The sequence below is a fragment of the Schistocerca americana genome, chromosome 1 (assembly GCF_021461395.2).
Source record: "Schistocerca americana isolate TAMUIC-IGC-003095 chromosome 1, iqSchAmer2.1, whole genome shotgun sequence".
NCBI classification, from domain to species: domain Eukaryota; kingdom Metazoa; phylum Arthropoda; class Insecta; order Orthoptera; family Acrididae; genus Schistocerca; species Schistocerca americana.
The window spans coordinates 212,712,757-213,001,114 of NC_060119.1; the positions used below are offsets into that span (position 1 = coordinate 212,712,757).

Here is a 288,358-nt window from a genome sequence, read left to right on the forward strand (position 1 = left end):
TAATTCGAATTTGTCTGCTAGCAACCACGTAGGTTTTTACACACAGAAGAACAGATGTGAGTATTCGCACTGTTCTTCAAGAATTTATCCATCGTTAAATTATCTGAACAGCATTTCCCACCATTCCTGTTGTAAAAATGCTGCTCTGTGTTTTTGCAGGATAATGTCTCAAACACCCTCCATTCCATGCACAGCTAAGTGCCTGAGAACTTCCTGCCATGATCGTTATAGCAAAGCATCAGATTTCTTTTCCTACTGTTAGCTGAAATTTTGCACAGGCCTTCTGCTCAGTCACCTTTGATTGATTAGAGATACATATAAAATAGGACACAACGGATCATTGAAAGTCTGGAGGAATCATAGAACCTGTTCAATGGAATCAAAAAATTATTGAGGAGCAACAGAAATGAGATTACCGATAAACTTAACATCGAAACTGGAGATAGTGAAGTAGCCGGAATGAACGAATTCTGTTACCTTGGTAGCAAAATAGCACATGACGGACGAAACAAGTACCTAAAAAGCAATCAAAGAACGAATTCTTGGCCAAAAGACGTCAACTACTATCAAACACTGTTCTTATTTTCAGGAAGAATTTTTTTAAAGATCGTACGTTAGGAAAACAGCATCCGTTATGAACTGTGGGAAAATAGGCGAAGAACAGAATCGAAGCGTCTGAGAAATGGTACTATAGAAAGATGTTGAAAATTAGGTAAACGTAAGATAAGAAATATTAAGGCTCTCCACGAAATCGTTGAGGAAAGGAACACGTGGAAAACATTGACGACAAGAAGGGATAAATAAGGTGATGAGACACGTGTCAAGGTATTAGAGAGTAGCTTCCATGGCACCAGCGTAAAAAATGTGGAGAAGACAGACATTAGAAAACAGCTAACTAATAATCGAGGATGTTGAGTAAAACTACTACTCTGAGATGAAGAGTTTGGCGCAGGAGAGGAAGTACACTCATGCTCATAAATTAATGATAATTGCAGAATGTGGTGCCACACAACGTGGCACTACACAAAAACTGGCGCTAATGGCATAGGCACACAGAGAACACACACAGCACAGGTCTGAGTCCACGGTACTGGTGATAAGTTGAGAAAACCGTCCCGAAACACATGTGCTACTAAACAACCACTGTTTCCTGCGCATGTACCCCGACATCAATATGGGATATGATCACCATGCGCACATACACAGGCCGCACAACGAGTTGGCATACTCTGGATCAGGTGGTCGAGCAGCTGCTGGGATATAGCCTCCCATTCTTGCACCAGTGCCTGTCGGAGCTCCTGAAGTGTCGTAGGGGTTTGAAGACGTGCAGCAATACGACGACCGAGAGCATCGCAGACGTGCTCGACGGGGTTTAGGTCTGGAGAACAGGCAGACCACTCCATTCACCTGATATCCTCTGTTTCAAGGTAATCCTCCACGATAGCACCTCGGCGGGGCCGTAAATTATCATCCATCAGGAGGAAGGTGGGACCCACTGCACCCCTGAAAAGGCAGACATACTGGTGCAAAATGACGTCCCGATACACCTGACCTGTTACAGTTCCTCTGTCATAGACATGCAGGGGTGTACGTGCACCAATCGTAATCCCACCCCACACCATCAAACCACGACCTCCATACAGGCCCCTTTCAAGGACTTTAAGGGAGTGGTATCTGGTTCCTGGTTCACGCCAGATGAAAACCCGGCTAGAATCACTGTTCAATCTATACCTGGAATCGTCCGTGAACATAACCTTGGACCACTGTTCCAATTACCATGTACTGTGTTCTTGACACCAGGCGTTACGGGCTCTCCTGTGACCAGGGGTCAGTGGAATGCACCTTGCAGGTCTCTGGGCGAATAAACCATGTCTGTTCGTCATCTGTACTGTGTGTCTGGAGACAACTGTTCCAGTGGCTGCGCCAAGGTCCCGAGCAAGGCTACCTGCAGTACTCCGTGGCCATCTGCAGCCACTGATGGTGAGATATCGGTCTTCTTGTGATGTTGGCCACTGTGGACATCCCGTACTGTAGCGCCTGGACACGTTTACGGTCTGCTGGAATCGTTGCCATGATCCTGAGATCACACTTGGTGGCACACGGAGGGCCCGTTCTACGACCTGCTGTGTTTCACCAGCCTCCAGTCGCCCTAGTATTCTACCCCTCATAACGTCATCAATATGCTTTCTTTCAGTCACCATTAGCACGTCTGAAAACATCTGCACACTTACTCGCTGCACCGTAATCTGACATGCACCAACACACCTCTGCGTATGTGGACTACTGCCAGCGCCACCGTGCGACGACCGCAGGTCAAATGCACCGCATGGTCATACCCCGAGGTGATTTAAACCCGCAAACCGCCTACCAGAGAGTTGTTTCACCATGTATCAGCATTATCCTTAATTTATGAGCATGAGTGTAGTTACGGACGTCATCCAGTCACTCAGAAAATTCTCGTGGCTCCTTATGTTGATAGCTTGTGTCGGAAAAGTAGATGTATGTGTTCCCATAGAGCCAGTTAATTGTATCAGGCGAGAACACTACGCGACTTTCCTCCGATAAGTTCTTTTATCTGCGGGTTGTCGTGTGATAAACTAGTTACGTTCCAACTGTAATCATTAACGCGGTTTTCATGACATAATGATTGAAATAAAAAACTTCGCCACATAACCAAGCACATTAGCATCCTGTCGTAATACTTCTTATTAGAATTATTCAGTCTCTACTATTTATTGTGAACAAGTATTTCACAACAGATTCGAATGCGATTAAGCAATGCTTGGGTCAGGAGATGTCAGCGAATTTATGCCCCGTAGCTACATCACTGAACAATTTAATGGCGCTCTGGAAATACCGACTCTCTACTATTTGTTTTGGATAATATGTGGCTGCGGGGACAACAAATAGCCGAAGAGGGATGTTACGCTGTTCGCAGCTGGTTCCTTAACTTTATCCAAAAATTTGCCCCAGGTTCCTCGCCAGACACCTTAAAAACTCAACAAATAATCTTTGGTTTTATGACTCGTTTGTTTCTAGCTAGGTGGAAAATATTGTTCCACTTTAAGTGATTAATCTTGCCATTATGAAGGCAACGGAAATTAGGCTAGGGGTATCACATTTTACAACAGACGTTAAAAAGCATCTTTGTAGAAACTCTGAGGCCCAAGGGACGTTTAATACCGGAAGTCTTACACAGTGACGTGGCTTGCTAAGTCAGAAGCCACAGGCGCGCATAATGGCCGCGCGATTGGGGCGCCATGTCACGAACTGCTCGGCCCCTTCCGCCGGAGGTTCGAGTCCTCTCTCGGGCATGTGTTTGTGTGTGTGTGTGTGTGTGTGTGTGTGTGTGTATGTGTGTGTTGCTCTTAGCATCAGTTAGTTTAAGTTCAAAATGGCTCTGAGAACTATGGGACTAAACATCTATGGCCATCAGTCCCCTAGAACTTAGAACTACTTAAACCTAACTAACCTAAGGACATCACACAACACCCAGTCATCACGAGGCAGAGAAAATCCCTGACCCCGCCGGGGATCGAACCCGGGAACACGGGCGTGGGAAGCGAGAACGTTAGTTTAAGTGGTGTGTAAGTGTAGGGACCGGTGACATCAGCAGCTTGGTCCCTTATGAATTCACACACATTTGAACATTTTCAGAAGCCACTGAATTCCCAGTTAACACCTCCACTGGCCTTTGCCTCTTTAAAAGGAATGGAAAATTAAATCTACGCAGCAAACCGTATCCTCCCCCCACATTTTGTCAGAAATTATGTTTCTCGTACGTTCATAAGTTACTGTGTAACATGTGCTCTCCCAGAGAAAACTACACGCAGCAACCGATCACACTTAAATGAACAGAAGTCATAGTTAAAACGCATAATGCATTAGTATACTGAAGGTATTATGCGAGCCCCTTATAATTGCATCAGCTGCTTCCCACGCCATTAAAAGGCAGTGAATGGCGATTTTCCAGTCGCACAATTACAACGTAACGATATGCTATATGGCTGACCGTCAAATCGTGAGGGTCAATTCATTATTACTCTTCTAATTGCCATTACGTTTTGCTCTTTAGCATTGTACGTCACAGCTAGATGCTTATTGTACTGCTGAGCTCATGTCTCTGTGTTTGTCATATTCTCAAGGACCAACGACCAGCAGATGAACTACCAGACGACTTATCTGCATCCGGCACAACGATCATGCGCAGTTTCCATTCTTGGAACATGTGTACATTGCACTAATTTTCTTATATGAACAGTCGGCAATAATCTATAAAAATTAAAAATCTATTCACGAGACTGTAGAGCGCTGTGAAGCCAAACGAACCTTTACAATCTAAAACTGGAAGTTACTATGGGAGAAGGTAAGTCTACAGCCTTACATTTCTGGAACACCACCCTTCAAATGTTAGAAACATATTGTTTCCTTACTATTGACATACACATCATCGAAAATTATCCATCTGAAATGTATTTTACGCACTTCTGTCTACGTTTCGCTACTTTGCTGCATTGCCTGATTTACTCTTACTAACATTCCTTGTGCATCACGAATCCAGTCAAACTTACAAGTCATTCGGTCTCGTGAGTCACTCGCACTATACAGTGCCGTAGCATAAATCTCACATATCACTGTCTCTCAAAATTCCAGTGGGTAGCCTCTTTACTTGTCATTGTATACACGATCTAAGTGCCGTCGCACATTAAGAAGGAAATTAGCTCTTCCTGTAACATGTTGTTGTTGTTGTGGTCTTCAGTCCGAAGACTGGTTTGATGCAGCTCTCCATGATAGTCTATCCTGTGCAAGCTCCCAGTACCTACTGCAACCTACAATCTTCTGAATCTGTTTAGTGTATTCATCTCTTGGTCTCCCTCTTCGATTATTACCCTCCACGCTGCCCTCCAATACTAAATTGGTGATCCCTTGATGCTTCAGAATATGTCCTACCAACCGATCTCTTCTTCTAGTCAAGTTGTCCCACAAACTTTTCTTCTCCCCAATTCTATTCAATACCTCCTCATTAGTTATGTGATCTACATATCTAATCTTCAGCATTCTCCTGTAACACCACACTTCGAAAGCTTCTATTCTCTTTTTGTCTAAACTATTTATTGTCCACCTTTCACTTCCATACATGGCTACACTCCATACAAATACTTTCAGAAAAGACTTCCTGACACTTAAATCTATAAGATATATGAACAAAATCAGAGCATGCGTTTATAATGGAAATGGGTATAGCGGGTATGCACGAGACGATTGTTGTTGGATAAAAACAAATGGAACAAAGTGTCGTGTTACCTAAAGTGTGAGGACTAAAAAACGAAACTGCATCCTGGTACCTTTACGGAACGGAAATAACAAACTGCATCATTTACTGTAGCAACGACATTACGATCTGTGGCTGTGTCTCGGAATCAATCCACACAAGAAGCAAAAGTGGTAGGGTATGCTGAAGAACTGTTCCTCACTTGTAGCCCGGTCACCGAAGACCAAAATTAGGTCAACTTGGGAAAAAATTCGTATAGTCCCAAATTTTTGTACACTAGTAGAGGGATGTGTTATGAACAATGTACTAAAAATACTGACCGATGGGGTGTGAGAGTTGGGGTTTATGGAGGGGTGGGGGCGCTTAAAAGTCACTGTTCTAATTTTTTTTTCTTAAATATCTCCAAACCTGCGTCTTCTAGCAAAAATGTTTCCCAGAGCAAAATTAAACTAAATTATTTTTTAAAAAAAATGTTCTCTTCATTTTATCTCTAAGACTAATAGTTTCCTGAATGGAGGGGACGGAAAAATCGCAGATTATGAAAAATAGCATTTTAATGGGATAACACTAACGTTTACTGTTAACTGAAGTAGGTTAATATTAAATGTGTTTTGATGCTACACTTTTACTTGGCCCCTTTGCGGAGGATGCTGGAAGGGGAAGATTGCGATCGGCTCGTAGCGCATTGGCAGCTGAGACAAGTCCCACCTCTTTTACTAAAGTAACCATCTCATACCATATAAAAGAAACAAATACGATGCGTGTTTTTTAATTAAATACCGTTTTGAAATTTAAAAAAAGACGTGCTAATATATCTCAATAATTTTATTTTGACATGAAAGCCTGTACCTTAATCTACGCACTGACGCCATTACAGTCTGACTCTTTACGTTGTGTACTGAGTGTTTAAGATGCCTCCGATAATCGTGAGCCCCGCCAACTGTGAAGTACGGGCTGTTATAAGATTTCTTAGTGCTAAAGAACTAAAAGCGATCGATATTCATCGTGAGATCTGTGCAGTTTAAGAAGAAAACATTATGAGTGATGGAATGGTAAGAAAGTGGGTGAGAGCATTTAAAGATGGCTGCACAAATGTGAATGATGAACAATGGAGTGGGCGTCCTTCGGTCGTTAGTGAAAGTTTGGTGCAGGAAGTGGACAATAAGGTGAGAGAAAACAGACGCTTTACGGTTTCCTCCTTGCGGGATGACTTTCCGAACGTTTCTCGTTGTGTTTTGTATGGCATTGTGACGGAGCACTTGAATTGCCGAAAATTGTGCCCACATTGGGTACCGAAAATGTTGACGGATGGGCACAAAACCAGACGTGTAGACAGTGCATTGACTTTCCTTCAGCGGTACCACAACGACGGTGATGATTTCTTAAGCCAAATTGTTACGGGCCGTGAAACATGAGTGGCCTACGTCACACCAGAATCAAAGCAACAATCCATCAAAGTTGAGCAAGGGCATCGTTTTGCTGCAAGACAATGCCAGTCCGCATGTGGCGAATCAGACCAAAGATCTCATCACATCTTTTCGGTGGGAAACCCTAGATCATCCTCCGTGCAGCCCCGATCTTGCGCCCAGTGATTACCATCTGTTCCTGCACTTGAAGAAACACCTGGGCGGTCAGCGTCTTCAAGACAGTGGTGATGCAGTGGTTAACAAGTCAGACGGCAGACTTTTATGAGGAGGGTATTCAAAAACTGGTACAACGTTATGACAAGTGCCTCAATATTGACGGAAATCATGTAGAAAAGTAGATTAAGGTACAGGCTTTCATCTAAAAATAAAATTATTGAGATATCTTAGCACTTTTTTTAAATTTCAAAACGGCACTTACTTTAAAAAACACGCCTCTTTTGTAACGGATTAATGTGTCGCAGAAGTGAAACTAACGTTTATGGCGAGTAGGTAGAAGGATCTTTGTACTCTGTTTACAACGACTACTTATTATAATTTTTAAATATGTGTTTTTGGTAGTGTATTTTGAAGGATATTTTAATTTTTACAGATGTACTCGTATTTTTTGAAAGGTAATAGGATACGTACAGATATGAGATGTTTGTACACACCCCCATAAAAGAAGCGATTAAAATATAAATTTCGTTTTCTGTAGTTGTAAATTATCTTTGGATAGACTATACTACGGACGTTAGAAGTGCTGTTGTACAGTCAATTTCATCTTTGCCGCTGTCAGTGTTATCATTCACTACCGTACTTCAAACGTAACGTACTATAGTACAGCCAGTTTAATCTTTAGAGCTGTCAGCCAACTTTAAAGGCAGTTTTTAAGGCTATCAGCCAACTTTAAACATAAGTCACGATACTGGAAGTAGAATATGTACTTTACGTAATGTCAGTGTAAGTTTTCCGTATTATCTCAATACAGTGTACGTTCTGATGATTTTCTTGTTAATTTGAAAAGCGAAACCGCTCAATAAAAATACAAAATGCGACTTTTAACTGTCTTCAAAAACGTAGTTAAATTCCAATTAATGAAAGAATTGATCGCACTTGAAATGGGCTTTTGGAGATCGACTGCAGGTTTATAAAGGAAGGAAAAGATTATAAATTACGTCATCAGCAAGAAAACGGATGTGATAAGTTCGATTATTGATACTGCGGAAGAAAAACAACTCATATGGTATGGACTTTCGAAAGGGATGTCTTGAAAAGAGACAGCCACGATTAATAATGGAGTGGGAATCGCTAGGAAGGAAGAAAAGAGGGAGACCCCGGCCACATAGATACATGGAATGCAGCTATTAATCAGAACAAAAAATATCGAAGAAAATTTATTGACAGATAGGGACAAATTCAGAACGAAAATTAAATTTGTTTAATTATCTTGCGTTACTGGAAAACGTAAATGCGTTGTAAAACCGAGAATAATGACAACTTTCGTTTTTTGGAGTGAAAAGTTTGGAATCATTTACAATCCGCATAATTATGACCCTAAGCATTTGGCACACATTACAGAAGAAAGTACCCAGACGATATTAAACAAAAATGACTGTAGAAAGGCAGTGGCAGAGGTTCTTGCATAGGAACTTCATCAAGGACAAGTTGGCGAAAATTAATCAGCTGGTTTCCATAAATAAATTTAGGATGGGCGCTTAAATACTTTTATTGCGCAACTGATAAATTCATGGCACATCACCTTAGGTCGACGTGATACTGGAGAAGATATACACTCGTGACGGAACAGTTCAAACTATTTTTCCGTGCAGACACCTACGGAAAGTGTTCTCAGTGACATTTCTGAGATAAGGTAACCACAATCTGCCACAGAGGTCTTTATTTAAGAGGACTCTGTCTGCTGGATTAGATCGCGATGTAACAAATGTCAGTTCCGACACATGACTGTCATAAATCAACAAGTTGTAATGGGACGATGGGTGGCGTGTCTAATTTACGTCTCGGATTACGTAGTAGCTGAAGGAACAGTCTCAATGTACAGGAGAGTATATTGATAAGTCTAATAAAAACTGTTAAGTATTTTTAGCAAAATCAACATTTATTTCTCAACACACTTTCGACTGAGTGCATTGTGTTGGATTCAACGAGATGTCAATGTTTCATTCCTTCAGAAAAGAGAGAAGTTTTCGCTTGAGCTTAACGATCCTTAGAAGGAGAGATAGCCTCCTCATTCGACGAATACTTGGGTCATTTGTTGATGTTACGAGCCGTATAAGGGCAAGGGTCCAAGTCTGGGGAACTACTACGAAGTGACTTTTGTGTACAGTTGCCATGTCAACGACTGTACTGTGAGCAGGCGCCTTTTCTAGATCACGAGCACATTTTGCTTGCTAATACTTCTTTTGTAACTTTTTTAAAAATTTCCCTCTCATGACGGGCGAGGAGTTGGTGACAGTTGACACTGCGACCATTATGGTGGAAAAAGCATTTCCAGCATATCCAGGTACGTGATTCCCCTAATCGTATTTTTCGCAAAAAAGACGGACCGTTACTATGTTCTCTGGGAACTGCGCAAAACACATGAAGTTTTGGAGAGTCTCTATAAAGATCGACAGTAATACACTACTGTCCATTAAAATTGCTACACCAAGAGGAAATGCAGATGATAAACGGGTATTCATTGGACAAATATATTACACTAGAACTGACTTGTGATTACATTTTCACGCAGTTTGGGTGCATAGATCTGGAGATATCAGTACACAGAACAACCACCTCTGGCCGTAATAACGGCCTTGATACGCCTGGGCATTGAGTCAAACAGAGCTTGCATGGCGTGTACAGGTACAGCTGCCTATGCAGCTTCAACACGGTATCACGGTTCATCAGGAGGGTTGCTCGGCCACCATTGACCAAACGTTTTCAGTTTATTGAGAGATCTGGAGAATGTGCTGGCCAGGGCAGCAGTCGAACATTTTCTGTATCCAGAAAGGCCCGTACAGGACCTGCAACATGCGGTTGTGCATTATCGAGCTGAAATGCAGGGTTTCGCAGGAATCGAATGAAGGGTAGAGCCGCGGGTCGTAACACATTTGAAATGCAACGTCCACTATTCACAGTGCCGTCAATGTGAACAAGAGGTGACCGAGACGTGTAACCAGTGGCACCCCATACCATCACGCCGGGTGATACGCCTATATGACGATGACGAATACACGCGTTCACCGCGATGTCGCCAAACACGGATGCGACCGTCATGGTGCTGTAAAAAGAACCTGGATTCATACGAAAAAACGACGTTTTGCCATTCGTGCAGCCAGGATCGTCGTTTAGTACACCATCGCAGGTGCTCCTGTCTGTGATGCTGCGTCAAGGGTAACCACAGCCATGGTCTCCGAGCTGATAGTCCATGCTGCTGCAAACGTCGTCGAACTATTCGTGCAGATGGTTGTTGTCTTGCAAACGTCCCCATCTGTTGACTCAGGGATCGAGACGTGGCTGCACGATCCGTTACAGCCATGCGGATAAGATGCCTGTGATCTCGACTGCTATGATACGAGGCCGTTGGGATCCAGCACGGCGTTCCGTTTTACCCTCCTGAACCCACCGATTCCATATTCTGCTAACAGTCATTGGCTATCGACCATCGCGAGCAGCAATGTCGCGATACGATAAACCCCAATCGCGATAGGCTACAATCCGAAATTTATCAAAGTGGGAAACGTGATGGTACGCATTTCTCCTCCTTACACGAGTCATCACGCCGGTCAACAGCTGTTTGTGTATGAGAAATTGGTTGGAAACTTTCCTCATGTCTGCACGTTGTAGGTGTCGCCATCGGCGCCAACCTTGTGTGAATGCTCTGAAAAGCTAATCATTTGCATATCACAGCATCTTCTTCCTGTCGGTTAAATTTTGCGTCTGTAGAATGTCATCTTCGTGGCGTAGCAGTTTTAATGACCAGTACTGTAAGTGGCTGCTGTGTTATCCATACCTTAAGTTTTGGCGGTTCACTTTTCTGTTCGAGTGGGACGTAGTCTCATAACTGAAAACGAGACATTGTTATCTTCCATCTTCGTGTCGAGAATGAATCACAAAACACTACCCAAAATCATTTGTCACCATCATGAAGATCATGTAAAAAATCTATCCTGTATATTTTTAAATGCACGCGTCGCCGCAAAACACGCCAGACACGTAAGGAATGTTAACTCTGTCCTACCACTACGAGCGGACTTCTGTGGACCACACACAAAACTGTGTTGAATGTAATCAACGTCATGACACAGCTCGCGGTGGGAAGAAGGGAGTGGGGGGTCTGTCGATCTCCTCTTACCACTGTCCAATGCTTTGAGTTGTACGATATGCAAAACGCCTTTTGTTACTGCACCATCGACATCCCTACTCGGCGTGCATTGGTCTAGGAACGGGCGAGTGAGCTGCACAAGATAGGACGGGACCTTTCGCGTGTGGGACTTGGGGGTAGGTTGAAAAGTTAGCAGAATTACCGCCAGATGTCAGCGCTAGTGCAACGGGGTAACTGCGTAACAATAGCTCATCCTTTATTAGTAAACTACCTGAGATCCCAGAATTGTTCGTGTATGCATTTATTCCAGTTGTATTAGTCCATTTTCTCCTTCCCCCACTCTTTGTCTGTCTCCTCCATCCTCTCTCTCCTCTCTGTCCATTTCCTTCCCCCCCCCTCTCTCTGTCAGCCTCCTCCACCCCCACTCTTAATCTCTTCCTGCACCTCTCTCTGTACATCTGCTACACCCTCTGGCCCCCCCCTCCCCCCCCCCCCCCCCCCCACAAATTCTATCCAACAGCTACTTTTCCTTCTGTCCATCTCCTCATCTCCCCTCTGAGTCCATCTTCTCCTATCTCCTCCTCACTCGCCTTATCTCCTTCTCCTCCCTCTTCCTTGCCATCTTCTTCCCCTTCTATATTTCCATCCCTTCCTCCCTCCCTATATGTCTATCCTCTCCTCTCTGTTGATCCCCATTTTCCCCTTCTCTCTCTGCCCTTTATTTACTCTTTCCCATCTCTCTGTCCACCTCCTCCTCCACCCTGTCTCAGTTCATCTCACACTCCCCCCTCGCTTTGTCCATATCCTCCTCTTTCCTTATTCTGTCCATCTCCTCTTCTCCTTCTCTGTCCATCTCCTTCTCTTCCCTTTCTCTGTCCATTTCCCCCTCTCCCTTATACATTCCATCTCCTCCTCCCCAATAGGAGGTTCCTTGTTCTTACCCCCCCAGTATTCCTTTCTATAGTAAGCAATATGTTTCCCAAGTTTGGCTGAAATCGATACAGGGAGTCAGAAGGAGCGTTCTACCCATGGCTTTGCCAGAATATGCACGCGCCACATGTATTTCGTGTATGTTTCACACATATTTGTACACATATTTCACTTGTACCTGTAGCCCAACTCTTTCGTTTTCACGCAGCTCAATCTCTTTGACGTCAAATCTCCCAGACAATGTATCGTACAATAGTATAATATTCCAGAATTTTCAGTGGTATAGGTTAATACTGTGCGCAAAATGTGAAGAAATGGTTCAAATGGCTCTGAGCACTATGGGACTTAACATCTGTGGTCATCAGTCCCCTAGAACTTAGAACTACTTAAACCTAACTAACCTAAGGACATCACACACATCCATGCCCGAGGAAGGATTCGAACCTGTGACCGTAGCGGTCACGCGGTTCCAGACTGAAGCGCCTAGAAACGCACGGCTACACCGGCCGGCAATATGTGAAGAGAATACAGTTAGTTGTAAGGAGGTAATAAATTAAAACGTAGTGCATGATGCGAAAGTTTACTATACGAAGAGCGAAAATGTAGTAACTGCTAAACTTTTTTCCTTTCAATTTGTGCGACTTATCAGTGAGAAAAAGTTTCGTAAAGGTTTGAAATTATGTGAAGTTCGTTGCAAGTCACTGAGTGTTCCCGTTCTCAAATACTGGATGAATAAATTCTGCGAATTTGCGCATCGTGTGGTACATTCTTTTTTCACCCCCACCCCCGCTCCTTCGATAGCTAGGGTGGTTCTTACCCCCACAGCGATTTTTCCAGACAGTAAGTGATGTGTGGACCACGTTTGGCTGAAATGAGTCCAGTGGTTTAGGAGGGGATGTGGAACATGCATACATACGTACGTACATGTATTTTGACAATATATATAGATACGTGACGCATCGGTGCTCTGGGTAGAGCCCTTTTGTGCGGGCGTCTGTCTGTTGTCATTGTTCTAGTGTAGTGACTTGTGAAGACAGAAAAAATTGAGATTCGCGCAGCGATTAAGTACTTCGTAAAGAAAGGCATGAAAGAAAAGGAAATTCATGCCGTCTTTTAGAAGACACGGGAGGACCCTGCTCCTTCATATTCAACTGTTGCCAAGTCGAGAAACGAGTTTAAATTTGGTCCAGGCAGCTTAGCTGCTTAATAGTCGACCAAGATGTGCAGCTACCCCAGAAATTATTGCGAAAGTGCATAAAACGGTCATGGAGGATCCTCAACTGAAAGTGCAAGAAAGGGTACTGCAGAGATGTTATATGAATGGGCAAATATAAACATTGGAATTTGGTATGAGAAAATTATGTGCTAGATGGATGCTACAGTCTTAACGTAGAATCAAAAACGCATAAAGACGGGAATGTTTGAAGAATTTTTTCCCCGTTTTCAGAGCAACCAACAGGTTTTTTTTGTGCCGTTTGTGATCGCAGATGAAACTTCGGTCCACTACTACAACCTAGAGACGAAACAAGAGCCAACGCTGTGGAAAGATGTTAATTCACAGGTTCGAATCCTGCCTCTGGCATGGATGTCTGTGATGTCCTTAGGTTAGTTAGATTTACGTAGTTCTAAGTCTAGGGAACTGATGACCTCAGAAGTTAAGTCCCATAGTGCTCAGAGACATTTGAACCATTTTTGTTAATTCACCCCCACCAAAGAAAGCGAAGCCAATACAGTCGGCCGGGAAGGTCATGGCGTCAGTTTTCCAGCATTGAAAAGGGCTTCTCCTGATAGCTAATTTCCCTATTGGTCAAACGATACTGGACAATACTTCGACAACCTCCTGGATCAACTACAGCAAAATATACGCAAAAACGGCCACGTTTTGCAAGGAAGCAGGTCATCTTTCATCAAGAAAAAGTGTGCCCGCACACCGACGTCATTGCCATGGTTAAAAAAAAAATGAAATAAGACACGAATTGTTGCCACACCCGCCTTATTCGCCTGATTTGGCTCCATCAGGCTTCCATCTCTTTCCCGAGCTAAAAATTTTCCTCTATAGATGGAAATACTCTTCAAACGAAGACCTTACAGCCGACGTTGGTGGGTATTTTGCAGGAGTCCAATTTTCGAGATGGGATCAAGGCAGTGGAGATCGCTGCACCAAGTGCATTAGTGTACAAGGAGATTACACTGAAAAATGAAAATCTTTCACCGAGGTACATTGTTTCTTTCTATTTCATTCCGAGAATTTTTCAGACTACGAGTACCATCGTATGTGGTGTGCTATAAGTGAGAGCAAAGCTGGCAGTCGCCCTCTAACCGGGCAAGCATGATATTTACGTGACTCGCTAATCAGTAGGGGGCCATTTGGCCCGAAAAACTTAAAACTAACGCAGCATGCAGTGTACTTAGTCACATTATAAAACTTGATGACCAAGAGATTACGCAAATTACACTCATAAAGAATTTAAAAATAATGGTAAAGGAAAAGTATGCCAAAGCATAGATAATGTGGGCGAATGCTCTGAATTAAATATTAACTTTCAACGTTCTGTCACATGTTAAGTAATCAAAGAAATCATATAAGTACTGTAGTCATACAATTCTCTTACGGTTAAGTAATACTGCATTACCTACATAAAATAAATAAAACAAGCAGTGAGCAGCAAGCACAGTAGTAAGCGGTGTTCCGGACGCTATCTACCGCTAAAGTTCGTACCGCAAACAAGTCAGTAAGGTAATCACCAGGACGTATAAAAGTTTTATCCACACTCATAAATATAATATTATCAAAGTCTGTCACTATTGAAGGTTCTCCCGGCCTCAGCAAGAAGACACCATCCAATTTTCAAAAGACCCCGATACTCTCTCTGCCTATGTGCTTTAGCTTCGGGAATGTGACGCATTGATGTACACAAGACATAAGCTTCCCTATACCACAGAAACGTAATATTTACAATTGCATCATAGATAATAAGCATATTCACAATTTCTTAGGTATCTACTTCATATTTAGCATACAAATAGTTGTAAGTTTTCGAGATAAAATAGATGAGTTACACTTGTAGTGAGCGGATGGCAGGTAACCGTCTGTTCAGAAGACTTTGTGCAAAATGACGAAAGAGCTCTTGAGGCGAACATGCTGTTCGAAACAATATCATTCACTTCAAGTACTGTAATTCCAATCCCAAAGAAAGCAGGTGTTGACAGATGTGAAAATTACCGAACTATCAGTTTAATAAGTCACAGCTGCAAAATACTAACATGAATTCTTTACAGACGAATGGAAAAACTGGTAGAAGCCTCGGGGAAGATCAGTTTGGATTCCGTAGAAATATTGGAACACGTGTGGCAATACCGATCTTACGCCCTATCTTAGAAGAAAGATTAAGGAAAGGCAAACCTACGTTTCTAGCATTTGTAGACTTAGAGAAAGCTTTTGACAATGTCGACTGGAATACTCTCTTTCAAATTCTAAAGGTGGCGGGGGTAAAATACAGGGAGCGAAAGGCTATTTACAATTCTTTGGGGAGAAGAGGAGTTTGTGGCACAACTTGACAAGAAGAAGGGACTGGTTGGTAGGACATGTTCTGAGGCATCAAGGGATCACCAATTTAGCATTGGAGGGCAGCGTGGAGGGTAAAAATCGTAAAGGGAGACCAAGAGATGAATACACTAAGCAGATTCAGAAGGATGTAGGTTGCAGTAAGTACTGGGAGATGAAGAAGCTTGCCCAGGATTGGGTAGCATGGAGAGCTGCATCAAACCAGTCTCAGGACTGAAGACCACAACAACAACAACCACAACAACAGTGTTAACTGTAGGTTACAGTCTTTCTTTACTGCAGGATACGTAAACTTCAAAATTACGCTGTTCGTAAATGCGCAAAGTTCTGCGTTCATGTGGATTGGACTGTGGATAAGGGAGAGATTAAAGTGTCTGCAGGATCTAACTCCGAAACTTACTGAAAACAGTTGTACCAGCTATTTTTCTTAATACGCCGTCAGCAAACTAAAGGGAGACGACTTGCTGATTGACAAGCAAAACGCAAGCCAAAGTCACCCAACACTGAATCCATTTAACGTAAGGTGTATATTCGGCACTGTTCATTAAGGTGTCTCAACAACATTAGCTTATTTTCAAAAATTCTGAAAACTAGTTTCAAGAGTTGGTTGGTGGATAGCCATTCTATCTGACGATTTAAAGCAGCATCCCCTTTATCTGATGTCCTACGAATAAATGCTGTTTCAAAACGACGAGACATTGAAGATCTGTCGAAAACGCACAGGTACTGGTAAAATTTTCTGTAATAAAATGACGAAAACGGTAATATTAGTGGTTAACATGCACTTTAATTGAAGGCGTTCTTGTCTGGAAAAGAAATTTCCTAAAAGAACCAGCTCGTAAATTGTCTATTGTGCTTTATAGATGGCTGAGACTAAGTTTCCATTTAATCCTATTGCAAACGTGTCAGTCTTTTTCGTTATTTTTATTCTCACTGGCTATTTGTTTTACCAGATGATGAATGTGTTTTAAAATTTATTCGTATATGCTTTTTCCGCGCTTAATCTGCAAATTGTTGGTAATGACAACTCACTGCTCTATGTGTATGTGTGTGCGCGCGTGTGTGTGTGTGTGTGTGTGTGTGTGTGTGTGAGAGAGAGAGAGAGAGAGAGAGAGAGAGAGAGAGAGAGAGAGAGAGCTCTTATATGTACATAATATCGAATATTACAGAACATACCGTATTAAATTTTAAAAGATCCCAGAATCTTTCAGAATCGCGAAACTAAGCAAAACAAACAATCGTATATGCCAGGAGTGAACCAGCTACTTGACTATTTTCATATTTCCCAAACTCGACACTTACAACCACTACACCACAATGAAGTTGCGAAATCTCGTCCGATACTGTATTTCTTAGGCCCATGAAAGCTTTAACCGTCGATATGTCATTATGTGACGTCCAGTTATAGCGAATAATACCAAGAACGAAGTGTTTTTATAAATCTTATATGTGCCGATGCCTTGAAGGAATGAAGTATGCTATCACCCAAGCACCGCACATCGAACGCTACCGAAAGTCGATAGCAGTTCCTGCGGTCTTCGAGAACTGCGTGTGACATCAAAATGACCTCATATTTGCAGGAAGTCTTGTAAGCAGGTTACTAACAGATGGCCCAACTCAAGACAAATGCATGACTGACTTCTGCATGCTGTGGCAGCAGCATACTAGTCACACCAAACGCTGTTAACATTAATAATTATAATAGAATGCTTTTGTATATAATTACTACGTGGAGCTTATTGTGAATGGAACGTGCTGCTGCTGATAATTTGTGAACATTTGGAGGACCCTGTTACGGCAAATGAGTCAATAACAATAAATAATAATTTGTTTTAGTCTAGCATGTAGCCGTTCGAAAGATAAACAGGAATAACTATATAAGTCCACAAATCTCGCACAACAGCGTACCAGTCTTCTCCAGCGAGAAGACCGCTAACACACGTAAGTCAACACCCGGCAGCTCCCGCAGTCGCGAAGTCATACCTTGAACGGCAGCAACGTTGAGGAGGCGAGAGTGAGAATCCTGATTGAATCTTTGTGGAACTGTGAGCGTTGCCGTAAATACCACTCGGCAGCACTAGGATACAGCTGGGCCTACTTTCATCTCATGTCTTGTGGAAGAAATTGATGCAAGCAGCCCGAAGCCTCTAGTGGAACTTCGATCTCTTCATGTGGGATGGTCAGCTCTCTGTCTTTTGGAACACCGGCCCCTGTGTGTTAGGCATCTCCGAAGCTCTGGTGTAATGTTGGTTACTGACACCACAGGCATTCAACCTTGGTACAGAATTCTCACGTGGAAGGGAGGAGATGTCAAAGCTGATCTCTGTGTCCATGGAGCATGCAGGTTCCGCACTGGTGGCTGGGATGGTTGAGGTATGATGCCCACATCAATCGGTGTGTGGAGCCGCTGAAGGCTTCTTCAGTGGGCTGACCGCTGGCAGAGGTTGAAATGGCCTGGCAGTGGCCAGGGTGGAGATGGCAGGTGGATCCAACTCCGGGACAAAAAAAGTGATAGTTTCTCAGTGTCAGGAGAAAGACCGTGCCAAGTTCATAATCGTCTGACATGTTGGTGTCACAGTGTGCTGTCCTTAAGTGTCACCTTGGCCATGATGTGCCTGGTAATTTGGAAATTAGTGCCAGAAACCAATGTTGGCGTCCCGTAATAAAAAGGAGGGCCCCCACTGGGTCTTTAAGTGAAAAATGGCGCTGGCTATACTGCCGAGTAGGTGGGCTGTGAACTGTGGAGTGAAAAATAGAAAGTTTGTACTGATGACAGCTGCTGTGGAGTTTTTCAGCAGCACACAAACCATCCTGCATGTTTGACATTTAGGACACGAGGAAAGATGGTTCAAATGGCTCTGAGCACTATGGGACTTAACATCTGAGGTCATCACACACATCCATGCCCGAGGCAGGATTCGAACCTGCGACTGTAGCTGTCGCGCGGTTCCAGACTGAAGCGCCTAGAACTGTTCGGCCGCACTAGCTGGCCACCAGGGAAGTAGTGATGGTGTCGTCCAGAGAATGGTGACAGTGAAGTTTAGACTTTCTAGTGGACGAAACATTCCGCTGGGCCAGTGTGAAGCATGATGGGACGGTGCTGTGTGAAATAGGACAATGCCATTATTGTAACAAAAAGCAGAGAATTCCACAGATACAAACTGCAGACCACTGTCTGTGACAACAGTGTCAGCGAGTCCTTCAGTGTAAAAAATGAGATAATGTTTGAATAGTTTGACTAGTCGATGTAGCAGACAAGCAGATAACATATGTAAAACCCACAGCCCTTATCTATGGCAATGGGCCAAGTGTGACTTAAGAAAGACCCAACAAAATCCAGATGAAGCCAAGGACTGGAAGAGTCTCGGCAAGTGAAGAAATGGTATGGATGGACAGCCTGCTCACTCTGGCAGGTAGTGCAGGAGAATGCTATTTGAGTGACAGCAGTGTCCACGCCACGTCAATAGACATGGTGGTAGGGCAACATTTACTGACCACCACATCCCAGTGTTCAGTGTGGAGAAAACGCACTGCTGTGATGTAGGGTCCACTTTCTCCTTGGAGCAGAAGCACATTGTTCAGTGTTGAGAGCTTATTCTAACTGTGCCAGTAGTCCTTGACCTACAGCTGCCAGATCTGTTTGTAGTCCGGCAGCCAACCACACATACCATGCAGAGGACCTCATTAAGTGCTGGGTCCTCCATGATGTAGTGCATGATGGGCTCATCATCTAGAGAGAGGTTTACCACAGCTTCTTCTACAGCAATGTCCAGGCGAAAACACACTTCAGTGTCGTTGTAGAACACTGGAGCCTGACCCAGGATAAGCAGAAAAGGAGGTCAACATATGTATGTTGTGTGCTAGAGTGATACTGAATACCATAATTATAACACCACAAGAACACGACCCACTACCTTAGGAGGCTGTAGTTGCGGTGGGAATATTGGCTCAAGCCTTGAAGGCAGGTAACAAAAATGTATTGTCGGTGAATAATGTGAAAAGACTACCATACATATAAAAATTTTTAAGGCCTAAAATGATGGCTAATCCTTCTTTTGCAAACTGGCTATAATTTCGCTGAGCAGCGATGAGGGTTTTGGGCACAAAATCGGACGTTCAACTCATCAATCACCTGGGACAGGCCTGCTCCCACATCATAATCTGACACATCTGCTGCCACGATAAGAGGTTCGGTGGGGTTATATGCTGTGATGCATGAGGGGTGGAGAACGGCTTGTTTTAAGTTTCTGAAAGCTTTGTCACATGCTGAGGTCTGTTGCCACATACGTTTTCCTGCAGCAGGTGGTTGCATGGGGAATAAAATTTTGGCACTAATTTAATTGTCTCAACACTGATTTCAAATGGCTACTATTGTTAGGAGCCAGAAGTTTTTGTACTGCCTCAATATACTGAGGCTTGAGGTGGATGATGGGAGCACTGAAAATATGTCCAAAATATTGATCTTGAAAAACAAAAAAAACAACACTTGTCCTTGTTGCAATTTAGACTGGCCTGTTGGAGGACTGTAAACAGAGCGTCCAAGTTGTTGGCCAATTCCGGACACATTTGCCTGTGTTGAGAATTCCGTCTGAATAATTTGCTACCTCTGGTGCATTACGAGTGATATGCTCCAGATATTGCTGAAATATCACTGTGGCCGTGGCTATACCTACTGGAACAACATCAAGGGAGTGTTGATGACTGGGATAGTCAGGATTCTTCGTCCAATGGTGGCTGGAGGTATGCATCCCTGAGGCCAATTTTTGCAGACACTTTTCTTCCCACTAGCTGGGACATGATGAGCTCTACCACTGACTGATTGGGCATTGATGGTCATCCTGTACACAAATGCCTAAGTCATGATTTGGCTTTTCAATAATGACCATGGTTGGCCCGTTGGCTGTTGGAGCTTGCAGTGAGAATGCCCTCATCTTGTAGACGCTGAAATTACCACTTAAGCTTATCTTGAACACAAAAGGGACATTTCTAGCCTCAAAATATTTCGGCATTGTCGATGGAAGGAGGGTTATGTGGGTTTCATAGTTCTAATACTCAAAGAGGTTTGTAAAAATAGAGAGGTGAATTTTGAAAACATCTTTAAAGTACATGTTTGTTCCCAGGGACCTGACTGTGGGGGAGGCTAGTGAATTTCTAACCCAAGTGCATTAAAAACGTCCATGCCTAAGAGACTGACAGCCCTCCAGGCATCAACCGCCAAAATCCTGATTGTGGTGTTGTGTGATTGATGTTGTACTTGCGCTGTGAATTGTCCATTCATTTTTAGATGGTCATAGCTATAAATTCACTATGGGGTAGCAAAAGGTTGGAGGGGAGGGGATCCAATAAATCATAGTTTTAGAGGACTTCATATCTATCTGCAACGAGATGGGCACATTATTCATTTTGACAGTTAAGAGAGACTTTCTGTACAGTGGGGGAACACTGACTGAATGTAAGCAGTATGAGGATACAGTTCATCCATTTTGTCTGCCGACACATCTGAGGGGCCTATGCAGGTGTGTGCAGGCCATTTATATCTTCAAAGCTGACTGACACACTTCGACTCTACGACTGGATTTCCCATAACAGGTGCAGCTTGCTCGCTGGTAATGGCATTGGTGTCGCTAATGACAAAGTAGTGACTGCAGGAAGGAAGTTGTTGGAGATTCCTCCTGGGTGCCATGTTTGTGCCTGAAATTTGTAAATCTAATGAGGTGAGTGTCCATAACTGGGTATGAGGACACATGTTGTCTGGAGGGGCAAACATTTGCTAAAGGTCATGTAAGTTAGCCAAGGACTGCAGATATTGTTCAAAGGCCCTGATGGTGGAAAACAAGCTTCTAGAGATGTGTCCTTGAGTGTCAAGAGACCAGTTCTAAAACTGTTATCCAGGGTGTGCACTAACCAAGCGAACAGTATATGATTCCTTGCACTCAGGGTGACTACACTGAAAACAGCAGTCACAAGATAAACCCCATAGGTAGGCAATCCATTATCTGTATGACTGTTCTTGGAGTTAACGACAAATGAAAAATATATGACGATCTGGCACCACATTCACATGAGAGTCAAAGTATTCAAATAATCTGGTCTACAGCTTGTCATATGAGGGGGGGGGGGGGGGGGTTGGCTCTGCTTCCGGATTTAAATGTTGTAATAGGTGATTAATGTCTGGGCCTACATATGCCAAAAAGAAAGCATGACTCTAGTTGTCACTTGAGATGCTGTGAATCAGGAAATGCTGCTCCATGCTTTTGACGTAATTTGCCAGTGGTCTAACCTTTCTGTTGAATGGCTGGACAGCTTGTGGCACCAACCAGAAATCCTTGACCATGGAGCCGATCTCAGAGACATGGGAGGAAATTTCCAGAAGTGGAATGAAGATGGCTGTTAGTTGCTCAATCAGGGGTTCGTGCGTCCATTGCATCATCTGGAGTAGTATCAACACATGAGCACAGGGATCCATGGTAAGCAGCACTGTAATGAGTGTACTGTCAAGTAGAAAACACATGGAACCACTGACTATGTAGATTGGAGCATATACTTGAGCCTGACACGACCACAAAACGTCATCACAACTGATATGTCCACTGAAGATGTCACAAAAAATATTCAGGTAGCAATGATTGGCCATTTTATTTATCAAAGATTAATACAATCTTCTCTGACGTGGATTGCAACAAACGAGAAAATAAGTCACCTCTTAAAATAGAAGACTAATAATTCTGGTGGTTGAAGGTTGGCTGGATTTTCACTGAGTCTAAATTCGTTAAACACACGTTTTATTAAATTTCCATATGGTGCAAAATTATCTAAGTCTAGTGTGTAGCTCTTCGAATGATAAACAGAAATTAATTTATGAGTCCACATGCCTACCACGACGACAGAGTCCCCATCTTCTTGGGAGAGTAGGTCAGGAACACTGTAAGTCCACATCTGGCAGTTCGTGGGGTTACGAAGTCAGACGTAGACAGCAACGATGTCGAGGAGCCTGCTCTCGAGTGAGAATCCTGTTTAATGAAATCCTTATGGAATCGGCACCTAGCCCAAGAAACTCACTCTGAACGAACTCATCTGATCTGGCTTGAACACTGTCCTAAATACAACTTGGCGCTAAGATACAGATGAGCCTATTTTCAGTCATGTGCCTCGTGGAAGAGAATAGATCCGAGCAGCCTGTGGCCTCTGGCAGTTCTTGACTCACCTCCTGGTCGACAGTTGGAGCATGGCCGTCTGTCTTCTGGAACATTGTCCCCTGTGTGTTAGTCATCTTTGAAGCTTTGATGTGGTTGTTGACACTGCACGCGTTAAGCCTTGATAGCAGGATGTTCATTCCATCTTATACCCTTACAAAATGTTACACCCAGGATTCCTACTGTGACTCACTGGCATTCTAGTCATCTGAGACTATGTTTTGTGAAGTGCACAATTTTAGGTATCTGAACATTTAAAGCAAGTTGCCAGTCTTTTCACCACCTTATAAAATCTTACCAAGATCTTACAGAATATTTGTGCAGTTTCTTTGAGACAGTACTTCATTATACACTACTGGCCACTAAAATTGCTACACCACAAAGATGACGTACTACAGACGCGAAATTAACCGACAAAATGGTTGAAATGGCTCTGAGCACCATGGGACTTAACATCTATGGTCATCAGTCCCCTAGAACTTAGAACTACTTAAACCTAACTAACCTAAGGACAGCACACAACACCCAGCCATCACGAGGCAGAGAAAATCCCTGACCCCGCCGGGAATCGAACCCGGGAACCCGGGCGTGGGAAGCGAGAACGCTACCGCACGGATTAACCGACAGGAAGAAGATGCTGTGATATGCAAATGATTGGCTTTACAGAGCATTCACACAAGGTTGGCGCCGGTAGCGACACCTACAACATGCTGACATGAAGAAATTTTTCAACCAATTTCTCATACACAAACAGCAGTTGACCGGCGTTGCCTTGTGAAACGTTGTTGTGATGCCTCGTGTAAGAAGGATAAATGCGTACCATCATGTTTAAAACTCTGATAAAGGTCGGATTGTAGCCTACCGCGATTGCGGTTTATCGTATCGCGACATTGCTGCTCGCGTAGGTCGAGATCGAATGACTGTTAGCAGAATATGGAGTCGGTGGGTTCAGGAGGGTAAAACGGAACGCCGTGCTGGATCCCAACGGCCTCGTATCACCAGCAGTCGAGATCACAGGCATCTTATCCGCATGGCTGTAACGGATCGTGCAGCCATGTCTCGATCCCTGAGTTAACAGATGGGGACGTTTGCAAAATAACAACCATCTGCACGAATAGTTCGACGACGTTTGCAGTAGCATGGACTATCAGCTCGGAGGTCATGGCTGTGATTACCCTTGACGTTGCATCAGAGACAGGAGCGCCTGCGGTGGTGTACTCAACGACGAACCTGGGTGCACGAATGTAAAACGTCATTTTTTCGTATGAATCCAGGTTCTTTTTACAGCATCCAGGTCGCATCCGTGTTTGGCGACATCGCGGTGAACGCACATTGGAAGCGCCTATTCGTCATCCCCATACTGGCTTATCACCCGGCGTGATGGTATGGGGTGCCATTTGTTACACGTCTCGGTGACCTCTTGTTCGCATTGACGGCACTTTGAACAGTGGACGTTACATTTCAAATGTGTTACGACCCGTGGCTCTACCCTTCATTCGACCCCTGCGAAACCCTACATTTCAGCAGGATAATGCACGACCGAATGTTGCAGGTCCTGTACGGGCCTTTCTGGATACAGGAAATGTTTGACTGCTGCCCTGGCCAGCACATTCTCCAGATCTCTCACCAATTGAAAACGTCTCGTCAATGGTGGTCGAGCAACTGGCTCGTCACAATAAGCCAGTCACTACTCTTGATGAACTGTGGTATCGTGGTGAAGCTGCATGGGCAGCTGTACCTGTACACGCCATCCAAGCTCTGTTTGCCTCAATGGCCAAGCGTATCAAAGCCGTTATTACGGCCAGAGGTGGTTGTTCTGGGTACTGATTTCTCAGGATCTATGCACCCAAATTGCGTGAAAATGTAATCACATATCAGTTCTAGTATAATATATTTGTCCAATGAATACCCGTTTATAATCTGCATCTCTTCTTGGTGTAGCAATTTTAATGGCTAATAGTGTTGATTACTGTATATTCCTCAAATTCGGAAGTTCGAGGCTACTATTAATATTCTCCATAGTGTTGTAACATACAATATGAACACATCAATTGTCCAAATGTACTTGCCTGGGCCACACCAAAATTGCTTCTGCATCCGTCGATAGCTCTCCATCCAAGATAACTTTCTAACTCAATCAACGAACTTTGCATCTGAACAGCATGTGGGGTAGAACTCTATGGCATGCTGGCGGTAATAACTGACGTAAGAAGTTTTCTGGCACAATTAGTGGGCAGGAAGAACTTGGTGAGCACACAGTTGCTTCAGGAATGCTGTCTGGAGTGGACCAGGCCTGGCCAAACAACACTCCTTGAGCTCGAGCATTCAGACCGCACTCATGCCTACCACTCCGAACGCAGTGATGAGTGGTGGTGAGAGGCAAGGAGGGAGAGAGGAAGCAAGGCTGCAGCCGGACGCCGCCAGCGCAAAGTAGTAACTTTGTCAGACGCCAAGCAGTTTTTCGAAAATACTACGAGCGGCGTCCAGTAAGTAAAGCGACATTTTTTCTTCTCGGCCAGTTTCGACTGAAAAAACGCGAAACTTGTTGTAGGACATCGCGGAATATTCCAACTTCAGGCTCTTTAGATTCATGAAATTCCGATTTCTGGCCTCAAAAGGCGTCTATAACAGAGGCGCGTACAAGGAAGAGAGCTGTCATTGAATTTCTTTCTGGGGGAAAAGACCTAACAGTAAACAAAAGCATGGCGAGCCGTTGGCCAAGGCGTTTGTCATAAACGCAACAAGGTCGCGCAAACCTGTCCAACTTCCCACATGCCGGATGGCCGCACACAGCTCTGCTACCCTCAGGAAACCGAAGAAACGACTTGTCGCCAGAAAAATGCAAACGAACTTCTCCTTCTCCAAGACAATACTGTCCTCACACAAATCTGCCCACCTGAGAGGAACCCAACAAAACTTCAATGGACTGTTCTCTCTCATCTACCCTGCAGTCCAATTCTCGCACCTTCCGATTTCCAGGTGTTTGGTCCAATGAAGGATGCACTCCGTGGGGAGTAGTACAAGAATGATGCGCACGTTATTGATGCAGCAAGACGTTGCCTCTGACGTGGGCATACAGGCACTCCCAGTAAGGTGCCATAAGGACATTGCATTGAACTTATATTCTGTTCAAAAATAGGATTTTGCAGCCAGAAGGGTGGGGAATAATATGGTGTATTGAAGACATGAATAAAACCAACACATTTCAGAAAAAAAATGTGTTGCGTTACTTATTGAACACCACTCATACCTTTGTTAAATTTGATTTACGTTCTGCATTAGGAATACTATGGCATTTCTCCAGAAAAGATGAAGGTGGAGGAACAATTACACCATGATCCGTTACTGCTGATTGCTCTCTGATGAAACTTGCCCATAGCGATGTCTCCGGTGCAACACATAGAGTAAATATCTCTGGAGTGAGCATTGCGTTCTGCGCATATTGTCAACATTAAACCAGGATTGTCACGTGTTCTCGTTACTTCGCTGTGACTGTGTGCTTTCTGCAGCGTTTGAAGTTTATTATATCAAGATTTTTTGTTGTGTTTCACCGTTTGTTGATAGTGTAATAGCGAGGGTGAATTACTGTTGTTGCTACGGATGCAAAGAAAAATATGTGAAAGGAGGGATAGTAACTTTTCATGGGTACATACCATGTAGCTCTGATTATAGTTATATTAGTAAGAGACACTGTATAGGTTTAAAAATTTCAAGACGCCGAATAATTAAGGCTTGATCCTGTAGACCTATTTTTCTACTATTTTATGACTATATAACAGATATTACGGCTCGTACAAAAGCTTACTTCCTCTCGTAAATTTGCTAGTTGAACAGGAAAGGGAATGGTTAGTTGTTTCAGTAAATACTATCCTCCATGCCTTTATCAGTGACTTGTCGATTATGTATATAGATTACTCAATCTACTATTTATTTAATAAGCTGGGAGCAAGTACTTAAAATGCGTTAAATACGAGGGCAGTTCAATAAGTAATGCAACACTTTTTTTTTCTCGGCCAATTTTGGTTGAAAAAACCGGAAATTTCTTGTGGAATATTTTCAAACATTCCCGCTTCGTCTCGTATAGTTTCATTGACCTCCGACAGGTGGCAGCGCTGTACGGAGCTGTTAAAATGGAGAAAGATGAACGGGCAGTGATCGAGTTTCTTTTGGCGGAAAACCAGGGCATCTCAGATATTCATAGGCGCTTGCAGAATGTCTACGGTGATCTGGCAGTGGACAAAAGCACGGTGAATCGTTGGGCAAAGCGTGTGTCATCATCGCCGCAAGGTCAAGCAAGACAGTCTGATCTCCCACGTGTGGGCCGGCTGTGCACAGCTGTGACTCCTGCAATGGCGGAGCGTGCGAACACACTAGTTCGAGATGATCGACGGATCACCATCAAACAATTCAGTGCTCAACTTGACATCTCTGTTGGTAGTGCTGTCACAATTGTTCACCAGTTGGGATATTCAAAGGTTTGTTCCCGCTGGGTCCCTCGTTGTCTAACCGAACACCATAAAGAGCAAAGGAGAACCATCTGTGCGGAATTGCTTGCTCGTCATGTGGGTGAGGGTGACAATTTCTTGTCAAAGATTGTTACAGGCGATGAAACATGGGTTCATCACTTCGAACCTGGCGCCACACCCACTCCCCTACCAAGAAGAAGTTTAAAGCCATACCCTCAGCCGGTAAAGTCATGGGTACAGTCTTCTGGGACGCTGAAGGGGTTATTCTGTTCGATGTCCTTCCCCATGGTCAAACGATCAACTCTGAAGTGTATTGTGCTACTCTTCAGAAATTGAAGAAACGACTTCAGCGTGTTCGTAGGCACAAAAATCTAAACGAACTTCTCCTTCTTCATGACAATGCAAGACCTCACACAAGTCTTCGCACCCGAGAGGAGCTCGCAAAACTTCAGTGGACTGTTCTTCCTCATGCTCCCTACAGCCCCGATCTCGCACCGTCGGATTTCCATATGTTTGGCCCAATGAAGGACGCAATCCGTGGGAGGCACTACGCGGATGATGAAGAAGTTATTGATGCAGTACGACGTTGGCTCCGACATCGACCAGTGGAATGGTACCGTGCAGGCATACAGGCCCTTATTTCAAGGTGGCATAAGGCTGTAGCATTGAATGGAGATTTCGTTGAAAAATAGTGTTGTGTAGCTAAAAGAATGGGGAATAACCTGGTGTATTTCAATGCTGAATAAAACAACACCTGTTTCAGAAAAAAAATGTGTTGCATTACTTATTGAACTGCCCTCGTAAATGCCTCAAGGTGCCACCAGTAAGAAAATCTGTGCTTTAGCTTTTCAAAAGCGAGAAAATAAATACGCAGAAATACAAGAAAAAAGGACGAATTAGCAGGGATATGATCGCTAATGTGTGGCAAATTCGGTGTTTTTCGGACACTTGCAAAAGTACTAGCGTACTGTCAAGTCGTTTTGCAAGACCATCACTGCAAAAATGTACGTCAGGCTCTGTAATACTATAAAGTGCCGTATCATACCGAAAACTACCAAAAATCGAGTGCAACTGAACTGTGACACCTATCGCAAAGAAGCAGAATGTAATATCACTTGCCCTTAAAAGCTACGTAGCTGGTTTATTCCCTGTATGAAATGGATACTGTTAAAATGTCTGCGTAACATATATAAATAATCCACGACACGTACGAAAAGAATCTGTCTGTAAAGGGATGTAGTGACTAGGGCGCTATACGGACAAACACACGACGCCCCGAGATCACGTGACCAGGCCGGCAATGTATGTTGACAACACAAAATCTGTTCCGCGCATGTGAATGCTCACTCCAGAGATATTTACTCTATGGTGCAACAACCAGAAAGCAGGAACACAATGGTTTAATATATTTAATCGCTCGAGTTTCGGATTAGGGCCTGGTTGTGTACCATAGCGTAATTTTTGAACATACTTCTTATTAAATAAATATGATGTATTTTTACATTACATGTGAATTCCAGTATTATACAGATTTTCTATATATCTGAAATTATATCTTTTGGGTAACTCTTTTACATTATGAATTGGAATTGCTGGAGCCTAGCCAAGTTCACAGCTTGATTTACATGCATTTACTGCTTTACTCAAATGACACACTCACAACAGTACTAGAGTTATGTACTAATCATAAAATAACAGTAATGTAAACAATTTATGCAGAACCTATTTCGTTGTGTAACTGTGGTGGTCGTTCTGTTTTGGCACTCAATCATTGCAGTGCAACGGTTTTATTTATAACTAATTCCTCTTTTGGTGCAGCAGCATCTCACATATGCTCTTACTATAGCTGTCTTCATTCTCCCTTATCTGGAACGTCATTTATTTGTCAGAAGGTTGTTGTCATGAATATTTCTTATCGTAAAATTCATATGTGAACTTAAATAGCATTCTAAAGTCTTAGTAATACTGTATATTGGTAGTGATAACTTTATAGGGTTCGTCATTCTATTGCCACTTTTTGCGTTTATTTTTGTGTTATATGATTTAATGTTAGATATATTCACAGGGACCCCCAATGAGTATGACATCACAAAAGGCCAATAGTATTTATGCGATTCGACATCTCGCATATTGTCTACCATGCAACCACATTATTGGCTGCTAATGGCAATAGGGGCGAGAATGGAGGTATCCAATGGTGAGTGCACCATGAGGCTATGGAGCATAGTTGGACTGCTTTAATCGACAAGTAACTCACGACAGTGCTACAGTGCTAGTGGCCTTGACACAAAGCAGAGCAATGGTAATGATAAACAAACCAAACATTGCATAATGTCTACAACAGTTGTTGAAGTTGACATTTCGTCAGAAAGGAACCTAAAGAATTCCACAGGGTGAGAATGAAGTGGAAGTGGTACTGAAACAGGTGTCAACATTTAGTTCATCATTCTTGTCGGACAGTGAGCCACAAATCCTGTATTCAGTAACATTTAGTAAAGTACAGTGGTCCAAGAAGCAGGTACTAAATGCAATTACATACATAAAAGACCCCCACAGCGTAGTAGAAGCAGAATTATGACTAGATTTCGAATACGTCCACAGCAATATGACCATATAGTGCACAAGAAAAAACTCTGGATATGCAAGGAAGGACAAGGCCCATTTTTTTCGAAAACTGGTGTTTGTGTGTTTCAGAGATGCTTAATATTATTTGCACATGTGCATGATAGTGACCTATTACATTATGTACATCAAACAGTGCATGGCATAGATTACAGTGATTCCAAGGGAGTCCGTAGATGGTTGCATTACTTCAAACAGAGCTACAAAACTGAAAGACGTAAGATAACGAAAATTCAAACAAAGCGTCAACTTGATGATTCGCAGCAGAGTGGGAAACATGGCCAAAAATTTGTAGATGAGATAAACAAACTTATCCACAGTTCAGTATCGAATTCGTTTTCAACTCTGATCAATCAGTATTTTAAGAAAAAATGCATATGAAAGGAACACTGGAAATTAGAGGTTCCAAGAGAGTTGGTTTGAGATCAACTAAAATCCATGCCTCAACACATTCACACACAATTATGCTGACTGTTAATGTGGTTGGTAATTAGCTGTAAAAGGTAATTGGCGGTAAAGTTATTTATTGTGCTGTGAGAAGTTGGAGGTGTTCTGCCCCCTAAGATTCTATTTCGTGTACTTGATCTCACAAGGGCAGTTGGAAATATTTACGTCACAACAAACAAGAGTGGAAAACGGACGCAAGAGAAGTTCAGCCATTGTAGGAGCACTGCTTTTGGTCAATAGCTGATCAAAAGAACTTGCTTTTGCTTGATTCCTAGTCTGCATGTGAAAATCGTACTACTTTAGAGAAAACTATCCATCCTGAAAAGTGTGTGACATTGCAATTCATACCACATTAAACTGTTGGAATAATTCAGAATCTGGATTTTTTTGTAGCTTTGAAACATTATCGCACTGTCTGCAGCTATGCCCCAAAGGAGAACAAGTTTCATGATAAGCTCCATAACTGACTGTTTTGCATGCCATCACATTCCATCAGTTCTCATCATCCCTTACACCAGATGATTCTATATGCATTGTTTAAGAATGGGTACCTAGGTGAAAGTCCTGCATAGTTTGTAACTCCCAAAGTGTTGGTATTTGATCTAGATGGTGCGAACCTTTGATGCATTCAAGACACCATTTTCCATAGTGTGTTCATAGTGCAAGTTAATGGTGATTTGAACATATCTTGAATGTGGACGACGCTCAATTCGTGAAGTGTAATATGTACATCTCATAGAAGGATGATATGAACTTGCGACCTCGCGATCAAGAGGCTCTTTGTCAGAACCTCGCCATGTGAGCACGCTGCCTGCTAGTGCTTGGCCATGAGGTGTATGAGACGTAGGGTTTCCTGAAAGCAGCTGCACAGCCATAATGTCCAGATGTGGTTTTGCACCTTGCTTTTGCAGTTTGTTGAAGACACTCACCACAGCATTCCTCAAATACCTGACAAGTCGTGCAATTTCCAAATGCTCGAGCCGAACATCCAGGCCAACACAATTTGCCTTTGGTCAAACTCAGATAGATCATCCGCCATCCCCATATTACACATGGACAGAATGCTCACTGATACTACATGCAACGTGCGTGTATCTGACTAGCAGACATTCCTCTCTGGGTAACACTGCTATCACCTGGATGTGTTTGTATCGATGGGTGGTCGGTGATCACAATGCTCTAGATGATCAGTGTGTGAAGAACAAGTAATTAGCCTGATAGTGTTTTTTCTTCAATATTAAACTGTCATGTATGCAATTAGAGTTTCCTCACAACATAATATCAAATGATATTATGCTTTGGAAAAATGAAACATAGGACAGTTTAACATGTATTTCAACTATGGCATCCATAAGTCACCTTGAGAAATATATTACTCTAGACAACTTACCTCTACATTTTGACTTTAACATAATTTATCATCTAAACATGCTGCCCTGTCAAAGAACATCACATGAAAAATCTAGTGGAAGTTTTTCCTTTAGAGTGAAAATTACCTGCTGAGTTTTGTTTTCATTCAGCAAGAATCTGTTTGTTTCAAACCAGTAGGATAACTGAAAGATTATCTTTTCAGTACAAATTTTAAAAGCTACTGAAATTATGACCACAGTGAAGAAAAGTTGTATAGTCTGCATATATAAATATACTGGATTTAGTAAATCATGGCACATCGTTAATCATTATTAGGAACAAGAAATGCCCCAGCACAAATGTGTGAGGAAGATCTACTGTAACTTGTTCTGTACCAGACAATTCTTTGTCAACACAGATAAACTGCTTACAGTTCTGTAAAAGGGGTGTGACTATTATCTATAATGCCATAGGAGTTTATTTTTTTATAAGTGATGTATACTTCAGGCAATCAATGGACTTTGCTTCGATCACAGAAAGTGACATGCGGAATTCCATCATCCTCAAACACTTGATGAAAATATTTGACAACAGAGTCCATGTCACCAATAATTGACATGTTCTTTCTAAAACTGTATTGTGATTCACTAATTATTATGCCTAGATTTAGAAAGTAAACAGATAACTGTTAGTAAATTATACATTCCAAAACTTAAGGAAACAATGTAGAATGGAAACTGGCCTAAAACGTGAAAGAGAGTCATAATAATGCTCTTCACTTCATGGAGTAGGCTGTACACCCTGTTCTGGGAATTATCTTGTGCTCAGAATCCAACACTTCTCTGTCCACTGGACTTGTAGTTCACAGCTATTCAAGACAGACAACCTTACCACATTACTTCTAAATGGTCACAGCAGCTGGATTTTTATCTTTTAATTTTGCTATCCAAAACGAAAATCTATAGCTCTTGTCTTAATTCTGTGTTTTCTCCACCAGGGTGTAGCCTTTAGCTGCCCTGAGAAATTGAATCTCAGCTGATGTCACTGTAACACTGAACACATCTGACAATTTTATCATTTGTGATAGGCCTGATGATTGTAACTTTTGGGGCAGATCTAGTTATATCACTGGTGATTGTGATTAGTTATAATCTAGGCGTTTCTCAGCCCAGTCTTTTATTATTAGGCATGCATTGTAATTTACAATGCAGACTTTCAAATCTTTCTTAGTTAAAAAGACCCATTTCGCAGTTATTGGTTGCTGTCCTGATCGTAAACTGAGAATCCCAGTGGAAGTATCTACTATGCTCTTTTCCTACGATGGTGACTCTTATTATATCAACTGCAGCCACTTTTGGTAACATTCTGTCATCATTGACTCTTATAATGAGAAAGAACCAATTCAATAGACTGTTTATTTAGCTAAAAATCACTAGTTTAGATTGATAAATGACATTTAATCAGTCTTCTTTGGCTTTGGAATTCATGGTGACTACTGTATTGGCCAACTTTGATGCAGTCACTCATTGTTGTGTTTTGTATTGCCTGTACTTGGAATCTCATCGCGGCTATTGCTCATTGAACAACTTCTTGATGTGATTTTTTGTATGTCCATTCTTTTGGCATCAATTACAGCCTGAATATGACGTATTGAAGCGCCGAAACTGCAAAATGAAGAAAATCAGAAGGACATCTGTAGGTGTTTTATTTTCTCACAATCTGGATGTGATGCTATCAAGATCAATGGCTTCTAGTTCAGTCTTCGCTATTCTATTCTGTTTGTCTTCCAGGAATGATATGAACAATGGACTTGATACATCTAATTCGGTGTCTTCGTTGTACTGTTTAAAAGTACATTCCCTAAAAATAACATCACTTACTTTCTGAAGAATTGATTCGAAAAACCTGTATGCTTCACAATATCCTACTAAGATACATTCAGTAATCTGACCTTGTCTTTCCTGCTGACTCCCTTACTGGCAAATGTTTTTTAGATGTCGAAAAGATTCATCTTCTTGTTAATTCATAATTCTTCTGATGTTTTGTGTAAATTAATTGGAGATTGGGTGATTAAGTAGACTGCGTACATTGCCGCTTCTACCCTAAAAGAATCTTCTTAGTTTTTTGATATTGTCATCGTTAATATTTCCATTTCCTGCCTTGTGTATTTATTTTTGCTAAATATTTTTTTCCGTAGCGACTACAACACGACTACAATCACCCCGTTTACATGGGGTTCCCAAAACCAGATCTCGTAAAACGATTTCCCAATACCACTTCTGGGTGGTTACGTACACACTTCAAAATTCTGGAAATACGCTTCTAGTTGACGGTTTTCCATTTCTGCAATCGATTTTCTTATCCTTGTAAACTCAGCCGTTTTTGAAATGTGCTTGGGCTGTCAGGTCTCGTCTTGTTTTTAAAAATTTTCCGCTAATATGGACGGCGTGGCTTTTTGTATAGTAAAATATGAGTAGAAATACGATATTAGACTGGAGCTGTTTGTACCTCGTCTAATTGAAGAGAAATAGTGATTGTGCTGACTAAATTAGAAACTGTAATAGCTGTTTTCCAGGCGCCACATTTAACTGGGCCAGTAATCTGTTTCAGACCGTCAGCGAGAAACGGTTTTGTAAATTGGTTTTTCATCTTTCGGAATATGAGTCGCATGTAAACGTAGTGAATGCTGGAAGTTGAATCGATCATGGCAACCGTACAAAGACGCGATTTGTTTGGTACATCTTTGGTGGGATTATCTTTGTAACCGTCTGAAACGGCCAGAGCGGGTTTGTTTGAGTTGGTTTGAGTGAAACAATCCGACATTTCAGTATTGTGTGTTGTGCTGCTCAATGTGAAACATGAAACCAGTGTAAGTACAAAAATTTCAATAGTTTGCGTTTCAACTAATAATAAAGCGATTTACGTATTCTGCAATTATCCATTATTCTTTGTTTTATATTGACATTAAGTGACAGTGTTGGCGCTTGCCAGCTGTACTAGTACGGCTTGATTTTGTTATGTACGCTGAGTGTAGCAATATGATAAAGTAACCAGTTGCATCCTAAAGACTGAGTGCCGAATTTAACAGGGCTCACAAATTAATCATTTCTTTTCTTTCTTAAATTATAGGAGAAGCAGAACTCCGTTCAAGAAAACGCCGTCGAAACAACGGAGTTCAGGGCGGGATCCTGTGAAAGTGTATTGTCGTATACGGCCGATGCAAAATGATAACGATGTGTCTTGCATGGCTGTTATTTCGCCTAGTACTGTTCGTCTTGTTCCTCCTGAGTCTTCAGTTAACTATCGAAGTGGCACATACAAAGAACTGCAGTATACATTCAAGTTTGTTTTTGACGAAACAAGTACACAGAAATTTGTATTTGATACTGTTGCTCTACCCTTGGTTGAGAATCTCATCCAGGGGAAAAACGGGCTCCTCTTTACTTACGGTGTGACTGGAAGTGGAAAAACTTTTACTATGACCGGTGATATGACTAATGGTGGTATTATGCCGCGGTGCTTGGATGTGCTATTCAACAGCATTTCAGAATTTCAGGCCAAGAAATATTGCTTTAAACCAGATAAGATGAATGGTTTTGATGTCCAGACTGATGCTGACGCGTTACTTGACAGGCAAAGTGAGATGCTACAAATGCTACAGTCGAAAACACCGAAGACTCCTAGAAGGTAAGCGGGCCTTGTGCTGTGATTATATCCTGTTTAAAGCGTTTCCACTGCGTGTAATCATGAGCTTAAACAGGTATCCTCAGATTTTCGTTCCCTATAATAGAATTTTGAGTTACATAAATCTCTTAATTGGTTTTCGTACTGGTTGATTGCGTAGTCACAAATCCCAACACTGGCACAACAAACTATATTAAAAGTTCGGCATTTTGGATAGATCTGCAGTCTTTAATGCCATGTGGCATATATAAGGATGAAACCTTGGTTTTCTTATTCATTTGGAGTTTTGATGGACATCATTGATAAACATAACACTTTCTTAATGGAAGCTTCGTTTGTGATCTGATTTCAGATAGTACAAGGTGAGTGCTACCTCGTTAAACTTCTTTAGACAGTAGTGCTGCTGGTATCTTGTTGCATATGCATTAAGCCCCAGAATCTTTGGTATAGGTGTGTTATCCCCTGACCTGAGTTATGGTGGATTAAAATTCCAGTATGTAGTGTAGACAGGTTGTCGTAATTCTGGGGATTAGGTGAACTGTTAAATAGTTAACCAATTAACAGCCAAACTGCCATGTTTAAGTCTAACATATATCTTCAGTTGTCTCTTTATTCATCCATTAACAATAAACATTGTATAGATGTCATCAATTACAATATATTTTCTGATATTTCATTTGTTTCAAACCTTTGATTATAAATACAAATATTTTACATTAGCATAAATAAATAGTATTATTTTTCCATATTCAGATATTTTTCGATGTTATAAAAACCGTGTGTTTAAGATCTACTCTGAATTTGTGAAATTCTTAAATTTTCTTTCTTGTGGCAGGCAAGACACTAAAGTATTTTGGGATGGTAGTTTACACTTTTTTGGTAGAGTGCTTCTTTGTGGGTGTCTCAGGAAAATCATCTCTGTTCCTTGTCTCTTGGTTATGAGCCTGATTATTTCATGTTGGAAATTCCTGGTGAGTTTTCAGAAAGCAGACACATTCATAGATGTGTAATCTAGGAGGAGTCATTATTTTAAATTCTTCAAATATTTCCCTACATGACTCTCTGCAGGGAATCCCCTTCTAATAGCCCTTTTTTGAAGTTTGAAAGCATTTTTTTCCATACCTGTATTTCACCAGATCACACCATGTCTGAGCAAACTGTTTATATAAGCACATAGCAATGATTAAGTGTTGCAACAGTCCCAAAGCATTCTTAGCACATAGCAGCATTTACTTGGTTTTTTACTCAAAACTTGTAGCTGCTTTTCCCATCTTAAGTGCTCATCCACCCACATGTGTAGGAATTTTGTGTATGGAGCTTGTGCAATAACATAGTTCTCTAACTCGGCTTTTACTCTTCTTCTAGCTTTACTTTTAGTATTACTGAAATTCATCAATACCATTTATCTTCATTTATGATCAAAGCATTGTTGCTAAACCATTTTGCTGTCTCATTGTCCTAGAGACACTCTGCTGTAGATTATTCTCAGTGTATCCTTTTATGAAAATGCTACTGTCATCAGCAAACATCATCATTTCTGCCACTGTCAGATGGTTTAGCAGATCGTTTATATACAACAAGAATAACAGAGGGCCTAACACGGAACCCTGGGGCACTCCGCATTTAGGACCATTTTCATGGATTGGGAGACTGCCGTTTCTGTGGATCTTGTATTATGTTAGAAATCAACTTGTCAGTGCAACTTAACATACAAAAAAAATTATCCAGATACGCAAATGTTGACATTGTTGTTGTTTGTTTATATACATGTGATGACAACACACACACACACACACACACACACACACACAAAAAAAAAAAACCACCACCGTTAGGTGAATTTATCAACACCATTTTTCAGCTTTGACCCTGAAATAGCATGATGTCACATATGTGCAAATAGGAAGACAACATAACACCAACAATTATTCTCTTGTATGTGGGTAGTTTTTTAAAATTTGAATTATGGTCACGGTGATCTCTAATGTAGTCAAAGGCCTATATAAGATTAAAAGGCCACAGTTTGGCAGAGTGGTATAGAATGTTTTTCTTAATCCAAAGAAAGTATGTATATCAGTTTTTTGGTGTTTTTGGGATTGCGTAAGCACATTATTGGCATCTGCACAAGATTTTGTAAATATTTATTGATTTGTACTTCTCTTACGCTGTACATACAAGTAGGCTAGTAGGCCTATTTGTTTACTATTGATGAACATTGGTGTCCATATGTGTTATTCATGAAAATTGATTTTTATTGAGATAAACATAAGACAGGAATGAAAATTAGTTGTGTTCCTCTTAATGCTAGCAATTTGAGTCTGTAACTCTTATATTCCGTAGTTTTTAAAACTATATTTGAAAATGTCTATTTTTTCATGAGCTGATTGCCAGAGTCCTTTATTCCCTTCTGTACCTATGTGCACTTCAGAAAAGAGGAGCACACACTTTTTATTGGTGAAAGTTAGAGTGGACCAATTGCATTTTCTTTTTATTTTGTGTACGCTATATATAATATGCAACAAAATACTCATGGAGTGTTTCTTCATAGATTTCATTTGAACTGGGAGATGAAAACAGTGGACGTGGCCACTATTGCTTGCCCAAAATGTGGTTATTATGTGGTTGGGTCGACCGAAGGGTGCGATCCCACTCGTCGGCTTTGAGCCGTGACGTAAGGCTGTTGTGGTGTGTGGCGTCACGACGGCGCGGAGTTTAGTTTGTGAGAGAAGCGTGTTTGTAGGTGTCGTTTTGATGCGATCGGTGGTGCTCTCTGGTGGTGTGTTAGGTGATGTTTTTGGTTTAGTTTGTATGTGTGGCGTGTTTATAGGTGGCGTATTGTTGCGGTCGGTGGTTTTCTCTGGTGGTGTGTTTATGGGTAGCGTGTTACGTGGCGTATCGGGTTCATTTGCGTGATAGCTTTGCACTTGTGTGGTATAGGGACTGTGCTTTCAGCGGAATGCCGGCTGCTGGTGACCGAGCGGTTCTGGCGCTACAGTCTGGAACCGCGCGACCGCTACGGTCCCAGGTTCGAATCCTGCCTCAGGCATGGATGTGTGTGTTGTCCTTAGGTTAGTTAGGTTTAAGTAGTTCTAAGTTCTAGGGGACTTATGACCTCAGCAGTTGAGTCCCATAGTGCTCAGAGCCATTTTTCAGCGGAATATTTCTCAGTGAGTTAATGATTTTAGTTTTGTTATTTCGACGTTAGAGTAGTTTTTTCTGTTCGTCTTGTGTGAATTTTGGTATATTGCTTTTTTTATGTCGTTGGTAGGTAGGGATATGACTGACAGGGTCAACAGTTTTCGGTTGTCGGCGATGATGGAGGACAGTGCGTTGTCTCTAATAAAATTTCTTCAACTATTCGGATTTTTGGATGAAGTCGTGAAGTGTTCAGTGTGTCGACAAGAAATGAGGCTTACTTAAAGTTCCGGCGTTTCGGACCAGGGAGATGTCGTAAGGATAACAGGTCAAGGAAAGTGTTCGATCCCACTTTTGTTTGTTTGTTGTGTTTTTTGAGTTAGTGACGATTGTGGACGTGGTTGTAATTTTTGGTTTTATGATTTGGAATCGGTAGTTTCTGTTGACCTATATAGGTCAAGGGAAGTATTCGATTCCAATGTGTGGTTGTGGCTGTGGGTTTTCCGGTATCGAGAGTTGCTGTTGAGCTATATAGGTGAAGGGAAATGTTCGATTGCAATTTGTGGGATCGGGAACTATTGTTGAGCTACATAGATGAAGGGAAGTCACCGATTCCAGAGGATATTGTGTTTAGTGGAATTTGGGGAGTTTTGTGATGTCGGTTTTTTCGTCCTTTTGTGTGGTTTGGTATGGTGGTGTGTGTCTAAATTTCTTTATATTTACTGTGTCCCCATCCGAAAACCCCCAATTTCCCACGCTTGTCCCGTTAATATCATTAGGTTTTTTGTGTTACGTGTGTGTGTTGGTTTTTCAATGTATTTTTGTGTTTGTGGTCATGTTTACGTGATGACGTCGTAGGCGCCATATTGGAGTGGTAGTGTATGTTTGTTTCCGCCATATTTGTGACGTCATGGGTCAAAGCAGACGGGTGGAATCGGACGCTTCTGTATTTCCATGTGGTTTCACTCCTTGTGTTCCTAATGGTTTAAAGCCAACTACTGCCTTCAAATGGTGGGAGACCCTGTACTAGTTCTTTATTAGCACAATTACTTCAGGACTTGATGAGCTGAATATTCTGCCTTCCGATCTCAGATGTTGTGAATTGGAAGGTAAGGTGTGGTGCAGTTTTGTCACATACACCACACAGCCTATACGAAGGGACTCTTTCGATACCCATTGTGTGTAGGTGTTTCCTAATGTTCCCATGGTCTCTTCATTAGTGCAACTGCGAGTTTGGTCTGTCTCCTGTTAAAGTCCAGGATTACAAAACTTTTCGCATGTGACTTTGGTGTCATTGACTTACCATTATTTTGTTTTTGGATCCTAGTCACACACTCTACGTGATGCCTTGTGATTGATTTGTAGTTTCGATTTGACAGTGGTTAGGACAGGTTCCAGTCAAATAAATGGAACTGTCACACATGTTCTTAACTTACCAGTTTGTATATTGCCACTGATTCCTTAGTGACCTTTAATATTGTTGCAGGGGCTGACAGAGATTTCAGAATTGCTTGGTTGTGAACAAATATTGAAGTCCTATAAAAATTCTTATTCATGCACACTCTGATAATGGATATTTCTGCCTGGAATACTGTGGCCAAGCGCCTTAGAAAGATGCACATCCTTGTGCCGTGGCCCCAGTACCTTAGTTTTTGACCAGTCAGTAAACCAGACTATTTTTCCTGCATGGTGTCGTTCATTCTTTCGCTGCTCCCTACTTCCACTCATTAAATTTAAAGGTTTATTGAAGCGGCTGGAAGTTACTGTCATAATCAGTTGGCATTTTTCAACACATTCAGTATATTGCTGTGGGTTTACAGATGTCCTGTTATTTCTAGTTTCTAGCCTAGCTTTGTCGCTGCCACCACTTCAATTTTAACCCACTGGTGTAATGGGGTCATGTCCTGCATGGTCTCCATCCCAGCTGTGGATGTGCTGCTAATTCTGTGTGTGTATGTATTCGTCCACAGGCTATTTTGTACAGTAGTAATAGACATGTCAGAAACATGCAGAAATAATATATGGGTCAATGAAGTGAAAACTGTATAGCAATAATGGGAACAAGGCATTTCCACAAATTCCTTGGCATTGCAGAAAACTTAGTTTGATGCTACATAACATCAGAAACCGAAATTTATGAGGATCATTGTGCCAGTAAAATTACATCTGTCTTTAAAGTTGAATGGCATAGTGGTATGTGTGTATGATGGACAGTGGTGGCTTGCAGAGATTAAAAGAATAAGTTTGGAAAACAATGATGTTCTTGCATATTTTTACCACCCTGCTGGCTCAAGAACATCATTCAAGAAATCTACTAGTGACAAAGTTTGGATGCCAATGAAAAATATTTTAAGGTACTTTCAGTGGTTGTACTTACCACAGCAACTGGGAGGTCTTATTCTATATCACACAAGCTCTCTGAAGAAGTAAGTGTTCTTAACATTCACCACCAGGTTTAGGAACTCTCATCTCAAAGGATGTTAATGGAATTTATTTAAATATGTCAAAATAATATAAATGTTAATCTTAGTGATGTTTCCCCTTTTTTACATAATTCAGTACATTACCTCAATAATTGTTTCTATCCCGCCAATAACACACATTAATAGGTAACAGCCATAAGATCAGTTGTAGAGTAATGTGAATTATTTCCTTGTTTTCAAAAATTCATATCTTTGTTCAGTCAGATATCAATGCTGAAATTTTTTCAGTAGGCCTATGTTGCTATCATACAGGTGTACAAACTGTGCAAAATCATATTTTTATATTCAGTCCCACCTGAGATAACTAACCCCAAACTTAACAAAAAATGAAAATTTTCAAATTTCAAAAAATTCAAAAAAAATTAAGGAAACAGTTGTAAGTGTTCTTACCCTATATGAGGATAGTAGTGTATGATATCTAATTATAGGAAAAAAATAGACTCTCACAAATTACTCCTTGTTTGTTATTTTTGGGCCTAAAAAGTGGATTTTTGAAAACTTGGATGCCAGGCTTTGGAGGTCATTTTTACTGGTTATTTTTGAATTTAGGGTATTTTGTGTAATAGACAGTGTTGTAGAGTGCACTTTTCTAAAAACAATCATGTCAATTGCAATGTTGTAACATAACCCAGTGCAGAGATATTCAAATTTTCACTGATGTCTCCAGACTGAAAAATTGTCGTGCACCTACAAATAAAAATTGCCGCCATCCAGTTAAGGTGCAAGGTAAATTATTTAAAAAAAAACTGTTTTGAACTTCTCAAATATAGGGCAATCACAAATGTTGTTGTTGTTGTTGTCTTCAGTCCTGAGACTGGTTTGATGCAGCTCTCCATCCTACTCTATCCTGTGCAAGCCTCTTCATCTCCCAGTACCTACTGCAACCTACATCCTTCTGAATCTGCTTAGTGTATTCATCTCTTGGTCTCCCTCTACGATTTTTACCCTCGACGCTGCCCTCCAATACTAAATTGGTGATCCCTTGATGCCTCAGAACATGTCCTACCAACCGATCCCTTCTTCTGGTCAAGTTGTGCCACAAACTTCTCTTCTCCCCAATCCTATTCAATACTTCCTCATTAGTTATGTGATCTACCCATCTAATCTTCAGCATTCTTCTGTAGCACCACATTTCGAAAGCTTCTATTCTCTTCCTGTCCAAACTGTTTATCGTCCATATTTCACTTCCATACATGGCTACACTCCATACAAATACTTTCAGAAATGACTTCCTGGCACTTAAATCAATACTCGATGTTAACAAATTTCTCTTCTTCAGAAACGCTTTCCTTGCCATTGCCAGTCTACATTTTATATCCTCTCTACTTCAACCATCATCAGTTATTTTGCTCCCCAAATAGCAAAACTCCTTTACTGCGTTAAGTGTCTCATTTCCTAATCTAATTCCCTCAGCATCACCCGACTTAATTTGACTACATTCCATTATCCTCGTTTTGCTTTTGTTGATGTTCATCTTATATCCTCCTTTCAAGACGCTGTCTATTCCATTCAACTGCTCTTCCAAGTCCTTTGCTGTCTCTGACAGAATTACAATGTCATCAGCGAACCTCAAAGTTTTTATTTCTTCTCCATGGATTTTAATACCTACTCTGAATTTTTCTTTTGTTTCCTTTACTGCTTGCTCAATATACAGATTAAATAACATCGGGGAGAGGGTACAACCCTGTCTTACTCCCTTCCCAACCACTGCTTCCCTTTCATGTCCCTTGACTCTTATAACTGCCATCTGGTTTCTGTACAAATTGTAAATAGCCTTTCGCTCCCTGTATTTTACCCCTGCCACCTTCAGAATTTGAAAGAGAGTATTCCAGTCAACATTGTCAAAAGCTTTCTCTAAGTCTACAAATGCTAGAAACGTAGGTTTGCCTTTCCTTAATCTTTCTTGTAAGATAAGTCGTAAGGTCAGTATTGCCTCACGTGTTCCAGTGTTTCTACGGAATCCGAACTGATCTTCCCCGTGGTCAGCTTCTACTAGTTTTTCCATTCGTCTGTAAAGAATTCGTGTTAGTATTTTGCAGCTGTGGCTTATTAAACTGATAGTTCGGTAATTTTCACATCTGTCAACACCTGCTTTCTTTGAGATTGGAATTATTATATTCTTCTTGAAGTCTGAGGGTATTTCGCCTGTTTCATACATCTTGCTCACCAGATGGTAGAGTTTTGTCAGGACTGACTCTCCCTAGGCCGTCAGTAGTTCCAATGGAATGTTGTCTACTCCCAGGGCCTTGTTTTGACTCGTGTCTTTCAGAGCTCTGTCAAACTCTACACGCAGTATCGTATCTCCCATTTCATCTTCATCTACATCCTCTTCCATTTCCATAATATTGTCCTCAAGTACATCGCCCTTGTATAGACCCTCTATATACTCCTTCCACCTTTCTGCTGTCCCTTCTTTGCTTAGAACTGGGTTTCCATCTGAGCTCTTGATATTCATACAAGTCATTCTCTTATCTCCAAAGGTCTCTTTAATTTTCCTGTAGGCAGTATCTATCTTACCCCCTAGTGAGATAAGCCTCTACATCTATACATTTGTCCTCTAGCCATCCCTGCTTAGCCATTTTGCACTTCCTGTCGATCTCATTTTTGAGACGTTTGTATTCGTTTTTGCTTGCTTCATTTACTGCATTTTTATATTTTCTCCTTTCATCAATTAAGTTCAATATTTCTTCTGTTACCCAAGGATTTCTACTAGTCCTCGTCTTTTTACCTACTTGATCCTTTGCTGCCTTCACTACTTCATCCCTCAAAGCTACCCATTCTTCTTCTACTGTATTTCTTTCCCCCATTCCTGTCAATTGTTCCCTTATGCTCTTCCTGAAACTCTGTACAACATCTGGTTCTTTCAGTTTATCCAGGTCCCATCTCCTTAAATTCCCACCTTTTTGCAGTTTCTTCAGTTTTACTTTACAGTTCATAACCAATAGATAGTGGTCAGAATCCACATCTGCCCCTGGAAATGTCTTACAATTTAAAACCTGGTTCCTAAATCTCTGTCTTACCATTATATAATCTATCTGATACCTTTTAGTATCTCCAGGGTTCTTCCATGTATACAACCTTCTTTCATGGTTCTTAAACCATGTGCTCTGTGCAAAATTCTACCAGGCGGCTTCCTCTTTCATTTCTTAGCCCCAATCCATATTCACCTACTACGTTTCCTTCTCTCCCTTTTCCTACACTCGAATTCCAGTCACCCATGACTGTTAAATTTTCATCTCCCTTCGCTATCTGAATAATTTCTTTTATTTCATCATACATTTCTTCAATTTCTTCGTCATCTGCAGAGCTAGTTGGCATATAAACTTGTACTACTGTAGTAGGTGTGGGCTTCGTATCTATCTTGGCCGCAATAATGCGTTCACTATGCTGTTTGTAGTAACTTACCCGCATTTCTATTTTCCTATTCATTATTAAACCTACTCCTGCATTACCCCTATTTGATTTTGTGTTTATAACCCTGTAGTCACCTGACCAGAAGTCTTGTCCCTCCTGCCACCGAACTTCACTAATTCCCACTATATCTAACTTTAACCTATCCATTTCCCTTTTTAAATTTTCTAACCTTCCTGACCAATTAAGGGATCTGACATTCCATGCTCCGATCCGTAGAATCACATATAAAAAAATTAAAATATTTAAAACTGGTCAAGCCACCATCATTGGACCACTTCTTATGGATTGACCCATGTACATAAAAATATTAGCAAAATAGGATCAGATTAGGTGGGGATAGGGTGGAAAATTGGCCACAGCCTAATCAAAGCAACCATTCCAGCATTCATCTTGACAACAGGGGCAAACTATGGAAAGCCCAAGTCAGAATGGTTGGATGGTGAATAATCCCCAGTCCTCCTGAACGCTAGTCCGGTGCATTAAGACTGGAGCAGCCCCTCGCTTGGCACATGATTGGGAGGGGAATAAATAATAATCTTCATTCTGAGAACGTGCACAAAAACTAAATAAATGAGCAAGAAATTCTGAAAATAAAAACAGTGCTGAAGTGAAAAAACCTGAACAAATTACATAACACTCAGAAAAGTACAAAATACACAATAAGTCAATCAGTGATGTTGGTTTGATTTAAAACACGCCTCAAAAAATAACATGAGACTACATTATATGGCAGTGCTGAAAGGTTTAAAGCAAGAATGCACGAAAACCTGCTGACACTACAACTGTCACAGTTAGGTTAGCACCAGATGTGTTGCGCCTCATTTGAAACAGAGGAAAAAGAAAACTAATAACAGAAACATGGAGGGCCTAACAATCCTATAAGCTAACTAATGATTTTTATTGTAGAAAGACTTTTCAGCAGGAAATGATTTTAACTCGGATCTAAAAGCCATTGCCATCTCCAACCTGTGTCTTGGCAGTGCATTATGAAGAATAGCACCAAACTAGCTCACATGTGTTAGAGTGAGAGTTGTCCTGTATGTAGGGATGCACTGTTGCAAGTATAACTGTGGTAATTGGAATTGGCTAACGGGTCACCAAGTCTAGCTCTTGTTGTCAATTCATGTTTGCATACATAAGAGGAAGAACAGTAAGTGGATACAACTTTTTAAATAGCGGCTTGCAATGAGCCCTAGCCGAACTATGTGAGAAGATTCGAATAGCCCTTTACTGTAGTGTAAAAACTTCATTTAAATGACTATTAATTTTTACCAAAGAAAATTATTCCATAAACTAAAATGGACTGTAATTACCCAAAATAACCCAGTCTGGCATAATCTGGGAAGCATAGCTGGACCCAAGACTGTTAATTGCTAATGAACAAAGTTAGCTATTTGAGTAGTGTATTAATTTTAAGTTAATTTTTTTAATTAACTTTGAATCCATTATTCATTAGATACTATTTGTAACAAAAATGACACTGTACTGCACATGGAAATCGTGTTCTGATAAGTTCAGGCCGTGTAGGTGTGTGGCTACAGGCCAGGGTGCACGCAATTCATGGAACGGTAGAGTGCAAGTGATAATGTCTAGATGTTGGCTGTTGAGAATCTATCAGAGCTGTTGATTAGAAGTAGTAAGAAAACAAATGGGAAAAGTTGTAGAACATGCTTTGAGGTATGAAGCTGCCAAAAGTTCAACAAGTAGATATACTTGATGCGGCATTGGTGGAAGCAGCAACAATGAAGCCAAATTCTCATTGAAGGCTGCGGTATTTCTTGGGGAAAACGTTCTAGTAAGTTCATTTATTAAATATAATACCCTTATATGCTAGAGTGCAGCAATCAAATGACATCTTTGTTGTCAAAAAGTTTTGTCTGCTAAATGAGCCTCGCTGTCAGATTAAAAGTTCTATAACATGTTGATTTTCATGAAGGGAAATATGCATCTTACATCAGGTACTATATGATTCTCCTCTATTTTGATTCTTCCATGATTTGGCACTAATAAGAATAATTATAAAACTACCATCATCTGGGACAAGATAAGCACCTTTTTTAACATTCTTGTTGAATATTTCTTTTATATATAGATTAATATTCATAGTGATTTTTATTATTGTTCATTATTTCTATAGAAATGTCCATATGTACTGTGTGTGTTATATTTTTCATATATTAGTAGGAAAGAGTTTAAAGGGGTGATATTACCCCATGATGTGGGGTTACATTAACATTTCTCAGGTTTTATTATTATTAGATCCATATGAGGTACAATCCATCTGTCACTTTTGATGGTTGGCCTTCCTTTGTGTCCAAATTTGTTCCATCCTTTCAGAATGAAGTCTCTTTCATCAGACCATGGTATTCTAGTCTGTTTTCTAATTTACCTCTGACCAACTTTCTAAGTAAATGTCTTTTGCCTGGATGTTTTTCTAGCTGTAACGCCTGCCTGAGATATACCAGCTACTTTAAGATCCTCCTTAATCATAGCAATGTTTAATTGGCTCAATTTTGACCTTACTTTTGTTTTTGTAGAATTCTAGGATTTATTTTGGCAACCTAGTGGGTGCCATTCTTTTAATGTGCCCATAAAATTGAAGTCTTCGTTTTCTTGTGTCACCATACAACCTACAAGTTTCTCCAACCAGAAATTTTGGGATCTAATATTTTCCTGGTAATCTTTCTTTCTTTTGAATTTCTTCAGTATCCCTTTCTCTATTTAATTTAAAGTTTTTGCTGCTTAAAGACATTCAGGTTTGATTACAGTGCTGTAACGCCTAAGTTTACTGAATTTAGAAGGTGATTTTTTATTATAAATATTGTGTTAATCTGGATGCAGTTATAATTTTTTGACAGCGATCTTAGTCTGTAGCTTTTTCCAGACCATTTTCTTGTATGGTTTTCCCCAAGTATTTCAACTGAGAAAGCCTTCTTATTTTTCCGTATTTTGTGTTAAGAAATTTGGGGTTTGTTTGTTGCATGTCGTCATCCGTTTTTTGAGTGACATTTGTAGTCGTACTTTTTCTGCAACTTCTTTAAGAACTTAGATTTTTAGTTGAGCTTTGATAAGATCCCTAGTTAAAATTGCCAGATCATCTCCAAAGGCGAGACAGTCAACTCTCATATTTCTTCTGCCTGACTTGATTGATCTATATTTTGACTAGACTTTTGCTCTTGCTATTCCGTAATCATCTTTTCCAAAACACAGTTAAACAGTAATGGGGAGAGTCCATCTTCCTGTCTAACACCAATCCTTATATAAAATGATTCAGAAATTTCTCCCATGAATTTAACTTTAGAGCTAGTGTCCGTTAATGTTGCCTTAATCAGTGTTAGTTTTATTATCTATCTCTTGCTCCTTTAAAATTTGGACAAGAATTTTCAGTCAACTGAAGTCGTAGGGCTTTATAAAATCTGCAAATGTACATACTGTATTGTTATAAGAAATTAGTTTCAAATTCAGAATTTGTTCCAAACAGGAACTGTCTGATCTAAAGCCTGCTTGATATCCAGTGATTTCAGGTTCTAACTGTTCTTGGGCTTGACAAAGTAAATAATTCGAGAGAATTTTGTTTGCAACCGGGACAAGAGACATTCCTTGGTAATTATTAACATCAGTTATATCCCCTTTTTTATTCAATGGTTGAATTAGAGCAGTTTTCCAGTCCTCAGGTAGTTCTGAGTTTGCCAGATATATGCTGTTAGTTGAGCGATCTCTTTTATAGTGTTAGGGCCAGCTGATGTTAGTAGTTCTGCGGTTATACAGTCTTCTCGGATGCTTTATTGCTTTTAAGTGTCTTAATTTGTTTAATCATTTCAATTTCATCAGGTTCTTAAGTGTTGTGGTTGCTGTTGTTAGTTTGCTGTGGTTGGAATTTATTCACTGGTTCTGGATGGTGTAATAGTTCTTCAAAAAATCAGCAAGTACCTTACAATTTTCCTGTTTAAGAGCCAAACAGCCATTTTCATTTTTGGAGCAAGGTTGATAATAAGTTTTATTTTGAATGTTTTATAACAGTTTCTTATATTGCTCTTTTGGAAGTCTTTTTAAATTTCTAGAAGTTTGCATTTTCGTAGTTTCTTTTAGTCTGTTGGCTTAATTTATATCTTTCTTTTCTTACAACTAGAAAGATGTGATACATATTTTGTTTTGTTACTATTCCAATTTTTGAATGCCTCATGCCTAGACTTAACTGCTGTTTTACAATTCACTTTCCACCAAGGTTGTTCTTATTTATTTTGAAGCAGAATTAAATTTTGTGCTCTTGTGACCTACTTTTCTTTTAGGCTTTGCCAATTGTTGGATTGTTTTTTGTCAAGTTTGCTTGTTAGAGTTGGAGTTGTTTTAGCAGTGTCAAATTTTGGGATAACATTTTATGTTTTTGAAGAGTTCTCGCTGTTGAAGTTTTACTTTTGTTTGCATTAAATAATGGTCAGAATCTGTATTGACCCCTTTCCTAACTTGGACGTTTGTTTTATTATAAACGTGCACAACACACCACTGAGCGAGGTGGCGCAGTGGTTAGTACACTGTACTTACATTCAGGACGACGGCGGTTTAAACTCGTGTGACCCTCCTGATTTAGGTTTTTCGTGGTTTCCCTAAATTGCTTCAGGCAAATGCCAGGATGATTAGTTTCAAAGGGCATGGCTGACTTCCTTCCCCATCCTTCCCTAATCCGATGGGACCAGTGACCTTGCTGTTTGGTCTCCCGCCCCGAATCAACCAACCTAAAAAACACCACAAAAAACTTTTACTGACAAAAAACATTAAATCCTTCTACTAATATCCTGTCTGGAATTTTATACAGAATTTTGTGCTCATCAGAGTAGCTCTCGGGGAGGCAGCTTGCCACTTATATAACAGAATGGGGCAGTGAATATTTCATCTTCGTTTGGAGCAAATGCAGTTTTCATCGAGCCAGTGGAGTGAAGCCCAGTTACTTAAACTATTTATTCCTTCGTTGCAAATTTTTGAGTAATACAAACACAGTAAATAGTTTCTTACCCCTTTACACCCTCCCCCCGTACTATCATCATAACAGTCATTTGGGAAAAGAGTTTGACACTTGCTCTTATTTTAGTGAGCAGCAGGATTAAAGTCACTTTCATCAGTTTCCAGAGTGACTGGCAATTTCATTACACGAGGCTTATCTGCTGATGAAGATTTACCATAAGCTTTGGAAAGATTTTACTTAGCCTTAGAGAGCTTATTAGCTGTGGATGACTTGGAAAAACTTGGCTGAGGATAGTTTGTAACATTTGTACCAGCAGACAATTTGATCTTACTTCGTAGTTTAGACATATTTTCATTTGATGACCTTCTGAGTGATTTTGGGCCAATGTTAAATGCATGAACAAACCATTTTATCAGAGCGCACATAAATTTTCTTTGTTTTTGTATTTGGATGTTCACCTGGGAGTTTAGCGAGTACAGATTCTTATTAAAATTGAAAAGATCACTTCTTCCAGTATTTCCTTACCCACATCTAGGTACTGTCTTGCACCTTGATGTTTCGCAAGTTCTTGGCATTGTAGTTCAATTTTTTATTTCGTTATTGCTTTGCTTTATTTATATAAACGGGTACTTTATTCTTTAACGTCACAGTCTAATAAAGTTATAGCCTATTGTACCCATTCTTTACAGTTAAAACACAAATCTCAATATAAAGCTTATGCAATAAAGAGAATACTTGTAACAACAGACTGTCGGAGACTGAACATGAATTTAAATTCATTGACACCCCAGTCTTAATTTGCAATCAATGTTTATAAATTACACTTTCTTTTTACGCAATATTTAGGCAGATACATATGGATTAATGGAAATTCGGTTATAATACTTGGGGGTCAGTGTCACTCCTGAGGGGAAAAAAGTTATGCGCTCAGTATTATTTATTACAGAAATGTGAATTTTTATTTGTTGAAATTGTTTGTACTCTTAAAAAGGTCAGACAACTTCATTAAACTGTGTGAATTTGAACATATAAGAACCTGATGATGATAAAATCAGCTATTTCTTCTGGACCAGGAAAGTTCTCCCAATTAAATTTATGAGCAGATATATAGGGCTTGCATCAAAAAAATTTTTAGCTGTACTATTTTTTACATTTTATTTCAAAGTGTGTGAATTCGAACTAACAATTTCTGTTGCATTATAATATAATTTTTAGTTTATGCAGGAAAGGAAAGGAAAGGGTGAAAATGGTCCTGGGCTCAATGATACCCCCAGTTGGTCAGAATCACCCTGTTTGACAGTAAATGATAAAACTTTTTTTATCTATCTTCGATGTCAGCCAGAAAATTTTTATTTAAGCAACAATAATAATTTAATTCACTTGCTCATTTCACTACACTGACAACATTATCTTCACTATTACATGTTAGTGATTAACTTTAACTTCTGATAATTGTCCTATAAGATAACACATTAACATTTAATGAAGTCAACTTTTTAATAACTGATTAACAATTAATGAAGTTAACCTTTTAATTTACATTGCACGGATATGATGGGGAGCAAACTTTAGAAATAATTCTCAGATCAAACCATGCACAACTGAGTTTCTATGAGAGAATAATTACATGATATGTCTAGTTCGTCTTGGCCAACATAGATAAAACAGATAGATTACAGACTCGTTTCGTCCAGTAATAGATGGAGATCTGCGTTTTGACTCATCTTCCCAAACTATACATAGCCTGTTTTCTTCACTTTTAGGATCATCCTGTTTGCATTGAACCATTAATGCAAGGACTTGAGGGCTTTATCAGTTGCTGTTGACAGAGATTCCTTAACGTCAGTCACTTTACGCTGGTATCATTTGCAGACAACATGATCTTGACAGGAGTGTCTGATGTGTATATATCATTTATGTAAACAAGGAATCAGAGAGTTGGGGGGGAGTCTAAACACACAACCTGAGGTACACTTATTTTGAACTTCCTTGAATCAGATACTGATCTGATTTTATGACTAACATCAGCTAATGAGAGCTCCACAACCTGTAATCTATTTTGAAAATGTGATTGAACCCAAATGTTTTCTATTCCTTTTATCCCCATCTAAAAGAATTTCGTGACTGTGTGAAACCTATTGAAAGAGCTAAATTAACCCTGACAACCCTATTATCAAAATTACTACCTTGTTGGTGCACTCAGTCATCTCTGTTTCTGTACTTCTATCTTCTCGAAAGCCATGCTTATTATTATTCTGTAGGCTGTGTGGTCATCTATGTATTTTGCAATTTGTTGTTTCATTAATCTCTGAATTACTTTAGAGGATGCAAGAGGAGTAAAATGGGTAGGTAATTTTCAACTTTATTATTATCTCCACACTTCAATAAAGACGTCACTTTAGATATTTTTAATCGTTCAGGGAACACCTCATTAGTGAAAGAGATAGATTAACAATATGAGCCAATTAGTGTACAGATTATAAGTGACATTGGAACAGCTACACCAACTGACATTTTGCATTTGATGCTGTTAATGACATTTACTACTTTTTGCTCATTAGTTCAAACAAACCTAATGTTCTTCACTGCTGAGCAAACCCAGAGTTTATCCTGATAAGTGAAATTTAAGCCAAGTGTTCTGGAAGCATATTTATAAATCATTTATGTATTTTTGCTAGTCATTTCTGCCATCATGAGCATTTGTAAGAGTAATTTCCTACTCTTCATTGCATCTTCCCTGTTTCATCTTTTACAATATTCCACACAGATTTCGATTAGTTGCTCTACCTTCTTATTATGTTGTCATTTCTAAGAAGCTTAGTCTTTGTGGTTATCTGTTGATATACTTTTCTATAAAGCTTTACATGTTATGTAGACTGGGATTCTGTGCATCCTTTAATTTGAGAACTGAGCGTTTTTAAAGTCCCACAGGAAATTGTAATTTCTGATGTAATATAGGAACTACATGTAGCGACTAGGCATTAAAGGGCTCTAGTCAAGATTTACAAAACCATGTTTCAAAACTGGAAGAGATATTGAAAAGAGAACATCTTAAATCATTATTAGTACTTTATTGTGAAATTCTGACCAGGATTCATTACTTACACTACCAATACAACGAGCATAATTTTCTGTTGAGAAAGCTGTACCATCTTAGTGCCATGCTGAGCCCCTTAGCAGCCATCATCTGCTCTACTTTGTTCCACCATACTGTATCCCCGTAAAAGGGATATTTGTTACATGCCATATGTTTTATGTTTAATTTGCCTTGCAGTTTTAGCTCTTAATACAAAAAAGTGTTAAAGGCATAATCCATACCACTTGAGGCATGGGGCTTAACTTCATAGCCTCGGATGTTATTGAATTTAGCATATGTTAAAATTCAGGAGTAAGTAACAAACACGTACATTTTTGTTTTCTCCAAAAAAATTTCTGCCCCGAGATGCGGGTCTCCAAAGATGACAATGCGAACACCATTTTTAACTTGCGAATTTCCCTGCCTCGAGGTGACCGGGTGTTGTTTGTCCATCAACATCATCACTGACTCGCAAGTCGCCGCAGTGGCATCAACTAAAATGGACTTGCAATATGGCGGCCCAACTCCCCTGCATGGATCCCCCTGGCCAACAATGGCGTATGATCATTTCATTTTTTTCTGTGTTGTAGTTGTTCAGTGCTAATTTGCTTACTGAAGTGGCTTCTAAGAAATCTGAGTTCTGTGTCTTCATGAGGAATTTGCCAGTTGACACAGTTGCAATGTGTGTTGTGAAAAGGACTGCTTGAAATGTCTTCTGACTGGGGCCACAGGAGAGTGAAGTATGCTGACTGTTTGCAAATCCATAAGAGAGTTATATACAAGACAAACAAAAAAACAGACTTTGTTCAGGTTGGGAATAAGTGTTCTCATTTGAAGATGCTGTGTCAAGGTGTAGATGTTTCCAGTGACAACTTTTGTGTGTTCTAAATGTGTTGACAGAATAATAATGATAGTATCTGAACAAGGTGAAGCCTCCTTTGGTGCAGATTTCATGTCAATAGAGGAAGAATTGAATACCCTGAATCAGTCAACTACAGAGGTAGGTGTTAGTCCTGTTAAGAAAACGTGGCCACTGAAGCTGAGTCATAAGCTCTATGCATCAAGAAAGTGCAGAGAAATTACTAAAGCTATGGATGAATACACTAATCAAATCTGACCATACTCTTCAAAGTAGAAATTCCATCTTCAGAAGAAAATGAACCAAAGGACTTTGCACCTCTTGCCAGGAATTTTTCACAAATATCAATTCAGCTGTTGAATATTGTGCATCCTACAGTGAAAAGGTGCAGGTTATAACTATTATTTCAGAGACATTTTCAAAGAAAATAATTTTGAACCACATTCTGTCAGTATCAAAGTACATGGTAGAGAAATCAAGTAACGTGATGTCTGTAAAAGGAGACTTTGGAAGACCTAGACCCTATTATGTTCATCCTGTAGAAGCAACTAAAGTTCAAATAGCGCAATCCTTTTATGTGAAGTTCAAATGTTGCAGTCATTTTATGTGGAAGATAAATGGAACTGTTCTCGCCAGAGTGCCAACTAAAAAGACACTGTAACTGTTGAAGGTTAAAAAGTTGCGAAAGTGAAGAGTTACACAACATGCAGTATTAACGAAACTTTTGCAATTTATAAGAGCAACTATACAACTTCAGATATTGGAAGATCAAAATTTTGTGCACTACTATCTAAATGGGCAGTTCCACACCTACCTAGAGATGTCTATGTATTCTGCGTGAATTTTGACCTTCGTGTGTTAACTTTGAAGAACTTATTGGAGCACGTGACACGACACCTTGGTTGGGTGTGTGCAGTCATTAGTAGTCTGTGACATAAAGCAAGAGACTTGTTTGTTTCAAGAATGGGGTGATTGCCCTGGAAAGGGAGGACTATTTTTACAGACACTTGGCCTGGAAGACGTAGCAGATAACTCTGCAGTAATTACATATGCGATGTGGGAGGAAAATAAATTAAGAAAACTTTTGCCTTTGACAGTTTCATTGATGAACTTGGGAAATGGTCAGTGAAAGCAGTAACACACCAGCATCTGAAGAAATTGCAACAACACATTGCAGAAGTAAAATGGTGTGTACAGGCTGAACTATGTTCAGTGCTTCACTGTGATTTTGCTGAGAACTGGTCTGTAATTCGCCCACAAGAAGTACAAGGGTATCACTGGAGTAATGACCAGGTTTCAATTTTTAGAGAAGTGGCATGTTTTCAAAAGAAGATCATAAGTGTTGCAGTTATAAGTAATGACGCAGGACACGACTCAGCACATGCTTTGCTAGCAATGCACAAAATTCTTCAGCTGCTAACAAGGGCAAAGGTGATCATCATTATTTCTGATGGTGCTACTAGTTATTTTAAAAATAATTACCAGCTGTTTGAATTAAGTCACTTATGCCAACTGACTGGGTATACAGGGCTACTGATGACAGGAAGGCGTCCTGTGATAGTGAAAGAGGCCTGCTGAAGCACCATGCTACAAAACATAATCCTTCCAGACCAAATACAGCTGCAATTCAGAATGCTGAGGATTTTATGAGTCGTGAAATCTTACACATCCACAGCCCTCATTCTTTTGTCCAAAGAGGAAATTGAAGAATTCCATGAGCAGAATAAAGAATGGTCCAAACAGCCTACTCCTGTGAAAGGAATTCAGAAGACACATTTTTGGACTCGGTGATGAGAGAATTCATATTGCACGCACTTTAAACGGCAAGAAAGAAGAAATTTTGCTCATTCGGCCAACACCTCGGAAACAGCAGGATAGTATTCAGATTCACAACCTGAGAAGGGGGTTTGTTTGTGGTGTGTGTATGTATGACTCTGACTGGTGGATTGCAGAGGTTATAGACACCAGTTATGAGTTAAACGAAATTGTGGTGAACTTCATGCTACCACATGGATCAGCTGCTGGATATAAGTTTCCAGTTGAAGGACAGCAACACCATCATCAGTGCTCACTTCCTGTTCACAATGTTTTGAAGATTGTAAGTGCTCCAGTTCCTATTGGTTCAACAAGAAGGCGTCACTCTGTATCAAAGGAAGATACTGAAGCAGTGGAATACATTTTTAGTTCATTGAATGGCTAATTTCAGTACAAAACAGTGATAATGTGGTAATAAAACAGCTTTTATGTATGCCAAAAATTTCAATTGTTTGTAAAACCTATTTAACATAAAAGTGGAAGCTCCTTTTCAGGGAATGTAGAACTATGTGGTACTGAAACTTCCTGGCAGATTAAAACTGTGTGCCCGACCGAGACTCGAACTCGGGACCTTTGCCTTTCACGCGCAAGTGCTCTACCATCTGAGCTACCGAAGCTGTGAGGACCGGGCGTGAGTCGTGCTTCGGTAGCTCAGATGGTAGAGCACTTGCCTGCAAAAGGCAAAGCCGGCCGAAGTGGCCGTGCGGTTAAAGGCGCTGCAGTCTGGAACCGCAAGACCGCTGCGGTCGCAGGTTCGAATCCTGCCTCGGGCATGGATGTTTGTGATGTCCTTAGATTAGTTAGGTTTAACTAGTTCTAAGTTCTAGGGGACTAATGACCTCAGCAGTTGAGTCCCATAGTGCTCAGAGCCAATTGAACCAATTGCAAAAGGCAAAGGTCCCGAGTTCGAGTCTCGGTCGGGCACACAGTTTTAATCTGCCAGGAAGTTTCATATCAGCACACACTTCGCTGCAGAGTGAAAATCTCATTATGTGGTACTAATCAACAGAAAAAAAAATTAAAATTTTATAGCTTGGCATTTTTGAAAAAAAAATTCCATAAATATTAAAGTTCAGAATGCTATAGTAAAAGAACTTTGACAGATAAGTCCAAGTGGAGGATTTCTTTGTAAACATAAAGCAATTGTCTTTCAAATAAAAAAAATGACAAAATATCTAGAGCTGTTCCAGAGATACAGCATTTTAAACTTTTTTCTAAAATTCACAATTTCAGAATGGTATGTGTGGTCTCATCTTTGGAGGGCTGTATCTCAGAGCAGATTTATTATTATTTTTTTATTTTTGAGAAAACAAGGTTAAGGTATTACTGCAATCTTTATTTTGCATTCATATTTGTTGCCCGTGCCTGTGCCTTGGGCAATACAGCAAATCAGTCTTAAACCACAAACAAAATTTTTTACTTTTTATTTTATTCCTCTCTAGTTGCAATAAATTGTTAAACTTCAGCAGTGATTAAGTATGTGAGACTGTGGATAATATTTAAAACATATGGCTAAAAGATATACCAATATGTGCATGAACCTCACGCAGTTTTAACCATTATTTTTGAGCAATGATTAAATTTTACCTGGCTCTTACCCTGTAGAACATCACTGAATGAAAAAATATTTAATCTTAGATTGCTTTGCTCACAAAGTTTGCAGTTTCCTTATGGTGAGTGTGGAATAACTCCATTTTAGTATTTGGACTATATTGCTTTTCTAGTTTCCATTCCTTAATATGTATACTAAACAACTTAAAACTTCATAAACTGACAAAAATTAGACTATTATGCCATATCCCCCCCTCCCCATCACCAAAAAAGGATAAGGGTTGAGTGAAGCCTTACATAAATACATAGGTGTAGATTTTTTGTGTGCCCAGTATATGTGAATGACCTGCTGTGCAACATAAATATTAGCAAGAGTGTCAATCACCGTACTAGAAGAAAACGTTAACTGAAGACCAGCCGTAGGTAGGAAAAGTATCGTATATGTCAAAAATAAGTCATCAGTTTGCTAACATGATTAGCTTCACAGCTAAATAAAATAAAGCATCGCAGTTCTGATCTGTGAAAATAGGGACGTGATGCCTGACTGATGATCATGTGCACACAGTTGACACTTCAAACATGAATTTATCAAATATTGTTCCTTTTTGGACTGTGCTACTTGGCAGTTTTATTATTAAGACATGTAAGTATTCGTGCCTAAATTCTGAAATTGTCACCCTTCCCTGCTGTGAGACTGCATTAAATGACCCCTCATTTTTATGTACAGGGTGTTCTAAAAAGAATGACCTGTTTTTAAATTGAATTATTTATTAGGAAGAAGGGCTTAACGCCAACAAATTGCATACGAAATTACTCAGAAAAGACAGTTTATAAAAATCCGTCATAAATGTTCAATATGTCCTCTATTGGCTGCACGGATAACATCTAGCCAATAGCCGAATTCATCCCAAACTGAGCGTAAAGTGTCTAAAGCTACAGCAGCTGATATTCTTGTTTTTAGTTCAGCAATGTCATGAGGTAAGAAAGAAATATTTAGTGCAAAATCGAATATGAAACACCCGCTGAAACGCGATCACTGATTGAGTACGACTAAATTCAATAACGCAATACGCCTTCTGTTTCACGGGCGACATATTGCGTGAGACTGGCTGCATGCTCCAGGTCAGTGCTTGTAGCAACATCTAGCAGATTTTTTCGGAAACTCTAGACCATCTAGTGCTGTTTCATTTACCTAGTGACATTTGTCTCAATATTATTACAAGTTAAAATAGTCATTCTTTTTGGGACACCCTGTATTTTTTAGAATGGATTTTTGTGTTTAATCTGCATCTTTTTTGTTTCCAGGAAAGAACCAAATTATATTGAGGACCAGAGAGTGAGCGATTCAACAAAATTGACTTGTGCTGAAGAAGACAATACATATGCAGTATTTGTCACATACATTGAAATTTACAATAACAATACATATGATCTGTTAGAAGAAATACCAGAAGATTGCTTGAGGCAAAGGTAAAGATTATTTCCTAATATCAAGCATCAAATTTAAAAGCTGAAATCTGTGATTTTTGGTCCAAATCAAAAGAGTTGACTTGAAATGTTTGGTTTCCTTATAGTATTAAACTCCTTCATCTATGACTACAAACTCGATATCTAAAACCTCAACATCGGTGGTGCATTGGAATATGGTATAGTCGAAAAGTAACACGGCATTGCTATACAGGGTGATTCAAATTTTCTTCTTTACGGTATTCTAGGGCTCTTATAGACTGACTTAACAGATGAAGTTTTGATAAGGAACCCATGTCTGGAAGCGTACAGTTTGGATTTAAAGTAAGTTTGAAGATTGGCTCACTTTCATCTGTGCTGCTTCATAGTACACACACAAGCTCAGAGGAGGACACTGTTGTCTGTCCCTGTTGTAATTACTTTATCACATAACACCTTTGTCCATCCAAGACAGCTATGGGAAATTGGTGTGTTTGAAACTAATAAGGTTGGCTGTAGTGCTCAAAGGATATAATGAACTCAAGGCATTGATGAGGACGTTCTTAGTTTCATGTAGTTACATAGGAGAGGACCTGACGAGGAGTACTCAAAAAACTGCCTGTGCCATGTGCTGCTACAGCACACAGGTCAGATCTCATTGCCTCTGCTGTGTGCAGGCTGTGGAACTGGAGATTTGAAAGTGATTCTCAATTGATTTTTGCTCCCAAACAGTACATTTCTGGATACGAGTTCCTTATATAATAGAAGTTTCGAATCATCCTTGTATATTCTTTGTTATCCACACAGCATACATTGATGATGCCAGATAATATTAACAAATATTCTCTTTTGAAACATACATAATAAAAGGCAGTGGTGGGTTACATACAAATTTGATTTTATCCTTATGATTGATATAGTCTCTCATAAATAACTACGGATTATCTCGTCTGCTCTTGATCCCAACTATGTATAGCCTCACCATTTGGTGGCAACTCATAATTTCCATTTTATTGTCAAGTAAAAGAAAATGATAAGTTAATTAATAGTATCAGAGAGGGAAACTTATGAAGGTAATGAGACTGAATTTTTAGGACTAATTATTTCACGTAGCAAATTGTGAGTATCTCTCTTAAAATCCAAAATAGGCGTAATGAAACAATTGCCTTGCAGTGTTCAGTTGGAGAAATAATATCTAATAATAATGGCTACATTCTTTACCAAATGGAAAAGTCGACAAATATGTGAAAGCTTCAGGTGTAGTTATGATTATCTAGTTATATGATGAGAGATGGCTGTAGCATGTTAAATGGTTGGACTAAATGTTTTGAGTGCCCATGTGTCCTTTTCAACTTTGATATAACTGTATATGCTTACTTGCCTAAAGCTAGGAAGGTGTTGCACATTGTACATTAACTTGTTTTTCAAAGTTATGGAATCTGGTTAAAATTCTTCAGCTCGGAACTGTTTCATAGCTGAGATTTCAAGAGTAGTCAGTATTTCCCACTCTTGTTTGAGACGAACTGATCTGGCATATGGTATTCAAAGATCCAATGTTTTGAAAATAGTAGATCTAACTTGTATTCGAGCTCCAGCCACACACTGCATATTGTGTGTACAACTATGGCATTTGTGTTAGTGATCTTTGTCTTCCCTTTTGTGATATTGCTCCTTTTATTTTAGTAAAGTGTATCTTCGAAAAACCTCTAATGGAATAAGTCAAAAGGTGTAATGTCAAGTTACCAAGGAGGCTAAGGAGTCCATGTGCTTCTTTTGTGATTTTCTGGAGCTGCTGGTTCAGGACATTTTAAACAGCCTTGGCCTGGTGTTGTGGTGCTTGTTGCAAAATAGTTTAACAGTAAATTAATTGTGGTGAAGAGGTCCTCCAAAGAGTCTTTGGTGGTGAATGGTGGAAAGTCACAGGTATGTTCTCTGTGTCATCTTCACTTGTCGTAGGTTGGCTGGTATGATGCTTAACATACATACTACCTGTCTGCATGACGTTTTTGTACTGCTGGTTGTGGATGATAGTTTTCATGTAACACATTTGGAGTTCTTTGACACTTAGGGACAGATTTGGGCTGAATAACTCATTCAAGATGATGTGCCCTTTCCTCAGCAATAACTGGCTACCTGCCTTGGCTTTGCTTAGTTAGCTTTGTGTATCTATGGCTAGAGGACTTGTCTGGTATAGCAGTAACAAATTGTATACAAAAATATCCTTTATCAATCAGGCTACCTGTCAGTAAATACTGTATCACAATCCCCACAGTAGTGTGTGAGAGCGTTCACATACTGACAGAAAAATGTGGCAGGTGTCTGTAATTTAGTGATACGCATAGAGTATCACGCTACACTCTTAAATACCATGAGGACAGTTGCATATGTTTTGATTTACACAAGGCAAAAACTGTTGCAGCATCTGAACCAAACAACAAAAATGAGGTTGTAAAGTATGTATTCAAACATCCTGCACATGTCTGTTCACAAAGTGGGTTTTTACCAGTGATATAAATTTCATTATTTACCTTCATAAAGCAATGCAGCTAAATTGTCTACAGCATTGCTGTTACCAATAAGATTTTTTATTTTAGATTTTTTGTTATATTTCAGATTTTTTGTTGTATTTTAAGAACTTCAGTTTTTTCTGTAATAAATAGGAAGTTATGCTCTAAATGTTCCATTGACATGATACAACCATATGTGTTCATCTGAAATAAAAATACATTAGTTCTTTGTATAAGGGCACAAAGTACATGAACAGGTGGTATTTACATCAATTTGAAACAAATAACACAAAACATGTAAAAATCTTTGTAGCCATAGCTGATACAGTGAGCTGTTTCACTATTTCTTCTAAAATTATTTCTTTGTTAATTTTAGATCTCTGCAAAGTCGAATCATCAGGGAAGATGCTAATCACAATATGTATGTACATGGTGTGACAGAAGTGGAAGTTAAATCAACAGAAGAAGCATTTGATTTATTTTACAAAGGACAGAAACGTAAAAGGATGGCTCACACTTCGCTGAATGCTGAGTCAAGTCGTAGTCACTCGGTGTTCACAATTAGACTGGTGCAGGTAAATCTTACGATGGAATACACCTACATTTGAAAATGGTACTTTGTGTGAGGGCTATTAGTAACTTAACTTCAGATTGGCTATTAGGAACAAACAAATGCTTCATGGCACTTGAATGGTTGGAAAAGGAGACCATGATAATCATGTTGCCAGTCTACCTGCAACAAGTAGAAAAAGTGGATGAAGTTATTGTCCCTCCTGCCAGCAACAAGATCAGTTCACTCACCTGCTTTCTGCAAGCTGGAGTAGTCAACACTGTAGAGATTCATTGTCTGTTGTGTAATGGTATATTTATCTTAAAATTAACAAATGAAGAGATGATTTAGTGGTTATTATCATTATTACTATTATTATTATTATTATTATTATTATTATTATTATTATTATGGTAGCACAAACTTATAGTCATGCTTACAAAAATATTTGCCTTTTGCATTACATGTGGCTGATAATGTACTATGTGACTGCAGTGCTCTTACATAATTTCTGCCTGTCCAGTTGATGATTATCAGAGAAATTAACTTTAAACATTCAGAACATATTCCTGAGATACAGGTTCCAAGTTCAGTTTTTACTCAAGTGATTACAGTCTTGAAACCCAACTGTTAATTCTTCAGCCAATTTCCATGGTACATAATAATAATGAAACTCAAATATGTGACAAAAAGGGTGGGTATTAACTATTGAATCTTCAACTAAAATAATGGGAAAGCATTCTTTCTTCCACCAATGTTTCCATAGTTTGAGTATAGATACATATATGTGGCAACATTAAATTAGATTGTGCTTACAAAATTTCAATTTAGCAAATAGCACATGAGAACAATTACCTGTGTTCATTAAGATTTATTACCAATATGTACTTTTTTATGGGTAAATTATTAATTGGAAGAAGCTGTGAAAAATGTAGATAAGCAGCAATAAATTGTGTGTACTAAGTGCCTCTGTTAGTCAGCATCTTACTCAAAGAGTGCAGTTTATGTGAAATTAGATTGCAGCCTGTAGAGAAAGATATGATTGCTCCATAAATGTGATTGCCACCATTTAATTCCCCCAAACTTCTTTGCGGATTTGTCTTTGACAGATACCGTATTTACTCGAATCTAAGCCCCACTCGAATCTCGGCCGCATCCAAAAAATGAGACTCAGAATCAAGGGGGGGAAAAAATTTCCCGAATCTAAGCCACACCTGAAATTTGAGACTCGAAATTCAAGGGGAGAGAAAAGTTTTAGGCCGCATCTCCACTTTGGAACAAAGTTGGTCCATTGTAATATGAGACGCAATTTAGGTCGAATGAATGACGATACAGCTACAGTAGCTTGGTTCGAGTCATAAGCTTAGCAATTAAGCTTTACCAGGTAGCCATTGATATGCGTCAGGCGCTCCGTCCATATTTATATGGGTACCCTTCCCTTTTCATGTGCTTCGTCTGGTTTGAATTGATTGCTTATTTTTCTTTGATCTGATAAGCGCAGTTTTCTTTGTTATAGGTGTTCACGTCACTCTAAGCTGAAAATGGCATTACTGTATTGTTCATGCACTTTTTGTTGCATTCTGATAGTGCGTGTTTACGGCCTGTCGCCGCTCGCAGCATGGCTTGCCTGTGAGCGCACTACCGCCGCTTACAACTAAAAAGAGAGAGGGGGGGGGGAATCGTCTCATTAGCGAAACAATGGCAAGAGACTGCTATTTGTTGTTACTTACACTGCTGCTTTCTTTGATAATGATCAACAAGAACCAAATAATAGACTGCGTATGATAGAAGATGTTCTGAACAAGAGTTTAGCGAAAATGTTTCCTCGTTTGAAAATCTTTGCAGGCGCCGCTTTAGTACATTACGTTACATTCTGCACAGAAATTAGTCATCTTAGATATAAAAATCTAGTCAATTGCCGTGCTTCATTTCTGAATGTATCACTATTAGCCATAAGAATAATACACTCCTGGAAATGGAAAAAAGAACACATTGACACCGGTATGTCAGACCCATCATACTTGCTCCGGACACTGCGAGAGGGCTGTACAAGCAATGATCACACGCACGGCACAGCGGACACACCAGGAACCGCGGTGTTGGCCGTCGAATGGCGCTAGCTGTGCAGCATTTGTGCACCGCCGCCGTCAGTGTCAGCCAGTTTGCCGTGGCATACGGAGCTCCATCGCAGTCTTTAACACTGGTAGCATGCCGCGACAGCGTGGACGTGAACCGTATGTGTAGTTGACGGACTTTGAGCGAGGGCGTATAGTGGGCATGCGGGAGGCCGGGTGGACGTACTGCCGAATTGCTCAACACGTGGGGCGTGAGGTCTTCACAGTACATCGATGTTGTAGCCAGTGGTCGGCGGAAGGTGCACGTGCCCGTCGATGTGGGACCGGACCGCAGCGACGCACGGATGCACGCCAAGACCGTAGGATCCTACGCAGTGCCGTAGGGGACCGCACCGCCGCTTCACAGCAAATTAGGGACGCTGTTGCTCCTGGGGTATCGGCGAGGACCATTCGCAACCGTCTCCATGAAGCTGGGCTACGGTCCCGCACACCGTTAGGCCGTCTTCCGCTCACGCCCCAACATCGTGCAGCCCACCTCCAGTGGTGTCGCGACAGGCGTGAATGGAGGGACGAATGGAGATGTGTCGTCTTCAGCGATGAGAGTCGCTTCTGCCTTGGTGGCAATGATGGTCGTATGCGTGTTTGGCGCCGTGCAGGTGAGCGCCACAATCAGGACTGCATACGACCGAGGCACACAGGGCCAACACCCGGCATCATGGTGTGGGGAGCGATCTCCTACACTGGCCGTACACCACTGGTGATCGTCGAGGGGACGCTGAATAGTGCACGGTACATCCAAACCGCCATCGAACCCATCGTTCTACCATTCCTAGACCGGCAAGGGAACTTGCTGTTCCAACAGGACACTGCACGTCCGCATGTATCCCGTGCCACCCAACGTGCTCTAGAAGGTGTAAGTCAACTACCCTGGCCAGCAAGATCTCCGGATCTGTCCCCCATTGAGCATGTTTGGGACTGGATGAAGCGTCGTCTCACGCGGTCTGCACGTCCAGCACGAACGCTGGTCCAACGGAGGTGCCAGGTGGAAATGGCATGGCAAGCCGTTCCACAGGACTACATCCAGCATCTCTACGATCGTCTCCATGGGAGAATAGCAGCCTGCATTGCTGCGAAAGGTGGATATACACTGTACTAGTGCCGACATTGTGCATGCTCTGTTGCCTGTGTCTATGTGCCTGTGGTTCTGTCAGTGTGATCATGTGATGTATCTGACCCCAGGAATGTGTCAATAAAGTTTCCCCTTGCTGGGACAATGAATTCACGGTGTTCTTATTTCAATTTCCAGGAGTGTACGAATATAAACAAAACATGATATGTATATTCTTCCGCATTTGCTGTTGTCTCACTCTAGTTTCGTAGTTTATTAGGCAGATAGGATTTTAATGAGATAGCAGCAAACACGAAAGAATACATCGCAAAATGTTTATATTCGTATTATTCTTATGGCGAAGAGAATACTGCATGTGATTCACAATTCATAAAAAAATGGTTCAAATGGCTCTGAGCACTATGGGACTTAACATCTGTGGTCAACAGTCCCCTAGAACTTAGAACTACTTAAACCTAACTAACCTAAGGACAACACAAACATCCATGCCCAAGGCAGGATTCGAACCTGCGACTGGAGCGGTCACGCGGTTCCAGCCTGAAGTGCCTAGACCGCATGGCCACACTGGCTGGCAATTCATAAAAGTTCCTATTAGCAACCATCTCTTCTCACAGGTAGAAAGAAATTCAGAACATAGTTAGCCATACTGACAAAAAACCCCAAACAGTCTTGCCAGTCGGATTTTCGTAGTACATTGAAATGCTGCTACATTCGAAGATGAACAATACGGAATTTGTATTTACTTCGTTGTTTCATTGGATAATGTATGAAAATGCAGTGGCCGAAACTCGGGGCGGAGAAAAAAGCTCGTCTTCCACTTTTTTTTTTTTACTGTCGCAGAGGTTTTGGCGCCAGTATTTGTATTTGTGCCAACAAAGCTTGCCTGTGTAGCGCTACATATATTCGACGACAGAAGTAAGTTGTGGCGGCACCTACCAACATTTTTCAGAATTTTGCTTGCTTTGCACTCGATTCTAAGCCGCAGGCGGTTTTTTGGACTACAAATACCCGAAAAAAAGTGCAGCCTAGATATGGTGCAGCTGAGTGGGGGAGAGCCCCCATTTGGAGTGGGTAGCACCAACACAGGTGACTCGTAAATGTAGCAGATCAAACTTACTTCAGAACCACTAAAATGCGGAGACTCTACGTTTCTTTCTGTGGCTGCTATATGGGAGTGAGGTAGGGCTAAAAGGCGACTCCCCACAATACTTATTGAGATTACTTTTTGACCACATTGTTCTTTGTTGAACATCTTGAGCACAAGTTTGGAGATGCAGCAGGGATTTTGAAAATGAAAAGTGGTTCATTTCTGATTAATACAGTCTTGTCCACTCAGTCATGGGCAGTGCTCACCTGTTAAAAGCTGGGTGACATTACAATAACTCGACCCCCTCCCAACTTGCCATATGCCTCAATATGGTACTGGGTATCAACTTTCTACACAGCCTCCTTGTATAGACTGATGACGAGTTACATGCCAATTTGGAGCAACAGGCTCTGCATTTCATCCTCCTTGATTCCGAGCTGTGGACTTAATCTCAACTACTAATTCGATTTGGAGGTTAATTCAGCTTAAAGGATGCTTTTGTTAACAGCTTTGAGCATATGGCTAAAAAATTTCAGGTTTTGGTTCACCATTACTTTTATCTGTTACGTTGATACTTGTTTGCTTTGCAGTTTTTACCACAAATCAAAATTAGATTCTCAAAAGTCACGAATTTTACACTAAAAAGATAATTAATTGGTACATAGTTGTATTGATGTGGTAATTAGACAATTTAGCTCAAATATTACTAGAAAATAAGTGGCCTGAGATCATCTCTCTATTTCACAACAATGCACAACCACACTCTGAAGGAAGGAAAAACTTACTTTCTGGCTGGGAGCATTTCCAGTATCCTCCCTAAAGTCTGGAGCTAGCACAAAGAGGTTTCCATGTCTTGTGCAAACCTGGCTGGCTAGTCAGCACTTCAGGACTGATGTTGAGCTCAAGGATGGTGTCACCAACTGGTTGGAGCATCAGGGGGTAGCACAGTTTTCTTTTTTTTTTTTTTTTTTTTTTTTTTTTTTTTTTTTTTTTTTTTTTTTTTTTTTTTCAGTCTGAGCTTAATTTATGAATAGCCCTCATACAATTTACGCTGAACGTCTTGTTGAAACAGCAAGATAAGTTTTTTAGAATTTTGCAATGCAATGTTCAACATTATTCATTTTGCTACCAGGCTCCTCTTGATGGCCAAGGAGAAACGGTGCTTCAAGATAAGAGAGCAGTTTGTATCAGCCAGCTGTCACTAGTTGATTTGGCAGGTAGCGAACGTACAAATCGCACAAAGAACAGTGGCCAGAGGCTTCGGGAGGCAGGTGAGGATTGTTAATGTGCTGTTTATAATTGAAATATTCACTGAAGATCAGGGTAGTTGGAGGACATGTGTCACATCTATTATGGTGAACAGGTTGTGTGTTAATTTAAAGTGTCCTTGCATCATTTCAGAGCCTTGTGTAGATTCCATTTAGCCCAATGTAAAGCTAAAAGTGGCAGTTCATAATCATAATAGTGCCTATCAGTAAACCCATGAGTCTTTAAAGAATTGAACTCCCATGTTTAAAATGGCATCAAATGTCTGATTACTTTACAGACGAATTAATGCGTTAAATATTTGACTTTAAGCATGTAAGTGAGAGGTAGTTCAGGAAAGGTTTGAAATTACATGTAAACTTCCTTGTAAGTCACTAAGTGCTCTCATTCTCAGATAGTGAACGGATGGACGGACGGATGGACTGATTGATTGACTGACTGACTGACTGATTGATCAGTTATGCTGCTTCAGGATACACAGTGTCTAACTGTAATATTTGTCTTATTGTGTTAAACTTTAAACATATATCCTTATACTTGTTAATGACTAGATCATGGAGCATTTTAAATTCGGTCAATAATTATGCAAAATTTTGAAAAACCAATTTTTGTTGCCCTTGTGTTGCATCTTGTACTGGGTTGTGGTATGGTGTGTTAGTAGTATAGATCCTCATCGTTTGCAAATCTTGAACCCGCACAGTAACTGTACTAGCTTGCCAGACCTTCACAACTTCTGCCTATTGCACATAATGCTGTGTGTAGAAGTACAGAATTGGGAAAATTAAATTACGGAATAATCATACATCCGAGAACAATCTAAAAGGTAAGGAAAATGGATAACACGTGTGCACTTTAGAGAAGGTAGTTATTCTCTTTAGCTGAAAGCTGTATAATCTGAAAAAGTATTAATTATTAATACTATTTTATAAATAAGTTCAAATTTGAGCATCAGAGCCCACCAAAAATTTCCTCAAAATGAAATTTATAATTTCAATCTTTCATAAAATAACATTATTTTAGTGAAGTTGCACATGTTTGGAGTCAGAAAAAATTAGGGCTACTAAACTTCGGCACTGAACTTTGGAAAGAGCAACATTTATACATTCAGACATGGTGAAACACAATATCTTCAGATAAAATTACCACCCAGGGGGCTCACAGTTGTTTGGTGAATTCGTCCCTGGCGCACACGGGGCCCCAAGCTATTGTGGCCCATTCTTCATTCCCTGTCTGCATTTCCTTCACCCTCCCTCCCTATCCTCGCTCCTTCCCTGATGCCACCTCCTCCCCCTCTCTCTGTGTTCTGATTTATGTTGACCTGGCTATCCACTTGGTTTCCTGTAGTGATTGAAATTTTGTTCCTTTTTGCCTGTTCTTTCATTCTTTCTGGTTTTTAGGTCCCCACTTCAAAATTTCCTGTTTTTAGTGAGAGCCATATGGGAAAGAACTCAGCATCTATGGTGTGGATTTCTTCCTTTCTCCCTTCCCCACTGTAGCCCCCTTTCACCCTGCTAGGTCACCAGCACAGGTAACCAGTTCGTATGGTGGGGCTGTTATGTACCCATATGGCTGAGCCCCCTGACAACAACAGGTATCACACTACTGATACCTGAGCTGTTCCATCCCCCATGTATACCAAGGACTGGTTGCTTATCTTCCTGGAGCATTGGAACTCCTGGCAATGACCGCCTTGGCAGACTTCCTTGCTGTGGTGCCCATGGAGAAAGCCCCTCTTCAGAGTGGGTGATATCAGGATGGGTGATTGGCACATGGAACGTATCAAACTGCAAAAATCTGACAGTTCTCAAAAGGCCATCTCTTTGAATGGTGAAGGATCCTTGAACGCTGCTTTGTATGACTTGGCAACCTCCCCTACCCTGGCTACACCATGGGAGGAGGGCCAAGCTTGCAGTCTTGTGATGAAACCCTTTCCCCATTACCACGTCTGTTTTAAGACGGTAGGGGACGCATTCACTGCCACAAAGCCATAGTTTTTCGTGGAAAATATCAAGGACAAGTGTGGTGAAGTGGAGTCTCTTGGTAAGATGCAGTAGGGCTCCCTGTTGATCAAAGCTCCTTCTGCCACCCAATCCACAGCTCTTTGTGCCTGTGATCATCTTGGCAATGTCTCAGTGTCTGTCGCTCCTCACTAATCTCTGAATATGGTCCATGGAGTAATTTTTCATAGGGACCTCATCCTGCAAACCGATGAGGAACTCGGGCTAATCTGGAGCGGCATGATGTTCATTTTCTTTGATATGGTGCAGAAGGGTTGCAAAGACCATTGGTCAGAGACTGGTGCCTTCATTCTGGCTTTTGAGGGGGATACTCTTCCAGAGAAGGTCAAGGTTGTGTGCTACAGATGTCATGTGAAGCCATACAGACCTCCACCCATGCGGTGCTTTCGATGCTTGCATTTCGGGCATATGTCTTCCCACTGTACGGCAGTCCCTCTGTGTGGTCATGTGGCCACCCACTCCATGAGGGAAGCCCCTGTGTTCAGCCGCCTATGTGTGTCAATTGTGCTGACCTTCACTGCTCTCACTAGCTGGAATGCCTGGCTTAAAAGGGAGAAAAGAAGATCCAAGAATACAATCCCTGGATTGCCTGTCTTAAGCTGAGGCTCACCAAAAATATGAGAGACTCCATCCAGTGTCACTGTTAACTTTTGCCTCTATTACTCCCCTTCCTCCTCCTCTTGTCACTTCAACGGGTAGAGGTATCATAATTGACCAACTTATCACCGATCTTGATTTGTGTCTCCTCAATGATGGTTCCCCTACCACTTAAGTGTGTCTCATGGCACCTTCTCATACTATTGATCTCATGATCTCCTTCCCTGCCTTTATGGCTTCCCTACATTCATCATCCCATGATGACCTTTGTGGCAGTGACCATTTTCTGGTGATTCTGTCGTTCCTTGCTGCCGCCAGGCAGACAGGACCCCACCACATTGGGTATTCCGCAGGGCCAATCGGCTTTTATATACGTCTGCTGTCCACTTTGACACACCCTCCTGAATTCCATTGATGTATTCATGCAAGGTATCTCTGCCACTAATGTTCATGCTGCTGGCACTGCTGTCCCACTATCCACAGGTCTCACTCGTCAGCCGTCGTCAGCCGGTACCATCATGGACCAAGGCTGTCGCAGTTGCTGTCCAGGACCGCCGACAGGCACTGCAATAATTACAGCTACACCCTTCACGGACCAACCTCCTCACTTTTTAAGTGTCTCTGTGCTAAGGCTCGTTGCCTTATTAAGTGGAGTAAAAAGGAATGCTGGGAGTGCTTTGTTTCCTCCCTGGGGACATATGCCTCTTCATTGCAGGTTTGGTCAAAGCTCCGTAGCCTTCTGGACAGCCAGCGGCAATCAACTGTCCAGGGTCTGAACCTCAGAGATGCTCTGTACACTGATCCATTGGTCCTCGCAGAACACCTCGCGACACACGTCGTGATGGCATCGTCATCCTCTTCCTACCCTACTACCTTTCTCTGGCAGAAACAGAGTTGAACAGACCCTCCACTGTTTCATCCCGCATCGCGTTGAGCCCTATAATGCACCCTTTGCTGAATGGGAATTGGTGCAGGCTCTTAGCTGTTCGTGAGACACAGCCCCAGGGCCTGATTCCATCCACAACCAGATGATTCAACACTTGGACAACAGCTCCTCAGTCTTCAACCACATCTGGCTCATGGGTGCTTTTCTGTCACAATGGTGAGGCACTATAGTTATCCCCATCCTTAAACCTGGGAAAAACCCAATGTCTCTCAATAGCTACCTCCCAATTAACCTTAAGAGTATACTTTGTAAACTGCTCGAAAGGATGGTCAACTTCAGATTATATTGATTACGCAAATCTCAGCATCTTTTGTCTCCGTATCAAAGTGGCTTCCAGGCAGGGAGATCTCCTGACTATTTACTCAGATTGGAATCAGGCTTTTACTCACCTCCAGCACCTTGTTGCGGTCTTCTTCGACCTACATAAGGCATATGACACGGCTTGGCGCCATCACATTTTAGTTACCCTCCATGACTGGGGCTTCTGTGGTCCCTTTCAGATTTTTGTCCGCGAGTTTTTATCTTACCGGCTCTTCCAGGTTTGAATTGGCACTTCACTCAGTGTCCCTCGGATTCAGGAGAACGGTATCCAGCAGGGTTCTGTGCTAAGTCATACTCTTCCTCATTGCCATCAGTGAGCTTGTGACCTCTGTTGGGCCTCTGGTTACCTCGGTGTTGTACGTTGATATTTTTTTGAGCTTGTGGCGTCTGCTGAACGCCAGCTCCAAGGTGCCATCCGACAGGCCTTTGTGAGGGACACCGCCCATGGTTTTTAGTTTCCTCCCTCCAAATGTGGGTTATGCATTTTTGTCATTATCCCACAGTACGCCCTGACCCAGAACTTTATTTAGGCAACCAGCTCCTCGATGTAGCACAGTCCTGTTTCTTGGCCCTTAATTTTGATAAGCTGATGTGGCTGCCCCACATTCGCCACCTAAAGGCTACATGTCTGCAGAAGCTTAATGCTCTCAGCCTCCTGGCCTAAACATCTTAGGGTGCAGACTCTTCTCCATCTTTACCATGATCTGGTCTTGTCCAGACTAGATTATGGTGGTCAGGCTTATGGCTCTGCAGCTCCTTCCACTTTGAAACTCCTTAACCCTGTGCATCATTGTGAAGTGGATCTCACTATTAGTGCCTTTCGCATGAGTCCTGTTGGTAGTCTCTTCACAGAAGTGGGGATTCCCACTCTCCACACCCGACAGAGCCAACTCCTTGTTTCTAATGCAATCGCCATTCGCCAATTCCCTGACTCTCCTGTGTACCCTGTGCTCTTCGCCAGTGAAGGACGTCTCCCTCTTTAACACCCACTGATGGTTGGTATTGCTGGTTGGCATGCGTCTCACTTTCCTCTGTTGGGATCTCCTCTCACTGGACTGCACCCTGTGTCTTTCCTCCCTTACCACCTCCCCCCCCTGACCCCCCCATCCCCGTCCCCCTTGGGTGGTGCCCAGACCACAGATTAGGACTGATCTATTCCAGGGTCCTAAGGTCTCTGTCATTCCTACGGTTTTCTGGCACCTTGTCTGTGCCATCCTTGCAAAGTTTCAGGATGCCACCATCTTTTACACTGATGATTCCAAGACTATTGATGAGGTGGGATACGCTTTCACGTCTCCTACTGGTTTCAAGCACTATTTATTGCTGGGATCACATAGTGTGTTCACAGAAGAGCTTCTAGCCATTCTCAGGTCTTCCTCCACAGTGTTTTAATTTGTTGAGACTCCATGAGCAGCCTGCAGGCTGTTGACCAATGCTTCTCTCATCACCCTCGCTATCCATGACCTCTCTGCCCTTGAGCGGGCCGCCTCTTCAGTTGTCTTTCTCTGGAGACTAAGAATGTGTGGAAGTCCTTGATGAGGGTCTCTCGCAGGAACTCTGTGGTTCTCTGCCGGCTCTGCTTTGGGCACGCTTGGGCGACCCATGGCTACCTCCTGCGCCGTGAAGAGCCATCTCTGGTGGTGCGGTGCCCGGTTGACGGTGGCCCATATATTGTTCAGCTGTCCTCCTTTGGCTGCCCTGCGTGATGATCTTCTTTTACCAGACCGTTACCGTTAATTGTAGCAGATAATGCCTCATTGGCTGATTTGGTTTTACATTTTATGCATGAGAGTGGGTTTTATAATTCTCTGTAAGTTTTAGTGCATGTTCTTTGTGTCCTCCACCCTAGCGCTTGTAAGTTGGAGGTTTTAATGTGTCACAGAGTGGCTGGCTTATTCTCTCTCTCTCTCTCTCTCTCTCTCTCTCTCTCTCTCTCTCTCTCTCTCTCTCTCTCTCTCTCTCTCGATCAGCAAGTATAATTGTTTTAATTGGATCAAGGGACTGATGACCTCGCAGTTTGGTCCCTTACTCCACCCTTTTTAAACCAACCAACGACAATGAAAATTTGTGCTGGATTGCTTATTGTACATGGTCGCATTACCATTAGGCTGTAAGTTTTCGCTTTGCAGCCACACCCAAACTTGTAAGTGTCATCAACCAAGTATTTACAACCTGTACTCGTACGTCCATTGTGTACAGTCCTGTGCAGAAGAGACATTGTAATTGTAATTTACTTGCCCAGTGTTCGTGGATAAGCAATATTTTGCCGTGCCTGTGTTGCTTAGAAGTACGATGCAATATTCCTTCAGACTTTTGTGCATGTCCGAAGGAACATTGTGTGGTACCACTGAGCAACACTGGCACTGCAATATTAGAAAAATTAATGTTGATCAGGGGTAGTGTAAAAACAAGACACCTTCACTTTGCTTTGTTAAAATTTGTTTAGTAGTTCCCATATTAATTTGTTTGGAATTTTTTCAGGTATGCACACTGATTTAGAAGTGAGCTAAGAAAGCATGAAATATACCATTGAAATTGTTATTGAAGGTAGCCAGAAAATTTTCTTGAGCTGGATAATGGATGGATGATGTTTCAAAGCCTTTACATAAAACTGACTCTAATAATATCTTGAGACAGTTGCATTAAAGCAAAACCCTATAAATCTTACCTGTTTCGTAGACCAACTTCAAACAGCATTGAAAAACATTCTTCCTTTCATGCAGCCTGCCATGAGTGTAGATACACTAATCTCTTACTATTATTCGAAGGCACAGCCAGTATAACAGGTAGCTGCAGCTACAGAGCAGTATGCTTTTGGAACCAGTTTCAAGCTTTGCTTGAGTATTTTACCATCTTGATGTTCTACTGCATATGCTACTTATTTATTTCAGCCAACAGTGATATTTCATGGAATAAGTGTATTACTGTGTTGACTGACTTGCTGCCGTGAAATTCAGTTATAATAGCTATTTCAAGATCCAGCTGTGTCTTTTACAAAATTGTGTACCGTGAATGGCTGAGGAAACCATTGAGGAAATGTCGGACTTGGGTATCACTACCAGCTGTTGTGTATTTGTTGTAAATTTACTGACATACTGTATTGGTTTTTGGGGAGATTTCTTCTTCTTCTTCTTCTTCCACTGTCAGCTTCCTTCTCTTTTGGACAGTAAAAGAGCAGTGCTGTGGATTCTATCCAATTTAATGATGCAGAAAATAGTGGTGAAAGTACTGTGTACATCACAGTAAATTTTACTTTTCAAAACCATATTGCATTGCTGCAGTATCACAAATAATGTGACTGTGTGGAAAATACAGTTCTAACATTCACAATGTGGCAAACAATACCTGCAACACTCCCAGCAGATTTGCAGACAAGTAGTGAGCTGAATATCTGGTGTGTACCTACTGTGCCTTTTAGAAATGAAAAGTAATTCTTACTTCTTGCACAAAATTAATTTGAATAAATGTTTTGCTTCTCGAGGTTGTGGAATTCAGGACACTTTGAATCCATAAGTGTAAAAATGTTTGTTGGGAATATTGTTTAATATAAAATCAGCACCTAAGATAATTATATTGGTTTATGGGAAATTTACTGAATTGTTAGCTTTCATACTTTCTGAATCACAGTATTTTATAGTGTGAATACTTGTTCCAGAAAGTGATAAAGGCCAAACATCGACTGTCAATGTTGGAGACGTAAGTCCTTTACTATTTAGTAGAGGAGAGTTCACAGTGTAACAGTTTCAAGATTGTTTGTAAACTTCCTTTTTTTCCATTTAAAGTGTCCATTGAAAGTTTTCTGTATGGATGAAAATTGGTGTCTTGGTCTTTTGTGTGAAAGTTTGTTAGTTCCCAGCGTAGCAAAGAGAGAATTCAAAAAGTCAGTTACTAAATTTGTGTACAAATTAATTTCCCAATATTTGATATTTTGTTTGTGTTAGATGTTTAATTATGAGTATAAGATTTGAAAATCTGAAGTAAAATTTTGTTGAGGGGAGGCAAAAAATTGTTCACAGGTAACATCAACAACTCCTTGATGACACTGCGATCATGTCTCGAAATTCTGAGAGAAAATCAAATGCAAGGCACCAATAAAATGGTTCCATATCGTGACTCACGAATAACGCACCTCTTTAAGAATTATTTTGATGGTGAAGGACAAGTTGCTGTAATAGTGTGTGTTAATCCACGTGCAGATGACTACGATGAGACTGTGGTGAGTGTCAAAGTTGGGATCTGCTAAAGCTTTTGTTTTATTAGAGTTATGACTAGGGAAGTGAGCTAGAGCTATGATAGAGAATTTTTAAGGAAATGAAATTCAGCTTGTCAATAAGATCAACCATGGTAGTACCATTTTCTGTGGGAGAGTTTAATTCACTGCCAGTATTCATCAGCTTTTAAAAATTAAGTTTTTTGTAATACCTTGGGACTCATTTGATTTAGTTTGGGTGAAAGCAAAGATGTTTTTAAGAAAAGATTGTAGTATATTTTAAGTGTGGAAAGGCACATAGTCACAGCTTGGTGATGAGTTTATAAGTGAATTTTATACATGTTTGAGAGGTACGTTTACATGGGTCACAAAAATTGTGTATCACTGACAGTGTTGTTTGGCAGTATTGCCAGTCACTATTGCATGGCAATGTTATTAGCAAAATATTTCTCAGCCAGGACTGTTTCCATGTTGCGAAGTGGGACAGAAGTGAAATAGTGGAAGTGAGTGTGGCTCTCTTGCATTTACGTTCCACAAGGAAAGGAGTTAACAACTGGGTTATGTGCATGTTCTTACTTAAGCAAACTGTTTCCGAAACTTGTAACCTAATACTGGCTATATTTCCAGGATGCTGAAAACAATATTTAATATCCTTTAAAAATAATTGGTTACTGTAATGGTAAGACCGATAGCAATATGAGAGATGCAAACCAGATTGCGTGCCTCTTTTCAGTTTTTGGCAGTGGTGAGTCATGAAGTTAAACGTCCATTTCTCTTTGATAAGCCTCTTGGCACAAGGCATTTGCAACACTTTGGTGGAAGGACTTGAATTTGTTAGTCTGAAGTAACAGTCGGATGTTTGTTATAATTGTGTGCACCAGTGCAGTGAGAGCTATTAATTTCAATAATGTTCTAAATGTAAAAGAGTTATTGGATATAAAATGTAATGCAAACACCATTTAAAAAGTTGGCAAATTGCTGCCTGTGAAACACATGATAAAGCTTAAAAAAATTTGATGTCTTGAACATATGTACACTAAAATTCTCACTCTTGCAGACATTGTAAGTTGATAGCAAGAATATCATTTTTCCCTTTTTGGTGTTTATAATTGTTTTTGTGTTCCACACTACATATTCGTATCACATTTACAAAATTCATGGTGCTCTCTTTTGCCCACTTTCACACTCCTGTAGGCAACAAATAGTGCCTGTACAAATGTACGCCAACTTTTGAACTGAAGTGAAATAATGTTGGATGTGGCACGATACTGCAGTGCTGTCGGTCTGAGATACACAAAGCAAGGCTGATACTGTGAGGAAAGTATATGCAGGTAAAGGAGGTAGATGGGGCCCAGCCGTAGGATAGATTCGCCACCTTTGTCTCAGCAGTATGACCGTGCAATATTTCAGTTACCATGTATTTATGGCGACACTATTGTGGCCACATTACTGTGAAATGGCCCATCTAAATGCACCTTAGTGTCCTTATGTTCTGAGGTAATGTACACATTACCCTGAAAGTTACAAATCATTTCAACCATCTAAATTTTGGAATGTGATCTAAGGAAATTGCTAGATTTTCTTTTGTAAGAGGATTAACTCATGTAATTTGGTATGATTCAAAGATCAAATGTGTACACACTTTCTTGTGGGGTAAACAGGAACCTAAAAAGTTGAATGGCTTCTTGTTAAACTGTTAATCCTCTCATACTTTGTTACATTTGAAGTAAGAAGGGTCAGAACAATTTATGTGGTTTCTAGTTATGTAGTTTACTATTTTGTCACTGGATGTGGATATAGATTATCAAATGTAAATTAACATGTTACTAGAGCATTTGTCTGTTCCTGCCATCATCGAAGTTAAGCGCTGTCTGGATGGGTGACCATCCGGTCTGCCGAGCGCTGTTGGCAAGTGGGATGCACTCAGCCCTTGTTAGGTTAACTGAGGAGCTACTTGAGAAGTAGCGGCACTGGTCTCATAAACTGACATATGGCCAGGAGAGTGGTGTGCTGACCACATGCCCCTACATATCCACATCCAGTGACACCTGTGGGCTGAGAATGACACGGCTTCTGGTCAGTACCGTTGGGCCTTCCAAGTAAATGATTACTAGGAATAAGTGTTTTGCTTTCTGTACAGCCATTCACGTCACATTTCCTGAGGACTACTGCATACTCATTACAACATAACTCAAATGAAATGAGCAAAGATCTGGACAAGCTGTCCGACTTTGTCCCTTTCCTGCTTCTCTCGTCTTTATGATGATCTAGCCATATTACAGTTTCAAGCCTCCCTCACAGGGTACCGTAGGTTTACAGCAATCTCTCCAGACCAATTAAGGCTTCATTCTATCCTAAATCATGTCAGCACATAAAGTGCCACATTAATCCTCAGATCTAATCATCTTAAAGTCCTATTTCCCTTTGAAGAAAGGAGTCACTGCTTCAACAAGTTTTGATATTGTTTCAGTGGGAAAATTATGACACTAGTTTATTAAAAAGGAGTATCTGTGCCATTGTCTTCACTGCAATGTTTCAAGCAATTTTTCCAGTTCAGGATTATGAGTTATCTACTGCCTGTAAAACTACAGGGTGGGCCAAATGAAAGTGACCTGGAGAATACAGTTCCAGGGTACAAAGAAACACAGCAGTAGAAAGGAAATACAGTACTAACTTGACTATAACAAATGTTGCAAGTGACCACCAATCCCTTGGCACTTCTGGGCCTTCGTCAGAAAGTTACTGAAAGTGGATTGGAGCTGGAATTGCTACAATCTCGTCTGAAATGTTCTGCTGCAGTTCTTTAACACTATGATGGTTTTTGCAATATACCTTAGATTTGGGGACTCCCTGTAATCGCACACTGACAGATCAGGTGACCTGGGTGGCCAGCTAGGGTCAAGACCAGGCTGACATTTGGTAACAACTGTGTAAAGGTGCTCTAAGGTTTGGCCATCTGTAGGGGCAGTTATTGCATCCTGTTGGGATGTGGTTGTATGCATACATTTGCATCCAATCATATCCACTCGAGTGGGCCACTTTTATTTGCCCCTGTTTTGTATTAGTACTTCAAAAAGCTGTCATTGGATTACTGCACATAAGAGATATATCTCCCCTCTCCTTTATTTCCCTTCCATTGTCTTTTTATAATTAAGAGTGATTATGAGAATGATGTTTGTAGTACTGAGCTCTAATTTTATTTATGATAAAGATGAATATAGCCATTTAACATACAACTATGTTGGGTTGTCGATAAGCCCACAAAGTAAGATGTATCGACCTGATTTCGGCTTCAGCCCCTCAGCGTATTACGTAATACTTGTGATCTACTCCATAGTCACCCAAACAGCTGACAGGTCAGAAACCCCTTGGGCTTAATAAGCAGAGAGCCCAATAAACGCAAAACTCTGTGACACACAGGTTCGTATCCAGACAAGTAAGTAAAACCAATTTCTGCTCCTTGGTCACAACTTACTTCTCAAATAATGAACAAGAGGGATGCTGCTCAGACATTCTCAAATCTGAGGTCTGAATGCAGTGAATACAGAAAGCTGTGAAACAGTGTAAAGCAATAAATCCGTGGTGCCAAAATCACACTCATTCTGTTGTCCGCAGTGGTAGGAGCTCCGTAGTTCTATGGTAGAATCTCTTTACCTTCTCTTTGAAGTAAGCATAATTGGACAAAGAATTTATTTAATGAGGCAGGATAAAAATTTGTTTCTTAGCTTGTTGTTGACATTTTTCTTAAATTGATAGCTTTTATGATAAGATTTTTGTTTTGTGTAGCAAGTTATGAAATTTGCTGAGATGACACAAGAAGTCCAGGTAACGAGACCAGAGGCACCCAAGATCGAGATTGGTTTACTGCCAGGGCGGAGAAAAGCAAATCAGGTAATGAGCTTATTCTGTTGTTTGAAGCACTGGTACTAATTGTGGAAAGGGGACATAGATTGGTTATTGAGGCAGATGCGGCAAATGTCAGAGGTGTGATGTTTGCAACATCTGTTTGATGGTAGCAGAAAAAGGCATGTAATTTTTTTTCTGTTAAAACTTTACATGTAAATAACTATTTCAGATGTTTCAAGAATGGGGATAAACATGTTTCCTGTTTTATAGATTTTCAAGCAGGCTGTACAGCACCTGGAGCAGAATGAAAAGAAGGAAGATGTACAAAATGATTTTGATATAGGTCTTGTGTATAGGTAAGTCTTAAAATTCTTGTCTAATAATTTGGTAGTGCATATGTGGCAGTGGAATCTGAGTTTGAATGTAATTTATTCTATGTACTTATGTAATTTACATTTAGAATCTTTTCACTTGATTTTTTGATACACTGCTTTTAATTTACTTTCCTTGTTCTTCAGATTTTATTACTTCTCCACGTTGCATTCTCTGGTAATTAACTCTTGCTGTGTTGAACACCCAGACCCATTGTTCCTCTGATGCTGTTTTTTTTGCAGTCCTGCATATTAATTGAATTTGTTTTATGTCTGCATTTCCTAAACCTTTGTTAAATTTATAGAACTTTTCCAAACCAGTTTCCTGGGTACAATCATTTCAAATTCTTTTGTGTCTAATGTGTACTAGCTTCTATTGTGCAAACAGATAATGTTCTGGCAAATACAAGTAGTTATACAGATTCAGTTGAACTGGTGATGTCTTGCAGGCATGGTGTTGCCAGTTGTTTTCCAGTTCAAATGGACATTGTCTTATTGATACCTCAGGGATAAAAGGGTTGTTTTTGTTAATTTTTCTTTAAATGAGCATTTTCAGTTATCCAGCCAGGAAGAGAAATGGAGTGACATCACACTAAATTATTAAATAAGGGAAAGGCAACATTTTACCCACAGAGATTTGGTGTGTGTTGCAAAGAAACATAGTAGAAAATAGAACTTAACATTTGACAGTTTCTCATCGCGTGTCTGTGCGCCTTGCATCAATCCTCTATGGGTAAGTGGTTGCCTTTTCCTTATTGTATGTATCTTTCCATTCAGGAATTTCCATTATTGTTACACTGAATTGTTAGTGAATGAATCTGAGATAGGGAGGAAACATTGCAAAATACTGATTTTTGTGAACTGTGAAAAAATGTATTATGGTACTGCAGCATGTAGACGATGATTTCTCAGTTTAGATTGCAGTAAAGTTGTAAAGGGAAAAATATGGTGGGATATGCCAAGTTTAAATTCGCTGTTTTTTCTATGGCAGTCAACTTAAAGTATTGTGATTAACCTTATAAGTTTTAAGAATGACTAGGTTCTCATCCACTATCACAATTCAAAGAAAAATGAGTGTTGGCAGCAGCCCACCTACTCTGTTAGTCAGTCCTAAAATGACTACGTAGTTTCCAGGAACTGCTGACAATTAAAGTGAAGTGGGTACACTTTGGTGCAGATGGAATTTCTAATTTCAAAATGGGTTTCGGAGTGAATCATTGCCTTGGCTGATTGGTTCACGTTTCCAAATTATGCTCTTTCTGTATCAACCAATGCAAAATCTGTGCAGCTTCAAACATGCATATTATCACTACGGAATTTTTTTAATGTATTGTGATCACAAAACAAATGGCAGTTCTCTTAGCATGTCGTTCAGTTCAAACTGTGGTGATCGGCTTGGATCACACTAACAACCACACCTACTCTTCTACAGCCCGAAGAGAAAACAGTTCTTTAAGAGACTTCCTTCCCTCCTCCCCCTCTTATGAAGCTCCGAAAAGTGGTTAGCAGCAGTGTTACCTTATTGCGGGGAATTACCCGGAATTCGGATATTTGGAGTGCTTGGGGGTGTTACTTAAGTTACATATGACGTTACTAGATTCTGCTACATAATTCTAAACTTGCAGATATTCTGCTGATAAGATTACTCTCATCATGTTTTGCTGGTAAAAGAATCTTTTTTTTTTTTTCCTGCTGGTAAGTACATTTTCCTTCCTTTAATGAAGACTGTAAAATCCCGTTAAGTTGCTAAGTTTTATTTAATGCTTCCTCTGAGATACATTAACTTAAACTTAGTATATCAGACCACTACTCTTGTAATATTAATTTTATATGTTGGCTCACATTAATCCTGTAATCTTATTTATTTTTGTACTTCAGCTCGTCATGTATATATTTATACATATTTCTGATAACCTGGGAAAGAATAGAGCAGTTACATCACTCTGTGGTAAAAAAATTACCATGGTGAAACGACTTTTTAAAAAAATCATTGTATTCGTATGGAATGAGACATATTTGACAGGCTGATGTTTCTAGATATATTTTTCTTCTTTTCTCTAGGAATATTGTCTTAGTGTAAATGATATAACAGTGGGTGGAAAAGTCAGTGTAAACTGGCTAGAAAATATATTGTACAAGGATTGGATTTCACCTTCTGGCTAGGGTAAACATAAAGCAAAATGCATTGCATACAACAAAGATTTTCTGATTGCCAGTGAGAGAGATTCTGACCTAAAATCACATGAGTTACAAAAGACATAACCACACCTTAAAAGCAATGCTGTCTGCAAGGGAAAAAAGCATTTAAATCTCTTTCAAAGCCAGCAACTTCTTCCCAGCAGTCGGCTGCAGCAAAGAATAGAGTTCATCTAGAAAAGAAAATGCTGAATTAGCTGGAGACATCTTGAGATGTTGGATGCAGAAATACACTGGGTGTTGAGATCTATCAAATGTCACTATTCATACAGATCAAACATACATTCATAAAGTCATTAAAAGGTTTCCCAATGTTGCTGCTAACTTGCCATGTGACAATAAGAAAACCACTAACATATGAAGGTCTGGACTTGTGCCATTCTTACAAAAATATTGTGCTAGAAGATTTAAAGGGAGCATTGAAATCAAAAACTTTAATGAAGCAGATGGAAATTCATGTTAGGTTTTGGTTAAACAACTATATTAAAAAATGCTTTGTAACATAAGTTTTCTTCAGCCATGCAATTGCGAGTGGCATGTTTCAAAATCGGCTATGGTAAATTTTTCCCCTTAGCATGTAAAAACGTGTTAAAACTGTCTATGGACAGCCCAAATGTCAACTTAAAATTGCACAAATTGAGGGAGGAACACAACCTTAATGATAATAACAGTTAACTAATGAATGTACATTACACATTATACATAATGTTTTTAGGCAAGGATTTGAAACATTAGATTGGGGCATTGGAATGGTTTTTTGTATAGATTACTCAGATGTTCTCCTGCTAGGAAAGAGTATTTTAGTACAGTTAATGGGGCATGATTTCCGTTGACATTTTTTTACCACCCATGGATAAGAAGATGTCTTTATGTGACCGTGTACTAGAAATTTTGCCTGCATATGTTGTGGTACACAAGTTGTGTTATTAAAGTAATTCTTACATTAAGGCAAAGGTTTTTAAAACCAGAATCGTTGAATAATTTAACTATAGTTGACTTCAAATCCCAAGAACCAACTTCTAGAAGAAAAAGTTGACCTTGGTTTTGTGGTGAAAAGCAGATTAAATAGAGATTGACTTCATTTAGGGATGTAAAGTCTGTGCTAATTAAAATGGTATCGGTTATAATATGAAAATCGCCAGCAGGTTTCAGCATTGTAAGAAGTCATGTTTAATGCCAACAAATGTAGTGGAAGAGAAGAAAAGTTGTATAAGGAAGATGAAAAGCCTTCAAAGTAGCTCAGCAGATTTAAATATTGTAAAATTTGTAGACTATGACGACGTTCACACTGATTTTGTCCATGAAACTGTTTGTAGAAACAGTGAAGAATTTGTTAATTGTTATAAGGAAACTAGGAGAGTAAATGATTTCTTTCCCTTTCATTTTAAAAGTGAAACATGTGAAGGTTTGACCACGTATCCAGAAGCTTCTATTAAGCCATGGCCAAGCAACTGGAAAGAGGGTTTAGCATTTGTGATTATATAAATAGCTTAGGTGGATCTATAACAAAAGTTATTGATAAAGATTTTTGCAAGCATTTCAGTGACAAGACACTGTTATAATCAATATAGAAAATGCTAATCAAAAGGGAGACTAAAATTGATGACCTTGATGAAAATTAAGTTAGAAAGAAAAGAAAATATCTGCAATACTGCGTAAATGGCCGTACAAAATCCGTCTGCAGAACAACTTGCTGACCAGGCAAAGAAACATCATGATATGACTTTATTAATAAATAAACAAATAGTATGATGAAAGCTGCAAAAGAGAGAAGAACTGACCTGCAGAAATTAGAAGAAACAAATAACTTCAAAATCACAAATTAGCTTTAATACAGTGTTTCATGTACATACTTCTGCCCACAAAAAAGTTTTGTAATATTTTTCTTTTTGTTTAAATGTTACTTTTGTCTGTCATATCCTTCTGGTCATCATTTATTCTAATTTTCAAAAGTATGGAACATAAAGGTAAGTTTTCCTATGTTATTGCTGATATTTAATTTATATTTAATGTACATATAAGATTTAATTGAAATATCCTATTTAGAAAATGTGGACTCGTATCTTCCATGAATGAAAGTAAGGTTGTCTTTCTAATTTTCTTAAGCATGTATGAAATGAACAGATTCACCTTCATATAGGAAGTGAAATAAAAATGACAATTATAAATGGTTAAAGTGATTACTACTGAGTGTTATAAAATAACAAATTTAGAAGTTACAACATTTTTTTTCATATGTGTACTGCTTTCTCGTTTGATAATACATGTAAAAAAAAACCACATGACACGTAATGAAAGTTTAGAATTTATTTAGTCTGCATATATGACCATTGGTCTTTGACAATATTCTGCATACTGTTTAGTTTTAGCACTAACTATAAAAATATAATAAAATTCAGTTTATTTAAATTCTTTTTCTCATATGGGGCATTAAAACTTACTGTATGCATGCTTGTGTTCTGTATGTAAAATAATACCGGTTAGAGACTCCTTGGATTTTTTTCACACTAACTCTGTACATACTGCCCAAACAGTTTTGTTTGTACACTTGTATACAAGCACTGTTTTCTATGCCTTTCATTAGAAAGTATTAATAGCAAAGATGGTGACTAGTGAACTGAAAGCTTTGTGTTTTGTAGTTTGCAAGGCGTGAATTTGCTGTTACAGTTAAATGTGAATTTCATGAAGTTCTGTTGTAATCCTCCAAATGATGATAAAATCCATAGATGTTACCATCAGTTTGAAGATCATATGTGTATTTGCAAAGGAAAGAGTATGGGACAACCAAGAGTGTCTGTAGAACGTGTTGAAGGAGCACGAGTCTTTCACACACAACACCAAGAAATCCGTTCGAAAAGCTAGTTATGAATTAGCAGTTCCAATTATTTGTGTGTGGAGGATTAAGGAAATGCTTACAACTATGTCCTTATTGGTTACAGTTGTAGGCTCTAAAGCTTACAGACTACAGTTTATATGCCAGCTTTGCAAATGAAATGTTGCTGCATGACTAAGATTTTCTGAAACGTGCCATCTTCAGTGATTAATAGACATTTTGTGTAAGTGGCAATGTGAACACACATAATGTGCACATCTGGGGGGGTCAGCAAATCCCCAGGGTATGACACAGTTACAAGAAGACACTCTTAAATTGATCATTTTTGTCCCATACCCCGATGCAAAGTTTATGGGTTTTAATTTTTCAGTGAAGCAGCTGTAACTCCTTATATTGATGCACTAGAACTATACCTCTTCCCTTAACTGGAAGAAGCTGAACCACGGAACTATATTTGGCAGCAAGGTGGTGCATCACCCCACTGGTGTAAATCAGTATGCAATTGGCTACAAGTGGTCGGAAGGCAGCTTGTTTTGCGTGGCCTCCACATTCACCCAATCTGATGTGTGATTTTTGACCTTTTCGGATTCTTACAGAGAGAAAGTGTGTGTGCGTGCATTTGCTTATCATTTATTGTCATATGACGACTACATGTAACATTTAATATTATGCTTAAGAATAGTGCCATATGTGTTATAGACGTTAACTTGTTAAATTGGAATAATTTATTTGCAAAATTAATTGTCTTCAACCTTGTATGTACAAACACTGCATGTTTCACAGGAAACTCTTGTCTGAGAATGTCCATTGCAGACACAGTCATTACAAGAGCTAAAACTTTTTGTTGTAGATCTGTTCTTTGTCCCCCTACAAATTGAGTTACCTTTATTCTTCAGTGGTTGCTCTTGTATATGAATCTCTTCAGCTTCGTAACGACATAGATACGTGCTAACGTGTGCTGGTAAACTTTGTATCCCAGATCTGTTGATAGGATTTGGCTTCACAATTTGAAAAGAAAGGTTCTTTAGGAAACTAGATCTTGATGTTTCCTATTCTTTTCCTTTGCTTGAAATAGCATTTCCACAATGATACACCCATGTTCAACAATGCTTACCATATAGCCATTGTCCATCTTCTTGTCATTTGTGTCACTGGATATGTATTGCACATTTGGTCAAAACTCTCCGCCCCCCCCCCCCCCCCCCCCAATCCCAGTCATTATAATCTAGTGTAATGTCGGTTATCTTAGTAGCCTCGTCTACAGTTCCTTCCTTGTGCATTGTGTGTGTCACTAAAACAGATTTGTTACATTTAGGTACATACTATAACACAGTAATTACCTTCTGGTGCCCAAAAACTGCCGAACCACTCTCTCTATCCTTGTTGCAAACACTCACTCGAGATGGTTTTTTCCTATACAAATGACCAGTTATCTGTAGTCACATTTCTATTTGTGCCTTTTATTAGTTCAGTTAGCCTACATGCTATATCAAATGGCTTATTAGAAACACTAAACAGTCCTGGCTGTTTGCAACAATACACTTCCAACAAATCAGTGTAGTAGAATGACCTAGCATTGCACATAGCAAATATTTTGATGCCATATTTAGCTTGTTTGTTGAGAATATGTCATACAAAGCTGCAATGATCTCTGAATGATTCTGGTTTTTCGTCAGTTCTCCAAGATTGTAACTATTCATGCAGTTTGTGACAAGTGCCTCCAGAAAGCTCCCGATAGTGGTGGTGGTGACTTATATACACCAAGACAAGAAAAAGATGTGCCACGAAGGAATTACTTAAATGGGAGGGAATTCAATAGACAATGTCCTTGTGCAAACAAATAAATGATTCCAGTATAAGAAAAAAATTGATTTGTTGAAGAGTGCGCTTCACAATTTGAGAAGTCAGTAAGGCATTGGTCACCTCTAGCCACTATGCAAGCAGTTACTCAGCTTGGCATTGATTGATAATTGCTGGGTTTCCTCTTCAATGATATTTTGCCAGATTTTGTCCAACTGGCATGTTAAATCTTCAAAATCCCAAGTTGGTTAGAAGCCCCTGCCCATAATGGCTCAGAATGCCCTTTGTTGAGGAGAGATTGCTGGCCAAGGTGGGGTTTGGCAGGCACAAAAACAAGCAATAGAAACTAGAGCTGAGTATGAGCAGACCTTACCTTGCTGAAATATGAGTCCTGGATAGTTTTCCATGAAGGGCAACAAAGCAGGACTTCAAATATCATTATACTGCTCTGCTATAAGGATGCTGCTGAAGACAACTAAAGGGGTCCTGCTGTGAACTGAAATGACAACTGAGACCATCACTCCTCTTTGTGTGGGTATATGGTAGGCAAAAGTCAGGTTAGTTTCCCTGCACTGTGCTGGGCATCCCAAGCCACATCTTCACTGGTCATCTGGGCTCAGTTTGAAGCAGGTGTTATCACTGAAGACAATTCTACTCCAGCCAATGAGATTCCAGGCCAAATGTGCCTGACACCACTGCAATTGAGCTTGTTGTACGGAAGTCATAAGTAGTCAGCACAGTTGGTGCTGTGAGTTCAGCCCCCTTTCTATGAGCCACCTATTAATGGTCCTTAGGGTCAGTGAAGCACCAGTTGAAAATTGGATCGGTGATGATGACGAACCTGGAGCTCTGAGTGCCTCTCTGATGATTGCTCAGGCTTAATGTTCTGTCATCTCTGTAGGTTGACAGCTTTCTTCTTGACACTGTTTGGCCATGGTTCATGTATTCAATGATGCTGGCACAAATAGTGGCATCACTCAAATTATGAGTGATTCACCGATCACTCCAACCAACTTCTTTGAGCCCAACTACATGCGCTCTCTCTCGAGCCCAACTACATGCTCTCTCTCTCTCTCTCTCTCTCTCTCTCTCTCTCTCTCTCTCTCTCTCTCTCTCTCTCTCAGGTGCTGACATCTGTGAATATTGCACCTGTGTGCGGGGCATACTTACTGTCCAGCTGAGTACGAGGAATGAAATTAGCGAAGACTTAGAGCTCTATAACTGACATGTCACCTGTTTACTATCCTTCCCAGCTGTGCAGTGAAATTGTGCTGCATCATCCCATATCCACCCATCAGCCGCCACAGTTTACTATTTTACATTATCTGTCGATACTTGTATGAATATAAGTTTGTGACGTATTTGCATTAATTCTTCATGGTGCCACTTTATTTAAAGTGTGTTTTGATGAGATAAGATACCAACAACATTGATGTTTCTACTCTAGTGTAAATCATGACAAATGTAGAAATTTGTGTATGGCAATGTTAAGCCTTTCTGAACAGGAAGAAAATGAATACTGGTGTGCAGGAGTTTGATAGTCAACTCGCAAGACTAGAAAGAAATATTTGTATTTATATTGCTGTGAAACTCGGTACTTCTTGAAAACATAGTACACAGAAAAAATTTAACTGTAATGTTGGCGAGACGCGAATATGCGTAAATCAATACCTTGAAAACCATGTAAAAAGTCTTTAAATTACATACAAAACTTGCCTGAATAAATGAGTGTTCTTTTTGGGAAAGATTTCTTGTGATTTTTGGTCTTTTGACGATAGGCTAGTGATTTATATGGTTGAAAGTACTTTACACATAAGACACTGGACCCAAGCAAAGAAAGTGAAAATAATTATGTTGATAATGACGTTGTTAGAGACAAAGGTCAAACTTGAACGGAGGGTGTAAAAGGCTGTGTCCTTTCCAAAAGAACCATTCCTTCATTTGCTGTGGGTGATGTAAAGAAATCATGGAAAACCTTAATCTTCATTGCCAAATGGCATTTCAGACTACGTCCTCCTCCTCCTCCTCCTCCTCCTCCTCGCTAAAAACAGTAAATAATATTATATGTGCCGTGGTTAGAGTACCTCGGCATTCAGTGTGTTAAAATAACTGGCATTTTAGTTTAAAGGCACTAATAACAAGTTACGCTATTATTTTGTTTTTGATAACTTGTTCCATTTAGAAATGCATTAAAATTATTTACATGTGTTAAGTGTCAAATTTTATAACATCTTTGTGTCTAAAATATTTTCAGTTTGGGTCCACCATTCCCATCAATGGAAATGAATAGTGCTGATGCTGAAAACATTCTTAGAGAATTAATTTTACATCTAGAGCTTCGTATGAAGAAAAGATGTGAACTCCTTGCTGACCTTCCTAAGAGACGTGAGTTGCTTCATTTTCTATCACAGTCATTGTTGTTATTACTGCTTTAGTCTTGTTTTGCTTATATGAATAGTATGACCTGAAATATGAGGAGCATTGAAGTTACAACAGCTACATTTCTTCTCAGTACTGGAAGCATACAAATATGCTGTTTGTTTTAGAATACGCGTGCACTCCTTGCTTTAAAATATGCGCGCACTAGTGAATGCGACAGATATGGCAGCATTGTATGACATAAAACTCTAGTGGCAGCAGTGGGAGTAAAAGCTGTTTTTGGTACTTAAAATAGCAATTTTTTTCATTACAAAAGCAGTTTTCTCCATCTGTTTGGTGTTACAGATTGAAATTCATTGCAAGTTGAGTAAGACATGTGGTGATGGTGTCGAGGATGTGCGCGGTGCGCACTCATGGGTGTGACAGTTGAAAGAAGACAGAACGTCTTCTGACAATAACAGACAACAATCTCAGCCTCGCACGAGACGGCCTGACATGTTTGAGTGAGCTGAGAAAGTTGTTTTGGAGGGTAGGTGAATGAGTACGAAACACATCGTCTCCAAAATTGGCATTTCCACAGTGTGTGTGAAAACAGTGCTGCATGAATACCTATAAATGTGAAAAGTATCATCAAAGTGAATGCTGATGGGTAACTGCAGGGATATGTTTGTCGTATTTTGCTAGGCACTCCTGGCGCATGATAGTAGCATGAGTAGGAATTTATTTTCATTGATTATGACAGTGGATGAGTTATACATGGGTGCCATTTTTCAATCGTGAAACAAAAGGGAAAGTTCTGGATTTGCAGCCATGTAATCCCTATTTGCTGCATTCCATAGGGCACTTCAGTGACAGGTTCACCCTATGAAAACATTTCAGAGAACAGGCTTCTTCCAGCATTGAGTGAAAAACGGCCAGAAAAATATGCATACTTTGTCCTTCACAAAGACAATGCACCAGCAATTCAGGCAAACATGACGCCACAGTGAGTTTGCGACTACTACTTTGTAGTGATTTCCTATACTCCCTACTCAAGTGACATGCTGCTAGCAACTTTTGGCTGTTTCCAGTGATGATACCCACTCTCTGGCCACACATTCACTAGCTGTGTCGCTATTGTATTAGATTTCCCATGGTGAAACTGGACTCAGAAATGTTTACAGCTGCCACTGAATTGTGGTGTCAGATCTGTGAAAAATCTGCACAGCTGCAGGGAGATAATGCCAGGAAGTAACAATTTTCACAGTTTCATGTGATTACTTTGTGAGGAGTGAAAAATTAGAGGCGTTAGAACTTGAATGCATCTTGTACTGTAGCGAATTAAACTGGAATAACTGATTAAATTCAATTTTGAGTGAAGATTGTGATGGGCTATTGTAACAAATTAAACATTAATTCTTTCTCTCTGTTCAACATGTCGTCACATCGTTTGATTTTGCAGAAGGAAGGTTTCGGTGTAATCTTCTGGAAATGGAGAAAGAAAACTGCTCTCTTAAGCAAGAAGTGTCCACTTACAAGGCTACACTTGACCAGGAGAGGAAGAAGGTATTACATTTCAGTAGTTCTTAAAATAATTGGTTCTTATATTTGCCAGTAAAGTATTGTTATAGAAATTTAAGAACTGGGAGTTAGTCTTTCTTCACACTTTGTTTTCCTCCTCGGACCTTTTCTAGTACTGCTATTTCCAACAAATATTTGTGAAATACAGGGTGTCTGAGTTAAAATATACTGTATTAGTGATCTATGATATCATAGCAACTATAGTTACTGTCGTTGATAAACCAGTCAATAAGGCTAAGAGTTCTTTTGCTAGAAAAAGCAAATAGGCAGTTGTTAGCATCTCACTTCAGCAATGAATTGACATCATTTAGTTCCAGTGAAATTATAAGCTAAGTTTAAATAGACTGTAAATTGTGTTCTAGAGAAGTGTGGGCCTAGTAAGTGAATAAAGGACAGGAACACCAACTGTGGTCAACAAAGAAATTTGGAAAATACTAAAGCAAAGGCTGCTGCACTCTTGGTTCGAAAGAACGCAGAGACGGTGACAGGTGAAGATTGGTAGAGATTCATGCATCTGTTACAGGATATACACTCCTGGAAATGGAAATAAGAACACATTGACACCGGTGTGTCAGACCCATCATACTTGCTCCGGACACTGCGAGAGGGCTGTACAAGCAATGATCACACGCACGGCACAGCGGACACACCAGGAACCGCGGTGTTGGCCGTCGAATGGCGCTAGCTGCGCAGCATTTGTGCACCGCCGCCGTCAGTGTCAGCCAGTTTGCCGTGGCATACGGAGCTCCATCGCAGTCTTTAACACTGGTAGCATGCCGCGACAGCGTGGACGTGAACCGTATGTGCAGTTGACGGACTTTGAGCGAGGGCGTATAGTGGGCATGCGGGAGGCCGGGTGGACGTACCGCCGAATTGCTCAACACGTGGGGCGTGAGGTCTCCACAGTACATCGATGTAGTCGCCAGTGGTCGGCGGAAGGTGCACGTGCCCGTCGACCTGGGACCGGACCGCAGCGACGCACGGATGCACGCCAAGACCGTAGGATCCTACGCAGTGCCGTAAGGGACCGCACCGCCGCTTCCCAGCAAATTAGGGACACTGTTGCTCCTGGGGTATCGGCGAGGACCATTCGCAACCGTCTCCATGAAGCTGGGCTACGGTCCCGCACACCGTTAGGCCGTCTTCCGCTCACGCCCCAACATCGTGCAGCCCGCCTCCAGTGGTGTCGCGACAGGCGTGAATGGAGGGACGAATGGAGACGTGTCGTCTTCAGCGATGAGAGTCGCTTCTGCCTTTGTGCCAATGATGGTCGTATGCGTGTTTGGCGCCGTGCAGGTGAGCGCCACAATCAGGACTGCATACGACCGAGGCACACAGGGCCAACACCCGGCATCATGGTGTGGGGAGCGATCTCCTACACTGGCCGTACACCACTGGTGATCGTCGAGGGGACACTGAATAGTGCACGGTACATCCAAACCGTCATCGAACCCATCGTTCTACCATTCCTAGACCGGCAAGGGAACTTGCTGTTCCAACAGGACAATGCACGTCCGCGTGTATCCCGTGCCACCCAACGTGCTCTAGAAGGTGTAAGTCAACTACCCTGGCCAGCAAGATCTCCGGATCTGTCCCCCATTGAGCATGTTTGGGACTGGATGAAGCGTCGTCTCACGCGGTCTGCACGTCCAGCACGAACGCTGGTCCAACGGAGGCGCCAGGTGGAAATGGCATGGCAAGCCGTTCCACAGGACTACATCCAGCACCTCTACGATCGTCTCCATGGGAGAATAGCAGCCTGCATTGCTGCGAAAGGTGGATATGCACTGTACTAGTGCCGACATTGTGCATGCTCTGTTGCCTGTGTCTATGTGCCTGTGGTTCTGTCAGTGTGATCATGTGATGTATCTGACCCCAGGAATGTGTCAATAAAGTTTCCCCTTCCTGGGACAATGAATTCACGGTGTTCTTATTTCAATTTCCAGGAGTGTATATGCGAAGCATAAAACTACCACCATCGTATGTTAGTAAAAGATCTCACTGAGAACCCGAGAAAACTCTGGTCCTATGTAAAATCGCTAAACGTGTCTAAGGCTTCCATCCAGTCACTTGTTGACCCTTCTGGTGTGGCAGTAGAAGATAGGAAAAAGAAAGCCAGAGTTTCAAATCTCATGTTTAAGAAATTGTTCACACCAGAGAATCATCCAAGCATAATGTTGTTTGACCATTGTGGGCTCTTCTATGAATGAAATAGTAGTAGGCATCCAAGGCGTAGAGAAACAATTAAGAGATGAAAACAAGAAAGTCTCCAGGTCCTCATGGGATCCCTATTTGGCTTTACAAAGAGTACTGTGTGGCATTGGTGCCTTACCTACCTTGCATTTATCATCACTCTCACCCAGTGTGAAGTCCCAAGAAACTAGAAAAAAGTGCAAGGGGTTCCTATACATAAGGATAAAAGAACATACCTTCAAAATTATGGAACAATATCCATGACATGGGTTTGCAATACATTCTTGAACATATTCTAAGTTCAAATATAATAAATTTCCCTGAGACCGAAAAGTTTGTCCACTAGACAGCATCACTCACATGCAAAACTCGGCTTGCCCTTTTTGCACGTGATATACTGCGAACTAAGGATCGAGCGTAATGTGATTCCTTATTTTTATATTTCGAGAAAGCATTTGACGGGGTGCCCCACTGCAGATTATAAATGAAGGTTGGAGCATGTAGAATAGATTTCTGGATAAGTGAGAGGCTCGAAGACTTCTTATGTAATAGAACCCAGTATGTCGTCCTTGACGGCAAATGTTCGTCAGAGAACGGCATTGTCGGGAGTGTCCTAGTGGAGTATGATAGGAGCACTATTATTTTCTGCATACGTAAATGATGTGGCAGACAGGATGGGTGGCAATCTGCGGTTATTCACTGATGATGCTATGATGTACATCGATTGTCTGTAGAAGGATACAGTATTGCTTAGACAAAATGTAGACCCCCCCCCCCAAGGGGCTCAGTCTTTTCGTGAGTACGTGTGTGGCGAACACGGGGCCGCGAGCTATTGTAGCCTTCCTTTTTTCCATTCCCCTCCCCCTCCTTTCCTGTCCTTGCTCCTTGACTGGTGTTTTTCCCACCATCCCTTGATCTCGGCCATCCATGACCGTCTCGCTGATCTTCACCATGCTGCTTGTTCCGTTGACTTCCTACGGGTCCCTGGCCATTTGGGTATCCCAGGTAATCAACTTGCTGATCGTTTGGCTGGGGGAGCTGTCACTTTGTTCCCCCCCCCCCCCCTCCCCCCCCCTTTCCTGTAACCCCTTCTGCGGCAGATTTACGGCTTCACATCAAATCCGACTTTGCACAATCATGGGCCAACTCTTGGGCGGCTACCTCCCTGTCTAATAAACTTCGTGCAATTAAGGTGACACCTGTCCCGTGGCGTTCTTCCTTCTGCCTCTCCCAAAAGGACTCGACCACCCTGTGTCGTCTCTGCGTCAGCCATACCATACTGACCCATGGTTTTCTTTTGCGTAATGAGCCACCCCCACTTTGTGGTTGTGGAGCCTTCCAGTCAGTAGCCCACATTTTGGTGGAATGTCCCCTTCTTTTGGCTCTGCGTACTAAGTACAGACTATCCCCGCACCTTTAATATTGACAGATGATTGAACTGATTCTCGGTTTCTTGTGTGAAAGTGGTTTTTATTTTCAGTTCTAAGGTTTTTAATCTCCCTCTGGAGTAGGGGCAGGGCAGTGAGGGTTGGGGTTTCTCCCACTGTAAGCTGTGTTTGGAGATACCTGACTCCCCTCCCTGGACAAGATCCTCTTTTCTCTCCCTTTTACTCTGTTTTTATTGCTTTTTAGATTTGGTTTGTCTCCTGTTACAATATGCACTTTCACATTCTAGTGGTTGAATGCTTTTGAATAGCAGGTGGTCTTGCCTGTACTGCATCAGAGGTGGGATATTTCTTGCCTCTAGCCTTGGGTTGCCCACTTGCTGCCTTCCCTCCTTTTGTTTCCACCATTGACAACACGACTGCACTTTTACATTTTTTAGCCTTTTATTTTTTATTGTTATGACTCTTCTGAGATGTAAATCCGTCCGAATGGACCGCCTTTGAAACAAGGAACTGCTGACCTTGCTGTTTGGTCCCTTAAACCCCAATCAACCAACTATCTATATGTAGAAAAACATAAGTTAATGCAGATGAGTAGGGGAAAAGGGCTCTTTATGTTAAAATAGTGTTATTAGTGTCCTGCTTGACAGTCACATTGTTCAGGTGTCTGGGCATAACGTTACTAAGTGATATGAAATGGAACAAGCATGTGAGGATTGTGATAGCGAAGACAGATAATTGACTTCAGTTTATTGGGAGAATTTAGGAAGATGTGGTTCACCTGGAAAGGAGACAAAGTATAGGATGCTAGTGTGACCTGTTCTTGAGCACTGCTAATGTGTTGGGATCTGCACCAAGTCTGGTTAAAGGAAAATAGCAAAGCAGTTCGGAGTCAGGCTGCTTGATTTCTTACTGATAGGTTCAAGCAGCAAGCGAGTATTACGGAGGTGCTTGGGAACTCGAATGGGAATCGGTGAAGTGAAGGTGTTGATCCTTTTGAGGAGCACTGTTGAGAAAATTTAGAGAACAGGCATTTGAAGCTGACTGCAGAAAGATTCTACTGCAGCCAGCATACATTTCTTGTAAGGGCCATTAAGAAAATATACGAGAAATTGAGGCTTATAGCGAGGCGTATAGACAGTTGTTTTTCCTCACTCTGTTTGCAAGTGGAACATTAAATGGAGTGCCTAGTAGTGGTACAGCATTCCTTCCACCACACACCCTATGGTGGCTTCTGGGGTATATATATAGAATAGATAATAACAAAAATCTAATAACTTGACAAGTAATTGAGGTATTTATTGCCAGTATGTTTCTAAAAGTATGGTAACCCAAGATTTTTATTGACCCAGCATAATACACCTTTATATGCACACCATTAGTGGTGTGATGGACACCATTATATGTATTCCATTTCTCCCCAAGTGTTTTGCAGCATTGAAGATGTAACATTTGTGATGCCTCACGAATACGACAGTTCAGGTCTGGTAGATCACGACACAAGGAAGTTTGGGCACAAGATATAGCTTCAACACGTCTGAGTACAGTATTGGCTTAACTGTAGGCTCCGTGAAGAGGAATCAGCCTATAACCCTGTCCATTAACAGTCCACACCACACATTCATTTTTGGAGAGTCACATTTGCATTCTATCACAATGTGCGGGTGGGGGTTCAGTTCTCCATAAGCGGCAATTGTGCTTATTTACTGTGCCACAAATGTGGAATGTAGCCTCATCTGAGAAACAGTTGAAATCGGGAATGCCTCCTTTCCATCAATTTTCACCAGAGTTCTCTCTGCGGATGCATTCTATCGTGACATGTCCTCAGGCTGGATTTTGTAATGAAATGGCAGTTTATACACAAATACATGCAACCTTTTATGGACACAACGTGTACTTTCGAAAAAGGTAACTGCAAATGCCTACTTGCTTGTCAGATTGACGTATATCTAGTCGGGTGTACCAAGCAGCCAGAGATGGCAGTCGTGTGTGTGAGATTTGCTTGCTTGTGCGAATGAGTGTGCATGTATTACTTTTTCTGAGGAAGGCTTTGGCCAAAATACTGGGTGGTGCAGGGGAGCGGGAAATTTTGAACGTTACAGTTGGCAGCACTGTAGCCCCGGCAGATGTTCGAAACTTTGCACAATTGATGTGAATGCATTGCCATTTAGTAATCGTGGAGAATTGGACTGTTGCGGAATGTGCAGTAGCTGTGAGAGTGTTTTACAAAAATGGTGATAGTGCGACTGCCGCGCAGAGAACATTTCGGCAGCATTACCAGCTTGGACATCATGGACGTGTCCCATCTGCGCATGCGATTACAACATGGGTGCGTAATTTTGAAGAAACAGGATCTGCCTTGAAAAAGAAACCTCCAGGTGGCATTCCAACGGTACGTACCCCAGAGCTGCAATCGAGAGAAGTCCTCACCACTCCGTTCGACAGCATGCATCTTCGCTAGGAATTAAGCGACGAAGCTTACAAAGAATACTGCACGAATTAGACTTCCATCCCTATAAGTTGCAGATTGTGCAACACTTACATGAACGAGACCCAGCGTCTCGTATGGAGTTTAGTAGCCAGATATTCTTATGGATATCAGACGAAGCACATTTCCACCTGAACGGATTCGTGAACAAACAGAATTTTCGTTATTGGGCACAGGACAATCCTTAAGAGTTTCACCAGCGACCACTACATAGCGCCAAGGTCATAATATGGTGTGCTGTATCATGTCATGGTGTTATCGGCCCTTATTTTTTTGAACGTGAGGATGGTAGTGCAGTGACAGTAACATCCGCTCGATATGTTGAAGTGCTTCAGACATTCTTTACACCGAGACTGTAGGAACTTAATCGTAATGCCGAAAACATGTGGTTTCAGCACGACGGAGCCACGTCACACACTGCTCGACAGTCGATGACAGCAGTTCGTCAGTTGTTTGGAAGACGCATTATTTCACGTAACGGTGACATTGCATGGCCTGCGAGATCCCCTGATCTTAGTGTGTGCGACTTCTTCCTGTGGGGATATCTTAAAGGCAAGGTGTACCGTACACATCCTGCAACAATCCATGAACTGAAGGAGAACATTGAAAATGAAATCACTGCCGTTCCCCAAGATTTGCTACACCAAGCATTCCAGAGTTTTCATAACAGGCTGTTAGAGTGTGAACACCAGATGGGAGCACATCTTTCCGATGTCATCTTTAAAAAGTAGAGAGACACTTTTGGACATTTTGATTGTAAAGACATACTGAGTAATGGCATACTGAATACATTTACTTTCGTTAATAAATTACTAGTTTTATGAATTTATTCATGGAAATGACGTTATTTTGAAATTTCCCGTTTCCCTGCGCCACCCTGTGTAACTGTAAATGTGCCTTTTCATTGCGCTTTATGCAACTCAGTGTGTTATCTTTTAGACACATAGCAATCTTATCTTTTCGTTGTATTGTTCATCCCAGAGTTTCACATTTAGAGTATTTAGATTTCATTGTCCTTAAGGTTCTTGACCCAATATTACATATTGTTCAGAGCAATTTGCCCATTACTGTTTATTATTATTATTATTATTATTATTATTATTATTATTATTATTTTCCCCCTTTATTATTATTATTATTATTATTATTATTTTCCCCCCTACCACAAAAAACTTGCTGCATCTTGCCCATATGTAATGACATACTTCATGTGCACATTTCCATTTGTCATAATGATTGAAAGTGATAATTTGCTGTAAACTGAGATTAGACAAGAGAGATCATAGAATATGTTAAAATTTGCTCTTTGGGTTTGTGACTAGTTGACATACAACACATATGGAGGCACTGTCTGTCCTTATACATTCTGAAAAATGTGTACTTCCATGACAGGTGACATTAAAATATTGCTGGGCTATAAACAAGAACTGAAAGTAACCAGTCACTAAATTTCAAATTTCTTATTCACAATGCATTTAAGAGGCTTTGCTCAATCAATTTGCAGTTTTTTATCTGTATCTCAGGTGGGAAACACGTCTAAATATCTGCAGTCATGTGCATCTACATTGTATAGATTGCATGTGAAGACAACACATACTCTGTTTGCAACACATACTCTGTTTACAAGCTTTTCGAGATATATTGTTAAAGTACACAAAGTAGCTCCATAGGTTTCCCAGGAGCAATGTACCTGAGCTATAGATGGAAACTGCCACCTGATCATAGACCCTCTGGAATACATCATATGTAATAAATTTAAAATTTATCTGGGATTTTACTCAAATTTTAAGCAGGCAGTCACATTAAAAAAAAAATAATAATAAAAAAACAACAACAACTTGTGTTTGTTAACTCCTTGACTGTTGTATATTGCCACTTGGTGACAGGGTAGGGTTGCCAGACAATTCATATTTCTCTCTCTCTCTCTCTCTCTCTCTCTCTCTCTCTCTCTCTCTCTCTCTCTCTCTCTCTCTGTGTGTGTGTGTGTGTGTGTGTGTGTGTGTGTGTGTGTGTGTGTGTGTTTGGGGGGGCGTGTGCATGGAAATGGAAACCTGTGGTCAGGATCTGCTCGTATCCAAGAAAAGAGACGAGTGGAAAAACTGCCACTGATTTGGACAATTTCTAGAAATTCATTTTTCATTGCACTGTATTAGAATTTTGTGACTGTGGCTAGTATCCTACAAGACAAAAGCTAGCAGTGGAAGAATTCTGAAATCTTCAGGATTTAGGTACAGAAAATGCATCAGTGGAAGATGCATTCTTATGAAGAGATCATTGCAGCAGCTGGAGCTACTTTTATGTGAAAAAGGTACAATATCAGGAAAGTAAACTGTCACCCTTTTTACCTCTGTGAGACCTAGCAAAGAAAAGAGACCTGTTGTCTGTTGTGTGGAATCTGAATATGGCTTTATCAAAAGTGCAAAGCTAATATTTACATCTTGCAAATTCAATGCTAATCAAGAAATAGTGATGTTTTTAAACAGTGGGTTTTAGACCTACTACATGATTTGGAAAGGGATTTTGTGATTGTCTTGAATAAGACCAGTTAAGGCTAGGACCACTATACAAAAGCATAGATGTTGGAGGAATTCAGATACTGCAAGCACCTTTATAATCAATATTAAATTGCCAGCTTAGCAGCAGAAATTGGCCACAATGTAGAGTGCCAGCTCACTACTGCCAACAGAAGCCCCTTGAAGATGTGTAGGCCCTAGTGAAAGGAAGGGTCGCATTCAGAAACTGCACATTCAGAATGAAAGTATGCATTTACTCGAGGAAGCGATTGTCATTGTAGAAGACTACATAAAGTGCATATGTTGTTGTTGTTGTTGTTGTGGTCTTCAGTCCTGAGACTGGTTTGATGCAGCTCTCCATGCTACTCTATCCTGTGCAAGCTTCATCATCTCCCATTACCTACTGCAGCCTACATCCTTCTGAATCTGCGTAGTGTATTCATCTCTTGGTCTCCCTGTAAGATTTTTACCCTCCGCGCTGCCCTCAAATACTAAATTGGTGATCCCTTGATGCCTCAGAACATATCCTACCAACCGATCCCTTCTTCTAGTCAAGTTGTGCCACAAACTCCTCCCCAATTCTATTCAATACCTCCTCATTAGTTATGTGATCTACCCATCTAATCTTTAGAATTCTTCTGTAGCACCGCATTTCAAGAGCTTCTATTCTCTTCTTGTCTAAACTATTTATCGTCCATGTTTCACTTCCATACATTGCCACACTGAAAATAAGCAAGAAAATTACTTTCTGAGGGAAGGAATCTGAGAAAAGTTTGTTAAAACCGTATCATTGCTTCAAATGACTCCTCAGATTGTGTCTTCTGAATGGGGCAATGAAACAGCAATCTGTTGCATTAAATGTATGTTGTTCCTTCTCTCCCCCAAAGCTGTGAGCACTTTTCCCTCTCTCTGCTCCCTTTTGCTGTTGTTCACACTATCCTCTCCGTCTCCCAAAAGATTATCAATAAATAGCAGAAGAGCTACGATGCATACACTGCCTGTGCTGGTACATTTGTCGGTGGTACTTATGGAAAGCAGAAACCAGTTTTCTGCTTTGTACAGATGTCTAAATTAATGTGCACTGTAAAGGAATACTTAAACGTTCTGGTAGTAAAAACCAAAATTGCTTTATTATTTAACAGGTGAGCAGTAGTAGTGTCTGGCTGTAACATGTTTTCCAAACATGTGATAATGCAGTGGAGAGGCTGCTGTTTCACCAAAATATTTTCCAAGCTTTTTTTTTTACATATGTTTTCAGTCCTAATAAATTGTTTAAAATAAGTCATGGTCTCCTTCTGATTCTGAGATAGTTATTGGAATATGCTAGGTGCCATTTTTGGACACCGTATCATAGAGAACTTTGTCTGATGGTGTAGTTTACTATGTTTGGCTCAACACGCAAGGACTGAAGGCTTAAGAATTCTGACTTGTGGCGACTTTGTGGTGAGGATATGAGTGGGGTGAAGTGCACAGAAAAGGTAGAGGGGGTGCCTTCTACACTTACCCTTCCAGCTGCCAGTTTTTCTGCTCCCTACCATAGTGGGAAGTCAGCAGTCTGTATTTGAACATGAAACACACTGCCTTCAGCATAATAGCAGACATTTGTGGAAAGTTGTTTTTCCGCTAAATTATGAAGGGATCTATATGCCTTCAGAATATTAACATGGCTGAGAACTGCAGTTCCAGATATACATAGGACTCTTTGCCATGTCAGCAGTAGTAGAAGTAATGGTTCTAAGACTGAAACAAAATCTTCAGCTGTGAGCAGACATTGCACAGCTCAGTGGCTATAAGAGATGCCTGTTTCAGCGTTTCCTTCATCTCTATTGAGTGTTTTCTCATAACATTTTCTCAGAAGCTTGGTAGTTTCGTAACAACTTAATTTTGCCATGATAATGAAGCCATCTTCAAACTCTTCATTTTCACGTGTCAAGTTTGCCAATACTTTATCATATCAAATTGTGTGAAAGACATTCGGGGTAGAATTTCAATGTAGTGCCTCAGTTACATTGTATATTTTTGTGTTGCACAAGTATCAATACAAAAACCACCAACTATAACACTTAATCCTTTCCTCAACCTTTTTTAGTGGAAAGCATTCCGAATGTGTGGTGTAATTAATTTTGTAATGACAGATAACAGTAGGAAAAATATTTCCCACCTTTCGAACACAGGAGGGGGTTGGACACACAGGGTTATTTATAAGTATCACCAGGTTTCAGAGTATTGCACAAAAACAACCATACAGTAAAAACACACATCTGTGAATAGAGCATTCTCAAGGTTAACCCATGTTACAGGCAGTAAATATGGTAAACATGAACATGTGTGCACAAATCCTTGTATTGTCCAGGAAGGTATGACAGTAGCTCGTATTCCAAATCCGTTCATTGGGTTTGCCTATCTGCAGGCACGAACTAACTCCATCTGACAGTACAGAGAGGAGTGGAGCAGTGTGTTAACAGTGAAATATCAATATAGCACAATCTATAAGTGCAAGTTGATATTACAAGAATTCTGCTAATCTTTAGCAGGCTGCTTCTTGCTAATGGGGCATAGATACATAGCAATAACATGCAACAAATTCCCACTGGTAGCCTGATAATCTATCATAGAAAACATACATCCCAATGCTAGTGAAAGAGTTTAAGCTTCAAAAATGTGGAAAACAGCTTACAGTCAGCTGTGTTGGCTATTTGCTTTCAGCTACCAGTTGCAACTTCAGACATGTGGTATAATGTGATTCATGGCACAGCCCGTTGTCTAAGTAAGGTTGGAATTTGGTTCAGTTGATGAAGCCAATGAACATGATTCCATAAAAGATATGTTTCATGTGCAATATAATGTAAATTCTTCCCTCCATCACATGTGAACTTAGTGATGATACTGATATTTCACCCATCCTGTACTATAATTGGTTGATGGATGCAAACCAAGCAGGTGCCATTTTACCGGATTAATTTGTTGGAAAGAGCAGGTTTTCACCTGATGGCACTTCTAAGGCATTAATTTTATATTAAGCAAAGAAACAATCCGTTCAAGGTTACACAGTAGCCTTGCCATGAGAAAAAAAGATACATTTCCAAAATTGAATAAGTTTGTTACCAATGTGAGTAAACTACAGCTTTCATATGTTAAACATTTGCCATGAGAATTAGAGAAATATCAAATTTCATGAGATTTCATAAAAACCGTCGTTACGAAAATCAATGGTGTCTTGTTTTTTACATTGTTTACAAAAAATTCCATGTCCCTTTTACCACTCTAAGTTCAACACCTCCTACAGTCTTAGTGCCAGAAAATGGTGGTTTACATCACCTTCTATCCATTAGTAGTACGCTAGTTTTTGTGGATGAATTTGTTACAGAAGGAATTGTAATGTCTAAAAGTTTGCACCACTCCAAATAGGTTTATGTGTTTTGACCAGCCCATAGACTTGCTCCATGCTGTCATAAACGACCAGTGTGACCAATAACTGTGCACTTAGGGTGTCTATTCAAGCTGCCGATGTAAAGTGCAGGCACTGAATAGTAGATTGGCATATAAATGAGATGTTAATTGTTGTGCAGTTCTCTAAATTAAGTATTTCATAGTACAAAACGAGCATGCTCAGCCCATCCCTCCTCTCTGCCGAAAGTATTTATGCTTTACTTTTTCAAGTATAGAAATAGCAGTGGATTTAAATTACTGTTCTTTCATATTGTTCATTTGAGGAAATGTTTTTCAGATGTCTGTGTTAGAAACAAAATTAACGACTATGGAGTCTCACATGGCAACCATGCAGAAAAATCTGGATGAAAAGGAACTGACAATTAACATGTTAAAACAAGAGGTAAGCATTTATTCTAATTACTTTGAAGCATGTTTCCTCTGTTTCTGTATTATTCTTGGTGGAAATTTTCCAGAGACTAAAATTAGGTAAAAACAAATGGTTTGTGAAAACTGTATCATCGTGAATGAATCTTAGTCCATTTATGGCCTACAGTGCAGATACATATGGCATTCTTGGCCTCCCACAAATTTGTTAAACAATGCAAAATGTTCCCCTTAGCTTGGGACTTGGGGATTTTGATGAGTTTTGAAACTGGCAGATAGAATAAGGAAAGGTGATGCAATTGACATTGAGCTGCAAGTTGACATTCTTTTCCTATTTTAAAAATATGTACAAGCCAGATTTGCCTCTAGTTGATGCAGCTGTAGGAAGCATTGATGCACAGTAAGTTATGAAAAGTCTTGAAAAATTTAATCCACTTTTTCCAGTGGCTATATTTTAAAGTTCTGTGTTTACCTATTCATTTGTTTTAGATGACTGAAGAATGTTATGCTCCATTGGGCAGTTGACCCAATTAACAGATAGCAAGGTTCGGGAAAGATTTCCCAGAATGTTTATATACTGGAGCAATAGCATCCAGAGCTCCTTAAAACTTCGCAATGTTAGGCATTGACACTTCATTGACTAAACCATCTGAATAGATATTGTTCCGGTCTACAGATGTGTAAAAACCACTATGGACAGTAGCTGCAAACGGTATAAAGTCCATGACTATGTCTTCAAAATATAATTACTTATGACACAAGGGCTGGCCCTAGAGTGGAAAAAAAAAAAAAAAAAAAAAAAAAAAAAAAAAAAAAAAGTGGAAAATTGTTTTGGAGAATTAGACAGTATTGCAGATGCTCCGTATACCACCGATGTAAAATTTATGAAGGGCACCATTGTTTCCTACTGAAAGCTTTTCTTGAATTTGGCACAAAAAGTATTGTTTGTGCTATTTCCAACAGAATCTGTCTCAAAATCCTCCAGAATAGAGCATCCCAATATGTACTCTATAGAATTTTCCAAATACAGTTGAGCATATTACAATGGGATGATGAATTATTTATGCCTTATGCTGCAAAATATTTGGGGGATCCATCATTTGCTGAAAAGACACTGCAATTACTAGATGTTCAGCCATTAGAGGTATTGTAGTATGTAAAATAAGATGTTGATCTGTACACTTTTAATTTTGAAGATGTGCCAGATGCTGTTAGGGCAGAAGCAATACAATATTCATATATGTCAGCTACTAGCCGATTTACACTTCATTAGTTTATTTCCAGAGGACAGTTATTCTGGCCTGGACGTCTTCTAGAACTGTTAGAATTTTCTGTTGATACATTGTATTTGGGTTGTATTGTTGCTGCTGAAATGAAAGTTGAACTATATGGTATATCTTAAAACAGAGTGTGGAGACAGAGATCCTCAAATTTGTTCCTGTCTGATTCTCAGTTCTATCAGCAGAGAATTGCGGTAATCGGCTGTAGATCATGATAAAGTTAGCTGCCCAATGAAGACATTGCCAGCTTAGGAGAACCTCAAAGAACTTAATATAAAATCACTGTAATTTGAAAAATATTACACTAATTTCCTGATGGACTTCATTGTGGCAGTTTCGAACCTTCAAAATTTAACGTAATTGCTGTTAAAGCAAGTTCATAGCGGGCAAGAAAATTCTCCCTACTAGCTCAACTACTTCAGTTGTTGCTGGTTTAATTTTTCTCGTACTATTCAAGAATGGAGTTTTTAATTTGCCTTCACCTCTCTTTGCATTTTCAGATCAAATTGCAGTGCAAAAAATAAAATATTGTGATAATGGAGCCTGTGAGATTGGTTTGAAGTTTCGGATGAACTAACCCTTCAAGAATTTCTTAATTACTTTAGAGATAACCTTTCTCTTTTGCAGAAACTTCATATTATACTGATTTTTCTGTATGCCAGAAATAAAAGTTTTATATTGAATCTCTCTTCTTATCTGAGAAATTATTAAAAAGGTATCAAATAAGTTGGAATCCTGCGTCGACCTTTGGTTTTAGTTATGCTACTGTGATGAGGATAATGATATTGAGACCAAATGGTAGATACTCTCTCGTGATCAAGTTAAGTCAGTGTCACGCTTGATGTTACTACTGTTGATTTCCCCTCTACTTGTTGTGTTAAGAAGCTAACGAAATTTTTGTTCAGGGATAATTCTTATAAAGAGGAACGGGTTGCTGCTGTTGTAGCAGCTGTTGTTAATCATTAAAGAATTTTATTTACCTTCTTAGTGTGTGGCTTGAGAATATTGGTTTTTGTGAACATACATACGTGTGTGTGTGTGTGTGTGTGTGTGTGTGTGTGTTTTTTGGGTGGGGGAGGGGGAGGATTTTTAGTTTATTGCCTCCATACGAACAATAGAATGGAAAGAATGTATTGTAACTCGCCACATAGAAATAATGAAAAAGAATAATAGAAATATTTAAGCTTTTGGATGAAGTTCTTGTTCACAGGTAGAAAATGCACATATTCAAGCAAACACAGCTTGTTCACACAGCCATTGCTTCCAGGTGCTAAGGCCCAAATGGTATAAAATGCCTTCAGATCTGTCTTTAAAAAAATATAATTAAATAAATAGTACTTTGTATTGTAAACAGATGCAGTGTTTCCTCAAATTAAATGACATTGGTACGCAAGTAGTTTTTGTGAAACACCACAGGAAGCTTCAGAGCTAGTGGTGCACTGCATAGTGACGTAAACGCCACCCTTATCATCAGTGCAGCAGAAAATACCCTTATTTCGAGCTGCACTTAAAAATCATAACGGATGTGGCACGTCATGTGGTGGGTGAAGTACAAAGTTGACCCACTTCCCATGGATTTACGGAGAATAGTACTTATTTGTAGTAATTTGTGTGGAATTAAATTTAGTCTGTTGGTTACTTAAAATTACTGTTACCCTGCACACGCTGACAGCAGTGAGAATTCACAAATATTCAGAGTTGAACAGGGCAGCTGGGGCCACTAACACTTTTACAGGCTGTACTGCAACTCCTGTTAGTTATACAGCAGGCTTTCCATGTCACATGAATTTCATCTAAAGTTTTTCTTTTATATGTATTTTTCCCATTCAATGAAACTACAGAGTATTGAATGTGATTTAAATGACTTAAATTTAGCAAAGACCCATCTGCATAGTCAATCCACTGATTTGGAGCATATCTGGTAGAGGGTAATCAGTGTACTTAAGTAGACATTCTAAACAGAATCATTTCCACCGCAAGTGATACATACAAAGTGTGAACTGTAAGTATTGACCACTGCAGAAAATCTTCTCCTGCAGCATCTCCTACATCTGTCACTGTTGTTCGACAAACACATTAGGGCATGACTGTCTAGAATAGAGATAGCCGTAATAGGAACTAGACACAGGTGGGCTGTGAATGATGACGTCAGAGGAGTCTCGCTACAGAGAAGCCCTTATAATGTGGAAAACAAGAATACACATTTAGAACAAAAAGACATAAATAACTATTACATACATACGCACATAATGAACACACACCCTGTCTTTTTCATTTGTTATGTCATAGGCTCACTGACTGGCTGGATGCAGTCACATATCTAAATGAAAACTGACTTAGAAGTAAAAACTGGAAGTACAAAATAGAAATTTTATTTTACTATCATAAGTATATTTTTTCATAATAGTTTTATCTTAAGATTCTGAGTCATCGTCTCTAGATCCCTTGTCACTACTCTCTTGTAGAGAGCATCATCCTCTGTGCCACAAAGTGTGTTAGAAACAGCATTTTTTAAATGTGTGATAGACAGTTTCATTCTGGATACATTTCCACAGAGTTGAGACAAACTCGCATGCTCTACAGGTTCTGTAGGCATTAATTGCCTATCATGCTTCATTAGCCATTGTGTGTACATATTTTTAAGTTTGTTCTTAAGGTGGTTTGTTTAAACAAACATCTAATGGCTGTAGAATCGATGTCATCCATCCTGGAATTACAGCAAAGTCCGTTCTACCCTCTACTAAATTTCTGTTTATGGCCAGATAAGTATGTATGAATCTAGTACAACACAATACCATGCCCTCTGAACCAGCCACTTTTGTTGGCATGTACAATAACACTTTTTGAAAATACTTTGGGCTTGGGTAACATCTTTCATTTAAAAACAATGAAAGGTGGCAGTTCATTGCCATTGGTGGCACATGCAAGCCTGACAGACGTGCACTGCTTTCCACCATCTGTGGACAGTATCTTGACGTCTTTGTTCCCCTTTGCTTTACAACATTATTTGTTGGCATATCAAAATACACAGGAGTTTCATTGGGATTATGTAACTGACCAAGAAGATCATCATTTTCTGTGCGCCACCTTATTATAAAATGCTGAAATTGGGGTTTTCTCATAGTAGGTGCTCTTCAATTGCATAGAAACTGCAGAAAACTACAGGGAAAATCTTGTCGAATGTTTCGTATGGGCAACCCAACTGTGGCTTCCTCTGAAATTCATGATTTTTTTTTCTGTCTAGTAACTTTGTTTGCTTTAACTTAGATGATTTCTGCACTCATGGGTAAGCACTTCTGTCACTTCTCCCTAACCAAATCATTCAGTACACCTTCTAGCATATGGTAGCAGCCACATTTTGGCCCAGAAATGTTTTTCTATTGCTGGAACGAGCTGAAAGTGGTTCCTTTTGCTGCCTTCACTGTCTCACATTACTCTCATTGATCCTGTGTCGCTGACCTGCAGCATGATTTGATGATTTCATGACAAGAGAAATCACTTCTGTTTCCAACTTCGTGGTGTAGTGAACATACTTCATATGGTAAACTAAAACGTATTATTTCACAAAAGTACTAAAGTGGACTGAAACAAAGGGTGAAATCCGAATGCTGTCTGTAAACGTAAGGAGCACTGCTGTCATTTGCGTAGGGGCCAGTGGAAGAAACAAAAATGAAGTTATGGGAGGGGGTTTCAGTGCAGCAGGAAAGTTTCAGCCATTGTATGCAGAGTGGATAGCATATGATTCGTATCAATCATAGATGTAGAAATCTCTCGTGGAAATAACAGGGGTTCATAAAAGTTTGCATATAAAAATGCTGATGTTCAGATATGGATCTTATTTGTGTTCATGAATATGAAATTAAGGAGTGAAACCCTTTTTGTTAAATCATGAATACTGGCAGCATTGAGAAATGGCTCGATGTACATTGATTTGTGCTGAGAGCTTTTGAACGGAGCTGGAGCTGTCAAAATGTAAAATTGTATTTATCTTGCTTGCCAACTTCTGCAAGTTCCATAAAGTCCATTTTGATGAGAATAGAGATTTATGTTTATTACTATGAATATTTGAAAAACTGCTAAATTCAAAGATGAACAAAAATAAATTTGTATTTCCTCGTGATAAAAATAATTAACATTCAATACTCAAAAGTGGCAAAATAAGTACTTAAGGTGGCTTCTAGTGGCATTATTCAGAACTTCCTTAGGTTTTGCTCCTGAATCTAAGCCACAGACACATTATTGGACCAACTTACATGTGGATAAATGTGGTAAGGAAACTGAATAACAACTTTATGTTCTTCTCTATGCCCCTCCTTTCTGAATTAGCAGAAATCTGATCACTTCGGGCTGTCAGTGTTGCATCATTTGTTGCCAACCTTTAAACTCATCAGTCTGGCTGTGAAATAACTGCTTCATACCGTTGTTGATCTTAAGTGTTTCATTTATTCTGCCATGTTTTGAGTCTTCACAGTGTGAACGTATCTTAGAATTAGTCTCCTATTGAAATACATTGAACTTTCTCATTGTCAGTCATTTCCCGTTTCAACAACATTCACATTCAGGTGAACTCCAGTTTAAACTAAAACATGGTACACATTCAGTAAACAAGCTACAGGGGATGCATGAGAGAAATTTGCTGCCTGCTTGCACTACCCTCCCCACATTCAGCCATGTGCAACTGCACGCCACCTAACCTTCAGAAATTATCGAATTAATTTTGCATGTGACCTCAACCACCAAAGTTTCATCTGCAAATATACTGCTACTACTTCTCCTCCACTACTACTACTACTACTACAACTACAACTACAACAACTACTCGTTGACCTCATCAATTAAAGCTTTATCTGCAAATGTAAGCTAACCCTGTATCGGGAAAAAGCATCGTCTTATAATCAGGTAAATATGGTAAATCTCCATTTTTATATGTACAAATGAAATAATACAGGTACAAAAATCATAGAAGTAGTTCCTTATTTTTTCATTTGATATGGTTACATGGTATAATTGTGTAGTGATACTGTTCAGTGTTTTAAATTATAATTTTATGCAAAACCTGTAAATTATATCCTGGAAGGAAAACATCAATATTGAATATTTTGTGGTACTGTGTTCTTAGTACAGGACTACGTAACTGCAACACCAAAATATTAATTTTGGATTAACATTTTTATTTGTATTACCATCTTGAATAAAAAATGCTTACATTATCCCTTTTGATTGTAATTTGCTTTAAGGTGTTTTGTCTTCAAATGCTTCACTTCAAAATTGTGATGCTGATGTCTTAAGGCATGCTGTTGATATGTATTTTTCTGGTAAGATTGTCACATTCTTAAATACTCTAATTTTTGAAGTGTGTCATACGAATATGTAAAAAGACACTGTTCTGACCGATAAACTCCAAAATGTACAAATTATTGACCACCTGCAATTACACATGGTTGTTTGGTAAGATTGGTGGAGCAATTTCATGATTTCAATGGCTACTCAGATCTTGTTGTCATACTTGATTTACTCTTAGGATAATGTTCTCATTCCTGAACTTTAAATGCTTAGTTTTACCAAAACAATTGGAATCTTAGTGTTTGTGAACTGCGAAGTGGAATGGCACAGTTTTTCTCTCTTGCACTTTCAAACTTGCTAACATATTTACATTAACATATTTGTTTGAAGTGTGAAGAAATATAAAAGTTTTTATATAATAATAGATTATGCGTCACATTCAGTGTGTGTGTGTGTGTGTGTGTGTAAATATTACATATACAGATATTTTCTTTGTATAGCCTTCAGTTTACTGCCTATGTAGGAAAGAAAATACTTGAAAATGTTCAGAACAGTACACAATAGCAACCTTGATGTATGATGCTGTAAACTTAGATACTTAACTTATAGGATCAAGTGAAAGGTCAGTTTAAATGAAATCACTGACAAAAATAAACAAATTTACATGGCAGCAAAGCAATGCCACATGCTGAAAACCAGTATTTGGTGAAGCCCCCACTTTGAGTCAAAAGCGTATTATGCAGGACCTCTTTCACACCATGTGGCAGAAGAACGCCGTTTGATTTTTGAGTTCCTGCTTATTACAGTTTTGAATGTGTTCCTGAGAAATTGCTTTGCAAGTAGCTATTATTGGAGTTAAATGCCTGTCACCACAACTTTACAAGTATTAATGCTTTGTTGTAATGAGAGATTTTGATGTGGTATCAAGGTTGTTTTGGATGAACTGATCAGTGTTTCAAATGCTAATTTAATTTGGAGAGCTAATTTAATTTAAAAGCCTTATTCAAAGTGAAAGAAGTGGAGGCAAAATTTATCATAGTTTTAGCAGATACTCAACAAGGACCAGAAGTAATCCAAATGAAAAAATTGAAACATTACATCTGCACATTAGCAATCTCAGAAAAGAGAACTCCATATGCAAAATTGGCTAATTATAATTATTTTATAAATAGCCATTTATGATACATGCTTTGGAAAATCAGTTACAAAGGAAGAAATGCTATGTGCTTCGTGTCTGGAAATTTGACACAGTAGAAATTTTTGTGTATTATAATCGTCTCTGTGTCTTCTTTGTAGTGCTTTTGTTTTTAATTTTCTGCTAACAGAGCATTAAAGAATGGTCACTCATTTACCAATATATGAAAGTGTTAATCTGTTACCAAGTGTTAAGATTAAACATGAGGGAGGGAGGGGGGCGGGGGGGGGGGGGAGAGAGAGAGAGAGAGAGAGAGTCCGTTACCATAAATATCAAAGTTTTTGACCAATGTACATCAAATTTTTACATGATACTTCAGTAAACATTCAGACAACTGTAAGCTACATTTTTTTAAATAGTGTACAGAATCCTCTTAAAACAGTGCAAGAAAGAAAATGCTCTGCTGTGCTTCGAAAATGTGTGGTTTCATTTTCTTTCTTGCAGGCTGATTTAACAGAAAACAGTTTTATTTATGGCTAGCTTTGTTTTCCTGCCATTCACAAATTAAAACTGTGAAATACTGTCATTGAAGCTACTACTCGAACAGATCCAATGGCAACTCAGAAAAATTAATTTTTGGTGATGAAAACTAGTAAAATAAAATTACTGTCACATGCAGGTAAAAATTGATTTAGAGAAATTTGAAATTTTAACTAGGAATCTCGGGGAATCTCTTGATAAAACTGTCACATCCCTTGGTATGCTCTGTCTAAAGTTTTAGTAGAGTTAAATTTTGAATGTTGCAAAAGCAGTGGACAGAGCAAGTAAGGCACCAAAAATTAAGTCTATAGTGCTCAGAAACAACTACCGTATTTACTCGAATCCAAGCCACACCTGAAAAATGAGACTCGTAATCAAGGAAAAAAAAATTTCCCGAATCTAAGCCGCACCTGAAATTTGAGACTCGAAATTCAAGAGGAGAGAAAAGTTTTAGGCCGCACCTCCAAATTGAAACAAAGTTGGTCCATTGTAATATGAGACGCAATTTAGGTCGAATGAATAGGTGGCACTATGAGTGTGTATGGTGCAGAGAGAGTGGCAAAAGCCACGAGCGAAAGCGGGGGAGGGCTCGTGTCTCGCACTGCCAGCCCAGCACAATCGCCCGGCGCTGTGAGAGCGCAGCGCCGGGCGATTGTGCTGGGCTGGCAGTGCGAGACACGAGCCCTCCCCCGCTTTCGCTCGTGGCTTTTGCCACTCTCTCTGCACCATACACACTCATAGTGCCACCTCTAACAACCAGAGAAGAGCTGTCAGCTGCATTCCGCAAGCCGTAGAAACTTACCTGTCATTTATTTTATTTACTTTTTTTTTATTTGGACGCCGGCTTTGCGTGAAGCATGTGGGAAGAAGACTGGCAGTTGAAGGCGGACGCATAACTGCTCCGGTCGTGTGAGGGGCGGTGGGAGGGAAGGTTAGGAATTATTCTGACAAAGAATTAGCGTGTGCAACAGCTATTACACAATATACAGCTGGTGTTTTAGCAAAGAAGATTATTCACGCAAGGGTATCCCTTAGAATCGAGTGCAGAGTAAGCGGAAGGTGCCGCCACAACTAACTTAACTTCTGCCGTCGAAAATATGTAGCGCTACACAGGCTTGCTTTGCAGGCACAAAGATGAATACTGGCGCCAAAACCTCTGCGCCAGTAAAAAAATATATATATATTCATCTTTGTGCCTGCAAAGCAAGCCTGTGTAGCGCTACATATTTTCGACGGCAGAAGTTAAGTTAGTTGTGGTGGCACCTTCCGCTTACTCTGCACTCGATTCTAAGCCGCAGGCGGTTTCGAGTAAATACGGTAAAATGACTGTTGAAGAAATTTGTCAGTATCTTCAGGGGATGATTCAGGCTGGAGAGTTTTGGTCCCCAGGCGATGCATATACCCGTCACAGTAGACTGCAGTCAGACAATTATTGTCAAAACAAATAATACCTTCTATATAAATAACTGGAGCTATTTAATGGAAGTAAGTTTTGTTTAGAGCTGTCCATGAGCTTGATTTCTTGTTTTTGTTTGTCATTAAGAATTGACTTAGTTGCTGTATCTGCTGGTGTCTTCATGTTATAGGTAGCATTTTGTTAGACTTAGTGATCTGACGAGATGTTGGATAATTACTGGCACACTTTGTGGTGAATCCAGTGGACGAAGCAGCAGATCGTTGAGTTGTTATTATTGTATCAGGCTAATGACTGCTTGTGGAATATATGAAGCAAGCAGTACAAGAACAGCAATAAAAAACAAGGTGCTCTACGGAGAACTACTGCTACATTTGGTAGAATACTGACAAAAACTGCATAGAAAAGAGAATATCCTAGCTTACTTTGAAATGTGAAACAAATCCTCAAGGCTCTGGAATGAATCTCCCATTGACAAAAATACTATGATCAACAGTACGCCTGGTTGTAATTGCTTTCCTGAATTTTCTCTCTCTCTCTCTCTCTCTCTCTCTCTCTCTCTCTCTCTCTCTCTCTCCTATGTCCTACCAACCGATCCATTCTTCTAGTCAAGTTGTGCCACAAATTTCCCTTCTCCCCAATTCTATTGAGTACCTCCCCATTATTTATGTGATCTACCCTCCTAATCTTCAGCGTTCTTCGATAGTACCGCATTTTGAAAGCTTCTGTTCTTTTCTTGTCCAAACTTTTTATCGGTCATGTTTCACTTCCACATGTGGCCACACTCCATACAAGTACTTTCACAAAAGACTTCCTAACACTTAAATCTATCCTCCATGTTAACAAATTTCTCTCCCTCAGAAACGCTTTGCTTGCCAGAGCCAGTCTACATTTTATATCCTCTCTACTTTGATCATCATCAGTTACTTTGCTCCCCAGATAGCAAAACTCGTCTACTACCATAAGTATCTCATTTCTTAAACTAATTCCCTCAACATCACCTGATTTGATTCTACTACATTCCATTATCCTCGTTTTGCTTTTGTTGATGTTCATCTTATATCGACCTTTCAAGACAATGTCAATTCTGTTCAACTTATCTTCCAGCTCCTTTGCTGTCTCTGGCAGAATTACAGTGTCATCAGCAAACCTCACAGTTTTTATTTCTTCTCTATGGATCTTAATTCCTACTCCAAACCTTTCTTTTGTTTCCTTTACTGCTTGCCCAATATACAGATTGAATAACATTGGGAATGGGCTACAGCCCTGTCTCACTCCCTTCCCAACCATCGCTTACCTTTCATGCCACTCGACTCTTATAACTGCCATCTGGTTTCTGTAAAAATTGTAAATAGCCTCTTGCTCCTTGTATTTCACTCCTGTGACAATCAGAATTTGAAAGAGAGTATTCCAGCCAACATTGTCAAAAGCTTTTCTCTAAGTTTACAAATGCTAGAAACGTAGGTTTGTCTTTCCTTAATCTATCTTTTAAGATCAGTCATAGGATCAGTAGTGCCCTGCGTGTTCCAACATTTCGACAGAGTCCAAACTGATCTTCCCCAAGGTCAGCTCTACCAGTTTTTCCAGTAGTCTCTAAAGAATTTGTTATTATTTTGCAGCTGTGACTTATTAAACTGACAGTTTGGTAATTTTCATATCTGTCAACACCTGCTTTCTTTGGGATTGGAATTATTATATTCTTCTTGAAGTCTGAAGGTATTTCGCCTGTCCCATACATCTTGCTCAACAGATGGAAGAGTTTTGTCATGGCTGACTCTCCCAAGGCTATCAGTAGCTCTAATGGAATGTTGTCTACTCCTGGGGCTGTGTTTCGACTTAGATCTTTCAGTGCTCTATTACACGCTTCACGCAGTATCATATCTCCCATTTGATCTTCATCTACATCGTCTTCCATTTCCATAATAATGTCCTCAAGTAATTGGCCTTGTATAGACCCTCTATATACTCCTTCCACCTTTCTGCTTTCCCTTCTTTGCTTAGTACTGGGTTTCCATCCAAGCTCTTGATATTTATAAAAGTGGTTCTCTTTTCTCCACAGGTCTCTTTGATTTACCTGTAGGCAGTGTCTATCTACTTCCTAGTGATATATGCCTCTACATCCTTACATTTATCCTCTAGCCATCCTTGCTTAGCCATTTTGCACTTCCTGTCGATCTCATTTTCGCATGCTTCATTAACTGCATTTTTACGTTTTCTCCTTTCATCAATTAAATTCAATATTTCTCCAGTTACCCAAGGATTTCTACAAGCCCCCGTCTTCTTACATACTTGATCCTCTGCTGCTTTCACTATTTCATCTCTCAAAGCTACCCATTCTTCTTCTACTGTATTTCTTTCCCCCGTTATTGGAAATCATTCCTAATGCTCTCGCTGACACTCCCGGCAACCTCTGGTTCTTTCAGTTTACCCAGCTCCCATCGCCTTAAATTCCCACCTTTTTGCAGTTTCTTTGGTTTCAATCTACAGTTCATAACCAATAGATTGTGGTCAAAGTGCACATCTGCCCCTGGAAATGTCTTACAATTTAAAACCTGGTTCCTAAATCTGTGTCTTACCATTATATAATGTATCTGAAATCTTCCAGTATCTCCAGGCCTCTTTCACATATACAACCTTCTTTCATGATTCTTGAACCAAGTATCAGCTATGATTAAGGTATGCTGTGTGCAAAATACTACCAGGTGGCTTCCTCTTTCATTCCTTACCCCCATTCCATATTCACCTACTACTTGGCCTTCTCTTTCTGTCCCTACTATTGAATTCCAGTCACTCAGGACTATTAATCTTTCGTCTCCCTTTACTATCTGAATAATTTTATCTCATCATACATTTCATCAGTCTCTTCGTCATCTGTAGAGCTGGTTGGCATACAAACTTGTACTACTGTGGTAGGTGTGGTATTTGTGTCTATCTTGGCTACAAAAATGCGTTCACTATGTCGTTCTTAGTAGCTTACCCACACTCCTATCTTTTTTATTCATTATTAAACCTACTCCTGCATTACCCTTATTTGATTTTGTATTTATAACCCTGTATTCACCTGACCAGAAGTCTTGTTCCTCCTGTGACCGAGCTTCACAAATTCCCACTATATCTAACTTTAACCGATTCATTTCCCTTTTTAAATTTTCTAACCTACCTGCCCGATTAAGGGATCTGACATTCCATGCTCCAGTCCATAGAACGTCATTTTTCTTTCTCCTGATAACAATGTCCTCCTGAGTAGTCCCTGACTGGAGACCTGAGTAGGGGACTGTTTTACCTCTTGAATACTTTACCCAACAGGTTGCCATAATCTTTTTAACCATACAGAAAAGCTGCATGCCCTGGGGGAAAAATTACAGCTGTAATTTCCCCTTGGTTTCAGCCATTTGCAGTTCCAGCAAGGCTGTTTTGGTTAATGTTACAAGGCCAGATCAGTCAATCAACCAGACTGTTGCCCCTGCAGCTACTGAAAAGGCTGCTGTCCCTCTTCAGGAACTACACATTTGTCTGGCCTCTCAAAAGAAACCCCTCCGTAGTGCTTGCACCTATGGTACAGCTATCTGTATTGCTGAGGCTCACAAGCCTCCCCACCAACAGCAAGGTCCATGGTTCATGGGGTGGGGGATGTCCAAGTGAAATTATGGAAACTAAAACGGTCTTCCACATTCAGTTCCCATTTGTAGCAAGTGTTACCCACTAGATTTCTGTGGTATGGTTTTCCTCACCACAGACAACTGTATGCAAACCAGCAAATAGATTTCATACAAATACTTATCCGATTTTATTACCCATTACCAACCAACCAACTACTATACAAACTCTCCATCAAAATAATATTGTTCTTTTAAAACCAATTACGAAATTCTTTGATAAATGCAACCTGATTCTGTAAAACTATGAAATGCGCTTGAGAGATGTTTATGACCTTCAGGTCGCAAGTCATAATAAATAAAAAAGAATGAACAATGATGTCATTCATTTTGTTTGTGTGAAGCTTTGAGAATTAATATTGCAGCAGCACATATTACAGTTTCCTCATCTCTAGGCATGTCATGGCACACAATGCGAAAACAATACAACAAATAGCATTGCAGACGATGTGAATACACAGGGAAACGTTTGCTGTCAGACAGAAATAGAGACAAGGAAGAAAGTTGGAAACATGCAAAACACTATAGGAAGTAATGTTTCCAACAGAAACATATTTCTAGTGGCAGTGTGGACACCACTTCACACTGCTTTTTGCAGTGTGATGTCACTAATGGGCTTTCGACTATCAACTTTTGTGAGCACTCGCGAACAACCCCTGTGTGAACTTCAGTTATTCATTTCCTCTGTAGCGTGTGTGATGCATGACTGCAGTATGCTATTTCAAAGCAACAGTGCATTGAAAGTACCATATCACAAATACATCACACACCTGTTATTAAATGACAGTTAATAAAGCGTCAACAATGTAGGTCTAAAAGAGATTTTATGATAACTAATGCACAGTACAAAATTCAGATGAATAAGCTACAGCGTAATGGTTAATGTTGTGGTTAGCTGAGTTAGACATTATAGCTTTGCATCTCACTTCTTACCAATACTTTTTTCAACTTAGTGTTGTTGTCGCGTTTGTTATGACCATGATACAATCTGTTATGTAATATTCGATGCTGTTTATCATTTCTGTGTGATTGGAGAATGAAGTATGAAATAAATATTCGCCTGTTTATTTCCGACTGTGTGGTGATTTCTGAGGGTGTGGTTACTCAAAAACTCAAGATGACAGCTTACATTCATGTGAGTCAAATGCGCAGCAGTAAAATTCATGTTGTTCCTCATCACAAATACTTCGCTCTTTATTTCTGAATATGTGATGATTTCAGAGTGTGTAGTTAGGCTGGAACCTAAGAGGACAGCTTAAATTGCTGCATGTAAGATGGTAATCAATAACATTCATATTCTTCCTTGCCACAAATATTTCGTACGTTGCGGAACCACAAACGTTCCCCATAGAGTTCTTGCTACAACGGAGATTCTCCTGTCACCAACACATCCATAAACATCAAATTGACGCTACACCGATCGACAAATTGATAGCCTCATTCCTGGTCGCCTTCACAGTGCCACCACGTCACAAGTACGTCAGTTCCTGGAAAAAGTAGTGTGAAACATACTCTACCCATCATTGTGCGGTGAACCTAAACGTTAAAAGTTGTGTTGGCAACACCGATTGTGGATTTGTCAGCATTTCCTCTCTCCCTTCTCTGCAATGGCCTAAAATAATCCTTTAACTCCATCACCTATGTTGCAAACTGTTTGTCTTTTGTGCCACTTGCAACTCGTTGATTCACATCAAATGTCTATAGGAAGAAAATCGGATGGAGTCAAGCGAGATTTCGAGTAAGAACATAGAATCAAGTAAACTTTACTGGAAAGGAACGTAAAAACAGGGAATTTTTATCAATGGTATTATGGTTATTCATAGGGGCTACAAATTTACGCTGTAGAATTGTGAAAAATGTGCAATTGGAGAATGTAAAGTTGAAGTTCCACTGTATACCTCATTTAAATTATATCTATTACTCTGTACACATCCCATTTATTTACTTTACCCTAACTTGAGGAGAAAAAAGGGATTAACATTTAAATTATACTTGATTAAAGAAAAAATAACTTTAAGGTAAGTAAGTAGATTTTCAGCCAAACACTGCAAATTTTTTTCTAGAGGACAGTAGTGTCATGATTTTTAGGTTATCTTCAGAGAGATTGTTCCATTGATCTCTCAACACTTCACCATTGTTAGAGAATAGCCATTCACTGTCTATGTTGAAATATAACTACATCCCAAACAGTGTAAAGGAAGTTGTACAGTGTACATACAATTTCACAATAGATTCACAATAAATGTTCAAACATGTCCTCACTGAGTTTCATGCATTTAGCTGCACTTGTTTGAACAGACTTTGTTGTTTGTTTCACAGGGTTGTTCTTAATTTTGTCTATTGCATTCATAATGCCAGCAAGTAATGCCTCATGCGTATTGACTTTGACCTCATAGACTGTCTTTCATCCACCCTCATACACAAAAACCCTTTGGTGTTAAATTGGAGTTGCATGTGGGTTTGCTTCAGACCATACGTGCTCGACATAATCTTTTATACTGTCTTGAGTAAAATGTGCCTGATCAGTAAATAAAATGTATTTTGTTACTGCTGATTAGTATTTAACCAGTTGCACAATTCCAAGCGAAGGACAGGATCTCCCGGATGTAAATGATGCACTTTGTGTTTATAAGGGTGCAGATTATTGTACTTCAGTGTACGTCATACTTTAGATTGTAAAATGCCTCGTCGTTGACAGGTACTTTGTGTACTGGTGTCAGGGCTACATTGAACAGCATCCATGATATCATCATCTTAACGTATTGAGTGCTCATACTGATTATGAATGCTAGGTAGAGAACCTGTCTTCTGTAACAATTGAAATACTCCACTAATGGTTCATGCATTTGGAATTGTCAGAGCTGGATAACGTATGCAATATTCGTTAACTGCAGCCGTAGCATTACCATCACATTTGCCATAAATTAAACACCATTCCAGGGTATTCCTCTGTCGTAAATTTGAAAGGCATCCGTGTTTCATAAATAATTCACAAACTAAAACAGTTAACATGTGGTTTCACTTAAATACACTATTGTTATTATGTTCTTTCAATGAACAATACAGAAAACTGACTCGTTTTTAGATTAGGAAATGGCTGAAGCAACTCGCTAACAGTTGCCAGCAATGATATAAAAGTTTCTACGTTCGTAATGGAAAGTAAACAAATTTACTTGTATAATAGTCTTTGCTTCTTGATGATGAATAATAATAAAATAAATGGAAATCGTGCTTTACTTTAACCTCGTATAGTTTTGCTGTGGCTTCATATTAGTGAAGTTGCTGAATTTAGGGCAAAATCTTTTGTTAGATGTAATTCTGTTACGAAACACTTGCGGACCTTTGTTCATCTGAACTTTTTTCTTTAGTTCTACTTGTAGAATAACATAGTAAAATATTTGTATATCTTCGTGAATCACCCTGTATAAAAAGAATACTGAATGTAAATAAAGCAAGCCTACATGTACTCAGTGTTATTTTTCAATAAAAGTTTTGATTAGTATTTTTTCACTGTATAACACCTTTCATTCATCAAGCTTGATGATGAAGTGACTATTTTATTGATATTTGTCCTAGTTACTGTGGTACTTGGATATTTAGTAACCCTTTCCATAAAATTCGAAGGGCTTGCAGTGGAAGGTGTGGTTGCAATCTTCACTCTTCATTCATTACTGCGTACAAAACGTGGCCAACATATTGAATTTGTTTTTAAACCTGAAATGGAAACCATATTTCGGTAGTATGTAGGTAATTGAAGTACTTAGTGCATATGTGCTGCCTGTTTGTGCAATGCACAAGTAGCGTGCAGCTAAACAATGTTAGCTGCTTCAGTTATGAGTAGTTAGTGGAATTTCTCAAAATGTGTCATCTTATTTTAGTGTGCATTTACTGCAAGAAGAAAGCTAAGGAGACATTGCACTCAAAAGCTGAAACACATTCCATCCTTAAGACAGGGCTTTACGACACTTATAATCATTTATTGAAAGCCAACAAAGTTCTGTGAATTCTTCAGGTTAAATAGCTTCCAATTAAAATATGTCTTACGTCCGGAAAAGACCACCTACTAGGGTTTAATCAAATAGATATTTGTATCCAATAACACGTGTATTGTATTTCTAGAGTCCCCAAAATTGCACAAGCACATTGCATCAAGTTTGCTATGTCAAGAATCTGTGTAGGCCTAATTGCAACAAAAAATTTCGTCTTTTTCTCCACTTAAACAAGTTATCAGCGCAGTGGTCTCTTGTGTCAGTGGTCTTGTCGGGTAATACCTTTTCCTGCTTACTGCTCTATTAAATCATTTCTTTGCCCTATTGAAGGCACGATTCTCTCCCTCATTGGTTTTACATGTGAAACATTACCAATATATAAAAACAAACAATTATTAGTTGCCCAATTCTTAAAATAAGTTTATACTGTACTAGAGCAAAATATATTACTTTATTAGATGTTAAGTTTTAACTTTTGGCAGCATGAAGGTCAAACTATGTTAATTTTACCGTTAACAGTTTTCTGCTCACAGTCAGTGAATTTGTTTGTCCTCTGTTGAAAATTTTAGTTTTCCTGTGCAGTGGAATGTTGGCCTTAGAAAGTGGTGCCACAGTCCTTGGGAGCAGGTATCAAGTTACTTTTTCTTTTTTGCAGCCTCAGTGCTCTTCATTAGCAAAGTGAACTGCTTCATTTTGTTCCTGTTATGCTTTTCACTCCACAGGTGTTTCAGAATAGTGTCGGTATGCTCCCATAAAATCATGATGTTGCAGTGTGTGTGTGTGTGTGTGTGTGTGTGTGTGTGTGTGTGTGTGTGGGGGGGGGGGGGGGGGGTTATTATCAGGAGCATATAACCTTTTAGTTTTTAAAATTCCATACCCTCTTACCAATCATCACAGGCTTCGATGTTTTCAGTAATGAATTACATTAGCACATGTGTTTGCAATCGAGTTTTTGATACAATGAATAGACAGAATTTGTCCTCAGTCTCAATTGCACAAGACGTTTGGAGAAAATATTAATGTCTGTGTGTAACAGCTACATCACCAAAAAAGTTTAGTGGTATGAATTGCGACGGAAAGGAATACATAGTTCCATAGATTTTTTTCTCTGGATGCTGAAACCTGTACTACTACTTTGGAGAAAATATCCAAACAGCTACGGTAGTATTAAATATTTTCAAGTTAGTAAGCAGCGCAAGCTGATCTTATACTTACCGATACACAGTTTGTCGTGCTTTTACCCATACGACGAGTGCTGAAATGTTTTGTTTACTGTAGGTTTAAATTGTAATGCATATTTGTGTGTTAAATAATGGTATGTTTGTTGACGAAATACGCATTAATAATAATGAAGCACAGCATTCAAGTGCTATTGTGCACAATACTATTTCATTGCCAAAGCGGGCAAAAATGAAACACCTGGACTCATTTAACACAGGAAATTAACCATTACTTTAACCTATTGACTGCCATACACCTGGTGAAGGTTATGTCACGGCCAGCCCAGAGACATGCCGCTTGGCTAATTTTGGCATCTTATATCAGTTACACCGACATCAAGACGTTTATTACGTAGCAACAAGAGACAAAATCCATTCTTTAATAACTGTGATTCTGGTGTTGGTACTTGTTTTAAACTAAATTTACCTGTCCCTATTAATGGTTAATGTGCTACACCACACTAGTGTGTTAAATAATGCTCTCACTACTATGGAGGAAAGGCATCTTGAATTCCTCAGGGATAAATGTTGCATTGGAGAAAACTGAACCTGGTATTAAACAGTAAAATCCAGAAACCTGCATTTTAAGTCTGATGGAGTTAAGCGGGAAGGCAGAGTATAATCACACTTCCTCTTTCATGCTTTTGCATTACAACTGAACATAAGTGAAACCAAGTGAAAACTAATACAATAAACAAAAATGACTTTCATCTTTGTACCTTTCATCAACATTTCTTTCTCACAATCTCAAATTAAGCTATAGTAGCAAAGGAAGTACAGCTTTATGATCTACTAGAACATATTGTGTATTCGGTCAGTTCTGTAAGCTACTGAAAAGATTCTGGGTCCAAGGGTGAGGGCATAAATGTGATTTTATCTCACTATTGGATATACCTCATTCTTGCAGTATTAATATCCCCTATTCATGTTTCATACATATGTCTGTACTGATAAACGTGCAGTGCTTTAATCCATGAGTGCCCATTGCATAGTTAGAGCAGAATAAAGTATTAGAAGGTATGCTGAGTTGAAAAGGAGGCCTTCACTGCAGTGGTGTTGTGTAATACCAGACACTGAATATGTTTGCCAAAAGATGAGATTGTAGTGTTTGCAGTTGTACAAGTGGAGCTAATGGCCTTGCAGCAATTTAATCATTTCTGGAGAGTTGTTTCCACAGTCTGCTGCGTGGTGGATTCCTCCCCATCAGCACAAAGAGCAGTTATTCAATTTCTTCAAACACACAGAAGAGGAGCATGCTTCACAAATTTATTGCAAGACGTAAAAGGCGTATGGAGAACAGTTGTCTCACACAGGGTACAATGTTCCAGTGGTGTCAATATTATGAGGTGGGATGTCTAAGCATAAAGGACATCTCAGGTGTCCATTATCTCTACCAGTGCCCAGATTTTAGCTGTGGAGGAGCTCATATGAATGAACTGTTAGACACCACATGCAGCTTTGCTGTTTAATTGTCAATAAGGAAGGGAACTGTGCATCTCATAATCCATGTGCAAAGTTTCTGCACAGTGGGCATCTTTCGGAGATTCAGAAGATGGCAAGAATGGGTGTTTGCCTGACCTATCTGTTGAGATATGTGGAGCAAGGAACTTATTTATTCCTCCAATTATAGGATGTGATGAATATAGTGCCACCACTTTGACTTTGCCTCCAAGGATGTGGACTGGCTGCATCCCTGCAGCTCTAGTCCAAAAACAGCCCACTCTGTTCCAAAGACCAGAAAAGTATTACTTACTTTCATTTTCGATGAAGAAAGACCTCTACTTATTGTTTGGCTAACGTGGAATTCAACAGTAAATGCTGAACAGTATTGCAACATTCAAACAGGCCATCAAGAAAAAGTGCAGGTGGCAAACTTTCGAATGGGTTAGTGCTTCTCCAGGACAATGCTAGGCCACGTGCAACCAAGACCCTCGGTCTCCTTCAAAAATTTTGATGGGAGTTCCTGTAATATTCTCCTTAATGTGTTAACTTGTAATATACAATAAAAATTACTGATGTAGACCTTATACATACAAGCTTTCATCACTCTTTGCTTTCCAGTCATTAAAATGAGATTTTACCCATGTACTATTAGCATCTCCTGGCAAGTGAAAATACTTGAGAGCCTTTTTCACATTTTGTTGGTTAGTTTAATGAGGAAGTTTGTTAAAATAGTGTAACAGTGTTACCTATGAATACTGAGTACTGATGACTTATCTAGGAAAGCTGTTTCTCTCATTGGCTGAGAAAACTCTAAAGAGTGTGCGTGCGTGCGCCTTTTTAAAAATAAACTGAGCTAGGTGGCACACTGAACTTGCATTCAGAAGGACAACAATTCAAATCCTTTTCCAGCCATCCAGCTTCAGATTTTCTGCAATTGCTCTCAATCGCTCCAGGCGAATGCTATGATGGTTCCTTTGTAAAAGGCACAGCAAATTTCCTGCCCACATCCTTCCATAATCAGATTTTGTGCTCTGTTTCTATTGACCATGCTGTTGATGGAGTGTGAAACTGTAACAAAGAAATTCTTATCATGAGAACAATTTACAGAAACCAAAATAGAAAGATGTAAAGCTCCTTCTTTCCTTTCTGATGAACGTAAAACTACTAAGAAAAGATGGTTACTTTTTTAGTGAAATGACTAGGAAGTTCAACAATAAATAACATAAATATTACAGATCTCTATTTAATAAGCTATAACACTTCTGTCAATGATTTGTTTATGGAAAAAATGACACTGTGGTGTGGTTTTTAGCATATTGAAATGTAGGTTCCCTGTAATTAATTTGGTAGCTACACATAGAGCACTGTGCTGTTCTAACAAATATTTGGGTTTTGAACATCTTTCCTTTACAATATTTTGCCATGGAAGGAATAAAGGTAAAAACTCGCTTAAATCATTGGTAGGTACACACACGAGAATGGGAACATTACTTACTTCCAGATGAATCCCGCAGTGTTGTCGAGTACAAATGTGTACGCACAAAATTCCATCAAGAGTTTTCCATTATAATATTTTATATAGATTTGATGAACAAGATAGTCTTAGGCCCAGTACCGGAGTTGGAGCTACAGTGGGAAAATAGTTAATTATGTGTGCCCATAGAGTTAATTGAACTCTGGTCTGTTCAGTGCAATTTGCAAAACCTTGTGAGCTTTTAAATGTAGAACAATGCAACAAATCAGAGCAAATATTGTGGTTTTGTGGTGGTCAATACTGGTGGTATCTCAGTGGGCACTCAAGGCTCTTTTTCATGCTGTTTCTACCTCATTCTTAGGATCTGGAATGAACTTGCTGGCATTTCATATTATTCTTGTCAGTGTGGGCTCTCATTCTCTGGTACTTACTGGGCCCATGTTGAAATGAGCTGAGAGAGAACTCGCGTCTATGAAATATACCAACAAGTTCTATCTCCCTGGAAACAAAGTGCATAGTACAAGAAACATGATAGGGTGCCTTTAATTTATGCATTCTCCTGGGCATGTGTATTGCTCCAATGTAATTTGTATCTGCAAAAGAATTAGTCTATGTGCATTCCAGTATTACCTTCCCAACTAATTACTGGTAGTAAGAGGTGACTGTTTCATTTACAGCTACATATGTGCTCCACAAGCCACTGTATGGAGCATGGTAGAGATTACGTTGTACCTCTACTAGGCATTTCCTAAGTATAACACCACACACTTTTCAAAGGAACCTTGTATTACTACAGGTATTAAAGTGTCTTCAGAAAGAAAAGAAAACTATATGAGACAGCAAGAACTAGTAAAGATCCAGAAGTTGTTTTACACTGTAAAAATTATTGTAACATACTGAGAAAAATTGTAAAGAAATCAAGAAATATGTATGTTAGGGAAGAAATTAACAACTCCGGCAATAAAATCAAATCAATATGGAATGTTGTTAGAAGGGAGACATGAAAAGTAACCATTGGGGTAGGTAGTATTACTGTTAAAGAGAATGAGACCATCCTAACCAAAAGTACACAAGTAGCTAATGTATTCAAAAGAAAAAGCTAGGCAGTACATGGAAGTCTGTTAATCAGATTAAGTTTCACCTGACAACCTCTTGTGAAATAAGTAAAATTAAGTCTCTGAAAAATAAATGTTCTGTTGGAGTAGATGACATCTCTAATAAGATAGTAAATCAATGTGGAGCAATTACAGCTGATGTTCTGAGTCACATACGTAATGCATCACTAACTCAAGGTATTCTCCCAGACATGTTAAAATATGCCATTGTCAGGCTTCTTTACAAAAAGGGGGACACCACAGATGTCAATAATTATCGGCCAGTATCCTTGCTTACAGCATTCTCAAAAATCTTTGAGAAACTAATGTACTCAAGACTGGTTAGCCATCTCAACAGTAATGGGATACTTGGTAAATCACAGTTCTGGTTTCAAAAATGCTGTTCCACTGGGACAGCAATATAAAATTTCACTGTCCACATAATAGCCTTTAAATAGTAAAATGTTACCAATAGGAATTTTCTGTGACTTGTCCAAAGCATTTGGTTGTGTGAACCACGACATTGTTACAGAAATTACAATTCTATGGTATAAATGGAATAGCATATGAATGGTTTAAGTAATACCTACAGAACAGGAAGCAAAACGTTTCCTTATATGAGTCAAGTTATTTAAATAAGTTTGCCACTTCATCTAACTGGGGTGAAATTGCATTAGGTGTTCCACGGGGTTCAATCATGGGTCCCCTTCCATTCTTGAAATATATGTGAACGACATCCCTTCCTATCTGAAACAGGAAGCTGAACTGACCCTGGTTGCTGATGATAAAATCATCATTATTAATCCAGTAAAAGAAAGTCCAGTTGAAAATGATAAAAATAAGGTGTTTGGAATAGTCATTAATTGGTTTTCTGAAAATGGGCTCGCTCTAAACTTTGAAAAAAACACACACAGTACATCCAATTTTCTGCTGCAAACAGTACAGTTCCTTCAATAAATATCACATCATCATCAGTTGTCAGTAGACAGGGTAGAGCATACTAAGTTTTTGGGTGTGCGTATAGGTGAGAATCTTAATTGGAAAATTCATATTTTGGATCTCCTAAAGCGACTACGTTCAGCAACTTTTGCGATCAGAATAATTACCAATTTTGAGAATGTAGAAATTAGTAAGCTAACATACTTTGCATACTTTAACTCTCTGATGTCATACGGGATAATATTTTGGGGTAACTCAGCATTTAGACAAAAAGTATTCACTGCTCAAAAGAAAGTGGTTGGAATAATGTGTGGGGTTCATAGTCTCACATCTTGTAGGCATCTATTTAAAAGATTGGGAATTCTTACAACAGCCTCACAAACATCTACTCACTAACGAAGTTTGTTCTCAGCAACATGGACCAGTTTAAAAACTACAGTGACATTCATGATTATAATACCAGAAAAAAGAAAGACTTACACTATCCTTTGCTCAACCTATCTTTGGCACAAAAAGGGGTAAAATATGCTCCTTTAAAAACTTTCGACAAATTGCCAGCTGAAATAAGGTGTCTGACAGACAGCAGTAATAGCTTCAAAAATAAGTTGAAATAATATCTCCTTGACAACTCCTTCTATACCATAGATGAATTCTTGAATGCAAATAAATAAATCTATAAATAGAGTATATGCATTTCGTGCCATTCAAGGGAATGGGGTAAATAATAGAAATATTAATCTGTAACTCGGTGTATTGTAAAATTACGGTTACTTCATCAGGAAAGAGGGAAGGAGAGGGAAAGACGAAAGGATGTGGGTTTTAAGGGAGAGGGTAAGGAGTCATTCCAATCCCGGGAGCGGAAAGACTTACCTTAGGCCTTTCGTCTTTCCCTCTCCTTCCCTTTTTCCTGATGAAGCAACCGTGGGTTGCAAAAGCTTGAAATTTGTGTGTGTGTTTATGTTTTTTATTGTGTCTATCTACCAGCACTTTCTCGTTTGGTAAGTCACAGCATCTTTGTTTTTTAATATATTTTTCCTATGTGGAATGTTTCTTTCTAAAAAATTTTGTTTCATACGAGCATTTCCTGTGCATTTGGCACGTTCCACATCATAATGGCTATTGTACCGTGCAATTGATCAATGGAACATGCAACCAACTAACAGACTTAATACAATGACTGCCACAAATGTGCCAGTGCACATTTTATTGCTTCACTAACCCCTTAATACCTGAATAAATTTCTTCGTAGAAGGAGGGAAAAAAATAAAATAAAAAAAAAAAAGTCGCCTAAAAGTACCTGAAACACTCAGGACATGGCAGCACATGTCAGAAGCGTTGGTAGCTTTGTATAGAATCTGCACTGTAGAATCTGCACCTACTGCCACTGTCACTCGAAACAGTTAACCATACCCTTATTAAAGTCACACTGGTATGATGCAAATTCGTGGAGAAGGGGGAGGGCGGGAGGGGAGCGAGAAAGAGAGAGAGAGAGAGAGAGAGAGAGAGAGAGAGAGAGAGAGAGAGACTGACCGACCGTCTGTCCATCTGACCGACCAGCTAGGAATGATAGTGACAATGCGAACGATTGTGTTAATAAAGGTAATGGCAAGAGAGTGCAAGAAATCTACAGCAATTAGAACTTTTTGGAGCCACAACTGTGACGAGGCCTAAACTGATACCACCTCTTCAACCCCAATGTTCATTCACGATATGCCAAGTGAGGTGGCACAGTTGTTAGCACACTGGACTCGATTTCGGGAGGATGATGGTTGAACCCTGCATCCGGCGATCCTGATTTAGGTTTTGTGTGATTTCCCTAAATCGCTTCAGGTAAATGCCGGGATTGTTCCTGTGAAAGGGCATGGCCGACTTCCTTCCCCCATTCTTACCTAGTCCGATGGGACCAATGACATTGCTATTTGGTCCCCTCCCCCAAATCAACCAACCAATCATTTACAATATATGTTTAATTCACAAGGCTTATGTCACTCCGACTGTGTTACGAACATGCTATCTGAAGATAAACTGTACTTAACAGGGTGGAGCTTGTGGCTGCCGGTAGGTACACGGTGTCGGGCATTATGAAATGGCATGAGACAATATTTTACTGTAAAAGGGAAAAAAAATTAGAGTACTGGGCACCAGTGCAGCAGATTCTTTAGTTTTCAAGAATATTAATTTATGTACATTCTAGAGTTGTCAGATGTTTCAGAACTTTGCATTGAACTTACACTAAGAATTCGCTAATATGACATTATTTTGAGCTACATTTCTACCAGTAGCGTGATGGATGAGGTAGAAGACAATGCAAACAGCGATATGAATATGAAATTGCAAACAAAATTTGCCAAAAATAAAAGATTATATGTATGATATTCTGGCATTTTATTCGGCATAAAGTGCATTCAAGAGCCCATTCATTTGCTTATAAAAACGTTGAGTTTAAAGAAAACTACAAATAAAATTACATCAATACTGCAGTCTAAGAATATACATATACATTGTGAAAAGGACTGAAATTGTGACAAAGAAATTGTGGACATTTATGTTTTCACTAAATATTAAAATTCCTTTAGAAAAGGCACTGCCTGTGATCCTTTCCTTGATATTTTCAGACCTCAACAAAATATTTGTCAGAAAGGCATTACATCTTTAAAAACTGGAAATAAAACTAAAGCCCTACACACTGACATTGCAGTGTGCGCCATAAAGTTAACTGTAGTAATTAAGTGGTCATGCTCTCAAAAATTGATGCTTTCCATCATAAATTTATTTAAAACTAAAAATTTCCCTTTGCTGTGTCACTTTATTTATTTTGTTTGAATCTGCCGAAATTAATGTAATTGAATTTCAATAATATATGCGTTATATTGTTCTTATTATGCAGTTTTTTTATCAGTTTTTGTAAAAATGGTTATTTAAGTACAAGGAAATTTCTGAACTGGGTTTTATTCACTTGCTGTGATAACAGGTAGATTTGTGGTGTACTTTTCAGATTTCCCACCAGGTATTATAGCTTCCACACACACAGCATCCTAAAAACATAAATAGTGTTTGATATTAATGATATGTGAATGATTTTTGTAATAAATATGCATAACAATTTCATTTTATTGTACAGCTGGACAATAAAGAAGTCATGCTGAACAAACGCACCATTGAGAAAGAGAAAGTGAAGCAGAAATACAGCAGTAAAATGATGGCCGAAACTGAGAAGATGTCAAAGGAGATGCAGCAGCAATTGAAACTTCAGAAGGCTGAACTCAAGGTAGATAACGTAAACTACCAGCAGCATTTATATCTACTTTTTGTTTGCATGTTTGATTTGATCTTTAATAATGATATTAAATGAAGTAAAAAAGGAAAAGGGCTAAATAAGCTAAAAACACACTTTCATGTGGAAGCGTTTATTTCCTGGCTTTACCATGAGTCAGTTACTTGGATTGTCCAGCCTCTTAATATATGTATATGAAATCTCTGTTGGCTTTCATCCATGGTTCACAGGATACCATGCGAGAAGTTAAATTATCATAAACGTAACAAATGAACCAATATCAAAAACTTACACACTACAAAACATACAAAAGACAAAGGATAAAAACACTGATATTATGCGAACTCTAAATTGTGGCAGTTATAGGTGAGGAGTGTTTTGAACTATGGTTGCGTCAGATACTGGTAGAGGTCAGGCCTGAACCACCACTGCCAACCGCAGAAAACAACTGTGCTGTAGCTGCTATCAGGTGCTGTGTGTGCTCCAATTTGCTTCATGTGGTGGATTGCTTCTTTTCTTTTCTTATTTTGAAATGAGTGGAGAGACTAATCCTGAAGTATAATGGGATTTTAATAAGACTCTCACAAGAAAAGGAATCAACAATCCCTATGATTGTTATGTCAGTTCTGCTTTTGTGGGAGCACAGAACGTGGATGCAAGGTGCAGCCTGCCAAGAAGGAAGTGGGACTTATCCCCCCACACCGCTTGTCTTCCCTCGGACAGTCCAAGTTTTTTCACTTGTTTGCAGCTGCAGCAAACTGCCGTGATATACTGTCTGCATAATAGTTGACAACACTACACATTGTAAACAAACATGTTCGGTACATACTGAAAAATGGAAGTGAAGTGTTGAGATAATTGTGGTTGAAAGTACGCCAGAAACTAGCCATCTGGAGCGTGTAGACTGAATAAATACATCTACAGTATTATACACATGGATTAACATCAGAAATTGTAAGTAACTTCAGACAATAACTTAACTTCACGAAACTTATATGCTGCAAAAATTGTTTCTAACCAGACTTGTAATTACTATATAACGTATTTATTGTATGTATAAAACAAACATGTATTACAGGCCTTTGAAGATGCTGAACAAATAAAAGAACCATAACACATGTGGCAAGTAACAAACTGCCTTTCATTTAGCTGTGAAAACAGAATATACGTCCATGAATTTCAAAGCAACTAAGGAACAACGGAAAATGGAAAAAATGATGATTAGTTTGACATTATTGTCCATTGGACCTTCTGGTCGATATTGCTTGGGGCAGCATATGTAACTTCCAACTAACTTAACCACAAAATGAAATAACATTTGCTCATTATAGACTACTACAGTATAGGAGTTTCCGATAAACCAGTTAACTTTAACCAGAATTATTACTGATAAAGCTGTGGAAAATCTCGTGCCCTCTCAAACTTTGCGTGTCAACATTTCCATATTCTGTTTTGACCTGAGAGTACAACAATCTCTGCTTCCTTGGCTTCTTCCAATATTTGTTAATTATACCAGGGTGGGGTTTTTCATCCTTAATCCATATACTTGACATGTACTTCTCCAGAGTGAGATTTACAATCAGTTTAAATGTTGCCCATAATTCTTCCATGTCCATCATATTTGAATAAAATTACCTCCATTAACTATCTAAGTGGGATGCTAACTGCTTATCTTCTCTTTCTAATATAAATAGTCTCCTAACCTTCTTGAAGGATTTATTAACTTCAGTAACCATCATTACTATGATGATATGATCACATGATCACTAATAACTCACTCTGTACTGACACTGTCAGTAAGGTCAGATGTATTTGTAGCTCAAGATTTAAAAATATTTCCACTGTGTGTGGGTGGGAGAACTAGCTGCTCAAGGCATGTTTTCAGTAAAGTGTTTGGAACTACTTCATAAGACAGTCTGTCTGTAGCAACTGCAATGAATCCGTAGACATACCAGTCTATACTTGGCAGTCGCCTCCAACTAATATTGCACGTTCTAAGTGTTTCCGTGCTACTGAATTATAGTTCCTGATTTTTGGCCTTGTAGGATAGCCTGTTTGCTGTACCTGCTCTGTGCTAGTCTGTAAGCAAGGTCTAATTTTCTGGTTTTTCCTTTGACAGCATCTTTAGCCAGTCCATTGGACTGAATCAATTCTCCTAAACACTTGGATTTAAATGTCCTTTTAATTTTCCAATATTTTGCTTCTAAGTATTTCTCCCCTTCTCCATATGTTCTGTCTGATACAGGATTTTTAGACTCATTTTTCCTGTGGTTTCATGCTAGATCTCTGCCATTCTTGACGTGTTGTGACGTTCGCCTGCTGTATTTCTTCGTTGATTGTCCTCGATGTCAACGTACAGCATTGCTGCACTGGCTGAAAAATGGGAGGTGGAAGTTCAACACTGACTGTTTTAAATTATGTAGCCAACAGGTGCACATTTGCGTTTCACGGTTCTTTACTTACACAGTTATATGGCCAGTGCACTATTGTTTAACTTTTAATAAGTCTCATTAAAGGTTGCAAGCAAACATCAACATACTGCTAGTGTACTGTTGAACATCTATGAGAAGTAAAAACCTAAACACACAATTCTTGCTGCATAATACAGTATGTATTTAACAGACACTGTCATTGTTTTAACACAGCCTAATTGTGTTACACTTATTTCACAGTTAAGTTGGTGCATTGCTGTTGTTCTAAGCAACACAGGTTTCTTGTCTGAAACTTTGCCATGGACTGACTGTCTCGGGACCAAATTTCGGGCCCTTATATATCCTCACAATAATAGGTACTGAAACTACACATTGTTTGATGTTTAATTTACAGAAATTACAATTAAAACCTAACTCATTAAATTAACAGAAAACATTGAAAAATTCCATCTTTTTAACAGTTTTTTTCTACTACAAAGGTTAAACCATATTATTTGTTTAAATGATGAAATTAACAGATATAGCTACGCAAACAATACTTTTGACAAAACTGGTAGTTACCTTGGAATTAAAAGCTGGCTTTGCTAACATGTTTTCAAATAAAGCCAAATAGATCCTTTAAGAATACTATTAGCTGTTCCTCCAAATGTTTATCATTAGTACAGAATTTATATTTGTTTATAAGTCAGCAATAGAATTTAAGCTACAAAACAAATACTGATTTCACCCTATAACAAAAGATACTAACTGGGAATAGTCAATATAAATTGGAAAACCAATTACATACATAAAACTAAGCACAAAATTAGATCTGGTGGTATATTCTTTAAGACTGTGGTCCAACCTTTATCTTTTATGAAAACACATATTATACTCATTGATGTTAATGGTAATTAGTTAAAATGGAAAAAAATGAATTTAAGGAGGCAGATTGCAAAACAAAGGGGGAAGTTAAAATATCCCAGCTTGCTTTGTCCCAGTGTTCTTCCATTTACTAGCTAAATGGGCAATGCCATCTGAAAAAGCTAAAAACCTGATTTACAATTTGTTTCCCTTCTTCCTTGGGTATATTTCACATGTTCCTTCCAACTTCAGAGCTTGTTTTATGAAACATCTGTCATCCAGATGGCTGACATTAGAATCAGGTGCAGAGTGACTTTTAGAACAGTGGTCAGTTGTTGAGAAATACATTTTTCAGTTCATGCCCTGGCACAAAGCAAGTTGATGTTCTTTGAAATACAAGATTACCATTGAATTATTTAAAGACAAAACTACCAAAGCAGAAATTATATTTGCTTGTGCAAGAGCTCATACACATTCAAGATTCACGGTTTCTTTCAGAAAAGAGATTTTTTAATGCATCTAATCTACAATGAGCTCACAAACCTCATCAGAACACTTGTGAACTGATTTTGTATTAGTGCTGTTCCATTACGCAGGAAAGATTTGGTGGTAAATATTACTTGCGCTTGAAAAACAGTGTTAGGCACTAGAGAAAAATGAATATCTCAAGAAGCTAAGCGCACAAACATGATGCTACATTTCCTTGTAAGCTAGAAAGCACTATGTATCTGCTTGTACATGTAGTCTGGAAAAGGCTGTGTTGGATAATCTTGTGTTGTGGTATCTCCAATGTTTGCATCCTGCATAGAGACTGCAAGAAGGATCATACAAAAATACAGCGAAATTAGTTGCAGTTCTTCCAGTTCAGTACAATGAATATGCACTAGTTGATAAATGGATACTGTTGGTATTAGAAGAAGTAAAATCAGATGGTGGCAAGAACCCAGTGAACGTTTACTGGAGTCAGTTTTTTGAGAAAAGGAATACCTTGCTCTTGCGAAAATTGTGAAGGCTGCACTTGTACTTTTGCATGGCAGTGTGGGTGTAGAAAGGGGATTCTCATCGTCAGCAAACACATTGAATGACGACACCACAAATGTGTATGAAAGAATATTAGATTCTCATTTGACTGTAAGATATGCTGTGGTGAATGTGTTTAGGGAGAAGGCTCACTTTGTAATTATCACTCGAGAACTTCTTCAATAAGCATGCACAGCTGATGTAGTGTATCAGCAGTACTGTAAAGATAAAAAGAGTGTCCGAGTAAAAGCGAAGGAACAGTGAAACGAAGAAAAAATGTTTGTAAGCAAGTATGAAGAGTAAGTTTGAAAACGAAAAAGTAAATGTTGATTGCTGTGAACAAGCACCAAAGAAAATGAAAATAAAAGAGGAAAAAAGGGAGAAAAGATTGACTGTTGACAGATTACTGGATAAAATTTTTGAAAACATTATCAGTGATCTTATATTAATATGATAATTAAAAAACAGTCTTCATCACAAATTTCTTTTAATCATAGTGACCAGTTTCAATCCTTGAGGGTCATCTTCAGACTCCAGAATGGCATGTGGACTTTCATGGAGCAAACTGTGCCGACCCATGACACTGAACTGACTGCAGTCAGTGCAGCATCGTGGGTTGGCGCAGCTTGCTCCATGGAAGTCCACCTGCCGTTTTGGAGTCTGAAGATGATCCATAAGGATTGCAGTCAGTTCAGCGTCGTGGGTCAGCGCAGCTTGCTCCGTGGAAGTCCACCTGCCATTCTGGAGTCTGAAGATGATTCATAAGGATTGAAACCGGTCACTCCGATTAAAAGAAATTTGTGATCAAGACAGTTTTTTAACTATCAGATTACTGGATGTTGCAAACTAGTGTCTTAAAAGAAGCAATGAAAAAACGACTTGGTGGGAACTATTGTGGCCTGGGCAATGTTGGAGAGTGCTAAGAAAGTTAGCGAACAGGAGGTGAAGAAAACTAGACATACAAAAGGAATAGAAAACAGGTGATAAGTGTGTAAGCAGTGTCATAACAACATTTTCTTCAAAGAATCAACAACAAGGGGAGACATGATGATTTAATTTTGTAAAGAACGCTAGATAATCTTCCACATTACATTTAAATATTAAAAGTTGTAAACATTTTGTTTGTATTACTCAGAAAATAGTACTGTACAGCTGCACTTTGAAGCTTTTTCTGGTGTCATATATATTTGTGGTGAATAGAAGCATGTCCGTGTTATTTTAATAAAGTGCAATGACTTTCCTGGTTCTCTTTACTACTTATATGTAATTTTGTTACAGTTTTATATGTTGATTACAATTTAAAAAATTAGGTGTGGCGTGCTGGTTACGGAAATGGTGGCCAGTTTTTTCTCCCACCGCCCCCAGTGATAAATTCAAGTCAGCATGTAACCTCTCCTTTTTTTCCCCATATCAGTAAAGTCAGTGGTTTTAATTGAAGTGGTCAGCACATCAGTAATTTTAGTCTTAGATTTGGTTTCCATCCCTGCCCTGCCCCGTCCTTGTGAAATCAGTGTCTGTACTAATTCCATCAACAATCATCATAATTATTTCATTAACTTTAATCAAATTTATTGTGAAACCTGAGCAGCACCTACCACTGACCATTCAAGCCCAAAGTGTACTGCTTATTAATCTTTGGCACACTCAGTGTTTGACATTTCTTTGTAGGGAAATATTATGAAAGAAAAGCAGCAGGATATCAAACTGCAGAGATGAAAGCAGATCATGCTGACATATTTTCATGTTGTCTTATAAGAAACTGCTGAATTAGATTAATGTTTTGTCTAGTATTCAGGTGTATCATTATTTCTAATACTCGTAAAATTTCTGTATTCTGCTCTTGAACTAATATTAACAATAGTTGCGTTGTCATGAATTGATGAAAAATTTTCATTTTGTGCAAAACCAGTCCACTGTAGTTAAGTTTTTAATATGTTACTGGAAAATATTCTCTTTCAGAATCAAATGAGGGAGAAAGAAGAAAAATTGAGAAAAGTTAAGCAGATTCTTATTGAAGATCGTCCTTCACCTCAGCTACTTTCAGCCAATTCGGATAGTCATATATCCCTGAATAATTTTAAATCTGACCATAATGTTGTATCTGCTACAACAAGCATGACTCCTTATTCTTCCAAATTAAAGGTAAATCAAAATATTCTTAAATGGAGATATTATTTATATCACACTACACTAAAAACTTTGTGAACATAAATGAACAGAAATGAAACATTTATCGCTAAGAAGCAATAGTTTGATTTTGTCATAGTTCTTGGAGCTGTTCATACATAACAAATATTAAATGATAAAACTTTCCCTCCTATCGGAAGTGATGTCCGTATTGTGGCACCTACGGTTGCGAATACACTCTACTATTCATTATGACATGGGAGCAAACATGTTCCAAATGTCATCTGGAGGATGAAACACGTAGTCTTATTTCATCTTGTGGCTGGAGGATGATAAGAAAGTATACGACTTCTTATCACATCCAAGACATGTTCTATGGGAAAGAAATTGGGACCGGTCGGCCCAGTCCAGTTAGGAATCCATACAGTTCTCAAAGGATCTGTGGTGTGCACTACTGTGTGGCGGATCTTGCTTTAACCTACCAGGATACGTCGTTCAGTACCCTGTTAATAAGGGGTATGTCCATAGGGTTTATCATTCTTGGCACATACTGATGACTTTTCACCCACTGCAGCAATTACGAAATTAGTCCTGGTGCTCGCTGTACCATGGTTCCAGTAGTTAAAGTAAGAGTTTTGAGAATAAATACTCTGTGTGACCTTTCACCAGATAGTCTACAGACACACTTGCATCTATCCATGACTGCAGACGGAAATGACTCATTGTCAAAACCACAGTCAGTATTCTAGCTACTGTGGCTCTGCACTGCAATTCTGTTACTTGTGGTTGGCGTCAGTTGTAAAACACTTGGGGCAATTCAAGATCACAACTTAGGTTCCAATAACCTGTTCCCGATGGTTCATGGTGGCACTCTTCCTGTAACCTCTTTGGATTTCTGCTGTTTTCGTCCATTTAGTAAACTGAGCCAGATCAAGAATCCTGCAATCTTCTTGTGGTATGGTCCTTCTGGGAAGATCCGTGCCTGCTTTTCTTGCCAAGCTGTTGTCCTCAGTCCAGCTCCTCACCAGTCTTTGGACTATGGTCAACTGCCTGTGATAGCTGTCTGCATGATGCTCCCCTGGCCCCTCACACCAGCGATTTTACTTTCTCAAAGACCAAAAGGTAGTGATAAGCTTCATGTTGGCATCACCTGGGAATGCTGTGTTGCAGTCTCCACATTCCAGTAATGTTCGACACGCCCAGTAGCCTTCATTAACTTGCACAGTTCTTCATATGTAGGAATGACTTTTTTCTGTATTGAAAATAGTTCGCATAAGGATGAAATACTAATCAGCATATCACACGGGCATGGAAATACTGGAGTATCAGCTTGGTAGCATTCAGTCAAGGTGGACACTTCCCATTTTTATTTATGTAGTGAACAATGGTTTGATTTTTGTACACATTCTTGTACATATTGTTATATTTAAGCATGAAATTCTGTAAGTTGCTCATTATTTTGACTCTCTGATGACTACACATAAACCAAAGAATAATCTGTTCTTCAGAGCACTGGTACAACCTGTAGTGGGCTGACGCCAGTACGGCGCCGTTCCCGATCTGTTGGTGGACTGTGTGGTGAAGTGTGGCTTGACCATCGGCCTGCTATACCAGCCCCTCTGGGAACTGTGCTTCAACCCCATATGAAAAAGAGGAAATCTGTAACCAGGCTAACTGATATTAAGGATATCACTGATCCAATGACTAATAAATATTGTCTCATGACTCAAGAGCAAGATTCTGGTGGAGATGTGGAAACAAGATTGTACAAGGTATGTACAGTTTTTAATGGTGTGTACATCAGAAGGCAGGTGGTGGGGTGAAACAGTAGTAAGGAGCAGTGCGATGCTCCAGCCAATCTGCCATGTCTGCCTGTAGTGTGCTTTTTGGGGTGCACATAAAACATTTAGTGTTGGTCTCCAGGTTACTTGAAATATTGTGGAAGTACTCATTCACTATTGTGTTGATCATGGGTGGCATAAAGCAAATGCAAAAAGCATTACATTAAGAAATGATTGTGATAGTTTTCTTAGCATATAAATTTTTCTAGGGAGAGTTGGAAGCAGAACCACTGACCTGATGCAACTCTCACCCCAGCATTACCAATTATCAGGCTAGGGAACACCTGGAGCGTGAAGTGTGGGATAGAGAGAAAGTTCACCGAGGCCATCACAAAGTACTCTCTGTCTCTCTTTGCATAGAATGCCTTATACAGCTGCCTTCTGCTGTGCTCACCATTGTACTAACATGCTTTTCTGAGGTGTATAGGAAGAAATGCTGACTTATTTTGAAGGGGCGAGTAATTTTGTGTGACTGAAAACTTGGAAAAGGTTTCTAGTTAATCATTGTGTAACCCCAATATTCATAATTTTATTTCTTTCCTATGTTTTAAAGTGTGAAGAGTTATCAGTTTCAGAAATTTTATTAGCATACAGCCAAATTTAAGTGGATTATATCACAGAATTTCTATTTACACACACACACACACACACACACACACACACACACACACACACACGAACACGATCAATGAAAAACAACTTAGTTGCAGCTAATACTCTCATCTACACAAATTGAGATTTGATCCATACCTTCATATTAGTCATTGGTTCACATTACACCGTAATTTGACTGGTGGTGTACTACCGGGTTAAGACAACAGAAGGCAGCCCCAGTCAAGTTACAGGTAGTGAGACGTCCGTACCTTGCTCTTGTATGAAATTAGTCCAGTTTTAAGTGATAGGTGGCTTACAAAAGGGAAAATGTGTGTTAAAGGTGCAGCTACTATATTCACTGCTCTAAAATCTGCTTTCAATCAGGACAAGTATGTCTTTTAGCTCTTTCATTCCTCAATTTTTCTGAGTTTATTATTACTATTTAAGTACAAAAACTTGTGGTTTAGTCGTTTTTAAAAGACCCTCAGGTACCTTCTCTCATTTTAGAATAATTAAGATATTTTTTTCCATAGAATTTTTTGTCCATTTTAAAAATCTTTTCGGATTTTCATGTTTCTAAATTTTGACTCTGGGCTTTATTTTAATACTTGATTAATTTCTTAAATTAGGTTTACTTACCAGTCAATGTTGAATCACAAAAGTTACTGTTCAAAATTTATATTTAAATGTCTTTGGGAGTTAGCAGGTTAAAATAAATAACTCTTTTATATTCATTTGTTATAAAAGCATTTTATTAAAGAAATGTTTTAATTATTATTAGACAGCACAAAAAATAATTTGGGAGTGAGTACTGTAGGACTTCAGAGGATAACTCACTTAGAGCTTTTTGCGAGAGCATTGGTTCTTTCTATAATAGATTCTTGCTGTGTATGAGTTTTCTGAATGGTCCCCTGAAGTTTTGCCTTCTTCTCTTTAAGCTCTCTGATTGCTGTTTCAACAATATTCCTTTTAGTCAGATCATCCTTTTTCGTGGACTCCTCTACTGATCTCGTGCGTTTCTCTTGGAGTGTACAAGGGACTTTGTTATAGCCACTTCTTGGACTCTGCCGTGGGTCTTGACTGCTCACTACAGACTCTTTCCTCATATTCTCAAAGAGGCACTCTTTGTTGACCGAAAATCCTTGCTCCACACCTGCTTGCCTGTGCGACAAAGTGAGCGCGTTTCTATTGCCTTCTGCAGTTCGTGGCACATTGCATTCTGATTCTTGAGACATTTCATCCAACCGTTGCTCCCTTTTGTTGAATGTTTCAAATTTTTGTCTTGTAGTTCCTCTTTACAACAGAAGCATACTGTGTTTCTGCTTTATCAGCACATCCGCATCCACTTTCCATCGAGATGCTTTCCACCAAAACATGTAGAAAGGATTTAAATCATTTGGAACCAGCCTCACTGCATGCTGCGGTGGGATCAAAGCAGGTAACAGCTTTTGTCAACCTGAAATCTAGGGAAGATTTCTCCATCAACTTTGACATGAACTTAATCATTCCTTTTCTGCATTCATTCAGGAATGTAGTGATTTCAAGAGCTGTGAGAGACTTCCACTTCCTAAACTCATTTTTGACGCTAAACCCGATCTTAACGTGGTTCACACCCATAAGATTAGATTCTTTGTCCAAATTAAATGGCGGTGAGATCTACATCGGCTGAACAAATCACGTCATTGTTGACACCATTATCTCTGTCAGAGAAGAATGGAGGATTGGTGCTAGCAGCCAATCAGATTGGAAATTCTGTATAAAAGGTGTTAAGTCTCCAGCAAGAGTCTAGAAAAAGGCAACTTCCAGACCGAGTAGCTTGTTCTTGAGGTGATCTTCCACTATCTTGTAACTAACACATTTTGGTTTGTTTTTGTCTTACCAACAAACAAATATTTGCAGAAATGGAAGCATTACTAGAGCTCGTTGAGCAACTTCACATTCTTCAACCAACAGATCGCACAAAACTTTAAGGGAAACAGTTCCGTTTCCATTGTCAAAGTGTGCGGAACTCTTCTGGCAGGGACATCCTTACAAAGTTTGTTCAAAGCAAGTAAAAACTTAATTATCATCCATTGTCTCTCATGTATTGTGGACGTGAAGGTGCCATGAACAATGTGAAACTCACATGGTCCAGTTTCCAATAAATTGGTGTCTACCTCATCAATTTCTTATCTTACAAAAGCAAGGTTGACATTAAGGTCGTCCCAATACTGTACTAAAATGTCCATCTGTATTCTTTTCCGCACCTTGTTCAAGGATTCATCAAAACAAACAACAATCCTTAATCCATTTACGAGGTCAGCTTTTAACTTCAGATTCAAAAAAAGGGAGCTAGTCCGTATTGCACGGTAGAACCGATTTTGTCCTTTTGTAAATGCATGCTTTTGGCCAATTCACTATTGGGGAACATAGTAGGGAAAATTAACGCATCATTCACAGAGTTATGCAGTGACTTGTGTGAAATAATGCACTCCAGACACCACAGTATTTCCGCCTTTGTTGTTTGATGCTTTATTGTCATCCGACCAAGTCCTCTCAGTTAAACATCCCTGGGTTTTTATGCTGCAGTGAGGTCCTTCCATGGGGGCGCAACAATTCGAGCAACCCACGTTGCTGTTAGTGGTCCAGCCGAGTCCACAGACGTGGTAATGGAAGTAAATCTTACCTGCTGGGTTGAAGTTGTCATTGTCTATCCTGTGTGGACATACAAACTTGCTGTGCTTCTCATCGCAACTGCTTTCATGACATGTTTCTTGGATTTTGTCATGTAACTTGTAGGAGCCAATCTTCCCATAGCATGGATGTTAACGAGGGTCTCTGGACATATCCACATTTAGCACTATGAAGGTCTGCGGGTACTTTCATCAACCAGTCCTTGAGTGCTGGATCAGAAAGCCAATTGTCTTGAAAGCAAATCGACATGGTGCTGTCGCAGTGATTATTGGTGAGCAGCCTTTATTGGAGAGAGATAAAACATAGATGTAAATAAGGTTCTGCCTCGTTGTTGCGCATGATGAAATATGACACAAATGAGTGATACCTACCTTGTCAATTAATAAAACTTTGCTCCACATGTGAGCAGAATTGAACTCATCAGGTGAGCCCAGCACATTGATTGACAACTGACAAGCTGGATGATTTGAAAAGCGAGTGAGGCAGGTTTAACAATTCTCTCTGCCAAGCAACAATCAGCATAAGTTACGAAATTATTAGTAGCACTGTGTCATTTGGCCCTTTAAGAAACTATCAGTGATAAAACTTACCAACCAGTTTTACTCCAGTAATCTACTGCGGGTTTCTAGCTAATTTTACACATACTGTGGAGCACCTCAGTTATAAAGACAAAAGTTATTAAGGCCACCGCTCTCTCTGACCAAAGTTACCAAAGTTCTGCAGGCTGGGCGGCATATCCCTTTGCCACCCTTTCGTTCTAGCTCGCTCCTCGCCATGAGGCTTCTCCTCCTCCTCCTCCTCCTCCTCTCTCTCTCTCTCTCTCTCTCTCTCTCTCTCTCTCTCTCTCTCTTTCTGTCTCAGTTGCTACTTGTCACTTGCTCTCTTCTCCCCTCCACCGTTTTTAAGTTATGAAGTCTGGTGGTTACAAATGTCATTGCCTCCCAATTACTTCACATTTGAGGCAGTGTACCATATGTAAAATTTCCAAAGTGTGTTAGGACTTGTTAGACATTTTGTTGTACATATACCGATTTCAGTTTAATGCCTAGATTGTATACCGGCGTACATGTTGATTTACCTGTAGAGAAATGATTTACCCACAGTCTAAAATATGGCATAACTTCACATCCGGTATATTGATCATGTCGCTTTTTATGTATCCGTATGCACCTAAAAACATAACAAATGTTCTTCAGGTATTATTGTGTTCACATTATGTTTCCTTGCTATTCTTTGATGTACTTGCAAGCCCCCTCTCTGAATTTTTCTACCTAGTCAAGTCCACAGTAAAGGAACGCTCTGAATGATAATTCCAGGGTGTATACGACCCGGGAAATCCGGGAAAAACCCGGGAATTTTTTCATCCGGGAGAAAACCGGGAAAAACCTGGAAATTTTTCGGAATTCTGGGAATTTTTCATTGTTTTAGCTTTCAGTTAAATTTTTGTAATTTTGACTGCAGAATTGATCTCTAGCAAAGAATGTTATTGTGTCCTGCTACTGGAGAATGATACTGCAGCAATAAAATATAAACGAGAGGGAAAAAAATAAAACTAGTAGCAAAGGAAATGTGCAATTTACAATAACAAAACACCGTGCGCACACAAGCGTCTGCAAATAGCAAAAATATGTCAAGGGCCATAGGGCGCAGACTGTAATTCTTCGTAACAATAAACTGCTTGTTAGGAGCATGACGTCACAACTGTTCACATTAGGTTCGTTTGACTAGTTGCCAGCGGTCTGTTGCGCATGCGCATTTGACTCGCGTATAAGCAGTACCTTCTCCCGCTTCCCGCTACTTGAAGTTTGGCTGTTAGCTGTATCGGTAGTAGCAAGCAGCCAGATGCAAATGAGAAAAATTTTGCTCGTGCGCCCTAGCTGCCAGATTCGCGCTTACACAGAGTTGTCTGAGTTGCAGTGGGGAGGGGGTTAGTCTCCACGTGACCCGTGTTTACGTTAAGTGATTTCGCTGCTTCTCTTCGTGTACAGCTCCCATTTCAAATGAAAAGAAAACGGATTTCTGTGGCCGGAAGCTATCAAGTGAATTAAAATACATTCACATAATTATGGAGGGCAAAAATATGTTATTAATTTCAGTTTTCTGATTTTATTTTATTTCCAAGTTAGTAGCAGTCAAGCATTAATCACCTTGCAGAACAATGAAGTTATTTTTGCAAGTTTGCTAAAGAAATTTGGGTTTATTAATCTTTCCGCTGAGGCAATCATTTTATTTGAAACGAAGTGTTTCATTCTACAGTATTGGCTAGTTCCAACTGTTCTCTGAATTTCAAGTGCATGTTATCATCTTCTGCCATGTATGGCATTATGCCATAATAAAGAACCAAAAATGAGATCGTAGAGTACTGGTACTCCAAGAAAATTTACATCCCAAAAAACCACACTGAAAAGCTTAATATCAGATGGGACCTACTTCATTGTGAATCTGGAAAAAGCCAATTTGCACTTCCAAGCTGAATTATGCATTTTAGTATGGTTTACGAAATTCTAATGCTCTTTGGAGTATCCTCTGATGCCCTGTTTCTTTTATGGTGTAATGTAAGCTCTCTTAGTGCTTTATGCACACGAACATGCGGGCTTCCTACACCATGTTGCAGTTGCACACGCACAATAATGCCTGTTTTCTGGCACTCTCCGGCAACTGGTAAATCAAACCTATTTTTAACAGCTTCCGGATAGTACTGCGAACGGTGGTTAGAAAAGCATTACTTCTAAAGTAAATTTCTTTTTACGCAAGATGAAATATGTTACGTGTGAGAAAGTGGGATGGATATCTAAATCACAGAGCGTACGAAACTGAACAGTTTGAGAACCAGCCACTTAACAAGAATTTCGAGCCGAGACATTTACGTCATAATTTTAAATTTACTGGCACATTTGTGTGACGTATCATAAAGCATAACACATGCAAAAAAAGATCAATATTACATGTGAAAGCTTAGCTTCTGTTGTAGCGTGTTAATCTTAGAGACCAATATTATATCTGAAAGCTTAGCTTTTCTTGTAGATATACGGTACTGTTTAAATTAATGTAAACCGTTACCTTTTCCTCTTGTGTGTTTGCGCTATGTAACCAGTGATCTCGCTATTGGCTGACTATAACACGTGTCCTAAGCTCTGAATAGATGCTGTCATAGGCTGGCGAGATCTCGTGGCTTGAGACATGACTCGCTTACAAAAGGACATCGCAACCTCGGTTTCAATGCTCTGAAAACTAACACACTGTGCTTGGTGCAATTCGAATTTATGCTTTCATAATACGAAAATATGCAGCGTATATGTTACTGCAAATCAAAGGTCTTTCGAAAAACTTCTCTCTCCTTTTTTAAAATTAAAAGTCACTCCTAAGCCTTTTCTGCCTGCCCCCCCCCCCCCCCCCCCCCCCCCTTGGGAAGTTCTACGCGATTGTATAAAACACTGACCATTCAAAGGATTGATAAGTTTTACAGTTCTGAGGGAAAATATACGGGAAAACGTACTGTCACTTAGCACGGAAAAAGTGTATTTTGGCCCGGGAAAAAGCATATTTTTTAAACGGAATATCCGGGAATTTTTTTTTTCCTTATCCCCGTATACACCTTGAATTCAGATTTTACATACCTTGCAAAACCTATTTAAGAATTTATGTGCCAGAATAGCTCTGTGTATTTGGATCATGGAATAGGAACGATTGCCCTTGAGGTTTTGCATGATCTGATGGTTGGAGAACATAGATGTTGCAGTGTGTGCTCTAGTAACTGCTTCCGTATCTGCAAATATTTATTGTGAAGGTAGAGCCCAGAAACAAACCGGTGCTAGCTCCACGGTAGTCAAAGATCATTTCAAGAACTAATGAGGTCCTCGTTGATCCTGTGGCTGTCTCCGGCCAGTTTTTCGAGGAGGTTTCAAGCTCCGCCAAATACCACCCTGCCTTCCTTCCCAGGAAAGAGGCAGAAGAGGCTCGGCGACCTTCCTTCCACTCGCTGAATCTGGAAACTTATAATGCCCCCTTTACTATGCGGGAACTCGAACGTGCGCTTGCACTGTCCCAGTCCTCTGCTCCGGGGCCAGATGCCATTCACGTTCAGATGCTGACACACCTTTCTCCAGCGGGCAAAAGCTTCCTTCTTCGTACCTACAATCGCGTCTGGACCGAAGGTCAGGTCCCCATGCGTTGGCGTGACGCCGTCATTGTTCCTATACCCAAACCCGGGAAGGATAGACACCTTCCTTCTAGTTACCACCCCATTTCTCTTACAAGCTGTGTCTGTAAGGTGATGGAGCGCGTGGTTCATGCTCGGTTAGTCTGGATTCTTGAATCTCGACGGCTACTTACCAATGTCCAATACGGCTTTCATCGCCGCCGCTCCGCTGTTGACCACCTTGTGACCTTGCCGACATTCATCATGAACAACTTTTTGCGAAGGCGCCAAACGGTAGCCGTGTTCTTCGATTTGGAGAAGGCTTATGATACCTGTTGGAGAGGAGGTATCCTCCGCACTATGCACAGGTGGGGCCTACGTGGTCGTCTGCCCCTTTTTATTGATTCCTTTTTAACGGATCGAAAGTTTAGGGTACGTGTGGGTTCCGTATTGTCCGACGTCTTCCTCCAGGAGAACGGAGTGCCCCAGGGCTCCGTCTTGAGCGTAGCCCTTTTTGCCATCGCGATCAATCCAATTATGGATTGCATTCCACCTAATGTCTCAGGCTCTCTCTTTGTCGATGACTTCGCGATTTACTGCAGTGCCCAGAGAACATGCCTCCTGGAGCGCTGCCTTCAGCGTTGTCTAGACAGCCTATACTCATGGAGCGTGGCAAATGGCTTCCGGTTCTCTGATGAGAAGACGGTTTGTATCAACTTTTGGCGATATAAAGCGTTCCTTCCGCCATCCTTACATCTCGGCCCCGTTGTTCTCCCATTCGTGGAAACAACTAAGTTTCTAGGGCTCACGTTGGACAGGAAACTTTGTTGGTCTCCGCACGTCTCTTATTTGGCGGCCCGTTGTACACGTTCCCTTAATGTCCTCAGAGTTCTTAGTGGTTCATCTTGGGGAGCGGATTGCACTGTCCTGCTTCGCTTGTATCAGTCCATAGTCCGATCGAAGCTGGATTATGGGAGCTTCATCTACTCGTCTGCTCGGCCATCCCTCTTACGCCGTCTCAACTCCATCCACCATCGGGGGTTACGTCTTGCAACCGGAGCCTTCTACACTAGTCCTGTCGAGAGTCTTTATGCTGAAGCTGCCGAATTACCATTGACCTACCGGCGCGACGTACTGCTGTGTCAGTATGCCTGCCGGCTGTTGTCTATGCCCGACCAGCCCTCTTATCAGTCCTTCTTCGCCGATTCTCTCGGCCGTCAGTACGGGTTGTATGTGTCTGCCCTGCTGCCCCCCGGAGTCCGCTTCAGTCGCCTGCTTCGACAATTGGATTTTGCCCTCCCTACCACCTTCAGAGAGGGCGAGAGCCCGACACCACCTTGGCTCCAGGCTCCAGTTCATATTTATCTCGACCTCTGCTCACTCTCGAAGGAGGGTACTCCGGCTGCAGTGTATTGCTCATGGTTTGTCGAACTTCGTGCTCGATTTGCCGGTCACACCTTTATTTACACCGATGGCTCCAAAACTGACGACGGTGTCGGCTGTGCCTTTGTCGTCGGGGCCGCCACCTTTAAATACCGGCTCCTCGACCAATGTTCCAGTTTTACGGCCGAGCTTTTTGCTCTCCATCAGGCCGTTCAGTATGCCCGTCGCCACCGCCATTCATCGTATGTACTCTGCTCTGACTCACTCAGTGCTCTTCAGAGCCTTGGAGCTCCCTATCCGGTCCATCCCTTGGTTCAACGGATCCAGCAGTCCCTCCATTCTTTCGCTGATAATGGTTCTCCTGTCAGCTTTCTGTGGGTTCCCGGACATGTAGGAGTGCCTGGGAATGAGGCTGCAGATGCTGCAGCCAAGGCTGCAGTCCTCCTGCCTCGGCCAGCCTCCCATTGTGTCCCGTCATCTGACGTTCGTGGGGTTGTTTGTAAGAGGCTTGTGTCGTTGTGGTGGGATGCTTGGTCATCCCTCCTAGGAAACAATCTCCGGGCAGTAAAACCGCTCCCAACTGCTTGGACAACCTCCTCCCGACCATCTCGGCAAGAAGAGGTCCTTCTGACCAGGTTGCGGATTGGGCATTGCCGGTTTAGCCACCGCTACCTGCTCTCTGGTGACCGAGCCCCGCAGTGCCCTTGTGGTCAGGCATTAACAGTGTGCCATGTTTTATTGTCGTGTCCCCGCTTTAGTCAATCTCGTGTTGTCCTGTCCCTGCCATCTACTTTACCGGATATTTTAGCTGATGGCGCTCGAGCAGCTGCTCGTGTTCTGCGTTTTATAACTTTGACTGGCTTGTCCAAAGACATCTAACTTTTTTACTTATTTTATCTGCATCTTTGTCAGGACTTTCTGGTGTCCCCCCCCTCCCCTTGAGTTTTATTAGATTCCATGTGCTCTAACAACTGTGACTGGGCACTAATGACCTCAGTAGTTGAGCACCCTTAAACCCCACCAAAAAAAAATTTCAAGAACAAACTATTCGATCCAAAAATCACGTTTTTCAAGACTCTTGTTCCAAACGTTTCTTCTTAATTGTTGACCACCTTACTTATTGTTAATGTTTTGTGCTTCCCCCTGCTAGCTAGTATTTTCCTCTAAATACTGTCACGATGTTTTTGGTATTTGGTGTGTAAGTCAATTGTTTTATTTGTATTTAAGTCACGTTAACAGCAGCTGAATGATTATGGCATTTCACCGTATTGGGATTTTGAGCAGGCATGTAATGATGTTAGCTGTTGAAAGCAATGGCTCATCTTTCATGTGACCGATTGCTGTCTCCCTCACCTCACCTCACCTCACCTCACAGCGGTCTCTCCTTCCCCTTAATCCAGTCACTGGTTCACCTTTGTAGTGAACAGCTAGCACCGTGGTGACTGCTCCTATTCTGTCCCATCCTTCATTGCCACTCCAGTCCCAGTCAGGCAGAATGCTCAGAAAGATACGTAGAACTTGCGGTGAGTGCTTGCAGCCTTATGTCAGTGCGTGTTCAAATATTGTATAGTATATTTGAAGTTTTGAATGAAAACATTGCAAAAGTTGTTGCATTGCTCTTCAAGAAAACAGGACACGAGCTGCAGCTAAGCATAAACTTTACTTCATAAAGATTCTCCTAAATCGCTGCAGCCATGGTCATGAAATAAAAATTACATAAATTGTGTTGTTCGAAAGTGGCTCATTGGAATGTTACAGATTTTATACTTCCGGTTACTTTTGGAAAGATCTTTGATGCACATCAGAATTTGAACTGCATGTTTGCGTAGTATGAAAGTAGAAATACAAATTACGCCAAATGCAGCAGTTTAGTTTCCAAAGCACTCTGTGGTTCCTGCCGAACCACACCCTCAAAGATAAAACAGCAAAAAATTGTTGATGTTGAATATTATACATGAAAGTTTAGATTTTTGTGTAGCTATACTGTACTTATATTAATTTAAACCATTAACTTTTCCCCTTTGTGTGGTTGTGCACATAATGTTGATGTTGCTATTGGCTGACTACATAATGTGTCTTATGCTCTGAATATCTGGCATCATTGGCTGGTGAGAACACGTGACATGACTTGTGCTTCCCCACATGCAACGCAATCTCTATTTCAGAGCTCTGAAGGCTACAGTGCTATAATTGGTGGAATTTGTGTATATATTTTTGCAATATGAAAATAAGCTGTGGTATATTGCCGCACATCAGAGAGCTTTCCAAAATATTTGTTTTTGACTGGTAAATGTGGGGGAAATCGGGGAATTTTATTTTTGTCAGTTCATACATCCTGTACTACGAAGTATGAGTAAAGTAGTCTAAATTGGAGGCTTCGGGGGGGAATTGAACACATTCTTAAGATTGTTAAAAACAGATAAGCTCATCTGGGACAAGTTTAGAAAAGACCTTTTTTACAGAAACATGCTGACATGCACCTCAAGTGGTCTTGCAAAATCACTGAAAACTTAAATCAGGATAGATGATTGTCGATTTGAATCCTATTTCTGAATGCTAGTCTCAATCTGTCACATTTCTTGATCTGTCAAAGGTTTTTCACCCAGTAGATCGTCGATCATTGCTGATAAAAATTAGAACAGTGTGGTTATAGGAGGACTGCCAAACAAAAATTATTGCATCATTTCTAAGAAACTCAGTATGATGCAAACTGACAAGCATCTCAATTCAATAACTGAAATTTCATCTGGTAGTAAAATAGACAAGCATTATGTGCCTCGGGACTCAATACTTGGACCTCTGCCATTCCTCCTGTTTATCGGTGACTTGAGCCTGAAAGCAGATGCTCACTGAATCATGATATTTGCAGACACAGCCAAACATTTCAAAGGGGCAACACAGCTGCAGTACAGAAAGCTGTGTACGCAGTTAATGAACAAATAAATAATTGGCCTATAAATAAAGATGAGACTTCCATGCTCTATAAAATCCCAAAATACGCATGCTTTCATGCACTATCAAACTATAATTCTTGCACGATGAAGTGAAAAATACATTAAAATATGCACTAACATTTTTGTTCCCAATTTATTAATTCACTTCCCGTTTTGCACAGTTAACAACTAAGAAAGTTCATAACTTTTTCTGAGAGGTTCTTGCAGTTATCAGTGAAAATATTTTTGTAGGCAGAAAATGATCTCTTCACATAACAAGAAGTTACAGGTGCAAATTTGAACTAACATATTTGTGACAGTGTCAGGTCAAGTATTTCATTGATGGCATTATTGTAGAGGGCAGTTCAAAGAAAGTATTCTTTTGCATTCAAATGCTTCTTGTGCATCTCTGATACACAGGCATCATCTGGCAAGAAACTGTTTACTATTTAAAATGAAAGAAGTAACTATTTTAGAATTAAATAATAAAGTAATAATTTTATTGCAATTAATTATGAATCAATTTTATTTCATACGGATGCCATCAAAATTGTCCGAGTAAAACATCGCAGCTTTCAACCAAATACCCCATCTGGTAAGAATGGGATGAAGGGATAACAGTAACTCAGGTGCACCCTCTTTATAAACAGCTACACGTGCAGAGGCTTCTGAAAACACCTGTATAGGACAAAATATGATTTTTATAAAGATTATTTTATTTTTATATCTTTGGGACCATTAAAATTGCTAAATGTTACGCGTGTCTTTTTAGTTGAGTGTATTAAATTATTGATGTTACCATGATTAGAGCCTATTGATTCTGCAACACGATGGAGCCCGTGAGCAAGACTTGTGTTTTACATTTGGGTAGAATATTTTAATTACTTTCTCAGCCTTTAGCATCTCTGGAGCAGCATTACATAACAGCAAAAGACGTGTGCTGCTATTAGATTATTTGGCCACATACTACTAAAAATATAAGATACATTTTCTCAGAAAATTATTTATAAAAGTATTTACTTAAAATGATATTTAATTACATTATCTGGTCAAAACTTCTGCAATCTATCACCAAAGAAAATAGCACATGTGGAGTTATTTGCTTCATGCAGGACTTCATAGCCAGGGTGTATACGACCCGGGAGATCCGGGAAAAACCCGGGAATTTTTTCATCCGGGAGAAACAAGGGAATTTTTTAGAATTCCGGAAATTTTTTTTTGTTTTAGTTTTCAGTTAAATTTTTGTAATTTTGACTGGTAAGAACAGATACTCTAACAAAGAATATTACTTTATCCCGCTACTGCAGAATAATACTGCAGCTTTAAAACATGAACGAGAGAAAAAAACGAAAATAAAACTTAAATTGCAAAGGAAATGCGCCATATAAAATAACACAATGCTCGTACAAGTGTCTGCCAAGAGCAAAATGTGTCAATGGCTTTAGGAAAACTATGCAATGCTTCAAAACAACAAATTGCCTCCGATGAACGTGACGTCGCAACTGTTTACATTAGACTCATTCAATCAGTTACGAGCGGGTTCATGTACACGCGCAGTTGAGTCGCGTATAAGTGGTAACTTCTCCCGCTTCTGACAATAAAAACGTGGCTGTTGGCTGTGTAAGCAGCTGTAGCAGCAACCAGCCATCTGTGGGGGGGGGGGGGGGGGGGGGCAAACCGGGGTAGCTGAACCAGGCGGCAGTTTCGGTGGCAGGGGGCAAATTCATATTCTTGAGAGAGAAAAAAACTTGTTTCACTAAGCACCAAGCATCCAGTGCATGTCGGTCTATCGATTATTCAAATTATTTTGAAACACACCACTGCTGATTTTTGGACACATTCTAAGTTGATTTCTGATTGAATTATAAGTTGATTTTTGAATGCGTGCATAGTGCACGTGATGTCTCTGCCAGGGGAATCCCCGTCACATCTAGAAATAAACTTTCCTGCAGGCAACACGGGACGGGGCTATGCGAGCTGAGCGGTATAAAGTCGAACCGGTGAATGCCAACTGCTTCTTGTTTATGTGGTTGATTCGTTTTGCGAATGTTAAGTGGTGTTATAATTACTAGCGAAATCCATAGATTCAGACTACCAGAGTGGAAATAAACAACTAGCAGGAATAACAGGTAAGAAAGATTACGTGTTATCTTCTCGGTGTATCCAAGAAAGTGAAATTTTGACAGAAATTATTTGGCCAGATCGCTACACTAGACAGGACCAGTTGTAGTCCCTGGCTAGCAGCCGCTTAAGTTCCATTCTGAGAGTAGCGCGGAAAACGCATTGTACGAACACAAAGTTAACCGGAGACAGTGGTAGAAATAGTTACAGAATTAGTGATGACAAGGCTTTGTTAGAACGAGGAAGAAGTCGAAACGGGGACATCACACAAATTATGGAAGAATGTGAAGATTCCAAATTTATACAAAAATTCCGTCCTACTACTTTTCCGTCTCGTGCATGAGATACTGCAGCATATGAATGAAATGTGAAACTATTTCCTAACGTAAAGCCTTTTGCTTGTAGTAGGCCAAATAGGTATTTCATACTGGACTAAGTGAATTATATTCTGTCGTATTATAAAAATTATCATTATTGCCAAAACAGTCCCACTTATTTGGTGTGTGTTGCAATTGGTGCAATATTAGAAAGGCCTATTTTGTTTTATCCAGCACACAGTGACAAAATAAACGTAATCAGATCGAGAAACGACAGCAGTCTTGGGTACTATTTGTATTAACAGCTTTTTCAGTATCAGACATCGACATTTCTATTTTTCATGTAGCAAAACGTTTGACGAACTTTGATAAGGTGATAGTTCTTTCGCTGAAAGGAAAGCACGCCATGTAAAGCTGTAGCAAGATTAGATGTGCGCTACAAAATGAACTTTTTTTGGAAAGTTCCCCCCCCAATGCGCAGAGCACTCTGAGTTAGGTGGGGTGGGGGTGGTCTCCAGGTGACCCGTGTTTACATTTAGTAATTTTTCTGTTTCCTCTTCGTTTACCGCTCTCACGTCAAATGAAAACGAGACGGATTTCTGAGGCTGGGAGTTATCAAGTGAATTAAAATACATTCACTTAATTACGGAAGACTAAAATAGGTTACTAGTTTTGGATTTTATTTTATTTCCACCTTTCTGACAGTCAAGCATTAATCGCCTTGCAGAACAATAAAGATATTTTTGTCGGTTTACTAAAGAAATTTGGCTTTTTGTAAGCTTTCCTGCTGAGGCACTCAGTTTATTTGGAATGAAGTGTTTAATTCCACACTATTGGTTAGTTTCAAGTGCACGTTTTCATCTTCTAGCACGTATGGCATTATGCCATAATAAAGAACCAAACATGAGATAATACAATACTGATACTCCAAGAAAATTTTCGTCCCGAAAACCACACTGAAAGGCTTCATATCAGGTCGAGGCCTACGTCATTGGGAATTTGGACATACAAATGTGCACTGTAAGGCGAACTATGCATTTTAGTGTGGTTCATGAAATTTCGACGCTCTTGGAGTATCCTTTGATGTCTTGTTTCTTTTATGACGTAATGTAAGGTCCTTTAAGGTATTACCCGTACGAACATACGGGCTTCCTACGTCACCGTAGCTGCGCAAGTGCGGTGACGCCTCTTATCTGGCGCTCTCTGGCAACTGCTGAAGTGAATCCATTTCTAACAGGTCGCGGGAAAATATTACGACTTGTTCTTCGGAAATAGTTATTTTCAAAGTAAATTTGCCTTTTACGCACGATGAACTATGCGCGAGAATTTACGATGAATTTCTTAAATCATAGAGCGTTTGCTCTCTTTTTAAAAATCAACTCTTTGATGACAAGCCGTTTAGAAGAATTTCGAGCCCAGAAGATCAGAGGTTTCTGTCGGTATTAAAAATTTTACTGTCGTATTTTGTGTGATGTATCTTAAAGTGTAACATGCACTAAACAGATCAACATTATATGTAAAAGCTTAGCTTCTCTTATAGCTTATTAAACTTCAAGACAAATATTATATGCGAAAGCTTTGCTTTTCTAATAGCAACGGTATGCATATTAATTTAAACCATTAACTTTTCCTGTTGGTGGAATTCGAATTTATACCTTCGTAATACGAAAATATGCAGCTTACATGTAGCTGCACATCTTTCCAAAACGTGTTTTTCCCCCCTGAGTTTCATTTTCTAAAGTGCCGGGAAATTCTACTCTGCTGTATAAAACCATGTCCATTCAAAGGATACGTTTTACAGTTCCGAGAGAAAGTATACTGTCACTTAACACAGAAAAAGTGTATTTTCATCCGGGAGAAAATGTATTTTTAACCGGGAGATCCGGGAAAAATCCGGGAATTTTTTTTCCTTGTCCACGTATACACCCTGCATAGCGCACAGGATAGGACTGACCAGGCGCATCCTCAGTTAATTTTCCTACCGTCAGGTTAGGAACTTAGTGCCCCATAGAATCAGTTGTTTCATCTACAGATGTCTATTTATTTGAAGTTCTCAACTCTTCACAAAGCTGATCCAATACCGGGTGAACAAAAAATAAAGTATTTTTACAATTTGAAAATAGTTATTATTTATTTTTACACAAAATTAAATTTATTTTGACAAATACATTGTGTAGGCCAACCTGATGATAATATTTTGAAACATAACTACTTCTTGATCAGGGACATCTTTTGATGCATATTTCTCAGGGGAGAGAGATGAGTTGGTGGGGAGGGGAGGGGAGAGGGGGGGGCAGGAGCAGGCACGAAACCTAAAGAGTTGGGTTTCTGTATTTCTGAAGTGCTATATCACAGTACTGTGTGTGCAGGAGCAGTAATAAATGACTAGATTTAGTTGTTGCAGATTCTTTTGTTTTTCACATTCTTGTAATATCTGACATATTAGACATGCTGTTCAACTTGATATTTTTAGTACATTTTATATGAAAGGATGAAACCTCCTTGGATTATATGGATATGATTATTAAAAAACTGGCATTACATTATAATTAATTATTTAAACTACATTTTCTATTCTTTTACAAAGGACAAGTGCCACAGAAAATTTTTGGGAAAAGAATAGCTTACCTCTTTACTATAACGATCCTGTTAATCTGCCAGATGAAATACCCATTTTCGCTGATTACTGTCTTTAGATGGGCGAGTTCTTGAGGTAAGCTCAACTCCATTCATAGCAACATCCGGCTCACCATGGAAATAGAGAAAGATGGTGGTTTGCCTTTATTGGATGTCCTGGTTCGAAGGAAGAATGATGGTTCTCTAGGGCATTCAGTTTACCGGAAACCCACTCATACTGATTTGCACCTGCAAGCACCGAGTTGCCATCACCCATCGCAAACCATTAGTTTGCTTAAAACACTTGTTCATCGAGCTCATACTGTCTCAGATCCAGATAGCTTACCTCAAGAACTCGCTCATCTAAAGACAGCATTCAGCGAAAGTGGGTATTCCATCTGGCAGATTAACAGGGCACTAACAGTTAAAACTAAGAAGCAGGAATTGAATAGAGAGGAGAACATGCCAGAACAGTCTTTAGCATTTCTTCCTTTCGTTGGCAACACTTTGTTTAAAATAGCAAGAACCCTCCGAAAATTTCAGGTTAAAGTGGTTTTCTGCCTACCATCGAAGATTGCGGACCTTCTGGGATCAGTTAAGGACAATCTGTTACTACAAAAGGCCGGAATTTACAAGATACCTAGCCAATGTGGTATGGCGTACATAGGTCAAACCACACGCACCGTGAAAGAACGCTGCACTGAATATCAACGTTACACCCGCCTTTTGCAGCCAAGCAAGTCTGCTATTGCTGAACATTGTATTTCTACTGGACATTTAATGTAGTACCAGAAAACAATGATTTTATCCACAGCAACGTCTTTCTGGGACTCCATTATTAAAGAATCTGTAGAAATACGACTGGTGGAAAATCTGTTAAACTGTGACAGTGGCTACCAGCTGGACAGTGCCTGGAATTCTATCATCTCCACGATTTGCTCTAATTGAAAACGACAGAGTGCGTCGACGGTCGCGGCAAACGGCAACATAGAGGGCGACTGAGTTCTGGTATTCCACCAGTGAGGGCACTGCCGGCAGGCAGTGTGGTTCATCTATCAAGTTTTCGACGCATGCGCAGAATAGTTACAGTACGCTATATATTGCAGAACGGAGGACGTTTTCGCCAGTCTGCGACGGCTCACCTGAAGATGACTGGCAGATGCCCAGTTGAAATATCGTGCGAAGTATTGAATGACGACCGGCTGCAAGCCCAAAATTTGTTTGAACACTAAATACTCTTTTTAACTGTAGAGACTGTGTTGACAAAGTTTAGAGTGAAATAGATTCATACAGAACAGACTTCCAGCTTTCTTGTGATATCTATATGGTATTTCCCTCAGGGAGGGCCCCCATTAGGAAGGAGCGCGCCATCGGAGACACCGGTAGTCATGGTTTCTTCTAATTCTACAACTTCTGCCCACAAGAGAAAGCTAGACGAGTCCCAGCCCGGCCAATTCTTCCATCAATGCCAAAGTTCCTAGTGGTTTCTCAGTCTGATGAAGGTCAAGACTTCTCCACAGTCAACCCTTTCATTATTCAGAAAGGTGTCGACGCAATTGCAAGTCCTGTAAAGTCTTGTTCTCGGTCACGAAATGGCACCTTGTTGTTAGAAACAGACAGTGCCCTCCAAAACAGACAGTGCCCTCCAGGCACATAAATTGCTTTGAACTATACTGCTACACAACCTCCCTGTCTGGGTGGAAGCACACCGTACGTCGCTCAGGGTGGTTTATACATGATCACTCAACAGAATATCCAATGAGGACATTCAAAATTACCTGTCTGATCAGGCCGTACATCGAGTCATGAAAAGGGTTGAAATGGAATTGGTACCGACCTGCACTCACTTCTTGACGTTTGACAGAGTTCAGCTTCCCTCGAACATTATAGCGGGATTTGAGATAATTTCAGTTCACCCTTACATCCCCAACCCTACATGTTGCTATCGATGTCAGCAGTTTAATCATACCGGCCAGTCATGTTCAAATATCGTCAAATGCATTACCTGTGGCAGGGATGCCCATGAGGGTGATTGTCCACCTCCATCCCCTCATTGCATCAACTGTATGGGCGACCACACTGCTTTCTCTAGAGATTGCCCTATTTTTGAAGATGAACGCAGTATTCAGTAAATCCAAGTGAAGGAAAAGGTGTCTACCTTTGCTGCTCATACGTTATTCGCCAGTAGAAAGCCCACTGTGCTCCCAGTGGGTAAATATAGCACTGTCCTCGCCTCTCCTCGACCGACTAAGGAGGTAGTCGCACAGACTTGCGATTTCACCTTTGGCGCCACAGTCGTCAGATCGGCCAACACAAAGATAGCGCATTCAACCTCCCTGCTATCACCCGCTCACTCGAAGACTCAACCTTCATCAGCTCCTGCTAAATCACAGGCCCCAAAATCGGACGCCCAGACTCATGAAGGCTTCTTATGTACAAAGCTACATCCCCAAGTTTGCTTTGTCTTCCCTCATTTCCAATCAGTTCCAGTTTGATCTCTCCTCTGTTGATGGAGCTCCGGCACGTGTGAGACTTAATGATTCTCTTCCATGATACTATCCATTATCACCCAATCCCTTTAAACAGTTCCTTCGAAGCTGTCGCTGTACGTCTTGCCTTCTTGACTCTTTCTCTCTCTGTACCATATACATTCCATCGTCCTCACCCGTGGCAAGAGCCGATTTCCTTCATCTCCTTGGTCAGCTTCCACCTTCCTATTTGCTGGTTGGTGACTTCAACGCACACCACCCGCTTTGGAGATCTCCACGTCCTTGTCTGAGAGGTTCCCTATTAATTGATCTCTTTCACCAAGTGGATCTTGTTTGCCTCAACACTGGGGAACCTACTATTTTGTCTGCCTCCACGTCAACCTACTCAGATTTGGACCTTTCGGTTGGTAATTTCAGCTAGCTCCGCACGTTGTATGGTTTGCTCTTGCTGATACAAATGTGAGTGACCATTTTCCATAGGTCCTTCAATTATAGCCACATCTGCCACCTATGAGCTCGAGATGCTGGTGGAACATTCAATGCCTCGTACCTCTCCTTTGCCCCAGCACCTCCCAGTTCCTTGGTGGAATGAGGTGTGCTGTTACTCAATACATCAGCGGAGACGTGCTCTTCACATTTTCCGCCGTCATCCTACGTTGGTCAACTGTATCCGCTATAAGCAGTTACGTATGCGATGCTGTCGCATCATCTGTGATAGCAAGAAGGCAAGCTGGGACTTCTTTACCAGCTCCTTTAACACCTTCACTCCTTCATCTGAAGTTTGGAGTCGAATTCGACAGTTATCCGGCAAGTCTAGTTTTTCCCCGATCTCTGCGTTTAACTGTTGCGCTAGATGCCTTAGTGGACCCAGTCGCAATTTCTAAGTCTTTGGGTCAACACTTTGCTGAGATTTCAAGCTCTTCAAATTACACACCAGCCTTTCTCCCAAAGAAACGAGCAGCAGAAGTGAAACCTTTTGCTTTCTCATCTCAAAATCATGAAAGCTATAATACCATTTTTCCTGTGCGGGAACTCCAATGCAGACTCTCCTCCTCTCGCTCTTTTGCCCCAGAACCAGACGGCATCCGTGTCCAAATGTTGCCGCATTTATCATAACATATCTGCATTACCTCCTTTGCCTTTATAATCTAATTTGGACCAACAGTACAGTACCTTTTCCAGAAGATGGCGGGAAGCTATTGTCTTTCCTGTTCCGAAACCTGGAAAGGACAAACGTGTCCCCTCTAGCTATCGCCCCATCTCTCTCATGAGTAAGGTATGTAAGGTTATGGAGTGTATGCTAATTTGCCGTTTAGGTTGGTGGCTGGAGTCTCAAAGCCTTTTGACGCCTGCCCAATGTGGTTTCCGAAAGCATCATTCCGCAGTTGACCATTTTGTTGCCCTCTCCACTTATATCATGATCAATTTTCTCAGGAAACTCCAAACGGTAACTACATTTTTTGATCTGAAGAGGGCATACGATACCTGTTGCAGGACAGGCATTCTCCACACGCTTTTCTCTTGTGGCTTTCGAGGTCGGCTACCCCTTTTCATCCGTGAATTTATGATAGAGCGCACATTTAAGGTGCTGGGGAACACTACTCTCTCCCATACTTTCACCAAATGAAACGGGGTGCCCGAGGGCTCCATGCTAAGTGTTGCACTGTTTGCCATCGTCATAAATCCAATTATGGATTTTCTCCTTCCCGATGTCTCAGGCTCCCTCTTCGTCGACGATTTTACAGTCTACTACAGCTTTCAACGGACCAGCATCATTGAGAGACGTCTTCAAGGATGTCTCCATTGCCTCCACTCATGGAGCATCGAAACCGGCTTCTGATATTTTCCCAGTAGGACCTTGTGTGTAAATTTTTGGCGTCGTACAGAGTTTTATCCGCCTTCCCGGCATCTAAGCCCTGTCGATCTTCCGTTTGCGGACGTCACCAAATTCTTGGGATTTATATTTGCCAGAAAACTGTGCTGGTCTTTCCATGTTTACTATCTTCTGGCTCGTTGTCTGCGATCCCTCAACACCCACCATGCTCTGAGTGGTACCTCCTGGGGACCAGACCAAGTGATCATCCTCCACCTATATTGTGCCTTAGTGCACTCAAAATTGGACTATGGAAGCATAGTTTATTCCTGTGCACGGCCATCTATTCTTCGGTGTCTAGACTCTGCCCACCACTGTGGATTGCATTTAGCGTCTGAAGCTTTTTACACCAGCCCCTTGGAGGGCCTTTATGCTGAGACTGCTGGACCTCCACTGTCCAATCGGCGAGCTGTTCTGAGTCGTTATGCTAGGCATCTGTCTTTCCATGCTTACTCATCCGAATCCATGCCTTTTTGTTCGACACCTCCTTGGATTTAGGGTATGCAGGCCGCCCTTCCTCTCTACCACCACTGGGAGTCTGCTTCCGTCAGCTGCTACATTTCATTTCCTTCCAATTTCCTAAAACTTTCTTGATGAATGGGGGTATGGGGCCACCTTGACTTCGCCCCCCGTACCTGCCTTCTCTGTGGCCTGTGCCAGCTTGTCAAGGACAGAACCCCTGCTATAGTTTATCGTTGGGCATTTGCTGCTCTATGTGCACTTTCGTTTATAGTGACGGCGCAAAGACCACCTGTGGTGTTGGGAGTGCCTATATTGTTGGCAACACCCCGATTAGATTTCGGCTACCCGACCAGTGTTTGGTTTTTACTGCGGAGCTTTACGTTGTTTTCCAGGTTGTCCAATACATATGTCGCCATCAGCGGATACAGTATATTATATGCTCGAATTTGCTCGGCTCTCTTCTCAACCTCCAAGCTCTTTATCCCGTCAACCCTCTGGCCCACCGGATTCAGAACTGTCTCCAAATGCTCTACTTGGGTGGTGTCTCTGTGGCTTTCCTCTGGATCCCAGGGCATGTTGGTACTTGCGGAAACGACGCAGCCGATATAGCAGCAAAGGTTGCAGTCTCTCTTCTTCGACCCACTGTTCGCATGGTTTCCTTTGCCAGCCTCCAGAGTGTTTTATGTTGCTCTTTTATGGCATACACATTGGTCTGCACTTCCCAACAATAAATTACAGGACATAAAACCTCTTCCCTGTGCTTGGACCTCTTCCTCCCAGTCTCGTCATCGGGAGGAGGGAATTTTAATTAGACCCGGATTGTGCACGGTCTTTTTAGCCATTGACATGTTTTAAGTGGCAATCCTCTCCCGCTTTGTCCCCACTGCTCTCAACAGTGGACGGTGAGGCACCTTTTACTTCAGTGCCCCTATTTTAATCCGTGCTCGTTTACAGCTGTTGCCTGATATATCTCCCCTTTTACTAGATGACACGCACTCAGCCGATCTCATTCTTGAGTTTATCAGTGTCAGCGAGATGACATTGGTAATTTGAAGCTCTTTTCGGGGAACCCCCCTCCCCCGCCTCAATATCAGTTTTCTAAAGATTTCCTTCAGTTTTTAGTTTCCCTCCTTCTATCGCTCCTATTGCTGCTGATTTAAATTTCAGTCACAGATTGGGTATTTATCACCGTAGCAGTTTTGTGCCCTAAAACCATACTTAAGAAAAAGGAAAGAAAAGACTTCCTCTTTGTTTGTTCACGCTGCTTAGCAGTGATCTTGCTGTTGACTGACTATAACATGTGTCCTATGCTCTGAATATCTGCTGTCATCGGCTGGTGAGATCATGTGGCATGAGATATGATTGGCTTCAAGAAGGGCATCGCAATCTCAATTTCAGCGCTCCAGAAACTAACATGCTGTGTTTGGTGCAATTTGAATTTATACTTTCGTAATACGAAAATATACAGCATAATGTTGCTGCACATCAAAGGTCTTTCCAAAACTTCTCTCACCTTTTTTCCCCTCCTCCTAAAGTGCTGGGAAGCTTCTGTGCCAGTGTATAAAACGTTAACCATTCAAAGGGTTGATAAGTTTTGCATTTCCAGGTATTAGATAGAACCATCTAACTTTAACATTAGGATTACGATAACAAACCACTTTCACTTGCTCAGTGTATTTAGCTGACACACAATGTCCTTTGTGAAAATAACATGTCGACAAGACAGCTGTTATCTCAGGAAAATGTTATAACAAATCAAGAAAGAAATTTATGCATCTACATCTACACTCTGCAAACCATCATAAAGTGAATGAAAGAGTATATTTCCCATTGTACCATGTGGAAAGAACGATTGTTTGAATGCCTCTGTGCATGTAGTAATTATTAATAATGTTATCCTCACGCTCCCTATGTGAGCAATACATAGGGGATTCTATTGTATGGAACTGGGGCCCTAGAAACGACGGAGAGGCTTCGTCCCCGCCATAGCCCTCAGGCTACAGCAGTCCACTCACCCCAGCGCTGCCCCACACCGAATCCAGGGTTATTGTGCGGTTTGGCCCCAGTAGATGACCCCCCCCCCCCCCTCAAAGGAATGTCTCACACCAGACGAATGTAACCCCAATTTTTATGAGGTAGAGTAATTTTGATGTATGTGTACATAGAGAAAGTGTTTGCGCAGCAATCAGCGACATAATGTAACAGGCGGAATAAGGGGAACCAGCCCGCATTCGCCGAGGCAGATAGAAAATCACCTTAAAAACCATCCACAGACTGGCCAGCACACTGGACTTGACTTACTTGACTTAATTCCTTTGGCCCCTATGGGGGCATAGGGCATCCAAGAGAACTCTCCATCCGTCCCTGTCTTTGGCCATTTGCCTCAATTCTGCCCATGTCTTGCCAACTCTTTTTACTTCCCCTTCCACTGTCCTCTTCCATGTGCCCCTCGGTCTTCCTCTCTTCCTTGTTCCCTGGGGATTCCATTCCAATGCATTTTTCTCGATGGCTCCATCTGGTTTTCTCAAGGTGTGCCCCAACCAGCCCCACTTTCTCTCTCGTATCTGGTCTTCTATAGGTATCTGGTTTGTTATTCGCCAGAGCTCCTCATTACATATTTTTTCTGGCCACCACATATTCATGATGCGTCGAAGACATCTATTTATGAAGCTTTGTAACTGGGATGTTATCTTTTTATCCATTTTCCAGCTTTCACTGGTGTACAGAAGAAGGACAGCCTTCACATTTGTGTCATACCACAGAAGATCTTAAACATCATAAAAGATCTATATGATGGCTACAAATGCTGCGTACTCCACAAGGGAAATATGACAGAGCCCATAAAAGTAACAACTTGAGTCCGGCAGGGTTGCATTTTGTCACCAACACTTTTTCTACTCGTTCTAGACTCTGTTATGAGAAGAGTCACAGCAGGCAGGAGACGAGGAATCCAGTGGGGGATCCACAAACGTCTGGAGGATTTGGATTTTGCAGACGACATAGTTTTATTAGCTCCAAGGCTGACTGATATGCAAGCTAAATTAAACTTGTTGAAAGAAGAAGCAGAGACTGCTGGCCTCAAGATAAATATAGGCAAAACAAAGGAAATGAGAGTGAATTCAGGGAACGTGGAGGTGCCATTGTTAATAGGTGAGCAGCGGGTGGAGACTGTCAACTCATTCCTGTATCTGGGTAGTATAGTGGCGGAAGATGGAGGAGCTGGAGATGACGTGAAAAACCGCATTAAAAAGGCAAATGCTGCCTTCATACAATTGTATCCAATATGGAAAAATAGAAATAACACGTACAAAACAAAAAATTGGCTACTTCCCTATAAGAGCTGAAGCTGATGCGCAAAAACAAGATTTATATTAATGCAACACAAAAACCCATGGTAAAAATTGCTAGTTTCTGTATGAAGGATATGATAAAATTTCTGATAAAAAATCCACAGAGCAATGTGAACAACCCAAATGAGTTAGAATTGTTAATGATACCCAAATCAACACTTTCAGCTCACAACTGTTTATGATAGAATGCTCCAACTTTCTGTCTCATTGTACAAACGTCGATGAAATTTTTGAGGGCCTTGTCAGTCTTGTTTCTAATATGTTTAATAAGTGCTGCCCTAAGTATTAAAAAGACTCGAGGGGAAACCAAGCAAAAGTAATCATAGGAGTTTACATCAATGGTTCACACCTGACCTCAAAAAATTAAGAACACAGGTCATCAATATCCATATCAGACCAAAGCACCGTGAAGTAGACTTTAATACCTTCAAGAAAAGAAGAGGTCCAGATCAGGTATTATAAAATAGAAACGAATGGCAAATAGTAACTTTATTCAGAAACCACAAAATAAATGCAAGGCTTCTTGGAGATTTACCAAATCAGTGTGGGTAATACTAATAAAACCACTTGTAATACTACCTGTATCACATTTGATGAAATGAATAACTCCTCCTTTTTTTTCTGGTGATAAGGGACACTCAACTCAACAAAATGACAACTATAAATAAGGCATTAATAAACATCTGGGGGGGGGGGGGGGGGGAGGAGTACAAAGTTACTCATATTGCGTAACAGACCTGCAACATGTACATTCAAGTGTACACAAATTGTTGTCATTGGTGGTGCAGTAGCTATATCAAAATTCAGCAACGCAAAATCAGAAGACTTGTATGGTCTCTTTAAAATTAGTTGTTAAAAAGATTGCGGATATTGTACTACAACCACTTTTGTGTACTAAAAAATTGGATTTCTATGATTTATTCTTTGTCAGCACACTTAAAGAGTTGTCCCACTACACAAAAAGTGAGACAAGTTGTTTTGCTAATAGTAGAACATTGTATGTATCGACAAATTTACAAATATTTCACTTGCAATGGAACACAGACAAACACTCTGTATTGCTTCAGGGAAAATTCATCCACATTGAAATTCATTACTTCTGAAGCAAAATCATCTGTTGATGCCCTACCAATTGACCTGAGCAAGACAGTAGACTGTGAATCATTGGATTCTAATATTATCATGCCTACCTAGTATCAAGCCATGTAAATCTGTTCTATCTGCTAATTATACCACTTTCATTGCATTTGGAAGAGACATAGAGTACCTAAAAGAACAAAACAAAGCCAACCTAAGAATTTCTACTATCTGGTTTAAAGACAATGATTAACTGTAAACCAAAATAAAACTGAAAATGTAATAAACGACGATTGTATGTTGGTTAAACTTCTGAGTGCACACTTGGATTTCAAACTAACTTGGAACCTCCACACAGATTCAATATGCACCAAATTATCAAAAGTCGTCTGTGAGCTTTGTTCTAAAAATTCCATAACATTCATATTGTCATGCCAATGGTGTGTTGAAGCTAAATGTGGTTGGCGTTCCTGCACGCACTTGTGTTTAATGTGTAACTTTGGGAAATTACATTGTTGTATGTCTGTTAGTTATTGTTCAGTGCTGTATTTGAGATGGCAGAGTTAGAGGAGGAATGTGCCCGCATTAAATTTTGTGTGAAACTCAAGAAAACCTTTACACAGACGCACCAAATAATGCTGGAAGCCTACGATGACGATTGCTTAAGCCACACTCTGTGTTATGAATGGTTCATACGGTTTAACGATGGCCAGGTGGAAGTTAAAGATGACCCTTGTCGACATCTGCTGATGACATTCACGTCGGGAACGTCAGTGAAATTGTGCTTGCCAATCAAAGACTGGCTGTCCGAGAGACTGCAGAAGAATGTAACATTTCAGTTGGATTATATCACAAACTCCTGACACAGCATCTTGGAATGCATAGTGTTGCCACCAACTTTGGCCCACAGCTCATGAGTCAAGACCAGAAAGACCTTTGCCTCGCAACCTGTGAAGAGCTTCTGGATCACGCAAATGAGAACGAGATGCTCCTTAGTAGAGTCATAACTTGTGATGAGACACGGGTCTACGGCTACGATGTTGACGTGAAGGTTCAATCTTCACAATGGGTCAGGAAAGCTCACAAGGTCGGACTAGATGTCAATGCTATGCTGATAGTTTTCTTTGACTGTGAAGGATTAGTTGATCATGAATTCAAAGCCACATGGACAAATTGTTAATCGATGATACTATCAGGACGTATTGTGATGCCTGTGAGAAAATGTGTGAAGGAAACGGCCTGAAATGTGGCGAGACAATTCATTCTCTTGCATCACGATAATGCATCCGCACGTTCATCCCTGTTGGTGGGTGACTATTGCACTAAAAACGAACTCACTGTGCTGCCTCATCCTCTGTACTCTCCAGACGTGGCCCCTGTGGACATGTTCTTATTTCCACAGTTGAAAACCCCACTGAAAGAACACAGATTTGCAACGATAGATGAGATGAAAGAAGATCCACAGACAACACTTCGCAAATCCAACAAGAGGTGTACCAAGACTGCTTCTGCTAGTGGAAACGGTGTAGGAAGCGGTGTATCAATTGTGGAGGAGAGCATTTCAAAAGAGACCCTGCACCATAAGTAAAAATGAAGCGGAGAAAAGTTTTGTGGACAAAGTTGCCTAACTTATGGAACAAACCTCATATCTGTTACATAAACTGTGAGCATGTGTGAGTGAAAGTTGATGGTCAGCTCCTATTATGCATTTTCTCATAGCCACTTAACACACTGCATAATGCTTTAGGGGCAGCTCCACTGGAGCAAAGAGTTACACACACACGCTCTAGCTCGGCAAAGGATTTATATTTATTCCAAAAGCTAACAGAGTTTTCAGTCTCTTTTGTGTGTGTGTGTGTGTGTGTGTGTGTGTGTGTGTGTGTGTGTGTGTGTGTGTGTGTGTCTGTCTTTGATGATTCAACATGTTTGATATTTGGTGAGTGGTATCCTATATTCCTAAATATTGATACAATATACTCTATTCTCTAAGTATAATTGAATAGAAGCAAAATCTGTAGGATGGCTAGTATCATCTCTGAGCATTTATTCTTCATTGTGTATTAAGCCTTGAATTCAAACTAACTAGCTTCAGTATACCAGTTACTGTCTTGAATGTCAACAGAAGTGCAGAATAACAAAGCATTTGAAATGCTAATCATTGTCCACTTGAATGTATGCTTGCTTGTAGACGTGTAACTGCCAGTGTCTGCATAATGTATTTACCCACCTTTAAGATGAGGGTTTGTCTTTTTCCTTCAGAATTTAATTTTGAAAGCTATGAACTACAGTTGTTGAAAATTACAGCCATAAATAAAATAATGAGACTTTTTCCAAATCCATCATTTGAAAAATACACAGTCATTTTACATTTGCAGATTAACTGTTGCCAATGAGTTCATTTTTATATAATGTGATAGCTTAATAATGGGGTCATCTTACATTTACAGATGAAGCTTTGGCAATTGAGGTCACATGCAGATTTAATTTGAAGAATTTGTAATAGTTGGAGGAGCAACAGTGACTCCAGCTTGGCCGAGCACTAGTATGAATGTAGGGAGGGGAATAGTGAGCGAGTAGCAAATTTAGCCGTGCTACCAACTGTGTAAATGTGTATCAAACGCCTTGGATATGTTATTTAGAACAAGTTTTGAAAAGGTTTGAAATTGCATATAAAGTTTGAGGGAAGTCACTAGGATTATACATTTTAAGGAGTAGGTTGACAGCATTTTAAACTTAATCAGTGTTACATTAAGTCATATCAAATCAAATTTTTGTTGCCCCTGGAAGCCATTATATAGGCGACCTGTGGCTGGGTCTGGATGATCACAGCCGTTTAGTAATACAGATAATCAATCCAACGAAACAGCACAACATATTGCTAGGACATACTGTAACCCAATTAGACACCTTTCCATTTTGATATTCAGAGTTTATAGTACTTGCTAAGAAAAAGGATGAATGACAAATGACCAGATGCTAGATTGGCTAAAGCTCGTTTGGAAGAGAATACCTTGTGCTTTTCTTAACAGAAGAAGAAAGTTAGTGCTGGATTCTTTCATGAGACACCTAACCCGTGAAACAAAGAACAACACAGACCTGATAATAATTCTTGGTAGCATGACCTCAGAACTTCAGGTGACAGATGCTTTTATGAGTAGACCTTTTAAGGCTCAGCTGTGACAGCTTTAGAGTGAGTGGCTTCTAGGCAACCATGTCCTTACTCCTGGGAAGAATTTAAACCCTCAGTATCATTGCTTGGCCAGTACATCTTTACTGCCAATGGCGGAATCTCAAGTGAATCTATTACGAAATGATTCAGAAAGTGTTGCATTGTCAGTTCTGTGGATGGCTCAGAAGATGATGTCTATGAGAGAAGTGTCAGGAAGGAAGAATGCCAGTATGCTTTCAAATTAAAATTATTATTATTATTAAAAATAGTGATACCATAGGTAAACAACTGACTTAAGTAGGAAAAAATTAATAATAATAATAATGATAGAAATAAATGAATATAAATAGTTTTGTTTTATTTGTCTTTGTATTATCAAGCTATAGGCAGTCATTAAATAGTATAACAGGGTGTATATGTGGACGAGAAAAAAAAATTCCCGGATTTTTCCCAGATTTCCCGGTTGAAAATACACTTTTTCCATGTTAAGTAATAGTATACCTTTCCTCGGAACTGTAAAACTTATAATCCTTTCAATGGTTGTGATTTTATACACCGGCGTAGAATTTCCCGACACTTTAGAAAACGAAACTCAAGGGATAAAACACGTTTTGGAACGATGTCTGATGTGCAGCAACATGTACACTGCTTATTTTCGTATTACGAAAGTATAAATTCGAATTCCACCAAACAATGCATGCTACTTTCCGAAGGATTGAAATCGAGATTGCGATGCGCTTTTGCAAGCCAGTCGTAGCTCGTGTCAAGCGATCTCGCCAACCGGTAACAGCGGATATTCAGAGCATAGGACACGTGATGCAGTCAGGGAATAGCTACAACACTGTTAAGTAGCGTGAACACACAAACAGGGAAAGATAATGGTTTAAATTACTGTACATAGTGTTGCTACAAGAAAAGAAAAGCTTTCACGTATAATGTTGGTATCTAAGATTGATAAGCTGCAAGAGAAGCTAAGCTTTCACACATAATATTGATCTTTTTTGCATGTGTTGCACTTTAAGATACATCACACAAATCTGCCAGTAAAATTTTTAAAAACTATGTAAATGTCTGGTCTTCTGGGCTCGAAAATATTCTAAATGTTCGTTCTCAAGGATTTGATTTTTGAATGAGAGTGAAACGCTCTGTGATTTAAGAAATTCATCGGACAGTCACGCACAGAATTCATCTTGTGTAAAAGGAAATTTACTTTACTTGAAAATAACGCTTTTCAAACAACCATTTGGAATATTTTCCCGTGATCTGGTAGAAATAGATTTGTTTCAACAGCTGCACCAGATGACAAGCGTCGCCGCACTTGCGCAGCTACGATGACGAAGGAAGTTTGTACATGTAAAACATTAAAAGATCTTACATTATGTCATAAAAGAAACAAGACATTAGAGGATACTCCAAGAGCATTGGAATTTTGTGAACCATACTAAAATGCATAATTCGGTTTAAAGTGCACATTCGTTTGTCCAGATTCAGATGTAAATTTTCTTGGAGTAGCAGACCGTATTATCTAATGTTTGGTTCTTTATATGGCATAATACCATACATGCTAGAAGATGAAAACGTGAACTTGAAATGCAGCGAACAGTTGAAACTAGCCAATAGTGTGGAATTAAACACTTCGTTTCAAATAAATTGGCCTCAGCAGAAAAGATTAATAAAAGTCAAATTTCTTTAACAAACCGACAAAAATAACTTCATTGTGCTGCAAGGCGATTAACGCTTGACTGTCAGAAAGATGGAAACAAAATAAAATCTGAAACTAATAATATATTTTAGCCTTCCGAAATTATGTGAATGTATTTTAATTTACTTGATAGCTCCGGGCCACAGAAATCCATTTTGTTTTCATCTGACATGATAGCAATAAACGAAGAGGAAACAACAAAATCACTTAACGTAAACACGGGTCACGTGGAGATTACCACCTCCCCACTACAACTCAGACTGCTCTGTGCATCAGGTCCGGATCTACGATATTTCCGAACCGGGACAATATTAGATAGTGGCGTTCCCCCTCCCTTGAGCATTTGAGGTGGGACGCCAAAAATTTAAAAAAATCGACTTTTAAAAAATAAATTCATTTTGTAGCGCATATCTTTCTGAATAGTCTCATACATAAAACATATATGTCGAGGGAACGTAAGACATGTTATTTGGTCTTAAAGTGTGCCGAAGTGCACTGCCAAGCCTCTTCACACAGCATTCTTCCCTCGCACGTCTCTGTATTACACTCTGTGGAATTCAAATGTGTAATATTTTGTAATGGGTGCAATCAAACTACATTCTGGCCAGTGAAAATTAAAATGTCCTACCGTGCCTCTCCTGCTCCCAGTCAGTCGGTCTGACATCCTGCCCCTCTTAAAAAAATCTCGCAATTAATGCTGGATGGGATTATTTGTAACCGGCAGAACAAGAACTCTTCAGAAAATTTGCAATCTTTACTGCCTATTAGCTAATAACTTGCTGTTTCGTGTGGCATAAAATTAAATATATGATACATAAAACGAGTAAAGTTAAGAGACAAGCAAGACAGTACACATTTCTTCAGTCCTTAAGCCCTAGCTTTTCTTTCCTCTCTAATCTTGCCACAGCTTTATATGGCGTACTTTCCTTTCCGGAAAAGAATCTATTACCTCATCAAAGTTCTTCAGCGTTTGGTACATGAAAAAACTAAATGTCGTTGTCTACTACTAGAAAATCTGTTAATACAAATAGCACGCAAGACTGGTGTGGTTTCTTGATCTGATTACGTGTATTTTGTCACTGCAGTAATTGTTACATACACCAAATAAACGAGACTGTTTTGGCACAAATGGTCATTTTTATAACACGACAGAATATAATTCACGGAGTAGCAATATCAGATGCTTATTAGGCCTACTACAAGCGAAAAGTTTTATGTTAGGAAATAGTTTCACATTTCATTCTTACTCTCTAGCTTCTGAAGCATGAGATCGAAAAGTAGTAGCACGAAATTTTTATATAAATTTGGAATCGTCATATTCTTCCGTAATTTGTGTGTGTCCCCATTTCTTCTCCTTCCTCATCTAACAAACAATCTTGTCATCACTAATTCTGTAACTATTGCTCCCAGTGTCGACATTTATTCTCTGGTTTACTTCACTAACCCTGCCACAATCGCCGGTTTAGTTATCCCGCATTTATACTCTGGTTAGGCGTTATTACGTGTACGTACAACGCATTTTCCGCGTTACTCCCAGAATATAATTTAAGCAGTTGCTAGCCGGGGATTGTATAACTGTCCCTTAGTAGTGTAGCGGTCTGGCCAAAAAATTTCTGCCAAATTTTCGTTTTCTTGGATACCCCGAGAAGACAATACGTAATCTTTGTTGCCTGTTATTCCTGTTAGTTGTTTATTTCCACTCCGATAGTCTTAATCTATGGAATTCGCTAGGAATTATAACAGCGCTGATCATTTGCGAACCCGGTCAACCACATAAACAACGATTGTCATTCACCCTTTTGGCTTTATTCGCTCAGTTCGTACAGACCCGTCCCCTTTTGTCTGCAGGAAGGATTATTCCTAGATGCGACGGGGATTCCCCTGGCAGAGACATCACGTACACTACGCATGCATTCAAAAATCAATTTACGGTTCATTCAGAAATCAACTTAGAGAGTTTGATCAAAAATGTTCAAAAACCAACAGGGCTGCCACACACCGTCAGGTGGCTTGCGGAGTATGGATGTAGATGTAGATGGGTTCAAAATCATATGAGTAATAAATAGAGCAATGTGCGCTGGATGCTTGGCGCTTTGTGAAACAAGCAAGGTGTTTTTCCTCAATAATATGAATTTGCCCCCCCCTCCCCCTCCTCTGAAACTGCCACCCAGGGCAGATACCCCGGTTTGCCCCCGCCCTCTAGTTCCGTCCAGGCCTGTTGCGCATACAAGATAGCATCTGGCTGCTTACTGCTGTTGCTTCTACAGCTAACTGCCACACTTCTGTAGCCAGAAGCGGGAGAAGGTACTGCTCATACGCGACTCATCTGCACATGCTCATAAGCTCGCTCGCAACCGCTGCAACAATTTTAATGTAAACAGTTGTGACGTCACACTCATTGGAGGCAATTTGTTGTTATGAAACATTGCATAGTCTTCCTAAAGCCTTTGACACATTTTGCTGTTGGCAGACGCTTGTATGAGCACTATGTTTTGTTCTTGTATATGGTGCATTTCCTTTGCAACTTAATTTTTATTTTCGTTTTTTTCCCCTCTTTTTTTTTTTTTTTTTTTTTTTTTTTTTTTTTTTTTTTTTTTTTTTTTTCCCCGTTCGTCTTTTGTTGCTGCAGTATTATTCTGCAGTAGTGAGATACAGTAATGTTCTTTGTTAGAGTATTCCAGTCTTACCAGTCAAAGTTACAAAAATTTAACCAAAAACTAAAAAATGAAAACTTCCCGGGTTTTTCCCGGATCTCCCGGTTGTCCTGGGTTGTATACACCCTGTATAAGGTTAGAATAGGTACGATGTTAACCTTTTTAGGAAGACACTTTATATCAATAAAATAGTTTGTATTTTTGGTTAGTCAGAATATATATTTAAAATTAAAAAAAAAAATCAAATAACTTCCTAAAAAAGAAGGAGATTGTCTTATATTCAGGATCGTCTTATAATGGGATGAATACAAAATGAAAAGGGTAAAGTACCAGTAACACCATAGAGGGAGTGCTGAGTTGGAGATGGGCTGAATGAAAAAGCCTGCTAAGCATTTGACCTTTTGGAGAAAAAAAGTCCTCCTTTCAAAGCAGAAAATACATTCACATAAGCACAACTCAAACACAAATGACTTTCTTGTTAGTCCATCATGCACTTTCCATTGTTTAGTGGGATAAATATGATAGCTTTTATTTTTGTGAAGTAGTTTATTGTATTGCCATTTTAATAGTGGTAACTTTGTTCTACCTCCAGCACAGCAGTCACTTAATTGGATCTCTTATTGTTGCAGTCTTCCTGTATTTCTTTTAGTAAGTCTGGTTGCTTGTGTTGGTACATTCCTTTGTGCTCATTATATAGTTCTGTAGAATTATGGGCTTTGCTTGTTGTGTGCTGGCACGAGAGGGAATTGGTCTTGATCAACTGGTTTCCGGCTGCTGCTGGCTGCGGCACAGTTGGGCATCTGAGTTGCCTCTGGGATCCGCTGGAAACCCTGCTAATGCACACAAAAGTGGCTGCACCTGCTAATGCACACAGAGTGGCTGGTTTGTCTTCACCCAAGGGCAAATGACACTCACCCAAGGGCAAATGACAGACAGTGGTGGATTCGAAAATCTCTGAGTGGAAGGTAAATGTAAATGGTGGGTGCATGGCTATCACCTTACGAATTAGTAACTCACATTGAGTGCTGCCCACTGTTGAGAGTGAATCAGAGCTAGTAGGGGGCACTTTGCTAAGCCGGTTTTCCTGCCGCAGATCGTAGCTCATATCGATATGGTTCAAACACTGTTCTCAGTTTTTCTACACAACAGGCCAAATCGATGAACATAGGTAGCCTAATACGGACTGTTGAAGCACAGCTGACAAAGTAATTTCCAGCTATGCAGAAGTGATTGCAGTCATTTTGGTTTGTGTCCAGCGGAGGGCTTGAAATAGAGGTCAGATTATTCTGCAACAATATCGGTGCGATATTTCTTGACCTCCGGTGTCGAGTGGAGAGATGTAGACCCCTTCAATAATTCAGGCAGGCGCTATATACAGGAAGAAACTACTGGGATAGCCAAATACATAAAAGAAAGTGGAGGAAACCCTCCACCAACTCAATGATGTATTGCATACTGCAATCAGGTAAGAGCAAATCAGTTTGTTTCATGTATCACAAAGAATATTCATCCATGCAGTTCAGTAATAGAAAATATTATTAATGTGGTACTAGATAACATCAGCGGGGTCAATGGTGAGGCTCTAGAATTAGCATCACTTTCAATAATAATGTCCACATAGTAGTGGGAACAGAAAGCTGGTTGAAACAAGAAGTGAATAGCATCAGAAGCTTTAATTCTGGTTGAATATCAGTTGTGGTGACAACTGTTGTAGTAAGAACTCATTATTGAGCGTGGTTATTATCAGTTCTGTATGTGAAACAATCTAATTGAAGGCGCACATTAAATTTGAATCAAACATGGTAGTTGTAAAACCTCCTGCAGTAGTGCATTAACAGAACACATCAGCAAACTTATCTTTGGTATTCTCCAAGTTTTATCTGACACATTATTGTAATAGGAAAGACTTCACCTTGCCACCTGCAAAATGGAGTCGCACACATTCTAACGATACTGGGGTTATGGTATATTGACATCAACATCTTATCTGGAAATTACTTAGAGCATATGAAGAACTTTTAATTTCAGCTTGTGATGACCATCTTCAAATCTGAGTGCAAACAGTTTTTCGAACACGTAAAATTATTTGTGCTAGAGTCCCAAAAATGTCATAAAAGACTGAAATTGTCTCAGAGTTCTGAAGCGAGCACTTTCGTTGTTGAGGTTGCACATGTTGCTGTTGACCACGAGAGGCTCTATGTCCAGTTTGGCCACCATTTGTGTAAAACTTCTGCCATGCTGCTGACACAGCCTGGGAGACACCATCCTGGAGGCAGTATGCACGTCATTAACTTGCCAGGAATTGAAAACTGAAAATAACATCATTTAGAAATTAGTGGGTACAACATGAGGAGTAGATGCAATTACACTACGCACTGCAGCACAAGCACTGTCTACTCTGTGGGTGAGTAGTGTGCCCCTGTGTGGAGTTGGAGTACCTAGGTAAAGAAAATTGATGTCCAGTTCAGTAAAACTATGAGAATAACAACAGGAACATTAATGTTGACTCTGCTAGCATGACTTTAAGTCCTGTCAAATATTGCTCCACCAGAAATCTGAAGATGGAAGGCATTAGTCCAGGAATGGCAAAAAATAATCACCCAGGCATACAAAGACTGCTACCTACACACCAAGTACTAGATGAATACTTTAGAAATCACCTGAAATCAAGAGCACTGATATGGAAAGACTGAATACTTGCCTATGACAACTGTAAATTCTGGTAACCCATCTGCGCCGATAGCTGAGAGGTCAACGCGACAGACTGCCATGCAAAGGGGCCCAGGTTTGATTCCTGGCTGGGTCAGAGATTTTCTCCGCTCGGGGACTGGGTGTTGTGTTGTCATCATCATCATCATCATCATCATCATTGATGCGAAAGTTGCCGAAGTAGTGTCAACTCAAAAGACTTGCAGCAGGCGACCAGTCTACCAAATGGGAGGCCCTAGTCACATGACATTTATTTACTGATAACCCAATGTGGGACTGTGAAAATAGTGATCAAACTTTGCTACATCAGTACAACGTTGCCCGTAACATAGGTTCTCTGGAAAATCGAGGCCAGCCCGGCTGCTATTGAGTGGCTGCCTCATTTGGATTTAACTTTGTAGTGGGTTATTGTTACCCTTCCACCACAACTATTCTCTCATGTGAATGTTAAATGTACTGGCGTTTGTTGTTTTTACATTGGTATTTGTTCTGTATCTGCATCATAAACGAACATATTGTACATGTATGAAATATATGTTACCTATTTTAAGCATCTCAGTGTTCGTACTTGCACTTGAAAAGCCATTTGATACATAAAATAAATAAATCAAAATTAATTGCCTGATGTAAAATATTTGTAATCCAGATCTGAAACATCCCTATATCACTGTGGACTTGTAAAGTTAGAAAACTGACTCATGAGGGCAATATCCTAGATCTCCTAGTAACTAACACATGTACTTTGCAATTCAGTTACTACAGATGAGCAAATCAGTGACCATAATGCTGTTGCATCGTCGATGACTATCTGTGCTAAAAGGAGTATTAAGGGAGTTAGAAAAGTGTTTTTGCTTAGCAAGTACGATAAGGAACTCTCAGCAGCCAAAGTCAAACATACAGTCCAAAGAACAATGGAGGGCATACATAGGTAAAATTGAAAGGTATTACACACTGTTGTTTAGATATGTACATCCAAGTTATGCTGTTATCGATAGGAGAGATTTGACATGTTTCAATAATTGAAAACAAAGATAACTTATTGACAAACGAAAGCTAAGCATAAGGAAAGCAATGAGTGAAGTGTTTAACAAGTTCAAAAGTATAATTTTGCAACTAATCTGTCGATAATTCTTAAGAACTTGTGGTTATACATAAAGTCAGTATGTGGATAAAAATCACCTATGTAGCCACTAATTGAACATTCTGGACCAAAACGGGAAATAACAGGTAAGGTTGAAATGCTGAATTGCTTCCCAAAATTGTTTCACTATGGAATGTACACTAAAGTGACAAAAGTCATGGGTTACCTTCCGATATCATGTCAGACCTCCTTTTTCCCAGCATAGTGTAGCTACTAGACATAGCATGAACTCGGCTAGTTGTGGGAAGTCCCCTGCAGAAATGCTGAACCATCCTGCTGCTATAGCTGTCCATAATTGCGAACGTTTTGCCAGTGCAGGATTTTGTACACATAACTGATATCTTCATTATGTCCCATAAATGTTTGATGGGATTCATGACAGGCATTCTGGGTGACCATATCATTTGCTTAAATTGTCCAGAATGTTCTTCAAACCAGTCATGAACAATTGTGGACCAGTGACATAGTGCTTTGTCATCCATAAAAATTCCATCATTATCTGGGAATATTAAGTCCATGAATGGGCACCAGTCATATCCAAGTAGCTGAACATAACCATTTCCAGTCAGTCATTGGTTCAATTGGACCAGAGGCCTCCTCCATTCCATCTAAACACAGTCCACATCATTATGGGGCCATTACCAGGCTGCATAGTGCCTTGTTCCCAACATGGGTCCATAGCTTCATGGGGTCTCCGCGACACTCGAATCTACAGTCAGCTCTTACCAACTGAAAGTGGGAATCATCTGACCAGGCCATGGTTTTCCAGTTGTCTGGGCTTCAACCAATATGGTCACAAGCTCAAGAGAGGCACTGCAGGCCCATTAACGCCAGATTTCGTTGTACTGTGTTAACTGATATGTTCGTTATACATCCTGCATTGATTCCTGCAGTTATTTCACACAGTGTTGCTTGTCTTTTAGCACTGACAACTATGCAAATGCCACTGCTCTCAGTTGTGAAGTGAAGGCCGTCAGCCAGTGTGTTGTCCATGGTGAGAGATAATGCCTGAAATTAGGTATTCTTGGCACACTCTTTGACACTGTAGATCTCTGAATACTAAATGCTGTAACAATTCCTGAAGTGGAATGTCCCATCAGCCAGCTCCAACTACAGTTCCGCTTTCAAAGTCTGCTAATTCGCATCATGTGATCATAATCACATCAGGAACCTATTTATGCGAATCACCTGAGTACAAATGACAGCTCTGCCAATGCATTGCCATTCATACCTTGTGTACACGATACTACCGCCATCTGTATATATGCATATCGCTATCCCGTGGTTTTTGCTACCTCTGCGTATAGTCCTTCGTTCCAATCATTATTCATTAACCAAACTGACAGATATTGAGATAAGTAATAATGGAATGGAAAATCAGTGCTTGGTGCACTGACTTGCAGTTGTCTTCACCATGGTTAAGTAAAACTTGTTGTGCATATTTAACTGAAAAGACTCATTAGTGCTTCATCCCCATGTCAATGTTATACCTATGGGCGCAATGACGACTACAAAGTAATTGGAACTATTCAGAATCTCTTTCATTACATGAAATTCCTTATTTGGAAAAGCAAACTCAGATTACGACTCATCCTAGGGAAATGTAAAGTATCCATGAAAGAGGCAGCTTGCAAAACCCCGATCAAGCAGTTTATTTAGTACTACTTCTCAGTTGGGGACACTTTCCAGGTAGATCTTACAGAGAAGGTCCAAAGAAGAGCCACACATTTTGTTGGTATTTTATTATGCAAGTACTAGTGCCTCAGATAATTATCCAGTTCCAGTAACAGACACTACTAGAGAGGTGTTGGACATTATGGAGAGGTTTGCTGCTACCAGTATAATTCTAAGAGCTTGCATTTTGTGTTTATCAGGCAACATATTACTTCCTCCGAAGTACGTCTCACAAAATGACTATCAGAAAATTGGAGAATTTCAAACTCAGTCAGAGGCGTGCTGACCTACATTCTTGTCACACATTATTGTTGATGGTTGATTGTTACAAGAAAGGAAAGGAGAGAGAGATCAGAAGTATGTTCCATCACACACTGAAGAGCTGAGGAAAAATGGGTTTATATCATTTAATAATTTTAACCACCATCTGTTACTAAATGTTTTCCCGTGCAGTGGCCACACAATATCAACTAAGAATATTTGTAGCATTTTGTATGTAAAACGAGTTGGTAGGAAGTAATGCGTTCTGCTACTAACAGGACAAGTATTTAGGTTATTCCTTATCGAAGACTGGTTGCCGGTGAGGAAAGTATAACAGCATTAAATCCCCTCACCCTGGGCATTCTACAGCTGTTTCTAACTTTAACTTATCTAGTCATTTTTAGCACTTTAAAAGTAAAAAATGTAAGGTTATTTTCTGTTGTTTGCTCAGTTTGTATAGTAAAATTGGAATGAGTTTTGAACCTTGTGATTTTACAGGGAGATGTTGTTCCAACTGTTAGTGGTGGTGCTCAGGTTATCTTCAATGACGTTGAAACTCTTCGCCAGGAGTCACCATCATCATCTCCAGTCAGAAAAAGGAATCTTGAAGCAGAAACACACCCTCAAGATCTGGCAACCATTTGTGCTATGTCAGTTGAAGGACATGCAAAGAAACCAAGACTCTGAAAGTATGGACACAAGTTGGGAATGTAAATTTTTAACTTTATATTGACAAATTTCAAATGCTAATAACACCTGGATGTGCCTTAGTAAGGCGTTTGGAGATTCTTGATCTCTCTTTCTAATACCTGTTTTACCTGAGCTGAAATCATGCTGATTTGAATACACATTCCAGTATTGTACCATATAGTATTATATAAATATATTTTTAATTATCAGATGTGAAACATGATACTTTTGTAAATTTTATATATGATATGTGATACATGACAATTTTGTACCTTACTAACTTTTGTAAATTTGACACGTGACATCTGCTACATGACAATTTTGTACCTTACTAATTTTTGTAATGGTTGTTATTTTTCTGTGGGTGCTTATATGATTTTTTTTTATATTATTGACTTAATTATTTTTTTGTAATTAAATGATGATGTTCCAGCTGACATTCAGAAGTTGTAATACATACATTTTATTCAATACCTATATCCATAGTGATATGTACATGCCAATATTTTTTTATCTGTGTCCACTTTCTGTAAAGTGGTTTGGCTGCAATGTCAGAAGAGGGCCAATCCTTACAAATTGTCTGCAGCTTGACCGTTAAAAGTTACAGAATACCGGAAAAAATATACATGATTATTGTGAAAAGAATTAACGATAAATCTTGAAAGATAGAGAGAGAGTGAGAAGTGTTTATTCTCCATAGGACAAACGAAAAAGTATGCAAAGCTGACAGAAGAGTTAATTGTTAGATAAGCCACACAAAAGAAGCAGACTGCAAGTAATGGGATTGATATGTCAAAGCAGTTGGTGGAGATGATAAAGCATTGCACAAAAGTGATCCAGTTTGTCATAAGCTGCTCATCTACTGTAGTATTGATCAGTTTTGATGAACTTGTTGGATAATGAGACAGTTGAAGGTTTAAAAACAGTATGGACTGATATGCACAGCAAAGAGTTGTTTAGTACCTCTATCAGTCTTGTTCCGTTTTGTATTGAGGGAGTAACATTGTGTGAACAGAGATGCATGTTGGTACACACTGTGTAAACACTCCATTCGACACACACAGCAGCAACCATGTTTGAAGTAATGAACAACGTATTTTGGAAAAGAGGTATTACTTAACAGGAGAGATCTGTATACAGTATTGTCTTACTATGTTCAGTAATTCATTGAGTCGCATAATGTTACTGCAGGTATAGTATAGCTTTGGCTGACTGAAACTTATTTTAGTAGACAGTAGTGAAAGCTCGTGCAATTGATGGGGGAAAACTTTAGAATGTTACAAAGTGCACCACAGATTGTGCCTGCTCACTAGACGTCCAAATGCAACATATCTTGGGAATCCCTGAATCAAGATATTTCCATAACCATTGCCCAGTTCTCTTTCCAAAAGTGAAGAATCGTATATGGTCATAATTTCTGCTCCACGCTGTGTTTGTGAAGAACATGTAGTTTCAGGCTGAGGCTTGTAAACACAGTAAGTCACTTAAAGTATTGCGGAATAAACTAACATTTGCCAGAATTAAGAATCAGATGTTCAGTTTTTAATACATTAACACAAATTACTAATGTATATGTGTAGTTTTTCAGGACTACTATCACTGTAATTATAAGACAATGAAACTCAGTTTTGACATAATAGTATCTTTTTTGTCTTTTAACATGAGACATTGCATTTACGTGTGGTGGTAATAATAGTTTGTGACTGTCATGCTAGATATCAACTTCACATAGAAAGCATAATTTAAAACTTGCTTCCATTTCAGTTACATTTCTGTGGGCACAATTGTAGTAGCTTTCATGCAATGCCAGAAGTTACAACAAGTCAGATGTTATTGTGTAGTTTCGATATTTGTAGGAGAATAAGAAATGTTATTCTGCTCTTTTTAAAGCAGCAGTGTGTATTGGAGTGGCGAGAGGTATAAGAACTACAGAGCAGAGCAGGGCAATAAATAGACTGACAGTTCATTCCTCACACATTCAAACATTGTTTTCCATAAGTAAGATTGTGAAGGTGAATCATTGCTGATGGGGAATGAGTTAACTTCCATACTTAGTAGTGTTGGTAATTTGTATTTGAACATTTCAAGAGTCCTTGCAGGACCTTATATTTCAGGAAGTCCTAAGAAATACAAATGAAATAAAACATTTTTGTACAGTTAGCTTTATTCGTGATATTTTTATCATAACATCAGGTACAAAAAATAACAATTAAAACACACAAAACAAAGCATTCTCCCTACAAACTTTACAGATTTAAAGTTGCAACAAAAGATTTTGCCATAGACTTCAGCTTTTCCTTTGTTAAAGGGCACTTCGAATACATATTTATGCAATCTTTTCCAGTCTTAGCATTATTTATTGCTTCTTGAAATGGAGTGCCTTCCACAAAGCCTTCCAGCCATTTGTTACTGAAAATAAATTTTAAATAAGACATTATTAATATAGTTTTCCCTTTCAATAGTTCATAGGTTGCATAGGGAGAATAAATTCAAGTAGTAGGAAAAAATATGATTATTATTAAAGATTGAACTATGTAGTACACAAAGAACATATACTTTATTGTTGGACAGTAGTTACTGGTTATATTGCTGATAAATTGAACAGTATTCAGTGTTCTTAAAATACAAATACAGCTGAAGTCTACCGAGTCAATAGTCAGTTGTCACAGATGAGAGAAGTAGACGTCAGCTGTGCGCTGTCACGCATTGCTGTGGCTCAGTCTGGTTAAATGAAATGAGAAAGCACACACTTCTAATATGTATGGGAATTAACAGCATTATGAAAAGGAAAGTTGCCACTCACCATATAGTGGAGATGCTGAATCGCAGATAGGCACAGTAAAAAGACTGTCACAAATATAGCTTTTGGCGAGTAAGGCCTTCGCCAAAATTAGGCAACATACACAGTCACGCAGATGCAACTCGCACACACATTCCATCCGGGATTTTCCATTGTTTGATGTATGGGAATTAGACATACGTCCTAATCTCTAACTTCCTCCTGTCTCTGTCTATCTGTTCCTCCCAATCTCTTTGTCCATCTCCTCCTCTTTCTCCCTTTCTGTGCCTAATCACCTCTTCCATCCTCTCTTGTACATCTTCTCTATCCCCTATGCCCCCCCCCCTCCCTCTTTCACCTTGAGCCACAGTTATTGTTATTGCAAATTCAGATTCTGTAGTAGTATTGAAATACAACTTTCCTGTTTTTGTTAAACCCGGGATAATGAGGCAGGAAGGAGGAGGGATAGCAGAGTAGGAGTGGCAGATGGTAATGTGGGAGCATATAGGGATGAGGTGGAGAGAGGGTAGGAAATCTAGGTGAAGTCAGTAGATGGAAATGGGGGAGGGGGGGGATTGGGGGTGTGTTAGTAGAATAAAGGGCTGTGTAGTGCTGGAATGGGAACAGGAAAGGGGCTAGATGGTTAATGACAATGACTAATGAAGGTTGAGGCCAGGAGGGTTGTGGGAACGTAGAGTATATTCCAGGCTGAGTTCTCACCTGCACAATTCAGAAAAGTGGTGTTGGTGGGAAGGATCCAGATTCTTCATAGCCTGTGCCATCTGGATTCTTCCCACCAACTCCAGCTTTTATGAACTGTGCAGGTGAGAACCCTCCCTGCAATATATCTTACACTCCCGTAGCCCTCCTGGCCTCAGCCTTCGTTGTCATTTTACTCACCCATGCAGCCTCTTCCGTGTTCCCATTTCAGCACTCCACCAATGCATCCTCAGTCTTTTTACTTCTCTCCTTTTCTATTCTTTTCACAATACTTTGACATTCCATCCTGGATTGTCCATTGTTTAATATAATGAGAGTGAGTATATATGAGCAAAACAATTCATTTGACGGTGTAAATGTCTGGTTATCCTAGTTAAAACTGCCTGTGACAAAGGAAACAAAATCATATGTTCTTACAGTAGAACATTTTCTTTTTCCCAGTTGGTTTTAACAGAAAACTTATACACTGTTATTTATAAGAATATATTGTCTGTGTCCTTGTGAATCATTTAATATTTGAAAAAATTGGCCAAGAACTTTTTGAGATTTTTGGTAACAACATTTTCTCTTTGCATAAAAACAAGGGCTGAATTTTTATATATAAAGATTTTGCAAAACTACACCACTAAAAAAATTAGAAACATAACTCCCTTTATATTCAGGAACAATAAACCAGAGCATCGCTGCATGAAGATATGTTAGGGACTTTAAATAGGAGTTAAATAACATCAAATTGATTACATTAGGGCTATCAAAATTGCAACAGAAAAGTTGCAACAATTATAATTAAAATCAGGACATATGTTTTGTGACAGAGGAGCAGATCAGAGAGGAAATTCAAGTGCAGACTTTTATTGCAAAAATGAAATAATGTTAGTCTGTTAAGGGATTTCAAACAGAATAGAAAGTTTTGTCTAAAAATAAACAAAACATATTCAATGGAAAATTTTAATCAATTGTAGTAGAATTTGTCAAGAAAAAATGGTTTGTCCTTACCACATTCTTCCAGTGGAAAACAAATAGAAAATTGATTTTTTGAAACTGATTATTCTGTCAAACAACAGAAGACTGCACAGGTTGTGACAGTTGTACCAATTTTCAATGAAAGTGATCCCTTAAAGCATAAGATACTGTGAGAAATTAGATACTATGTGGGAATGAAACAATTCCTTTGGCATAAATGTAGATTATAAGAAATAATTGGTTGGTGGGTGTATCAGTTTAAAGCAAGCAACAAGTAGAGCATCTAGGAAAAGGTAGATTACATGGACATAGTGAAAAGGGGAATTAAAAAAAAGTTGTTTGGCTGTCAAAGAAGCTGCAGCTATGAATATGACAAAAGGAAAGAAATCTGCAATGGAAATAGGCAAAGAGTAGGAAGAACACAGCAATTGGAACATGAGATAATATGATAAACAGAACTATTCACAAAATCTTCAAGAGCATGTGAGAAGTTATAACAAAAGTTTAATAGCCAAAGTAATGAAAATGATAAAAGAAAACATAATGGAAATTGTGTTAGTAGATATCTATTTCATTAATGAAGATGGCTTCGGAAGCAATAACAGAAAGAAAATAGTGAAGCTGACAGTGTAGCAATACAAAAGAAACTTACTTTATTGCGTACAGAAAAACTGCAGAGGAAAGCAATTCTCAAAGACAAATGGTGCTGTAATTATTTCACTTCACAAGAAAGTGGACAGACAATAAATACTCTACAGACATTTCAGCCACCTCCACAATGCACAAGATATTCACTAAATGAGTATGAATTACGACTTTGCCTAGTATTCATATAATTTGAAAAAGCTGTTGACTCAATTTCAACAAAATGAGAAACAAGACATTAATTCAACCAATGTTAGTGTACTGAAGGATATTTGTCAGCACTTCAGCTTCAGTTAGACTTCATAAGGATAGTGAGTAATTCAATGTCAACAAAATGATTCTCAGCATTCCTGGAGAAAGTCTTTAGATTCCTAAACTCGTAAAAGGGGAAGGAATAAGTTGTAAATGGAATACACCTGAATCACCTTTGTTTTGCTGATGATGATGATGTATAGCCTTGCCTCTAGTGCAAATAAACTTTTATGGTGGAGGGAAGAACTGAACACAGCAGTTTGAAAGTAACTCTGAATAACCATTAAAGTAACATGTAATCCTCATGTAGGAAATCAGTAGAAATAAAGAGAGAAAACATTCGTAGCACTCGGGAAAATTAGTGTTTTCAAACAAATGGAAAATTACAATCAATGTGTAGAATTACCAGTTTTGACACAGCAATAAAACATGAATTTTTAGTCTGAAAACTATTTGAGAACTGAGGGTTTTTCAATGAGAAATGGAGAGGTGCATATTGAAAATTTCTGGAAGAGAGAGGGAAAAACCACAAATTGATCAGACAACTGACGTGCAACCTCACTGAAAATGAAATATGGGTGGGCAGAGCATGAAGTCAGATAAATGTACCAAGGAATTCCTTTGCTTGTTTTTTAAAGGATAAGAACAAGTTTGCAGGAGCAACTTGTATAAGTGTAGCTAAATACTGTGACACATGGAAGAAGCTGTAGCACAAATGATCGTCAGATGCTTTGTTTACATTAGCCATCAAAGAGCTAGCACCACCGCTGTCAGAGATGCGGGGTTATGTGCAGCACGATGTTCCATGAATGTTACAGAGAACATTACTTTCTTGGCAATGATAGATAGTTCTTACAAACATTAGCTTGGTGCCAGAATGTTGGTTTCGATGGCAGTTTTCATGAAGAGTTACTCTCAGTCCCACTGAGCACACCGTTTCAGTAAGTCCTGTGTCCATGTCAGTCCAACATACTTGGTACTTCATGTTGCACAAAGTTCTTATCAATAAGCCCGCACCTGACTTACAGGTACGGCTGCAATCCACTGCCGCAAATTCACACTAAAGCTACCTCATGCGATGCAGCCACTATGAAAAGGGAACAAATGCATGAAGCCCTGTGAACATGCCTACTGTCGTCATGGATGATGGAACTGGGCACATTAATATCATGATGATGATTTACATGGAAGGAAACCCAACAAACACAGTGATGCTAACCTAATAGTTCTTATCTTATGTAGTCTTCTGTATTTATTGGTGAATAAATTCCATTCTTCCTTGGTGCACTGAAATTCATATTCCATACAGTTGGTAGAGTATCTCGAATGTGCAGTTACAGTTGTTCAGATAGCTAACTCCTAGTTGCACCTATATTGGAGTGACCCTGACATGTTCTCGGTCTGTGTGTTTAGTCTATGTCAGCAGAAGAAGCAGACTAACTTTCAGGTGCAATGGAAGAATCTTCACGAAGTGCAAGACACACTGGCCGCAGAAGTGCCCTCAGTATTGCGACTCACTGAGAGATTGCCTTCATTCCAACCTCATAATCCTGCATTATGCTTTGTATAAGTAGAAGCAAGCTTTCATTACACCAGAATAACAACAGAATCGACTAAATTTGAATTGGTGCTTAGCCAGCTGGATTGTTTTTAAATGGCTGAAGTCAAAGATGAAATAACTGTGCCTCTGAGTGAGAGATATACGACAAATTCAAGTCCAAATTAATTCCCAGGGTTTCCACCTCACACAAAAAATGTGTGCTGAAGCACTATAGCAAGCATTTATCAGTGACAGAAAAATGTCACAGTAACTTAGGCACTTATGCAGGAAAGTTAATCCAGATACTTTGCCTGATACCTTACTAACTACACTGTGGAGTAGCCGTCTTCCCACCCAGGTGAAAGCTGTAATAGTGTGTCAGACAGAAATGCCTTTAGAAGCTGTTGCAACAATACCAACTTCAATGAATGCAGTTGCAGTACTGCACAACATTGCATTGTCATCAGTGGTAACCTGGGCAAATTACAATGGCCTCACAGTTAAGGTTAACGCTGTGACTAAACAGATTAGTGAGTCGTTACATCGCTGAGCTCTAGCAACAACAGCGGATACTGTTGTTAGAGATTGTGTAGTAATTCCTCTATGAACTCTTTGGCTCTGAGTGGCGCAGAGCAGCCACCTTCTCCTTGCTAGTATTGAAGGAAGTTGGAAGATCGTACACACACGTGCACCTCACTTTGTGCTCACCCAACTGCCAGTGGCTGTTGGACGTAGGAGCACCTGATCGCTGATAACATCCTCAGCATCTCCTCATCAGGGATTAGAAGATGGGACAAAAGTTTCTTTTGGACACTGGTTCAGATTTGTGTACACCATGTGTCCCAGTTCTGTTGGGATGGGTTGTGTGAAATTCCAAACTGCAGTGGTCTCTTGCGGCGAACTGTGGCATTACGACCCTTGAAGCTTCAACAACAGCCATGTAGAGGATCAAAGTGCTAGCATCGCTGCACCAGGTGTCCTCGTCATTAATGTAACAGTACGTGTATGACACTCACTGGAAAATGACGGTGGAGCAGTGAGGCAACACCAGGTTTTACTAGTCCTCCATCATTTTTGGGCAAGAATTTGTCGAAGTCGATCTGAACATAAAGAGGCAGGTTCCTGATTGCTCCTTGACAATGCCCCAGCCACAAAGCAGAGATCGTTCTGGCAGCAAATAAATCACAGTCCTGGATCACTTGGCGGATTTGGCCCCCCCTGACTTCTGTTTGTCCCCCAAATTGAAGTTGGCATTGGAAGGACACTGTTACAACACAATTAAAGGCATCCAAAAAAATTGTACTGCAGCACTCAATGTAATTCCAAAAAAAAGTAGTGACAGTTTGAAAACACTTTTAAAACGACTTCAGCTGTGTATTTTTTCAGGGGGAAACTATTTTGAATAAATGCAGTGATTTTGTGAATATAATTCATTACTTTTATTTTTGATAGTTACAATCCTAACAGAACTGGGACACACTGTGTATTTATCCACGTACCTTAACTTCCTCCTGCATCTCTGCAGCAAACAATTCATCCATACCAACTTACGGCACTCACTGTATTGAGCTGGACTTTGGACTGCGCCATGTGTTCCCCTGAAATTTTACCATCGTTGACATCACAGAACCCACAGTTGGACCAGACTTCTTGCTCCATTATCATTCCCACTGGATGTGGCAAATGCAGGATTCATCGGCAGCATCACAACTGCCAGAATCCAATGCAGTGCAGTGTACGTAGTGCCAAAATGGAAATTATCATACAGCATTGTGGGCTGGGAGTCCCCCATTCGGGGAAGTTTGGCCGCTGAGGACAAGTACTTATTGTATTCAACCACATTGGGAGATTTGTGCATCGGAGATGGGGATGAAATGATGATGAGGACAACACAACATCCAGTCCCTGAGAGGAGAAAGTCTCCAGCCCCAGCCGGGAATTGAACCCAGGCCCCTTGACATGGCATTCCGCCGCACTGACCACTCAGCTAACGGGGGCGGACATGTAGTGCCAAACTCATCCAGATGGCAGGCTATAAATATGCCAAGTTACCTCAGCAGTTTCCAGCTATAACATGACCTCCAGGTGTTCCAAGAGAAGTACATCGCAGTACCATTCATTACCTTAAAATGAGTAATGGCCCACCAGTTTCATGGAGGTCTAGACAATTAACTCCTCACCAGATGACAACCTTGTCTTTTCTGTCACTGTAGAACAGCACCAGCAACATTTTGTGGAAGTCTTTAAACACATAGAGCAGCATGTTGTGGTACTGAATGCTGCCAATTATGTATTTGGCCAACCACAGATTATCTTTTGGGGCCATCTGATTTCGTCAGCAGGGTCATTACCATTTCCTGAGAAAGAAGAAGCCATAATGAAGATTTCACGGCCTGAAAACTAAAGGGGAATTACTTGTTTCCTAGGAATGCTGTAGTTATACCGGTGTCACCTGCTCCAATGTCGAATTGCAAGAACCACTGACTGCAGCATTTTCCAGACCCAAAATTACGGGGAATTTTCCTATCCAAAGGACAGACACAATAAGCCATACCTTTGAAGCAGCAGTGCAAAGCACGGCAAATGCTGCACCTCAGGCATACACCACATTGGACACACTGCTTACATTGGTGGTAGATGCTAGCCAGAATGCTATTGGTGCAGAATCAACAACTAATCGATGGATCTTGCAACCACTCGCCTCCTTTTCACACAAGTTCTCACCTTTCCAGCAAAAATGGAGCACGTACGATCACGAACTTGTTGCTGTTTATGAATCAATCATGTACTTTCACCTCCCAGTCGGAAGCCAGAGAGTTCACAATTTTTACCGAGCACAAGCTGCTTGTCTACGCTTTTCGACAGAACAAGAAATGCTCACCATATCAGTACAATCATTTAGAGCTCATTGTCCTATTCAGCACTGACATCATTCATATTTCAGGCATTTACAATGTGATAGCTGACTGTCTCAAGTTATCTGCAGAACAAATCCTTTTGATTTTGCATAACTTGCAAAGGCACAGGAACCTGGCCAGGAACTCTAGAATCCATCGAAAGGTGCGTTGTCCACCCTACAGCTATAAGTGGTCGACTTCCCTCGTACAGTACAGTGATATTTCAAGTGGTAGGCTTCATCCTTTTCTGCCACCCATATTCTGCAGATGTACTTTTGAAAGACTGCACAATCTGTGCCATCCTGGTGTTAGACCTTCAGCTCACCGTGTTTCAAAACATCTTGTATGGCCTGGCATGCAAAAGGATGGTCACGAGTACACTCACGTACATCCAGTGTCACTGCAGCAAGATACCCCGCCACGTGCACGAACAAGTGGAAGTTTTTCCAGATACTGCAACACAATTTGTGCATGTGCACACCAAAATCATAGGTCAGCCACAGCCACCAAATGGTTAGTGCTACTTGTTAACTGCAATCGATCATTCCACTCATTAGCCGAACACAAAACCTGCTGACAACATTTCAGCAGAAATCCTAGCCTTCGTCTTTGTGTCCAATGGGATTTCACACTTCGGTTATCTGCTGCACATCACCACCAACTGTTGCTGACAGTTTGAATGAGAACTATTTACTGATCTTAGCATTATCTGCAACACTATTCATCATAGGACAACAGGCAGGTTGCACCTTTGTTTGAGCTGCAGTGATGTGTCATGACACTAGTTGGACAACAGCCTTACCCTTGGTCCTGCTTGGTCTCGAAACACTTATAAACCAGACTTGGATTCTTTGTCAGTGGAGCTCATTTATGGTGAAACACTCTGACTCCCTGGCAAATTCATCAACCCAAGTTCTGTGCAGCTTCCAGACCACGACCGAACAGACTTAATTTGTCACCTGAAGGAAAATATTGCTCAAATTAGTCCTCAGTGACAATCCAGACATAGCACAAGACCAAATTATGTGCATTGTGATTTAAAAACATTGCATACATTATGCTACACACAAATGCTGTCAAACCAGCACTACAACCACCTGTCAAGACCCGCATTGTGTAGGCAAAACAGAAGGGCAAACTGGACATTCTAATGAATGGAAAAACAACCACAGTCTCAACTGATGAGTGAAACCAGTTCACATGTCCCAAGAAGTACTGTCAACACATGTATCACACAGAAACAGCCCCAACCTCATCCTCAAGCACAACCGCACCCATCCAAAGCAGACCCTCTACCTGAACGTAGGATTTTTGGATGACGCCCCACTTACCTCGAGGGAGCAAACAAGATTGTCAGTTATGGTGAGCCTTCAAAGAGTGTTACTAGACAAGGTGGCACAGTAGTTAGCACACTGGACTTGCATTTGGGAGGACGATGGTTGAAACCCACATCCAGCCATCCAGATTTAGGTTTTACGTTATTTCCCTAAATCGCTCCAGGCAAATGCTGGGATGGTTCCTTTGAAATGGCATGGTCAACTTCCTTGCCCACCATTGACACAATCTGAGCTTGTGCTCTGTCACTAATGACCTCATTGTTGACAGGATGTTAAACCCAATCTTCCTTCCTTCAAAGAGATTGCGCACCAGCTGCTAGAAATGCTGGGGTTTGGTTTGTTTTCTGTGTGCAGTGTCACATTCCATGAATGTTACACGGGGCAATAGTGCCTTGGCAGACTCTTCTCCAGCACTAACTACTCTAAAGTATTATCAGATATCTTCTTCTGTGTTTACTGGTGAATAAATCCTATTCATTCTTGACATGCTGGAGTTCATATTTCGTATCATTGGCCGATTATCTCAAACAAGCAGTTATAGTTGTTCAGACAGCTAACACCTAGATGTGGCGAAAAGGCCTTTATCTAACAGTGGACGTTGGATGCATAATGATACACTACCAGAAAATACATACACTAAAGATAACAACAGAAAGGTGACAGTGCCACCTCTGTAAGATAAGTAGCCATCTATCTTTTCCAGGTTATTGTTATTCCAACATGGTTTTTCCACTGTTTTATTTAAATTAAAAGTAAGCAGCAGTAAATAGTATAGACAGATGTACTGTACTTGTTGGGATAAAGCAGTACTTTAGACTACTTACTTTTCTCCTATTTTTATCATCATTTATTGAAACAAAATGGAAGAAGAAGAAACAGTATGTAAATTACAATTGAGATGCAAGTTTTTGGAGGTGTTAGCAGGTAATTATTGAGGATTCACTGCTCAAGCAAGTTTCAATTTTAATTTCTCTCTATCCCCTTTCCTTCAGTCTTTAAGTTTTTAGTTATTTCTTTGTGTCTCCTCCCTTCTTACTGTGTACAAAGTAGAATGAAAAATTACTATGGCTGACAAGACACCTCTTGATGCACTTTTGTTTGAGAGACAGAAAAGTGCAAAAGGTCAAATTTTGCAGCATTATGAGAAATGCAAGGAAGCATTATTTCAGTTAATTCAGTTGCTTATTTATCAAGTGTCATAGCCTCAGCATGAAAGTGAACCTGCAGGCACATGGAACAAAGTGAGAAGTACTGGTGTATTAACAGTTAGAAGTAAATGTTATAGCTTGAAGTTACATTACAGGCTTATCAGGAAAACCATACATCCCATGGGCACATTCCAATAGCCCCAAGGTTGAGGCTCAGAAGGAAGTTTCACCAAAACCTCTTGAGTGTTGTGAACAAAACTACATGCAGCAAGGAAACAACTGTGAATTTCACAACTTGAGAATAATTTGTCCTTCCCACTGCTTTTGGAAGCCCTCTCACCTGGCCATGAACAGAACTGTATCATGTGAAGGTCACTCGAGTGCCTTCAGTCTGGAGTTAAAAGATCCAGGAATAACTTCCAGAAATGACACTTTTCCAATGGATACCACCAATCCTTACTGCAGAGAAGAACACACCATGGAACAACTATGCCCTGCATCTGTCACAGAAGAAGATCTGCTCACGACTCCGAGTGCAGTTGATGCGAGATTTTGGGCAACAGTAGTGTAGTTTCGTAATTCTTTTCCTCTTTTGTTTTTAACAGTAATTACTATTTATTGTATTTGCTTCTGACTCAATTTTTTTATATATATATATATACACACACACACACAAAATTCAAGCTTTCGCAACAAACTGTTGCCTCATCAGGAAAGAGGGAAGGAGAGGGGAAGACGAAAGGAAGTGGGTTTTAAGGGAGAGGGTAAGGAGTCATTCCAATCCCGGGAGCGGAAAGACGTACCTTAGGGGGAAAAAAGGACAGGTATACACTCGCACACACGCACATATCCATCCACACATACAGACACAAGCAGACATATATACTGATAACCACTGTTTCTAAGAAATAATTTGAAACAGACAGTTGGGTATGGTATTAAAGGATCAGAATTACACAATAGCATGTATGCATGGGCTGAACACCATCTGAAGGGCTGTGTTAGATGTGTATGTGTAAAGGGGCTACCAGGAACAGTGAAGATTGTATGCTAGTGATAAACATTGCATGGGAGATGACTGTATTGTCAACAAAAGAGGGTGACTAAGATACAAATTTAGAATGAAAGGAACTGCTGGTTTTTGTGAATGTGGTTTCGTGTATCATAAAAATGAAATTTCAGCTCACAGTGGATATAGCACTGATAAAACAGTGTGTGCATAAGACGTTGATTGAAATCATCTGTTTTTGTCATAAACTGACATTGGGCCATTGGATCAGCAAAAGGCAGCAGATACATTTGCTGCATTTCCTTAAGGACCATGTTTTCTTGAATGCTGGAACACAACTACAAGAATCCATTTGTCTATGTGTCGTAAAAGTGTGGAAAAACTCATTGCAGCAATTCTGCATTGGTGTGAGGACTGTAATACAGATGCACTATTTTAAGTTATGTATTGTACAGAGGTGTGTGCCTTGGACCCCATTTTAAGAAACAACTGTGAGGAGTTGGAAACTGTTGTGATCTGGCATAACTAATGCTTCCAGGGCATTGTCAAGTCCATATCAAGATGACACACCCAGCTGGACAAGTGAGGTTGCTACAAGCTACTAGGAGACACATAATTCAGTTTCTCATAAGCAAATACAGTGCGTTTAATGAAGAATAATAAACATATCAAGAGATAATGTTATGAACAGTTTTAAGTTAAAGGTGCATATAAATAAGAGCAACTAACAGACGTCTAACACTGCCACTCTGCTACCTGAATCAAACAAACCATATTTTATTGGTGATCATCAGTGATGATAAAAGTATTTAAAACTTTGTTCCAAGGGTTTCCTTATCCTGATAATCATCAACATCATCATCATCCAATTCAATCATTAAATGATGTGGCCTCTTCGAGTTGTGGAGTCAGGTAGGCTTTCAGCAGTCCTCTCCAAGTGGAACAATCTTGCTCAGTTCTCTGCCAGGTGCTACCAGCGATCTTCTTGAAATCTTTGTCCCATCTGTCCGGTGGTCTTCCTCTCGTCTTCTGATGTTCTCTCGGACTCCACTCCAGTACTAGCTTCGTCCATCTGCTGTCTTTTCTTCTCACGGAGTGGCCAACCCACTGCCATTTCAAGGAGCCTACTGTCTCTAAGATATCCTTAAGATTCGTCACAAACCGGATGTCATCTGCCCTTTTCCTATTCTTTCTAGTACAGCCCAGCATTTGATCTTTCCCTGGCTCTCTGTGCTGTTCTAAGCTTCCCTTTTGTAAATGTGTATAGTGTCCATGTCTTGCAACCATACATCAGCACAGGAACAATGCATTGATTAAATACGGTTTTCTTTAGATTTATTGGCATTTTTGATCTGAATACTGTTGAATTCCTCCCAAATGCTTGCCAGCCAAGCTTGATGCGCCGATAGATTTCTGGCCTTACATCTCCCTTCATATTTATAATCTGAATATTAATCTAATATCCACTGACCTCTTCTAGTGGACTGTCCTTGACTTTCACATCTCCAGTTGGGGCCCATTTGTTGGACATTACTTTTGTTTTGGAAAGTTTCATGTTCAGGACAATCAACTGACATTCCAATGCAAGATCTGTACCTAAATTCTGGAGCTCTGCGAAGTCGTTGGTCAGTAAGGCAATATCATCAGCAAATCTCAAGTTGGTAGGCCTTCTTCTATTAATTCTAATTCCCTTACCTTCCCAGCTCAGCTTTGACACTGCTATTTCCAGTACAGCTGAGAACAGGTTTGGGGAGATGGAGTCGCCTTGCATGACACCCCTCATGATGAGGAATTCTTGAGTTGATTCACCAATATTAACATAAGCTGAAGAAGTTTTGTAGATATTGCTGAGCACTTCAATGTATGCTGCTCCCACTCCTTGCTCACTCAAAGCTTGGAGGACAGCTATATGGCTCATGGAGTCAAACAACTTTTCAATATCAACAAAGGCAATGCAGAGAGGCAGTTGGTATTCATTTGCTCTGCTTATCACTTCACTAATGGTCAGAATGTGGTCAATGGTGCTAAAATTGCTTCAGAATCCTGCTTGTTCTATAGGTTGGGCTGAGTCTAGGGTGGAACTAACTCAATTTAACAGGATCTTTGTGAAAATTTTGTACAAAATTGAGAGCAAGCTGATACGATGATAGTTTTTGATGTTATGGATACCTCCTTTCTTGTGTATCAATATAATCTTAGTGCAGGCAGGAAGTAAATTCTTTTGCCAAGTGATTTATTGTTACCTCTCCTGCCAGTTTTACGATGTCAACACTGAGCTCATCATTACCTGGCATTGTTCTCTCCTCCATGCTATCTAGAGAACACTTAACTTCCGATGGGAGTATATCTGGAATACTAGGTACATCATTTAATTTAGATACACTCAAATTTTCCCTTGGTTTGCTATACAAATTGCTATAAAAGTCTCTGATGAACTTCAAAACCTCCTCCTTTTCAGTGATTCCTCTGTCATTTCCGTCAAGTGCGATAATCTGATTTTTATCGATTGTGAGTTTGCATTTGACTGACTTTAAACTTGTCTTGTTCTCTAAGCGTGCTCGTAAGGTGACTTCAATGAATTTCTGTATGTCAATTTTCATTTCTCTTTGCACTACCTTATATAGTTCAGAATACGCTACCACATCACGATTGGTTTGAATTTTAATTTCTCTCCTCTGTTGTAAAAGTTTTTCAGTTTTGGCACTGAATTTCTTTGGTTGTTTATTCTTTTGGCATAGGCCACCAACTTCTTGTGCACTTGAAACAATCATTTCCGCCAAATCTCCATCTTTACTTTGGAGGGCTTCTAGGAATTTCGACAAATGTTCTCCCAGGTTTTGAGGTCGATTACACTTCCCTTTCATAAGTTTATTCCTTTCACCTCTTACAATGACTTCGACCCTTGCCACCACCAGATGGTAATCACTGCCAGCATTGAACTGATTTAGCACCGATACGTCTTTTACAATCTGTGGAATGTTTGACAGAATAAAGTCTATCTCATTTTAACACTGAAATTTGGGCTCCTCCAAGTCCATTTTCGATCAGGGTGCTTCTTAAAGAGCGTATTCATGATGGACATATTGGTGTACTCAGCGAACTGGACTAATCTCTCACCTCTGCCATTTCTGTCGTCAATCCCATAATTGCCCATCACTGTGTCACCTTGTTTCTTGGTGCCAACTTTTGCATTAAAATCGCCAATAACCAACTGGAAGTGACAATCGCTACCTTTTTTACAGGTGCTATCCAGGCTTTCATAAAAAGATTCAATTTCTTTGCCAGGGTGGCTTGAGGTGGGAGCGTACACCTAAACAATCTGTATTTTATAACTATTTGACACCTTAAGGACCATTCGAGCTATCCTGCTGGAATTTCTTTCTAAGACATATTCTCTATCAGCGATATTCTTGTTAATTAAGAAACCAACCCCATTGAGTTTTCCTTACGGGTCGCCACAAAAGTAGAACAAGTTTCCAGAGTGCAAATGGAGACAGTCTTCCCCTTTTTGGCGTACTTTGCTTAAACCAACAATACTCCAATTGATTTTTGTAAGCTCTTTTTTGATCTCTTCTAGTCTGTCATTGCCTATTATGGAGTGATGGTTGTATGTACAGACTCAGGAGTGTTTTTTTTCATTTTTTAGCAATGAACATCATGAGACATAGTATCCTGTACAAAAATATCTTACAAATGTGAAGCTGAACAAAATACACCAATGAGCCAAAACATTATGACCACCTGTTTAATAGTGTGTTGTTCCAATTTTCACACACAGTACAATGGGGATCCTGCTTTGCATGGATTCTACAAGTCCTTGACAGGATTCCAGAAGTATGTAGCACCAAATGTCTATGCACAGGTCAAGCAATTCCCACAAATTACAGGGTGGTTGTTTACAGGCATGAAGGTGGTGCCCCCCAATATGTCTTCCAATGGGTACAGGTCAGGAACATTTGCTGGCCAAGACCTCAATGTCAGTTAATGCCCCTCAAACCACTGTAGCATGATTCTGACCTTGCAAAATGGACAGTTATCCTTCTGGAAGGTATAATCGCCATAGGGAGACTTCAATTATGAAGCAATGCAGGTGGTCCGCAATAATGTTCACATAGTTCACTGCTGTCATGATGCTTTGACTATCATGTAGATCCCATGGAAGCTCAACTCAGTGTACCTCGTAGTATAATTCTGCCCTCACTTGCCTGCGCCGGCCACTGTGGCCGGAATGTAGTCGAATTAAGTCAGGTGATGCTGAGGGAATAGATTAGGAAATGAGACACTTAAAGTAGTAAAGGAGTTTTGCTATTTGGGGAGCAAAATAACTGATGATGGTCGAAGTAGAGAGGACATAAAATGTAGAAGAGAAATTTGTTAACATCGAGTATAGATTTAAGTGTCAGGTAGTCGTTTCTGAAGGTATTTGTATGGAGTGTAGGCATGTATGGAAGTGAAATGTGGATGATAAATAGTTTAGACAAAAAGAGAATAGAAGCTTTCGAAATGTGGTGCTACACAAGAATGCTGAAGATTAGATGGGTAGATCACATAACTAATGAGGAGGTATTGAATAGAATTGGGGAGAAGAGGAGTTTGTGGCACAACTTGACTAGAAGAAGGGATCGGTTGCTAGGACATGTTCTGAGGCATCAAGGGATCACCAATTTAATATTGGAGGGCAGTGGGGAGGGTAAAATTCATAGAGGAAGACCAAGAGATGAATACACTAAGCAGATTCAGAAGGATGTAGGGTGCAGTAGGTACTGGGAGATGAAGAAGCTTGTGCAAGATAGAGTAGCATGTAGAGCTGCATCAAACCAGTCTCAGGACTTAAGACCACAACAACAACAACAATGTCTTAAGGAAATATTCTTCCCAAACTCCTTATAGTATTCAACAGAGCTACATTACATTGAATAACATCTACAATATTCCAGTTATGACTACCAGCTACTTCAGTGTAATTATATGTAAAGTCATATTTGATACCACAATCAAATAAAAGATTTTTACATATTTTTTCTTACTTTTCTTGAATGTTTTATCCATACTCTATATTGTTGGATCTTACCTATACACTCTTTGTACCTGACAACATGTCATTCCGCTGACAATAACCATAGTAGTATTAGATGTCACAAACGTATTGCCTCCATCTGCGGTACATCGAGTTTCATTCTTAATTGAGAACAGAATCCTGCATCTGTGTACTGCTACTGGTTGTGTCAGATTCCTGGACATGTGATGTGTGGGTGTAAATCTAAATCTAGTGTCTGCTGTTGTGGAAATCTGCTTTACACCAGCAAGTCACAGTATGATGTATGATTCACATAGTGCTGTGAAGAGGATCAAATGTGACCCTTTCTATAGCCCACCCCAACCTCCCTCTCTCTCTCTCTCTCTCTCTCTCTCTCTGTCCAACCAGATAAGGACAGTTAACAGTCATGGCAAGGGTGGGACACTGTAGAAAGTGAAGGTGTATGGAATTGGATGCAGGAGAAAAATGATGGGAGGAAGTCAGGAAATGTTGTTCCTACTGTGGAACACATACACATCTGTCTATTGAAATTGCAACACTGTGAAGGTGGCATGCAACAAATGTCAGTGTTCTAGTCGGGCACCAATCTTTATATGTCACTAATAGGTATTATATGTGTACCTAATACAGCTGATCTCAAAGAAGTTGCAGTCAGTGAATAAATTTTGAATTGAATGTCAAATTGGCAAGCAGTGTACAGCAGCTATGTTATGCAAATCATTAGCAGTTGAGAGCAACAGCACAAAGCAGGTAGGAGTAAGACTATTTGTATTGTGTGTATAACAAAAGATTATGCAGCATGTTTCTCATTCAGCAATGTTGTTTGTCAGTGGGAAGATTGTGTTATGCTTCGCGCACAAAGAAAAAACAGTTACCATCTCGTGTCAGGATTCAACAGTGAAGGGTTCTGGCCAAGTGAGACTGTAGTTTATCATCCCATGACATTTCTGCTCATGTTGGTTGGGATCCCACATCTGCCAGGCAGGTATGGAACTGATACGTTCAGGAGGGCCATACTCAACACCAAGTAAATTCTTAACACTCACGCATGACTAGCACCTGAGACGATAGACATATTGTTGCTCAACCATGCATAATCATACACCCACGTCACCTTGAACCAGTAAACAGGCTTATCTGCAGTAAGACAAGTACCCGTATAGACAATGTGATGATGTCTGGAGCAACACGGACTGTCAGCACAGTGACCAATGTTGTAACTACCATTGATGCGGCAGCACAGAGAGATGCACCAACAGCGATGTGTACAATCACAGCACTGCCACAGAAGTGACACCTGCTTCATTTTTTCAGCTAGGTACCAGTTCTGTATACAGTATCAACGTGGATGAATCCATATGTGGCGGCTCCGAGGAGAACAGATGTTGATAGATTGCTCTCATGGTCATATGGACCTAACGCAGGGCATGACTGTATAACATGCCATCAGTTACACAACACCATCACCTGTGGTCTGCAACCATTATATTATTGACCTGGTAATGCCAATGAGTGTGCCTTATCTTCAAGGACTCTGTGACATTATCTTTCAACAAGATAATCCACAACTGCATATTGCTTTATGGTCCTTCAGAGGGTGGTCAACTGTTGCTCTGACCAGTGCATCCTCCAGTTCTCTCACTCCCCGGAAACAAGTGATCAGAGGTTGCAGAAAAAACAGCATGCCACTATTTGCCAGCCACTATGATTGATGAAATCTGATGTAAAGTTGAAGCAGCATGGAATGACATACTCGTATCTGTTATTCAAGCTCAGTAGAACTCCGTGCTGGGCTAGGCTTAAGCAATTGCTGCTGCCAGAGGTGCAAGATCTGTGTACTAAACTCTACATTCTGTATCTGCAAATTTAGTTATATATTCTTCCTGCTATAGTGTATACACTGAGGCATGCGTATTCAAATAAGACATATGTACACAGGCAGAGGACGGCACTGTGGTCAGCAACACTTATATCAGACAACAAGTGTCTGTCACAGTTGTTAGTCTGGTTACTGCTGCTAAAGTTGCAGGTTATCAAGATTTAAGTCAGTTTCAACATGATTTTATAGTTGGCGCACGAGCAATGGGACACAGCATCTCCGAGGTAGCAGTGAATAGGGATTTTCCCGCATGAAGATTTCACGAGTGTACCGTGAATGTCAGGAATCCGGTAAAACATCGCTGTGGCCGGAAAAAGACCCTGCAAGAATGGGATCAATGAGGAATGAAGAGAATCATTCAGTGTGACAGAAGTGCAATCTTTCCACAAACTGCTGCTGGGCCATCAACTAATGCCAGCATGCGAGCCATTAAAAAAAAAACATAATTGATATGGGCTTTCGGAGCTGAAGGCCCACTCATGACCTGATGACTGCATGACACAAAGCTTTACACCTTACCTTGTCCCCTCAACACCGACATTGGACTAATGCTGACTGGAAACATATTGCCTGGTTGGATGAATCTTGTTTCAAATTGTATCGATCAGATGGACGTGTATGGGTATGGAGACAACCTCATGAATCTATGGACCCTGCATGTCAGCAGGGGACTGTTCAACCTGATGGACACTCTGTGATGGTGTGGGGCATGTGCAGTTGGAGTGATATGGGACCCCTGGTATATCTAGACATGACTCTGGTAGGTGACACGTATGTAAGCATCCTGTCTGATCACCTTCATCCATTCATGTCCATTGTGCATTATGACGGACTTGAGAAATTCCAGCAGGACAATGTGACACCTCACTAGTCCAGAATTGTTACAGAGTGGCTCCAGGAACACTCTTCTGAGTTTAAACACTATCGCTGGCCACCAAGCTCCCCAGACGTGAACATTATTGAGATATTTGAGATGCCTTGCAATGTGCTGTTCAGAAGAGATCTCCACCTCCCCCCCCCCTCCCCCCTTGTACTCTTACAGATTTATGGACAGTCCTGCAGATTCATGACGTCAGTTCTCTCCAGCACTACTTCAGATATTAGTCGAGTCTATGCCATGTCATGGTACAATACTTCTGCGTGCTAGCGGGGGCCCTACACAGGCTGGTGTACCAGTTTCTTTGGCTTTTCAGTGTATGCACAATAACCAAAAATTTTGTTATTTGCTGGTATTACTGGTGTTTCAGTTTTATTGATGAGCAGTGCAGATGTATGCATGGGGGGATTTCAGGTGCTTATATTGGAAAGCTAGGGGAAGGAGGGGGGGGGGGGGGGGGGGGGAGGCAGGAGAAATTTGGGGATGAAGTACCAGACAAAGTTGAGGATGTGGGATAGAATATAGAGATAATTAAGGATTACAATGCACAAGCTACTTTGGAGTAGAAAAGTAACTGACAAAATGTGAATCTTGTGGTATCATAGATCAATACCACCCTCACTCGCATCTCACACTTGGCAATGGAAATGCACATTTCTGCATTTCTGACAGATGCCGACAGTGATCACACATATTCTAGTGGATCCAATGATGGATGCCTGTTGAGCCACACCTTCAGTGGCTCCAATTACATACACCATCTGGCACTGTAATATAGGATGGCCGGTGGCAGCTACATGGTGCAGTCTCAGTCGCAGTCTTCAACAGTTCACATGTGCATTAGTAGCAGCAGTTTCACATTGCACAATGCTCTTTAATAGCTGGACTTTATTCCTGTTTGTTCTTTCATAAAGTTTCTTTACAACACTTGGAGGAAGCTATAACTCAAGTAAAATTTCTCTTTACTGTATTTACGCATTCGCTAATCATTTCTACTGCTGCCCAGCTTCCTTACAATGACAGCTGCTGCTCTACTCTGTGGCCCATCTCTCCTTTCTGTTGTGCTTGAAGTAGTATACAAAAAATCTGATGTTGGACAGGAGGATAGAATAGATTGGTGGAGTACAGGGACTAGCAAAGATTGAAACCAGGGTGACCACAGGTACAAAGGATATGCTGCAGGGATAATTACCATCTGTGAAAATGGAAAAGCTTATCTGAACACCCCTTCCCCCCTCCAATACCGGTTTTTTTAATAGCACAAATGAGAACATATCCTAGCGCCTCCCTCCGTGGCCTCAAGCTCCATTTCTTTTCAGTTTACATCACATTCAGTCATTGTAAACTGGAAATATGTTTACATGAGTTTTTAACTTGAATATATGTGATACTGAACATATTTTTCTATGGTCTGGGAGCAAATCCTATTCTCTCACCTTCTAGCAAAGTCAACATTCTTAAGATTTATACAGGATGTTTGGCTATTATAGGCTCAAACAAAAGAGGCAAATAGAGTATAATGAAACAAGCAAATAATCCTAATAAAGATGGGTCCAGAAGCAAATGATTTTCCTGATATGACATACACACGGCGTTACAACACTGTTAATGTCTAATGCTACCTGGTGTAGAAGTGAGAAACCGGGATTTCCCTATAGATGGCACTAGCCATCAATGTAGGGTCTGTGAGACCGTACCTGCAGCATCATCTTCTTCCTGTAACTGCTGATGGGAAATGTCAACATGCAATAGCACAAGTTCCTTACATCGGTATCTGAGTTTTGTGCCTATGAACTACGATTTGCGGACAGTATTGGTTTTCTGTTATCATTTGAAGAAAACTGGTGCAGAATCACAAAGAATGTTTGTTGAAGCTTTTGGCAGTAACATGCTCTTGGAAAAACGCAGTGTTTCAAATGGTTCAAAAAATTCAAAAATGGTGATTTTGACATGAGAAATGACGAGCACAGGAAACCACCAAAAAAGTTCAAAGACAACAAATTGCATACCTTATTGGATGAAGATGATACTCAAACTCAACAGGAACTCACAGAACAATTGAATTTGATGCAGAAAGTCGTCTTCAGTTGAAAGCTGTGGGAAAGGTGCAGAAAATGGGAAAACAGGTTTCGCGTGAACTGAATAAAAGACAACAAGCAAATCGAAAGACCACTTGTGAAATGCTGCTCACCAGATATAAAAGAAAGTCGTTTCTCCATTGAATAGTGACAGGTGATGAAAAATGGATATATTTTCAGAATCTGAAGTGTCATAAATCATGGGTGAATCCAGGCAAACCATCGGCATCCAATGCAAAACCAAATCACTTTGGAAAGAAGACAATGCTCTGTGTTTGGTGGTATCAGAAGGGTGTCATCTATTATGAGCTGCTAAAACCTAGTGAAAACATTAATACTGATCGCTACCAACAAAAAATGATCTATTTAAATTGAGCTTTACATGAAAAATGATTGGAATATGGGAAAAGGCAACACAAAGTCATTTTGCTCCATGATAACACCCCATCACACACAGCAAAACAGGTCAGGGAAACAATCGAGACATTCATTTGGGAAATAGTAGGGCATGCGGCTTATTCTCCAGACTTGGCTCTGTCCAGTTACCATCTATTTGCATCAGTGGGACATGCTCTCACTGAACAATGCTTAAATCTGTATGAAAATATATCGCTGACTGGTTCACTTCAAAGGAAGAACTATTTTTTTCTTTTTTTGATGTGGCATTTATAGCCTGCCAGGGAGGTGGGAGAAGTGTATGAATAGCAATGGAGATTATTTTGAATGAAATATTGTTTGTTAGTTTCAAATGGCAGACATTTAGTTACTGCGACCAAATTTCGGTTTCATACTTCTACACCTGGTATGCCTTTGTTGCAGCTTCACTCCTTGCACATTTCTGTTGGTAGTTGAGTATGTTACTTTTATTGGTATGAAGCAAAGAGTGACCTCAAAGCAATCAATTACAGCACAAGTTTTGGGCCATGCAGGTTACAGCATAAACACAGTCTTATGTTCCACATGCCAGTTCCCACATGAACAGCAAACAAAATATTCACATGTAGCATTTGAGGCAGTTTTCATGGCTACACACACTTTTTCAAATGAAGAAATGGTGGACATCCACATTATTGTACAGGTCTGCTAATAGCAATGCATGGGAGGTAATACAATTGTATCACGAAGCAGATCCTCATATAAGACGGCCAGACAACAGTGTTCACTGGGACTCTCAGCACTTGTGCAAGACTAGTTAATTTAAACCCAACATGCAGTACTGGCACCGTGAATGGAGGAGTGTGTATTACAAGTGGATGCAGTGCTGGGTACAAGTATCAGCAGGATTACGCAGCAGAATGTTGTTTATTGTCCACCTTATGATGAGTATTATATGAGGGACAATTGTACCGTATCACGTATAAAGTGTGAAAGACCCTGGCCACCCCTGATTTTTGAGCCCAGGTTATCTTCTGCCAATGGAGCCTTACACCATGTGAGAAGGATTCACTCAAAGTTCCTCACCCATGTGTTATTTACAGATGGTTCATGTTTTACCTGAGACAATATTATGAACGTTCAGATTGTATACATTTGGTCTAATGAGAATCTATATACTATTGTAGCGACAACACATTAGTGGATATTTTCCATTTATGTTTGAGCAGGTGTCATTAGTGTTATGTTAACAGGGCAGCATTTTCCACCTGGCCAACTTACTGGTCATGCGTACCTTTAATTTCCTGCAACACAAGCTAATCACTATTTGGATGATGTTCCTTATGGTGAAAGTCTGCGCACATGATATATGCATGATGGTGAACCAGCACACTTTCATGTGACTGTTTGAGAATGCATGGTACGAATCTTTGTCAATAAGTATATCGGTCATGGTCCGGCTCTACTATTGCCTGCCAAGTTGAACCTGTTTTTTATATGGGGATATTTAAAAGCTTTTGTGTATTCCAGCTATGTTGCTAGTGTCAATGAACTCTGGAATCACATCATGCATGGTTGCCAGTGCATTCAGAACCAGCCTGGGATTTTGGAGCAATTACGGGCATCAACAAGGGGACGTACTGGAGCCTGCTGTCACATGAACATTGGCCATGTGGAATACTTATTATAATGTGTTTGGGGACTCTGTTATAAGATATTGATGTACTCAGTCATAATACATTATCAGGAAACCGTCCACCTCCATAGCTGAGTGGTCAGTGCAGCTGACTGTCACACAGGAAGTCCAGGTCCAATTCCCAGTTAGGTCAGAGATTTTACCCATTCGAGGGCTAGATGTTGTGTTGCCCTAATATAATTTCATCATCGACACAAAAGTTGCCAAAATGGTGTCAAATAAAAAGCCTGGTACTGGGCGGCCAAACAACTCCAGATGGGGTCTCCTGTCTAATAATGCCATACAATCATTTCATTTCATCAGGGAAACCATTAGTTTATGAACCTATGTTTATTATGGTTTTTTGCTTGTTTCATTGTCATCTACTCATCCCTCACATTTGTACCTATAACAACCACACACCCTGTATAACCAATGACATGCAAAGTATGAATGAGTATAGAAGAACTGGCTCCATTGTCAAACATGCTCTACAACCTGACTAAAAAGACATGGGCCATTTGGATCTTCCCACTGAAGGCTAGATTCCCTGAATTCGAGAGACATGAACTTGCCCTCCAAAAACTCCTGTCATCCCAACACCCTCCTGGACTTATTCTTCATTAACACACACCCCCCTCTCTCTTTCTCATTACACAACCCTCCCCCCCCCCTTTCCATCTTCATTCCTCTCCCTCCCCACTTCCTGTTTTTTTTCTGCTGTGCTACCCTGTACTTGTTAATTTCACTATTCATTTTTCTTCCCCCTAATTTGTCTTTTCCAATGACTGCGCCCTTATCATTTATGGAATGAAGGTGGCGGGTCATGCAGGTACTTGTCAATTCCACTATTCATTTTTCTTCCCCCTAGTCTGTCTTTACCGATGACTGTGCCCTTATCATTTATGGAATGAAAGTGGCAGGCCATGCAGACTCTTGGTTGAGAGGAACCTATCTGCAGTAAGGATGAAGCAGTCTTACCAATTTACCATCTCTCACCCTCCCCTGTCTCTGATTCCTTCCCCTTCATCTTCACCAGCCCTTATCCTTACTGGAGGTGGATTCCTCTTACCATGGGGTCTGAGTGACCTGCCTTTCATTATTTAACCTTCCCCACTCTACCACCTCTCTGCTCCAAAAGAAAGGACAATCTCATCACTTTTACTTTTGTATGTGTCTATTGGCAGTACTAACAAGGGAACCTCCCCATCGCACCCCCCTCAGATTTAGTTATAAGTTGGCACAGTGGATAGGCCTTGAAAAACTGAACACAGATCAATCGAGAAAAAAGGAATAAGTTGTGTGGAACTATGAAAAAAATAAGCAAAATATACAAACTGAGTAGTGCATGGGCAAGATAGGTAACATCAAGGATAACCGCAGCTCAGGAGCGCCGTGGTCTCGTGGTTAGCGTTAGCACTTGCGGAATGAGAGGTCCTTGGGTCAAATCTTCCCTCGAGTGAAAATTTTAATTTCTTTATTTTCGCACCTGCGGAACGAGAGGTCCTTGGTTCAAGTCTTCCCTCGAGTGAAAATTTTAATTTCTTTATTTTCGCTAAGTTATGATCTGTCCATTCGTTCATTGATGTCTCTGTTCACTGTAATAAGTTTAGTGTCTGTGTTTTGCAACCGCCCCGCAAAACCGAGCGATTAGTAGACGAAAGGACGTGCCTCTCCAATGTGAACCGAAAACATTTGATCGCAAGGTCATAGGTCAACCGATTCCTCCACAGGAAAACACATCTGATATATTCTATATGACACTGGTGACGGCATGTGCTTCACATGACAGGAATATGTTGGCGACCCACCTAACTTGTACACTTGGCGAATGGGTAAAAAGATTCTTCTACCTTGCTCGATTTAGGTTTTCTTGTGGATGTGATAATCACTCCCAAAAAAGTGATGAAAACATAAACAACTTCTTCCTGTTTTCTCGATTGATCTGTGTTCAGTTTTTCAAGGCCTATCCACTGTGCCAACTTATAACTAAATCTGAGGGGGGTGTGATGGGGAGGTTCCCTTGTAAGTATTCTGCCATCTGAAGGTAAATACCGATGTGATATGATATGATTGTTGTTTATGGACGCTAGAAGATAAGTACTGACCAGAAATTCCATCTCTTATTTATCATAAGTATCAGATGAACCTTTTTTTAATGACTGGAGGGACAATACACACAAACATAACGCTGAATAAAGAAAGTAATGCAAATAGAGATATGACAGATAAAGTGCACAGAAAGCATGTTGAAGTGTGCAGTTTAACTTTAAACTCACATGGAAACTTTGTCACTACTTTTGATTTAAGATGGTTAAAAAATTATGGACTTTGTAGAATGAGGTATTTCAGTAAATGGATGTAAACTGATGTTTATGACTAAGCAAACTCAGTTTTACTATCGTACCTCACAATTCCATCAATAATTTTTTCAAAGCTGCCAGCATTTCCTTCCTTGATTTTAGATAGTGCATTATCAATGATCCAACATGTCACTCTCTGTGTGCAGACAGTTGAGCTTATATTGTGTTGTTGCAGTACATCATCTATACGAGAAAATGCGCTGCTCTCGTAAGCAGCTTCTTCTTCACCTGCAATTTGTGTAGAAGGGATTTGCATCATAATTATTCATGCTTCAACAAAATACTAGCTTTAAAATGTGCAAAAAGTATCTGACAGAAAAATATTTAATAGATAATTATACCATATTCAATTATAACAGTTTCCAGTTTAAAAATGTAACAGTGCCAAGAATGGCAGAAATTTTGAATGAAATATTTGTCAGATTTTTGTACCCTTTTTGCAGCTAGGCAGGAAAAAAATTTTGTTGTCTATGACACAATTAACATAAAAATTCTCTCATAACTTCATATTCACAATTTTGTTTCCAATTATAAAACTAAGTACTTTATTTATGATCACAAATTCAACCATAAAATATGTTTTGAAAGTTCCTTTGTTACTTTTTGTTACTTCAAATTTGCTTACAAAAAGCTATCATGCTTATCAGAAAATGGTTGATAGCGATAAAATTAATGGTACTAGAAGATTAATAACTATAGACATGGCTCTATGGAAAATTTTCTATCATTGATGAAAAGCTGTTTCCAGCCAGGTGGCAGCGATGAGTTACTGTGACATTTCAAATAATGTCGTATTCATAATCTTCTGGCAATGTGTCGAGATACTGTGGGTGTCCCTATATTTATATTTGAAGGGTGATTGTCCCCTCCACTTGGTGTGGGCACTAGGGTCCTGTTTAGCCTCCAGCAGCAATCCAGGAAGGAGACAAGAGAATCACTTTTCTACCCTCTAGGGGAACACTCTCAGGAAAAATATTGAAGCCACATTGAAAATGTGATATCAAAACCATCTTCGAGCTGTCGCGAAAGACACAAGACGGTATTGGCTCCGCAAAGGACCCACTAAATATTCAAGTGCCAGGGAAACCCTGTGAGAAATAAATTATGTGTCTACATCTGGAACACAGAGAAATCAACACTGGCAGAGATTAAGGATTCCTATACACTACCCTAAATGATGCATTATTAGTAATTCTAGAAATATGCCCACTGGGCTTAGAAATCAGGAATAGGGGAGAACTTTATTGGTTCAAGAAAGGCAGTTAAGTGGAAGTCTGGAAGATACTTGGAACTAAGGCCAACATGATAAAGTTAATACAAAATAACATATTACAGCTGTAGAAAATTGTGTTGGACTTTTTAGGTACAAAAGCAGATGCCAGACTCAGATTCATAGGAAGAATCTTAAGGAAATTTAATTCATCCATGAAGAAAGTAGGTTATAAGGTGCTTGTTCAACCCATTCTTGAGTAAAGTTCATCTATCTGGGATCCCTGTCAGATAGGACTGAGAGAAGAGAGAGAGAAGATCCACTGAAGAGCGGCATATTTCATCACAGGATCATTTAGTTGGCACAAGAGCATTACGGAGATGCTCAACAAAGTCCATTGGCAGACATTAAAAGAGATGTGTTGTGCATCAAAGAGAGATTTACTATCGAAATTTCGAAAGAGCACTTTCCAGGAAGAGTAGGACCACGTGTTATTTCCCCCTATATATGTCTCGCATGATGGCCATGAGGAGAAAATTCGAGAAATTTGAGCCAATACAGGGGCTTACCAATAATCATTCTTCCCAGGCACTATTTGCGAATGAAACGGGGCCGGAGGGCTCAGTTATTGGTACAAAATGTACCCTCTGCCATACACCATTAGATGGCTTGCACAGTATGGTGTAGATGTAGATGTAGTGTCAAAATGCCTTTGGAAGTAGTGACTTCTTCGTAATAATAGCCTATATAAAGGTGTGGTTGGTTCACCATGAACACTAGAATGTGCCATACCAGTTCCAACCCAGCATTGGCTCAGTATGGGGCTCCAAAAAGGAAAACAGGAAGTGAATATCTGTTCCTGATGGCTACTGACTAGAGAAACTCCCCATCACAACCCCCTGAGATTTAGTGATAAAATGGCCCGGTGAATAGTTCATCAAAAACTGAACACAGACCAAGCATGAAAACAGGAAGAAGGTGCACTGAACTGTGAAAAAAAAGGCAAAACAGAAACAGTGAATAATCCAAGCTCAAGATGTGCAACATAAAGCAAACTGTGAGAATTATGGCATTGTGGTTGTGTGGTCATGGTATTGAACTGCAAAGCAAGAGATCCGTATTCAGATCTCCATTGTGCCCCATAATTTTTTTTTTCACAAAATTATGAACTGTCTGTCTGCTCATTGGCATGTCTGTTCTTCTTCAGTTGTCTTGGTAATTGTCATACTGTGCAATTATTGTAGAATATGAATCATGTGGTAAGAATGAATTACAATCGCAAGGGAATGTGATGAATAATGAGAGCACGTGAGATGCCACATAGACCTCTCAAAGAAATGAAAACAACAAATAAACAGGTGTGAACTACATCACAAGAAAGGAATCCAAGAGTCAAAACATCCAAAACAGAATGCAAGTGTCATAGCATATGGTACTTGTGTAGAACAAATAGGAGGTACTTATGTCTCAAGGTCCCTTACTTACACCTTGCTGTTGCAAACAGACTTTACACCATGACACAGGTACAAAATTGAATATAGTGAATGGACACGTGAATGACCAGATGGACATTTCATAATTCTGAAAAAAAAAAAGAGGCACAAGGGATATTTGAATACAGATCTCCCTCTTTGCAGTCCAACATCGTGGCCACAAAACTGCAGTACCATGGTTCTTGCAATTCACTTGATGTTGTACAGCTTGAGCTTGGACTGTTCACTGTTACTATTTTGCTTCTTTTTTTACAGTTCAGTACACCTTCTTCCTGTTTCCATGTTTGACGTGTTCAGTTTTTGATGGGCTATCCACTTGGCTTTCTTACCACTAAACCTGAGGGGAAAGTGATGGGGAGTTTCCCTTGTCAGCTTAATGAAACATCCACAGTGTGTATTAAGTATCTCAGGAATTCACATCTTTAAACAAACCAAACTCATCCCAAAACACAGAATGCAAGTGTCATAACGTATGGTACTTGTGTAGAACAAATAGGAGGTACTTATGTCTCAAGGTCTGCAAGTTGTGACATTCCTGCAGAGCTTGTGGATCATGTTCTGCTGTGTTTTAATGGAATATGTTTGCCGTTCAAGTATTATTCAGCACAGTTTGCTAGTTAGGCCAATAGCTGTACCAGCAGAAATATTCTAGCTATATTACCCCAGTGACCTATTGGATGTTCAGTTTCATTTGAAATGGTGATGCCCTTAATATCTGAGTTCATTACATTATGTTATAAACCATGTCACTGTGTCTTATTTTAAAATCATTTTTAGACCCTAGCACAATTATTGGCATTTCAGTAATTTGTTATTACATACAAAGCTTTCTCAGTTTTATAAAGATGGGTTTGTGTGAACTGTAAAGTAAAGTCCACACATGATAAATTACAGAAAAAGAAATTTTGAGGAGAGGCGGAAAAGAGGAAGAACAGCATAATAAAGTAGCACTACCATAGAGAATGACTGGGGTGTATGGAAGTCTAAATGATCGGAGAGAAGTAATTGAGCGAAGAGGAACATCAAATGTCAGCTTTTGCAGCAGGTGCTACTAATGAAAAGTTCTTGGGTTTCCAGTCAGATGGAAATGTTGAGTATCATTGATATTTTGAAGACTATCACACTCATCATCTTCTCATGAAGTTTATTTTTTCTTCACAATTACAGCCTGTTATTTAGGAAGCTAACATAGGCCGTACATACACATTTTTGTTTTGTTTTGTTTATGTTCATTTAATACAGTGCATCTATGTTGTTGATGTTTGTTCCCATTGCTGGATTTGCCCTCATGCTATCCCAGTCAACAACCATTATCTGCGGCATTGCTTGGTCATATGTTATCAGTGTTTCCATTGTGACTGGCAATGCCATGAATCCCTGTAACATCTTACAATCTGCACACCCACGATCGGTTGCACCAACCCAACATAAATTCTAGAAAAATCATTTCATTCAGAGGTCGCCATCTGTAAAACATCTCATCTAGCCAGGATGGCAGCATGCCATCAAGTGATTGAACATTCTGTGAAATTTTCCTTGGCTTCCCTCGATACTGCAGCTGATCCTTAGTGCCTGATGGCCATTACCTGCTGTGTCTTTATAGAGTGCACAGTCCCACAATTTGTGTTCTGAAGTGCCCGCACTGTTGCAAGCACAAATATCATTGGTCTGTCTTTTGATTTTGCACAGAAACAGTATACAGGTCTTTATTGGTCAGGTAGTGTATCAGTTCACTTGACAGCTGAAGAAAGCTCATTTTTAGTCTCTCTCTGATGTTAGGGAGAAATCTGAATGTTCTCCTTTTTAGGTACAGGAATGTGGAAAACCACATTCAGGCTGGCTGGCACACTGGTTTCCAGTGTTAAGCCATTGTGTGGATTCAATTTGGAGCTGGTAAGCCTCCTTGTATCCTGGAATAGGGTGGTTTAATGTTTAATGTGCTTGGGTATCCAGGCAGGTGAGGACAGGTCTTCACCCCTCTCCCACTTGGCCTTAATACTTGGAGGGAGTGAGGGGACCATATGGCATAAGGAAGTACGTCTCCAGCAAATGAGATACAGTTATTCAGTTAAGAAGGAAATGTTTGATTTGTGGAACCATAAGAGCAATTATGAAAAAAAAATTGTGGTTGGACATTACCCCTTCCTTCAAAATGTCTTCCAAGAAATAAAAGTTGTTAAGAGTGGGATTTTTGACAGATAAAGGAAGAGGGCCTCCGTAGTGACACAGCAAGAAGAGAACCATAAAAAAAGGAAAATGTATTACAACAGTTGTCCACCATACATACATCCTCTGCCACTCTGTGCATCACCTGCCTGTCTCCATTTTGACACACCTGGATAAAATTCCAGATCTTACGTACAACATGTACCTGCAACTAATATGTTAAGTACTAAGCGGCAAACGTACCAAATTCTGTACAAGAGCCACTGAGTAAATCCTACCCTGATAATGAACCTGAATGAGTATCAAGTTTGCATATGTAGTCTGCATTAAATCTATATCTGTTTAACAGCCTCCATTTTTCTGTATTTTGGGTCTTACAATTAGAAATATAAATATCTGTAATATTTTGTAAATAAGTAACTGAAACCATTTTTGTCACCCCAATGAAGAATTTGTATCAAATTTAAAATGAATGAAGTAAGAAGTATACCATTAAGGATTTCCGTTGCTTAAATCTTGCTATGAAGATTGATTTTTTAAAAATGAAAGACAATTTAGTAGGATACAATTTCTATGAATTCAAGTTCACCCCCCCCCCCCCCCCTCTCTCTCTCTCTCTCTCTCTCTCTCTCTCTCTCTCTCTCTCTCTCTCTCTCTCTCCCTCCCCCTGCCCCCCCCCCCCCCCCTCTTATGCACACACACACACAAAATGGGCTCTGAGCACTACGGGACTTAACTTCTGAGGTCATCAGTCCCCTAGAACTTAGAACTACTTAAACCTAACTAACCTAAGGACATCACACACATCCATGCCCGAGGCAGGATTCGAACCTGCGACCGTAGCGGTCACGCGGCTCCAGACTGCAGCGCCTAGAACCGTACGGCCACTCCAGCCGGTCACACACACACACACACACACACACACACACAAACACACACACACACACAACTAATGAGTGTTCTCATAGACCCTAAAGAGATTTCATTTTGAATATATTTACAAGTTGATTGATTTTGTTCACGTCTGTCATGTTTCATGATTGTCATGCACTACAAATATAGTAGAAGTTGTTCTTATCTCTCTGACTATATTGAAACTGTTTGCTGCTAATCTTATTGGATCTTGGCCAAAGCTGTTCCTTTTGGATAGCTGAGGAACATTTCATCATTGCATTGTTAGTGTTTATGTAAGATCCATTTATGTAGTAAAAAAGTTACTTTGCTGTGGTGAGGATTAGTATTTCAGGGAATGAGGACAACTGATCATAACAGTTTTGAGGTAAATGAGGTGGTACAGATGGGAAGCCCACAAATGGTTATATGTAGCTCCAGAAACAGAAATTACAACAACAAGGCCCGAAATAAGCTAATAACACCAACAACATTGTACCTTAATTTTGGGAATGCTGGCCCACACCAAACAAGATCTCTGTTGGTGAAAATACAGAATATTATTGATTGTATAAATGAGCAAACACAGGTGGTTATGTGAAAGTGTTTCAGACACAGATATGCAGTGCTAAAGAATTGGAAAGAGATTTCAAGACACTGAAAAACGTAAATTTGATGCAAGGCATTAGTCATCTGTCTATTCAGATTGTTCAACTAAATGGCTAACGTATTGTTGCTGATGTATGACCGATACTGGAATAACCACACTAAACCTTTTTTCTGTGAGCTGGAAATTACTGCTGAGCAGAAGGAATGATGTAACAAGTGAAAATGCTTGTAGTGCAATAAAAAATAAGACTGGGATGAAACTATGTGGTTCATGGTAACATGTAAAGATTCCATCATGTTAAGTTCATGCAACTTCTAAATGGAGATCCTTTGAATGTACTAGGGGACATACATTAGCCCAAACAGATGCATGTGGGTAATTCCATGGCAATGTCAATGCATGAGCTTTCAGTACTGGTGTGACATCAAAACAGTGACATCACAACATACCTCAGAACCCATGTTTCTGCATGGTACAGCAAACCCTGACTGTCAAATGCTGATTGAGAAGGGCAACTTCGTTAGACACTGTAAGCTCTGAGTGAGATTGAGGAAAGAAGAACATCGACAGTGTGTGGAAAGTGTTCATGACAATTTTGGAAAATACAACCAGGATAGGGTAGTGTAAAACACAGGAGGCTACATAATTTTATGATTTGTAACCTGACAATCTTTGAAAGCAGATCAATATGTTGCAGGGTGTGCAGTATGAGAAACCTGAGTATTTCAAGTGAAGTGCGATAATGGCCTTGAGTAAGTCTCAATTTTGCATGGGTAATATGTATACATCCCATCATTTTTCAGACATGCACCTGGAACATAAACACTTACTCTTGCAATAGCCTGTCTGTAAACATCACAGCTATATTCAAGACAAGCTGGTGACTGAGTTCTAGTTTCCAAGCAAGCCCATTTTTGCACTAAAGCCGTGTGATTCAAAGTTGCGCCACAGACTAAAATGTGTATGTGGCATTTTATTCCACAGTATATCTTTGATTCACATGGTTTAGGTTTATCATTGCACAAAAAGGCACACCTGGACATATAGAACTCAACCACTGTCTTACATTGAAGATGCTGTAAGGTTCATTGCAAAATAAAGTGTTGGTGTCCTGGTTGCATGCTTGAAAATGATGGAATTTTCTATCAGTTGGGAAAACTTCAAGAATCAAATATGTATATAAGTAGCTTGTTTTGTTTCTCTTTATTGCATGTTGCTCTTTTCATTTTATATTTTGAGGTCTGTGTTTCTGAGGTCCAAAAATTAAATTACCTGTAACTTTTTGTAAATAAATTATTTGAAGTATATAAAGTAACAACTGTTCCTACATTACTCTACAGAAGTGCAAATGTTTCATCAGCTGAACTCCCGCAGCTGAGGAAGATATTAATAGAATAAAAATCCACTTCAGTTGCCAGTAATTCCTTGTTTATTACACAACCAATTTCAAACTTAAAGCTACATCTTCAGGTGCCACTAAATAATTATGTAAACATAAATGAGTGTCAGTTTCCCAATCAGCCATGAGGGATCACAGTCATGCCAAATACACACTTAGATTCATAGGACCAGCAATCAGGTCACCTGTCTCAACAGCTGACATGGGAATGTAATATATAAGAAATTATTGGCAACTGAAGCAGATTTTTGTTCTATTAATCTACAGAAATGTGTCATGGGTCATTTGTAAAGAACAAGAAAATAAGACCCAAGTAGCTTAAATGAGATTTCTTAATGGTGGGAAAAAGTGTACCTGAGTAGATAGATTAAGAAAAGTGACATTAGGATGCAATTAAATATACTTAACATGAGAAACTATATAAAATGCAGAAGAAGAAGAATAAGAATTTGAAGCCATTCTTCATTCCAACTGAGAATTTCTGTGTCATGAAATTAATTAAACAAAATGTCTTGCAGTTAATATTCTTCTTTGTTAAAAGAAGAAAGAAAGCAGCTGTACTAATAATGATAATCATAAATTTATGTAATGTAGCTGGAGTGGTAAAAAAATCTACTCATCAAATGGCAGCAGGAGAATCCACATGTAAAGGTATAGAAATTTGTAAACTTCCAGAGCCAGTGGTTCCTTCTTCAGACAGAAGGGTTGGAGGGAAATGAAGAAGGGTGAAGGAAAAGGGATAGTGAGATATAGTCATTTTCCTTCACCCCCTCTTCCTTTCCCTTCAAGGATTCTGCCTGAAGAAGGTGTCAGTAGCCCTGAAAGCTTGCAAATTTCTGTACCTATATATGTGTATTCTCCTGCCACCACTTAGTGAGTAGATTTTTTATGTATCCAATTGCATTACATTTTTTTCAAAAATTGATTATTTTTGTTGATATAAATTAATGTAAGCTATGTAATGCTTTGTAGTGCAGTGTATATTTCCTTTTCTAGATTTTTCACTGTTTTAATTTTGAATAAAATCTCCCATATCACTTACTGCGACCAAATGTGATTTCAGGTGAAAGTCCTTTGAACAGTTTGGGAATGAAGATAAGTGATGCTGCTGTAAGTATGCCACCTGCTGTCAGTGCTCCTAGATTGACATCAACAAGGCCCAAGCCTGGTTGTTGGTGACCTCCCACAGGTATTGAGAGAAATGGTATAGCAAACCCAAGTTCCACCTGTGAGACAAACAGTTATTAAATCACCACACCAGTACATTTTGTAAGGTACAGGTATTACATCATACTTTCAAGGTAAAATACATATTTTTTAGTCTACTATATTAATAAAATATGGAGTGTTTTACATGTTACAAAATATTACTGAGCTATAGTTTAAAAACTTTATATTTAGTTATAGTTTTAAGATTTTTAAACTTAGCTTCCTTGTGCAGAATTGTTTAACAACACTTGTAACAACACAATTTAATTTTTTTCCTTTGTTGATGCCTTTGTGCTTGGCCTAGTGACTATGCTTGTACCATCTGATAACAACTGTTAAGTATGCCTCATCATGTCAGCTGATAGTGTGCGCTGTGGCTGGAATGTTGAGAAATGAATGAATAGGGTAGCACTAGCCTTTTACATTATGAAATAATATGTGTAAAGTGTGTAGTTATTTGTTGTAAGAAGTAAATAGCACAGCAGTACTCTTTCACATTATGAAGTAATGTGTGGAAACAGTGCAGACTGATGATGGGAAATGAATGAACAGAGTAACACTAGCCTTCTACATTATGAAACAACTTCTTCTAAAAATGTATGAACAAAACTGTATTGTACACTAGGGGTAAAACAGAGAAGATTGCACTGTTTTTGATACATAAGTCCTACATTTGGAGGGATTTAATCCCAACTGGTCATCCTGCTTTAAGTTTTTATAGTTTCCCTAAAAAATGCCAAGATGGTTTCTACTCTAATTTCCCAGTCGACTACTTGTCCTGTTCTTGTCAAATTAGATCTGTAAATACACCCTAAGAAAAGAAAAAGAAAAAAGAAAAGATGCACTGTGAATGAATTGTTCGAATGAGACAGAAATTGGTAGATGTGATGTACACGTGCAGACAAACAAATGATTACAGTTGCACTAAAAATGGATGATTTATTCAAGAGAAAGAGCTTCACAAATTAAGCAAGTCAGTGCTGCATTGGTCCACCTCTGGCCCTCATGCAAGCAGTTGTTCGGCTTGACATTGATTGACGGAGTTGTTGGATGTCCTCCTGAGGGATATCATGCTAAATTCTGCATAATTAGTGTGTTACATCATCAAAATACCAAGCTGGTTGGAGGGCCCTGCCTATAATGCTCCAAATGTTCTCAACTGGGAAGACGTCTTGTGACCTTGCTGGCTAGCCCATCACTCCTGGTTGTTCACTCATACAGTGGGTGAGTCAGGTTGGTATCCCACTGATGTTTGGGGCATCTCCTGGCGTATTTTCAGCCTGGAGGTTACTTACTGGAGTAGAATTGTCTTTAGTGATGAGCCTTGCTTCAAACTGAGTCCTGATGATCAAAGAAGAAGTAGCTGGAAACATGGTGGAATACCAAACTGTCAGCCACCATATGGCCAGACAACCAAGAGTGATGGTCTTGGGTGCCTTTTCACCATTTATTTTCATACCAGCATCCCTTTGGTTGTCATCCACAGCATCCTTATAGCACAGCAATATGTCAAAGACATTCTGTGCCCATTTTTGTTGACCTTCATGACAAGCCATCCTGGGCTTACATTTCAGCAAGATAATGCCCACCCACGCATAGTGAGAGTTTCTACTGCTTGTGTTCATGCTTGCCAAACCATACCTTGGCCAGAAAGTTTGCCAGATCACAGTTTGTGTAGCTCTTTCTCTTGAATAAGTTATACATTTTTTTTGAAATTGTAATCATTTGTTTGTCTGTACTGTGCATCACATATACTGATTTCCATCCCATTCAGATAATTCCTCCATGGTGCATTCTGTTTTTTTCCCTTCATAACCATAAGTGCAAGGATATGTCCAATATTCTTATAAAAATGTTCCATGGATGATCTGCTGGTGCTACTATTACTACTACTATTACTTCTACTACTACTACTACTACTACTACTACTTCTATTACTGTTGCTGCTACTACTAAATTTAACATAGAGCAAAAACATTAATGAGTCCATTATCAAACCTTGCAAAGTGCCCATTGTAATTTCTGAATGTAAAACATACTACATCAGTATGTGGAATATCTGAACAGCTTAACTTTCTCGAACCTCTTTCTTAAGCAGGAGGTGACCCTAGAATGGACTGAACCATGTATTTCACAAAAGCATAATGTCTTCAGTAGAATGTCATGACTGACACAACAAGATGCTTTTTTGGGTTAGAGACATTTTACTGTCTAAATTTTTATTGTGTTCTCAATGAATAGTCCATTTTTAATCAAAACTGTACTGCAGAACGGAGAGTTAGAATGTAACAGACATTGGACTGATTTATGTTAATTAAACTTACTGACAAAATAATTGAAAAGGTTTTCTTTTGCACACTTTTACTCATTACTGTCATATACCATAATCTTCTGGGGTGATGTTCTTAAGGTAAAAAAAGGATTTATTCTGCAGAAACATGTAGTAAAAATATTCTATGTAATTGATAAAGAAATATCTCTCAGAAGTCTCCTCAGAGAGCTTGACATTCTTGCACTTGAGTGTCAACACATTTTCTCCTGATGGAAATTACAGACAATGTCAAGAGTGAATATAAGATGAACTGTGAAATTTAAAACCACAATACTAGAAGTAAAAATAGTTCCCATATAATCTATGCATCTCTGATGCAAATTCGGTGTAGAGTTTTACTTTTTTAGTGTAATCTATAACAGGCTATCAGTAGATGATATCAGCCAGGAAACTGGAGATTGCCATATCCTGGTAAACAAAGCCAATCCCCCTATAATTTATTAGAACTTTTGGACCTTGTGTCACAATTTGTTGTTAGTATACTTCATAGGAGTTGTGTGCATGGCTGATTCTGCCTGTTAATGTGCAATTTGAATGATACATTGCCCCTGAATGCTCTTCTTCCTAATGGGGTTTATGGAAAATTATGTGTGAATACATTAACCATAATTATTAATAGTGCCATAAGCTGGTAGGTTACCAAAACATTGTTTGACATGCTATTAAACAACAAACAAATGAAAACAGTTATACAAATGTGCTGCCTATCATGGTTTTAGAGACCATCACTTGTGCAAAATTTAGCTTGCCCTTCTCTCACATAATAACCTGTGGATTATGGATAAAGGGCAAAATGCAGGCTCTATATTTCTGAATTTCTGAAAAGTATTTGACATGGCGCCCCACTGTGTTAATGAAGGTATGAGCATTTGGATAGGTTCCCAGATATGTGAATGGCTCAAAGACTCTTAACTAATAGTACCCAGTATATTGTCCTCGATGGCGAGTGTTCATCAGAGACAAGGGTATCGACAGGAGTGTCTCAGGGAAATGTGATAGGACCACTATTGTTTTTCACGTACATAAATGGCCGACTGTGTGGGCAGCAATCTGCAGTTATTTGCTTATGAAGCAAATGGGAAGGTGTTGAAGGTGAGTGAGTGTAGGATGATACAAGATGACCTAGGTAAAATTTCTAGTTAGTATGATGAATGGCAGCTGCCTCTAAATGTAAAAAAAAAAATTGTAAATTAATGCAGATGAGTAGGAAAAACAAACCCTTAATGTTCAGATATAGCAGTGTATCGTCCTGCTTGATGCAGTCATATCATTTAAATATCTGGTCATAACACAGTAAAGTGAAATGAAATGGAATGAGCATGTGAGGATTGTGGTAGGAAAGGTGAGTGATCGACTTCAGTTTATTGGGAGAATTTTAGAAAAATGTAGTTCATCTGTAAAGGAGATTGTATATAGGTTGCTAGGGTGACGTATTCTTGAGTACTGCTTGAGGGTTTAGGATGTACATCAGGTCAGGTTAAAGGAAGACATTGAAGTAACTCAGAGGCAGGCTGCTAGATTTGTTACTAGTAGGTTTGAATAAAACACAAGTGGCATGGACATGCTTTGGGAACTCAAATGGAAATTCCTGAACAGAACACTACTGAGAAAATTTAGGGAACTGGCATTTGAAGCTGTCTGCAAAATGCTTCTACTGCTGCCAACATACATTTTGCATAAGGATGCCGGAGATAAGATATGAGAAATTAGGGCTTATGCAGAAGTATATAGACAATCGTTTTCCCCTTGTTCTATCTACAAGTGGAACAAGAAAGGAAACAAATAGTAGTAGTACAGGCACCCTCCACCATACACCATATATGGCTTGCAAAGTATATATGTAGATGTAAAGGTATATGCAGATAGTCATATAGGAATAGGCTGCTAGATTTGTTACCGATAGTTTCAAACAACAGGCAAGTATTATGGAAATGCTTTGGAAACTCAAATGGGAAGGACCACGAAATAAGATATGAGAAACTGGGACTTGTACAGGGGCATATAGACAGCCGTTTTTCTCTCATTCTATCTACATCTAAATCATACCTAATGGTGTGTGGTGTAGGATACTTTCGGTACCTCTATCTGATCCCTCCAACCTCGTTCCACTCACGAATAGTGTGTGGGAGGAATGATTGTTGGCAAGCCTCTGTATTGGCTCTAATTTCTCGAATTTTCTCCTCTTGGTCAATGCGGGAGATGTATGTGGGGGGAGTATTAAGTTGTCCAAATCCTCCTGAAAAGTGCTGTCCCAAAATTTCAATAGTAAATCTCTCCATGATGCACAAAACCTTTCTTGCAACGTATGCCAAGGGAGCTTGTTTAGCACCTCCATAATCCTCTCTCACCAGCTAAACAATCGCGTGATGAAAGGTGCTGCTCTTCATTGGATCTTCTCTATCTCCTCTATCGGTCCTGCCTGTTAGAGATCCCAGATAGATGAACAATACTCAAGAATCAGGCAGACAAGTGCCTTATAAGCCATTCTTTCATGGATGATTACATTTCCTTAAGATTCTTCCTATGAATCTGAGTCTGGTGTCTGCTCTTCCCACTATCTGTTTTATGGGGTCATTCCACTTAAGGTCACTCTGGATAGTTATGCCTTGATATTTTACAGTAGATGCTGTCTCCAGCTGTTTGTCATCAATAGTGTAGCTGTACAGTACTGGATTTCTTCTCTATGTATCTGCAATATGTTAGATTTATTTACTTTCAGGGTCAATTACCAGTGCCTGCACCAATCATCAATTCTCTGCAGGTCGTTCTGCAAAGTCTTACTATCGTCTGGTCTTGCAATTTTGGTGTAGACAACTGCATCATCTGTGAATAGCCTTAAAGAGCATCCAATGTGTTCTACTAGATCATTTATATATATTGTAAACAGCAGCGGCCCTATCACACTTCCCTGTGGTACTCCGGATATTACCTTTGCATCTGTCAATTTTGTTCCATTAAGAGTGACATGTTGAGTTCTATCTGCAAGAAAGCCTTGAATCCAATCATGGGTCTGCTCTGATACTCCGTAAGCTTGTATTTTTTTTCATTAAACAGCAATGTGGGATGGTGTCAAATGCTTCCAGAAATCAAGGAACACGGCATTAACCTGAGTGCCGTCGTTCACTGCGCTGTGGATCTCATGGAGGAACGGAGCGAGCTGAGTTTCTCAGGATCTGGACCTCATGGAGGAACAGAGCGAGCTGAGTTTCTCAGGATCTGGATCTCATGGAGGTACAGAATGAGCTGAGTTTCTCAGGACCGCTGTTTGTGGAATCCATGTAGATTTTTATAAAGGAGATGTTCATTTTCCAAAAACATCATAATTCTTGAGCAAAAAACATGTTCCATAATTCTACAACAAATTGACATTAATGATATAGGTCTATAATTGTATGGATCAGTCTTACATCCTTTCTTAAAAATGGGAATGATCTGTGCTTTTTGTCCAGTCGTTAGGTACCTTTTGTTGCTCAAGTGATCTATGATAAATTACTGCTAGAAGGGGAGCAAGTTCTTTTGCACAATCTTTATAGAATCTTGTAGGTATCTCATCTGGTCCTGAAGCCTTTCCACTACTGAGCAATTGTAGCTGCTTTTCAGTTCCGCAAATGGTTATCTCAATATGTGCCATTTTGATGTTCATACGACAATTGAAAGGAGAGACAGTGTTACAATCTTTCATGGTGAAACAACTTCAGAAGACTGAATTCAGTATTTTGGCCTTCTCTCTGTTATCTTCCTTTTCGGTGCCAGTGTGGTCGCTGAGAGAATGATTAGATGATTTTGATTCACTTAATTGATTGATTGATTTAAATGTCAGGAAGTCGTTTCTTAAAGTATTTGTATGGAGTGTAGCCATGTATGGAAGTGAAACACGGATGATAAATAGTTTGGACAAGAAGAGAACAGAAGCTTTCAAAATGTGGTGCTACAGAAGAATGCTGAAGATTAGATGGGTAGATCACACAACTAATGAGGAGGTATTGAATAGGATTGGGGAGAAGAGAAGTTTGTGGCACAACTTGAATAGAAGAAGGGATCGGTTGGTAGGACATGTTCTGAGGCATCAAGGGTGACCAATTTAGTATTGGAGGGCAGCGTGGAGGGTAAAAATTGTAGAGGGAGACCAAGAGATGAATACACTAAGCAGATTCAGAAGGATGTTGGCTACAGTAGGTACTGGGAGATGAAGAAGCTTGCACAGGATAGAGTAGCATGGAGAGCTGCATCAAACCAGTCTCAGGACTGAAGACCACAACAACAACAAAAACAACAATTGATTTTACATACGTCCAAAATTTCTTAGGGTTTTTATTCAGGTCGGTTGACAATGTCTTACTTTCAAAGTCATTGAACACTTCTCTCATTGTTCTCCTTATGATCATTTTCACTTCATTCAGCTTTTGTTTGTCAGCTAGGTTTTTACTTCTCTTGAATCTGAGATGAAGTGCCCTGTGTTTATGTAGTACTTTTAAATCATGGTGGACCTTTCTATTCTATACTATTTGCAAGTGGAATAGGCAAGGAAATGAATAGTAGTGGTACAAGGTACCTTCCACCATGCACCATACAGTGGCTTGTAGAGTATGTGTATAGATGAAGATAGAAGAAGAAAGAAGCAAAGAATTGACTTGACGTAAATCATCAAGTAAAATTGTGATCAACTTGCTGAGGTAGACACTGGATCCACAATATCCATGATATCTTATTGGACAGGGAGTACAAATAATATACAAAAAGGTCAGTGAGACTGGCTTTATGGATTTGTTTGACTCTTTGGGGATTATCACAACAGTGACAAAGAATCTGAACTGGCAGGCACTTTCAAATGAGACATTATGAGCCGAATAGAGCAATATTTTCAGCCTCCTATAACTGCTTCAATAGGTGGCTTCCACACAGTGCACCAACAGTGTTCCAGCCCCCAATCCTTTTTGCTGTTGTTTGCATCTTTTTACTCCCAACATGAAACATCAAAGTGTCCACAACATTGGGCCATCTGTCATAGGAGTTGGTAAAGAGGCCACACTGCAGTAGTCTGCCACTCAACTGCACAGAATGCAGCCTCAGAGAACATGGCTATGCATATCCAGGAAGTGTCATCATCAAGGTCATTTCTCTATTAGGATTCCAACATGTTTTTGTCCAGGTTTCAGCACTCTTGCAACAGCTGCACCTGGAAGTAGACACCAGCATGCCACTTTCCCTGCCTAATGCCCAAACATATTCAGGCCTCAGCTCTCCACTGCTGTCATTAGTAAACAGGTGCCTCTGGAAATGTGGTAAACAGCAAATCCCCTTGCTTGTCCAATTCACGGGTGAAATTACCTATACATCAGTGATTCAGCCTATCACCTTTACTATAATTCACACTGCTATTCAGCAAACCTTTTCTGGTTCAATGCCTTTCAGGCCTTTGGCTTTTCAGTCATGGACTCCATTCAGTTGGTATCTATCAATCATTGGACTCTCTGTGTTCAGAATTTCAGGATATATTTGCGGAAGGCCTAGGGTGCGCCACAGATTTTCAAGACCACATACCCTTGAATCAGTCAACTCATCCTCGATTTTTTCATGCTAGGCAGATTTCAATAGCCCTACTCTCTCAAGATCTTAAGACACTTTGTACATTTTCCAGAATATCTTGTTGATGAACAAAGTTATCTGAAAATGGTTTTTACCAGCTTCAGGAGTTCACGGATTGAACAGGAAGTTTATAAAAAAAATACATGGATCCTGGTTTGTATGAAATGAACCGTGGAAAAAATCTGCTTTCTGAAAAATTGAATTCACTTCACACTGCCACAATTACACTAACCATTCTTTTAAAGTTTGTAGTGGTTTTGCCAATTGAATGCCTCATGGTCTGATAGGTGAATGTTGACTCAATTGGCATCAGCTGTCTACTGAAACAGCTGAAAAGTACATGCAAAGTAAATAAATTCATGACTGTTATAATTATAAAAGGGCTCACACTATACTGGGTGATCAAAAAGTCAGTGTAAATTTGAAAACTGAATAAATCACGGAATAATGTAGATAGAGAGATAAAAATTGACACACATGCTTGGAATGACATGGGGTTTTATTTGAATCAAAAAAATACAAAAATTCAAAAAATTCATCTGACAGAATAGCAATTATTAGCATAACAAAGTAAGACAAAGCAAAGATGATGGTCTTTACAGGAAATGCTCAATATGTCCACCATCATTCCTCAAGAATAGCTGTAGTCGAGGAATAACGTTGTGAACAGTACTGTCCGGAGTTATGGTGAGGCATTGATGTCGGATGTTGTCTTTCAGCATCCCTAGAGATGTCGGTCGATCACAATACACTTGTGATTTCAGGTAACCCCAAAGCCAATAATTGCACGAACTGAGGTCTGGGGTCCTGGGGGGCAAAGCATGACGAAAGTGGCAGCTGAGCACATGATCATCACCAAACGATGCGCCCAAGAGATCTTTCAGGCATCTAGCAATACTTTTTTTCCCTACTAAAACCTCATGTCATTCCAAGCATGTGTGTCAATTTTCACCTCTGTATCTACAGTATTCCGTCGTTTATTAAGTTTTCAAATTTATACTGACTTTTTGATCACCCGGTATTATTAAATCAAAGAGTCGTTTTATTTTAAATATTCGTGGTGCATGCCCTTAAATTGCAGTGTAGATAGCCTCCATGTTAGTGTGGCCCTATCCTAAATATCATAAAGTACTTGCCCCTTCCTAGTCCATATCAAACTTAATTTAAGTTATAAGAATCAAGAGGCACGAAAGGAAGCAGTGGTTGAGAATCAAGTGAGACAGTGTTGTAGCTTATCTCTAATGTTACTCTGTTTGTATGTTGAAAGTAGTAAAGGAAGCCAAAGAAAAAATTGAAGTTCAGTGATAAAAGAACTTTGAGGTTTGCCAAAGACACTGTAATTCTGTCAGAGACAGCAAAGGACTTGTAAGAGTAGTTGAATGGGAGGGACAGAGCCTTGAAAAAAGTATATAAGATGAACATCAAAAAAACCAAATGAAAGGAAATGATGTGTAGGTGAATTAAATCAGGTGATGCTGAGGAAATTACAATAGGAAATGAGATAATAAAAGTAGCAAGAGAGCTTTGCTATTTGGGCAGAAAAATAAAGCAAATGACAGCCAAAACATACAGAACATAAAATGTTGACTGGCAATGGCAAGAAAAGCTTTTCTGAAGAAGAGAAATTTATTGACATCAAATGTAGATTAAGCACTACAAAGCCTTTTGTGGAGGTATTTGTGTGGAGTGTAGCCTTGTATGGAAGTGGTAATTGGATGATAAATAGTTCAGGCAAGAAGAGAATGGAACCCTTTGAAATGTGGTGCATCAGAAGAATACTGAAGATTAGATGGGTAGATCATGTAACCAATGATTAGGCACTGAATAGAATTGGAGAGAAAAGAAATTGTGACATAACTTGGCTAGAAGGAGGGATCAGTTGATAGGGCACATTCGGAGATATCAAGGAGTCACCAGTTTAGTATCAGAGGGAAGAGAAAGAGAGAGAGAGAGAGAGAGAGAGAGAGAGAGAGAGAGAGAGAGAGAGAGTGTGTGTGTGTGTGTGTGTGTGTGTGTGTGTGTGTGTGTGTGCAGGAGGGGGCAGTGATTGTAGAGGGAGACCAAGAGATGAATACAGTAAGCAAAAGTATGTTGGTTGAATTAGTTATTTGGAGATGAAGAGGCTTGCACAGCGTAGAGTAGCATGGAGAGATGCATCACACCACACTTTGGACTGAGGACAACAACAACAACAACAAGGCTAATAATTAATGACATATGAAAGAAGTGGCATGAAGTAGTAAAATTGACTTGAATTTTCAGAACATTACATGACTGTATCTGATAGAGTAAAGCTTCTGCTGAGAAACAATGAGAGAACACATCTGCTACCAATCAAATGAATTTTTATATCAGGAGGGAGAAGGGAATCACAAAATATGAGCTTCTCCAGTTCCACTCACATCTATAAATATTCCAGAAATACTGGTTTAAGTATACTATCTCTGCAACTATTCTTCATCTATGAACTACCAATAACTGAATTTTTACACATACCCTGATATTTGTTGGTTCTTTTGTGAAGTGAAATATTCGACCATGTCGACTTTTGTTTGCTTCAAATGCCCCAAGTTCAGACCATTGGAAGTTATCATGGTTAGAATCTTGTATACTGTAAAACAATATATATTTTTATTCACATATTTCAGTCATTGGATACTATTAAAAGATAATGGTAGCTACATTTAATTACCTTGGTGTTTGATGGGATTCATATGCTGTGGATGAGACAAGCACTGTAGTCAAAAGGGCTCCAATTTTTATTAAGTAAACATTCATGGTGTGTTTCAGCTAAAAAAAGAAGAAAAAAACAAAATTATAAAAATAAGGAAGAAATTAAAATGTTTTACTCAAACATCAATGAAAAATAAAGTGTACAAAATTATTACTGTACAAGACATATTTATCAAAATGTAACCGCAATAGTACTGTATTTCCACACTCCCATTTCTTTCATTTTGTATGGTCATCATGGATTGTGTAACAAAAATTTGGTCTGCCTTTTAAGCAATGAACAGTGATGAGTTTCTGACACTTCCAACAAATAATGTACTATGTGAATACTTCCAACACATTTTAGCTTCCATTCTTAATATCTCTGTCTGTGGTATGTCCTGGTCTTTTTCTTGTTCCTGCAGTCTACCAGGGATTACATATATTTATCAGTTTCTTCAACTTTGCTTGATACTCACATTTATCATCTTTCTCTATATCAATCATGATTATTTACAGGGCGTCCCACTCAAACCTCCCTGATTTCAAGGACCCAGAAGAGAAAAACCACAGTAGACACGACAATGAAAAATGCGCCACATTGTAGAGCATCTCAAAGAATTTATATTCCCCCATCAGAAGTGCCAAGTATCATTGCCAGAGTGCAGCATGGTCGCATGAAGTGAGAATGGTGATTGCACAGCAGCATTCCACAGCAGTAGTGTGGTTTGCAGAAACAAAATCGCCGATTACTGTGCAAAGAAATTTTGTCATGTGTACGAATGTGATCCACCTGATGTGAAAACAATTAAGGAATGGTATAGGAAGTTTCTGGCAACAGGAAGTGTTCTGAAACGTTCTGGTGGTGCACATTAAGGAGTTTCATAAGAGACAGTGGTGGACATCCAACAAACGTTTCTCAGAAGCCCACATAAGTCAGTTCATCATGCATCTACGCAACTTGATGAACCTTGATGAACATTGCATCATGTAGTTCACCAATGTCTTTGTATGTGTGCTTACAAAGTACAAATTCTGCAACATCTGATGCCGAATGACAAACCACGCCAACAACAATTTGGTGCGGATATGCTGCATCGTATTGATACGGATGCCAGCTTCCTGGAAAGATGTTTATTCTCAGATGAGGCAACCTTTCATCTATCAGGAAGGGTTAATAGGCATAACGTTCGGGTTTGGGGTTCGCAAAATGTGCACATTGTCATTGAACATGTTTGTGATAGCCCTAAACTAAATGTCTGGTGTGGGCTAATGCACGACAGGATTGTTGGGCCGTTCTTCTTTGTGGAACAAATAGTGAATGGGTCAGTGTATCTGGACATGTTGGAGCAGTTTGTGTACCCTCAGATACAAGATTTGCAACCCAACATAATTTTTCAACAAGATGGAGCTCTGCTGCATTGGTCAATGGCTGTTCGCAAATTCCTGGATAGTAAATTTCCCAATCATTGGATTGGACGTGGAGGACCCATTGCCTGGCCACCATGTTCATCCCACATTACGTTGATTTGTTTCTTCATGTGGGGATTCGTGAAGGACCATGTGTATGCAACCAAAGTGGACGATATTCCTAGGTTGCGACATCATATTGCTAATGCAGTTGCAACAATAACAGAGGAAATGTTACAAAGAACTTGGCAAGAAATTGAATGTATATGGTACTCGATATTCTTCGTGCTACAAGTGGTCCACATGTAGATGTTTCTTGATGATAGATACCTAAATTCTTTGAGATGCTCTATAATGTGGTGCATTTTTCATTGACATATCTACTATGGGTTTTTTTTCCTGGGTCTTTGAAATTAGGGTGGTTTGAGTGGGATGCCCTGTATAATTTATCTGCATCAGTATGCAACTAACATCTCTGCTTTGTTCATATATCTCATTGCAAATCTCTTGTTTCCAGCACCTCCGTCAATATATATTACAACTATACTTTTACATAAAATAAAATATGATTTGCAGTGCTTAATGTACCTTATTAGAAACAGGAATATCAGTTCTGAACTAACACAGCTGTTTACAGATATAAATGACAAGTTTTAGGCTCTCTAGTCATTTTATTGACTCTGCACGTCACTAAAATATTTTGATAAATGCACCAATTAGTTCCTTTTGACAAGACTGTGTGCTTGTTAAATATAATAACACACAGCAACATAAGAATATGACTGCAGTAGTTACTGACATATTTTGGGGAATTTGGGATCAGTAATCCAAACACCCATCTGCAAAATTTATCCTTTACTTTTAAATCCAAAAAGTCAATAAATAATAATTTCAAAAATGTTCATTATGAAATCTGTATACTGATTCCAAGATTGGTGCTTAATGAAACCTAGTACTCATTACTGAGCAAATCTCATGTTTTGAGATATAAAGAAACTGAGCAAATTTTTATTAAAATGGTTCATATGTTACCTTTGTTCAGTTACTGAACTAGAATTCTGTGTTTAACAATAACAAATTCCTCTCCAAATTTCTCTATTGCATTTATCACTAGCGTTACATAGTTCACCAGTGACGATTGAAGATTTTAATCACGTTAGTGGTTTTCAGGATATTCAAAGCTGTCATCAAACTGAAGGCTGACTTGAACATGGCAGTGCATTGCAAGGCAATGTGATCTACATCCACATCTACATCCATACTCCACAAGCCACCTGATGGTGTGTGGTGGAGAGTACCTTGAGTACCTCTATCGGTTCTCCCTTCTATTCCAGTCTCGTCTCGTATTGTTCGTGGAAAGAAAGATTGTCGATATGCCTCTGTGTGGGCTCTAATCTCTCTGATTTTATCCTTATGGTCTCTTTGTGAGATATACGTATGAGGGGGCAATATACTGCTTGACTCCTCGGTGAAGGTATGTTCTCGAAACTTCAACAAAAGCCCATACTGAGCTACTGAACGTCTCTCTTGCAGAGTCTTCCACTGGAGTTTATCTATCATCTCCGTAATGCTTTCACAATTACTAAATGATCCTGTAATGAAGCGTGCTGCTCTCTGTTGGATCTTCTCTATCTCTTCTATCAACCCTACCTGGTACGGATTCCACACCAGTGAGCAGTATTCAAGCAGTGGGCGAACAAGTGTACTGTAACCTACTTCCTTTGTTTTTGGACTGCATTTCCTTAGGATTCTTCCAATGAATTTCAGTCTGGCATCTGCTTTACCAACGATTAATTTTATATGGCCATTCCATTTCAAATCACTCCTAATGCCTACTCCCAGATAATTTATGGAATTAACTGCTTCCAGTTGCTGACCTGCTATATTGTAGCTAAATGATAAAGGATCTTTCTTTCTATGTATTCACAGCACATTACACTTGTCTTCATTGAGATTCAATTGCCATTCCCAGCACCATGTGTCAGTTCATTGCAGATCCTCCTGTATTTCAGTACAAGTTTCCATTGTTACAACCTCTCGATATACCACGGCATCATCCGCAAAAAGCCTCAATCAACTTCCGATGTTATCCACAAGGTCATTTATATATATTGTGAATAGCAACAGTCCTACAACACTCCCCTGCGGCACACCTGAAATCACTCTTACTTCGGAAGACTTCTCTCCATTGAGAAGGGCATGCTGCATTCCGTTATCTAGGAACTCTTCAATCCAATCACACAATTGGTCTGATAGTCCATATGCTCTTTGTTCATTAAACGACTGTGGGGAATTGTGTCAAACGCGTTGCGAAGTCAAGAAACACGGCATCCACCTGGGAACTCACGCCTATGGCCCACTGAGTCTCGTGGACGAATAGCACAAGCTGGGTTTCAGACAATTGTCTTTTTTGAAACTCATGCTGATTCCTACAGAGTAGATTTCTAGTCTCCAGAAAAGTCATTATACTCGAACATAATACGTGTTCCAAAATTCTACAACCAATCGACGTTAGAGATATAGGTCTATAGTTCTGCAAATCTGATATTCCAGATGGTATCCTTTTGCCTTCCTCTGCCGTTTAAACTGGCTTACCCAGCCTGTTGCAGGAAACCTACAGAGTGAGATGGTGCTGTGGTGAGAGAATGAACTCACATTCAGGAGCATGGCTGTTCAAATACACATCCAGCCTTACAGATTTAGTTTTTCCGCAGTTATACTAAATTACTTAGGGCAAATGTCAGAACGATTTCTTTGAAAAGCACATGGGCAACCTCGTTTCTGTCCCCAGTCTGAGCTTGTGTTCCATTTCAAATGATCTAGTCATTGACGGGATGTTAACCTCTAAACTTCCTTCATTTTTGAGACCTACAGTTTAATGTGAACTATAAATCACAGTGCAGCTTGGAATTTCTCACATTAACAAATAATTGCCGTAGGTGAAAGAAGCAATAACTGACAGAAAAAAGTGCTAGTGCTGACTTGGAACCAAACCCCAGACCTTTGGGTTTGTGGTCTCACATTTATTCACTGAGCCACTGAGCTGAAATCCTTAGGATATCTGAAAGCAAGGGGAAACTACAGCCATAATTTTTCCAGAGGGCATGCAGCTTTACTGTATGATTAAATGATGATGGCGTCCTCTTGGGTAAAATATTCCAGAGGTAAAATAGTCCCCCATTCGGATCTCCGGGCAGGGACTACTCAAGAGGACATCATTATCAAGAGAAAGAAAACTGGCGTTCTATGGATTGGAGCGTGGAATGTCAGATCCCTTAATCAGGCAGGTAGGTTAGAAAATTTAAGGAAATGAGACACTTAAAGAAGTAAAGGAGTTTTGCTATTTGGGGAGAAAAATAACTAATGATGGTCGAAGTAGAGAGGATATAAAATGTAGACTGCCAATGGGAAGGAAAGCGTTTCTGAAGATGAAAATTTGTTAACATCGAGTATTGATTTAAGTGTCAGGAAGTCGTTTCTGAAAGTATTTGTATGGAGTGTAGCCATGTATGGAAGTGAAACATGGCCGATAAATAGTTTAGACAAGAAGAGAATAGAAGCTTTCGAAATGTGGTGCTATAGAAGAATGCTGAAGATTAGACGGGTAGATCACATAACTAATGAGGAGGTATTGAACAGAATTGGGGAGAAGAGGAGTTTGTGGCACAACTTGACTAGAAGAAGGGATTGGTTGGTAGGACATGTTCTGAGGCATCAAGGGATCACCAATTTGGTACTGGAGGGCAGCGTGGAGGGTAAAAATCGTAGAGAGCTGGATCAAACCAGTCTCAGGACTGAAGACCACAACAACAACGACACATAGCAGAACAAAAAAATAAAACCAGTGCGTCGTGGGCACAGTTAGTGTTGATGGGTCAGGATGATTCCTCAATGCTTTTGTGTCCTGTGGGCATCAACATTATCATCAGTTCAAAAGGGGTTGTTCATGCTTCTAAATAAGTGTCTAATTCTGTTTCTCGTGAGTGTGTTTATTACCAAAGTAATTCAATAAATAATATCGCACAATTGCGTCTCAGGACATATTTATTCTTGAGAGACTTTGGTGGCTGTATCAATCAACATTCTTTTATGTGTACGATATTATTTTTCTACGAGTTGCATCCAGAAAGTAAGTTCTGATTGTGTCCAGAAATGGGTGAGCAGTCAGATAGCAATGTGCATGTCCAAGAGTAGAGAGGAGATATGTGGGAATAACGCAGTGCAATTTCAGTCTCGTGACAGCAGTCATTACTGGACAGTGATGGGATAAAATGGCTGTGTCTCCTGCCAGCTGCAAGAGTCGTGCAGTTATATGATTTTTGCACACTCAAAATAATCTCCATGAGAGATCTATCAGCAACTGTGCCACATGTATGGACACGACATTGTGAGTGACAATATTGTCAGATGATGGCGCGAGCAGTTTGCTGAAAGATGAACCAATTTTCAGTGGCTGCCTGCCCCTGGTAACACCAGAACTGATGGAAAATGTGTGGCAAGCAATTTTGCACAACCGACACTTCACAATTTCAGAACTCTCTTCCCATTCCCCCCCCCCCCCCCCCCCCCTCTCCCCAGATGTCTCGCTTGCTGTTGCATGAAATTGTGTCTCCTGGTGGATTTGTTTTCACAAAATGAGTGCAATACGGATGCCGAGGGAACAAAATCAAACGTCTGGCCACAGCGCTAACAATCCTTCAGAGACAGGTGATGAGTTTCTCAATCGTGTTGTCACTGGGGTTGAAGCATGGGTGTAACATGCCACACCAGAAACAAAACAACAATCCATACTTTGGTGACATTAGCACCTGTGAACACCAAATTCAAGCAGACAGTCTCTGTCCAAAAAAATCATGTGCTCTGTCTTCTGGGATTGATGTGATGTCCTCCTGTGCAAGTTCTTACGTGTGGGTGAGTGGGGAGTGGGGAAGACCATATATGCCAACTGGTATTGCCAGACAGTGAAAAATCCGAGGAGAAATGAGGTGTTGACAAAAAGAATTAAACTTGTGCATGGCAATTCAAGACCCACACAGCCAATTCTACATGAAATATGTTGAAGCAGTTTGGGTGGGATATCTTCAAGCATCCACCCTACAGCCCTGAACTTGCCCCAAGTGACTTTCACCTCTTCCATCTCAAGAAGTGTGTTTTGGCAGGAAAACACTTCCAAAACGATGCTGAGGTGGAGCCTGAAGGGACTTCATGGCTCTGGACTTTGGGGGAAAATTCCTATGATATGGGCATGCAATTGATGGTGCACTATTACCATAAATGCCTCAACAAGAAAGGTGACTGTGTTGAGAAGTAGTCAGTGAATCTATGTAAGTATTCCCAAAAGTACTTCTTGCTTAGTGATTCTTTTGTTTTCCTTATTTTTCATCAGAACTTACTATCTGGATGCTCCTTGTGCACAGTTTCTGTCATGTTCATATGGCCTTACACCAGACTGTGTAAGACCATATTTGCTCTGTTGGTGAAAGCTCTTGTCTTGTGCTTGTAGCCATCATTTCACGGCATAAATAATGCTTTCATCAGCTTCAAAGTGTGTCCCACATAGAGAATTATTAAGTGTCAAAACCGATGAAGTTCAAAGGTGCCAAGTCTGATGTATAGGATGGGTGAAGCCATGATATCCAACCCCACTTGCAACAACCCGTGGCAGAAAGGCCTCTCCATTGGCCTCATACTGACCCAACAGTTCAGATGGAGGGGCGTTTCCTAGAATCTTGTGGTCTGTTGTGAGAATTCGTTGAGCCCATGTTGACTACACTTTTGAATATCCAAGACTCTCAGTCTTTGTACAAGTACTTCCAATGTTCACTGATAACTGTAGAGCCAATTCTCGAGTAGTAGTCCGCCAATTTGCACGAATAATGGTATCTGTGAGATTCACCATGTCGGGCGCAGTGGCTGTGTCAGGGGATCCCAAACGTACCCGATAATGGAGCTCAGTTTCTGTACTGCCCGACGCTTTAACTATTTTTACCCATCACACAACATTACTTTGATCAACTGTGTCATTAGCATACACTGCTCACAAACGTTAATGGATGTCCACCAATTTTTTTTTTTCTGAAACCAATAATTTAATTGCAGCATGTTTCGCAGATGCCATTTTGATGGTTCGCTACGACTCTGCCATATATTGCCACTCTTCGGAACTTTGCGCATGCGCAGAAAAAGACACCAAATTTGAAGCACCTAATACAAAGGAGGGCAGATTCAGGTGGCATGAAACGTACTTGCAGTTGCGAATATGGATAATAATCAGCTATATAATGGAATGACGACAATGAAAATTTGTGCCAGACTGGGACTCGAATCCAGATTTGCGAGCAGTCATCTTGGCATTAGGCTTTCCAAGCACGACTCGTGGCCAGACACAAACTTCTGTATATTGCCTTACAGGGGAGACATGTTAATTGAAAGCTGCTTGCCCGGTTTCAGCGGGTAAACGCGATATTGCAGTGCATGTCCGAAGGAGTTTTGCATCCCACTTCTGAACAACACAGGCACCGCAGTATCGTATTTATCCGCTGAAACCGGGCAAGCGACCTTCACTTAAAATGTCTCCCCTATATGGGAAAATACATAACGAAGGTACGAGTGCAGGTTGTAGACACATGGCTGATGGCAACGACACCTCTCGTCGTGAACCGTGCTCGTATATCGCAATGGTAAGGCGACAGTTCGCAATAAGCTTCCGAAGGAACTTTATATCGCATTTCTGAACACAGGCACTGCAATATCATGTGGTGTGACGTATCGAAACGAAGAACACGCCTGTCAGTTCGTGCGACGCCAGGCGGGAGCTGGCTGCCAACAGAAACGGTGCTTTGACTACGGAACTGGAGGCTTCAGTCAGTCAGATGATGGCGCAAGCATTCATTTGCGTGGTACACAGAGTAATGACGTTGCAAATTACATTTCTTAGTATTCTGTACTTTGTTATTTAGTAAACACTTAGCAACTTCACTATGACAATAACATGGCGAGCTCAAGTAAAATGAAGCAGCCAGTTTTTCTGTCAGTATGGGTAAATGTTTTTATATTTGTGCGATGGAGTGAAGTTGCTAAGTGTTTACTAAATAGCAAAGTACAGAATATTAAGAAATGTAATTTGCAACGTCATTACTCTGTGTACCACGCAAATGAATATGTGAAATATCAAGGAGAAGAACGTGATGAGTAATATCAGAATTAAAAGAACTTGGTGATAGGGAAGACTAACAGAGAAGCGAAGCATCCGTCCGTTTCTGCCTCAGAATAGCTCTTCATATAGCCAAGAGACCGTTTACTGACGGAGACTTTGCGAAATAACTGACTGAGATGGCCGCTGAAGAAATGTGGCCACATCTGGTATACAACAGTAAAAGAGTAACTTCGTTTCCTAAGACTATTATGCAACTTGTTCACAAAATGGTTCATATATGTCCAAGAGGAACAAGGTGTTACCGAGGGAGATGGCGCAGATGCACACTGGACTCAAGTTAGGGAGGATGACGTTACAAACCCGCGTCTGGCGCCGGCCGGTGTGGCCGTGCGGTTAAAGGCGCTTCAGTCTGGAACCGCGTGACCGCTACGGTCGCAGGTTCGAATCCTGCCTCGGGCATGGATGTGTGTGATGTCCTTAGGTTAGTTAGGTTTAATTAGCTCTAAGTTCTAGGCGACTGATGACCTCAGAAGTTAAGTCGCATAGTGCTCAGAGCCATTTGAACCAACCCGCGTCTGGCCATCCTGATTTAGGTTTCCATGATTTCCCTAAAACGCTTCAGGCAAATGGCGGTATGATTCATTTGAAAGGGAACTGCCGAATTCCTTTTCGATTCTTCCCTAATCCGATGGGACCGATGGCCTTGCTGTTTGGTACCCTCCCCCAAGTGAGACTGTGCAATTAGCAATTTTCATTAGGGACGTCGATGACAAGTTGAATATCACAGAGGAATAACTGGATTTAGTTCTCTTTAAGGGCATCACCACGGCGTTGAAGGTTTTCAAAGGTGTTGAAAGAGCTGATGAAAACGCTGGCCTGAGTTGGAATGAGCTTGTTTCTATTGCAACACATAGGGTTCTGTCTGTCGTAGGTGTCAATGCTGGATTAATGACATGGATGAGGAAACACATGAAACGTGGTTCTGTTGCAAAACGTGATCTCATTCCTGTACATTGCGTTCTTCATCAAGATAATCTATGCATCAGGTACATAAAACTTAAGAATGTTATGTATACAGTAGTACAAGTTACAAATTCCATCCAGTCAACAGGCCTTAGACAGAGACAGCTTAAAATTTTTGTTGAAGAATGTGGCAGTCGGTATCGTAAATGTAAATGTGTGACTAGGGCCTTCCGACAGGTAGACCTTTCGCCTGGTGCAAGTCTTTCGATTTGACGCCATTTCGGCGACTGGCGCGTCGATGGGGATGAAATGGAGATGATTAGGACAACACAACACCCAGTCCCTGAGCGGAGGAAATCTTCGACCCAGCCGGGAATCGAACCCGGGCCCTTAGGATTGTCATTCTGTCGCACTGACCACCCAGCTACCAGGGGCGGACAGTCATTATGGTGATCTCCCTTATCAGTGTAATGTGCGCTGGCTGAGCAAGGATTAGGTGTTAGATCGATTCTTTGAGTTAAGAGATGAAATAGCATTATTCATGAATAATCAGAATCAGACTGTTCCTCAGTTGCAAGAAAAAAAATCTGGATTTGTGAGTTTTCTTTCCTTGGCAATTTAACAGGTCACTTGAGTGATTTAAATACCTCACTCCATGGCAAGGACCTCATCGTAACAGGTACATACTATAGAATAAAAGGCTTCAAAACGTCACTGAATCCGGAAATTTGGACATTTGTGGTAAGGACTATGGGATCAAACTGCTGAGGTCATCGGTCCTTTGGCTTAAGCACTACTTGATCTAACTTAAACTAACTGACGCTAAGAGTAACATATACACCCATGCCCGAAGGAGGACTCGAACCTCCGACGGGGCGAGCAGTGCGAACCGTGACAAGACGCCTAAGACCGCACGGCTACTCCGCGCGGCCCCACTGGATATGCGGACGAATCGACTGCTGGCTGAAACACTGCATATTGTAAAGTTATGGCACATGCACACTCTAGATATTAGTCTATCTGAATTTCTGCAAATCCGACAAAATCTTCGTAAGCAGTTTGAGTGCAGGTTCCAAGAAGTAAAAACTCTGTCTACTACGTTTCAGCTCTTTGCAAGTCCGTTTTCAGTGATCGTCAACAACCTTCCTAACGGGAACCAAACAGTAATGACCAGTGGCGGCTGCTGTTTAAGAGCACATGAACACCCTGTCTTCCGACATCTCGAAGATTTATTGGTTATTTTTCTTCGAATGCTATTAAACCTAACGTGGATGCTGCAAGCTGAAAGATACAGCGTGTAATCTACCGCGCTAGTGCTCCTCTAGACTCCGTGAAACTTGGCATCAGGGTCGCGAACACACCTTCAGTTGTGCACATTTTAGGGGGCATTTGTGCATGCGCAACTCGCATGACTTATTTGCCTTAGAGGCCAAATACATATGGATTTGATGAACAACATGCACGGTTCGCGATGTTCGCAGCTAGCCCTTGCCACTCAACTAGAAGTTTACGTCAGTGCCACCAGGTGGTAGCACACTGCAGCAGACTTTTATCCCCCCCCCCGTACGCTCGGCGTAACTCCTGCTAGAAGATAGCACACTCGTCACAAGGGGTGGTCACGTCGTTGGAATCACATATTTACTTAAAACTTTGTACACGTTTAGTTGGCAATTAAAACAACAAAATGTGCAAGTAGTAAGGTGCAATACTCTAGCAATCCCGAGATAATCGCAAGAGAAGTTTTACGCATCTGTTATGTACCAGACATATCTGTGCGTAGGTGCTGGTTATGAAGCCTAGTTTACACGACGACACTGGGTTGCGCCACTCGTTACGTGGAATGAGTTGCACGCAAGTGGTTTCGTATATGACTGTAGACACGGCGACACCAGTATACACTTCAGTTTCCTCGTTTGGTGGGTCCCTGAGTCGTGTCTGAAATGAATGTTTTGGCAGCTGCACATCGCACGAGTTGTGATGGAGTTAAAGCTTGTTGCTTGGAATCGCTGCATAAGAAATAAATAAGAAACGTGTTTCGATTCGTGACTGGATGAAGATAAGACGTCAGCTCCGTTGCTGAAATAATTTATAACGGAAGATCCAAGAAGTTCTTTTAATTATCTTAGAATGTCACCAGAACTGTTCTCGTTTCTTTTAAATAGAGTTAATTAGGCGATGTAGAATAAAGGTGCTGCAATGCATGAAGCACTGTCGCCAGAACTGAAATTACATATCATAATGCTTGCATTACAATCTAGAACACTCAGCATGCTATAAGATACAGTTTTAGTGGGTGATGACGCTATTTCATTAACACCAATAATCATTAACATTAACAGTAATAATTATTAACATTAGCAAGAATAATTACTCGAAGCAGGCTGCATTAAGAAGAGAATGGTTTGGAAACTACACTCTTGAAGATAGATCTTTACAGTGGCAATATTTCAAAATTCTAACATATGTGAATAGGGAGCACTGCAGCGACGTTTTAAATAGATGAATGTTTAATAAAGACTGCAGCTTCTTGAATTTGTAAGCCTTCCCTCCTGTCAACAAATTCTTTAACAAAGAGTTGGCCAACTCGAACGATGGGATTTTAGTCTTGTAGACGAGAGCATTGCCACAGCTAGAATAACACTTGCTTGTATTTTTCTCAATTCAGTTGTATATGTGCTCCTAACTCAATAAATTTTGCCCTGCAGCTCAGATATTGTCAAACCGTCTATGTTATGATCGCACATGACGGTCTCAGCGGCAGCAATACGTTGCTTATTTTTGTAATCAGCATCACTGAAATCCCACAAACACCTATGCAAAGCATAGATATCCAAAAAGCGAACATTATTCTCCGTTCCCCACTTCATATTTCAGTTTGTCTACATTCTACGAACACATATAACCTCAAAACTCATGCAACTAGTGCCGACAAAGTTGGAACACGTCAAAAGCGTTTAGTTTCACTAACGAGTTCGAACGAGTTGCGCAAACGCGCGGCGCGCATGCGCAGTGACCGGTAGTGCAGTTGCCTGCAACCTAGTGTCGTCGTGTAAACTAGGCTTTAGAGTTCATTGTGGTCAAGCTGTTAGTTTTAGAGCTACGTAAGACGAACGCCTATGAGGCGACGGTTTGATTCCTGATGAAACTTAGTTTTTAATGTATATTTTTTTCATCACTGGCTATATTATTTAATTTATATGACATTTGAGACGTAGTATAACTTTTCAAAAATCCACATGTATTTGCATGAAATTTTAGTGAATTTCATGTTATTTGACTAACTGCTATTTTAGTTAAATTTAATTATTAGATCAAATATATTTATAACTATCGACAAGTAAATGAAGAAACGCATAGAATTTTCCTCAAAATACATGCCTCTTGTGATTTGCGAAATCCCTTATACATGCAGTCTGGTAAGTTACCCGGAGCTACTTTGCACTTCGACACTTCGAGCTGCAGACACAGAGGGAGGCCCCATCTGCTAGTTAACCTGCATAGCAGTGAGATTTTGCTAGTGTAGCAAGAACATGTAGGTGCAAATTTTTTGAATATCACAGTACACTTGTACTACAAAAGACGAAGATTTGAGTGGGAGTCCAATCTCTGCCTGATACACGTTCGTCTTACGAGGCTCGAACGCTAACCGCTTTTATTTTTATTTATTTATTTATTTTTTTTTTTTTAAGGAACCTTCCCGGCGCCCAAAGAGAGGGGCGAAAGACATGTGTTACAAAACGCCACTGTTTCCTGCGCATGTACCTCGACATCAATATGGGATAGGATCACCATGCACACGTAGAGAGGGGTGGGGGTAACATGGGCAGGGGTCGCAACCTGAGGCCTGCCCACCATGTCCCGTTCCCACCTTCCAGGACAGGAACCAAGGAAAGCATAGGGAACATATAGGTACAATGAACATCCTTACTTATTTATCTTTCTTTTCGTCCTTTTCTGTTATTTTAATTAATTTATTTATTTTTGTCATTAATAACACAGAGTATCACGAAACCGGCGTCACGCGAGGAGGAGGGCGCAGCAAGATGTATCCGATTATCAGTGAGTATATCGGTTCTAACTGTGGAAGATGCGGGGATCAACTCTTCATGATGACAGGAACACCCGAGCTCAGGGATGCACTCCGTCTTCAGGCCACGAGTGGCCTACCGGGAACATCCGACCGCCGTGTCATTCCCCGAGGAGGATGTGGATAGGAGGGGTGTGGGGTCAGCACACTGCTCTCCCATTTGTAAGATGGTATTCTTGACCGAAGTCGCTATTATTCGGTCGAGTACCTCCTCAACTGGCACCACGAAGCTGAGTGCGCCCCGGAAAATGGCAACAGCTCTTGGCGGCTGGATGGTCACCCATCCAAGCGCCGGCCACGCCCAACAGCTCTTAACTTCGGTGATCTCACGGGAACCGGTGTATCCACTGCGGCAAGGCCGTTGCCCAGCTCAGGGATGGGTTAAGGAAAACATTGCAGTGGAAATTGGGGAAAATTGTATTTTGGACTGCGGACAACTGCACAATGGCGTTCATTAAGGAACGTCCGGAAGTCAAGTATACTTTTCTCGCCATGAGCAAACAAGTAGCGCGCTGCATGTCCACAAATCCACCTCACAGAGTTCGTCTTCGTTTGCGGGAGGTATCCCGCGTCCGGAAAGAGGAGCAGTTGAGTAGGTATCTGATAAGGAGTCGCACCAAGAACCAGACGCTTCTCGCCGACCTGCACATCAGGCGGTGCTCGTCTGTATCCATTACATCACAGTCGACACACAACGGAGTGTCTGGGAGGTGAATCCTGTCAAGGGGTGACCGGCATACTTGCTTTCCATTGACTGTAAGGTACCTTGCAGACTGGACGTCAGTGTCAAGATAAGAAGCGCACACCGATCGCCAAACGGGACGCCAGTCGGCAGTTTTTTTACTCTTTATTGTGCTCTATGATATGCATTACGTGGCCCTACAGGTGTGTTAACTTGCCCCGTACCTGGGGCGTATTTACGCATTCGACGTGAGCCTATACAAAATTATTAGATGTGTACAAGGTCATTCAATTGCTCCTACCCCTGTTGTTTTATGCAATCAGCAGTGTTACAGCTGGCCTTAATAAACCATCGCGAGATTTTCACGTTCTCTCGCTCGCTATGCTCAAACTGTTAGTCCTACAGAAAAAAAATTAACGGGATACTTTTGTAGAAAATTTAATATAGTTGCCCACATCTCGTGGTCGTGCGGTAGCGTTCTCGCTTCCCACGCCCGGGTTCCCGGGTTCGATTCCCGGCGGGGTCAGGGATTTTCTCTGCCTCGTGATGGCTGGGTGTTGTGTGCTGTCCTTAGGTTAGTTAGGTTTAAGTAGTTCTAAGTTCTAGGGGACTGATGACCATAGATGTTAAGTCCCATAGTGCTCAGAGCCATTTGAACCATTTTTTAATATAGTTGAATTCTGTGCTGGGATATTTTTCGCTGGAGGCCACAAAATATCTACCGTAAATTATCTAGGTTTAACTATCCAGAGCGACTTAAAGCGGAATGACCACGTAAAGCAAATACACTCATGCTCATAAATTAACGATAATTGCAGAAACTGGCGCTAATGGCATAGGCACATAGGGAACACACACGACACAGATCTGTAAGTCCACGGTATTGGTGATAAGTTGAGAAAACCGTCCCGAAAGACATGTGCTACAAAACGCCACTGTTTCCTGCGCATGTACCTCGACATCAATATGGGATAGGATCACCATGCACACGTACACAGGCCGCACAACGAATTGGCATACTCTGGATCAGGTTGTCGAGCAGCTGCTGGGGTATAGCCTTTCATTCTTGCACCAGTCGGGGCTCCTGAAGTGTCGCGTGCACCAATCATAATCCCACCCCACACCATCAAACCACGATCTCCATACAGGTCCCATTCAAGGACATTAAGGGGTTGGTATTTGGTTCCTGGTTCACGCCAAATGAAAACCCGGCGAGAATCACTGTTCAGACTACACCTGGACTCGTCCGTGAGCATAACCTGGGACCACTGTTCGAATGACCATGTACTGTGTTCTTGACACCGGGTTTTACGGGCTCTCCCGTGACCAGGAGTCAGTGGAAGGCACCTTGCAGGCCTCCGGGCGAATAAAGCATGTCTGTTCAGTCGTCTGTAGACTGTGTGTCTGGAGACAACTGTTCCAGTGGCTGCGGTAAGGTCCCGAGAAAGGCTGTCTGCAGCTTTCCGTAGCCGCCTGCGGGCACTGATGGTGAGATATCTGTGTTCTTGTGGTATTGTACACTGTGGACGTCCCGTACTGTAGCGCCTGGACACGTTTCCTGTCTGCTGGAATCGTTGCCATAATCTTGAGATCACACTTTGTGGCACAGGGAGGGCCCGTGCTACGACCTGCTGTGTTCGACCAGCCTCCAGTCGCCCTAGTATTCTACCCTTCATAACGTTATCAATATGTGTTCTTTGAGCCATTTTCAACACACAGTCACCATTAGCACGTCTGAAAACGTCTGCACACCTACTCGCTGCACCGTACTCTGACATGCACCGACACACTTCTGCGTGCGTGGACTGCTGCCAGCGCCACCGTGCGACGACCGCAGGTCAAATGCACCGCATGGTCGTACCCGGAGGTGATTTAAACCCGCAAACCGCCCACCAGAGCGTTGTTTCACCATGTATCAGCATTATCCTTAATTTATGAGCATGAGTGTAGTAGGAGAAGCAGATGCCAGACTGATATTCATATGAAGAATCTCGAGGCAATGTAACTCATCCACGAAGGAAGTGGCTTACAAGACACTTGTACGACTGATTCTTGTGTATTGTTCATCAATGTGGCATCCTTGTTGCATACGACAGAGAGAGATAGAAGAGATAGAAAAGATATAGCGGAGAGAGGTGCGTTGCAACACGGGTTCGTTAATCGACACGAGAGCGTCACAGAGAAGCTCAACAAATTCCAGTGGCTACAAGAGGGCCGTTATGCATTAGGGAGAGGTTTGCTACTGAAATTTCGTGAGAATAGTTTCCGGGAAGAATCGGACAACACATTACTTCGACCCACACACATATCGCGAAATGACCACGACGAGAAAATTCGAGAAGGTAGCGTTAATCGGAAGCTTACCGACAATCATTCTTCCCAAGCGCTATTCGCGAGTGGAACAGGGTAGAGGGGGATTAGCTAGTGGTACCAGAAGTAGCCTCCGGCACACACCCTTAGGTGACTTGCGGATTCTGATGTAGATGTAGATATCTTGGCGGAGCACTGCGTCCCTGTCTCCATTTGTTTCCTAGATTAAAAATTTCCTTTGGTAGCGTAGCAAAAGGCCAGCTTGCGACACGTGCTCGAGTTTGCTGTTCCAAAACATCTTGTTATCTGCATTACTAAATGGCTAATCCGATTCATGATGTACGGTCCAAGCTGCAGATTCAATTTGTAAAAATTCGATTTTCACTAGTTCATATCATTACTAGCTGACAAACCCGGCATTGCCCGTGTCCTCATTTCGTCAACTTTCTATTATAGACGAATACTAAAAATTAACTGTATTTGTATTGTAATATCGAAAAAATTTCATTTTCATGTATTCGTGAAAACATCTTTGAAATTATTTAACAGTTTCTATACTCGGGGGGCAGCTGCTTCGTGTGTCTACAAGTCTCTATGGTAACGCCTTTTCGTAGTTCTGTGGAAGGCTATTGTTTTCGTCTTACAGCGGTTCACAGTTGGAAGCTGTCGAAAGCGCTCCCAGGTTGGGCATGGATGTGTGTGATGTCCTTAGGTTCGTTCGGTTTAAGTGGTTCTAAGTCTAGGGGACTGATGACCTCAGATGTAAAGTCCCATAGTGCTTAGACCATTTGAGCTCCCAGGTCTCAGGAATTTCCTTAAATTGACTCGACTGCAGGAGTGTCTCAGTAGTAAAGAATAAATGTACTAAAACTTCATGTACGATGCGGCATTTCTTCACGCACCTCAGTATTTATGAAGTAATATATCTTGAACTATGTGTCATAAATGGCTCTGAGCACTATGGGACTTAACATCTGAGGTCATCAGTCCCCTAGAACTTAGAACTACTTAAACATCACTAACCTAAGGACATCACACACATCAATGCCCGAGGCAGGATTCGAACCTGCGACCGTAGCGTTCGCGCGGTTCCAGACTGAAGCGCCTATAACCGCTCGGCCACATCGGCCGGCTGCACTGCAGGAAGAAGGGAAGAAACAAGTGAACAGTTCTACAGAGTGAAGTTAGATTTCGGTCTAGACATCAACATTAAAAGTAGCAAACTAATAGTTATTAATTGACAAGGTTTAGATCAAATTTGACTTAACAGGTTGTTAAAGGATCTGGAGTAGTGGAGTGAATGATGGTGAATACCTAGGATTTCTGATCAGTGACACAGGAAATGGTGATAAAGAAATAAAACGACGAATTGTCTTTGGTTGGGGCGATGTGGTTAATCTCACTAACATCTTCGCAGCCGGCCTAAGTGGCCTTGCGGTTCTAGGCGCTGCAGTCTGGAACCGCGAGACCGCTACGGTCGCAGGTTCGAATCCTGCCTCGGGCATGGATGTGTGTGATGTCCTTAGGTTGTTAGGTTTAACTAGTTCTAAGTTCTAGGGGACTAATGACCTCAGCAGTTGAGTCCCATAGTGCTCAGAGCCATTTGAACCATTTGATCTTCGCAAATTTCATAACTATTTAAACAAAACAAAAAGTATTCGTATCATAAAAGCAGTCTGTTTAAGAAAAATGCCAGAACGAACTCACAACAAAATTGTCATACTTCATTACTACTACGTGACTACTCTGCTATTCACATTGAAGTGCCTGGCAGAGAGTGCATCGAACCACTATCACACTAATTTTCGACCGTTCCACTTTGGCAGCACACGGGAAAATGGTTCATATGGCTCTGAGCACTATGGGATTTAAATCTGAGGTCATCAGTCCCCTAGACTTACAACTACTTAAACCTAACTAACCTGAGGACATCAGACACCTCCACGCCCGAGGCAGGATTCGAACCTGCGACATTAGCAGCAGCGTGGTTCCAAACTGAAGCGCCTAGAACCGCTCGGCCACCGTGGCCGGTTACACGGGAAAAACGAACACTTAAATCCATCCGTGAGAGCTCTGATTTCCCTTATTTTATTGCAATGATCATTTCTTTCCATGTAGGTGGTCGTCAATGAAATATTTTAGGATTCGGAGGAGAACGTTGGGGAATGAAAAATGATCTCGCCGCAAGGAAAAACGTTGTTTTAACGATTAAGGCTTAGACTCGCTCATCATATCCGTGATACTCTCTCCCCTGTTTCGCAGTAATACAAAACGAGCTGCCGCACTGTGGGTTCTTAGAGGAAACCTCTGCCGTTTTATTCAAACATGTGTCAATTTCGCACCCGTGTTGATAATGGCACAGGAGGGCTGGAAAAGCATGAACATCCTTTGCTGCTTTGGATCACTTTCAAATGTAGTCGAATGGTTTGTACAGTCTCTAGTAATTCCACCATGTAAAAAACGGGACTCCGTCCGAACAGGCCTTAGAAGACCCAAAGATACCAACCGACCGCCATGTCATCCACATCCGATAACAGCTATGGAGGGGATTGTGGTCAGCACACCACTCTCCCAGCCGTTGTTAGTTTTCGTAACTGGCGCCGCTAGTTCTCAATCAAGTAGCTTCTCAACTTACCTCACAACGACTGTATACTTATATGGATATGGTGTCTGTCCTTTCGGGCATGTGCGAAAGAACAGACACCATATCCATATAAGTATATAGTTCTCGCAATACCGGCCATGACCTTCTTCTGTGCGGATGGACACCTACTCCCCGAACTCTTACGGGACTCGGTAAGAATGTCTTCCACGAGTAATGAGTGTGTTGGGTAGAGACACTACGAATGTAGTGTGTGGACATACAAGGTGAGAATGTGGGTCTTGCGGGAGGCGTGCGCGAGACAGTCCCTGCAGTCGCTCTATCCTCTGTGCCCTCGGTGGCTCAGATGGACAGAGCGTCTGCCACGTAAGCAGGAGATCCTGGGTTCGAGTCCCGGTCGGGGCATACATTTTCACCTGTCCCCGTTGATATATATCAACGCCCGTTAGCAGCTGAAGGTATTAATACAATTCTAATTTCACAACGACTGAGTTCCATCCTGAATACCAGAGCAAAAATTGTCGTTCCGCTGCATTCCAAAGGGTACATCATGTTCAATTTCGTTACAGGCCCATGACGTCCTTAGAGAAGAGCTGAACCATCAGGAGGATGTCAGCAGTGTCAAAGCATGTCAAGAACGTCGTCCTGTTGCTCATCGCAGTGTGAGCTGTCATTTTTCGCCTCAAAATATGTGGAAATCAACTCCCTAAGAGAAGGAAGGAAATTTTCACTGGGCAGTGGAGTGCGCACTGATATTAAACTTCCTGGCAGATTAAAACCGTGTGCCGGTCCGAGACTCGAACCTGCGACCTTTGTCATTCGCAGGCAAACGCTCTGCCAACCTTTTTTTTTCTTAAATCTCATTTTGTTCGTCATTGGTCGTTGTATTTGTTCGGGGCGGACGTCCCATGACGCTTCTTCAAGTTCATCCAGTCTCTCGGTTTTTTTTCTTAAGAGGGCAGCTATCCCTCTGACGGAACACGCTGAGCCACCGTACCGGCACTAACTGAGCTACACAAGCACGATTCACGACCCGTCCTCACAGCTTTACTTCCTCCAGTACCTCATCTCCTACCTTCCAAACTTCACCGAAACTTTCCTGCGAACCTTGCAGAACTAGCACACCTGGAAGAATGGGTACTGCAGAGACATGACTTAGCCACAGCCTGGGGGATGTTTCCAGAACGAAATTTTCACTCTGCAGCGGAGTGTACGCTGATATGAAACTTGCTGGCAGATTAAAACTGTGTGCCGCACCGAAATTCGAACTCGGGACCTAGGGTTCATATAGGCCCGTTACTCGTTCCCAGATTACTTGGCCGTCAGACTGTTTCGACCTCGATAGACATAATAGTTCTGTCGATTGCAAGGAACACTTCCCCTCGTATTTTCGATACACGTTACGCGTCGTTAAATATCTCGTTGCTTTCTACTTTGGGTTTAATCCAGCTCTCGGTACCAAATATATACGACAGCTTTCTGGAGGACTGTTAATTCAGGAACTTTGCTACGAATGCTTCGGCAGTTTACTATTAAAATCTTGAAATTCTAAGTGACTTTACTTTGTACACGATCTGATTTTTCTTTCCGCTTGTCAACTGGCGAGCACTCATCAGAGGACCCTAAACTATCATCTATCCCTCCAAAAAAAACCATGTACACTCCACAAATACTCTGCTACTGAATAACTGATTCCTCTGTACAGTGCACTCCTGATCTATCACGTGGAATCCTCCAGTTCTCTATTCCATAGCGCAGATCCAGAAATCTGCAAACAGTCCGCAAAAGAATTGACTGAGTCATTGTCTGTGTCACTCTTCTCCGCTCCAAGTCAAGGGATCCCAATTACTTCTGTGGACTGTGCTGCAAATTGGAAGCTCTGCTTTCACCCCACGAGAAAGGCTAGCAGTCTTCACCACTTTCGCCTGCCACCCGTACAAACTGAGGATGGCTCCAGTGCCCATGAATAGATGCGAGTGGTGGCGCTATGAGCCACAATTTGCAGCTGACTGCATCCAGCACCGTTGATAGCCGCAGGTAGGGCTGCCTCTGCTTTTCATTGGATGAAGCAACTCTGCCATCCCTCCCTCCTTCAGATATATTGAGTGCATATTGGGCTCTTTGAGCCCTGTACGCTATTTGCCGTGCATTACTGTGCTGTATGATCCCCTGGCTGGCAGAGCCCTCCAGGCTCAATGTCAGACATGGGCTCTGGTGGAGGTATCGATGTGTTTTGTGCATCATCGGCCTCCATGTCGTCTGCCCAATCACCGAGAGAGGATTGGGAGGTCAGTGGCGGTTGGCCGCTTTCACAGGAGCCTGTATTTTGGGAGTCGACCCGATGCGCCTCGTTTTCAGGACCACCAGATGTAGGAGAGTGTTCCTTATCGTCAGGCACCTTCTGATGAATGAGGTCGCTGGAATCCGTTGCAACTGCAGACACGTCAACGAAGTCAATGTCTTCCGCCAGCTTCACATTCCTGTCCCGTTCTTCAACTGACAATCGCCTCTTCTTGTGTCGCTTGGGTGATTTTTGCTTGCCGGTCCGAGATTCGACATCCACTGGAGGGCGGGGCTCGACACTGTCTCGGTCATCGGGAATCCCTGTGTCCAATCCCGACAGTGACGGCGGCTGGGTGCTCACGACGCCGCTGTGGGCAGAGGTTGCAGGAACCTATGCACCGTTTGACTGCGGTTGTGTCGTCGTCGTCGTCGTCGTCAGCGCTGACTCTCCAAAGGAGCTCGCAGCGGCTTGAGGTGGTAACAGGTTTTGATCATCCATCACAACATGTCATGCCGCCTGCACATACGTTAGCGAGAGATGTCATCGTGGATCGCTGGGGAAGTTCATTGCGGGGCACCTGAATGAGGCGGCGCTGCAGACACTCAGTTCTAACATTGCCCTGCTGTCCGCAGCCCGAGCAGGTCCTCGGTTGGCCATCATATATAACAATTGCGCGGCAGCCGCCAACGAAAACATATGATGGAACGTGCTTCTTAAGTTCTATGCACAGTTGTCGTACCCCGTTAAGAACAGGGTACGTTTCGAATGTATTCCATTTCTCCTCTGTGTGGCTCAGAACTGTGCCATATGGCCGCAGCGCATCAACGACAAAGTTGGCAGGAACTTGGAACGATAGTTCAAAGATGCGCACGGTACGCACCCCCAGACCAGCATCGTCATCTACCACCACGCGCACATTACCATCTGCGTGGCAGAAGCGGAGGCCGTTTGCATGTCGTTGGAGGACTCTGTCGCAGGCCGCTTCGTCAATCTGTTTCAGGTACACTGTGCTGGATACAATAGACAAACGAATGCCTATCAGTTCTTGCGGTTCTATGTGCGTGATGGGTCGAAGAAGCCGTTCAATTTCATGGGCCTTCTGTCTCGTGTACGATGTGTTGAACGTTAGTTTGAGTGTACCTTGTCGTATGAGAACGCCGTGGCGGCTCGGTACCGGTACTATGAGGCAATACAACGACGCAACCGCGCGCTAGCGGGTAAACAAACAACACCTGCGGAGCGCTCCTCGGCGCGCCGAACCCGTCCTCACGCTAGTTCCCTAAAGAAGACTCATAATGCATAAAACATTTGAACTTGTGGTAGATAGCAAACCTCTGCCCCTCTGTTCCTGCTACAAACCTGCTGAAGGAGGGCCAATTGTCCACTTGTAACGTAAACGAGCGGGACCAGATGGGCAGTCCATACACCCACTCTTCATCTCAATTGACACGAATGAGTTGCAACCTAGCACTCAATCTGTAGTGAGCGCAGGTCCCCTCTCATCGAGCATGCTGGCAAGTGCCTAGACAGCAGAGCCCATGGGCAAAACAAGTAACGCCTGAGATGTCCCTTGCGACGTACCAGCTTCCACACTCCTGCTGCACCGTGAGGTTTCACCTACAGACGGTTGACCCTGGTCAACAACATCTTTAGCAGTCCGTGAACTGCGGCTTGCTTCTCCTGCGTTCTTACAGACAGATCAGTGGGCATAGACTGAATTAAGTTTCTTGTGTGAAGTTCCTGCATACCCAAATGAGTAGTAAACTGAAGTGGCACCAGAGTGTGGATAAGTCAACCAAAAAGCTCAATTCTGTCTACTTTGTCACTCCAAAATCTTTCACTGTGTTGACCTGCGGACAATGTTTGCTACCAGTGCAAAATTTTACCAGTATTCTACAATGTGGTGGCCTGTAGCCATTTGACGTACGACAGTTGTAATCATAAGTAAACTGAATATTTAATTTTACTTATATAGATTGAACTGATTGAATTATTTAAATTTCATAATAAAATGGATAAAAGCAATGGTTCAGTAGGCATCGTACCCAACTGATTGAATTGGCAGACAGTATACTTGTCCACTGGACTGTGGGACTCATACATAAACTGCCACTAGAAAATCCGTCATATTCTGCACGTAAATCTTTAGAGAAATTAAGCGCAATTGACCAGTTTATGCGCCTACCCACCGACCCTCTCACTGCTGTGGACGAGCTACTTCCGTATCTTGGTGAATAAAAAAGTTTCGAATACTTATCACATACCACAAGTGCCTATTTTCGTGCTATTATTTGCGAAAGGACCTAGTTTCGATACCTTGAACTGTTAATGAAATATGACGATTGTTATGACCACATGATTGCTGATGTGTGGGGACGGAAATGGGCGCATTTGCGCGACCACCTGCCTGATATAAAAACCAGTAACTCGGGAATGAAATGAGATATCGTTTGCTGTCAGTTTTAAATAAAATTTCCGTATCTTATCTACATTTAATACACAGCAATTTATTGGCTAAACTCAACCATACGCAAACTTTCCGAATTTTTCCTAGAATATGGATGACAAGTATTTCATAGCGGCAGAACACTGTCAGCATAGGTAGCAGCGTTATGTGAGCAGTACTGTGACAATAAAACTGCTCTGAACATGGAATCTGCACGCATCAGTCAAAGAGGTAAAGTTTCTAATTAACAGTTTAACATTGCGAGGAACAAAATAAAATAATAAAAAATATGTTGGTAGCAACAGGAACCGAACTCGTTTCGACAAATTGCCACTCACAAGGGGAGGCCGCCAATTGTGAAATTCAGATTCGATTCATACTGCCCATAATAAAAGCTCATGGCCAGAGGTATAATGTGGCAAAGCACCAAGATGCACTTCTCAGCCGTTGTCGAGAAAATCGAGTTACAAGAAACCGTTGCGGTGAAATACTCTCTACGATTACTAGTTTTCTACACTGTCGTGGTGCAGCGGTAAGCGGTCGGATTCGTAATCCGAAAGTCGCCGGATCGATTCTCGCGCCATGCTACTTTTTTTTTTAGTATTTGTTTTTTGTAATTCAAATATATATATATATATATATATATATATATATATATATATATAATTCCCGGCAATCAGTTGCAACAATTATGCATATAATAAGTTGTTTAAAGTCGTTTGTCGTGGAAAAACTGGCGACTTCGAACATCATTATGTTTTCCGCAAACAAAGTTCTATTTCACAAATGTTATTAATTATCTTCATAATGTTAACCACGTATAGTTAACGGAAGACGTAGAAACGATATTCCGAAACGAATACGTATAGCGTAAGTCAAACGTTCGAATTAGAATAGAGACCCCACGAACACAAACTTGCTGTGGCAGGTATGAAATATAAACTCCGTTACTCGCTCGTTACACTTGAAGGACAGATGTTGAATGGGCCGAAACGAGCCGCCGCATAACAGCGTAGTTGCCTGCTAACTTCGAAAGAAGGTAGATGCGGTCCCTAGTGCAACTTATAACATCGTCGAAAATCAGTGCGGACGGGAGAGCTTTGGTACACCCTGTTAAACGAACGGAAAAATGGAGGCGGTACAATTGGAGAGCGATCCGCCTTCACCAACATGCATAAGCAATTCAATATATATATATATATATATATATATATATATATTTGGATTACATAAAACTAATAATAAAAAAAATTGCATGGCGCGGGATTCGAACCGGCGACCTTCGAATTACGAACCCGAGCGCTTACCGCTGCGCCACGACGCTGAAGAAGATCGTAATTCGTAGAGAGTATTTCACCGCAACGGTTTCTTTTAACTGTCGATTTTCTCGACAATGGCTGAGAAGTGCATCTTGGTGCTTTGCCACATTACACCTCTGGCCATGAGCTTTTATTATGCGCAGTATGAATCGAATGTGAATTTCACAATTGGCGGCCTCACCTTGTCAGGGCACTGGGTCATCGGGCACTGGCATCAGTACGGCAGCTGCTCCTCTAAAATCCATCACACTCTACACTTTCACAATGCCCACACGCTATGCTCAAAGAAAAATTACTAACCTGGTGCGGCGTGCACCGTAGCACCCTCAGTGCCGGCGGACAGTACATCACATCAGAGCACGCGCAATAGGAAACAGGTGTGTCCATTCTCTGAGTTGATTGTAGCAAAGCTCACCGTCTTTTCAACACTCGACACTGGTTTCCAGTTATTACGCAAAAAGTGCTACAAAACGTTTTGTTTCCATACCAGCACGCATTCGAAGACAAATGGCGTAACTTTAGTGCAATTCCCGACTTGCATTCGAAGATAAATGGAGTAATTTAATGCAATATTTACAGTGCGCTGTAGCACATTGGCGAATGATCACCAGCCACCAGTCTTTGTTACCATATTTTGCATACTTACACTCGGTATTATCCGACTGCATAAGCTTCTGGGGAATTGCAGCTAAGGTGAAAAAGTGGTTATTCTGTATAAACATCCAATAAGAATATTGCGTAAAGTTGATAACCGGCGGCCTCTGTGGCCGAGCGGTTCTAGGCGCTTCAGTCCGGAACAGCGCGAAAGCTACGGTCGCAAGTTCGAACCCTGCCTCGGGCATGGATGTGTGTGATGTCCTTAGGTTAGTTAGGTTTAAGTAGTTCTAAGTTCTAGGGGACTGGTGACCTCAGATGTTAGGTCCCATAGTGCTCAGAGACATTTGAACCATTTGAAAGTTGATAACCAACCATCTTGCAGAACCCTCTTCAGGGACCTAGGTATTCTTGCACTTACATGTCATTACATATTCTCACTAATGGTAGTTGTGGTTAATAACAAGAACTTCGTAATTCACAACAACAGTACTAGAAAGAGAAATAATTTCCATACAGGCTTTGCGTCCCTCTCTAGGATACTGAATGGGGTTTTTGATAGTGGTGCAGTAGTCTACAACAAGTTGCCAGCAGACAAAAGGCCTCCAGATATTTAAAGAGAAAGTAAAAGAATACCTCAGTAGCCGTTCCTTCTACAACATACACGATCTACTCACGTTAACGTGACCACCACATATGTTCGACGTCAACATGCAATAACCACTTAGAGACGACCGGTGGCACCATTAGCAGTGGACGGTATATAATCCATGCTGGGTGGAAGAAAGGAATGTGGAAAAAAGTGCAGTCGTTGTCGAAAAGTGGAAACTGTGCGACTTAACTGACGTCCAAAAGGCCATGCTCATCGCCTTGCAGGCCAAGGGTTGAAGCATTTCCGAAATGGCTAAGTTTCTAAATTGTTCAAGTGTTGCCGTGGTTAAGGCCGGTATTACACTATCAGATTTCTTTGTCAAAGATTTGATCAAATATGTGATCAAATATTCCGTCAAATATATTTGACAAAGATCTTTGACGTAGCGCTAGAACGGATATTACACTGTCATCATATTTTTCGTCAAAGTTCAAGATGGCTGACAACAACAACATGTTATTAACTGCAGCAGTTGCATGTACCACAATTGCACTGTGTGCACATGCGGAGGAGAAGCGAGGGAAAAAAAAGGAAACATACCTGGGCGAATCCATGGGTTTTTCGATGACACGATAAAAGCATTCAACAAAACTTGTTACGTGAGCTTATAGTGGAGGACGTCAAGTCGTACATCAGTTACTTAAGAATGGATGAGCATACATTTCTGTATGTGCTCAATGAAGCGTATCCTCATATCACAAAGCACAATATTCACTTAAGAACTGCTACATCTGCAGAAGACAGGCTCACTGTAACACTCCGATTCCTTGGTACAGAAGAGAGTTAGGTTAGGTTAGGTTAGGTTAGGTCACGTCAGGTCTCCAATCTTCTTAATCTATTTTTGTATTCAGCATGCCTCACGTTGTAAAGCGCATCATCAGCTTTATACATCTCTATTAATTTTGTAGTTGTCGACACACACCAATTGTATTTACCGGCAAAGTTTATAAAAACACTACAGACGACAGAATGCTGCAGCGATGCTAGCGCTCCATGTGGTAACATATCACATTGCAGTGAACAGAAGACAAGCAACTTCTTTGATCAAATCTACAGCGAGGCCCTAGATTTGATCAAATATTGGACGACATTTGACAAAGTTCCCTATTACACCATCAAATTTCTTTGACGAAGATATTGGACAAAGATATTTGACAAAGAAATTTGATAGCGTAATATCGGCGTAAAGTATACCGTGCGTGGCAAAATGACGCCATTCAAAGCCGGCGCCGAGGTAACTGTGGTGCACCATGGGCCACAAATGACAGGGGTGAATGATGGCTGAGGAGATGGGTACGGGCGACTAACGTGTAACCGTTGAGCATCTGACCGCCCAGATGGACTAACGGGCTACCATCAGTGTCTCGCAGACAACGGTTCATTCACCCATGCTGACTGCTGTTTATCGGCGACGAGAGCTGCAATTTGCACTCCAATATCGCAACTGGACGTTTAGTAAGTGGTGACAGGTAGCCTTTCCAGATGAGTCACGTTTTATGCTCCATCTGACAGATGGCCTTTGGCGTGTACGGTGTTAAACGTCTGGAAGCAGACACCCTGCAACAATCGTCGGAATGGTCCAGGACGGAGGACGAAGCGTTATGACCTGGGGATAGTTTTGTGCCATTTCCTGGATGATCTCGTCATTTTGGAAGGCGCACTGGATCAACACAAGTATGGATCTGTGTTTAGAGACTATATTAAGGCTTGTGACAGGTGGTCACATTAATGTTAGTGGACAGTGTATTCGAATACACTGTGTATACAAAGCTGGTCTATGTATAGTAAAAATGGTTTCTAGAATGGGATTTTCACTCTGCAGCTGAGTGTGCGCTGATATGAAACTCCTGGCAGATTAAAACTGTGTGCCGGACCGAGACTCGGTCCGGCACACAGTTTTAATCTGCCAGGAAGTTTCAAAAATGCTTTGTTAGAAGTATTAGATAGTAGTTGCGTAGTATACAGGGTGTACAAAAGCTACGTATACAGGGAAGATACGAAGAAACACTCTGATCTCTTCCCTCAACTGAAGTACCTTATCTGCTTCAAAATGCTCGCTACAGAAAGTGCAAAAAATAATTTGGGCCGTGATCTCATATTCGACATGGTGAATCTAGTTCATGGAAGATATCCCTCACAAAATCTGTTCTTTCAGTACGAGGAAGAGAAAGTTCCGACTTTCCACAAATTGTTAGTGATAATGGGCATACTAACACGAATTCTTCACAGACGAATGGAAAAACTGGTAGAAGCCGACCTCTGGGAAGATCAGTTTGGATTCCGTAGAAATATTGGAACACCTGAGGCAATTCTGAACTTAGACTTATCTTAGAAGAAAGATTAAGGAAAGGCTAACCTACGTTTCTAGCATTTGTAGACTTAGAGAAAGCTTTTGACAATGTTGACTGGAATACTCTCTTTCAAATTCTAAAGGTGGCAGGGGTAAAATACAGGGAGCGAAAGGTTATTTACAATTTGTACAGAAACCAGATGGCAGCCGGCCGAAGTGGCCGTGCAGTTCTAGGCGCTATAGTCTGGAACCGAGCGAACGCTACGGTCGCAGGTTCGAATCCTGCCTCGGGCATGGATGTGTGTGATGTCCTTAGGTTAGTTAGTTTTAATTATTTCTAAGTTCTAGGCGACTGATGACCTCAGAAGTTAAGTCGCATAGTGCTCAGAACCATTTGAACCAGATGGCAGGTATAAGAGTCGAGGGGCATGAAAGGGAAGCAGTGGTTGGGAAGGGAGTGAACCAGGGTTGTAGCCTCTGCCCGATGTTATTGAATCTGTATATTGAGCAAGCAGTAAAGGAAACAAAAGAAAAATTCGGAGTAGGTATTAAAATCCATGGAGAAGAAATAAAAACTTTGAGGTTCCCCGATGACATTGTAATTCTGTCAGAGACAGCAAAGGACATGGAAGAGCAGTTGAACGGAATGGACAGTGTCTTGAAAGGAGGATATAAGATGAACATCAACTAAAGCGAAACGAGGATAATGGTATGTGGTCGAGTTAACTCGGGTGATGCTGAGAGAATTAGATTAGGGAATGAGACACTTTAAGTAGTAAAGCAGTTTTGCTATTTGGGGAGCAAAATAACTGATGTTGGTCGAAGTAGAGAAGATATAAAATGTAGACTGGCAATGGCAAGGAAAGCGCTTCTGAAGATGAGAAATTTGTTAACATCGAGTATAGATTTAAGTGTCAGGAAGTCGTTTCTGAAAGTATTTGTATGGAGTATAGCCATGTAAGGAAGTGAAACATGGACGATAAATAGTTTAGACAAGAAGAGAATAGAAGCTTTCGAAATGTGGTGCTACAGAAGAATGGTGACGATTAGATGGGTTGATCACATAACTAATGAGGAGGTATTGAATAGAATTGGGGAGAAGAGGAGTTTGTGGTTCAACTTGACAAGAAGAAGGCACCGGTTAGTAGGACATGTTATGAGGCATCAAGGGATCACCAATTTAGCATTGGAGTGCAGCATGGAGGGTAAAAATCGTAGAGGGAAACCAAGAGATGAATACACTTAGCAGATTCAGAAGGATGTAGGTTGCAGTAAGTACTGGGAGATGAAGAAGCTTGCACAGGATAGGGTAGCATGGAGAGCTGCATCAAACCAGTCTGAGGACTGAAGACCACAATAACAACAACAACAATGGTCACAAGTTCTAAAACGCAAATCAAAAGCGAAAACTTGAATTCTACGATGAGAGCTGAAAAATTATGTAGTAGTAAAATGGTTGTACGGAAAGGGAAGGATGATTTCAAGCAGTTTTGTGTTTTAGTCGGAAGTGTCTGTTTCGTTACTTCAGAACCAATCTTTATTCTGCAAAAATGTAGGTAATGATAAACAAATAGCTTTCCGTCTGATGTAATTGATTACATGTAGACCGAGCACTTCCAATCGGTCTTCCATCGACAAAATGAGCATGGAAGTCATCAGAACGATATCACAGTCGGTAAGAGCACTAATTTCACTGCCCTTTCACTATACAAAGAATGGTGGAGGCATATCGTATTACTGACTGGGAAGCCCCTAGCGTAGATTGTTCTGCCACCTGATCGAAAACACTTTCCTTTTTCCGCAGACAGTGGCCCTTTTCCTCGCAGTATTTGCGAGTTCTGAGTTAAATTTACATGATGAGTGTGAGGTACTGTAGTCGACGTGTGGATAGTCACGTTATGTTTGCGCTGAGTGATGATGCGAGAGAGTGAAACCCAATGCTGGCACATAGATTACTCTTCTCCAATAGCACAAAGCCAGCTGCCGAGCTCAAGGTCCCCATCCGCCGCACGTATCACCATCGACAGTATCACATGCCCTCACTCCACGAGACACTACTGAGATTGGATTAACTGAAGTCTTCGATACCGCTTCGCCAACCGAACTGTCACCTTTGAAAAATGGTTCAAATGGCTCTGAGCACTATGGGACTTAACATCTGAGGTCATCAGTTCCCTAGAACTTAGAACTACTTAAACCTAACTAACCTAAGGACACCACACACATCCATGCCCGAGGCGGGATTCGAACCTGCGACCGTAGCGATCGTGCGGTTCCAGACTGAAGCGCCTAGAACCGCTCGGTCACACCGGCCGGCTGTCACCTTTGAACCTGAGCTATACCTGGGGCTACGCTACGTATTACGCAGTCACCTCAATCTGCAACTCCAAAAAAATGATGTTCTCTTCCGATTTGCACAAGAATGGCGTCACACGCCATAACATCATTCTCTCCCAGCACGAAGTTGACATCCGGCATCGGCAGGTTCAGTTGAACCGAACCGATCTCACATTTCGTTGTACCCTTGTTGCCTTGACATATTCTGTTGACCGTAATAGCATTAACTTAATCTTGTTCTTAGTGTACTATTGAGTGGGACCCATAGCATGGCGACTCACAGATAGGCTTCTAGCCTCAAGAACTTCTTAGCGACTAGGCCAGTTAGTTTGCACGGATAGCGCATGCGACACTCGCTTACCTGTTACGGCGTGCGTCGTTGGGAGCTGCCTGTACGGAAACGCGAGGCGGTAAGGCTTTAAGGTGGAAGATGCCGCCTCCCCCTCTACCTTGTCCGGCAACTGGAGCACCGCCTCAGCTCTGACTAATGACAGCGTGGTCTTCCGCGCACGGTATTACCTCGTGTCAGTCCCTGACAAAACAAAAGGCGACAAGAACAGCGCTTTGTTCCCAGTAATGTGGGAAGCAATCAGAGGGTGTCTCCCTCTCACTTTCTCTTCCGTTAAGTATGTGGCATCCAGAATGGGGGAAAGGGGAAATGCTGTGCACTTTTCCCCTAAATGTACTAGCTCCAAGGCGAAAAGGCTTAGCTGATACAAACAACTTTTTGGATATAGCAACTACAACTGAGGGATATTGTGAATAACAATAAAAAGCACCTGGCTCTCAACAACATTCAAATTATCATAAAAATTGTAACAATTAAAAGGACAAGAATGACGAGCTTTAGCTGAATTGTCATCATCTTCAGATGTCCATTAGCTATTGTTATTATTGAAATAATAATAATAATACACACATAAATTATCATAGCCACGGTACAAATTTCACATTCACTAACAGAAATTATTTTAATTTATGCACGAATGTACTGCTTCTACACGTGTCCTTTTATGTGAAGCCATGTATAATATCACATGCAGATGCCGTAAATCCCAAACTTCCTGAATATAGGGCGATATCATCCGAAATATCAGTGTGCGTAATTTCTGTGACAAAGTTAGATTTATATGCATGTTCAGCTTTCCATCTTGACTGCAGTCGGCCATGTTCCTTTTTCCTTATGTAAAAACTCAGGCTAATTCGTCGTTCTTATCATTATTAAATGTTTTCTCAGGTAACACCGATTGTAGCACAATTTTTACCATTTAGATAATCTTAATTCTGTTCTTATTTAATTGCTTCTTTCCTTGTATTGCTAAGTGTGTTCAGCAACATCTCTCATATTTCGCTCTTTGATTTCGTGATACGTTTGGTTTTATTACTATCCATGCCTCACTTCCATATTCGACTTTGCTATCGACTTTCTTTTGTCACATTTCAATAGGTTTCTTTTTTCACTTTCTTTTCCTTTTTTTTACTGTTATCATATGTTGAATTTTTAACCCTTAAATGCATGATTTTTTATTTCAAGCTGTAAAAATTACCATCTTTAGTTTATAGTGCCTACATTTCGAAAAAAATATTGAAAATTTTTTTAAATTAAATTAACAAAGCACTATTGTTGAAAATCGCTTTGTAGCTGATCAGCTACATTTTGAGTTAACACCTTACGAGCCACAATAAATGTGCTTATTTTGCTCCCTCAATTTTGACCAAATCTCTCGTAATTTAATTGTTGATTATGATTAAATACTTTGTATAGGAAGGGAAAAATCCTAAAATAATAAATAGTACATTAATGTTGTAAATATTGAGCATTTATTGCATATTTTATACACTTTTATATATGAACAATAAGGTATCTAGTTCCAACAGGTTTGTACCCGAGCATGTGATAATCACTTTACATGAAAAGTTTGAAAACAGTTCTTTTGTTTGTGCAAACACAATGCAACTGCACATTTATTACACTGAACCCAGGAAAATCCCTTGCACCCTGGCATTTTGCACCTCTGTCTCACTTGCAAGTACGAAGGCAGGTGACCTACTTGATCCAGCCTTACATCTTGTGGAGGTACATGTGCTGTGGGCCCCTTTGTCTTCTTAGCTTGTATTTGGTTTTCGAGTTCATTACTTGGCCTTCCACGTTTTGCTGAAGTTTGACCTGAGCGACACAAACAGTGAGCAATTTCCATTCGAAATTCGGAGAGTTATATAGTTCTCCTAATCCCTTTGGTTTCTGCTACTCTCCTATACAACAGCCAGGAATTGACTACTCCCATGTCCAGGAGATGGTAAAACAATCTTATATACCATTTTCGACTTTTCACAAGAATTTTATGTCGACCCATTATGCTGTCAAGAAGGTCAACACCTCCCATATGTTTATTGTAGAGCTTAATTATTTGTGGACAAGGTATTGTTATTCTTGACTTTGTTTTTTTGTCATACCTCCCTGCTTCATGAATAGGCTGCTGTCCAGCAAGTGTAGAAAGCAACATCACACTCTTGTTATCTTTCCACACTACATTTGATATGTCGACACCATCCAGTGTTGCGACGCGCTCTACTGATGCACCTCGTGCCATTTTCTTCAGCTCAGCTTCTGAAGGGAGCTTGCAGTCTGGCACTCTGTTTCTTCTGACTGTCCCAAGTGAGTAAATTCCTTGTTTATGTAACCATACAAGCAGTGGCAGACTTGTGTAATAATTGTCACAGTACTGTTTGTGGTTCATATTTCTTGGTAGTATCCTACTGAGTCGAACTACAACATTTGCACTTGCTCAAGTCTTCCTCCCCAGTCACTCTTTTTTCTGGTTCATTTTCATCTCCAGTGAAAATCTCAAAATCGTAGGCATAACCAGATATGCCACTAATAACAAATAATTTGTATCCATATTTATGTGGCTTGTTTGGCATGTATTGTTTCAAATAACTTCTAGCCTTTGTTGAACATATCTGTTCATCAACAGAAACACACTCCTCAACAGGTATTGTTTGAAACCGAGATCTCATCAATTCTATTATGGGTCTTATCTTGAAGAGTCTATCATGACCTTTTTCACCCCTGGGTATCATTGCACTGTTGTCATTGAAGTGAAGAAACTTACGTATTTGCTCATACTGATTCACTGTCATTGTTGTCTTGATCAGATGAGTACCAGTAACTTCTCCCCAGTAATCCCTCGTATTAGGTACATGAACTATTGACATTACGAGACAGATGCCTATAAATTTTTTTATGTCATCACAGGATAAATCTATTGGTCTATCAGGATTACACTGCACACTGTATCTATGAGACTCTTCGACAATTAGATCAAACAATTTAGATGGAAATATATGTTTGAAGAATTGGTATGGAGTATTTAAGTTTATTACTTCTTCTGGTAACGAAGTATTGCCATGAAATTTTGACTGCAGTTCGGGAATAATCAACTGTTTATCTTTCCAAACCACACTCCTGCTGTTTTTGGTAACATTTTTGCTGCTGCATGGCAGTTTCAGAGCATTATCAGACAACTGTGACGTCGATTCCTTCATTATAACATCAGATTGTCTTGTTCCAGAAACATCTTCAGTCCTAATTACTGGTACTTGACTTTCTTCGTCACTACTGTCACTATCACAATCAACAGATTCTGGAGCAACATATGTCTCATCTTGAATGGAATCGTCAGAGAAACACTCAAGATCGTCATCACTGCTTAGTGGAATCTCTAACCATTCCATAAGCATTTCTTCTTGACTCTATCGAGACATTTTTACGTCAGCGCCTGAAATGCAGTAAATGAAAAATGTAGCTGATAAGCTACATACACAAAAACAGGCCTCATTTCAAATCTATCGCAAAGACACTCGAATTAACTGTTTACACCATATCTACTTACGTTTTCAAAATGAAAAAGTAATTTTCAAACCCAGAAATCAGTGCACAAACACCAAAAACACACCTCAACTTTCCGCCAAAACACACACTTGGCAGTATGTCCACACAGCTCACTGTCGAACTGCTTCAGCTCGTCCTGCCATCTATGATCGCTATGAAGAACTACTAGAAACTGCAGCGGAGTGTATACACTTAGCTACATAACGAACTTGATCGAAAATGTTTCTCCATATGGAATAAATCGAAGAAATGAGGTCTGTAGCTTATCGGCTACAGTATGCATTAAAGGGTTAATTTCAGTGTCGTGTATCTATTGCATCTACATAGGAGAGAGGACAGTTCAATTAATTGAAACTGTTAGCCATTTATTGGAATTTTTGTTCTCTTGTCAACCCCTTTAAAAATTATTACTTCAGTTTTTTAGTTGGAAATTTCTAAGATATACACAGCAAAGTCAATTATCCAACAAAGATTTGAAAACCTCGCTGCTACATTTTACACCGCACTGAGTGGGATAAAAACTGGGAATTATTGGAACTAATAAAAAAAACTTTATTAACAAAATGAAGCTGTACATACGTCTCGGTGTCTGAAACTTGTGTCTCGTCGATGGTGCCCATCGATGTATTGCCATTCGTCCAATCTGCCAGCGAAATTACCGATCCCCAACTGTAAACATTTCAGGTTGTGGTAAACGATTTGTTAGATGCATGTTCAAAAGCTTTCACCTTTTGCTACAAGTATTTTGTCCAACCCATTCAGTTGGTGAAGAATTTCTTGTTCTACACAACTCAGAGTTAATTCATAATAATTTATTAATTATATTTGTAAATTACAAATAATGTAATAAGGTATAATTTTTGTTATTATTATCATATGGCGTTAGGTAACATACACATTGTAAGTATCGATTAATGTTTAAATTTGACAAACAGATGGCAGCACTCGTTCTCACTTCATGCAAGTCTTCCAGGCCACCTTTAAATCATAGTTTCCCGAACTTTGTTCCGCAGAACACTGGTGTTCCACCAAAAGTGAATAAGTGCTCCGCGAAAAGCTATTAATAACATTTTTTTCAAAATTTTGACGACAATAATGATATCTGTGTCATTAGTTACGATTTCAAATTGAAGTAATCATAGAATAAAACAAGTTTTTCTCATTTTTAAAAATCTTTATTAACCTTCAAATAAACAAAGTGTTCCATTGAAATACCAGGATCCTCAAGGCGTTCAGTCAAAGGAAAAGTTTGGGAAGCTCTGCTTTAAATGCATGAAGTGGGCAGTTCTTGCCATTTTGCCTGTTGCTCCGCACCACATATCACATGCAGAACTTCCGCGCTTTCTGTGAGTCTGCGGTTTTGCGATGGCTGAGAAAGAGCGTCGTTTCTGTCGAAACGTCCCCTTTGAACAATTTATCATGACTGTGCTTAACCTGACACACAATATTTTTTTAGCGCAACGCAATCTGACTTTCAAAATTCCCTACAAAAGAATGCCCCTGACTAACATTAAACTATACCTTTCACAAATCATTTACCTCACAAAAATCTTCGCTGCTCAAGCTACTGCAATACAGCGAGCGCCACTACTGCCAGCTAAATAAAAGATTCAAACTATGGAAGGCACTAACTACTAATAGGGATAGTTAGCAAATGAAAGATATTAATAGAGAACAAACAATGTATTTACCTTGATATCATCATATATAAATATAGCAGTTCATGACAAATTTCAAAACTCCGCCATCTCTCTCCCCATATCCACCACTGCCGGCGGCTCACCTCCAACTGCGCAACGCTACGCGCTGTTCACAGCCAGCTGCCTAACACTACAATGGCGAGTATTACAACAATGCAAAGCAGCCACAGACTGCACACAGCACAGCCAGTGATTTTCATACAGAGGTGGCGTTACCAATAACAAACCTAAACAGCCTACTTACACTGTGTAAGTGTTTATTTTCAAACTTGGGGAAACTACTGCAGGCACGCCCAATTTGTGAAGCAAGCTTTTGGAGACATTTTATGTCAGACCTAGACCTGCGACTGGTATAAGCGTTTCAAAAACGGGCGAACATCCATTGGTGGTGACGATCGTTCGGCCAGCAACTGGCATCACGCTAGAAAATGTTCAGAAAGTGACGTGGTTGGTTCAAATGGCTCTGAGCACTATGGGACTAAACTTCTCAGGTCATCAGTCCCCTAGAACTTAGAACTACTTAAACCTAACTAACCTAAGGACATCACACACATCCATGCCCGAGGCAGGATTCGAACCTGCGACCGTAGCGGTCACGCGGTTCCAAACTGAAGCGCTTAGAACCGCACGGCCACACCGGCCGGCCAAGTGACGTGGGAGAGAGGAGTGAGGGCGGGGGTGGGGGGGCGGGAATCTGGAGACCCATGGAGACCCATCGTTATGACCAGCCAATCAAATCTTCCCTCACAATTCTGGCATTCTTGGGAGCCTAAACCAGGCATTCGCTCATTCGCAGTTTCAGTGTGTCTACATCGTGAGCTGCATGCTTGGAGGCGATTCCACGTTTATTGCATTTTGTCATCAGCATGGTCATTAATGCGTCCTTGTATTTCGCAGTCGATGCCAATTTTACTTGTGAAACTGTTGGTGTCATGGTGCCGCTAAACTGTAGCAGGGATCGCTGAGAAGTAATGGCTCTCAATTTTTTATGTGAAAACTCTTGCAGATTTTTAAACAAAACGAACGTTATTAACATTCTTGAACCATATTCTTTATGTGTAGATACTTATTTCTCAGCGAAGTCATTCTGGACGACGAACACATTTCTCTCAACGAGAGACCAGTTTGTTGACGACATCATTGTAAAATGTCTGACTTTGTAGACGGAGCCACAACCTCACCTCTGTTTGTACCGCTTCATCACTATCAAATAGAAGGCCTCGAAGGTGTGCTTCAAATTTTGGAAGCAGATGGGTATCGGATGGGCCAAGTAGAAACTTTACGGAGGAAGATCGGTAACAGTGAATCCAAGGCGTCGGATTGTTGCTGATGCCGCAGTGTTCGTGTGTGGACTTTCATTGTCTTACTGAAGGAGAGGACGAAATCATCGAATTTGAAACTCGATTACGGCACGCTGTTTCTCAAGCACTGGTGTAGTTACTGTACATACCGCCATGTTACACGTTATAATTCGGATCCTTCTAGCGGCAGAGGGCCGCGCATATGTAGACATGGAAAATAAAGATGTAGACTGTTTAAGAACGTTTGCGTTATTTAAAAAAGCTTTAAGACTTTTCAAATAAAAAATTCTGAGGCATTACTTTTCAGCACGCCCTTGTATCTCCAAGGACTGCTTTTTTGTCGACGTCTTCAAGCGCTCCGTGGAATCGATATTTTCTGTCCGCCCGAGTACCCATCAAACACAACTGTCGCCCTTCGATTGTACTCACTTTGCACATAAGAGTATAAGAGTCACAAATTTGTTCGAAGGCACGCCCACATTACCTTACGAACATGTGCGACAAATACTTGCATCAAAAGCAGCGAGTGGAAGCTGACAAAAACTGGGTTGGTTCCCATTACCACACTGGAATCGCGGCTCCCGAGAGGCTTCCTCAGCTTGTATCTCGCTAACGCAAAGCAGGTTGTCAAGGTCGTAGTGTCTGTAGGCGAGCGGGACTGTTCTGCTCGAAACTGCGCCAGCAAGATGAAGAAGGGTCGTGCTGCTACATAGACGACAGTCTTCATATAGAAGATGAAGACGTCTTGGACGATCTCCTTGCAGAACCGGCTGAGGGGTCAGAAGGTCATAAAATATGTAATATTTTACAACATTATGCATCTTTACTAATCAATCTTTGTTTACAGCTATATTGGTTATAAACTACAATTTTTCAGTGAAGAACAGCAACAACACACTGTTCAGTCTGCAACTTCCACAGCCCTCAGGCTATGTCTAGACCTTCTATTGCCCAGCACCCTTCACCTGGACTATGTAGTGCCTAAGCAACTGGACCAACAACAACCATATGAGACGAGGAGAAAAACTGCGCACATGACATCAGTACAGGTATGTCTTCGTACATCGATAGTTCACTATCCAACTTAATTGTCTCTTGTATCAATATTCTATCACTACATTCCTTCTTTCTTTCCCTGATAGAGAACCTGCTCTAAGCAATGACCCAGTTCTGAGTTGGACATTCACTCATTCCATGACACATGTACATTAATAGGTACAGTCTTCATGTTCATCTTTCTATTTAGCATCATTTACCTAACTAATATGTTATAGATATTGTTGTTGTTGTTGTGGTCTTCAGTCCAGAGACTGGCTTGATGCAGCTCTCCATGCTACTCTATCCTGTGCAAGCTTCTTCATCTGCCAGTACCTACTGCAAACTACATCCTTCTGAATCTGCTTAGTGTATTCATCTCTTGGTCTCCCTCTACGATTTTTACCCTCCACGAAACCCCCCAATACTAAATTGGTGATCCCTTGATGCTTCAGAACATATCCTACCAACCGATCCCTTCTTCTAGTCAAGTTGTGCCACACATTTCCCTTCTCCCTAATTCTATTCAATACCTCCTCATTAGTTATGTGATCTACCCATCTAATCTTCAGCATTCTTCTGTAGCACCACGTTTGGAAAGCTTCTATTCTCCACTTCATACAAATACTTTCAGAAACGACTTCCTGACACTTGAATCTATACTCGATGTTAACAAATTTCTCATCTTCAGAAACGCTTTCCTTGCCATTGCCAGTCTACATTTTATATCCTCTCTACTTCGACCATCATCAGTTATTTTGCTCCCCAAATAGCAAAACTCATCTACTGCTTTAAGTGTCTCGTTTCCTAATCTAATTCCCTAATTAACACCCGACTTAATTTGACTACATTCCATTATCCTCGTTTTGCTTTTGTTGATGTTCATCTTATATCCTCCTTTCAAGACACTGTCCATTCCGTTGAACTGCTTTGCACGTCCTTTGCTGTCTCTGATAGAATTACGATGTCATCGGCGAACCTCAAAGTTTTTATTTCTTCTACATGGATGTTAATTTCTACTCCGAATTTTTCTTTTGTTTCCTTTACTGCTTGCTCAATATACAGATTGAATAACATCGGGCATAGGCTACAACCCTGTCTCACTCCATTCCCAACCACTACTTCCCTTTCATGCCCCTCGACTCCTATAACTGCCATCTGGTTTCTGTACAAATTGTAAATAGCCTTTCGCTCTCTGTATTTTACCCGTGCCACCTTCAGAATTGGAAAGAGAGTGTTCCAATCAACATTGTCAAAAGCTTTCTCTAAGTCTACAAATGCTAGAAACGTAGGTTTGCCTTTCCTTAATCGATCTTCTAAGGTACGTCGTAGGGTCAGTATTGCCTCACGTCTGCCAACATTTCTACGGAATCCAAACTAATCTTCCCCGAAGCCGGCTTCTGCTAGTTTTTCTATTCGTCTGTAAAGAATTCGCGTAGTGTTTTGCAGCCGTGACTTATTAAACTGATAGTTCGGTAATTTTCACATCTGTCAACACCTGCTTTCTTTGGCATTGGAATTATTGTATTCTTCTTGAATATATTTGTTAATGTTTTCATCAAACATGCTTGCCTTTCACTTCATACAAAACAACCTCATTCAAGGGTAATACACTTGAAGGATAACGCCGATGAGGGATAGACAGGTGGGGTGGGTCGTTTCCTGTAGGGGGCATAAGGCATTTTTCGTTATTTTCGCTTTGCTCCCTTTCCCCCTTGTCAGCAGGCTTGCCACAGTAGTAACACCGCTTCCCGTCAGTCCACCGAAGTTAAGCGCTGTTGGGCTTGGCTAACACTTGGGTAGGTGACCGTCCATGTCTGCCGAGCGCTGTTGCCAAGTGGGGTGCACTCAGCCCTTGTGAGGCCTGTAGAGGAGCTATTTGATTGAGAAGTAGCGGTCTGGTCACGAAAACTGACAACTGCCGAGAGAGCGATGTGCTGACCACATGACCCTCCATATCCGCATCCAGTGGCACTAAAAAATAAACGATATATTATAAGGTGTACAACTTTGCTTCCGCCGTTTGCCGATAGGTGGCTACAACGGCAAGTAGAGGTCGAAAGAAACAGATCGCAGGCGTCGGTTAACATAGCCTCATTCAAACATTAGTCGATTTATGTCTGCATCATAAAGTTGTTCTTGATTGAATCTGTAAGTTTACGAGCCTAATTCTCGTCATTTGCGGGAGGCGTTACTGTTTTGTTTCAATATGAAGAAAACAGCGGCTGAGTCTCATCGAATGCTCCCAAGTACGTATGGTAAGGACACTATTAGTGAAAGAACGTGTCGTGAGTGGTTTCAGAGCTTCAAAAATGGCGATTTTAATATCGTAGACCGGCATAGTGGTAGAAGAGAGAACGGTTTCGAAGATGCAGAGTTGGAGACATTACTGAGTGAAGACTCGCGTCAAACTCAAGAAGAATTGGCACGATTAGTGGGAGTGATACAGCAAGCCATTTCAAAACGGCTCAAGGCTATGGGCATGATTCAGGAAGGAGGAACTTGGGTCCTGTGTGAGCTGAAACCAAGAGGCGTTGAACGGCGTTTATGTGTTTGTGAATAGTTACTTTAGAGGCAAAGACGGAAGGGATTTTTGCATCGCATTGTGGTCGGGGATGAAAAATGGGTTCATTACGATAACCCTAAACGCAAAAAAATCATGGGGATATCCCGGCCATGCTTCCACATCGACGGCCAAACCGAATATTCACGGCTCCAAGATCATGCACTGCATCTGGTGGGACCAGCTCGGCGTCGTGTACTATGAGGTGTTAAAACCAAGTGAAACAATCACAGGTGCTCGTTATCGAACACAGTTAATGCGTTTGAGCAGAGCATTAAAAGACAAACGGCCGCAATACAGCGAGAGGCACGAGAAAGTGATTTTGCAGCACGACAAGGCTCGACCCCACGTTGCAAAAGAGGTCAAACCGTACTTGGAAACGTTAAAATGGGAAGTCCTACCCCACCCGCCGTATTCTCCACACGTTCCTCCCTCTCACTATCACCTGTTTAGATCAATGGGGCATGGCCTGGCTAACCAACACTTCCGATCTCATGAAGAAGTAACAAATTGGATCGATTCGTGGATCTCTTCAAAAGAAGAATTATTGTTTCGACGCTGCATTCGTACACTGCCCGAAAGATGGGAGAAAGTAGTGACCAGCGATGGAAAATACTTTGAATGATACGTGTGTAACCAATTTGTTTCATTAAAGCCTCAAATGTTGTGGAAAAAACGGCGGAGCAAAGACCCACACCTTGTAGAATTGTTTTTATCTATACGGCCAGTTGGGCGAAAAGGAACTCACTGTCAAAAGTTAATACCTTACTTTATTATGGTACTAAGTAGACTGCAAGCCAGGACTGCTCCCAGCAGAAAGACCACGAGGAGTGTTAGTCCGATCTAGTCCACATCCACGTTGCTTGCGCCACAGCTGCAATACACAAAGTATTTCTGTTCAGAATTATAATAAATATACAATTTTCACACGTTCTGCCATTCTAAGGCGTTCTTAAATAATACATCTAGTCCTTTTTGATGAAGTACAGGGTAGACAAAGCAAAACTGGCTCAGAATATATTTCGTTCTCCTCATGACAGGCAACCCTACTTAACGTTGTCCGCACTTGGGGAGGGGGGAGGTGACCATTAATTACGTGAGCTCAAAACGGGAGGGGGGGGGGGGATCCGACAAAAATCTCACCAGATCTCATTTTATGAAGGGGAAGGGAGGAGAGAAATAAAATCTCACAACTTTTTGACTGGGGTAATAAACATTATTATAATAGACAATACTGATCTGAATGCCTTAGACGCATGCATTCTCAGGATTGCCTGATTTGAAACAAGTGCCTCACAAGTGTCAGATTGCATTGGGGCAGTTCCCTGTCGCGCCGGTCGAAATCACTACGTGTCAGTTACTGAGTCAGTCGGGATCTTCTCCAACGTTCTGTGACAAGAAGATGGAACATGCATGCTTTAAACCAAGTTTCATATTCTGTTACAGAGTCAGTACCCAGCATTATGCTTTGAAATAGCTATGTAGCTTCCTGTAGACCTTCTGAAGATGAGCCTGAAATGGTTCGAAAACCGATTCATGTAATAAATATTTCAAAAATGTGATTAGTTGCAGTTTTACGTATTTACGCTTGAATGAACACCACACGCAATTAATAGACGACGCCTTGGAACAGATCATGTAAGTGTGGTTGCCTATCTTAAGGTGAACGAAATATTTTCCGGTCCACTTTTACTGTGTCCGCCCTGTACTATTACAGTGTTGAACTCATAGGGAAAAATTCTTCCAAAGTGCGGCGCTTGAATGTAGTCACGCTCGCAAATGTTAAGACCTGGCAACTTCTTGTGGCCACAGCTGGCATGAGCAAAAAATACCTCTGATTCTCTATAGAATCTCTGGGGGTGCCGCCAGTCAGATACACTAATGGCCATTAAAATTGCTACACCACGAAGATGACGTGCTGCAGATGCGAAATTTAACCGACAGGAAGAAGATGCTGTGGTATGCAAATGATTAGCTTTTCAGAGCATTCACACAAGGTTGGCGCCGGTGGCGACACCTACAACGTGCCGGCCAGTGTGGCCGAGCGGTTCTAGGCACTACAGTCCGGAACCGCGCGACTGCTACGGTCGCAGGTTCGAATCCTGCCTCGGGCATGGGGGTGTGTGATGTCCTTAGGTTAGTTAGGTTTAAGTAGTTGTAAGTTCTAGGGGACTGATGACCTCGGAAGTTAAGTCCCATAGTGCTCAGACCATTTGAACCATTTTGTTCCTACAACGCGCTGACATGAGGAAAGTTTCCAACCGATTTCTCATACACAAACAGCAGTTGACCGGCGTTGCCTGGTGAAACGGTGTTGTGATGCCTCGTGTAAGGAGGAGAAATGCGTCCCATCACGTTTCTGACTTTGATATAGATCGGATTGTAGCCTATCGTGATTGTGGTTTATCGTATCGCGACATTGCTGCACGCGTTGGTCGAGATCCAATGACTGTTAGCAAAATATGGAATCGGTGGCTTCAGGAGAGTAATACGGAACGCCGTGCAGGATCCCAACGGCCTCGTATCACTAGCAGTCGAGATGACAGGCATCTTATCCGCATGGCTGTAACGGATCGTGCAGCCACGTCTCGATCCCTGAGTCAACAGATGGGGACGTTTGCAAGACAACAACCATTTGCACGAACAGTTCGACGACGTTTGCAGGAGTATGGACTATCAGCTCGGAGACCATGGCTGCGGTTACCCTTGACGCTGCATCACAGACGGGAGCGCCTGCGATGATGTACTCAACGACGGACCTGGGTGCACGAATGGCAAAACGTCATTTCTTCGGATGAATCCAGGTTCTGTTCACAGCATCATGATGGTCGCATTCGTGTTTGGCGACATCGCGGGGAACGCACATTGGAAGCGTGTATTCGTCATCACCATACTGGCGTATCACCCGTCGTTGTTCGCACTGACGGCACTTTCAAGAGTGGACGTTACATTTCAGATGTGTTACGACCCGTGGCTCTACCCTTCATTCGATCCCTGCGAGACCCTACATTTTAGTAGGATAATGCACGACAGCATGTTGCAGGTCCTGTACGGGCCTTTCTGGATACAGAAAATGTTCGAGTGCTGCCCTGGCCAGCACATTGTCCAGATCTCTCACCAACTGAAAACGTCTGGTCAATGATGGCCGAGCAACTGGCTCGTCACAATACGCCAGTCACTACTCTTGATGAACTGTGGTATCGCGTTGAAGTTGCTTGGGCACCTGTACCTGTACACGCCATCCAAACTCTGTTTGACTCAATGCCCAGGCATATCAAGGCCGTTATTACGACCAGAGGTGGTTGTTCTGAGTACTGATTTCTCAGGATCTATGCACCCAAATTGCGTGAAAATGTAATCACATGTCAGTTCTAGTATAATATATTTGTCCAATGAATACCCGTTAATCATCTGCATTTCTTCTTGGTGTTGCAATTTTAATGGCCAGTAGTGTATTATTGCATGCGCGTACCCAACGGGAGACGAGGGCGGCGGGCGCGTCCGACTATGTCCTTTCCCCTAACCACAGAAAAAACTGTCTTCACAAACTCAACTTGAATCCTGCCCTGCAACACAGACATTAGTTTAGTATCGTTTTGAAGCAAGGAGAAACGTGGGAGGTTAGTGCTCAGTAGCCAGTATGCCCAGAGCCATTTGTCGTGAAATCGCAAAACTGTTTCGCCATTCAAGAGGGCTCTCTGCGTCACGTTCTGGGTATTGTTTTGTAAATTGTAACGTTATTTGTTGTGGCCACCTGACCGAAGGCTGATTTGATCCACTGGTACACAAAAACATTTAGAAACTCAATATTTCATGGAATAATCTAGGCAGAGAGGTAGAAATTCACGCCCATGGGTGAAATGACGTGGGGTTTTATTGAATACTAAAAAAAGGGCACAAAATGATCGACATATAGAGATCATATGATACAAAAGCAATGATTATCTTAACAGATGATTTTTAGCAAAGACGATGTTCCTTACAACAAATGATCAAATGTCGTTCTTCATTCATCAACAATACCTGTAGTCGAGGGACAATGTTGTGAACAACATTGTACAGCATATCAATAGGCATGGTGAGAAATTTGTGTCGGATGGTCTTTTAGCATGGAGGACATGTAATACAATTTTCCCATGTCCCTGTTGTAGACTTCCCAAATCTGAAATGTGCGATAGGCGATGACCTCACGACTGTTAAATGATTCGAGTGGTCCGCCCCTGGTAGCTGAGTGTTCAGCGCGAAGGAATGTCATACCTAAAGGCCTGGGTTCGATTCCCGGCTGGGTCGGAGATTTTCTCCCCTCAGAGACTGAGTTTTGTGTTGTCCTTATCATCAACATTTCATCCCCCATCGACACGCAGGTCGCCGAAGTGGCGTCGACTCGAAAGACTTGCACCAGGCGAACGGTCTACACGACGGGAGGCCTTAGCCACACGGCATTTTCATTTCCAATGATTAGAGTCCTGGTACTTTTTCTACTTTAGGACCATGTACAAGAGCAACAGTCATCCAGCCATTGCCATGCTGTGCGGCATCATTATTCGTTAGCGTAAAATTCAAAACACCGCCACAAAAGACTGACGGACCATGCAGAATTACTTGTGCCCCAACCTAGTTCTCCGTAGTAATAGCAATATTATAAGTTGCTTTATACACTGTCAGGTGCGAACGCCTTCTCCCTGTAAATCAATGCTGCTGCAAGCGCGGCTGCTCGATGACTGAAGTCGTCTTTCCGGATACAGTAATTATATAACACTGCTATGTACGGCATATCGGTACGCATGGTGAGAAATTGCGATCGGATGTTGTCTTTTAGCATCCCTAATGAGGTCGGACGATCGCAGTAGGTTTGCGACTTCAGGTAACCAACCCCACAACCAATAACCACACGGATTTGGGAAACTGCGAGGCCAACCATGACGGACGTGGCGGCTCAGCACGCGATCGTCACCAAACGAGATATTTCACACGTTTAGCTGTGGAGTGCCAACCTGCATGAAAGTCGTTCCTTCCAGTAGATGGTTAACAGCCAGGCTAGGGGTGGTCTGATTCCCTCTCTCACTGCAGCTCATTTTATACACGATTCTCATGAGGCATCACTGAGTTGTTACTGTCCAGATACGTCTGTTGACCAGTTTTAGCACACCTTTCCCGTTTCAATAAAAACCCATGTTATTCCAGGCATATGTGTCAGTTTTAACCTCTCTGACTACATTATTCCATACAATAGCGTATTTACAAATGTTAACACACTTTTGGGTCACCCTGGACAACAAACATTAAACAAGAGATAGAAAATGCATGACTTCAGCTCTATTTTGCATATTGGAGCTCTTCTTATTTTCCATACATGCTAAGAAAAACTTGAGAGAACATCAGCCTTATGCAAGGCACTGATTAGTTTTGTTTCACCCAAATCCGTTTCAGAATTTTCTCTGCTGTCTTCCTGCAAATTATTGTTACAAGTTAACATCCTTTTGAGGTTATATGAATCTTTTGTTTGAATTTATTTACATGCACAAAGGAGTTGTTAGTTCGGTATGACATGCTGAGAGCGTCTCGCCATACAGCATACTGAAGGAAGAGGAACTCAAAATAGCGTACCGAACTAACAAAACAGAACAGATTTGGAACACAACGTGAAATGCCGCGAGTAATGAGGATAATGGGCTAGGGGAACTACAACATTAGTGTGTGGATAAGTTTAGAACTTGGGTCTGAAGCGGGCGAGCAGTGGTAGTCCGTGCAGTGGTCAGCGCATCTGACTATTAAGCAGGAGACCCGGGTTGGAACCCCAGTCCGGCACAAATATTCAACTTTGCCCATTGATTTAAATCAGTGCCTATTAGTAGCTAATGCCATTATTTCCTTTGTATCTTGACTGATAAGTATAAAAAATTTGGTATCTACAAATTAATTTATAATTGCTGTCAGTCTGTGTATGATGATCAATTTTAGAAACAGATATACTGAATATCTCAGAGCATTAAAAAGTAATAGCTTCTGCCCAACGTTTGTTGATCACCTGGAGCACAGAATCATCAACCAACGAACGTAGAAACTGATTTAAAAATTCTTAAAAACAACAACAGCTTGCACCAAAAATTAAGAACAGAAGAGAATTATCCCATACAAAAACCAGTAGTAATTAAAAACAAACTGGAAAAAAAAATTAGAACCCAAGAACAACAATGTGGATTCACGGCTGGGAGATTATGTGTAGTCCATATTTTCACATTACGACAGATTTTGGAGAAACATAAGGAAAAATCAAAAAATATAGCATTAATTTTCATAGATTTGGAGAAACATAAGGAAAAATCAAAAAATATAGCATTAATTTTCATAGACTTAGAAAAAGCGTATGATACTGTTCCAAAAAAATTACTTTGTAGAGCACTACATATGGCAAACATAAATCCTTCCTTGATTAAAATAATACAACAGATGTATAAAGATAACATTTGCCAAGTGAAAGTTGGTAATAAACTTTCACAGAAATTTAGAACAAGCAAAGGCCTTTTACAGGGCTGTCACATGTCACCATCATTATTTAAAACTTATATAGATATTAGCCTTAGAACATGGTCTCGTAAATGTAATAGTATGGGATTAGAAATAAGAGATGGAGTTTACTCTACATCATTTATTGTTTGCTGATGAACAAGTAGTCGTAGCACAAGATGGGGAGGATGCTAACTATATGTGCAATCAACTAGTAGTAGCATACAAAACTTGGGGTTTGAAGATTTATTACCAAAAAACAGGATACTTGACTAATGATTCAGATGAGTCATACATTGAAGGAAAGAAAATCAAAAAAATAAACACTTTCTTTTATTTGGAATCCGTTTAAGAAATCGAGGGAAAATCAGAGTCAGAAATCAATAAAAGAATTAGTAGCGGATGGAAGGTCATTGGGATGCTAACTCAGTCTTATGGAGCAGGAATTTAATGAGCAGAACTAAAAAATTAATATACAAATCCACATTAGAGAGTGTGGCTCTGTATGGAACGGAGACCTGGACAATTAACCTGAAGCACATTAAAAAATTACAAGCTCTAGAGATGGACTTCTGGAGAAGATCGGCAAGAATCTCCAGGAAAGAAAAGATTAGGAACCCGAAATAATAAGGAGAATGGAAATAAAAGAAAGAATATATGACTTAATGGATAGGAAGAAAATACAGTGGTACGGGCATGTACGAAGAATGGAGAAAACCGAAATACCAAAATTGATGCTGGAGTGGGAACCGGAGGGGAGTAGAAGAAGAGGACGACCTATGACCACCTGGCTCCAAAATGTACAGCACACAATGAGGAGAATGGGTGCAGAGGAAGAGGACACACAAGATCGAAACACCTGGAGAAATATCTTGAAAATATAGTTTAAGAGGGTTTATTCTTTGCATTCTAATTTTCGAGTAAATTATTATGTTGGAGATAAGCCTCTGTAATGAGGAAAAGCTCAAAATAATAAATAATACGTCAAATGCGTTTATAACAGCTAAAAAGACAACTGCAAAAGGAATAAGGGGCAAGCGAGACCACAACATAAAAAACCATAAGTCACACGCTACATAACGTGATAAAAAATGTCGTTTTTCAGTCCTAAATAAAGGAAAAACAGAAAAGTAGAAAATATTTCGCTGTTTACAGATGACAAGCTGTAGAATGGGTGGTAGATATGCAACTACCGGCATACGTAGCTGATAACGTCATGTGAGGTATGTGAACTATTTTATTTCCAAATTAGTATTCTAGATCTAAATTTATCAACGTAGCGTAACCGTACAACATATACCGCCTCAGCCGGCCATGGTGGCCGAGCGGTTCTAGGCGCTACAGTCTGGAACCGCGCGACCGCTACGGTCGCAGGTTCGAATCCTGCCTCGAGCACGGATGTGTATGATGTCCTTAGGTTAGTTAGGTTTAAGTAGTTCTAAGTTCTAGGGGACTGATGACCTCAGAAGTTAAGTCCCATACTGCTCAGAGCCATTTGGTTTTTTATAACGCCTCAACTGTGTGACGTATGTCTTTAACTGTGTACGTAAACTAAAGTAAAATTTGACACATAATTACCACTCCTTTGTACATGTAAATAACTTTAAACCAAAAACTCGTATAATCTCCAAATGATGTTACATAATAATAACTTTTAAAAATAAAATAAATAAAATCCACGTAAAATACTACAGAAGTGCTGAAAATTTTTTGGATAAAACAAAACCAGTGAAAGGAGGTCCTGCATAAGGAGGAATTCCTCTCCAAGTATTCAGCAATTTACGCAGAAAGACCAACGTATTCGCTGGTGACTTCCTTCCGTGTCTCTGGCGCGCGGCAGAAGCGACTCACATTAAACCTCATTGTTCTCCTGCAGAACGCGTGGCAACTAACTGCGTTCACCCCAAAACGTCGAAAGTTCGTGTGTTACAAGCGTGGCGTTTACTTGAGGAAACGGGACACGCCGGATTCCTTCTCAGATGGAGACCTCCGCCAGCAATTCTGTGATGGTGCCGCCAGAACCGGTTTAAGGCCCAGACGACACAAACGGTCGCTGTGAACGCCAAACTGAGAGGGGCGTCACAGACTCCACCAACTGCAAAATTAATATACAGTGCAAAATTACTAGCGAAGACGGATACGGGTGAAGTACACAAGAGGGTGGGAGCTCAAAATTACAGGGCTATTACAAATGATTGAAGCGATTTCATAAATTCACTGTAGCTTCATTCATTGACATATGGTCACGACACACTACAGATACGTAGAAAAACTCATAAAGTTTTGTTCGGCTGAAGCCGCACTTCAGGTTTCTGCCGCCAGAGCGCTCGAGAGCGCAGTGAGACAAAATGGCGACAGGAGCCGAGAAAGCGTATGCCGTGCTTGAAATTCACTCACATCAGTCAGTCATAACAGTGCAACGACACTTCAGGACGAAGTTCAACAAAGATCCACCAACTGCTAACTCCATTCGGCGATGGTATGCGCAGTTTAAAGCTTCTGGATGCCTCTGTAAGGGGAAATCAACGGGTCGGCCTGCAGTGAGCGAACAAACGGTTGAACGCGTGCGGGCAAGTTTCACACGTAGCCCGCGGAAGTCGACGAAAAAAGCAAGCAGGGAGCTAAACGTACCACAGCCGACGGTTTGGAAAATCTTACGGAAAAGGCTAAAGCAGAAGCCTTACCGTTTACAATTGCTACAAGCCCTGACACCCGATGACAAATTCAAACGCTTTGAATTTTCGGCGCGGTTGCAACAGCTCATGGAAGAGGATGCGTTCAGTGCGAAACTTGTTTTCAGTGATGAAGCAACATTTTTTCTTAATGGTGAAGTGAACAGATACAATGTGCAAATCTGGGCGGTAGATAATCCTCACGCATTCGTGCAGCAAATTCGCAGTTCACCAAAAGTTAACGTGTTTTGTGCAATATCACGGTTTAAAGTTTACGGCCCCTTTTTCTTCTGCGAAAAGAACGTTACAGGACACGTGTGTCTGGACACGCTGGAAAATTGGCTCATGCCACAACTGGAGACCGACAGCACCGACTACATCTTTCAACAGGATGGTGCTCCACCGCACTTCCATCATGATGTTCAGCATTTCTGAAACAGGAAATTGGAAAACCGATGAATCGGTCGTGGTGGAGATCATGATCAGCAATTCATGTCATGGCCTCCACGCTCTCCCGACTTAACCCCATGCGATTTCTTTCTGTGGGGTTATGTGAAAGATTCAGTGTTTAAGCCTCCTCTACCAAGAAACGTGCCAGAACTGCGAGCTCGCATCAACGATGCTTTCGAACTCATTGATGGGGACGTGCTGCGCCGAGTGTGGGAGGAACTTGATTATCGGCTTGATGTCTGCCGAATCACTAAAGGGGCACATATAGAACATTTGTGAATGCCTAAAAAAACTTTTTGAGTATGTGTGTGCAAAGCATTGTGAAAATATCTCAATATATATCTCAATATATATCTTATTGTAGAGCTGTGAAATCGTTTCAATCATTTGTAATAACCCTGTATATATTGCTTGAGTGGAAAAATGTTCTCGAGTTGGCCATATACACTGTGCAACATAATTTAAGAGTAACGTTTTCGAAACCTCGTAATTGTCTCCCTTTGCGACACAGAAGTTTGAAATTTGGCTCAAAGTTGTCCAGACTCTTCCTCCGTAATGGTGCAAAAGCGTGACGCACTGCACCGTCACCCATGCGCTCGGGGACTCTTCAAACAGAAAGGTGTCCACAGATGCGAAAAAAAGGCCGTGACTCAGTTAATATGAGGTGTAAGCTGGGCTAATGATGTCACATTGGCACCAAATTTCACCACAATTTTGCCCAACGCCACCGTAGACGCGCCATAGGATGGGAAGGACGTCACATCTCATCTTACTCGCATTTCACCCCTTGTTTTTACGCCTCCGCAATGGAGGTCAGAAACCGCCACGCCCAGCGTTGAAATCACACGGTTTTCTTATGGGTAGCCAAAGAAAACATAGCAGACACACCGCCGCTCGGAATCAACACGAAAAGGCCTCAGACGACGGGGCATAAAGGGCGTCAGTTGCGAGGTAACGGACGAGTTGCGGCGCCCTCGAAATATTCTAAGTTCAGAGTTGGGGGCCACCGCTCGGGCCGCTGGGCAAGCCGCGGCTCGTTAGCAAGCGCGTGGTGCCGCACAACGGCCGGACCACGTGGTCAATCGGCTGCGTGGCTGGGAATTCCATGGTGACGCTGTGCCAATGAAAGAGACTTGTATGCTGAGAGTGCCAAAGATGGTGGACTTTGTGAAACCAACATGGCAGACTTTTCACAGTTCGTATAGAAATTAATAGTACCCAGATGAATCATGATACCTCAAAAAGAAACACGTACATTACTATTATTTCCACGACGATTCTGATGGTGTAATCAGAGTTTTCATATATTATTAGTTTAAAGTTTAGTATCTGACGGTAAATTATACAAGTAACACTCAGCAACGAATTTCCAAAATTTAAACGCTTCATCCGATTTCGTCCATCGACGTGCTATTAGTGTAAACCTACACTACTGGCCATTAAAATTGCTACACGAAGAAGAAATGCAGATGATAAACGGGTGGGTATTCAGTGGACAAATATATTATACTATCACTGACATGTGATTACATTTTCACGCAATTTGGGTGGATAGATTCTGAGAAATCAGTACCCAGAACAACCACCTCTGGCCGTAATAACGGCCTCGATACGCCTGGGCGTTGAGTCAAACAGAGCTCGGATGGCTTGTACACGTACAGCTGCCCATGCAGCTTCAACAGGACACCACAGTTCATCAAGAGCAGTGACTGGCGTATTGTGACGAGCCAGTTGCTCGGCCACCATTGATCAGATGTTTTCAATTGGTGAGAGATCTGGACAATGTGCTGGCCAGGGCAGCAGTCGAACATTTTCTGTATCCAGAAAGGCCCGTACAGGACCTGCAACATGCGGTCGCGCATTATCTTGCTGAAATGTAGGGTTACGCATGTATCTAATGAATGGTAGAGCCACGGGTCGTAACACATCTGAAATGTAACGTCCACTGTTCAAAGTGCCGTCAATGTGAACAAGAGGCGACCGAGACGTGTAACGAATGGCACCCCATACCATCACGCCGGGTGATGCACCCATATGGCGATGACGAATACACGCTTCCAATGTGCGTTCACCGCGATGTCGCCAAACACGGATGCGACCATCGTGATGCTGTAAACAGAACCATGATTCATCCGAAAAAATGACGTTTTGCCATTCGTGCACCCAGGTTCGTCGTTGAGTACACCATCACAGGCGCTCCTGTCTGTGATGCAGCGTCAAGGGTAACGACAGCCATGGTCTTCGAGCTGATAGTGCATGCTCCTGCAAACGTCGTCGAACTGTTCGTGAAGATGGTTGTTGTCTTCCAAACGTCCCCATCTGTCGACAGAGGGATCGAGGCGTGGCTGCACGATCCGTTACAGCCATGCGGATAAGATGCCTGTCATCTTGACTGCTAGTCATAGGAGGCATTTGGGATCCGGGATCCAGCACGGCGTTCCGTATTACCCTCCCGAATCCACCGATTCCATATTCTGCTAACAGTCATTTGGTCTCGATCAACACGAGCAGTAATGTCTTGATACGATAAACCGCAATCGCGATAGGCTACAACCCGACCTTTATCAAAGTCGGAAACGTGATTGTACGCATTTCTCCTCCTTACACGAGGCATCACAACAACGTTTCACCGGGCAACGCCGGTCAGCTGCTGTTTGTGTATGAGAAATCGGTTGGAAACGTTCCTCATGTCAGCACGTTGTAGGTATCGCCACCGGCGCCAACCTTGTGTGAATGCTCTGAAAAGCTAATCATTTGCACACACAGCATCTTCTTCCTGTCGGTTAAATTTCGCGTCTGTAGCACGTCGTCTTCGTGGTGTAGCAATTTTAATGGCCAGTAGTGTAAATTCGTACGAATTACAGGCATGTAACTTGAATAGTACATGAGTTATTGGAGGTCAAAGTGGCCGATTACCATCAATCACGTCAGGCCGTAAGTACTGCACAGCTACACGAAAAAAGGTAGTAGCATGCTTATAAATATATTTATTCATCTATGAATTTGTTTATATCCGATATACACCATTCGTGAAGAAATTGGTTAAATATTTCTGTGTTTCGAAAGCACAGAGACATTAGGCTACTGGCCTGCCTTTTGTTCTATTCCTTTGATATATGTTTATTTAATTTGTTTATGTATCTAATAATGTGTTTATGGTCCAGCCTTAGGAATATTTATTTAATTTCAAGTATTTAAGTGTAAAGCCAGTATTTCGATTGTGCTTAAATATGTTTGTGAGTGTATGTTCGCTTGGAGACATGGAGGGAGCGCTCTAGCCAATCACAGCGCTCTTTAATGGTGAGACTGTATGGAAGTAGGGGAGGAGGATCGTTTCGAGAGAGGACAGGAGTGCGGCGGTTGGACAGTCGCACAGGACACGGCAGTGCTGGACGTGACGGCGCGACGGACGCTCGGTCGCGAGAGAGACTTGGAGTGTGGAGGGGCTTGCGCGTGGTCGCGGCGGATAGCAAAACTTCGGAGTGCCGACTTGTGCACTTGTGAGATTTCCGTGGCTTCTACAGTGAACGTAGTGTGCGTTAAGAAGTGAATATCTCGCGAGCTATGTTGTTGTTCATGACTAATTACGTGCAGTAAGAATCTATTGTTTCCCTGTTATTCAACTTATATTTTATTTAGTTAATAGACCATCTACACCAATAAGTGTTTTGCAGAAATATACCGCATTCTCAAAAGTACTTCTACCATCGTACTCATCTTTTAAAGTCGTTAACCAGATGGCAGTTATAAGAATCGAGGTGCATGAGAGGGAAGCACCGGTTTGGAACGGAGTGAGACGGCGTTGTACCCTCTCCCGGATGTTATTCAATCTGTACATTGAGCAAGCAGTAAAGGAAACAAAAGAAAAATTCGGAGCAGGAATTAAAATCCATGGAGAAGAAATAAAAACTTTGAGGTTCCCCGATGACATTGTAATTGTATCAGAGACAGCAAAGGACTTGGAAGAGCAGTTGAACGGAATGGATGTGAAAGGAGGATATAAGATGAACATCAACAAAAGCAAAACGAGGATAATGGAATGTAGTCGAATTAAGTCGGGTGATGCTGAGGGAATTAGATTAGGAAATAAAACACTTAAGGTAGTAAAGGAGTTTTGCTATTTGGGGAGCAAAATAACTCATGATGGTCGAAGTAGAGAGGATATAAAATATAGACTGGTAATGGCAAGGAAAGCGTTTCTAAAGAAGAAAAATTTGTTAACATGGAGTATAGATTTAAGTGTCAGGAAGTCGTTTCTGAAAGTATTTGTATGGAGTGTAGCCATGTATGGAAGTGAAACATGGATGATAAATAGTTTGGACAAGAAGAGAATAGAAGCTTTCGAAATGTGGTGCTACAGAAGAATGCTGAGGATTAGATGGTTACATGACATAACTAACGAGGTGGTACTGAATAGAATTGGGGAGAAGAGGAGTTTTGACAAGAAGAAGGGACCGGTTGGTAGGACATGTTCTGAGGCATCAAGGGATCACAAATTTAGCATTGGAGGGCAGCGTGGAGGGTAAAAATCGTAGAGGGAGACCAAGAGATGAATACACTAAGCATATTCGGAATGATGTAGGCTGTAGTAAGTACTGGGAGGTGAAGAAGCTTGCATAGGATAGAGTAGCATGGAGAGCTGCATCAAACCAGTCTCAGGACTGAAGACCACAACAACAACAACAACAACAATAACAACGAGATAGTACCTACAGATTTTATTTAATTGTCATCTTTCATTTATAAATTTATGTGTTACATTCATAATTCGCAATTGCCGAGTGATAGAAATCTTCGACCATTTGATTCATGTGTGTATTCTTATCGTATACTGTAGACTCAGCAGTATTTGGCCTGTAATGCGGCAACTACATATCCCAGCCCCTAAACAACGAAATCAGCTAAAACTTTTAATATTGCAACGTTGAGTGGGAGGGTGCGTAGTTATTTGAAAGCCCGCACAGTGAAATCACCTCTTGGGGCGTCGATTCCCTCACATTTTTCGATCTAGAACAAGAATTCTCAGTGCGATACACACCAGGATGACGTTCTCGACACTGCTGACACCCCTCGGACGATTCAACCCTTCTCTAAGGACATCGTGCGCCTGCAACCACACAAAGCGTGTTCGCACCCATTTGGATTGCAGTGCGACTGCAAATTCGGCTCTGGTATACAGGGTGGAACCACTAGGACCATTCACAAGAACGCGACCCGAAGCACTGTTTCCTACGCTCCTGTGGCGTGATCACAAGGGGATGCATAATTGACGCAGGCGTAAATAAAATGGCAAAGGGTCTCTCTAAGGCCACTCAATTCAGCAACATCATCGGTGGCACTTGACCACCTTTGATGGCAATTTAAAAATGAGTCTTTACCGAGGCAATCTCTGACAGATTTCGAAGCACCTGCAAGCAGTATACGAGGTGTGGCTAGAAAAAAACCGGACTAGTACTGGTGAAACAATAAAACGAATGCAATACGGCTGAAAGTCGCGGGGCCTGTCACGTGACTCTCGCTCCGCCTGCCGCTCGAGTTTCATCTGCCTCCTGCACTCAGTCTGCCCGTGGCGTCTGTTTTAAGTAGTTGACGTTTTGTCTGTGCGTCGGAAAATGTTGAGTGTACAGAAAGAACAGCGTGTTAACATCAAATTTTGTTTCAAACTAGGAAAATCTGCAAGTGAAACGTTTGTAATGTTACAACAAGTGTACGGCGATGATTGTTTATCGCGAACACAAGTGTTTGAGTGGTTTAAACGATTTAAAGATGGCCGCGAAGACACCAGTGATGACACTCGCACTGGCAGACCATTGTCAGCAAAAACTGATGCAAACATTGAAAAAATCGGTAAACTTGTTCGACAAGATCGCCGTTTAACAATCAGAGCAGTGTCTGAGTTAACAGGAGTTGACAAGGAAAGTGTTAGGCAGATTCTTCATGAAAGTTTCAACATGAACAAAGTGTGTTCAAAAATGGTTCCAAAGTGTCTCACAATTGAACAGAAGGAACGCCGAAGAATGATTTGATCTGACATCCTGGAAAACATTGAAAGTGATCCCACCTTCTTACAAAATGTTATTACTTGCGATGAATCGTGGTTTTTTACTTACGATCCCGAAACTAAACGCCAATCGATGCATTGGAAAACTCCTGGTTCTCCACAACAAAAAAAGCACGAATGTCAAAATCGAAATTCGAGGCTATGATGATTGTTTTTTTTTGACATCAAAGGAATTGTGCACATTGATTGGGTACCAGAGGGACAAACAGTGAATCAGCATTACTACATTAGCGTCCTGGCTACCCTACGTGAGCGAGTACGGAGAAAACGGAACGATTTGTGGAGAAAAAAGTCATGGATCCTTCACCAAGACAATGCCCCAGCTCACAGTGCGTTGTCAGTGAAGACGTTTTTGGCAAAACACAACATTCCCATCTTAGATCATCCACCCTACTCACCTGATTTGGCCCCCTGTGACTTTTTTCTTTTCCCTAAAGTCAAGTCAGCTTTGAAAGGAACTAGATTTGAGACTGTTGAAGCAGTAAAAGAAAAAGCGACGGAAGTAATGTATGGACTTACCGAAAATGATCTGCAGCATTGCTATGAACAGTGGAAAATTCGTATGGAGCGGTGTAGAGACCGAGGAGGAGAGTACGTTGAAGGAGATAACATGAAGTTGTAAATAACTGTAAATAAATGTTTTTTCCAGCGTCAGTCCGGTTTTTTTCTAACCGCACCTCGTATTCTACTGTTCTAGAACCAACTGTCGGGCCTGCGGAATCGGTTGTGCGAGGGAGCTGCCTGCCTGCATTTTTAAAGTGCTCAAGAAAAGTGTGCGGGTGACTCCGAGGACGTCCCCGAGCTGGGATATCTTAGAGGAACCCTTTGCCATTTTATTTACGCATTTGTCAATGATGCACACGTTGTGATGACGCCACAAGAGGGCGCGAAACAGCAGCGCTGAAGAAGCATAACCACCCTTTGCTGCTTCGGATCCCGTCCAAATTTCGCCGAATGGATTTGAACGGTACCTAGCGGTTTCACTCTGTCAACCAGAGCAGAAACTGCGGTTACGCTACACTCTACGGTGGTACGATCGCTTTCAATGGGGTTGCTGACCTATGATGTCCTTAGAGAAACGTTGAACCGTCCGGGAGGCGTCAGCACTGTGAAAGGCTGTCGAGAACGTCGTCCTGTTGCGAACTGCCGTTTTCGATCGTGAAATGTGTGGACAACGCCCCAAACAAAGGGGTGCTTTCATTTACGCTATTTATGCCACCCCCGAGGCCTTTTCATGCCGATACTCAGCGGTGATGCGTCTGAAGTCATTTCCTCGGCCACCCATAAGAGAGCAGCCACAGTAACGGTAGTAACTTAGTACCGAATGGGAATAGGCAAGAGCACCGGCAACAGAATCGAGGCACAAACAGTGGCAATGGTTATAACGGCAACGGTTATAATCGTCAAAATCGGAAGAAATATCATAATGGACGCATGACTACATATATCTACATCCATACTCCGCAAGCCACCTGACGGTGTGTGGCGGAGGGTACCTTGAGTACCTCTATCGGTTCTCCCTTCTATTCCAGTCTCGTATTGTTCGTGGAAAGAAGGATTGTCGGTACGCTTCTGTGTGGGCTCTAATCTCTCTGATTTTATCCTCATGGTCTCTTCGCGAGATATACGTAGGAGGGAGCAATATAATGCATGACTCTTCGGTGAAGGTATGTTCTCGAAACTTTAACAAAAGCCTGTACCGAGCTACTGAGCGTCTCTCCTGCACAGTCTTCCACTGGAGTTTATCTATCATCTACGTAACGCTTTCGCGATTACTAAATGATCCTGTAACGAAGCGCGCTGCTCTCCGTTGGATCTTCTCTATCTCTTCTATCAACCCTATCTGGTACGGATCCCACATTGCCGAGCAGTATTCAAGCAGTGGGCGAACAAGCGTACTGTAACCTATATAATGGTAATGCCAATCCGCAATGGCGGAACAACCGAAACCAGTGGCGTGGTTATAATGAACCGACACCACAGTGGCAACAAAACACAGCGCCACAATGGAACGCCAATTCAGGTCCATCAGAGAACATGTCAGGAAGTTACAACCGACCACCGCAAAACCAAAGCCATACGCAGTTTCAAAATGAAGAAATGTCGTGTAACAGGTGCAGTAGGTGCACAATCTCATATCATAAAGCGCCAGGTGCAAGTCGAGTTTACGGTAGGAAACGGAGCAATGAAAAGCTCGTTCCTAGTTGTTAAGGGATTAGGTGTTTTTGCATCCTGGGGATGGAGTTTTTACGCCAGAGGGACGCAAAAATCGACCTCTTGTGCGGCGAAGTAAGCCTTATGAATGAGGGTAGACGTGTAATTTTGCCATTGTTGAGGACTCTGGAAGTGCACGGTAAATATTGCCGGAGCTTTCAGTCTAGATTCGAAGGAATACAGGCAATGAATTTATATTGTGACTGAAGTACAAGACAAGCATATTATAAAGAGTTTATTATCGAAGACAGAGAGGAAGAAAGGAAACTGATAGCCATGAAAATCATGGAGTCAGAACATTTGACTGAAGCACAACAAAACGAATTGACTCAGCTACTTACAGATTATGAGAATGTGTTTTCGGAAAACCTGGTGTTATCGAGGACTACACGTATAACATCGAAGTGGTACCTCACGATACTTACTGTCACGCAAACTACACTACTCCGTGGTCAAAGAAGGAGGAAGTTCCGAAGCAAATAAGGAAAAAGCTTGATTGGGGGATAATTGAACCATCTCTATCTTTACAGCAGCCCGCTTATGGCAGTAGCGAAAGCGGATGAAAAAAAAAAAAAAAAAAGGTTCAAATGGCTCTGAGCACTATGCGACTTAACTTCTGAGGTCATCAGTCGCCTAGAACTTAGAACTAATTAAACCTAACTAACTTAAGGACATCACACACGTCCATGCCCGAGGCAGGATTCGAACCTGCGACCGTAGCGGTCGCTCGGTTCCAGACTGTAGCACCTAGAACCGCACGGCCACTCCGGCCGGCGAAAGCGGATGAAGAAATTTGCTCAATAGAGCAATATTTCAAAGTGTAAATAATAGATTAAGTTTATAGTGTATTTTTTTGTATGTGTAAATGTTCAAATTTTAGTGTAACATGTGAAGACAATGAGGCACGCAGGATTAGTGCGATTCAATTTTGTAGATGTTAAGGAGTAACAGTAATTTGAAAGCAATTGCATTTTGATAGGAAAATAAACGTAGGTTTAAGAATATTTTACAAATTTCATTTTTAATAAATGCTTCAAAAATATTATTAAAAAATTCAACAGCATGTAATGATGGAAGAATTTTTCATTAATGTGTCATGAATATTTTTAACTGTAGTAGTAATGGAACTTATGAAAGTCAATACTATAATATATATGTTATTCCATGTATTTACGTCTATACGGATCCTGAAATATGACCAATCATAATTTACTATAAAACATGGGTCCAAGGTGTGCATCACACAAGGTACCTCATGTGTTATGGACAAGGTACAAGGCAAATCAGTAAACGCGATTAACGGGAAGCACTGTTAAAATATGATGCCATCTGCTAAGGCAGAGATTTGCACGAATTTATCGTATAAACTAAAGTCATAAATCTAACACTAATCTAGGAACTTGCACGCTAGGCCTAGATTACAAAACGTGTAAAATAATGCGAGAGGCAAAGTTTTGTTAAGTAGAGCCTGGCTCTGGAGGGCAAGTACGCAATGAGTAGTCAGACATGACATGGAGACTTACCTCAGATGCGACTGAAATACAATTGTATAGACAAAAGTCTGAAGGCAAGTACGACTCTGTAAGTGGAAAATGGAACGAGGTAATTAGTGCGAGAGACTGGTAAAATCCAGCACGAGCCAAAATCAAGTTCAGACTGAATGGAATACGTTAGTGTTTGTGAACTAATCGAAACAGTTACTTTACGCAGTGTGAAAAACTGTGATACGGACAGTGAAGTGCTAGTAGTGAACGTTCAACAGCGGTGAAGACGCCAAACACCAACATTACGAACGAAAAACTGTGGATTTGCTTATAAATGTGAACTGTTAACGTGAAGTGAACCCACAGTCAATATTTTTGGGACAGACTGTAATTTCAGTGAGTACATAATACGAGATTGGTATACGATGCGTGGACTGTTGCAAAACAGCAACCGCGGAAACGGCGAATATTTGCGCTAAGCACGTATTGGAACACTCACCCGTGCCTGCGAGTGCGGCGAAAACATAAATAATTTTATCAGAACAGAAACTGAAGTGTAATGAAAACAGTGACGCATCAAAACTACATTCACAGGAGAAGATCATTGTCGCGTATTCTGCAAGGCAGAAACTGGCGAAAACTTAACAACTGCCGCACAAATAAACGCTTCTTTCCCACTAGCGTAACCATCTGCAGCGGGAGGGAGATATTACGTTGTTTGCGTGTATGTTTCATGTACTACGTCGGAGATTCGTAGCAGAGCTGACTCCTGCCAACAAGCGCGGGAGGGGGGGGGGGGGAGGGGGATATCATCCCACTCCGCCACGCCCTGTCGAGACAAAAACGCAATCGCCAACGGTGCAGCCGATCAGCTGATTCTGACGTTCCGCGACGGCGAGAGACACGCTGGCGTCGAGCGGGCGTTGACCTCTTCGCAGCCGCCGCGAACGCCGAGCACAGAACACACCAACCGGCGCCGTCGCGAGCTAAACGTCGCGGCGTAGATCATCCACGACACCGCAATCAATAACCACTATAATGACCTCATTTCTATGCATAGTGCAACGAAAAATTGTTCGTAACGAGTGCACATCCTTTACTCCAATGACATCCCAAAAAGAAAGAAGTGAAATTAACCAAAGCGGTCAGTTTGTCGCTCCGCCGAGGTTTTCCCCAGGATTTCCCTACGGCCGCGCCAAATGGGGAGCGAACAGTTGACACCCCTAGGACTGCAAGAATTACAGACTAACTCGTAATTGTATACCTTCGAACACTGCATAAGCTGCAACGAAGTAAAGAAGCAGCCAAAATGAATGTACCAATGTAATATGTCATAACATAATTGTCAAACTAATTGTATTCTATGTCCTTTTGTTTTGTACATGACTATATCGTAACCAATTATATATTATATTGTTATGTAAATAACTTCATCTGTATTACTTTCTGTGCAACAAACGTTATTAAGTACAATGACTAAAACATACGATGTGACTTATGTAGAATGTGAAAGAAAAAAACTGCGTGTGTCGGAACACTGTGGACATGAAATAGGATATATTGATGTCAAAAAAACGAACATTTTTTATGACATAAACATTTCGAGGGACAATAAAGCGTCCCCAGTGAAATAATAAGAAAAGACTTAAGAAACAGTTTTTATAAAGAAGAGACATTTAAAAATTGAATAATAAGTGGACACCAGCCGCTCAGGCGAACATACATTTTTCTCATGTATCCGTATTCTAATAATTTCTCTGTGTAAGTTTCGAGAGCAAAGACATATAACAAAATGATCTAAAGAGACGACAAGATACGCTCTTTTGTTAATTTTTTTGTCGTCTTCACTTTGACTTATTCTCTTGTCTTGGTTGCGTGTAGACGGGCATCTTGCGAGTGCTGGCAAATGTAAGCATATTTGTACTAATTAAGCAGTTAATATATTGATTTAATATTATTGTTCACTTGTAATTTGTAAGAGGTGATCCCGGTTTCATGTCCGCCTTCCTTGAATTAACCTGCATTCCAATAATTCACAGTGCAACAATCGCAGTGGCCGTTGCAGTCAACGACGCCATTACGTGGCGATATTAACTTATAAGACTTAGCGGAAGCGAAAACTCGCCCGCTATTAACATAATATACATTTTTCTCCACAGCCGCCTGACGTTGCAGAAAATACGTAGCTTTAAGATTCTTATTTTCAGTACAACAGCCGAGAGCCAGAGCCAGTACTCTGACTACAATGCAATGGTTAACGGAGGTAAGAAAAAATACCCTCGCGCGTGTGTGGACCGCAATTGTAATTAATAACTAAAGATTTTTTGCGTTAAAGTGAACTGAATAGCCGAGGAAATTAATATGAAAAGTTTATTCCATTGATCAACTTATATGCTCGTGTTTTAAGATCCAGCGAGTCTGACGTTCATTAACGTAACAAATAATTTCCGCTGAATATTAATATTGTTAAAAAAGAGAACTTCACAAAAGCATTTAATTGTAAATCAAAATTGAATGAAATATCATTTTGATTAAGGCCCACCACGTAAGTCAGCTACAATCACTATTACCAATCAATCTCTGTAGTAAATAATAAATTAAATTACGACGACCGACGGACGTGAGAGTATGTTCAATTTACAGTAACACTGTCTACGCTAAAAAGTATAAAATCAATACGGGAGTCGTTTCTAAGTATTTTCAGCGAGTTTTCTTCCGCGTCGTACATATAAGTCAATAGGTTATTGTGTATTCAGTTCATAGTTACAACCAATTTTACTGATTTTATGCTATAGAAAGTTGCTTCTAACGAAGAGTGAACATTGTAGATAATATTGTTTCACAAATTATCTCGAAAATATTAGCCGCTGTTATAAATTATTTCCACTGACACTGTACATGTAAGTTAGCTAATGAAAACGAGCAACACGACGAAAACAGTTTTTACACACGCTTGAATGATATAGGCATATTATTTACTTGCTTTTGGTTGGTTTTAATAGTTAGAGGGACCATAGCTACATTTATGAATATTTCATTTAATTATATAA

At 40.6% G+C, this 288,358-nt stretch overlaps 1 protein-coding gene and 1 non-coding gene across 2 annotated transcripts; both read left to right on the forward strand.

Moving 5' to 3' along the window:
• Positions 1-34,331: 34,331 nt before the first annotated feature.
• Positions 34,332-177,475, forward strand: LOC124621526 (kinesin-like protein KIF23). Its single transcript, XM_047147147.1, has 15 exons — positions 34,332-34,444; positions 34,705-35,262; positions 57,858-58,022; positions 60,882-61,080; positions 66,479-66,617; positions 74,511-74,710; positions 78,491-78,595; positions 78,821-78,906; positions 88,005-88,135; positions 89,571-89,674; positions 101,996-102,100; positions 128,673-128,819; positions 135,080-135,262; positions 136,756-137,019; positions 176,923-177,475. The coding sequence occupies exons 1-15, from the start codon at positions 34,434-34,436 to the stop codon at positions 177,109-177,111; spliced, it is 2,586 nt and encodes an 861-aa protein (XP_047003103.1). The 5' UTR covers positions 34,332-34,433; the 3' UTR covers positions 177,112-177,475.
• Positions 177,476-243,837: 66,362 nt separating this feature from the next.
• Trnat-cgu lies at positions 243,838-243,912 on the forward strand. The gene has a single exon. It is a non-coding gene; the product is annotated as a tRNA-Thr (tRNA).
• The last annotated feature ends 44,446 nt before the right edge of the window (positions 243,913-288,358 follow it).

Coding starts and splice junctions, on each gene's coding strand:
- LOC124621526 (XM_047147147.1), top strand. Junction 128,820..135,079: donor TTCAGAAGGCTGAACTCAAG/GTAGATAACGTA, acceptor ATTCTCTTTCAG/AATCAAATGAGGGAGAAAGA. Junction 137,020..176,922: donor TGGAAACAAGATTGTACAAG/GTATGTACAGTT, acceptor GTGATTTTACAG/GGAGATGTTGTTCCAACTGT.